At 35.6% G+C, this 288,358-nt stretch overlaps 2 protein-coding genes across 5 annotated transcripts in view; one reads left to right on the forward strand and one right to left on the reverse strand.

Annotated features, from left to right (window-relative positions):
* The window catches only part of LOC150103008 (CCR4-NOT transcription complex subunit 3-like), a 447,199-nt gene extending 386,027 nt beyond the window's left edge, over nucleotides 1-61,172 (forward strand). For all 4 annotated transcript variants that reach the window (XM_090398514.1, XM_090398516.1, XM_090398518.1 and 1 more), the window contains exons 16-17: nucleotides 39,662-39,787; nucleotides 59,710-61,172. In XM_090398514.1, coding sequence (XP_090254640.1) covers nucleotides 39,662-39,787; nucleotides 59,710-59,808 — 225 coding nt within the window. In that variant the 3' untranslated portion in view covers nucleotides 59,809-61,172. The remainder of the gene's footprint in view (nucleotides 1-39,661; nucleotides 39,788-59,709) is intronic.
* Nucleotides 61,173-93,069: 31,897 nt separating this feature from the next.
* LOC150103009 (uncharacterized) lies at nucleotides 93,070-233,642 on the reverse strand. Its single transcript, XM_090397873.1, has 11 exons — nucleotides 233,621-233,642; nucleotides 222,442-222,591; nucleotides 208,061-208,146; nucleotides 201,478-201,645; nucleotides 174,690-174,772; nucleotides 148,152-148,277; nucleotides 145,421-145,516; nucleotides 137,244-137,322; nucleotides 121,584-121,661; nucleotides 109,267-109,380; nucleotides 93,070-93,206 (listed from the first exon to the last, which is right to left on the reverse strand). The coding sequence occupies exons 1-11, from the start codon at nucleotides 233,622-233,624 to the stop codon at nucleotides 93,087-93,089; spliced, it is 1,104 nt and encodes a 367-aa protein (XP_090253999.1). The 5' UTR covers nucleotides 233,625-233,642; the 3' UTR covers nucleotides 93,070-93,086.
* Nucleotides 233,643-288,358: the final 54,716 nt, after the last annotated feature.

Consider the following 288,358-nt stretch of genomic DNA (forward strand, 5'->3'; position numbering starts at 1 on the left):
AGTATCTTATAATTACATATCCTGTTCTTATGTTTAGTGGGGAAATTTTGTTCTGAATTTCTAAAGCAATTGCCACATGAATTATTAGAAGATGAATCTCTCCAAATCCATTAAGGTTTATGTACACTGAGGTTTGTACATCTGCATGTTTTAGCATAATCGAGAAAGGCAGTTTGAATTATTAAAAATAAAAAAAAATGGAAAACTCACATTAAACTTGTTCTTGGCAGTAAAATTTTCTCATAAGTGACAAAGGTATCTGTCATACAGAAATGTAATCAGATAATATATAAATAACATAAAGAAGTTATTAATGTGTATGTACACAGAATTAAATGAACAAATTAGGAGAAGGTTAGCGGATTGAAAAAGTACTATCTTCCACAACGGAGATGAATGTTGACCATCAGATCTATTTAAGTTTATGAATGATGAAGTAACATTTTAAGTTTCCTTATAAAGACATTCCACAAGAAATGTATTGTAATATAGGATTTTAATTTTCTTCCAGAGAACTTAACTCTTAGTAGAGATTGCATGTTCAACAAGATTGTTCAGGCCCAGTATACTTGATGTTATTTATGCTTCTTCATAACAGACAAGGGCAGATCTGCTGGATTATCCTTAATGAGACAAGCCATAAGAGCATGGAATCTTCTAGGTACTTAGAAAACCAAGTGAAGGAAGCCTGTCCTTCGAAGAGAGAAGGGTGGACATTTTTCTGGTTGGGATAAACTGCTTCATAGATGTTGAGAGCTATTAAAAGTTTCATAGTACATAAAGATGTTCCTATCACATAAAGTAGTGGAATATGAGTAATTTTTTTTTTTCTTGAGCAGAAGAGCTAGAAATTCTGCAGCTGTTGAAAGCTTCAATCGATAATGATGACATTTTGAAGTATGGAGAGGCAGTGGCCAGGCAATTGTGTAATAAAATTCTGTCTAGTAATTTTGTGTTCTCCATCTGGTTAGTCTGTTTTGTAGATGAAACTTCAGTTTCAGGAGCAAAAACTCTACTACCTCAATATGAGATTTTTAATGGTGGGGTTGAACATTTTGCTGCTGCCTGTTCAGAGTATGTTCTTTGAAGTGTCTCCTTTTGCCTTGAGTATATAAAGTTGGATGGATAGCTGATACTTTGAATTAACGATATATACAAGAAATTATATACTTGGTTTGATCCTTTATCCAAGTGTAAGCAAACAAAATTTGCACCTGGAGTACTTTCAGAACTGGAGCAACTCTGGGTAAAGGTAGTTTGACTTCACATCACTTACTTTGGCATCCCATAATGCAAAGCACATCTCCTTGCAGACATGTATAATGCTGTGAATTATGGGAAGGGTCACTACCCAGACCACTTTCAACCTTTATTGAGGTTTCATCATTGGGAGCCAGATCCAGAGGTGATAGCAAGGTTGAAGTAATTCAGAAGTCATATTTTCATATACGAGTTGCCAAAATGTGTCACACTTTATTATTAAAATACTTTGGATTAGAAATAGGTAGCTGTTGAAAGTTTTTCTACTTGTTTATGCTATAAATTAACGAAACCAAGAAATTATATACTTTAATGAATAAAGGATTAAACCATAAAATAAATTATATGGTTTAATCCTTTATCCGAGTATAAGCAAACGAAGTTTGCGCTTGTGAAGTGACCCTTTCCATAATGCATAGTATTATGGAAAGGATCACTACCTAGACTGGTTTCAACCATTATTGAGGTCTCATCAGTGGGAGCCAGACCCAGAGATGATACCAGGTCTGAGTAATGACCCTTCCCATAATGCATAGCATTATACATATTTGCAAAGAGATGTGCTTTGCATTATGGGATACCAAGGCAAGTAGTGTGAAGTCATACTACCTTTACCATGAGTTGCCCCAGTCCTGAAAATACTTCAGGTGCAAACTTCATTTGCTTACACTTATATAAAGGATTAAACCAAGTACAGGTAACCCCAGTAAAACACGGTCATTAGGTTCCTAATAAATGCCGTGTTATGCAAATTCGTGTTATATGAAACAAAGAACTAGTACAAAAAACAGGGTTAGTTTCCAAAAGTTAAAAAAGCTATACTATTTTCTTTTTATAACTAAGAGAAATGTAGGTTTATTAAAATAATAATTGATCAAAAGTATTACATATTAATATTGTTACATAATTACATAATGATTTCTTCGTCATCACTACTAAGCACCATTAAACGAGGTTTTCTTTCTGCCTAAATATCCTCATCTTCTGAGCTTTCTTCGGTATCATCTTGAGTTTTATGCTCTACTTTTTTTTTGTAAAAAATCTGTTATTTTCAATTGTTTGCTTTTAGCTGAGAGATCTTTATAAATTTTGTTCTATGGAACTAAGCTCTTGTGAAGTTCTCTCTTAAATTTTGTACTTCTTTCAGTGGATCTTCATTTAGTATCTCCAATTGTTCGGATAAGTCTATGCCTTTCTTTATACTTTTTTAGGGTAAAATGTTTAACTTCATCATTTCCATGTGTGCTATCATCCTCTGAATTAATATGGTTTATCCCAGATGCCATTTCCACCAAATTTGCTTCATCAGTCTCTTCTTCCACCAATATCTTGAATATCTTCGACTTTCATATTGTCAAAACCTTCCCCTCCTAGAGACTTAGCAAGTTCTATTGCATCCATTCTGTTTTCTGCTGGCTCAATTAGATTTTTGCTTTGAACTGACTCTGGCCATGTATTTTTCCAACAGGCATTTAATGTTGTCGGTTTTATTTCTTTGATCGGTGAAGTTATGAGATTAATACAATCCAAAATTGTCAAAAGTTTTTATGCCTCCATGACTTTGATAGATTTCTTGTCGACTTTATTCAAAACCCATTGCTACGATTTCCTGATGTACCGTATTTGCCGGCATATAAGACGCCACCCCCCTTTTTTGTACACATTTTTTGAGGAAAAAAACTTTATCACTGAATATTATAATGAATTTACATAATGAAATTCAATAATTTTTTCTTCATATTCAGCTAGCATCTTTTGTAATATTTTTGTTTTAGTCTGCATACATAGCTGGTTTCTCTTCATGAATTAACACAATGATGTTGATCCAGTAATGTTGGTGATCCCTCTGTTAGTGGCTATCGCTTTTGCTTGATGAATGATCATTTTTGTAGACGCTGAAAGTCCCACTTTTCTGTGGTCTAAAATCCAAGTATTTAGTTCTGCCTCAAGTTCTGGCCATTTTGCAGTTCCACTTTGTAGGTTATGTTTACTGTGAGTTGCTTTTTTTTATATCCTCTTCCTGATTCTGCCAAGTTCTTATCATTTTCTCAGTTGGGGGTGGCCCGAATTGCCTCTCTGCAGCCCTGTTTCCATGTTCTTTAGCATATGCAACGTAGCTTGTATGCAATATTGTAGCAATGTCGATTTTTTTCAGCCATAATTAGCCAAGAAATTTAGAGAAAATTTAACAGCATATCTGTAATTTAACAGCTGTGATTGTCGTTGACAGTGCATGTGCATCCACTGGAATGCTCTCACACCACAAGGAAGCAAGAAAGAAATTGCGTAACTCGGAACAGAGAAAATTTTGAGAAATGAAAGTACAGGTAACCCTTGCATAACGTGGTACTTATACAACGCGGTCTACAAATTGTAGTAACCCTTTATCTTTTCACAATTTTCACCGTGCGACTTGAAAATCAAATTTTATCTTCGTTAAATTTGCATCTACCCATATCGCGCATGTAGTTATAAGTAGTGAATTTATATTAGGGGGAAATACCCTTTAACATGCATGTATGTCAATTGTTTACCGTATAAAGTGCTTATTGTTGAAAATTGTCTTCGTTTTCTGCCAAGAAAGTGCATTAAAAAATCATAAGTGTGTTAAGCTCAAGCTGAGAACACTTTATTTTCTGGTGAGTTACACACATAATTATTATGTAATGCATTTTTTACGTAAAAAAATTATTTTTATAGTAATGGCCATAAACTGCAACGAAAGGGAAAACCAACATTGAAAAGAAAATTCATTTCTCTCGAAGAAAAAATTAAATCATGGATCGGTTGAAAAATGGAGAAAAACCAGAAGTTGTTGCAAGGACTTTGAATTTAAATGAATCTTCAATTTGAACAATCAAACAAAATGAACATAAAATCCGAGTAAGTGTTATTGCTGGGTCAGCGATAAGTGCAAAACGCGTTGCTCTTGTATGCGATATTCTAATCGGAAAAATCTCTAATGATTTGAATAGAAGATTGCACTGAAAAGAAAATTCCTTTGGATCGAAATCTATTAAACAAACAGCTCTCGAAGATTATAAATATTTATAGTGCAGACCAGGTGTTCAATGCAGATGAATCTGGGTCATATTGGGGGGGGGGGGGTGCACTTATATTTCGAAAAATGAAACATCAGCTTCTGGATTCAAAGTTTCCAACGACAGAATTACTCTATTGTTTTGTAGTAATGCATCAGATGATTACATGACAAACCAATGTTTATTAACTGATCCTCAAATCCTTGTGCTATGAAAGATTAAATATGCACTTTATTTTATTTTGCCTAAAACATTTATGCATTATTTGCAATGAAGCTTACGTACAATTTGTACATACATACATCTTCAAGGACCACCTTTCCTAATTGGGTTTTGGGGGCAACAGCTGCAAGAGGAACTTCCAATGGTCATGATCCTCTGCCACCAAGCTCAGATGTTCTGGTGGGATTCCCAAATTTATCTACCCAAGAATTTTTGGATATAATCAAAGAGGGCCTGCTGAGGGAGCCTCTCTTGTGGCATTCTGACCAGGTGTCCGTACCAACGTAACTGTGACCTCTCAACACGGAGAAGCAGTGGTTGAGTATTGAGGGTTTCCCGAATTGCAGAGCTTCTGACTCTGTCTAGTCTTGTCAGCCCTGCAACCCCTCGAAGGAACCTCATTTCAGCCACTTGGATTCGTGTCCGCATTCTTTTGGTCATTACCCAACTCTCATGACCATAGGTGAGGATGAAGACATAGACTGTATTGAAGACAGCCAGCTTTGCCTTCTGGCTTAACACCTGCTTCAATACTACCGAACGGCCAAGCTCCAGCAATATTGAGCTTGCTCGGCCAATTCGAGTATCTAGCTCTACGTCCCATTTTCCATCATTCGTGAATATGGACCCCATGGTATTTAAACTTCTCCACCTGCCTCATTGGGACTCCACTTACATGTAGAGTGCACTGGGATGGTTGGCTTGAGACCACAAATGTTTCAGTTTTGGCCACACTGATCTTCATTCCGGCGTCTGCACAAACAGCTACAAACCTATCCAGGGTCTGCTGGAGGTCATCTGTGGAAGAGCTAATCAGAACTAGGTCATCTGCAAAAAGCAGACATCCAATGCTACATCTTCCAATTCTGACACACTCACTTCCTCGGCTGTGCCTATCAATCCAGTCGTAAATATTATGAAAAGGAGGGGTGACAGAACACACCCTTGGCGGAGGCCAACGGAGACTGTGAAAGGTTCAGACTGTGTGCTGTTTACCCTGACACAAAACTCTGGGCATTCATACAGGGATTTGATGGCAGCTAATAGTTGGCCATCCACTCCATACTCCTGTACTACTTGCCAAAGCTTATCCCGAGGAACCCGGTCATATGCCTTCTCCAAGTCCACAAAACGTGTAGACATTCTTGACATATTCCCAAGATTTCTCAAAGACTTGCCTTAAAGTGAAGATTTGGTTAGTTGTGCTTCTACCAGGACGAAAGCCACATTGTTCTTCCTGGAACTTTGACTCAACTATGTTCCTGCACCGTCTTTCCAAGCACCTAGCATACACTTTCCCAGGCAGGCTGAGCAGAGAGATGCCACGATAGTTACTGCAATCCTTCTGGTCTCCCTTCTTGAAGACTGGTATTATTATGCCTGTCTGCCATTGCTTTGGTGCTCGCCCAGATATCCAAGCAGCCTGACACACTCGAATCAGCCAGAGAACACCATCTCGATTTAAGGCTTTTAGCATTTCAGGCCGAATTTCATCATCGCCAGCAGCCTTGCCCGATTTTAGCGATTTTTTTGCTAAATGGACCTCTTCTGCTGCAAGACTAGTCATTGCCCCGATCTGCATCTCTTGGACTGCTGAGCCACCCGGGTTAAGAAGGCTCAAAGTATTCCCTCCATCTGTGGAGGATATCCTTCTCGGTTGTTAAAAGTGCACCATCAGAGGCCTTAATTGCCCTTGCTGTGCACGATTTCCTCCCTGGAAGGCGGCAAATGGTCTGCCAGAATACTTTTTTGCATTTGCAAAGGATGAGTCTAATCTTTCTCCAAAGGATTCCCAAGCCTTCTGCTTTGCTGTCTTTACTGCCTCAGCAGCAGCTTTTCGTGCCTCAGCATATCACAAACGCATATCAGGTGACCTGACCCTAAGCCATGTTAGGTAGAACTCCTTTTTTTTGCTCGGACAGTTTTTTGGACTTCTTGGTTCCACCAAGGTGTCCTTTTCTCACTGCCCATTGCCATGACGAGCCGCTTTCTGCCACAGCATGAGAGTGCAGAGGCAGTGACAGCTGTTCTTGAACAGCTTCCACTCCTCCTCAACATCTGCAGTATGCTTGGGAATCTCTTTGAACCTGGAGGAAATGTCATCTGCAAAATTCTTCCTCACAGCCTCATTTTCCAATGCCTCCCATTTCACGCGGTATAGCTGCTTACAAATTGTGTAAAAAGTACAATTTGTAATTTTTTTAATTTTATACTATGTATTTGTTTCATAATTTATGTTTTCTTAACTTACATGAATTACCTGAATTAAATAAAAATATATTTTTGTTGGATATGTCTTTGTTTATAAAATTTAAAATAAAATAAATAAAATGATTTTGAAACATAACCCTACTTTTTCTATGTGATATGAGTCTCGCATAATGCGATTTATGTAACATGGCATTTCTGTGGAACCTAACATCTGCGTTATACAAGGGTTACCTGTAATAAAAAACTGAGTATCAGTGTATAAGACGCACCCTGTTTTTCAGACCTATTTTCAAGAAAAAAGTGTGTCTTACATGCCGGCAAATACAATATTTAGTTTTAAATGTATCTATAATACCCTGATCTAACAGTTGAAGTAATTAACTTGTATTTGGTGGTAAGAAAATTATTTTGACATTTGGGTGATTTAAATCTTTCGAATGGCTGGGTGCATTATCCAATATCAGTAGAACTTTAAAATCTAGATTTTTCTGCTTTTAAGTAGTTTTCCACACTTAGTACAAAACAGTTTAGAAACCATTTTTTAAATAAATCGGTAGTTACTCAGGCTTTCTTATTTGCCATCCAATATACCAGTAAAGCACTCTTATTTAGGTTTTTCATTGAGGAATTTAAAAACTAGCATGTGTTTTACCATATGATTGCCTGAAGTGTTACTGCACATAAGTAATGTTACATGGTCTTTTGATGCTTTAAAACCTGGTGCAACTTTTCATTATCAGCTGATGCGCTTTCCCCCTTGTATTTTTATGTTTTGTAGTGAAAAGTGTTTTCCAAAACGGCTGAACCAAGCTTTGCTAGCAACAAAGTCAGAGTTAATAGCTAAAGCTTTATGTTTAATAATATTGGTGTCCAGTGGGATCCGTTTTTTTGAGCAGTCATCAATTCAAATACTAAGAACTTTTTCCATTTTTTCAAGTATTGGTGCTCTGGGACGAGCTGTCATATTTGCGGAGATAGAACAACCTGCAGCAAAGGAAGCTCTAATTTTCTGTTCATTTTTCTGTATGGTCCAGATTGTTGCTTCATTTAAATCCAAGGTTTTTGCAACATATGATACTTTTCTCCCCTTTCTAAGATGATCCAAAATCTTTATTTTTAATTCTAGCGAGATGAAATGTCTTTTAAGAGATACTTTTTTATTTCCGGCAGGCATTGTTCAGGGCTACAAATTAATTTACAAAAAATAAATATTTAACACTTCTTTAAAAAAGGTTCAATAATACATTCAAAGAAGATAACAGTGAAAGTCTTAAAATATGTTTAATACCCCAAGAACAAAATGAATTTAAAATTCTAAAATTCTGTATGCAAATCTGACATGACATACACGCTCGAATGAAAAATATCGAATGAGATGGTGCTTGCTCTTAAAAGTTCTCATCATGTTCCGTGTCGTATGGGGATTTCCCCAATTCTTGAACCTGTATATAATTTCTTGGTATCGTTAATTTATAGTATAACCAAGTAGAAAACTTTCAACAACTACCTATCTCTAATCCAGAGTATTTTAATAATAAAGTGTGACAACTTTTGGCAAGTCATATATGGAAATATGACTTCTGCATTACTTCAACCTTGGTATCTCCTCCGGGTCTGGCTCTCACTGATGAGACCTCAATAAAGGTTGAAAGTGGTCTGGGTAGTGACCCTTCCCATAATGCATAGCATTATACATGTCTGCAAGGAGATGTGCTTTGCATTATGAAATACCAAGGCAAGTGATGTGAAGTCATACCACCTTTACCACGAGTTGCCCCAGTCCTGAAAATACTTCAGGTGCAAACTTCATTTGCTTACACTTGGATAAAGGATTAAGCCAAGTATGTAATTTCTTGGTATCATTAATTTATAGTATAACCAAGTGGAAAAAACTTTCAACAACACGACACGAGATTTTTCGGCCTATAGTACATTACTACCATGATGGGTAGAAATAAAAAAAAAAAACTTGACATTGGATTTGTCAATCTACACATTGTACCCTTTAGGAAATATAAAGGATAGCTGATTGAAGAACAGCATTAAAGGGAATAAATGATGAAGAAGAAAAATTTGATATTTATGGTTGGAGTTAAAACTGTGATCATTTGAATTAGTGAACATTGTCTGAGGAAATGGCCTTTTCTAATTCTGATAAACACTGATATACTGATGATGAAATGCAGTGAGCTCTCATTATAGCAAATGCTGCTGTAACAAAATACCGGAAAGATTCTACCAAAGCTGGGTACAATGCCATGCTAACAGAAAGTTATTATGGCAAGCTATCCACTATATTATCCTTTACTAAACTGTATTGTACTGTAATATATTATTCCTATAACTATATCCACTATAGCTACCTCACACCTGCCCTTTTGTACTGCTCTAACCCATGACCTACTGCAGTAATGACCTTTGCTGTCCTTGTGCCAAAAAACTCCCAAATTAATCAGTCACTATAGCGATTCCTTGTACTGACCCTACAAGTGTGTTATAGTGAGGGTAGACTATGTTGTAGAAAATGCAAGCAGCAGGAAAGAGTAGAGTGAAATAGTAAAAGATGAATCATTAAATCAAGCTGATTGCTATCATCTGTATTATGTATTCCTGAGTACTCTTCTGTTCTCAAGTATGTGAGTACAGAAAGGGATAAAAACTTTCTATAAAGTTGCTATTTGTTCATAGGTAAAAGCACTTAAATTGAAAGAGAAAAATACTTATAGAAAGGCTAAGGTGTTGTTGATGATTCATAATGTTTTACGGTATAAACAACACCAGGAGAGGGAGGAAAAAATATATTTATTAAACTCGCTAATGTTTCGCTGGTTTTCTAACTAGCATCATTGGAGCACAATTATAACTGATATGCACGCAGCATTATGTAATTGAGGAAAACAGTTTAAATTGTAACTTACAACAGAACTAATGTCCTTACATGGTTCCTTCTATTTATCGTATAACCACAATGTTAATTTAAAGAAGTCAAGCCATCAAGTTTTAAACTGACACTCTCCCAAATCTTTGGTAAAGTCTCTCTCAGACATCTGTGATATAATGACATCTGTGTGATAAAGATGTTCTTCTTCTAATCCTACATGAAGGAGTATCCAGAGCATGGTCTGCCAATCCTGACTTGCCACACAGCTGATCACAGGTGTAATTTTTGTGTTCTTCAAGGTGGATGCTAACTGATCTACAAGTCCATCCATAGTAGGTGAAACTGTAAGCATAAGGAATTTTATACACTGGGATGTTCAAGAGAATGCATTTGATCTTTAGGAAAATGTATGAAGTTAGCTAGCTGAATGAAAGGTTTGAAAGTTACATGGAAATCTTATTTGCAAAGAATTTAATTTTGTCTATTTTTTCTGATGTACCTTTTAACATATGGGATGGGAATGGTTTTGCTGTGTTTTGGGTGTAGGCGAGATGGTAGTGCATGCAATATTTTATCTATTTTATATGGGCTGTAGTCATTGGCTTAAAAGGTTTAGCAAAGGTCCCTAAGCTCAGTTTCAAGGACTGTCATTTAAACAGATATTCTTGGTAAATGCGTTGAGAATGGTATTACTGTTGGAAAGGGTGGTGGTGTGATTTTGTAAATAGCTTTCTGTATGAGTGGATTTTCTTTAAGTGGAGAAGGATATTGAACCATTATGTATCTAAAAAGGGAAAGACAATTGTTGTTTTCTTTTTCTATGGTGAAGTTTATTTTAAGATGTTGGCTGTTAAGATGTGCCTGGAGCATGGGGCCAAACAACAAACCCATCAACATAACCACAGTTGAACTATTGTTTTAAGTGTGACTGTGTTGAGTGCTTGGATTTTAAAATATTTCATATAGAAGTTAGCTGGGGAAGGTGAGGGGAAAAAATGGAATCTATAACAGTCCCATCAAGACATTTGTATATTTTTCCTTTCCATAGGAAATAACCTGCATATGCATTGAATCTGAATAATTCAGTTATGTCATGTGGGAAATGTGGCTTAATCAGATTAAGAGTCTATGTCAAACGTGCAGAATAGAGTAATATCGTAACTAACCGTGATGTCAGAATCTGTGAAAGGTAGATTTTCTATTAATATTGTGTAGTGCAGAGAGTTTTTAATAGATGGAGAGTTGCCTGTAAGGGAGGGAAGTGAATTTGGATAAATGTTTGGTCAGTTTCTAGGTGGGCTGTCTGTGCTGTATACTACAGGATGAAAGGAGGGGGTGGAGAGTTTTAGGTTTGTGAAATTTGGGGGTCCCATGTATTTTAGGGTGGTTTGACATGAAATGGTTTTAGTTTTTTGGTAATTTCTCTGAGCCAAGATGTAACTCTTTTTAATAATTTATACACTTCTTTTTCTTTTGAGATTTTGTAGGATCCCAATCTATAATCTGATGATAAGTAGTGGAGTCTTGAAATAGATGATTCCTTTTTCTGTTATCTGTTCGTTCATAATAACAGCACTATTCTCATTATCGACTTTAGTTATAATAATTGGTTTGTTCCTATATAACTTTTGGAGTGCTATTATTTCTTTACATGAAATATTATTCATGGGTGATTTGGATTTTGTTAGAATACTAGCTACATCCAAATGAATGTTATTAGCTGCTGTCCGTGTAAGATCACAGATACTATTCATAATTTCCAGGATTAGTTTTTTTTTTTTTTTTTTTTTTTTTTTTTTTTTTTTTTTTTTTTGTGTGTGTGTGATGGCAAAATTTTGCCCATGACTGAGTGCTTTGATGGTGTCTTCTGAGAGCGTGTGTGAGAAAATAGATTCATCCCTACGCATTCTTGTTGTAGTTGTCAGGAATAGCTTTGCTGTTGAAGTGCTGCACTTTTCAGATGGTAATTCTTAACTATTTCAAATTCTTTACTAGCAGCATTTCTAGAGATGGCGATTAACATTGACTACAGTTCTGGATTAAGTATTTTCGAAAGCTGTTCATGTAGCATGGTGATAGCTGCGTTGATTTTTGCTAACTTGATGCAAGTACTGCTAATCTGTTCTTGAATTAGCGCTAAACTTGCGCATGCATAAATTAATTGAGCTTTTGCAGAATTAAACTTCTGTTGCAGTCTTAGACAGTTTGGATCGGTATTTGTCTATTCCCAAAATCTCTTTAAGAAGCAACCATTTGAGTTGTCACGACAATTTTAATTTCCACTTACCGAGTTGACATGCAGTTTCTTCTCTTTGCAGAATTTGAATATGTATAGAAAGTATTAGGAGTCATTGATGAATTATTATTATTACGGATCATCAGTGACACCTATATTTTTCTATATGCATTCCATTCTTCTGATGTCAAATCCATTCAAGTGCATGCCACCCTTCTTTATGCAAGCATTTTCATACTCACTCCATCACCTCAACCTACAGAACAGCAACCACCACTGCTCTTAATTTAGACCTCCAAGCCAGCCTCCAATGGGGGTTCAGTTAACCTGGTCAATTTTAATGCAAATAAAACCCAGTACTGTCTCATTTCTCATAAAAAAGAACCAGTTTCTCCCAGTATTCTTTTTGACAATACCCAAATTTCCAAACAACCTGAGATTTCTCTTCTTGGAATTATCCCGACATCAAGCCTCTCCTGGCATAACACATAACAACTATTGCATCCACAGCTTCTAAATAACTAGGATTTCTCTTTCGCTCAAGACGTTAACTTCACCCCTGAACAGCTATTAACCTTATACAAATCACAAATCTGCCCAACCATTGAATACTGCTCCCACATATGGGTGGAGTCCTCAAATTGCTCAACTCCATACAGAGGAGAGCAATCAGACTTATTAAATGACCCATCTCTTACGAATTCTCTCCCCCCACTTTCACACGGGCGATCGGTCAATAGAGTAAGATCGGTCTCTCCTTGTTATTTATCGTTACTCATCGACATCTTATTAACTTTTGTTCTACAAATATTTCCATGGAAAATGTTCATCTCGAAATAGCATCAATAATTGTTTGCCTTTGCATTTACTCAGCTTTGGTTTCGGCACTGTTTTTTATGCATTACCTTGAATTAGTAATTGTTTTAAGTGTGGCTGTGTTGAGTGCTTGGATTTTAAAATATTCCATATAGTAGTTAGCTGGGGAAGGTGAGGGGAAAGAAGGGAATCTATAACAGTCCCATCAAGACATTTGTATATTTTTCCTTTCCATAGGAAATAACCTGCATATACGTTGAATCTGAATAATTCAGTTATGTCAGGCGGCAAATGGGAAATATATTTGTAGATCCATCTTATATCATAAGATCTATCTTATGTTAGATCTATTACTAACATAAGATAGTGTGTAAAAAAATTTTGCCAAACTTAAATAAACATATCTTACAGGATTGTTAAACAATCCATCCTTACTCAGCAAAGCCTCAAACCCAAATATCCAAGAAAAATACAATCAGCAGCTCGTTTCAAGGATGAATTAAATAGCATCTCAATTCATCATCAAATTCCTGGCATACCCTCGTGGTATGTAGAGGATATTATTATAATTCTACATGAAAGAGTCACATCAGAATAACAAATTTCCTCCAAATTAATCTGTTAACTGTCAGGACTCCAGTATTATCAGATCTTACATTTCTCTCCTCTAAAGCAGTTTTTTTAACTATATCATCAATCTAGATTTTGGTCTTTCTCTGGGTCTTTTTTTTTGCCAACCTTTCCTCTCCCATTCTGTTGAAGTGATCATATCACCTTAGATTCACTCTGCTCAGGCATTCCTAAATGCTGATGTCAACTTCCTTCCTCTTATCCTCATTTTTACGATGATTGTGCCACCGATATCATAACATCATGTTCACTCTCCTAACTGTTTTCTGAGAATTCTCATATCCGTGGTCTCCAATCTTTGATAAGGAAGTGTTTTATTTCTAATCTCTCAGATCCATAAGTTAAAATTGGTTTAAATACTGTCTTGTATGCTGTTAGTTTAGTGTTTTGACTGATTTCTCTCTTATTTCATATAATTTTATTCATTTGACTTCTGCTGTCCATTTCTCTACACTAAAAATTGTGCCTAAATAGCTGAGATGTTTTGCCCATTCTGTAGGTTTTCATTCAGAATGCAGTTGATGATTTCATTGTTTTTTGCCCATTTTCACCGTCTGTCTTTTGATTGCTGATTTTCATTTCAGATTTATCACAGCAGTTATAATTACTTAAACAGACTTGTACTGGATTTATTTAGGAGCATCACATCACCTACATAAAGTAAAAAACTGAGACATCTCCAATTTTGATATCAGTCTTAATTCCACTTTCCTTTATAATGTAACCTATATAGATGATGAATGATAATGGAGATAATGTACATCCTTGTCTTGCATGTGATTTAACATCAAACCATCTTCCTGTACCTCCTTCAGTTCTAACCGCTGACTTACAACTCAAAAATAGAATGAAGTATTGCTTAATATAATTTATCTTTTCCAGATCTATGATACTTAAATACAGATCATTGCTTATATTCCCAAGATTTCTCAACTGTTTGTCTTAAAGTGAAAAGTTAATCTGGACAACCTCTATTTGGTCTCTGAATCCAGCTATTTCTTCTCAAAGCGTCCCTTCCACCATTTTTCTTCATCATTTCTCAGGTATATTTGTATAAGTCTTACCAGGAACATTTAGTAGAAAAATTCCTCTGAAATTTGACCTTGTGACCAAGGTCAAATTTCAGAGGAATTTTAGTGTAGTCACCATAAAACTTCTGTATTGCCATATTTTTTGTTGAGTATCATTTACTCCAGCTGCCTTTCCACATTTCAGGTTTTTGATGATGTTTTCTACCACTGTGCTGATGCTGGTTGTTTCATTTAGCAACTCTCAAAGTAATTACTTCAGGCATTTAAAAAATATCTTCATCTTCAGTTTTCATGTTCCCATATCATCTCTTATTCCTTTTAAAGTACTCTTTCATCTGTTTCTGAGCTTTTTCAATAGCCTTTGAAAGATTTTTTTTCCAACCTACTTATTTTCTTACAAAAGTCTTCCTAAGACTTTTGTTTAGCTAGTTTTACATAGTGCTTTATTTTATTACATATTTCTCTGTATTCTCTAAGAGCACATGCTAACTTACTAGCTAGGAATTTTTGATACACTTTCCTCTTTTCCTTCACTGCCTCTTTAACTTCCTGGGTCCTCCATGGAATTCAGATTTTTCTATCTTTGTAGACCTCCATAATTCTCTGGCTGAGGTCAAACAGTGTTTGACTGTTTTTACAATATGGTTTTTACAATAAACCATTATAAATGTTTAAAGTTATAAATTTTAATCATTAGAAACCTGAAATATAGAAAACAAGTACAGGTAGATATTTAGAGACCGATGTTGATATAGTTTAAGTATGAATATTGTACAATTTAGAATTCATAGTTATTAAGTCAAATCTCAGGTGACTCTCATTCTACTGGTCTTAAAAAAAGAGGAGGATAAATCAGAATATGGTAGAGGAATTTCCTTACTGACTGTTTCTGACAAAATCTTTTATTGGTGGAGCTGGCGTTAGAAGGTGGATGAAATTTGGGATCTTGGGGTGATGTTAGACAGTGAATTTAAAGTTCCAGGGGCAGATTGCAATTGTAGTAAAGACTGCATGTTGTATTGCTCTTTGTGGTGCCTCTATATAAGGCAGTGGTCTGATCACATATGGACAGTTGTTCTCAGATTTAGTTGCCCAGATTTCATTGTGATATGAAAATAATACAGAGGATCCAGAGTTGAATGACCAGTAATATCTGGTCTCTGTAGTATTGGTTATATACAGAACAGTTGAGGGAGTGATTATTGCAGACTTTGCTGGATAGGAGAAAAAGAGGTGATATGATAGCAAGCTTTAAATTAGTTAATGGATTTTACCAGATTAATAGAAGAGATTATAAAAAGAGTGGAGGGTAAGCTTGGAAGAACAAGAGGCCATTCCTGGGAGTTGTGTAAAGATGTAGTGAAGGAGGGTGTGAGGAGTAAATTTTTTACATGGAGAGTGGTTGGTGAGTGGAACATATTGGCAGAATATGTTGTGAATGTTTGGAGCATAAATGATTTCATTGTTAGGATGATAACTGTATTGCTGGTTTAGTGGGTCTCCCAATGGCCAGTCTACTGACTTCGTGGTGGTTACTATAATAATAATAATATGTATATAAGTATACTTTATAATGAGACTCTACCCATGAAGGGTTGCAAACCTATATTACTTTGGGTGGGTTTTTTCACATGATCTGGAGATTTATTGTTCTGGAAACCAAATATAAAAATTTTCTGAGACACTTCAAGCCCCATAAATGCCACAGTTGTCTTTAAAACACTTAAGACAATGAAATTCATTTTCCACATAAGATACTCAAAAATGTTTTTTTGACCGCATTGGGATTTTAACCCTTCAGTTTGTTGATTGGAGGGTGAATATGCTAACCATTCAGCCAATAAAGGCAACAACCTGAAGCTAATAAAAATTGCTTTAGAGAAACATGGATAAGAACAAACTTGGTTCAGACCATTTATAATTATCAGGATTACATAATGTGATACATAGTTAAAAATCATGGATGTTGGATGTATAACCAGGATCTGTATGAAATGTTGTTAAAGATTTTATTTTTTACATAATCTGGAAACCCTGCTCTTGAGACCAAATATAAAGCTTTCTCAATTTGTACAGTCTATGGATTTAAAACTGCATCTGGCTGATGTAATATTTCTCTTTTTGCGATCAGTTTTGAGATGTGTCTCTAAAAAACTGTTTTGCCTTTATTAGCAATATTTGCAGTTTGATTTCAAGTTCGACAAAATGCTTCATCATCCTTTTTCATAGCTTTAAACATTTTGAAGATGTTTTGAATATTTTCATTAAATCTACATTTTCTCTTAATCGTTCCGATTCTACAAAAATAAATATTTTGGATTAATTAAAATTTTTGAGTAACTTACAAATAATAATAATTCCAAATTTAATGCACCTGGTAGAACACTTTTAGCTGACCACAACCTTTTTTTGTCCTCTTTGTGTCTCATTTCATTCAAATACAAATGAAATGAACATTTTACATACAACATTAAACCATGTTGAAATTAATTTAGTCGTCCATAAAAGTATACAAAAAGTTAGATTACTGCACTTTTTACTTCGCTTAAAGATGAAGCTAATGTGTCTGTTCTACATAAACTATAATGAAGTTGCTTTATTTCTGAAATGCTGCATGTGCATTGAAGCTGAGGGAAAATGCAGCTATTTCATTGAACAGACACTGACAAAACTGAAGGTTAAAATTCAAAATTGTAAAAGTAGGACTTAACTGTTTTTGTTCAAAGGTGGGAGTATGGAGGACTGAAGGTCAAATTGTAGGATATGTCATCCTAAAGTAGGATGTTTGGTAACCCTCTGTAAGGTATACCACATCATAAAATACTATATCTAGCAGTGGTATATATTCAAGGTGTGTGGTGCACACCCACTGAATAGCAATATCACCAATATTATATTTTTGCATTTATTCCTGTTAAAGACTCCTCTGATTCTTTCCTGGCTTCACATGATTCCTAAAATTAAACACAGTATATTAATTCAATAAAACAATGTGGGATCTAATATCCCCTTAATTTAATTAACAGTATATTAATGCTTCATAAAGAGGGCATTTTCAATGCATAAACATATCATCACATTTGCGTTAATAGTCTGGGTGTGCAGTCACAAATACTGACAGACACTTTTGAGCCATTTGAACAGACATACAAATGGCACGGTGGATCAAATTGTTAGCGCTCAAATGGTTTTAAACTACTCGGAAGGTGAGGCAGCTTGTGTGCTGAGACAATAGCACCCAGAAACCAGTAACTATGATTGGTTTTTGTATTAACCAGTCCAATTGAACATTGCCATTTGTCATGAGTTGCTGATTTTGTTTTCTGAGGTTCATCTGTTTCACATGTATGAAGCATGAACTGACATGTTTAGGACACCGATATAGAAAAGTTTTCTATAAATAACTTATAACATTTTTGCCTATATTTACAATGAGAATCATTATTGGTGATTTACTGAATGCCCTGTTTTCTGCCAGAGCTTTCGTGGATTGTATGATTATAGTCAAAGGAGGTTGGAACTTGTGTATAAATAAGTAAAATGAGTTATTTCAGCCTTTGTTTGGTTCAGTCTGGAAAAATAATAATTTCTCAAGTGAATTACTGTTTCCAGTTTCTGCGCTTATTATATGGCTTTATTTAAAAATCATATCAAAATTCAGATTAACTGTCTCTCGTTCTGGTATTTGCTAATGATAATCTAATCTCACCACATAGTGTAAACCCTTTGTACTTTTCACATAAATGCTGTGCTTGAAACATAGTTTTTGTATTATATTATATTATTGTATTATAATTGATTAAAGTATTCAAAGTTATCCTATAATTAATTGTATTGGACCAGTGAAGATGGGCACTAAAGTGTCATGCACTCTTAAAATGTTCGTACACCAATAAAAATACAATCATATGGCCAAATTGAAGATAATTTTATAGCATGGGTTGCATAACCCACGACAGCACACCCAACTTAAATGGGCACGTGGTGCTGCTGATATCTAGTACTTCATAATGTAGTATAGATCATACTGATCAGCAAAATTATATTACCTCTGACATCCAACTAGAAGAGGTTAAACTTAATTTTTTACATACACAAATGACATCCTTTTAAATTCATCAGCTACAAGTTTTCAAGTCTCTAAGAAATATTAAATCATTACTGTGATAACGTTAATAATAAAAAGACAAAAAATGTGAAAACAACCTGATTAACTGAAGATATTGAAACTTTGGTTATCCAGCTTGAAAATTAAGAAACTTATTCTATTTTGAGCTATTGAGTTATAATGTTTCGTGGCAATAACAGATTATATATAGAAATAAGAGCATAAGCAAAGTTGATATGTAAAAGGAAATTCACTTAAATATAATTATATGAGAATCAGCCAAAGCCAGAGAAACTAGCAATCTACTAGACTTCAAACCAGTGTTTGAGATATTGATCCGTGAGTAAATTTAAATGCATGGCAATTGATCAGATATTGAAGACCATAAACATATAGTCTCCAGTTGCATTATTATCAGGTAACCAAAAAGTTGATGCAGTTTTTGGTAGAGTTTTGCTGCAATGACTTGTTTTATTTTGTAGTGGTTTGCAAATGCAATTTTTTATGTGCATAATAAGGTACAGATACACATCAGTCAAGCGGTATACTCTAACTTGGTGTATACACTTTTTCCGAACTTGAATCCCTTTAAAATGTCAGACGAACTGTTGTAATTTGGGTTTGTTTGCTTTACGAATTTAAACTTGGTTTGAAGGCTTCAGAAGCATCCCATAAGAAATGTATGACATTTGGAAAAGATGCAGTAGCAGAATGTTTTGTGCAGAAATGGTTTAAAAAATTTGTTTCTGGTGATGAATCACTTGATGCACCACGTTCAGGAAGACCCTCCATTATTGATAATGAAGAATTAAATGCTGCTGTTGAAAATAATTCTACATTAATATGTCATGAACTTGCACAAATGTTTAATGTGAGTGGTGAAACAATTCGTTTACACTTGCATCAACTGCAAAAATCATGGAAACTAATCAAATGGGTCCCACAGACATTATCAGATGACAATAAACTTCAAAGACTATCAATTGGTCTTCATTTCTTTCACGTCATAAAAATTAGCTGCTTTTGATTACTTGATCGCTTGTGATGAAAAATGGATCTTGTACTCTAACAGGAAGTGAACTTATCATTAGTTGTCACGAAACAATCCAGTACCACACACTTCAAAAGGCACCGCTTCGTCCCCAGAAGACTATGCTTTGTGCATGGTGGACTGGAGTTGGTATTGTTCACTACGAGATTCCTGCTGCAGGCCAAGATCAACTCGACGCAACTCGAACATATGCAGGATGCATTACTTCAGAAACAGCCAGGATTAATTAATCAGAAGAAAGTGTTATTCTTGCAGAAAAATGCAAAACTTACCCTTGAGAAGATTTGTTCTTTAGGATGGGAGACACTCCCTCATCCTCCATATTCTGACATTTTTCCAAGTGATTATCACCCTTTTTTGGCACTAGACAATCACATGCAAAATAGACAGTTCTGCAATAAAACAGAGATTGAAATGGAGGTTGTCAGGTTTATTACTTCTAAAGACAAAATGTTTTATAAAAGCAGTATTTACAAATACAAACTTGTACCTCACTGGGAAAGATGTGTAGATTGTGAACTTGCTTATTTTAATGAATAAAACATTTTATGAAAATTTCTGCAGTTTAATTTTTAATTATGAAAAACCACATGAACTTTTTTGGTTACCTAATAGTTAATCTATTGAGCAGCATTGTCATAGTTTGTCCTGTATATGTAATTTAACTTCTTACTTAACCAAATTTATATATTACTCAGTGTCCCCAAAATTAATGGACTCCTTTAAGTTTCTTTGAAAAATGTGATTTTATTAATTACGTTAACAAATAATGTGAAAAAACTGTGATTAAACCACTTGTAATTTCTCCAGACAATCAGTTTGGACTTTTGAGTACTTCATTGTGTATCTCACTACATCTCTCCTAAGAAAAAAATTATAATAATAATTAAATGCAAATAAAAAAACTCTTATGGGTCTTGAAATTTTTCAATCTTTTACTGCTTGGTTGAAAAGAATGATCCAGAATTATTATTTATTTTTTTATTTTATTATTTTTTTTAAGTTATATGTACAAAGCACAAAATTAGAAATTTTCTTCATGTGGTATTTAAGGAGTTATTTACTCAGTTTATTATGTTCTGTGCTTTTTAAAATAATTGATGTGAAAGAGTGAAGAATTGATTTTGGTTAGCAAATTTTCTGAACAACATTCACTGGTCTATCCTCAAGACTATGCTGGAATTAAAATATTGGGAAATTGTTTCCACAGCCACACTATCCATCAAACAGTATTATTCAGTACATTAAGCATTTAAGGAAAATTATTTTATGAAAACAACCAAAAAATTGCCATATGCAGAACTGGTTATTTCTCCATGACAGCTAACAAGCTGAGTTCAAATCCTGTTCTGTGCATAAATGTTTATAAATGTGTTTAAGTAGGAGATTATCCTTTTTATTTCATCTCAATTTCATTATCTGATGTGAAACTACTTCTCGTTTTTTGGAGACCTGAATGCAATATCAAAATATATATAAAATAAATAAAAATATCCTTAGTCCATCCACAGTATTAATGCAATCTAGGTTTACAACTTTTCATGGGGTCACATAATTCGGTAAGGGGGGGGGGGGGTGCCAAGAACTTAATTCTTGCTAAATCACAACCATTCTCAGAGGATGGCTTTATCAATTTTGCCTTGCAGAACAAGAAAATACTGATGCTATTTTAAGCTTACTGTTGTAAACAGTAAATGGTAAAATCTTCATGATAGAACTGAATTCCCGGACAAATATCATCACATTCCATGTCACAAAATACTGCTATCAGGAGTACTTGTGTGGAAGTACTGCATAAAATTTATTAATGTTTTGTATTAAATTTAGAAAATAAAAGAAAGAAGAAAACTCTAGCTTAGACTAAAGAAAATTTCAGGAAAAAGAACAAAAGATTGGTAAGAACCATAATTCATATCTGCAAAACAGCAGCATGGAAAATTGTATGTTAGGTTAAAGAAAATGTCAGAAAAGTGAACAGAGGTAATGGCAGAAAACTGTATATTGACAACAAAACACAAAAGATTGACAGGAACTATACATAAAGCATAGAAAACAACAGATGCCAACAATAATGGGGGAGATAAAAAAAAGAAAGGAAAAAAAAAACTATCAGATTATGAAATTTTAAAAATAAAAATCTAGATGGGAGTTTTCCCAGAAATACCTATAAAAATTCTAGAATTTAAGTTTAAATTTTTTAAATGTTACTTTAATTTATGTCACTTTCTGATATCTTCATGATGAGCTCAATGTGTGGACTGTACCATTAAAGCAAAAGTAACCTAAAACTCAATATTAAAACCCAATTATAAAGTCAATCAACTTTATAATTAGTCTCTTCCAGTTACTGAGCGAAAAAGTATTAGTGATGAACAGCTAGCCTGCATTAGTCAGGCTAAGGGAGGAGAAAAATTGTCATGGCTGACTTCTTTGTGCAGCTGTGCCATCCCCTTGCCCTTAGGCTAGCTGTTCGTCAATTGACAACTCATAGATAGTTCACGATGAACTAAGTTTGATAATTTATTATTATTATCATTATTGGAGCCAGGAAAAGTGTGTAACTCATTAAACAAATCCAGTGCAAGTCTCCAGAATTCCTTAACTAAATTGAATAGAAGCTGTAATAAAATTACCATGAAAATCAGCAATAAAAAGTTCCAAAATTGTGAAAATAGGGCTGCAACATGAAAAACTGCAACTGCATTCTTAATGGAGAACTTATAGAATAAGCAAATCTGATATGTTGGAGAGCCAGTTGAATAAATCTGTGGAATAAGAACAGTTTGAGCATTGCCTTGTTTGTATAAAAGACCATGTTCAAACAAACTTTCACTTGTGGATCTCAGAGTTGGGTTAGAAATAAAACAGTTGTTCAGAGACTGGAGACTATCAATGTGAGAGTTCCAAGAAAAATTAGTGAAGTGGATAGATGGTGGCAATGGTAGAATCATATTAAAAATGGAGATATTATGAAGGGACTTGACATTGATAGCATTCAAAATTGTGTCAGCAGATCTAACTGAAGGTGGCATACTCATGTAAACAGAAAGGAGAGGAAAGGCTAGCAAAAAAATTTTTGTTTGATGGCAAGAAAAAGACCTAGAGGGAGACTAAGATCTAGACAGATTAAATTTAAAATCATAAGAAATTCTTGTTAAACTCTTTATTTAACAATTTAGTAGTGATATTAATTGCAGAGTTTTTTTTTCACTATAAATTAGATGCCAAAAAATTATATTCTTCGTTTAATCCTTTATCCAAGTGTAAGCAACGTTTGCACATGAAATATCTTCACAACTGCATTACTTGTACGTAGAAGCTAATGACTTCACATCAATTGTCATAGTATCCCATAATGCAAATTACACATCCTTTCGGATGAGGCCCTTCCCATAATGCACACCATTATGGAAAGGGTCTCTACACACCAGTTCAATCTTTATTGAGGTATGTTAAAGTGTAGGGATATCTATCCAAAAACTCTGGGTGATCTACAAGATCACTCTAAATCTCACCACTCCAGGACAGGAAACTCAGCAGTGGTTCTACTCAGTGAGAAGTAAAAACTGGCGACTGAGCAGAACCTCTCTACTCCCTAGGAAGCAAGCTCCCATCCACAGGAGCCAGACTCAGAAAAGATATCAAGATTGGTGTAATGCAGAAATCATATACAAGCAGTGAAAAGGTGTAACCACCTTATTATTAAAACACTCTGGATTAGTGCAAGTTGTAGAAACATTTTTTCACAGGGTTATAAATTAAACTAACATGTCAGGATTATATTGTTAAATCTTTCGTGCATGAAGTTTCTTCATGACTAGGTTATTTGTGCATAGAAGCCAGTGATTTCACATTAATTACCATGGTAGCCTAGTTGGGAAGAAATTTCATGTTTAAGCTTTGTTTGCTTATACCTGGAACTTGGATAAAGGATTAAACAATAATATAATTTCTTAGCATTTTTAATATTAGTTTATAATCAAGTAAAAAACACTTTTTCACCACTTGTATGTGGGATATATATGACTTCTGCATTACTTCAATCTTGGTATTTCTTCTAGATATGGCTCCTGCTGATGCATTTAATAATGTTTGTCTTTGGGTTTGCTTGCTTCCTTGGGAGTACAGAGATTCTGCTGGGTGGCAACTTTTTGCCTCTCCTGGAATAATTCAGGTCAGGAGTGATAAGTTTAGTAGAGATTATTTAGTGATCTCTACTAAACTTAGTGAGATTTAGAGTGATCTTGTAAATCATTCAGAATTTTTGGAGAGGTGTCCCTTCACTTTAACATACCCCAATAAAAGTTGACACCTTGTATTATGGGAAGGACCACTGGATAATGGTCCTTCCCATAATACAAGGTGTGTGTTCAAAAAAAGACCAAACTTTTGTTATTAAGACTTTATTCTCATTGTACAACATTTTAAGCACTGTCCCCTTCAAAGTAGTTCCCTCTATTGGCAATACTGTTTCTAACATTTCTTCCATTGTTGGAATGCACTTTTTGTGATGCCATGCAGTTCTCTTATCGCATTTTCCTGAATCTCCTCTATGGTTTGGAAACAACATCCTTTCAAAGTGGTTTTAAGTTTGGGAAACAGGAAACAGTCTGCTGGTGTTAAGTCCAGAGAATAGGGTGGATGGGGCACAGTGAACGTCTGATGTTTTGTCATATAACTGCGGATGAGGAGCGACGAGAGAGCTGGCACGTTGTCGTGGTGCAACATCTAAGTCTGGTTTTTCCCACAATTCAGGCCTCTTCCTGCACAGAGCTTCCCTCAAACATGCTAAAACTTACTGGTACAACACTTTGTTTACCATCTGACCACGTGGTACAAATTCTCAATGGCCAATGCTTTTCCAATCAAAAAACACAACCAACATCATCTCGATGTTTGACCGACTCAACCATGCTTTTTTGGTTGAGAAGACCCTTTCCCCACCCACTGCGACGATTTCATCTTGGTTTCAACATCATAGCCATAAACCCACGTCTCATTCCCTGTTGCATTGTTCATAAGACAGTTTTCATTACCATTTGCCAATGCAAATGGTAATGAACCATTTGCTCTTCGTTCTCCCAGCTCTGGAAGAAACATTGTTCTTCCAGCTCTTTCATTATCATTTTGTCACTAATCCAGCAAACAGCTTGTGCACATGCTCACTTCAGTGGATGTAACTCAACTAATATTCATAGCAGAATGGGGAAAGTGTCATTTTGTTGTCTAAACCTGCTGCTAGGTGTGCTCCGTAGTTGCAGCATGTGCTCTTTGCCGGTTGTGTGCTATTTAAGGATGGAAGGATGCGTGTTTTGCATTATGGGATGATAAGGCAATCGATGTGAAGTTGTTGGTTTCTGTATGCAAGTAGCCTTATCGTGAAGAAACTTAATGTGCAAACTTTATTTGCTTACATTTGAATAAAGGATTAAACAAGAATATAATTTCTTGGCATATCTTATTTAATTTATATTGAAATGAAAAAGCTTTCTACAGATATGCCTACAAGACAGAAATGTAGGATCTGACAATACTGAAATATTTACAAGGCCTAGTAATTTGAAGGAAAATTGTTGACAAGGCATTAGTAATAATAATAAAACAAACTTAATTGTGTAGTAACTGTCATATCGTTTACACCCCTTTATCACACACATAAAAATTGGTGATGTTAGTGACCGAAATTAGTTCATACAGTTGTATTTAAATCAAACAGCCTTGTATAAGGTCAACACACAAGATAACCTACATTGAAAGAGTAACACTGCAAGGTTAGTGTACTGGGTTTAGTTGACATAACAGCTGTACCCAGTGATGTATACATTCAAATCCTATCAGGATAAATTTCTTATAAGATAATCTTCTACAGAATGATAAATAACTAAGAATAGGTTTCAAAAATTTTCATTCAAAAAAAAAAAAAAAAGCAAATAAGATTGCTTGTTTCTAAAGATATCTTTATAGAATTTTATGACATATGTTTCCTCAAATACAGAAGGATTTAATCAAATATGCACCATCGATTAGCAGTGATTTAAAAATCTAATTAGAAGAAAAATAAACTCTTGAAGCAGTAGAAAAATCTTAAATAAAGATAAGGAAATATACATTATCCATGGAAAAAATGTTAAATTAATTTGGGAGACTAAACAAAAATATTATAAAATGAGATGGCAAATATATAGCATAGTGGCAAAACAATAAATCACAAGTTTATTTTTATTTTTTATGCCTCCCGCCTAAGGTTGTAAACCTCTAGCACATTTAGTGCCATTGGCACTTTAAGCATTGTTCGTATTTTATTTGTATTTTTTGAATTTATTCTTTACATAGGCCAATAGAGAACAGACTTTTTCAAACTGCTTCAGGCCTCCAGTAAAGTTGAACTGTGGTCTCACTCTGCGGTTCACTCCCACCTTAAGACCATCACAGATATCCCTACTCATTGCAGGATTTTAATATACTGTCTGTCAGTTGAAGAGCAAGTACATTAACCACTTGGCCAACCGAGTCAACAGTATCTAATTATTGGAGAAAAATGTGACAATGTTATAAAATTATATTCAGAAGCTTTTTAATATTGAAAAGTCATTAATATCCACAACTGAAGCTTACAGTGGACACAATAATTGGCCAATAAAAATTTCCGCCAGTAGTTTATACCTTGAATCTATTGGCTGTTCGGCAGGCTCTCTGAAAAGTTATACGTCATTTGACTTACATGACATTACCATTGTATTTAAGCAAGTGAAAGAAGAAATTAATGTCGCAACCTCTTATGTTGATTTTGACCCTCCTTCCTATTGATACAGAAGTCATTTTGGAGAAACGAAAACTGACAAGAATTGTGACGTCATGCAGGGGGAGGTGGGGAGATTATCTACAAGAAATAAGAACTCCAAGAGTCTTAGAAATTAATTTCCAGCAGAATAGGAAAATTGGTTACAAAAGGAAAATAGATTGCCACTAAAAATATACGAGAGACGTCCAGAAAGTAAGTTCCGATGGACTGTCAGAGAAATAAAAATATACTTACAAATCGATTTTCTTAGACATTATAAACACACACCAAGAAGTGTATGCACTGCAAGAATGTCTGAAAATGGCACCAACGCCTTGCTAACAAATCAACAAACTCTGCACGCATGCGCCCCATTGCGATCGCAGTGCTGCAGTGAAAATATTTAAAAACAGAACTTACTTTCTAAATGTCTGTCGTACTATTCTATATAGACTATATACTATCAAGAATATAATTTCTTGGCATCTTTAATTTATCACATAACCAAGTGGAAAAACTTACATCTATCTCTAATCCCCAGAGTAATTTAGTAATAAGGTGTGACACGTTTTAACTACTCATATATGGAAGGATGACAACAAAGGCAAACAAAAGATTGAGAATGAGAAGTGATGTGGAAGAGCAAGAGAATGGCCTAGGAAAAACAATAGTGCTGTGACTGCTTATGTAAATACCTTATTGTATGAGTGGGTTTTCTGTCACACTACCACCCATCCTAACTGCATTGCATCCACAAAACACTTGGTCACTGAGCCAGGGCTGTTTGTTCAAATGACATAGCTCTTGAAACTAAGATCAGGGACCTTCACTACACCTTCTTAACCTATGGCATCAGCCTGTATAAAATACTACATGCATCTCTCCTGCAATGACCAGACAGGATTATAGCAAAACTATTCCCATCCCATAAATTAAAAATGCCAAGAAATTATATTCTTGGTTTAATCCTTTATCTAAGCAAACATAGTTTGCTCCTGAAGTAACTTCAGGACAGGGCAACTCATATATAGAAGCTGATGACTTCACCTCACTTACCTTAGCATCCCATAATGCAAAGCACATCTCTAATCTACAGTATTTTAATAAGGTGTGACACCTTTTAGCTACTTGTATATGGAAATATGACTTCTGCATTACTTCAACCTTGGTGTCGCTTCTGGCTCTGGCTCCTGCTGATGACACCTCAAAGGTTGAAACTGGTCTGGGTAGTGACCTTTCCCATAATGCATAGCATTATACATACCTGTAAGGATATGTGCTTGCATGATGGGATACTAGGGCAGGTGATGTGAAGTCATTAGCCTCTATGTATGAGTTGCCCAGTCCTGAAGTTACTTCATGCACAAACTTTGATTCCACTTGGATAAAGGATTAAACCAAGAATATATATATAAGCTTAAAGTTCTTTTTCAACCAGTACCCCTGAACACTAATCTCTACTCTAACCTTCACTGGAATGATAACAACCTTGTCACCTTCAATGCTACCAAATATGTCCCCCTTTTTTGTTTCTTTGGAAGAAAAAATAATAATACAAGATCTTAGTTCATCTCTTCTTACCTTTGGTAACATTTGGATCGATAGTCGAGATCGGATCTCTCTTGGATATTTACCTATAACGTTGTGTTAGAGACACATCACCTCAATAACATTCCAGTCTCCAATAATCTTGGCATCATTTTTTTTTCCCCTTCCTCAAGACGTCGCTTTCCATCAATTTGCTGCCATCTGTATACCAATCCAAAATCTCTGTAACCTCCGAATACTGCTTTCACATTTGGGTTGGTGTACCCCCAAAAAAAATATTCTTGGTGCCATCAAAAAGATGGAAGTTTAGCTAATTGACTGTCTTACACAGACTGTTTCCAGCTCATGTCTCATAGACAGCCTGTTTTTGCATTGTACCTTTTCTATAGATATTTGCAGACACTGTTTCATAGAGTTGCCATCCATTATTCTCCCCCATTTCTGCTAAGTTTGCAATAACATGAGCAGCAGTACACAGTTCAGCTACTAACAGTGAACCTGCTCATCCTTCATTCTATTTATTTTTGTTTCGTTGAATGTGCTCTTATGAAGTGTTCCCTAAAACTATAATCTCTAGCTCTTAAAATATAATACAACATTAGTTGAATCTTTGATTCTTAACTCCTGGCCACACATAGCATCAGTACATCAGTGTGTGTATGAAAAAATATATATTAAAAATAAAGGATTGGTTTGCATTAAATCAAAATTTCTAGCATTATGAACTGACATTCATCTCTCTCTCATGTTACTCAGCTCATGAATATCAAAAAATTGTTGATTACAGAATAAGAAACACTTATACAGCTCTAATGAGATTGTTATGTGCCTTATTTGTACACTGCTTTATCATATAGTACCTGTGTCTAGGTATTACTATTTCTGCACATCTAAACAGTATTCTAAGTTTCCTAGCATGTGCATAACATACCAGTGCAGGTGCTCAATTTTTTCCATCTTGCAAACCAGCCATAAGAACACACAAATAATACACATAACAACACTGACCTTATATTCTTGTTTTCTTTGGTTGTAATACCAAACAGTACAATCCATCACATACATAAACCACTGTACAGGAAAACAGACATTACTACTAACATATGCAGCAGAAACTACAAAAGTTTAACAAATAAAAACTGCAGTGATGAAAAACATGGAGAAAAATTGAAGTCACGGCAACATTAAAACAAAGTTAGATACACAAATCAGAAAAAAAAAAAAAAAAAAAAAATTGTGAAATACAGAATTGGATACAAAAACAAAAGGAAAAGTAGAAAAATCTATAGAAAGAAAGTAAGATGACTAATGGAAGAGGGGTAGTAATATAAACTGGATACTGAAGACCAATATTTGCTGAGAAAGACTGGGATGAAGGTGTAGGGATTGTCATGAAAACAGCAATGCTATATTAATAGTGAAGAGAAGAAATGAAAAATAGTCAATCACAAAAGTCAGTGAAATGTGCTGGAGCTGAAACATAATATGACTGTCCTCACAATTCCATGTACAACACTTTTTTTTTTTAAATGTTACAATTATTTATCATTCAAAATGAAGATGCATATGTCTATATGCTATTAAATTCTAACTGCAGTACTTACATAAGTGAAATCAGTACATTTTATTTATTCCTTTAGATCTACTGTTATATTATGTATTGAACAAACTGATAGCATTGATTATAGCAAAGCCCAACTCACTACTATTCATTATATTATGATAACTACACAGGAAAATTAAGAAATATAAACATCAAACTCTCTATTTCATAACCTACATGTTAATGAACCTAATCAAACCAGATAATTATCAGTTTTTTGTTCATTGCTTGACATTACATATTTCTTTTTAGGGTAACTTAGGGTTATCTAAGCAGAGCCTGTGATCCAGTATTCAATTCACCTCTTTTGGTCTGCACTGTTTCTAGATATCCATCTGGATACTGAGAAAATGATAGTGAGCTAGTATTTTAGGATTGAACTGACCAAACTGTTCTCTTTTGGTTTGAACCGAAACCAAAGGTGTAATACCAAGATTTACAACATGGTGATGCTGTCTGGAGCAGTGGATAGTTAGCAGGGCCTCAGTGTTTTTATCAGGAAAAAGAATTAGAGCAGTGTTTGGTTGGCATAATTGTTGTTAGCAAAATTAAGTATCCTAAAATAGGTCAGAAACTGCTAAGTAATTATAACATACTGTATTCAGGCAACAATGATCATAGAAAGGGAGAACTATCTATTGTGTTCAACACTAAATATGAAGATAAAAATTCGTTAAGGTAGGCAGTTTCAGGTAGACACAATTAGCAAATTTCAGAATTGGAAATTGGACATCAACACTTTGGGCAAGTCATCAGAGAAGAATGGAATCTGATTTTTAATGATTTGCAGGATGAATGCATTGAGGAAAATGGTATGTGAAGACATTCCAGAAGGAAGAAGTATATGGAATGAATGAAGATCACGAATTTCTATTTTCTTGGTTTGATTTTCATATCTAGCCTATCTTTGTATAAACAACTCTAAAAACTTTATTAATCCCAAATTCATCCAGCTTTAGAGTATTTTTCTCAGATCCGGGATGGTATACTTCTCTGTGGAACAGAACACCACTATTCATCCACTTTCTTCTTCTGTACAAACACAGTGAGCAGCTTGTCAACATCTATATACAATTTTATATCAAACTCACTAAATGTCAAAAATATAATGAAAAAAAATTTCAAAAAATAAAATAAAAAATATACTATTAAAAAAAAAAAATTTGACAAAAGTTAAATTACTGTCAATCCAAGTTTCATCTAGATAAAACTATGTCACTTTCCTCCATGATAAGTTTCCTTTTATTCTGTGACTTTTTGAAACAAAATCCGATTTCATGAAGTATTTTCCTTAGCATTTCTCTTTTCCAAGGAAAATTAATTTTTTTCTTTCAGCACAGAAATCAATTTAGGAATAGTTGGTATATTTTTCTCGACTGCATAAAATAGTTCTTATAACGTCTACACAATGGCATAGCTAGAGCTTTTGCTGCCTGGGCAAAAATAATACAAAAAGTCAAAACGACGTATAGGGAAATAAATTAAAACACTATGTTTAATATTTGAAGTAAAACTTTGACCCCAACATTCTAAAATGTTATTTTTCTTCCTTTTCTGTTAGCAAAATCATCAATGACATTGGCGAAGTCTATTTCATAATAATGTAGATAATTCTTAATCAGTTTTAATTTAGAAAAACTCCTCTCACAACTAGCAACACTTAGAGCAGTTGTGAGGAAAATTCGCAATAGTATTACAATATTTGGAACTGATTTCTTGAGGCTGTATTTTAGAATTAACTGCAAAAGTTCAAAGTGCTGCCTGGGGCGGACAGCCCCCTCTGCTCTTCCCTAACTATGCCACTGTGTCTACATCAAAATCATTCAAGGCTATGTTTTCGGTGGTTTTCTTTCTCTGATGCTTTTTAGGAGATGGATTTAAATTTTGTCTGATTTTCATTTTTTGATTCCCTTCAAATTCTTTTAACAGTCGACTTCGATACGCCTGCAATTTTACTTGGATATTTTGTGGCCTGAAAAATTGGAACAAGGATCTGCCTTCTAGCGATTCGTTTTCACAGAATGTCAACATATTATGCAATATGCTTTGACTAGCACTACTGAAAGGTTTAACACCAGAACTTGTTAATTGTACTGGATCCATCATACAAAGAAATATAAAAAAAATCAATGCAAAAAAAGAGACAACAAAATTCAGTCTAGTACAATGACATACAAGAAAGCATATGATTTCACATGTTGGTGATGAATTGTACATCCCTTAATCCTTTCTCCCCTTCAAAATGAATTGGCTTCATGGCACATTGCCAGCTATGGTTCTCTCAACTGTGGGCAGACTGTACTTATATTTTTAAGGAAATATCCTGCAGATAAATCATAAAAAAGTAATATACCAGAATATATATATATATATATATGTTCATTCACATCTGCGAGAGGTTTGATTTGAAGACCTGTGCATTGTCTTCTTTGGGAATACATGAGGGGAAACTGTTTCAGAATACAGCAATACAAGGAATAAAGGAGGCAGAAATGAAACTTGTTCCTTGAGTTTGGAGATGAAATGTAAATGAGTGTTGGGGAGTATCAGCACATGCTTCAATGGATTTAGTAGAGAGAGAGACCAGAGGAATTATTTACATTAGTTTACATGAACAGTTGCCATGGAAGTATTCATAGAAGATGTGCTGCAGAAACCAAACACCTGTGCAAAAATGGGTGGAATGAATTGGTAATTTAAGAATCGATCATTACTCAACCTAATTACTTTCTTCTTTAGAGTCAAATAGTTGTAGGGAGTTCTAACAAGCACCACCCGACTGTGAGAACAGTATTGAATAGTTAGGTAGATTTGTGATTTGCATAAGGTTAAAGCTGTTTGGAGATAAAGTAATGCCTAGCAAAAGATCACTCTTAGTTTTTTGGATGCTAGGGAGGTAGTAGTTGTGATGTGTTTATGCCAAGAAAGGCTAGATGTTAGATTAATTCCAAGAAGGGAAATTTTATCTTGTCTAGGGATTTGAGTCTTGTTTACTGGCTCTTTTTTCCTTTGAAATAAGGCAGAACTATGGAAATTGACAAGGTTATCTGATCCCCATTGAAAAATAGCTTGGAGGTCAGAATTGAGGGTAGCAGAAATTGATGCTCTGTAAGTTTGTGTGGTGATTTGTGTAGTGGAGTACTGTCATCAGCACTGAAATGAAATGTGTATTGGGTTGGAGGGTCAGCTGTAGTAGATTATTGATATACATATGAAAGAGAGTGAATGAGAAAACCAAGCCTTGTGGAACTCCAACATTAGTTGCATAGGTAGTGAATAAGGAGACATCCACTGTCACATGTAGCGTGCATCCAGTCATAAAGCTGGCAACCTAGTTGGGGAACAGCAGGTTATGGTAGCTTAACAGGCTTTTGTGCCAGACTCAATCAGAAGTCTTTGAGATATCCAGTGCAACCAGCAGTATGTTGGAGCTGGCTCACATAACTCGATGGTTAATTTTTCAAGAATTTACAAGCCAGTTGTCAAACTGACAGCTGTAAACTGTACAGAGGCATGCACTTCATTCCACAATGACCAGCATTTTTGTGATGAGTTTGTGTATGGTGACATGGAAATCCAACCTTACTTCTGTATCCTTTGTGCTTCCTATCTCTGCCTATTTCTCTACATGGCAGCAGCTTGTAGGGATTGCAGGGGGTAGCAAAGGAAGCATGGCTGATGCCATTCACACTATGGCAGTCTGAAATACTGTTGTTTATTGTCTGAATAATGCTTCACAGAGGAATTCTGGTGGATTTTGGAAAAAATGTCAAGAGAAGTACTATTGGACTTAACAACCAACCTGACAACCATCTGGGACACATGAGTGAGTGACAAAAGCAGTCTGGCAAATATATTAGCGATAGTTCAGTAGCGCAAACAACATAAGTTGATTAATATGCTTTTTTTAAATGAAGCGATGGATTTCATTTATTTCATCTACTTTTGTTTTATTTTTGTATTTATTTTCATTATGTGTAAATTAAATAAGTATGCTTATTTAGCAAGATATATAAAAATCACTATATTAATCACATTACAAAAATAAAAATTGATCACAAATTTTTTACTTTTTTTTTTTATTTTTTTTTTTTTAGTGGGCTAGTTATTAAAAATTTACCAGCACACTGCTGAGTGCAACCACTTGAGATTTTCATAATAGTCCATAGATGAGTGATGTGTCAGTACATCCTCTATTGATTAGCACTCATTTATTATTGGGTGTCTTCTTGGTAGTAGGTAGTGATGCATCTCTCCATTACTCTGAAGGGAAGAGAACTGATGTGAGAGCAGTTGGACAGTAGTTTGATGGTTGGAATTTGTTGCTTTTCTTGGGAATGAGTTAAACCTAGGCTTTTTCTAGATGTTAGATATATGCCAGGGGAATAAGAGAGCATAAAAAGGTGACAGAACAGGAGTCAACTCTGGAGCGCAAGTCATTTGGGTGATCAGATGAATGCCATGGAGACTAGGAGACTTCTTGGTATCTAATTGGAGATATGGTTCTTCTGATCTCTTTCTGATGAAAGGACAGAAGGAGCATTGAGTGTTGAACTTTCGGAATGGTTTAGGGGCATTTGTCAAGATCAGCTATGAATGCATTTGAGAAAAGGCAGGAAGCTGGAAGATTTGGCTTTTTTCTGTGGATAATGATGAAACAGGGTCATCTGGGTGCAACAGTAGTAGGAATAGTGTTGGTTATGAAGTTATGATTATTTTCTTTGGCAAGAAACCAGGAGGCTTGACTACCATTTGGACATTATGCAAGTTTCCTGCTTTTAATTAATTATCCAGATTATGGAAACAACTACTGAATTAAAGTAAAACTTCAGTTTAATATAAACCAAAATAATCACTCGACATTTCAACCTTACATCATCAATGCTAGAGTCCTATTATTATTTATTCGTTACAAAATAAATTAAGCTGGAGAGCAACATGCTCTCACATAATTACTCATATAAATGCACATATAAATGAGAACAAAACAGTTTACATGGTGGCCAATAAGAACTGAAATTATTACTTAGAGTCCTCAAATCCAGATGTATACTGGATTTGAGATGTATACTGGACTGACATTTCAACCTTAATATGAAGATTGAAATGTCAAGTGATTATTTTGGTTAAAGTAAAACTGAAGCTTTACTTTAACACGGTAGTTGTTTCCATAATTTGTATAATGAATGCTGATTACTGTGTAACCATGAAGGAAAGGAACCTGCTTTTGGTTCTTTCACACTTGGTTTTGGATGCATTGATAGTTTTCTTGCAGCAGTTTTGGGCTTTGGTGCAAGCAGTAAAAAAAGAAGATGGGGAATCTTGATCAAGCCAATTGAGTATGCTTTGTTCTTTGCTTGGGCAGCCTTGCCACATTTTTAGAGAACTAAAGTTTAAATTTATGGGGGGGGGGGCTTTAAAGTGGAGAGGAGTGTATGTTTCCATACCAGTAAGGATTACTTAGGTGATATGTTCATTGCATATGTTTGGGTTGGAATGCTAAAAACAACAGTCCATCGAAAAGAACGACGTATAGAAGTTACAAGGGTTATCCCGCTTGGCATTGTAATGCCAGGCAACTCTGATTAAGAGTGACTCTAGATAAGCACTAGATTGTGGTTTGAATTACCTAGAAGACATATCACACTCACAGGGGACTGGTTGGGATTATCTGGTAGACGTGATAATTTATGTGGTCATTAGTGATAACAAGTGTCTTGGTATCTTTGTATGCTTGGTCTGTGCTATTGGAGTAGGAAAGCCAATTGTTGTTGTTGTGAACATGAAAATCGCTGAGGAAGAAAACTTTGCTATTTTTGGAAAGTGGAACAAGAAAAAATCAGGAGTAGAAGTAAAAGTGTTTATAATTGTTGGTGGCATTGAGAGAGAGATAGTAGATGAATTTGACTGAGTGGGCAGAGAGATTTGAAGCCAAAGAGTGTGCCTGAGTGAATAGATGCACTACTCTTGACTCAAAAAGAGTTAAAAAGTGGATAAAAACTGGGAAGACTCAAATGGCTAGTGCTTGAGCATCAAAATTTTTTTAAGGAAATTAGCACTGTATTTGTTAATAAATAAACTTATTTATCTATTATCCTATATTTCGCTGCAGTCAAATCAACGTCATTGGGGAAAATAAACTTCAGGATGTTGAATTTGAATTTCTGCCAAGAATATTGAGTGTGTGTGGGGGGGGGGTTGCAGATTGAAGACATGCATTTAGGAGGTTCTGTAGGGTTTGTTGTTGACCACTTGGGCTACACATGTTTCCTTTGCAGTGCCTGTTATCATTTTTACAGTGGACCTAGGATGACAATTTTTGTAGTCAACAATACAACCATTATCACCACTTCACAATGTTTCGTGTGTGTGTGTGTATAAAATTGCTCTTGTTATTTGTAAGAAACTAGTTAGCAAGGGAGAAAACCAGAGCTCAGACTCATGAACACTTGCCATTAATAGACAAAATATTTTTGCCTTCTAGTCTTAGTTGATATGGTTTAACTCTGAATAGCCAATCCAGAAAAGAACTTGAGGACTAGAAGTTTAAACATGATTGAAGATGCCTCAGAAATGTATTGTGGCAATAAGAACATGCAATTTATTTTTAATGTCTATTACTTTGCATTTAGCAGTCAAGTAATGGATTTAAATATATATTTGATTGCTGAAAGAAATATATGCAGGGTGTTTCAAAATACCCATGACAAACTTCTAGGGTATGTAGGGAATTAGAGTAGATCAGGTTGTGATTAGCAACCCTTGTCTCCAAACTGCGCTGCAAACAGGTCAAAAACGTTTTGTGTGCACAAAAGAATGTAAACATCAGGCATAGGATAAATTACATTTTAAACACTAACAAAAAGGTGTTCAAAGTTGCGACCACCAACTTTACAGCATGCCTTACACCTGCATAGAAGTTCTCGTGCACCCTTTCAAAAATCCCTTTCATGGTTGGGATCTCCCCAGCTTTAACTACCAACAAATCTGCTGCCAACTCCACAGGAGTTTTGTACATGCCACTGGACTACCTCTGCCAATCCATCACCCACCAGATGTTTGGTGGAGGTAGTGTCAGATGTCACAAGTGGTGGTGGCACACTGTGGTGTTGAAATCAAGTGTGTTGCCTAATGTGCAATGGCACATCTTCCATCAAATGTGGCTGTCTTTTGCAGGAATGTCAAATGCATAGGGCTGTTCAGGCAGGGTGGAAGATACTGTCCAATCAACTTATCACTAATGATGCCTGCCTACATGTTGATGGCTAATTGTTCTGGAATCCATGGCACTGAGTGACACGAGGGTTATCAGTGGACGAAATGTGGCTGTTTTGGCAGTTCCACATGCCTCCCCTAGTGAATACAGCTTCATCAGCGAAAAGCACCAGTTCTGGAAATCGAGGCTCTTATACACAAGATTGACTAAACCACCTACAGAACCCAACCCATGGTGCAAAATTGGTTTGGCCCAGTGCATATACCGTCTGATACTGGAAAGGGTAGAACTGATCAGTATGTAGAGTCCACCTGGTGCTGGAGTGAGGAACACCCATGAGTACTCACAGAAGGATTCTCTTCATCCTGACGAAGCATTTCCTTGTTCAGGTCTGGAGTATGGCAAGTCCTTGGAGCTCCACATTCATGCCTGTTGGTATGGAAGAAACTGTTTCTTGCATCCGTTGATTCACATTGTGTGATAGAGTTAAAAGATGCGGGAAACACTGTGCATACAACTGATGGGCAGCCCTACCATTACATTAAACTTCGCCATACATTAACATCACGTTGACATAATCAGCATTCATGTAATTTGCCATTATGCATTAATGTGATGTACTAGTGATCATTGCAACGCAGCATTATCATCAGGAGAGGATTTTTATGGTTTCATCATGAACCGAACATGTCGATTGATTCAAATTGTTGATTGTGAGGGGACTCTTCCAAAATGAGTCAGTTGGTTTGCTGATCATCTGTTGTGGTTTGAGTTCATGATAAAATTACATAAACATTCTTTCCTTAGTCACCACAAACCACCCCTTGATGTTAATGGCCTGATCCATACCAATGGCTGAACTCATGTCAGCACAGACCCAGAAATGTTTTTGACCTGTGCCATTGCAATGATGCATTTGGAGACATGCTTTCCTAATCAAAACCTGATCTACCCTGACTCTTCTACATACCATAAAGGTTTGTAATGGGTATTCTGAAACATCTTGTTTATTTCAAATGAAATTGCTTAAATGACTATGCACTGCATTCGGGCAACTTGAAATCTCAGTTAATGGACTAGTGTGTAGTAGCCTTATGCTGTTCAAGCTTGTATACTGCTGAGTAAAGAAATATAGAACTATAGAAGATTATCTTCTGTGATTTGTCTAAAAACCGATGTTCTCGTTTGGTAGGAATCATGACTTTAGTCAAGTCATGATTCTCATCATACTATTCAATACTTCTTACAAGTGTGATGATTTCTAGTTTTTTTACTGAATTTGTTTCGACTGTCAACTTCCACCTTTTAGTTGAAAATGAATCGCATCCTTCACAGATATCAGTATTCACTGGTTACATGAGAAACCATAGAGTAGTATGTGAGAGAGACAGAGAATGCATATGCCTTCACGTTCTGCACATTGCATAGAGTGTATTTAACTGCCATACAATCACTCATATGTTGATAAGTGGGGTGGTTCCTTCCTCAACCACCCCGATCTGAACAATAATGATGGTCTAAAAATCCCAAGCATATGGAAGGCACATATTCTACCCACGAAACCTTTCTGCCTAAGAGTTAACTATAAACAGGGCTATAGATAATCCAGAATCCTAAATCTAATATAACAATTGTCATGAAAGAATGTTTCTCTCATGTTATCTTAAATAGAATTTAGCTTTGATGTAGTTTCTAAATAATTAATTATTTAGAAACTGGTTATTCTACTGGTCATGCCAGTAGAACAACCAGTGATCAAATCATTGTTTCTTTAGCTTACTGTGTATAGTTACTTTTTATAGTTATTTATAACACGGTTGTAAAGTCCATAATTTCTAAAATGAATGCTGATCACCGTGCAACACTAAAAGAAAGTATTCGAATTTATAGGGTTTCAGTAAACTTGTTTATTTCGGATAATTTCAAATAAAAAATGCCGCCCTTATTTCATCCAATATGAAATGCTTCACTCTGACATCATTCTGGTTTTCACTGTTGTCATCTTCCACTTTTTCAGCTTCTCTCCATCCACTGCTGGAACCTTCCCTATAAATTTCTAGTTTTTTCTGCTTAGCTAATGTCCATTATCTTACGTCAGACATATTCTAGATATGTCTCTGGCTTATTCATTGGCAACATTTCTTTCTCTAGGTATCCACTCGGTGTGCTTTTGACTTTCTTTCATCAGTTGATCTAATAATATAACCAGTTTATATGCTTTGCAATACTTCCCAGTGTCCTCTACTCTAGTCATCTCTCTAATTCTGTTATTTTTATTTTTATCCCTTTTTTGTTATGTGGAGCATTCTTCTTTTCAAGGCTCTTGGGGACCATACACAGCCTGTCTTTCTGTTTTTTAGTCATTGCTTACATCTCTCTTGTAGGTAAACACTGCAATAATTCATGTATTAAATACATTTATTTTAAGCATATAGGTGAATTTCCTAATAGATAAGCTTTATGCAGCCAGAATGTTTTGTTTCCTGTGATTCTTTTATTTGTTTTTATCTTGTTTTTCCTTAAAGTTGACTAATTGTCTGAGGTAAATATAGTCATCTACAATATTAATAGGGTTATCTGCTAATTTTTAGTTAAATCTGGTATGAATTTGTCATAAATTTTGTTTTCATTATAGTAATCTTTAAACCTTTTTTTTTCCCTGCTTTCTCTGTCAAGGTTGTTTAGTATTTTTCTATGCTTCTGCTTTACTTTTTGATAACATAACACTGTTGTCTGCAAAACATAATTCTGTTTTCATAAATTTTCCCATGATATTTTCCTAAATATTTATTCTAATGTAGTAGAAAACAATTTTGGTGATATTAGATTGGATGTCCACCTACCTTATCCGTAATCATTCTTCCCTCCAAATATTTTACTTCTCTAATTATTCCTTGACTCAGAATATTTGATTTATTCATGTTACCTTGAATGTAATTAAGAAAATGAGATAAATAAACTTTTGAACTATATGAAATAAGATGTTTGATATTTCTTGCATATTACAGATGTTTTGTATTTTTCAGGGCACAAAGGCACAATATCTAGCAGCAAAAGCTTTAAAAAAACAGTCTTGGAGGTTTCATACGAAATATATGATGTGGTTTCAAAGGCATGAAGAACCAAAAACAATCACAGATGAGTATGAACAGGTGTGACCTTAAAAGCATCTAATTATTGCATTTTGGCTTTGTGTCTAGTACAGTGGTTGTTCATGGATAAATCTTACACATTTCTTACATTTTGAATTATTAGAAAGATGAAAGATGTCTCATATTGCTATTCTGTTAAGATTCACATTGGAACTTAACAGAACAGTTGAAATAATGAATTTGCAATTATGATTATTCATAATTGCAAATAGTATTAACTGTATCGTATTAAGGATATTCATTTTTATAAGTGCTCAACAACATCAAGTATGGAAAGTATTACAAGGCTTCTTCCTAGCATTTGTCCCTCTTTCAGGCAGGGTCCATTCTTGTGCACTGCCTTCTCCATCTTGCAGTTTTACTGTTGACATTGGCTGTGCACATGTTGACATTAAGCCTCATGGCTGATTTTGCCACAGTCTTCATTGCTGCATAGCACATGACCGTACCATCTTAGGCATGCCACTTGCAACTTCTCTGTTATTGGTGCAGTGCCAAGGATCTTATGTATGTCAGTGTTTGGTATTCAGTCTAGCCTGGTGATGCGAAGTGTCCATCTTAGCATTCTCATTTCCATTGTATAGAGGATTTGCTTGTGTTTCTTTGTTTTTGGCCAGCATTCTGCTCTGTACATGGCTAGTGGTCTAATCTGACTCTTCTATAGATCTTTGATTTTAGGTAGAGTGGGATCTTCTTATCACAAGGAACTTCAGTGACTTGTCGGCACTTCATCCAGACAGCATTGGCTCAGTATTTGAACTGGGTGCATTTGGTCAGCTCCACGCCATCTGTTGTGTGTCATCGGCTTGGACACCTCCTTGCACATATTCTGCCTTCTTGGTGTTAAGTCTCATTCCAGACTTGTATAAGTGGGTTTTCCATTTCTGCATGAGATGATGTAGTGCTAAGTATTATGTCACCAGCTTATAATAGTCTCCAGGGATGTGGCTTCTGAATATCCTTGGTTGCAGTGTTCATACAGAGGATAGAGCAAGGGTGAAAGGGTAGACCCCTGGTGAACGCCTACGTTTATTGGGAAAATGTCAGAGTTTCCTGCTGTGCTGGTGATGTTTTGATATAGCATTTTTATGCATTGCACATAGGCTTTAGGCACAGAATGTTTCTCAATGCCTTCCAGATGAGATCGTGTGGTATACAGTCAAATGTCTTTTCTAGATCTAAGAAAGCTCTGTGTATGATTTTGTTCTTTTCTAGATGTTTCTCCATTAAGAGGTGAATGGCATGGATTATGTCTGTTGTTCCACAATTTTTAATGAATCCACACTGATTTGGTGAAATTTCGATAGTAGCTCTAAGGTGCTCATCGAGTATCTATTCAGAAATCTTCATTGTATGGAAAAGTAGCTGAATTGGTCTGTATTCTGAGCAGTCACTAATATCCCCTTGCCTTTCCAGATGGGAATTGTTATACTGGTTACCCAGATTGATATTTCATTGTAATTTATGATCTTGTTAAACAGCGTTGTCAGCCGCTGTGATCCAAGTAGCTTTCAGTAGCCGGTATATCATCTTGGCTGGTGGCCTTGTTGTTTGTCATTTGATGGACAGCAGGAAAGTATTACAAGAATGTTTTAAATATACATTTTGCAAACCTTTAATTATCCCTTAATCACCTGTTTCAGAAAGAAAAATGAAAGAATTTTCTATGTTAGGACTTTTTATACCAATACCAATGTCATAGGTAACATGACAGTATCATAGAAAATGTGTTTCACATCTCATCTTCAGTTTCTGCCAATATTTTGTACTTATTTGTAGTATATTACTGTAACTGTTGCTATTGCAGTTTATCTGTTAAAGTGAACAGTTTGATCATTTGCTCACTTGACATATAATGCAGTACCATGAATTTAAAAAAAATAAATAAATAAAAGCTTGTTGGAGTAAATATGCATTATTGTCTACAAATTGGGAAAACTAATTTTTACATGAAACTACCAAGAGTTATGAGGTTTTCAGTAGTATAAAGGGAAACATAACCCTTAACATTTTAGTATGATACAATCGTCACGTGGTATCGTGATAATTTCTCATATTATACTATACTATACAAATCTTTGAAATTCTTTGTAGGATCATGATTAAATGACAACTTCTCCTTAATTTCATAGGCTTAATGTCTACTGACTGCCAATTAAATTGATATTTATAAATGTAATTAATGCTAATAGGATGGTTTATCCTATCTGTTATGTCATCTTTCAACTGTATGTATTCTGGCTTTGGAGGAAAGGGGGAGGGGATAACCCAGTTTCCAGGAAGAAAAACCCTGGCACCTGTGTTTGAGTCCATTTAGCACACATTCTTTTGATAGTATTTATTAAAGTTAGACTTTTTATACCAATAGCATCCAATGATATTATGTTGGAGATCCACATAGCCTTTAAAGGAATGCAGAGAATCAAGCAGGGCTTCTGATCTAATGTAAAATCCTCACCTTTTTTGTAGTGCACCCTGTTAGGTATCTGCCTGGATACTGAAAGGGATGGGCTGGCGGTTTGGGATTTAGCTGAACAAATAGTTTTCTTATTAGCTTAAACCACAATGTAAAATAATGCTACAACATGAGAGAATTTTATGTTGGCTGGGATGTTGCTCGGTTAAACAAGGTTGCCATTGTTTTTATGAGGGAACCAGGGCAAACAACAAAAAGTGAGCTACTGGAACAAATCCTGAAACACATTCAATTCAACATCACCAGAGTTCAAAATCGCTATTATCAACATAAGAATCCTGGCAGAAGAATTGGATAAGTACTAGATCGACATAATAGGGGTGACTGAAACAAAAAAGACAAAAACTAATGAAATCTTTCTAAGCCATAAATACAAAATGTTATATTCAGGTAATAACAATCATGGAAAAGAAGGAGTAGCTATTGTATTCAACACTAAATATGAGGCTAATCTTCTTGAAGTCAGGCAATATCAAGTAGAGTAATGTGGGCAAATACCAGAATGGTGAACTGGACAATGAGACTTATTTGTGCCTATAGTTCCAGAAGATTTTACTAAGGTAGAAGTGGAGGGATTTTTTGAGACTTTAGAGAAACAGCTCACACAGTGAAAAAGGAAAAGATGGTCCTTGTTGGGGATATAAATAGTAGAGTAGAAAATGATTGTCAGACATACAAAAATATATTGGAGAAAAGAGCAAATCTAATAATAACGGCAAATGCCTGTTGGATTTCTGCTCAGGACATGGACTGGTTACTACTAACACAATGTTCCAATATAAAAATGTGTACAAATTCACTTGGAGAGAAGAGACTAGGAATAAGAAACGTCTCGTTGATTATGTTATTGTTGATAGTGATTTTTACTCACTGCTGCAGGACACTAAAGTGTATACAGAGGATTTGAAACTGGAAGTGTTCACCATTTAGTCTTGAGCAGGATAAAGTTGAATTTCATATTGAAAAGAAGTACATGTAAGAAAGTTTTAAAGCAAATAAGAGATGAGAAGCTCTCGATGTGAATGGTAGACTAAAATACACAAACATTATTCAAGAAAAACTGAAAGAGTTTGGGAACATGAACCAAACCTTGGAGATTCAGTGGCAAGACCTGAAAAAAATATTGATTGATTTAGCCAGAGAGGCATGTGGTGAGATTGTCTGCAAGGATAGAAAAATCAGAACTCCTTGGTGGACACAGCAAGTTAAAGAAGCAGTGAAGAAAAAGAAGAAAGCAGATCAAAAGTTCCTGAGAAATAAGTCAGTGTGTGTGTGTGCTCTTAGAGAATGCAGAGACAAATGTAAGAATACACTGTGTAAAACTAGATAAACAAAAGCCATGGGAAGACTTTGGTAAGAACATAGAAAATAAATATAAGGAAGGTACCAAGATATTCTGGAGGCTATTGAAAAAATTCAGAAATGGAGGAAAGAGTGCTGTAAAAGGAATTAGAGATGATAAAGGTGACGTGAAAACTTGAGAAAAAGATATCCATGATAAATATGAAGTAATTACTTCGAAAAGTTGCTAAATGAAACAAGCAGTGACAGCACACTGCTAAAAAATACTAAACAGGCAATCAGGAATACGTATTGATACTTCAAGTAGAAAAAACATATCAAAACCCTGAAATGTTGAAAGGCAGTGGGAGTTGACCAGAAATGTTCAAGTATGGAGGTATAAAAGTCTTACAGTGGCTGCACTGCATAGTTCAGAAGGACAAATTCCAGATGATTGGAATAGTGCTCTCTTAATACCTATGAAGAAAAAGGGAAATAAAACTAAATGTGAGAATTACAGAGGTATTTCCCTACTAAGTGTTCTTGGTAAGATTTATGCAAGTATAGTGGTACCTTGGATTGCGAGTAACTTGGTCTGTGAGTGTTTTGCAAGATGAGCAAAAATTTTTAATAAATTTTATCTTGATAAACGAGCAAGGTCTTGCAATATGAGTATTACCTATACGCTTTGTCTGCCAAGCATCACATGATCACAAGCCGCTCGGGATTGTGGGTAATTGTCTCGCATGCTCGGTCTCAGTCGACATACCTCATTCGTGCCAACGTTCTGACCATGTGTGTGTGTGCGTAAAGCATTTTTTTTATTTTGTGTCCAAATGTAGTGACTGTTCTTTATTAACTCTACTACGACAGTGGCCCCAATGAAGAAAAGGGTTGAAAAAGGAAGGCAGTAAGAAGAAAGAGATGATTACAGTGGAAGTTAAGAAGGAAATAATTGGGAAGCATGAACAAGGTATGCAAGTGGCTGCCATCACAAGATTTTATAAGAAGTCTACGTCAACGATTTGCACAGTATTAAAGATGAACGAAAAACTAGGGGGGCTAGATGTAGCAAAAGGAGTCACGAGAGTATCAAAGCAACGGCCACATATTCTGGAAGATGTAGAAAAGTTGCTTTTGGTGTGGATAAACGAGAAGCAACTAGCAGGTGATACTGTGACTGAGAACTTGATCTGTGAGAAGGCAAAGGCCTTGTACGCCGACCTCATAAGTAAACTGCCAGGTACGTCTACAGAAAACGAAGAAGGCGAGCAGGGAATGGTTCGATAACTTTAAGAGGAGAAGGCATCCATAGTGTTGTGAGGCACAGAGAGGCTGCGAGTTTGGACGCAGAGGCAGCTGAGGCGTTGGTTGCCGAGTTCCAGAAGCTCATGGTTTCTGAGTGTTACCTGCTGCAGCAAGTTTTTAATTGCGATGAGACAGGGCTTTTTTGGAAAAAGATGCCAAAGAGGACCTGCATTACAACAGAAGAGAATGCATTGCTCGGTCACAAGCCCATGAAAGACCATCTCACCCTCTTGCTGTGTGCTAATTGAAGTGGTGATTTCAAAGTCAAGCCCCTGCTCTTGTATCATTCTGAGAATCCACGAGCCTTCAAGAGATGCAAGGTGCAGAAGAGCCAGTTAAACATAATGTGGAGATTCAACAGCAATGCTTGAGTCACTCTTATCTTGTTCGTTGAGTGGATTAACGAGGTCTTTGGTCCTGCAGTGAAGAAATACCTTTTAGAAAAAAAAATTGCCACTCAAAGTCTTGCTGGTTATGGATAATACTCCTGCTCATCCCCCCAGGCCTTGAGGATGACTTACTGGAAGAATTCAAGTTCATTAAAGTCAACTTCCTTCCTCCCAACACTACTCCATTACTCCAGCCCATGGATCAACAGGTCATTTCGAACTTTAAAAAGCTTTACACCAAGGCACTATTTCAGCGATGCTTCGAGGTGACCAAAGGAACTAGCCTTCCCCTCCGAGAGTTTTGGAAAAATCATTTCCACATCATAAACTGCATCAAGATCATCAATAAAGCTTGGGATGGGGTCACCAAGAGAACCCTTAATTTTGCTTGGAGAAAACTGTGGTCCGATTGGACAAGGGGTTTGCTCATGAACAGGAGCTGCCAGTTGTCGATGAAATTGTGTCCTTGGGGAAAACCATGGGATTGGAGGTGAATGAGGACGACTTTCAAGAGCTGATGGAGGAACATGGCCAGGAGTTTACCACCGACGAACTGATGAATCTGCATCGCGAGCAACAGCAAGAGGTTATGGAGGAGATCTCGTCTGAGGAGGAGGAGAAAAAGACGTCAAATGAGATTTGGGGGGGGGGCGAGTACAATGTGGGAAACAGTGCAAAATTTTGTAGAAAAGCACCACCCGAGTAAGGCTGTTGCAGTGCGAGTTGTAATATGTAATTGTAATGTAATTAATAAATTCTATTACTTTATGTATATTACATTTAAATAATAAAAATATAAAAAGGTATATGAAGGTATATGTATTTTGTATTAATCATTTTTATATGAATATTTTAATTTTTGGAACGAATCATCTCAGTTTCCATTATTTCTTATGGGAAAATTCGCTTTGATATACGAGTGCTTTTGATTACAAGCGCATTTCTGGAACGAATTATCTCGCAAACCAAGGTACCATTGTATACTTGAGAAATGATTGAGAAGGATTGTGGAAGGGAAGCTTGGTGAAGAACAAGCTTGGATTCAGGCCAAATAGAGACAATTAAGGATCAGATTTTGACTTTACGAGAAATTTTGGGAATATAACAAAGATCTGTATTTAAATTTTGTAGTTCTGCAAAAGGCATATAACAAGGTGGTAAGAGAAAAGTTATTCAAAATGGTACAGTTATATGGTGTCAATAGGGCATTATATCAAGCAATACTTGCTCTGTATTTGAGCTTTAAGTCAGCAGTTAGACTTGAAGGAAGTGCAGAAAGATGTTTTAATGTTAAATCTGGTATGAGACAAGGAGGTACATTATCCCATCTGTTATTCATCATCTATATGGATCACATTATGAAGGAAAGTGGTATTAAACCTGATATCAAAATTGGATATGTTAATCTCAGCTCTTTACTTTACGCAGATGATGTTATACTTTTAAATAAATCTATTACAAGTCTGTAAGGTGCAATTTTGTGTGAAAATCAGCATTAGCAAGTTAAAGACAATGAAGATAGGCAGAAACATTGAAAACATGAAATGCACCATGAATGGGGAAACCTATAGAACACATAAAACATTTCAGCTACTTAGGCACACTTTTAGTGAAGATGGTAAATTCAATATGTAAGTAGACAATAGAATCAACAAAGCTGATATGGTACGAACTCAACTGAATAAATTTATATGGAATAAGAAAGAAATTAGTTTAGTTAGAGAAATTTAAATTTTACTTAGAGAAATTAAAAAAAAAACACTAAATTAGATCTATACAAGACAGTGTTCAAACCTATTTTAACTTATGGATCTGAAAGCTGAGTTTCAAATAAAACACTTGACCAAAGATTAGAGACCACAGATAAGAGTCCCGAGAAATATTAGGGGCATGAATGCCAGTATTATATTAAAAACGAGGATATTAGAAAAGAACTTGAATTGTTAGCAGAGCTAATCTCAGGTGGTATGGTAACTTAAACAGAATGGGGAAGGAAAGATCAGCAAAACAGGTGTTCTCTGCCAGGTTGTCAGGAAAACGATCCAGAGGACGACTAAGATATAGGTAGATTGACACTGTAAAAAAAGTGCCTTAGAAGACAGAAATATAAGATCTGATAATGTCGGAGTCTTGATGGATAACAGATTGATTTGGAGAAAAATTGTTGGTCGGAAGTCAGCAATGATGTAAATTTTTCATGTAGTACTATCATATCCTGTACACCCCTTGAGGGTATATATCAGAATTTGATGATGATGATGATGATTCATTATTATCACCAAATTCCTGACATGTAACCTCAAGAGGGTGTACAGGATATTATGATAGTACTGCATGAAGAACTTATATTAAATACTTAGTCTTTATTTGAGTTGTAAGTCAGCAGTTAGAATTGTTCGTGTAGTTCTATCCTAATATCCTGTATACCCCTTGAGGAATTTGATGATGATGATACATATAGACAAAATAAGAGATTGGTTCATAATGAATAACATTCTTGTATAGTGATTACCATCCATTATCTTCATTATTATTATTATTTTCAGGCTACTCCAGGGAGTCCTTAGACTCGTCGAGGGAGGCCCTAAACATCATGTCCGCACAACTATACGACATTCTCACGATATCTATCATACCTTGCCTTGAACTCGCTCACTGTCATAGCACCAACAACAGACTCTGGCAGCTTATTACACTCATTTACCACTCTAAAAGTAAAGAACCCAGCTCTAACACCACTGCTAACCCAGCTTCCATAGGTGTCCCCTAGTTTTCCCACCACCAGTCCTGATCTTAAAAATATCCTCTGAATTAATAGAATCCTTTTAGCAATTTGAATGTCTCAATCATATCTCCCCTTTTCCGCCTATCAACCAGTTTCTGCAACCCACAAATCTTCAACGTGTTCTCATATGGTTCATTCCATAGACCTGCTATCATCTTAGTCACTCGCCTCTGGATCCTCTCCACCTCCTCCCCATCAAGAAGGAACCAAGGTGACCAAATCTGGGCACAGTAGTCAAGATGAGGTCTTATCAAGGCTCGGTACAGAGGTACAATAACTTGCTTGTCTCTGCTCGTTAGGTATTTTTCAACAACCAAGTGAGTTGATGAGCTGATTTAGCTACTTTTGCAATGTGCCCCCTAAACTTCATCTCCCTATCCACCAACACTCCCAAGTCCCTGGCCTCATCAATCTCTTGGAGTACAGTTCCACCCATGTGGTTTACTGCTGCTAATCTTTTCACCCCAAAATGCATAACTTGACATTTTGTCACATTAAATTGACATCCATTCTCCTTAGCCCAGAACTCTAATCTATCCAAATCATCCTGCAAGATTTTGACATCTTCATTCACTATTGCCCTACCCAACTTTGCATCATCAGCAAACAAATGAACTGTTCCTCTTAGATCCCTATATCGTTAATGAACAAATTAAACAGCAGTGGTCCAAGAACAGAACGCTGCAGCACGCCACTAGTCACAGGCCGTCTTTTGGACTCTACTCCTGAATAAACTATTCTCTGATATCTCTCCATCAACCACCCACCTATCCATCTCACCAACCCTATATCCATTCCCATATGTTGTAGTTTATGGATTAGAATTCCATGTGGTATCCTGTCAAATGCCTTTGCCAGGTCTAGCAGTATCACTGTAAACCCATTTCCCTTATCCAGTTCAGCCGTCACCTTGTTATAAAACTTGAGCAAGTTACTCAGGAATGATCTACCCTTTACAAAGCCATGCTGTCCCCTGTACAGTATCTCATTTTCATCAATCCATTCCTGTATTTTTCTCTTGAATACTTTCTCCAAGACCTTGACAACAACTTCTGATATGCTGATCGCTCGGTAATTTGCAACCATAGTCTTGGATCCTCCTTTATGCAGTGAAACTATTTTCCCCTCTTTCCACGCCTTTGGGACTAAACCAGACACGAGACTCAGATTAAACAACATGGTCAAGGGCACTGATAATTCCTTAGCCGCTTCACGCAAGATCCGTGCCGGTATACCATCCAATCCCACAGATATATTCACATTAAGGTTCTGTAATAGACTATCACCTCCAATTCATTCATCACAATTCCCGTATAAACTAATGGCTCCTTCATTTTTTCAATGTCACCACCTAGATGATATACTTTTGCAAAGTGCGTGCTCAGTAACTCCACTATATCGACTGGTTCAGTGACCTCTTTACCATCGTCATTCCTTAAAATCATTTTGCCATGTACAGTTTTTTTCTTGCTTGCAGCATATTGAAAGAACTGTTTGGGATTCTCTTTTGCTTGCATAGCTAGTTTCCTTTCATAATCCGCTTTTGCTTTTTTTTACCGCACTTGTTACCCTTCTGGACTGCACTTTATACCATTCGTGTGCCTGCAGGTCACCTCTTTCTTTAAATTCCTTCCACAGTTGTTTCTTTTTTTGCAGCTCAAGCTTAATGGTGTTATTCATCCATTTAACACCCACTTGTTTTACTATTCGGACCCTAGGTATACAATCAGCCATAACCTCCTGTAAATGCTCCTTGACCACTTCCCATGCTCTATCGACGTCCAGCTCTTGCAGTTGTACATGCCATGGCACTGATCCAAGCAATCTCCTAAGCTTGTCATACTTGCCAGCATGGTAATTCCACACATACCCTGTCTTAATCAAAAATTCCACACCTTTAGCCACCTCCCAGGTCAAGACCTTATGATCACTCTCACCAATAGGTGGCAACACGGTCATATTCTTTACAGTCAAATTGTGAGATGCTATTACCAGGTCAAGCACTCTCACACTCCTAGTATTTTCAATTACATGCTGTCTCAGATAGTTATCCCTTAATAATTGAATAAAATCCATTTCCTTCCTCACATGTGTCCTCTTCTCCTTCCAATCAATGTTACCATAATTAAAATCCCCCATAATAATTACCCTCCTTCCACTCATTTCATCAATTTGTTTATGCATACTATCTCCACCATCTATTCCATCACCTGGTCTATAGCAGCACCCAACTGTATATTTTATTCTGCCAGTCTCAATCTCACACCAAATAGCCTCAAATGAGCTCCTTTCACTATCCTGCAATACAACTTCAATTCTCCTTGGCTGCAGTTCATCAGCTATCATCAATAACATCCCTCCCCCCATTTTATTCTCTCTGTCCCTTCTAAACACAATATAACCTACACATTCTATCCCACTAACTATATCATCTTTCGTCAGCCATGTTTCACTAATGCCAATAACCTGTGGCCAGGAAGAGCCAATCAAGGCCAAAAATTCTTCCTTCTTGTTCTAATACTCCTGGCATTAGTATACATGAAATGCAGTGATCCCTTTGTCCCACCCCTATCTTGATGCGTTATTCTAAATGTCCCATTCCCATTTTTTGTCCTTAGTGCTAGCTCAGGTACATTATATACAGTTTTACACTCAACTGTCTCACTGATGTCTGCATATCTACTCCTCCCCATACTTGGTGGTTCTAGTTTCCCTGGTTCTGCACATCCATTTTCACTTCATTCAGCAACACTTTTTCCAATCTTCGCACACCAAGTCCATTCAAATGCAGGTCATCCATCTTGTATAAGTCCTTTCGCCCATCAAACTCATTCCACACGTCCACGAATTCCACACTACACCGTCTGAATAACCTGCGCATAATGTCATTTGCGATTATGGCCCTCCTTCTAAACTCCTCTCTGTCATACCGCGGCAACAGACTCACCATTCTAACTCTGTCACTCTTTTCTTTTGCTACCTTTAACAATACTTTCAAGTCCTCTCTCATAAAAAATTTATCACCTTTCAATTCATTCGTACCCGCCACAATTATTAATTCTTTCACCCTCTGTTTTTGCACTCTAATACTCTCACTTACATCCTTAAATTTCCCACCCGGTAAGTACAATTTAGTTACACTCCCATCTATCACTCCTCTTAATAACGAGTCACCATACAACACTCTTTCCTTCATTTCAGAAACTCTCTCACTCTTACGCTTATTTTTCCTTTCAAACACTTGTTTATTTACATTAGCCGAATCACTCTGGAAAGAGTTTTGCAGGTGTTCTAATTGCCACTGTGCATTTTGTATCACTGCGTGCAACCTAGCGATCTCACTCCCTACAAATAATTCCTCATTTTTTTTATCATTCAAACCATTTTCTCTCTCTGTATAGTTGCTCTCACTCTTTCTTAGATCACCGCTCTCATTGCCATATTCTACATCACAATTCCCTATCAAGCCACTATTTTCACTCACATTCTGGATTTCTTCAACCATAGCTGTCTCACAACCTGACACTTACTTCAACTCCTCACTTTGCTTACACATTCTGCACATTCTCCCACCACTGTCACTTTCAATCCAAACTCCAGCCTCATTCAGGAATGCATACATTCCACACACATCACATTGGACAAATTCTCTCACATTATAGTTTTTGAACAATGCCGTCGTATTTTTGGACACCATTATCTTACGTCGCATTGGCGCCATATTCAAATCTATGAAACGTATCGTTAAATACTAAATTAAATAACGGAATTTACACCAAAATCACACAGACACCACAAGCTACCAAAATTAGACAATATTACGTTATTCTAATTTTCATTCAAAATTTTACTTAGCTTTCCGGAGCTCCCTGAAAACATGACCAACTGTCTGACCCTCTAGCGGCCAATGGATCTTAGCAAATGAATCTATTTTTGGTCTTTGGTCCAAGTCACTCAGTATAATTTTGTACAAGATTTGTTTAGTCACTTCAACTGTTTAAATTAGGCATTTTAAAATTTCAAATTTAAACAAAAATGATTCAAAAATTGTACAAAATTATACTGAGTGACTTGGACCAAAGACCAAAAATAGATTCATTTGCTACAATAATTGATGGTGTAATTACTATACAAGAATGTTATTCATTATGAACAAATCTCTTATTTTGTCTATATGTATCATGTACCCTCAAGGGTTATACAGGATATTAGGATAGAATATATTAGGATATACGAACAATTCTAACTGCTGACTTACAACTCAAATAAAGACAGTATTTAATATAAGTTCTTCATGCAGTACTATCATAATATCCTGTACACACACACAACTAAGACAGTTTCGTCAAAACATTGATTTAGACCTGAAATTTCAACCTGTTGTAACTGGTATTCTTAAGCAATTGTGAATTGTTTTGAGAAGTTTTTATTGCTATGCTCCTTGCTTTTCTGGGTTATAAAGACAATCGTTACATTGTATAAGTAAATTCACATATCAGTGCATGCATTAATTCTGTTCATGTGCATGGGTGGGGAAGGGGGGGGGGTAATTGTAATCAAAAGTGCAGACACAAAGATATGTTATTGTTTATAATAAATAATGAATGAGCACTTTAATAAAACCTAAAAATGTCCATTTACAGTGGATCAATTTCTTATTTATTTCATACTACAGTTATCTCTTAATTATTTGATCTTCAAATGAATGAACCTTCAATTAACCAACTCTTGAATGGGTCTGTGTGTCAACTTATGATATAACTCCATTACCTTCAAGTTAACCAGCCTTTCAGTTATCTGACTGGAAAATTGTTTTCTGGTGTGGTTAGATAATTGAGAGATTATTGTAATTCATCAAATAAGTTCATATGTTTGGTACTTATTTCATTTTCAAGGGATAGAAGAATTCTTAATCTGTCACTGCAGGTTAAGAGTGAACTATAAGTGGTTCAAAATATGTGGGGAGGACACATTTTTCTGGGGGGAAAACGGTGTCTCTATCCAGTTACAGTAGGTTTGCTGCAGATACTTATGGGTTCATCTGGGTTAAGATAAAAAGTACAATAAAAGGTTAACGCAAACTAAAGGATTACTAAAATACAGGACGTGTAGGGACCGTTGTGATATAAGTTGAAAACAGAAACCATGTGGAGCATGCGATGGGTTGGCTATTGCTCAGTGATGTGCGTAAGATTGTTTGTAGAAAAGTTAGTCTGACATGTAGAAAGATCTAATTAGTGATTTTCAAATGTCACACAGTATCATTCCTTGGTTCCTATTGAGTGTGCTTTGTGAACAGATGAACATAGTTGATTATTTTATGTTGCGAGAAGTGAAGTTGTCTTCTATGTAAGGCATGCTCTTATCCTTTTCAGTGTTATGATGAGTTCGATAGAAGTGAAAACCTAGGCTCGAGCTGTCTTTGCTTTTGTTATTAATGTCTCCAATTTGCTTTTTCTGTTTGATATTCAAACTTCTAGATGTTTGCCCTATGTAAGAAAGGCCACGAGAACATGGTGTATTATAAACTCCAGGTTGTTTGTAGAACGGGTTGTAGTCTTTAGCGAATGCAATAAACTGCATATAGTCAAAACAGGCTTAACCCACTTTTATGCAATGAGATTGAGGAGACTGGTGATCTTGAGAGGAAGGCTACCAATATAAGAGATGGAAACAGAAGTTCTGTTGCAAATGTTGGGATTTGGTTGTGGAGCATGAGTAGAGAATAGTATTTTTCGTACCATTTCCTTAAAATACCTGTTGCTCACAAGTAGTTGGAGTGAGAATGTGCTGTCATTCTTCCTTCAGTTTTTCTTTATCTCATACAACAGAGATTGCCCTTTTTTGAGTGTATAATACCTAGTTTTTGTGATATATGGTGTAATGAGGATGAGTGTAGATAACGACCTATATGAGAGGGCTTGCAGTACATGCTAAGAGAGAAACCTCCTTCAATTTTATCGGTTAATCTTGTTCCATAACATTATAAATAATACAATACGAATTAACGAAAGAAATATTTATTTTAAAACAAAATGTCAAAATACATGATAAATTTTTTTTTATGGTAAATTTATGGAAGGACTCCACTTTTTCTTCAAGCTGCTTTGGTAACTTCTGTGCAATTTTTGTTTGGTGTCATAATGTTAATGCTGTTGTGTCCCAATTTATGATTATTAGGCTTTCAACTATCCTTAAATGTGGAACTCTACTTGTCTTTGTCCAAATCTTATTTATATACAAGATATCATCCAAATACAAATATTCAAGCTGCTTCTTCCCTTAGTGTCCCTAAATATTTATTTTATACTGCGCCTTTCAGGACATTTAGTTTAAGATATAAAATTCAAAAACAAGGAGCAATTACCAAAATATGTCTGAGTGTGAAACTAATATTCAGCCGTGACCTTTATCTCGTAACTTAAAAAAATCCCCCCCTCCCGCCATGTGGTTACGTTCGTACGTTGTTACAAGTAGTGCATTGAGTGGCAATCTCAGACAACTGTATTTTCAATGAACAAAAATTTATTGAACTCTTAAACATGGTACAATTCATTCTTTATCAAATAAAACTCAATTTAATACTAAGAATATATAATACAAATTTTCACTAGCTAAACACAAGTATTAGGTAAAGATTGTGATCATATCGCTATAACAGATTCTATACATACAAACACGTATAATCCTAGAACTAGTTGATCTTTTGTCAAACCCCTTACTGGTTTGATCACACTGTAATTCTGTATTTTCTAGGACATATATGATCAGTTACTCTAATTTTCTCACTAAGACAATATGGATTAAAATTATCCTTTAGCTGAGCTAATACACACTTTTGACCTTTAAAACTCTCTTAATTAAAATACAATGTACATGCATAAATCTCTAGGCACATGAATACATATTAATTAATAGTAACAAGCTCATTTTTATTCTAGTTTGACAGGTAATAAAGTTCTAGTATAATTCTCATTAATCCTTTCAACTGTTCAGTAATTGAACGATGACTACAGTTACATATGATTTGAATTGACACAAGATTTTACAGTACCTTTTGACTTGGATCTTCTACACTGGTCTCTACCTTTTTCCGATATTTTACCTTCCTAGGACGAACTCTTCTATAACTTATCACTCCTAAGTTCGTTTGGCACTAAGATGGGCTTTCATAATCTTTACCTTACGTTCTTCAATCAAGGACATACATAGGATCATCTATTCTATCGCTGTGAAATTCACCACGTGGGCACTGACTTCTTTATAGAATTTTCTTTCTCTTGTTATGATCACTGGATGAGACATTATCTTCTTTCTTTTTAACTAAACGGCGTCCCTCATTTCTTACAATAGGAACACGGAATCGAAATCCCGCACACTTTGTTTCCTTATTGTGTCGGACGGAGAAAACTCCTAACCTGTCACTCAGGAAAACCGCGTGAGACCTATATGAAGACTCTTGAAGAAAAAAACTGAGGAAAAAGCCTCTTGAGGGGGTTCCTAACCCTTTTATACTATGACCCCTATTGGCACCTTCTTCAATTTCTTTTCTTCCCACCTTACTGGAGTCGATTTCACTGACCAATTAGAGTGGCGTTTTTCTGCCAAAACATCATGCAGTCCATGTGCACGCAATTGACACGTGATGAAGTCTCAATTCGGGAATTATGACCTTGAGCTTTGGATTTTTGTTTAAGCTAACATCTATGTCATCTATACTAAATTAATCCCCTTTCCAAAATTTTCTAAGAATTAACTCGAATATTTAATCTCTTATTTCAAGTGTAAAAACTAGCCTCTCACATACAAACTCCTATGACTAATCTTCTTTGCTTTACTTAACCTTATTTTATCATATCACAACTGTAATAAAATTCCCTTCCTTTTTTTTTTATTTAGTTCAACAAACAATTTCAGCTATATTTTTTACTTGGTTGCAAGCATGTTTTTCTTTCTTTTTATTTTTTGCATTCGTTACTTTTAAAGGCTCTTAACAATATCAGCTTAGGAACAAGCTTGCTTACTTAGTTATCTATACAGGGTTTTTATTTCTTCTTTCTTTATTTATTTCTTTCAGATGTAGAACTCGAAAACGAATTGCATTTCTTGTTACTATAATGCCATCTTGTCGTTGCGTCAAAATCCATTCATTTAGCTCTTCTTCGAGTTCTGGAAAGGACGCTGCATCTTCACGATGGGCACGTTTCGTTTTGGGGATTTTTTCAAGACTGTCTTTTTGCTTATGCCAAAGTCTAATATTACTCTCTGCTACACCAAATTCTCTCATGGCAACACTTATTATGTTCTTCTGCAAACTGCACGACACGCAATTTAAATCTTGCCTCCAAAGATGAAAATTTCTGTTGGCTCATTTTCAGGCTAGATTTGTTTAACGAATAATATTTAAAATTAACTGTGCTTAAACCAATCTACCTAACTGTGCTAATATCCCGCCAAGGGGGTGGGGGGGGGGGTATTAGCACTATTTACATTACTGGCTTTATGCTCAGATACGATGCGAGTGGATCAAGTAGATTTGGTTGCATAGGCATTAGGTAGTATATATTGTGTGTGCAAGTCTAATAAGGTGTTATATTTTTTAAGATCCGCATATAATGCGAACCCCTAACTTTAAGTAGTATTATTTAACATAAATTTTTCGCATTATACGTGATAATATACGGTAATTGTTTGTTAGGCAACATATAGTGGAGATGCCGATATGTTATTCGTTAAAATATTTTTCTTAGTACATTATTCTTATTTAGTTATCTTAAATTCTGCTGCTAAAGTGAAATAATGTTTTATGAAAATTATATTTTTGAAAAGTTATAAACTTATATACCTGACTGCAAGTTCAAATATGGAATTTGATCAATCCACCAAGGGCCTAGAATAAGTAAGCTCACACCAGGTGATCATATTCAACTTCCAGCAGTGTTTGGTAGTTTGGATCTCTTTTGTAACTGTTTTGTAGAATGCAGATGATATTTTATTTTGCATAAAGAGAATTTTAATTTTTCATAATTTTACTGTACTGCAAATTGTGTATCATGTAAGCAGTCAGTATTTTTTTCTTTAATGGTTGCTACAGGTTTGCTACCTTATGCTTGCTTGCTGAAGAGAAAATAAGATATCTCCATATCACACTCATACATTGCAATTATACAAATACAGTTTGAAGTTGTAAAGTACTTGCAGATCCTTGTTTATGTTGTGACAGAAAACAAGAATATAATATCTTGCAGAAGGAATGGTGTAGAACTTGTGGGCCTTGTGGTCTGAGTTTGACAGAAGAAGGATTTGTATCATGTTGACAGACTACACCTATGGTTTTGATGTTAAATGTCTAGAGAGAACTTTGTTCACCAAGTATGCATTCAAGAACATTTTATGCAATAAGAATTGAATGCACTTGAGTTTGTGTGAAAGGCACCCATAAATCAAATGAGTGCAAGAATGACCAACAAGTGTGGGAGCCTAAGGGATGCTACAGTTCTAATATTCTAATGCCAAAATTATCAGGAACAAGAGAGAGGAGTTTTTGGCACTGGTTAGTGCAACCTTGCCAGAAGTTACAGGCATTAGTGAGATTCAGCTAACAGCAAATGATGTCGTTATAGAAATAGAATGTTAAGGAGTTAATGTTTTTTAGGGAAGATAGAGAAGATATGCTGGAGGGAGGTATGCTGCTGATGATAGCAGATGAATTGCAGCTAAAAAGAATAGAAGAAAGATGGGATGGTGACTGTTCATTTGAAGCAGTCTGGTGTGAGATCAAGGCCAATAAGACAAAATGTATGGTTGGTTGCTGCTATAGGTTAGAGGGTTTCAGGGATGATCTGAAAGACATGCATCAACTAGTCAGTACGATGAGTGTAGATCAAGTGATTATTATGGGGAACTTCAACTATGGAGATATAGACTGTAAGGAAGAAAGAACACATAGAAAGAACACAGGCAGGAAGGAAATGGAATTTATACACGTAGTGAGAGATAATTACTTGAGGCAGCATCTTATGGAGATTGGACCCTGTCAGGATCAGAAGAGCTATCTATAACCAAGGTGGCCACATTACATCCGATGGGAAAGTGGCCATGATTTCTTGACATGGAAGATTATAAAACATGAGAACTATTCTGTCAAGAAGTGGTATATGTGGAAAAGGCAGGTGATTATGACAAGCTTCAAGCTGTGCCATAGAATAATACTCTACAAGGGCAGAATGTTATTAGTGCATAGGAAATTGTTAAGGAGCATCTGGAGGAAGCAGTATTAAATTGTATTCCTTAGGTCAGGAGGGATAAGTAGGTAGGAGTTCGATGAATGAGTAATATCGATAAGCACGAACAGCAGAAAAAGAAAAATGCTGTGGAGTATTATTATTATTATTCCTGATACCTCCAAGGAGTCCGAAGACTCATCGCGGGAGGACACCTACAACTGTCTCAACCACTACACTGAACCTCTACTACAAATCAACGCCATCTACCACCCACCAGCACCGGTATTTTTTGTCTGTAAATTGCGTGTGTTCTGAAGGGCCAATTTGTCTGTATGTGGGATGAACGACCCGAGTTTCCAGGAGGAAAAACCCTGCTACCTCTGTATGAGATCGGCTAACTCACCTTTGATTGAAATCGTCCAGATAAAGATTCCTCCCGTCGTGACGAGAATCGAACTTAGGCCTATTCCAATCGAAGGGCGCAATGTACTGTCATTCTTCCAGTTGCACTACGGAGGCGCTTATACAAGGGAAAGGTGACCAGCATGGTAAGAAAGACAAAATCAGATTATGAGAAGGCTGCTGGACAGATATCAAAAAGTGGTACATGGAGGAGCAGTATCCAGGTGAAAGCAGGTGACTACTGGTATGCTGCAAGGTTCCATGTTATTTGTACATAAACGATATAGGAAATATTCAGTTGTTTGCTAATGATACAAAATTAGGTAGGGTTATAGCTAATCAAGGTGATATGGAGAGCTTGCAGGATAACTTAAATCCACTGTCAGTATGGGCAAAAGATAAAGACATTGATGGAACTATAGTCCAGTAAATAGATGAAGCTAGAAATTTGGGAATGGAGATAGAGAGTTGAAGTTTAGTCTTGTGGGTTTCTTGGAGATAAGGAAGTGGTGGAGAGGATTCAGAAGCAAGTGACCAGGATGTTAGGTGGTCTGTAGATTGCAGAAGTTGGTTGATTGATGTAAAAGAGGGGATATGATAAAAACATTTGTTACTTTTTTAAGGATTCTATAAGATTGATGCAGGGGAAATGTTTTAGCACTTGGCTGGGGGAGAACAAGAGGTCATCCCTGAAAGTTAAGTAAAGTGTGGTTAGCAGGGGGTGCGAGGACTAGATTTTTTGAGAATTGTGAATGAATGAAATGGGTTGCCAGAGTTGGATGTGAGTGCTTTGTCTGACAGTGGATTGAAGAAGTATAGATTATGTGGATAGTTTGAGTCTTCGGATTCCATGGAGATTCCCATAAAATAGTAATAATAGAAATGGAAAAGATACATATATATATATACAAATAAAATTGTTTCTGTATTTAATTTCATTTAGGATATATATATATATGTATATATATATATATATGAAAATTTCATATATACATTAATAGTTTTCTTCAGAATCATAATCTTTATTTATTTATTTATTTTTATTCTTGTTTCAGGGCACATATATTTATTTTGACTTTGAGAAGTGGGGCCAAAGGAAGAAAGAAGGTTTTACTTTTGAGTATAGGTACTTAGAAGATAGGGAACTGAACTGACAGCTGAACAATCTGAAAATTTCTCACAAATTTCCACATCCAGATGCGGGTTTTTGATCACTAAGGTGTGTTAGTTCCAAGAGAGTGTCTGTATGGGCCAAGCTTCCAGGAAAGCCCAGCTCTCTGTCGTTAAGCCTGGTCCTACTGCCTTCACATTCTTTACTTGTCAGCAGCTGAGAACAGAGAGGTGTTTGGCTTTCCTTTTAAGTGTCCATTGCCAGGACTTTGTACAGTTTGCCTCGCAGTAGGTGTGTGATAGAATGAGGTCCGATACGCATGTAATGTGTATGGTAACACTCAGAGTGTACTAGGTTTGATATTATTTGAGAAATTCAGGGAGATATGCTGTGTGTCAGCTGCTAAGGCAGCTTGCTGTTATTAGTGTCTTTCACAAAGAAAGGTTGTATAAAAGAGATGTTAAATCCTACTAACATCTCAGGTTTTAATATGTCCTATATTTAAATACAACTCGAGAATTGTCAGTGAAGCATATGCCTTGTGTAAGCCTCTATTATTCTCTCATATCTGTTATTGGCCATGAGGAAAATTGCCTTTAGAAGTAAAGTAACCAAAAGTGATTATAAATTACGATAAGTTTACAAAATGACATGTTAAAAATTAACTTAAAACAAGAAATTTTCTGACAAATGAGTTCTGAATTAGTTATATAATTTCACTTTTTATCTCACACTCTGCCATATTTATTATAGTTATTGCTAGTGCTAAAATTTCATTAATGATCTTAAATCATATGACATCAGATTAAACTACTTTAAAAACTCATTTGTCATGCATTTAGTTCTTTTAAAAATAAAAGGGTTGGAATACCCATATATTTCTAACCTGTGTCTTATACCAACTTGTTGCCTACTTGTTTTGTAAAATAAAATTAATTGTATTGTGCAAGTGCCAGAAATGTATATTATGAAAAAGGTTGAAGGAAATGTGAAAATATAGTTTAAATGAAAGAGTACAAAATAAATAACTGGCCATGTCTGTTGAAGGAGCATCCTGTAGGTATTATTGTTCATAAGTGTTTACTGTTATTATGAAAGAAAATTCCAGAAATTTTGAAAGCTCTGAAGAACATTGAAATTGTTAGTTTCACCCTGAAGCGAGGAATTGTGTTTTTAGTCCTTCCTATACAATGGCACACTGTCCTTATTTTTGTACAGCAAAAAAAAAAAAACGCCCGAAAAATGTGAAGTCATGGTCTCCAAGTTTCTGTCTCAGTTGTGGGTTTTATGTTCAAAGCAGCATAAAGCTTGTTGAGGCGTTGTATATAGTGGAGAGTGACTAAACATTTGGGCCTAAAAGAAGTCCTGCTGGATGAAAAAATAATAAAATTTTGTCTGTGCATTTTATTGGTGTTTGATCTTTGAGATAAGCATAACACATTGATTACAGCACTCACAACAGAGATACCTTCCTCCCCACCCCCCCTTTCAGATAGGGTTTCAGCAAAAAAAAAAAAAATGTGTTTTGGTTATTTTAAGGAACTTATATCACCATTTACATAATTAATTTTATTTTATTGATTTAGTAGATGCCAGTTTCTGTAAGAGACCGCATTTTTTTTTGTGTGTGAATCCCACCAATAGAAAACTGTGAACCTATAGCACATCACTGCCATGGGTTGATTGAAAGTTACGATAACCGGGGGGGGGGGGGGGGGGAATCACAGAACAACAGAAACACATCTTAATGGTATAACATTTGAAACCTAAAGATATTCATGATAAATAGCAAGGGGATGTATACACTTCAGTATGTAAGACCACACAGTTAAGTTAAGGGAATCACAGAACAACAGAAACACATCTTAATGGTATAACATTTGAAACCTAAAGAAGCCTTTGCAAAGAATGCAGTAGTAGATTTCCCAAATGTAACTTTCAAAGTAACATGATCTTCAGAACACCAAGAATGAAGTGACATGATGTGATATATGTAGGATAGTTATAATGTACAAAGCATATTTGAAAACCTGCTAATGATCATTAACAATTAACAGATAGGTGATGTATTTGATGCATAACTAAAGGTAAGTGAATATTTTAAATATCTAAGTCAGTGCTGTGTATGTTGTGATGAAAGTAGTTTCAACAATGCAGATTGCTCAGTGGTAGAATATGTTAACATGAAAATAAACAACGCGGTGCCATTCATATGTCATTGTTTCATGATAAATAGCAAGGGGATGTATACACTTCAGTATGTAAGACCACACAGTTAAGTTGACATTATTACTAGGTTCTTAATGACAGTTTTCATCTGGAGGCTAGCAATAGCATCGCCTTCCTTTTGGTCTTTTTTCCTTCTATCTTGACATCAAACTCCTATTTTGTAACTTTTTCTCTCCTATTGGCAGCACCTGGTGGAATAAGGAGTGTAGATGGTTATATGAAGTGACTGCACTCCTATACTGAGCCCTAGAACTTCGTTGAGTCATATTAACCTTTCATGGTATGAAACAATAATGAAGGACAATGTTCACTTCATCTGCATTTTACAACACCCTCACTGATGGAAATGTGCATGCTGTGTCACTTATTTATCACTTGTACATGAATAAAATTCTGCAAAAGATTTTCACTTTAAGAAGAAGAGTTAAGAAATCATGGAAGGATAACAAGAATCAGTATTTAAGTTTGTAGATCTCAAAAAAACATATGTCTAAATGTTAGTTATATGAGTAAATGGGAGGTTATACAGAGACTAAATTTAAGTTATATGAGGGTGGTCTGAAAAGTTCAATGAAAAAACGAATTTATAATTTCAAATTTATAATCTCCCTTAAGACTAATTTATTCCGGCGATGCTCCAGTTCCATTATCCTATCCCTGAAGTGGTTCTCAGTAAGATCTGCAAAATACCTCTCTACAGCTGCAATCACATCTTGATTCAAAGAAAAATGCTGACCAGCGAAGTCAGAGGGAGCCAAATCTGGGGAAATAGGGTGGATGTTCCAACAATTCATAGTTTGGTGGATGTTTCAACAATTCATCCATTGCCAAAACACGTTTGTGAACAGGTGCATTGTCCTGATGAAAGATGATTTTTTTCTTCTGCAAACTGAGTCTTTTCTCACAAATTTTTTCATCTAGTCTTGGTAAAAGATCGGAATAATATTCTCTGGTTATTGTTTTACCCTTTTCAAGATAATTAATAAAGAAAATGCCTTTAGCAGCCCAAAACACTGATGCCATGACCTTTCCTGCTGATGGAACCGACTTTGTCTTCTTTGGTGCTGAACAACCGGCTTCTGTCCACTGTTTTGACTGCTGTTTTGATTCTGGTGTGTAATGGTGAATCAAAGTCTAATCCATAGTAATAAATCTACGCACAAAATCGGTTTTATTCTTGTTAAAATGCTCCAAGCATTTTAACAAGCATCACAGAACAACAGAAACACATCTTAATGGTATAACATTTGAAACCTAAAGATATTCATGATAAATAGCAAGGGGATGTATACACTTCAGTATGTAAGACCACACAGTTAAGTTAAGGGAATCACAGAACAACAGAAACACATCTTAATGGTATAACATTTGAAACCTAAAGAAGCCTTTGCAAAGAATGCAGTAGTAGATTTCCCAAATGTAACTTTCAAAGTAACATGATCTTCAGAACACCAAGAATGAAGTGACATGATGTGATATATGTAGGATAGTTATAATGTACAAAGCATATTTGAAAACCTGCTAATGATCATTAACAATTAACAGATAGGTGATGTATTTGATGCATAACTAAAGGTAAGTGAATATTTTAAATATCTAAGTCAGTGCTGTGTATGTTGTGATGAAAGTAGTTTCAACAATGCAGATTGCTCAGTGGTAGAATATGTTAACATGAAAATAAACAACGCGGTGCCATTCATATGTCATTGTTTCATGATAAATAGCAAGGGGATGTATACACTTCAGTATGTAAGACCACACAGTTAAGTTGACATTATTACTAGGTTCTTAATGACAGTTTTCATCTGGAGGCTAGCAATAGCATCGCCTTCCTTTTGGTCTTTTTTCCTTCTATCTTGACATCAAACTCCTATTTTGTAACTTTTTCTCTCCTATTGGCAGCACCTGGTGGAATAAGGAGTGTAGATGGTTATATGAAGTGACTGCACTCCTATACTGAGCCCTAGAACTTCGTTGAGTCATATTAACCTTTCATGGTATGAAACAATAATGAAGGACAATGTTCACTTCATCTGCATTTTACAACACCCTCATTGATGGAAATGTGCATGCTGTGTCACTTATTTATCACTTGTACATGAATAAAATTCTGCAAAAGATTTTCACTTTAAGAAGAAGAGTTAAGAAATCATGGAAGGATAACAAGAATCAGTATTTAAGTTTGTAGATCTCAAAAAAACATATGTCTAAATGTTAGTTATATGAGTAAATGGGAGGTTATACAGAGACTAAATTTAAGTTATATGAGGGTGGTCTGAAAAGTTCAATGAAAAAACGAATTTATAATTTCAAATTTATAATCTCCCTTAAGACTAATTTATTCCGGCGATGCTCCAGTTCCATTATCCTATCCCTGAAGTGGTTCTCAGTAAGATCTGCAAAATACCTCTCTACAGCTGCAATCACATCTTGATTCAAAGAAAAATGCTGACCAGCGAAGTCAGAGGGAGCCAAATCTGGGGAAATAGGGTGGATGTTCCAACAATTCATAGTTTGGTGGATGTTTCAACAATTCATCCATTGCCAAAACACGTTTGTGAACAGGTGCATTGTCCTGATGAAAGATGATTTTTTTCTTCTGCAAACTGAGTCTTTTCTCACAAATTTTTTCATCTAGTCTTGGTAAAAGATCGGAATAATATTCTCTGGTTATTGTTTTACCCTTTTCAAGATAATTAATAAAGAAAATGCCTTTAGCAGCCCAAAACACTGATGCCATGACCTTTCCTGCTGATGGAACCGACTTTGTCTTCTTTGGTGCTGAACAACCGGCTTCTGTCCACTGTTTTGACTGCTGTTTTGATTCTGGTGTGTAATGGTGAATCAAAGTCTAATCCATAGTAATAAATCTACGCACAAAATCGGTTTTATTCTTGTTAAAATGCTCCAAGCACTGTTCAGAGATTTTCATGCAAGTGCGTTTTTGATCTTCTCTGAGCAAGCACAGTACAAATCTTGCACGAAGCTTTTTCATTTGCAATTCTTCATGTAAAATCTATCCTACACGTTCTTTTGAAATGCCTATAGGCTCAGCAATTTCACGCACACTTTGACTCCCCAGCAGTGGTGGCCCGTGGAGTTTTAACTGGGGGTGCTGCCTATACAAAATAATTTTTAAAAAATTATTTTTTTCCTAATCAGTAACCAATTTATTAATAAATAAATATACAGATTTATTTATTAATAAATTGGTTACTAATTAGGAAAAAAATAATTTTTTAAAAATTATTTTGTATAGGCAATACCCCCATTTAAAATTTCATGGGCCGCCACTGCTCGCCAGTCATCCAATACCATATTGCGCACCTGATCAATGATTTCTGGTGGTGTTACACTTTTTGGATGTCCTCCACGTGGATCATCTTCAAGACTGGTACTGCCAAGTTTAAACTTGACAGCCTATTTCTTAATAGTCAAAAACAAAAGAGAAGTGTGCCCATAAACTTTTATGAATTTCTTTTGTGATTAAACCTTCTTTTACAAAGAATTTTATAACCGCACAATACTCAATTTTATCCATTTCAAGGGATACAGACAACACTTTTGCTTCAGACAGTTGTATAAAACAAACTACTTGATAGAATGACTTGCAATTTCACATGGATGCTTATGACATGTACCAACTTGGAAAAAAAAAAAAAATCCTGCCAATAGTGTTGCTATCTATGGTCGAGCCCGAGAACTTTTCAGACCACCCTCGTATGTCAGTTGTTGTGGTTGGGATTATAGCTGAAGCATTTATGTAGCCAGTGTATTGTTCTGGCTAGTTTACCTATTTGTATGGGATGTAATGAAAAAAAATTGACGAAGTAAGCCTGCCACTACCAAATTAGAGCATTTAACTCACCTCTGTTGTGTAGGTGGGCTCAAAGATTCGTCTTCTCATTCCATTTTTGAAGGAACTATAGAAAAGTGATTTTATGTAAAATGAAGATCCATACTATGTTAAATAGAGATATTAAACCAAGCTCGTTACGGTTATACAGGTATTTTCCTAAATACATCCATTACAATTCCTCAGAATTAAACAAAATTGATGACAAATTTCAAATGGAAAAACATATATCAAGTAAAATGTTGATATGAAGTTAATGATAATCCAAAGTGAATCATGCACTTCTCTTCTGAGTACCCATACACTCTGAGGGTACATGTTGTGAATTTGATTATCTTAAATTTTTGTTGATTTTTTACAGCCTAATTTTTGAAGCAGTATGACCATATTCCTTGGAGACTTCTTTACTTAAAATTTAAAATGGCTTTCTCTCTGAATTCACAGATCAAGCTGGAAAAGAAGGTGAAGTATTGATGTAATGAACTAATACATTATCTCATTACCAGCTATAATCAGATAATCTCATCATCCCAAACCTTGGTCTTTTTCTTTTAACCAATATTCCCTTCAGACATGCTATAGATAATAGGTCTCCAGTTGATAAATCTTTATAAATGTTTCATTTTACAAGGATCATCATTCACTTAGCCAATCTTATCAATATGTTTGGTATTGATGATAATGTGCGGTTTATTGCAACAGTACCATACAGGATCATCATCTTGGTTTGTGATTCTACAAGGATTGCTTCAATCCATTCGGTGGCAGAATGACAGAAACAATCTTTTCTGGAATCAGAGTCTCTTCCCCACTTACGACAAAATCCCTGAACTCGATCTGTGGTTTTCCGGCATTTGCATAACTTGCAAGATATTTGTTAAGCTCATCTCAAATAACCGAAGCGGAAATACTAACTTGGCACTCTGTGTTATAGCCTACAACTGCTATTAAAAATCACAAGTAAAATGCAAATGAGACTTTCAGGGTCTCTCTGTCTCATGCACGCATCATTACAAATACCATGTTACATCTTCCTCACCCAAAAGTTTGTTCCCTCTGTCTTTAACATATATGACCAAGAAAAATCTATAACATGAACAATTTACTGCATTCCTCTTCTGATCTTTTACCAAAAGAACATTAGAAAATCTTCATTGGCCTACATAAGTCTCTAGGTCTGAATGATATGTTTTACATTGTGCTAAAAAATTTTACTCTGGAACTGACTCCCATCCTGTATTGCTGCTTCAAACTTCCATGCTGGCACAAGTTACTCAACAGTATGTAAGCAAGCCTAATTCTGCTCATGGAAGATTAAAATCTGCCATCTAGTATATCTGCATCCTCCCTTCCATTAATGGTCACAAATATGAGTTCTGCCACTTATTACACAAGTCTGTATTGCTTGGAGAAAATACATGGATAGAAGAAACTCGTTTTGTCACTTTACACCTTTTGAAGTTATTTGATTTGGTCTACTACTTAGCCATATTTAAAAAGCTGTTATCTTATGGTCTTCCTGCTTATGTAATGTTTGACCTGAAGAACCTAAATAGAGGGGGGGGGGATTGAACCAGTCTCATAATGTTCTGGCTAATTGGTGTTTTATGAGATGAAAAATTCAAGTAGCCAGAACATGCCATTAATAGACAGTACACTGCCCCAAACTTAGTTGATTCAGCCATAATTCGCAAACAGCAATTGTATATCCATACCAGGATATTACAGGGGTCTGCTGCTGTATGTCACTGACTTTGTTTCACTAATCTGAAATCTTCTCAGTAGTTTTGCTTATAATAATACACTCCATTCTTCTTTATTTATCAAACTATGATGTGCATAAATGATTGTTTCAAGATCCTTAACCAATATGTTAAACACTGATATTTTTAACATTCTCTAGCGCAGATAATTGAATTAATATCAAAATTACCTGAACACACTCCTGAAATTTTTCATAATATTCAGATCTCCATTGAAGATCTGTTATCTCTTTGTGGGTTGATTTGTACTGATAACATTAGCTGGCACATAAATATCCATACCTCCAAAAACTCTGTCTTCATCTCTTCAAGAGCAGTGTTTCACCTGTACAACTTTAAGGAGATATATAAATCGAAAATACACCAACCTTAAAATAACGTTATCTGAGGTCATTTTTCATTGATTTTGATCTATGCAATAGAACAAAATCAGTAATGCTTAGATGATCCATCTCAGACTCCCTCTAGTTGCTCTCAGTTTTTGCGGTATCATTTATTTATACATAGGTGACTGTATTTTAACGAATGTTACTTCGCTGAACAGACAACTACCATTCTCCCTCCTTTTGTCTAAATATATATAACAGATAGAAGCAGATGCTCAATATTCATCTACCATTGTAACTTGTAGACCCAACTTTCTTCCTGATCTGCATTGAATTATTGTATATACGACCTTTCCTTTGCTACCAGGTCGTGAAGGTTTATTCTCTGACACGATATTATAATACATGTTATAATCCTTGTTACATGCAATGTCTGATCAAATATGGCATAAGCAGTAAAATGAAAAATAAATTTAATCCCTTCAAATTAAGTTCCTTTTCATACTTGAGCCTCTTTGTAGAGTAGTCATACTGAAAACTTTTGTTAAAAAGACTAGGCTTGATTTCTGTGTTGTAGTTTGAATGAAATATCTATATGATAGCACCAAGTTAAATTAGTCCATTTATTATAGAGGAGTCAGGAATGCTCCTGCTGGAATAATCAGTATTTTATCCCATGTGCAAATCTTTCTGGTATTTCATCAATACTAGGCCGATAATATACTTACCTCATAGCATTAGTTACTTCATAGTCTGCTCAACTGACTTTAAGTTTAAAAATTCTTTTTCTACATTTACACCATTATATATTCAATAAAGTTCACTTACTATATTTTTAAACATCATAGTGCAATTAAAAGAATGGTGGGATATTGAGCCATTCGACTAGAGAAGAGCTGAGTTCTAATATTGTCATAACTAACAGTCCATGCTTCTAAGGCTCTTCTGACTGAATCAGTCCACGTAGATCTTGGTCTTTCTCTGGATTTCTTTCCTGTCTTCTTTGCATCAAACACCTGTTTTACTAACCTTTCCTCACCCATTGTATTTAAGTGGCTGTACCATCTTAGATTAGCTTGTGACACATTCTTTAATAATAATATCAAGTTACTTTCTAACAATTTCATTTTAATGATTCTGCCATTGATGAGTTCAATCCCCTAATTTTCCCGAGATCCCTCATCTGTGGTCTGTAGTCTTCGATCAAGTGCTTTATTTCTCACCCAACTCTCAGATCCATAACTTAAAAATGGTTTGAACGCTGCCTTGTATACTGCTAGTTAGATGTTTTGTCCTAATTTCCTATGTATTTCATATAAATTTATTCAGCTGGGTACCTGCCATACCAACTTTGTTTATTCTGTTGTCTATTTCCAGATTTAATCTGCCATCTTTGATAAAACGGGCTGATATGATCTCCATTCAAAATGCAGCTCAAGTTGTCTACGTTCCTGCCTGTATTTTCCAGAGGTTTGGTCTCTATTTCTGATTTTCATGCCAAATTTGTTATAACTGTTATTCAATTTAGTTAGAAAATCCTCAAGGCTTGCACTAGATGTCTTTAGGAGTGCAACATCATCTGTATAGAGTTAAGTTTGAAATGTCCAATTCTAATGTCAGGCTTAATGCTACTTTCTTTCATAATGTGATCTATATTGATGAACAAGAGAGGCGATAATGTGCATCCTTGTCTTACCCTTGATTTTACATCAAACCATCTTCCTGTATTTACTTCTAACTGCTGACTGACACTTAAATATAGACTGTATTGCTCTGTATAGTTTCCCATATATATCAAAGTTTTTCTCTGAGCACCTTTTCGTATGTTTTTGTAGATCTACAAAAGTATACAGATCTTGTCATATTCCAACGATTTCTCAACTATTTGTCTTAAAGTGAAAATCTGATCTTGACAACCACTATTTGGTCTGAACCCAGCTTGTCCTAGAAGTTTCTCTTCCACAATCCTCAACCGCTTCAAGCACACTTGCATAAATCTTACCTGAAACACTTAGTAGAGAAATTCTTCTAATTTTCAATTTAGCTTTATTCAGTTTTTTAGATGGTACTATTAGAGCTCTACTCCATTCATGGGGAATTCGACCTTCTGACCAGAAGCTCTGAATTATGCAATGGAGCCACTGCAAAACATATCTTCATATTTAAAGATTGCTTTAACTTCTTGTGTCCACTTTGGTGAAGTGGGAACCACCTGCAATTAATAGCATTTAATTGTTTCATATCCTTTCCATTGTAAGGTTTCTGCAACAAGGGAAAAGATATGAGACAATTAAACACTTGTAAAATTTCTACAACTGAATTAAAAGGGAAAGTCGTGTAATAAAGTGATTGGATTACTTAAGTATAAAATACCTAAGAATAGCGATCTGAACTTCCCCCACCTTTGCAACGAGTTGCCCGGTATTGTACTACGTACTAGGATCACTTGCATTGGCTAACGCTAGTGTCGCCGATACTTTATAGTTTACTATATTCGGCAAGAAACTCTCTGATTCCGATCTTTGAGTTTCTTATTCGGTTTTAAAACTATGTGGGATTTAATATCCCCTTAATTTAAGAAATGTTTTCATTGCCGAAATGAAGCTTATTAGCTCATTATACTTAAGTAACTTAATGGTTGCACCTGTTTGGAAAACTCGTTCGCAGAGTACATAAGTTCTTTTCGCTATACGCTTTGGTATTAGGTCTAGCTACTCACTGATGAAGCCTCAAAAAAGGCTGAAACCGGTCTGGCTAGTGACCTCCTTCCATAATGTAATAACAGCATACATTTCCTAGGAAATGTGTTTTTACATTATGGAAAATACCTAAGAATAGCGATCTGAACTTCCCCCACCTTTGCAACGAGTTGCCCGGTATTGTACTAGGATCACTTGCATTGGCTAACGCTAGTGTCGCCGATACTTTATAGTTTACTATATTCGGCAAGAAACTCTCTGATTCCGATCTTTGAGTTTCTTATTCGGTTTTAAAACTGTGGGATTTAATATCCCCTTAATTTAAGTAGTGATTGGATTAAATATTCCTGGAATGAAATTTTCTATCAATATATATGTTACACACGCTTAAAAGTATTTCTCGGTGGTTCTTAGGCCTGAGCCAATCTTATCAGCTTCAGCTAGTCATTAAAACTTGATTGGCTCTTTTTCATAGACCTTCAAGCATTGAATAGTTTCTTAGCTTCACCTCTTTCTAACGGTATGGTGTCCAAAGGAGCGAATCAGAAATATGTGGCTCCAGGCTATCCATTATTTTCATAGGAATACAGGGAGAACAAATTGGCAGGTGTGTTGTAATCGCCTTGTCACTATATATATATATATATATATATATACATACACACACACACACACACACACACTGTCTGATATAGTGTGAGTTCTACAGTTTCATTTAAAAAATCCTAGTGGGTGGAAAATAACCCTACTTGCATTATCAACTAACTTGGGAAATGGCCAAAAAAAAAATAGAAAAAAGTTCTACTTGCATATATAGAATCCAATTATAAATCGCCTTTTTTCAGGTATAATAGCACTATGGAAGCAAATGCTGTTTCCACAGTGCTGCACAGGATATCTTATGTATCCATTTTTGATCATTATGAATTGATGGGGAAAAGACGTGGGTTCGATTCCCGTCCGTGACGGGAGGAATCTGGTGTCTTTCGAAGGTGAGTTGGTCGGTCTCATACGGGGGATAGATTTTTCTTTTTTTCTCACCTGGAAAGTCAGATTTTTCTTTCCCCTGAACATACTTAGCTACAGACATAGGACACACACACACACACACCGGAAAACATAGGGCTAACCATCTTATCCTAGAGTTGTGGTTGTGAAGTCCACAGCTAAGAACCTTAAGAGTTCGTGAAAGCTTAAGAAGATGGATTTTGAAAAAGTTATTTCTGGTTGGAAGTTTACAAAGTTATTCCAGTGCATAAAGGTGGATCACTTAATCATAAAAATAATTATATATTATATGCCAGTGTCTTATTAGCATTATTAATAAAGTTAGGAGAAATGAACTAGGAATTATGTCCAAGATATTCTTGGTGGGAATCAGTTGTTGCGCTTGGAACAGCAGAGTATCATTTAGGGAAAAAAAAGGTTTTGACAAAAGTGCTTACTTTTTATGAAGAAGTTATGAGAGAACTGACTGGAAATAGCGATTGTGACATTTATTTAGATTTAGTAAAACCTTTGTTTGGTTATGCATAATAGTATGATGATTAAAATTATTGGTCATCTAGTGAGGTGGGTGAAAATTAGTTGAATGATAGATGATTAGAAGTGAAGAGTTTAGAGGAGAGAGAGTTTTCATAGAGCCAGATTGTTACAAGTGGGTACTACAAGATACAGTGTTACGACTTGCTTTATATATTATTCAGTGGTCTGGGTTCAATTATTAAGAGTACAATTTCCCTCTTTGCTGATATGAAGATGGGCTAGGTAGCCAGTTGTTCGGATGGCCTTAAAACATTGAAAGAGTGGATGAGGTGTACTTTTAAATATATGAACAAATGCACACATACACGAGAGGGGGAGATCTGGAAAGGGCTGATGAACAGAATAAAAATTAATTTTATGTTTTATATAACTTTCCAGGTCACCCCTCACATATATATATATATATGACTGGAAGAAGTCCGAAATAGATTACATTGCTGAGTGCGAAGATTTCTGTATTTTGGTTTATAGGAAGCTCAACTAATTATGCTGCACTCATGCGTCAAAACATGGCTATTTACCTAGTAGTGTTGTACCTCCTTGGAACAAAATAGCTTGCTCGCGTCTTGAAATTGACTTCACTGGAAAATGGAAGATTTTTTCAGACAATAACATTCTAGAGGACAGCGACTGAGTGAACCACGGACAGACGGTAGATTCCACATAATTCCGTAAACGTTGAATGGAATTCAAATCAGGAAAATTAGATAGGCATGCTTGGATATCCTCTATTAACTATGCTTGGAGAGTGCCAGCCTTGTGACATAGGAAGTGTGTTCATGGAAGAGTCCAGTCCATTGGCACCATATTGTGGGATCTGCAGGGAAGAATTAGAGGTCAAGGTGTGCTCTCAGGTTGGCTGAAAGGATACAGTTATGTTGCAGAATAAAAATCTCAACACTGTAAAAACCAGACTTTACAGCCATCCATGCAGTCTTGTTGAGCAGTCATGGCTGGATAGTCATAAGGTCACATCCATCAGTGTGCTAGTATACAGAACTAATAGGAATGGATTGGCAATTTTGGGATTTGGAAGACCAAACTGTATTAGCTCAAACCAAAGCAAATGTTGGTTAAGCATGATGATATTTAAGGTCAGCTGGAGCGTCAATCTATTGAACAATGTTCCCATTAATTAAAAGTCAGCTACCAGAAGAAACAAGTCCAAATCATTATCTGCAGGATTCAAGATCTGCATAATCGATGCAAGACGCATCGGTAGAAAGAAAGAACTGGCAGAAGAGGATAGATCAGGTCGACATAATTGATGTTACTGAAACACAAAACAAACACAGGTAAGATTCCTCTAAATAACAAATATAAGATGCTATATAAAGGCAATAATAATCAGAGGGGGAAAAGTATTAGCTATAATAATTGATAAACGACAATATTCTGGAAGGACAAGTAACGAGAAAAAATTGATTAGCAGTACTTCAGAATAGAAATAAATCTAGATGCTGAAATTTTCCGTGAAAATTTGCCAGAGGAAGTAGCGGTGTACAGGAAATACACATATTTAGTTGGTTGTTGCTGTAGATTTGGTAATGTGGACGTCAGTGAGAAGAAAATATATAAGTAAACAAAAAAGTAATAGTGATAACTTATTTCAATTACTGTAATTTAGAATGTAATGGAGAAATATCTTGGAGAGAAGAGAATAGATTTCTTGTGGCTCAACTATTTTGTGTAACAGAGAGGATCTTGGATTTGGTCATCCCGTCAAAGAATGTTATTGTAAATGGGGTGTAATCTTTCTTCAATAGCGAAAGTGATCATGAAGGGCATCATAAATATATAGTGTTGAACCTCCTTAATCAAAATTAGAGCGCGTTGCGTTTTGGCATAGATTCTACAAGATGTTGTATCCAGGATTGTATCCAGTGGTGAGCTGTAAGGAGCCCGCGTGAGCCCTTTGTTAAATTTTTCTCAAATTTGCGAGCCCCTTGTTTACTTTTTGATTTTTTCAAAAAAAAAAAAAATACATATTAAGCGACGAACTCATACGGTAACCTAACAAAAATTAGTCTATTCAGCAGTGTATAGATTATTTGGAATTATTTTTTCAACTCCTCTATAACAAATGCGCCCAAGTTTGAAAATAAAATAAGCCCATGTGCTATCTTTACCCTTCTCCTTTCTGGTAGCCAATCGTATGGTAAAACCAGTAGCCAATGCAATGCTTTATAAAAGATTATAAAAGATTTCTTTCTAATTATATTTTGATAGTTAAAAAATGTTTTTCCTCAAAAAAAAAAATCATCTAACGCCTATTTGTTCCCGTATAGGGAGCAGGCGGGGCCGTTTTCCCTATGTAACTTTGGAGACTGAGTGGGCAATTCAATCTCCACTGGTAGCCGATCAGAGAATAGCTGCTCAAGGCTATCACTGATTCATCAGTATGCAGTGAAGAAGGCGGCAAGCTAGTGGCTAATACCGCCATTTCGTGGTCCCTAACACAATATTTTTAATGTCTGAAAATAGTGTGGGTTCGACGGTCGATTTTCTTGAGTTTACGGGACGAAAAACCCGCTAGCCCGTGCCAGAGATCGACTAACTCGGGAACCGGTCGAAAAAAGGTTTAGAAAAATATCCTTTAGTCGGCGACTAGATTTGAACCACCAAATCCCTTCTTCGTGTGGTCAAGCGTCGTATAGTGCAAACGCCACTTCTACTGAGCTACACAGGCTCTTAAAATGTTTTTCTTATGTAAGATAAATTAACACAGTTGATTGTGTGCAAATATTTTGTTTAGATTATGAAATATTTGTTTAAAAATAATATTAGGAAATTACATCTATTGCAAGATAATTTATTTATTGAAAAATAAACACATTTACATATATACATACAAAACAATATCTAAATTTTCAATGGCTATGTTGTTGTTTATTCATAATAATACTTTTGAAGCGAGGCTCCTTTTTTGAAAGAGCCACGCGTAAGTCATCACTTGCATTTAAGCGATTTCTGGCTTTTGTTTTTATATGCAAAAGTGATGAAAAACGCATTTCACACTGGTAGGTGATGGTAAATGGTAAAAGTGTCTGCAATTCTGCTTTTGCCAGCTGTGGATAAGGTTCTAACTGTATACACCAGAATTGTTCTAAGTCCATTTTTCAAATTCCATTTGAATACATGCATTGGCTCGTATTTCAATAATATCTGCTTTTATTAAATATCTGTCCTTCATCGAATCTGGTCAAAAATGTAGAAACTGCTCTCGCAACCCTGGAAATGCTTTCTCGCACCCCAAGGGGTGCACACATCACAGGTTAAGAACCACTGCTTTAGAGGTTGATTGTCCTCTCATACTTTTTGATTGGAATTTGTACACAAGCTGTATTATTAAAAGTTTTTGTGTGCAATACAGCTTTTTTTGGTCATCCCGTCTTTTTTTTTTTTTTTTTTTTTTGCTCGAGGATGCGAGCCCTTTGTCAAAATTTCCATAGCTCACCACCGATTGTATCTACAATATACAGTCCTTAAACTGGCTCAGATTTCATGGAAAAACTTTGCTTTCGGATCCATTTTTCTTTTCTAACATTATTATTCCTGACACCTCCAAGGAGTCCGAAGACTCATCACGTGTCCCATACAGTCTCAATGGGGTTCAGATTTGAGTTTTATGGTAGCCAGGGAAGATGGTAGAAGTTGCTGCATGCTCGCTGAACAATTCTTGAGCAGTAGACAGTAATTGTCATCGATGAAACAACCGTAACGGGCTGAATAAAAAGTCAACATTGCAGGAAGTACAATCGACCTTTCAGGAGGGGTCATGTACTAACAGCACATGCCCGTTACAATGACACCACCTCCTTGAATTGTATTACGAGGTGGCTTCATGGGCTCTCCCAAAGCCAAACTCTGCTTTGACTGTACAGAACAAGGCGTACTGTGATTTCTCGGACAACCTGACTTTTTCCCAGTGGTGACGAACTTTCCCGATCTTTGCATAAGTCAGTGGTTTCCGTATAGGCATACGATTGCCAATACCGATCCTCTTTAATTCCCTGCGCATAGTTAAGTGCGATATGGGTCGAGAACAACGTTCATTAAATGCTTTGGTCAATTGTTTGCACACAAGAAGTTCTGGTTATCCATACAAGCTCTCAAACGACAGCGATCTCGTTCCTGACACTGTCTTGGACCAAAGTTACAACTCTTAGTCAAGCAAATTGGGTTATTTTCCCACTAATTTCCCGGGTGTTTAGCCGGGATATCTCATTTTTGATTAAAAAAAAAAAAAAAACAGTCAGCTCTGCTGTTTTCTAAATACGAATTCAGCGTGTCGCAGAGGAATGGTGGTTTTTCCGTATTAACCTTCGTAGCAATCTATGGTCACGGCCGGTGAGTGTGGTGGGTCACCCATTGTGACTGACAATGGCATCTGACTCCCCGTGCTTCCACCTCAGTATGGTATTACTGATTGTTGACCAGGCATAGTAGCCATGCCCTATTTTCTCCAAGCTCTGACAGAATTCAGTTTCTGGTATTGTTGAACACTCAGATACATTTACGTTGAAAGGTTATAATTTTGCTCAACTTGGTGACCAAATAGGATGTTATTGTTGGTTCCTGTATTTAGGATTTCAGATGCTGAAGTGACTGTGCCACATCTCGCTGCTTTCAGGGCCGACGGAAGCAGGCATGCAGCACATACGGTGCACCGGGGAACGGTTCATAAGTTCATTTTTAAGAAACAAAATTTTTATCATAATAACAAAAAATTCTTAGAATGATCAATATTAAAATAAATAAGGTCGGATACACCGATTAAAAATTAAAAAAAAATTGTATATTGCCGCCTCTTTGATCAGCTGACTGTTTACAATTTTGCAGCGAGAGCTGGCTGAACTTGCCTGCAGAATAATGTGTCTATTGCAGTCTATCTGAAGTGAAACGGTGAACGTTTTTTATGCGCAGAAACGAATTTTCGTACAAAATATTTGTTCCTAGTTAGCCAGTCATGTGGTACGCATCTCAGTGGGCTACTGACAGCAGCGCAGTGCGGACCATTATTTCGTCTCTGTGTCGTGTTGTGTAATAATTTCTTGTTATTTTAGACTGGTAGAAAATAGAAATAGAATCAAAAATTAAAAAAAAAAAGTTATCCGGTGCACAAAATCGTAAGCGTCATGCTGCGAAAGAAGCAGTTATTAAGAAACAAACAGGGGCTCTTAATAAATTTGTTAAAATATTAAAATATTCTGATGCAGATTGTAACCAACTCGATACATCAGAAATCAGAGTTGAAGAACCGTGCATATCATCCAGTTTGCATGAAAGTACTATTGCAGCTAAGGAACAAGATAACAAGACGCATGATTTAAATGAAAAACAGTCAGAAGATTTAGTTGTAATTGACCACGAAACTAACACATTGTTAGTCTCTGTAAATTTAGAAGATCCAGGTGAATGGGGAATTGATGAAAAATTACGAGTTGTTTTAATTGAAATGGGGCCTGTTCAAAAGAAAAATATAATATATCCTAGAGATACATATGGTCGTAAATTTGGCGACACGTATTATAATAGAAAAATGGAAAACGGGGAGCTCGTGCCAAGAACATGGCTCATTTGTTCCAAAACTTTAAATTCTGTTTTTTGCTTTTGTTGCAAACTTTTTGCACCTACTGAATCAAGTAGTCTTCTAGAAAGTTATAACGATTGGAGAAATGTAAGTACAACTTTGCATAGACATGAAACTAGTTTAACTCACATGAAAATTTTCTTAAAATGGAAGTATCTTGATAAAAATTTAATAATCAAAACTACTATTGATTTCCAGACTCAAAGCATGTATGAAATGGAAAAGAAACATTGGAGGAGTGTTTGGAATGCTTGATTGAAATTATAAAATTCCTTGGTAGCCAAAACTTAGCTTTTCGCAGATCATCTGATAAATTATATGAAAGGAATAACGGCAATTTTTTAAAATTAGTCGAACTGTCTGCGAAGTTTGATCCCGTTATGGAAAACTCATGTTGAAAGGGCCCCTACATCGAAATAATAGAGTACACTATTTGAGTAAAGACAGACAAAATGAAATATTTGAAACTTTAAGTAACGCAATCAGGGATACAAGTTTATTATCAATTCGAAAATCTAAATATTATTCCATAATTTTAGACTGTACACCTGATGCAAGTAAAACAAAACAAATGACCATTATTATTCGCTTTATTTCCTGTGACAATGGAATTGTCAAAATAAGGAAAAACGTTTTAGGTTTTATAGATATATCAGATTCCACAGGTCGTGGTTTATGTGCAACAATAATGGAACAACTGGAAAAATGGAACATTCCCATTGAAGACATGCGAGGTCAAGGGTATGACAATGCGGCAAATATGAAAGGGAAAAAAATATGGGCTCCAAAATTTCCTTTTGAACAAAAATCCTCGAGCTTTCGTGCCATGTGCTGTTCATACTCTAAATTTAATCATTTAATGCAGCCAAAGTGAATACAGATACAATTAGTTTCTTTGCAATTATTCAAGAAATATACAATTTCTTTTCATTCTCTTGCAAACATTGGGCAATCCTTTTAAAGTTTGTAAAAATTCTAACATTGAAACAGCCATCAAAAACGCTATGGAAAAGTAAAATTAATGCAATCCGCCCTCTACGATATCATTTAGGAGAAATTTACGATGCACTTTTTGAAATTTTAAATAATGAAAATTTTCATAAAGAAACTCAGCATGAAGCACAAACAGTATGTGCTAAAATAAAGGACTACAAATTTATTTGCTCTCTTATAACTTGGCAGATTTACTTAACAGAATAAACCCTGTGAGTAAAATGTTTCAAGACAAAAATATGAACATTACACTTGTTTTAGAATCTATCGAAGACTTAAAAATATTCTTACAAGAGTATCGATCAGATACAAATTTTAAAGAAGTTATAAAAACGGAAAAAGAACTGAGTGAAGAGGTGGATGGAGAACAAGAATTTAAAACTGGTACGGAAGTTTGACTACGAAAGAAGACACGACAATTTCACGACGAGCATCATGACGAAATCCCACAATCGCCAGAAGATAAATTTAGAGTGAATGTGTTTTATACATTTCTAGACGTTGCAATGTGTTCGTTAATAGAACGTTTTGAACAACTAAAAACATATGATAATTTCAATTTCTTGTATAGATAAATACAAATTAATAACGAAGATTTACGAAAAGATTGTGACGATTTAGAGATTCTCTTGAAGGACGGCGACAATAAAGACGTAAATGCAATAGAACTATATGACGGGTTATGTACTTTCCGGGATATTTTTCGGAAGGATAATTTAAATATTCAAAACCCTTTCGATATTCTTAATTTTATTGTGTCCAATAATTTATCTTTCCCTAACTTTTCAATTGCTTTAAGAATACTATTAACCTTACCTGTTAGTGTAGCAAGCGGTGAACGTTCCTTTTCCAAGTTGAAATTGATTAAAACCTACTTAAGATCAAGTATGTGACAAAAAAGGCTTGTTAGTTTGGCGTTAATAGCTATTGAAAATGATATATGTGCGGAATTAGACGTTAAGAACATTATTTCTAATTTTGTGAATATTAAATCAAAAACCCTAAAATTTTAATTAAAAAATTTCAAGTATATTTATTGAATTTAATTTATTTTCTGTTATTCTGTACAGATGTAATTTTTTGAATACTTATATTAAATGTTCTAATTATTTCTGAGATCTTTTCTTATTTTCTCATCTTGAGTTTCTTTTATTTTCCTAAAAGATAGGAAAATACCACTTATAAAAATTATTACAAATTTTTTACAAGTTACTAAGAATTTACTAACTTGTAAAATGAAAGAATTTTTAAACTCTAGTTCAAATAAATTTTAACTTTAATTGAAATTCATTTTAATTTTGTTAGCGATTCGGGTTGGTGAGAAAGCTATAATCCCTGTATCATTATATTCAACGATTAAAGTGAAGTGGCTTTGTCAAAATTTGCTTTAACTTTTAAGAATTTTTTTAATATTCGGGTTTTTAACGATTATCCTGCGTAGTCAACAACCCCGATTCGTTACATTTTGCGAACCGTGTGGCTGTTCTGTCAAAATTTATTTAAGAAATTTCAAATAATTTAAATTTTTATTATAGTAAAAGAACCACACACGCCCGGATCGTTACAGGGGCGCTTAAATAGAAATTGCATGCGGGCGCCAAAGAACATAGCGCCGGTTCTGGCTGCTTGGATGTTTGTTGTGTCAGTTTATGAAGTGCCGAGTTTAAAAAACTGGTTGTACTGTTCTTGGACAGTTTCTTCTTTGGGACGCCTGTAACACGAAAAAGGAGACAGTTTGAAGTAGTAATAAACAAGATTGTTACTAACATTAGTTTTTATCATCTTGAAGACTATAAACAATATAGCACGTTGTATGCTTTTGATTGGGAGGCTGAAGCTCCCCGGCTTCTCTGGAAGTTGAAGGAATTTAATGGTAAATATCTACATACAGGATGTAGGAATGTTAACTGGACAGAAGATGGTCTTTCTGGAGAAAGCACCTGCTTTGCTGTAAGCGGTTTTAGTTGATCACAACTTGATCAATGCCAAGTTCAGGGTGTGACAAGGAAGGGAACTATTAAACTGCTCTTCCTTAGGAACTTAACCTGGACAGATGTTAGCTGTTATCAGACTCCATAAACTTTGAACTGAGTTTTGTGGGGGATTGGTTATTTGCTCCAACATTTGGAATCTCAGATGTTGAAGAGTTTAATGATGGAGTTGTTCCTGTAGGCACACATCACATCATCTACATATGCTATTATTTTGGATTCCTCTCTAGTAAGTGGAAGAACAGTCCATATTTCATGAAGTTGTTGACTGCCAGTAGAAAGGACAAGAGCCAAAAAGGGACATCTGTGTTTGGTCCTTTTCTAGATGTTAATAAGTTTGAATATATATTGAACATATATCCACATATCAAGAGATAGGCACTGCTGCCCTGTTGGCCCCAACTTTCTGAAGGATGTACAACAGAAAATAATGGATGCTGTAAAATGGTCAGTTGAGAGCAATGCCAATGAATACTTTGCGATGTTAACCAGATGGAGCCAATATGAAAAACATTAAATTACATTTATCAATCTGAGATGCCATATGATTTGGTTGATGTAGCTGTCTCCTCTTTGATTCAGTTGTTGATCACACATGCAAGAATCTTGTAGTTCATGTTGGAAAGACATGAACTACAAGATTCTTGTAGGGGTCCCGGTTCTTGATCAAGAAGAGATCCCTGTTTGCATTGGGATAAATGTATGACATTTTATGAAGTGCTTAGCACATTTCTGGTGTGCCTCATGACAGAACTGTCACCAGTCCATTCAGCCAAGGTACTTTATTACTATGGAACTGCTTAAAAGCTGTTCTTTGGATGTGGTGTTTGATCTAAACAATGGCGTAGCTAGGTGGGTGTGGCACTTTGAACCTTTTTGAACTTTTGCAGTTAATTCTAAAATAGTCTAGAGAACTCAGTTCCAAATATTGTAATATTACTGCGAATTTTATGGGAGTGACCTCTCCCATAATGCATAGCGTTATACATGTCTGCAAGGATATGTGCTTTGCATTATGGGATACTAAGGCAAGTGATGTGAAGTAATTGCTTCTATAAATGAGTTGCCCAAGTCCTGAAAATACTTAAGCTGCAAACTTTGTTTGCTTACACTTGGATAAAGGATTAAACGAAGTATATAATTTCTTGGTATCTTTAATTTATAGATTTTATTTTCTGTGATATTTCTGCATCTCCCCCCCCCCCCCAATCTGCCTTGATACTCTAATTATGTGATGCCTTTCCAAAGTGGAGCATTGGTGGTTTCTTTGGTAAACAAAAGGAAATAATATGTATATATTATTGACTTAAATTATAGTAATGGTTAAACAATTTAGATCCTTTGCAGTCTGAATTAATCATTCTAATATACCACAGTAAGATTTTATATCACCAAGTGACAATTTTTTTACAAGATTTTCTTCGTACATTTGTTCTTAAATGTTAAAAAATAAAATCAGATAATGCCTTTTATTTCCTATATGGAGTAAGTAGGCACGTAAATGCATCACTTTATTTATTTTATTTTTTAAAATAAAGGGATGAAAATTTTATTCAGTTTGTAGTGGTCAAACAATTTCATTCAGATGAAATGATGCAAATGTTAAATTTACCAACGATGAATCATGTGGTAGAAAGTTTATTTGCTTACTATGGTAATTATAGTGGATATGAAATAATGTTCTTTTAATCCATTACAAATAAAAGTTTGTAAATAAAGTATCTTCATCACTACATAAACTTGCACATAGGGGGTGATGACTACACATCAATTACCTCAGTGAGCCACATGTTTCTAGCAATGAAATAACTGGAAATGTTCTGCTATTTGGTTTATATACATATACAGGCAGTTCCCACTTTGGTTTTTTTTTTTTTTTTTTCTTTTCTTCAAGTATCAACAAAATCAAAAATATTATCATTATTCAATAAATAAATGCTGAACATCAGTAAATCTGACATTTCAAACCATGAGTATAGCTATACTATGGTTTTCCCCTCCAACAGATAATCATTTCTGCTAAAAAAAAATCTGCTGTCACTCTTTATTCCACAAAGGAAATAGGCAAGGCTATCTTGGCCTCTTAGCATTTTTCAAGATTGATGACCAGTCAATCTCTATCCTTAACTGTGAAAGCTCACTCTAGAATATCAGTGAACAAAAAGGCATCTGGGAAGGAGAGAATAGATACATCTCATGGTCCCTAACCAACTTTTGTAAAGAACATCACGCACTTCATAGAATGTACCAAAGTTATCACAATAGAACCTACTGATCTGCTTCAAAGCCTTTATTTCAATAATCTGTTCGCAAATGTGTCAAGAAAAGAAACCTTACAAGGAGTACAAGACCTATTTTCACCAGACATCACAGATCTATTCAAACATTGGATTAACAGCATTCCAATTAGAATATTTTGAACAGCAGGATTATCAATGTTGTCTTCCAATTCTCCATCATTAGCCCACCTGCTCATAGAGCGGTTTGAAGAAAAATTTGAAGTTTGGAGGAAAAAACCAATCAATACCAGAGAACGTGAACTAAAGTTTGGCTCGGATATATCGACGAATTACATATTCATCATTTGGCCTGGCTGTATTACCCAATTAGAAGAATTTCTCATGTACTTGAATGATATTCATCTTTGGAATAAATTCACTGATGAATGAGTAAACAGGTCTTTACTATAGTGATTTTCTTCCTTTACTACTTGTATAATAACTAAAACACTTTTTTTGAATGTTAGTCAAGTGGGTTTTTAATTTATTGTCCTACATGTTTTGCTGATTTTTGCTATTGGCATCTTCAGGAAATACAATTGGTAAGCTATATGAAGGTAACAGACTAGGTTTTAACTGACAATTCTAATTCATACAAAATTAGTATTGTGTGAGACAATGAGCGTGCCTTGGGAACATGATTTATTTGTTACGAGACATAATGTAATTAGCGTGAAAGTTCATTTCTTTGATGTTTAGTGATCTGATTAAAGCTTTCCAAATTTTCGGTAGGATTAGACCTTGATTCTTATTTAGGTTTCCTGTTGAACGGGTGACTGTAGCATCCTCAATGAAGGTTCTGGAATGGTAGTTCTCTTCAATATAGGGCATATGACTCTTATCCCACTCAATGAGATGGTTGGTAGAGGCAAAGTGACAAGAAAGGCCTGAAATATCTTGTCTGTTGTTTCTGACATATCCTATGTGTTCTTTCTCTCTCGTTTCGAAGCTTCTAGACGTAACTAACACCACAGGAGCAAGGTATATTATATACTCCAGAGTACTTGTAGAATGGATAAGGGTCTTTAGGTGATCTTAAAAATTTCCAAATAGTATTGACTGGCTTGAATGCTACTCTAATATTGTGTGGTTTTAGAAGGTTAGCCAATTTTTTAGATATTTCAGGCCTTTCTTGCCACTTTGCCTCTACCAACCATCTCACTGAGTGGGATAAGAGTCATATGCCCTATATTGAAGAGAACTACCATTCCAGAACCTTCATTGAGGCTGCTACAGTCGCCCGTTCAACAGGAAACCTAAATAAGAATCAAGGTCTAATCCTAACGAAAATTTGGAAAGCTTTAATCAGATCACTAAACATCAAAAAAATGAACTTTCACGCCAATTACATTATGTCTCGTAACAAATAAATCATGTTCCCAAGACACGCTCATTGTCTCACACAATGCTAATTTTGTATGAATTAGAACTGTCAGTTAAAACCTAGTCTGTTACCTTCATATAGCATACCAACTGTATTCCTTGAAGATGCCAATAGCAAAAATCGGCGAAACATCTAGGACAATAAATTAAAAACCCACTTGACTAACATTCAAAAAAAGTGTTTTAGGTCTTTACTATTTTTAGATGCACTTGCAGAAATATCTAAACAGAGCACATTCAATTTCTCAGTATATAGGAAGCCAACAAACACTGGACAATACTTGCACGCCATATCTCATCACCACCTGGCACAAAAAACAGGCATTATTCATTCCCTACATAATAGAACTTAGAGAATCTCTACTAATATAGGTAAAAGAAACTAAGAGCCAGATTATCTCAGCACACCATCCTACCGAAGAATGGTTACAATGGACTATTAGTCAACAAAATTGTACATCAATCTCCAAGACAATCTGATGAAGATGAAAAACAAGACTTCAAAGAAACAGTGATTCTTCCTATACAGTCAAATCACAAATAAAATATTAAGGATACTATTAAATCAACAAAATATAAAGGTTGCTTGCTATCCTTCATAAGATCTCTAATTTCCTGAAACCTCAAAAAACCTCTCAACAAATCTGGTTTCTACCGTATCAATTGAATCTGTGGTTTACACTACATAGGACAAACAAGCAGCTCGGGAAAAGTATGCCAATCCGAGAACATCAAGAATGTAAAGAATGAAAGGAAACAAATCACGCTTGCAGTACATACAATTGAAACAAATATCAGATATTATGGCAACATACCACAATGCTCCACACAGATTAGTTTTTTCTCAAGAGTGTTCAAGGTGCTGAAATGATTAAACATCCTCAACATCAACAACTTGAAAGCAAATGTACACTTTCCACCATTATTTCTGTTTTCAAAAATTTCATTATGTATATTACCTGTTATAACTTGTTTTTTTTTTAGTTTCTTCTCATATTTTTCCTGATGATGTGAAAGAATTTTCAAGAAACTGATTGAATAATCAAAACATTATTCTATCCTGTTTCTTTCATGTGGAAATATACTGGCAAAACATATCTAAAATTATTTCTTAGTTTATAAAAAGAATTCTCAATTCCACTTTTAGTGTGATGTGTATCCTTACATTCATCCATAAACCATGAATACTATAGATACACGCCTTCTCCACTTCAAGTTTTTAATGATTCTCTGAGTATGAAATTTCACAGAATCATTAAAGCTGCTACTGAGCTCTTATAGAAAAATTTATAAAGAAAACTTTCTTTTAAACAAGGCAAATGAAATAAAAATCACCATATTTTCCAATAAAGCAAGATCATCCAGCAAACCAGCAGAAATGGATAAGCCCTTCCCATACAGTTTTGCAATTTTAGAGGAATAAACAGTGAAATTATTTGGGTGTATGCACTTATACCTGTTTACATGAAATTAGCAGAAACTCATTCAAGTCAATATCACATAGCAAATGTTAAACAGTATCATAGTGTATCCATTCCATTTATCCTACTCAGATAACAATATCATAAACTAAGAGTAAACTCCCCCTTAGTAAACCTATTTCTGTATGCAAGTTTGTACCAACTTCTCTAAAATCTTCACAACCACTCCAGGAATACAGGATACCATATGGAATTCTAATCCGTAAACTGCAACATATGGGAATGGATATAGGGTTGGTGAGATGGATAGGAGGGTGGTTGATGGAGAGATATCAGAGAATAGTTTATTCAGGAGTAGAGTCCAAAAGATGGCCTGTGACTAGTGGCGTGCTGTAGGGTTCTGTTCTTGGACCACTGCTGTTTAATTTGTTCATTAACGATATAGGGATCTAGAGGAACAGTTCATTTGTTTGCTGATGATGCAAAGTTGGGTAGGGCAATAGTGAATGAAGATGTCAAAATCTTGCAGGATGATTTGGATAGATTAGAGTTCTGGGCTAAGGAGAATGGAAGTCAATTTAATGTGACAAAATGTAAGGTTATGCATTTTGGGGTGAAAAGATTAGCATCAGTATACCACATTGGTCGAACTGCACTCCAGGAGATTGATGAGGCCAGGGACTTGGGAGTGTTGGTAGATAGGGAGATGAAGTTTAGGGAGCATATTGCAAAAGTGGCTAAATCAGCTCATCAACTCACTTGGTTGTTGAAAAATACTTTGACGAGCAGAGACAAGCAAGTTATTGTTCCTCTGTACCGAGCCTTGATAAGTCATCTCGACTACTGTGCCCAGATTTGGTCACAGTAGTCGAGAGGTTTCTTCTTGATGGGGAGGAGGTGGAGAAGATCCAGAAGCGAGTGACCAAGATGATAGTAGGTCTATGGAATGAACCTTATGAGAACAGGTTGAAGATTTGTGGGTTGCAGAAATTGGTTGAAAGGCGGAAAAGGGGAGATATGATTGAGACATTCAAATTGCTAAAGGGTTTCTATAGGATTAATTCAGAGGATATTTTTGAGATCAGGACTGGTGGTGGGAGAACTATGGGACACCTATGGAAGCTGGGAAAAAATGTGGTTAGCAAGGGTGTTAGAGCTGGGTTCTTTACTTGGAGAGTGGTAAATGAGTGGAATAAGCTGCCAGAGTCTGTTGTGGATGCTATGACAGTGAGTGAGTTCAAGGCAAAGTAAGATAGATACTGTGAGAATGTCGTATAGTTGTGTGAACATGATGTTTAGGGTCTCCCTCGATGAGTCTAAGGACTCCCTGGAGTCGCCCGTAATAATAATAATAATAAGTCGATAGTTAAACACATTAGTTTTTGCACGACCCTTTTGCAATGGGATTATCATATATTCTTTCTATTTCTCTGGGATGTTTGCTAAGCTGAGACTTAAATTATACATAAATGTCAATGCCTAGACAGTTCAGCTGAACACTTCTTTGGCATACATGTTGATATCCCATTTGTCCCTACTGCTGAATTCTTATCAAGGTCACGCAACAGTTTTAGAATCCCCTTTCTAATTAACCTCTATCTCTTCACCCAACATAATGGTTACACTGTGCACTATGTTACATGCACCAGGTTGATTGATCTTAGTGGAGTAAGCACTCATTATAGGAACAATGCATTACACCTCCAAATCAAAAAATTAGAATAATCAAAGAAAATGTGTTGAATGATTTGCATTGCATAGAAAATAATTATTACCAAATATGAATTAGCACCATCTAATTAGCATCATATAATGGGTGCTTACTCCACCAACCAGTGGAGTAAGGACTCATTATATGAACAATGCATTACACCTCCAAATCAAAAAATCAGAATAATCAAAAAATTTGTATTGAATGATTTGCATAGCATAGAAAATAATTATTACCAAATATGAATTAGTACCATCTAAATCTACTTACTTTGTAAATTATATAACCATGTAAACACATAAAAATGTAATATAAATTATAAGAACTGTTATTTGTGAACATTCACAAAATTAGAATAATTTCTTACATCAAAATATTAGAATAATGTGAAAATAAATGTACAAAAAGTACAGTCAAAGGGAAACAACATGATATTAGTATTTTGTTACAACCACCTCAGCGTGTATGACTGTTCGTAAAAAGGTTTTGCTATTATTTACTATCGGTTCACAGTCTTCTTTTATTATAACATGCCCATATGGTTTGTTCGACTAGAAACAAGTTCATTTTTGTCTCTTGGGGCAACTTCTTGAAGATGTTTCTTCATAATTCCCCACAAATTCTCAATGGGGTTTAAATCTGGTGAGTTTGCCAACCAAGGAATTACACTGATTTGCTTTTCTTTGAGTCATCTAATAGTGGTCTTGGAAATGTGACAAAAAGCTGAATCTTGCTGTAAAAGGAAGTCACCATCACAAATCTTCTGATGCCGGTAACATGAAGTGCTTAAGATTTCTTGGCACACTTTGGAAATGACTCTTATGCACACAATACACACAGCCTAACTGGACTCTTTGTGGTCATACAAGCCCATACCATGACAGAGGTGTAAATTTCACCAAATGTTTTGTGCATTCTTTATCAAATGCTTCTTGCTTAAGATGCCAAAAACATATCCCTTGATGACCATGGGACACACGAAACATTCTATCATCGCTAAAAAGTACCTTTTTCCAATCTTCTAGAACCCACAACAGTCTCTGCTTACACCATTGCACTCTAGCTGCCTCTTGCTTAGAAGTTATAAGCGGGTTCATCTTAGGTACACGTGATTTAAAACCCAATTTGTAGATTTAGACACATTCACACCTAGTGTTCTTTCCATCTCCTGTGAAAAATACCTTATACTTCGAAAGTGGTTTTTCTTCACGATATTCTTCAATCTCCTATCATCTCTTAATGTAGTTATTACCTTTTGACTGCTATTGCAGCGATTATTATTTTGAAAACTGATTACCAGAATGCTGTCTCAATACTCAACTCATGCTTGCTGAGAAAATTTCAATCCCTTAGCTATAAACTATTGAGTTTGGCCTTGTTTGTGTAGAGAAATCATATGAAACTTCTTAGTTTCTGATATGTCACTCGTTCGACCCATGTTTAGCAAATGATTAACTGAAATCAATGTGCAAATGATTCCTCACACATGAGTCAGTCTCGCAGCTACTGCAATTCCATGCTTCCTTCTTGAGAAAGTTGTCTCATAGCACAAAGGTACATTCAGTAAAGTTATTGTTCCACATTTATTCTTTCACGATAAAATTCTTCTGGGTTGCCAGCCTGTACAGCCAATTTTTGTCATACTATGACTTAGCTCGCCATCCAATCCTCATAACTTTTCTGGTCTGCACTATATATTTCATAATTCCTCTCACTCTTATTCTCATGATGTTCCTTCCACATAATCCACTTTATATGGATCACTTTTTTTTTATTTTTTTATTTTTTTAAAGCTTCCCATGTGCTGCTAATTTCCTTCCAATTCAGTAACTGATGCCATGGAAATGAACATAGTATTCTTCTGAGTTTATTATACTTCCAGCTTTGTAGTTCAGCATGTAACATGTCTAAATTGGAACATCCATATATTTAGCTATTTCCCAGGTCAGTATGGCTTGATTACTATCACCAACTGGTAGTAAAGCAGTCACAACCTTAACTGGAATCTCTTCTGATGCCTATGATCGAATCTAACACTCTTTAAACTCAAGCTTTCCATGCTGTTTGAGAAAGTTGTGTCGAAAGCTCAAGAAATTCTCCTTCATTCCAATTATGAATTTTGTGGCTCTGTTATTTTCTCCCATGGATAATTTAACTCACCCACAATAATTACTTATTTAGTACAAATCGCAATAATTTGACAATACACTTCATCCTCAGCAAGTGAACCCCACCATATATTTTATCTTGTCAGCTTCCACTTCACACTAGACAGCCCCAAACTCATTGCTTCACGGGATTGCTACCATTACTGTTTTCATAAGTTTCTACCCTAAATGGACTTTAGTACTTCACCCAAACACTTCTCTCCTATCTTTTCTGTCATTCATAAAAATACTTTATCCTTTGCACTAATCCCAGTAGCCAGGTTTCACTAATGCCAACAAACTTAGACACAATGTATTTCACCAAAACAAAAGTCAACCCCTTTGTTCCTGATGCCCCTGGCATTTGTGTATAGACATAACATGTTACCGCTGGCTTTTTTGTATACTTACATCTGTAGTCTAATTGGACAACTTTCTCTCCCCTCCCCATACAACCAAAAAGTCTGAACTCAAAGCATATATTTCCTCCCCCAGATACAAAATAATGCTCAATGATGTTCATATCATTATTGCATTTGCACACACATGCTCATCATTCCTCCCAAGATAATCTAGTTTTCATGATTTGCTAAATTAGATCTTATCCCAACAAATAATTTCTCCAGGATCCTGATGCTTGAATGGATCTAGCATCAGGAGCCATCCCTCTTATACAAGTCTTTTCTACCATAAAACTCACTCAACACATTCAAAAACATAGACCCATTACTTTTATGTATGTATATAGAAGTAATAGGGCATGGAACAGAATTGGTATTTGTATACCAAATACTTCTTTGTATTTGCTATCATAGCCCTCCTTAACTACTTTCAGTAATCCTTTCATATCCTCGCTCATACTATATCACTACTTAAATCATTTGTGCCTACAAGCACTACCATCTCTTTTCTTTTCTCTATTACATTTGTCACACCCTTTTAGTTCCCAGGAAGCTCACTGTAGTGGCTCTGTCAGTAATTGCAAATTTAATTATCAAATAACTATACCATATCACTTTTTTTAAAAATTTTAATTGGCTCATCTTACTATTATTCATCGATAACCTACAAATTTTTGCACTTTCCTGCCTCTTATTGTTCTTACTTTTCTTTTCTTGTCTTAGTTTTTGCAAATATTTCTCTACTTTCTCTTACTTCTGGCTTTAATCTGGAAATTTCATATGTTAATTTTTCTTCATTTGTATCATCAATGCAAAAGTTTTCTTCAGGATTCTGAAGAAAACCTTTGTTATGAAAGCAGTAAAATCCTTGACAATAGTATCAAAAACACCAACTAATCTAAAAATTTAGTACTCAATTAAGAAAATGCTTCATACAGGAGGTACAAACAGAATATCTGAGAAGGCAGCCTATATTTTTGTCAGTTTTCACAGCTATCCACTAAATGATCACAAATTACTAAATAAAATGTCACTCATATTAAAAAAAATTCTTGAGTTGAAAGATTACAGAAGGAGATACATGTTTAAGGAAACAAAGTGTTACCCCAGAATATTCCAGTCGCTATAATGGACTATACAATTCTTTTAAACTGAGAATGAAGTATGTGAATCAACTGTTAACTTCAGGTGGAAAGTATAATCATTAAATAATTGCTTTATTTTAAAGTTTTTTTTTTTATGCTAACCAATAATTCTGTTATAACAAAGATATTAAAAAAAAAAAGAAGCAGATAACGTCACAGAAAGTAAATTTCTTAAATGCATGAATATTATTCAACCTCTATTCATAACGTTATTCTACTGGAAAGAATAAAAAGAACACCTTAGAAAGAGATAAGGCAACAGTAATTTAAATAAAAATACTCTCATTATAATAACTTTATTATTTCAGTTAAATACACTCCTTGTTATTTTAGTTTCAGAGTAGAACAACTGTTGTAACAAAAAAAAAAATAAATAAATAAATAGTGGGTACACTGCATAGTTCAGAATGCCTGGACAGAGGGACGAATTCCCAATGATTGGAGTAGAACTCTTATAGTACCCATATATAAAAAGGGAAATAAAACTGAATGTGAGAATTACAGAGGTATTTCCCTACAGAGTGTTTCTGGTAAGATATATGCAAGTATACTTGCATATATCTTACATGGGAATATAACAGAGAGAAAGCATGGGAATATAACAGAGATCTGTATTTAAGTTTTGTCGATTTGGAAAAGGCATATGACAAGGTGCCAAGAGAGAAGCTATTCAATACACTACAGTTATATGGTGTCAATGGGGCATTATATCAAGCAATACTTAGTCTTTATTTGAGTTGTAAGTCAGCAGTTAGAATTGAAGGAAGTACAGGAAGATGGTTTAATGTTAAATCTGGTGTGAGACAAGGATGTACAATATTCCCTCTGTTATTCATTATCTATATGAATCACATTATGAAGGAAAGTGGTATTAAACATGATATCAAAATTGGAGATGTTAATGTCAGCTCTTTGCTTTATGCAGATGATGTTATACTTCTAAATAAATCCGCTACAAGTCTGCAAGATTCACTAACTAAATTGAATAACTGTTGTAATAGATATGGTATGAAGGTCAGCAATAAAAAGACAAAGACAATGAAAATAGGCAGAATCATTGAAAATGTCAACTGTGTTGTGAATGGAGAACCTGTGGAACAAGTAAAACATTTTGGCTACTTAGGCACAATTTTTAGTGAAGATGGTAAATTAAATATGGAAATAGACAACATAATCAACAAAGCTGGTATGGTTGGAAGTCAATTGAATAAATTCATATGGAATAAGAGAGAAATTAGTCGGAACACTAAATTAGCTGTATACAAACCAGTTTTAACTCATGTATTCAAACAGTATTCAAACCAGTTTTAACTCATGGATCTGAGAGCTGGGTCAGAAGTAAAACACTTGACCAAAGACTGGATACTGCAGATATGAGAGTCCTGGGAAAGATTATAGGCGTGAATAGATGGCATCAATGGCAATATCATATTAAAAACGAGGATATTAGGAAAGAACTTGACATCGTCAGCATCCAGGAATGTGTTAGCAGAGCTAATCTCAGGTGGTATGGTCACTTAAACAGAATGGGTGACTAAAGATTAGCAAAACAAGTGTTCTCTGCCAGGAAAATGACCCAGAGGAAGATCAAGATATAGGCAGATTGATACAGCACAAAGTGCCTTAAAGGATAGAAATATAAGATCTGATAATGTTGGAGTCTTGAAAAGTAAGAGACTGAAAATTGTAGATAGGAAGTTAGTAATGATGTAAATTTTTCGTGTAGTACTATCATATCCTGTACACCCCTTAAGGGTATATGGCAGGAATTTGATGATGATGATGATGATGAATAAAACAAAAAATAATAATAAAATAAAAAAATAAGTTACTTAGAATTTATTTAATAATCAATATCTCTATACAATAACAGCCAGTAAGGGGCCTTCTTGGAAGAGTACATTTCTTCTGCATAGTGGTTGATTGTTCTAGCTCTGCTATCTCTTCACAGAATTTTATCTAACAAAAATCAGAGTTCATAATTTTAGCTTATATTTCATATAAATATATTTATTTTAATTACCACCAATTTATAATTGTAATCCACATAATTAAGAATGCAATTAAAAAGTTGTGAATCAGTAATAAGGGTATAATTCATAAAGTTTTAATTAAACAATAAAAGAAATAATCTAAACATTTCTTGGAATATTATTTTTGAGATGAAAGAATTACCAAATGTTGCATACCTCTCCAAATTTGTAGTTCTCTAATCTATTTCTCTTAACTCTCAGAACTGTGTTAAAAAGTACTTAAGAAAGTTTATAAAAGAGTTGTATAAATATATATATGAAATTTTATATAAGATTAACTTCATGCATGTTGATAAAATATAAGACATTAAAATAATTTCTGAATTTTTTTCCCCCTTGTATACATCAATTTTCTGTTATTTTCTTTCCTTATCAACAGCTCGATCCAAGTTGAGTTTTACAATTACTATAATCATACTTGAAAGTAAATTTATCTTCAAGACTAAGCAATTTGTATACAAAGCAGGTGACTTCACATCAAAATGATTTTTGCATTCCATAATGGAAGGCCCATCTTTTTTTTTTTTTTTTTTTTTTTCAGGATGTATATATTACCAGATAGCTTGATCTCATCAGAATCAAAAATGTAGGCTGGCTTATTACGTTACATAGCATACAATTTAAATCAAGGCTATTTTTGTAAATAACATACATTTCCTTCCATATTATGCAAACTGTATCTGGGCTGATGGGATAGGTTAATCATACTAAGATTTTGCATATTACAACCTTCCTGAATCTTCATCTCAAATAGCCAATGCATTAAAGCTCACTTTTAAAAGGACAATAAATTTTGCTATTGTTTTGCATCAGCTGCAAATTGTTTTCTCTTTAAGAGTTATTTCATTAATGTTTGTTGTTGGCTGCAGTATTTGAAGTAGCTTGAAAATGCTGTCTCAACATTAAGCAGATATATTTTATTAGAGAGAATTTGATGTTGGAATGTAAGATATTTAAGTTAATTATAGGTGTGCTTTTTAAGACTGGGTGCAGCTGGATCATTCCCTGATTTGTCCAAGTTCATGTATTCATTTTAAATTGTACATGCTACAGTTACTCTATTTAACTCCACCAAAGCCAGTCCCAAGCCTGGATGAGAAAAGAGGAGGGCTGTACTTCTGGCTATCAACACAATACGTAAAAAAAAATTGCTACAGAAACCTCAAGAAATGAAAGAAATTGAACTTATATTGTTGAAGAACCTCCAGAGGAGATGATGCATGCTGGTGAAAGCTCATCTAGAGAAGCCAACAAGCAGAGGATTGGAAGGGATATCTTCACAATCAAAACAAGTGACAATAAATTGGATGCTGGAACATCAAAACAATGCATGAAACAGGTAAAGTATATCAAATAGCAAGAGAAATGGACAGATACCACACACAAATCCTTGGACTTAGTGAGACTAGATGGAACAGAACTGGTGAAGTCAAATTGTCTTCAAACATATCATATACTCTGGCAACCCAGAAGACAAGGAACAAAGTAAAGGTGTTGCTACAATGATGTCAGAGGAGGCAAGAAAAGCATTGTTGGAATGGAAACCAATATCAGAAAGAATGATAAGGGCCACATTTAAAACAAGATATAAAAATATAATAATAATAATTATATATGCCCTTACATTTGTTTTGTGGACTTTAAACAAGCTTTCGATAACATCAACAGAGAAATACTTCTTAAAATTCTACTAGGAAAAGCAATAGACAAATATATAATACAGTTTCTGATAAAATATTACTCTAAGACAAATGCAATAATTAAAAAGGACACACTCACAACAGAATCCATAGAGATCCAAAAAGGAATAATGCAAGGATGCCCATTATCCCCATGCCTATTCAACATATATCGAGAAGAAGTTGTAAAGAAGGCAATAAACAATGAGAAAGGAATCAATGTCAATGGTTTAAACATAAATAATATCAAATATGCAGATGATCTCATCCTTCTTGCAAGAACCCCAAATGAACTACAAAAGTTGATCAACAATCTAAACGAAACCTGTAAAACATATGACATGACAATAAATATACAAAAGACAAAAAAGTGATGAAAATAGGGAGGAACGGAACTACCATCTCAGCCACCCTAAACGGAGAACAAATAGAACAAGTAGACAACTTCATATACCTTGGATCAAAACTAACAGAAACAATAGATGAACTCAAAACAATCAAACACAGAATAGCAATAGGATGGACCACTATGGGAAAATTACAGAAAATCTGGAAAACAAACAAGATATCTAAGCAAGCCAAAATCAAATTATATAAAGCAATAATTATACAAACAGTCATCTATGGAGCAGAAGCGTGGACAGTTAAAAAAAGAGAGGAGAAAAAACTACTGGCATTTGAAATGAAATGCTACCTGGGGAAATGTTTTTAGGGGTGCTTAAGGGTCAAACCTATGTAACTGAGAGGAGACCTCCACATAGCCTTTAAAGGAATGCGGAGAACCGACCAGGGCTTCTGACCTAATGTTCAATCCTCACCTTCTCGTGGTGCACCCTGTTGGGTATCTACTTGGATGCTGAACGAACGAGGATTGGCTGGCAATTTGGGATTTAGCCGACCAAATGGTGTTCTTATTTGTTAAACCAAAATAAAAAATGATGGTACAACATGACAAAATTTCATGCTGGCTGGGACATTGTAATGGAGCTAGTTGAGGAATTAGATAAGTACCAGATCGACATAATAGGGGTGACTGAAACAAAAAAGACCAAAACTTGTGAGATCTTTCTGAGCAATAAATACAAAATGTTATATTCAGGCAATGACAATCAAGGAAAAGAAGGAGTAGCCATAGTATTCAACACAAAATACGAGGCTAATGTTCTTGAATGGCAGTCAGTCTCAAGTAGAGTAATGTAGGCAAATATGAGAATGGGGCACTGGACAATGAGACTTATTTGTGCCTATGGTCCCACAGAAGGATCTACTAAGGTAGAAGTGGAGGAATTTTTTGAGGCTTTAGAAAAAGCCACTGACACAATGAAAAATGAAAAGTTGGTCCTTGTTGGGGATCTAAATAGCAGAGTAGGAAATAATTGTGAGACATACTAAAATATTTAGGGAAAATTTGGAGAAAAGAGCAAAACTAATAATAATGGCAAATATCTCTTGGATTTCTGCTCAGGACATGGACTGGTTACAACATAAAAATATACACAAATTCACATGGAGAGAAGAGGCTAGGAATAAGAAAAATCTCATTGACTATGTTATTGTTGATAGTGATGTTTTCTCCCTGGTGCAGGACACCAGAGTTTACAAAGGATTTGAAATTGGTAGTGATCACTATTTAGTCTTGAGCAGGATAAAATTAAATTTCATATTGAAAAGAATACATTTAAGAAAGTTTTAAAGCGAATAAAAGTTGAGCAGCTCTCAGATGTGAACTATAGACTAAAATACACAACGATTGTTGAAAAAAAAATGAAAGAGTTTGAGAACAGGAATCAAACCTTGGAGATTCAGTGGCAAACTCTGAAGAAAATAATATTGATTGATTCTGCCAGAGAGGCATGTGGTGAGGTTGTTTGCAAGGATAAAAAAATCAGAACTCCCTGGTGGACACAGGAAGTTAAAGAGGTAGTGAAGGAAAAGAAAAAAGCATATCAAAAGTTCCTGTCAAATAAGTCAGCTTGTCTCTTAGAGAATATAGAGAAAAATGCAAGAATGCTAAACACTGTTTAAAACTAGCTAAACAAAAGTCATGGGAGGACTTTGGCAAGAATATAGAAAATAAATATCAAGAAGGTGGCAAAATATTCTGAAGGTTGTTAAAGAAGCTTAAGAATGGAGGAAAGAGTGCTGTAAAAGGAGTTAGAGATGATAAAGGCGACATGAAAACAGGAGAAAAAGATATCCTTGAAGTATGGAGTAATTACTTTGAAAAACTGCTAAATGAAACAAGCAGTGATGACAGCACAGTGGTAAAAAAAACATTGACCAGGCATGCAGTCAGGAATACATATCCATACTTGAAGTAGAAAAAGCCATCAAAGGCTTGAAATGTTGAAAGGCAGCAGGAGTAGATGATATTCGACCAGAAATGCTGAAGTATGGTGGTATAAGAGTCTTACAGTGGCTGTACTGCATAGTTCAAAAAGCCTGGACAGAGGGACAAATTCCCAATGATTGGAGTAGAGCTCTCATAGTACCCATATATAAAAATGGAAATAAAACTGAATGTGAGAATTACAGAGGTATTTCCCTACTGAGTATTCCTGGCAAGATATATATGCAAGTATACTTGAGAAACGGTTGAGAAGAATTGTGGAAGAAAAGCTTGGTGAAGAACAAGCTGGATTCAGGCCAAATAGAGGCTGTCAGGATCAGATCTTCACTTTACGACAAATAGTCGAGAAAGCATGGGAATATAACAAAGATCTGTATTTAAGTTTTGTCGATTTGGAAAAGGCATATGACAAGGTTCCAAAAGAGGAGCAATTCAATATACTGCAGTTATATGGTGTTAATGGGGCATTATATCAAGCAATACTTAGTCTTTATTTGAGTTGTAAGTCAGCAGTTAGAACTGAAGGAAGTACATTATCCCTTCTGTTATTCATTATCTATATGGATCACATTATGAAGGAAAGTGGTATTAAACCTGATATCAAAATTGGAGATGTTAATGTCAGCTCTTTGCTTTATGCAGATGATGTTATACTTCTAAATAAATCTGCTACAAGTCTGCAAGATTCTCTGACTAAATTGAATAGCTGTTGTAATAGATATGGTATGAAGGTCATCGATAAAAAGACAAAGACAATGAAAATAGGCAGAATCATTGAAAATGTCAACTGTGTTGTGAATGGAGAAATTGTGGAACAAGTAAAATATTTCAGCTACTTAGGCACAATTTTTACTGAAGATGGTAAATTAAATATAGAAATAGACAACAGAATCAGCAAAGCTGGTATGGTGGGAAGTCAAATGAATAAATTCATAGGGAATAAGAAAAAAATTAGTCAGAACACTAAATTAGCTGTATACAAGATAGTGTTCAAACCAGTTTTAACTTATGGATCTGAGAGCTGGGTCAGAAGTAAAACACCTGACCAAAGACTAGATACCACAGATATGCGAGTCCTGAGAAAGATTAGAGGTGTGAACAGATGGCATCAATGGCAATATCATATTAAAAACGAGGATATTAGGAAAGAACTTGACATTTTCAGCATCCAGGAATGCGTTAGCAGAGCTAATCTCAGGTGGTATGGTCACCTAAACAGAATGGGCGAGGAAAGATTAGCAAAACAAGTGTTCTCTGCCAGGTTGGCAGCAAAACGACCCAGAGGAAGACCAAGATATAGGTGGATTTATACGGTACAAAGTGCCTTAGACGATAGAAATATAAGATCTGATAATGTAGGAGTCTTGACAAGTAACAGACTGATTTGGAGGAAAATTGTAGATAGGAAGTTAGTAATGATGTAGTTTTTTTCATGTAGCTATCATATCCTGTACACCCCTTGAGGGTACATGGCAGGAATTTGATGATTATGATGCTTAAGGAAAATAAATAGAACAAGTTGGATAGAAAAGAAAACAAACAGCACAGTTAGACAAGAACTGTTGTATAAAAAGACAATAATAGAAAAAATTAGAAAACGACAACTGAGATAGTTTGGACACACTGTAGGCATGGACGCAGACAGACTTCCTAAGGTCCTAATCAATACTTTTGCAACTGAAAAAAGAAGACCCGTAAGACCAAGATTTACCTGGCTGAAATTAATAAAGAACATCTCGGGATGCAGAACATATAAGGAACTTTTTCAAATAGCAAGGAATAGAGAAGACTGGAAGATCCTGCTCAAGAGAAGACTCAACCCTTCTTAGATGGAAGAGAAGAAGAATGCCCTTACAAACAATACTGGATTTAAGGGAAAAGGAAGATTTTTATGAACTATTACAAAAAGAGATAGATATGACCAGCAGAAGAGACATAATTTTGCTTATGAAAGATGGGCAAAGATAATAGTGAATTTGAAATAATTACAGGAAAGGAAGGACTAGGGGGTTGAAACTGAAAATGGAACAATATTAACGGATTTCTGCCTCTTTACTAACCTGATAATAGGTGGTACTCTGTTTAAACATAAAAATATACATAACTATACCTGGATATCACCAGATGGCAATAGCAAAAACTAAATAACCATATAATAATAAATAAACCATGTAGATCCTCTCTACAGGATGTAAGAACAAAAAGAGGAGCAGATGGATACACAAATCATATATTAATAATAGCAAAGATAAAAATAAAACTAGCAAAGATTTTTAAACCAAAAAATCAGAGAAAAAGATATAATTTAAGTTAATTAAAAAATAAGGATCATGCAGAAAACTTTGCATATAAAATTAAAATTAAATATGAAACAGAAATATTGAATAAAATGGAACATGCAGATAAAGAGGATAAGTGGAGAAAAAAAAAACAAATTTAAAATGAAACAGCTAAAGAAATACTTGAGAGACAGGACAGGTCAAAGAAACAATAGAAAACAGATGAAACAATACAGCTAAGTGAGGAAAGAAGAGAAAGGAGGAAAAAAAGTACTACAGAGTCGTACTACTGTAGTACTACTACAGGAACAAAATATATAAAGAAAAAAATAAACAAGTTAAAAAGAGTGCAAGAAATGATAAAAGGAAATATACTGAAGAATAATGTGGAGAAGCAGAACGAGCTGCAAGGAACTATGACACGAAGAAACTACATGAGATAATAAGAAAAATAACTAGAAAAAACATGAGAAAAGAAAAACAAATAAAAGATAAATATGGAAATTTAATGACTAGGGAAAAACACATAGAAATGCAACATAGGAAGATATATTGCCAGAGAATATTGAAATGGAGGCACTAGATATAAATGTAGGAGAAATAACAAGAACAGAGATAACAAAGGCAATAAAGAAGCTAAAAAATGGAAAGGCAACAGGTACAGACAACACTGAAGCAGAACTAATTAAAACAGACATTAAATTGTCAACAGATCCACTGCTAAATGAGATATTGCAGAAAAAAAAAATGGCCAACGGATTGGGTTATAGGAATACTGGTCAAAGTACCAAAAAAGGTGATACTACGGAATGTAAAAATTGGAGAGAGGTTGAGAAAAGAACAGGTAGCCTTCAGACCAAACAGATCATGCATAAACCAAATAATAACCCTAAGAATAATAATAGAATAGTCAATACAATGGCAAAACAGCCTATACTCTTAGGCTTTATTGATTTTGAAAAGGCCTTTGACAGTATAAATAGAGAAAAAATATGGAGTCTAATGAAGCATTATTACATACCAATAAAAATAAGTTTGATGAAGAAAATGTATAATGACACCTACAAAATTAAAATACTATGCAATGGAAAATTAACCCAAGAAATCAATACCACTAGAGGTGTATGACAAGGATGTATACTCTTCCCCACAATATTTTTGATTACAACAGATTGGGTGATGAGAAACACAACAGATGATAATATAAATATGTAATGGAGGTAGTCAAATAAATTAAATCATCTAGATTTTGCTGATTACATATGTCAGCTACCTCAAAAGCACCAACATATGCAAAAAAAAACAAAAAAAAAACATAATTTAAATTTAAACAAAATCTAACTTTTAAAATAATAGAAGAACCACTGGAACAAATACGTGGGTGTTCTGAAAAGTTCTCAGCCTGACAATGAAAAAACGAATTTATAATTTCAAAATTATTTATATTTTTCAACATAATCTCCTTTAAGACTAATACATTTATTCCAGCGATGCTCCAGCACCATTATCCCATCCCTGTAGTGGTTCTCAGTAAGATCTGCAAAATACTCCTCTACAGCTGCAATCACCTCTTGATTCAAAGAAAAACGCTGACCAGAGAGGAAGAGTTTTAGTTTTGGGAAGAGATAGAAGTCAGAGGGAGCTAAATCTGGGGAATAGGATGGATGTTCCAACAATTCATAGTGCAGATCCCTTAATTTTCCCATTGCCAAAATACCATTGTGGGCAGGTGCACTGTCCTGATGAAAGATGATTTTTTTCTTCTGCAAACCAGGTTCTTTTCTCTCGAATTTTTTTTGTCTAGTCTGGTTAAAAGATTAGAAAAATATTCCACAGCTATTGTTTTACCCTTGTCAAGATAATTAATAAACAAAATGCCTTTAGCATCCTAAAACGCCGGTGCTATGACCTTGTCTTCTTTGGCACCGAACAACCGGCTTCTGTCCACTGTTTTGACTGCTGTTTGGCTTCTGGTGGGTACTGGTGAATCCAAGTCTCATCCATAGTAAGAAGTCGATGCACAAAATCAGTTTTATTCTTGTTAAAACTCTCCAAACACCGTTCAGAGATTTTCATGCTATTGTGTTTTTGATCTGTGAGGCACCCATCTTCCACAAAACCTTTTCAATTTGCAATTCGTCATGCAAAATATATCCTATGTGTTCTTTTGAAATGCCTATATCCTCAACAGTTTCATCCACTTTGACTCGCTGGTCATCCAATCATTGTGCACTTAAACAATGATTTCAAGTGTTGTTACACATTTTGGACGTCCTTCACGTGGATCATCTTCAAAGTTGGTACAGCCACGTTCAAACTCAGCAGCCCATTTCTTAATTGTCGAAAACGAAGAAGAAGAAGAGTGCCCATAAACTTTTATGGACTTCAAATGAATTTCTTTTGGTGTAAACCTTTTTTACAAAGACTTTTATAACTGCATGATACACAATTTTATCCATTTCAAGGGAATACAGATAACAGTTTGGCTTCTGACAGCTGTATAAAAAAAAAACTACTTGATAGAATGACTTGCAATTTCACTTGGATGTTTATGACAGATGTACCACCTTAGAAAAAAAATCTTGCCGATAGTGTTGCCATTGATGGTCGAGGCCAAGAACTTTTCAGACCACCCACGTAGATACTTTTGTCTATCTTGGATCGCTGATAAGTACCACAGGTGGAACAGAAAAAGATGTAAAAACAGAATACAAAAAGCTCAAAATATCTTAAATGAAAATATATAGAAAAGTAAAGAATTAAATTTAAAAACTATAATAAGGCTTTTCAACACAAATGTTAAAACTATTCTACTATATGGACCAGAAACCTGGAAATTAACTAAGGAAAATACAAACAACTACAGGTATACATAAATAAATGCCTAAGAAAAATAATGGGAATATACTGGCCAGATAAAATTTCAAATATGGCATTATGGGAAAGAACAAACCAAACCAGTATTGCAACAGAAATAAAAAAGAGGAAATGGATTCGACATACTATCAGAAATCCTGATAAAGACATAGCTAAGACAGTCATGGAATGGAACTCAAGAGGGATGCAGCAAACAGAGTCTGATGGAAAGCACTGATTGGGGCCCTATACTCTGATAACCAATTACATGTTTCAGTATTATTAAGTTCTAATATCTTGAACACAAGGAACATTTAAATGTTCTCACACACACACACACACACACACACACACACACACACACACACACACACACAGATTTAATAATTATAACATAATAAAATTATGATGTTTTTGAATTGTTCAACCTATCTCAAGACATTCAATGAGTTGGAATATTTCATTCTTATTCATTAATTATACAATTATGATTTAGGTACATCATTAACTTTGATAAAAAAAATCCTGAGAATATTTGTTTTTTATTTATTGCTATTTTTTTTTTAAACTTCAAAATCCAATATTCAACTTTTTAGCCTTTGTCTAGTTGAGTTTTGACTTTGCTGTTAAGAAGAAATATGTTTTGGCCTAACACTGCATAAGGGAAGAGTGAGTTATAAATCAGTAATATGTAATATTAATTTATTAAAACAAGTAATAGAATATCATCCAGTTAATTTTTGTATAACAGAAAATTTGCATGGGGGTGTACACACACACACACAGACAGACAGACAGACAGAAGTGGTACTGGCAAAAAAAATTACAGAAGCACCATATCAACGCAGTTGGTGTTTCAAAAAAAAGATGACAGAAACAGGTGATATTCTTAAACACAACTAAAAGATGTTATATTCAGGAAAAAACAACAACAATCAGCCAAAGGAAGGAGTAGCTATAATATTTAATGCTAAACATGAATAAAGGAAAGCAGCATCAAGTAGTGATGTGGGCAAATTTCAAAATGGGGAACTGGACATTAAGAGTTGATGCTTATAATCATACAGAAGGTTCTATTAAGGAAGAATATCAGTGGAGGAATTTTTTAAGTAATTTGAGAAAGCAGATGACAAAGGAAAGTTGATCCCTTCTAGAAATTTAGAGAGAAATCCAGAGTGATAAATGAATACTGAACATAAAAATAAATGTTGTGGAAAAATTTGGAGAAAAGTGCCAGATTTCTGTTTGGGACACAAATACTTATTACTAATACTATGTTTCAAAATAACAATGTGCACAATTTCACAAATGAAAAATGACAAGAAATAAGTCATGTTATTGTCAAGAATGATATCAATACACTGGCTTGGGACCCAAGATTATACAGGGGATATGACATTGGTAGTGATCACTATTTAGTTTTAAGCAAGATAAAAAATGAATTTCATAATGAAAAGAAAAACATGTACAAAAGTTTTAAGAATCAAATTCATCTTTTAGAGGTAAATTGTAAACTCAGATATACAAATATTTTCAAGGAAAAAAAAATTAAAAATTTTGAAAACAAGAATCAAACCTTGACTCACTGACAGACTGAGAAGACAGTTATATTACTTATTTACATGAAAGCACAAGGCAGAGGTAACACTATTTATTTATTTAGAACCAGATATTTTGGTCTGAAACTTACAGACCATCTTCCGTAGTAGTGACAGTTGATTACAAGGTAGAATGTAAACAATGGTTTATTTGAAACAGAAAGAGCTGCATGATGTCATAACTGAGGAAACATAAGTTAATCATAACTGTAAAAAAAAATATACCAACAATGATGTAGCAGGAGCATTTCAGACCAAAGAATCTTTAAAAGAACAAAGAAAACAGTGACATGTTCAGCCAAGAAGGTTTGAAATTTAAGAGGCAGATGTGGGGAATTTCCTAGCAAGTAAATCAGCATGTGCTCTGAGAGAATACACAGAAAAATGTGAAAAAGCAAAGCAATGTACAAAAGTAACTGAACATAAGTCTTAGGAAGACATTATTATGTGACACCTCCAAGGAGTCTAAGTGCTCAATCCAGGAAAGTACTCTTCCACATAATCTACCATTTTCACTACTTAATCCTCCATATACACACACTGGCACTTTTAGCAAAAATACAGAATATTAAGAAAAGTGACAAAATGAATAAGATAACATGAAAACTGAAGATAACTTGTACACTTGACGGAATTACTTTGAAAGATTTCAATGAAACAAGCAAATGACAGAAAATGGTAGAAAATATTCAAGAGGAATACAATCAGGAATCAAAAACCTTAAATGTGGAAAGGCAGCTGGAGTAGATGATATTCAATGCAAAAATGCTCAAACAGAGATATAAAAGTTTATAGTGGCCACTTTTCATAATTCAGAAGGGATGGTAAGAAGATCAAATTCTAGATGATTGAAGTAGAGAACTCTTAGTTCCCACCCTATAAAAAGAGAAATATAACTGAATGTGAGAATGTCAGAGGAGCTTTCCTACTTTGTGTTTTTGGGAAGATTTATGAAAGCATACTTCAGGCTAAGAAAAATTGTGGAAGACAGGTTTGGGAAGAATGATTTGAATTGTAGCAGTTAGAACTGAAGGAGCCACAGGAAGATGGAGTCGTAGATGCAAAATCAGGTATGAGAGACAGATACATACAATCTGCAATGTTATTAATCATTAATATGGATTACATTATGAAGGAAAGTAGCATTAAACTTGGTTTAAAAACTGGAGATATTAATCTTAGCTCTTTATGTAGCTCTTAAATAAAATTCAGTACCAGTCTGTAGAATTCCTTAACTAAATTGAATAATGCTATAACAAATTGGGTATGGAAATAGAGAACAGAATAAGCAAAGCTGGTATGTTAGAGAATCAACTATATGAAATAAGAAAGAAATTATTCAAGACACTAAGCTATATACAAGACAGTGTTTAAACCAATTTTAACTGACAGTTCAGAGAAAAATTAGGTGGGGTCAACAGATGGCATTATTGGAATAATCATATTAAAAACAAAGATATAAGGAAGGGGCTTGGCATTGCTAGCATTCAGGAATGTGCGAGGAGAGTTAATCTCTGATAGTATAGTTATTTAAAACAGTATGAGATTGGAAAATTTAGAGAAAACAGGTGTTTGATTCCAGAATGGCAGGAAAAATCCCCAGAGAAAGATTGTGATCTAGGCAGATTAACGCTATTTTAATCTTAAAGTGAAACATACGATTTAGCAATACTGGAGTCCCCACAAATAACTGAATAATTTAGAGGAACTGTCAACAGGAAGTTAGTAGTAATGTCTAATTAACTATGTAATATGATTATTGTTTTACCCTTTTCAAGATAACTAATAAACAAAATGCCTTTAGCATCCCAAAACACCGATGCCATGACCTTTCCTGCTGATGGAACCCGACTTTGTCTTCTTTGGCACTGAACAACCGGCTTCTGTCCACCGTTCTGGCTGCTGTTTGGATTCTGGTGTGTAATGTGAATTCAAGTCTCATCCATAGTAATAAATTGATGCACAAAATCAGTTTTATTTTTATTAAAACGTTCCAAGCATTGTTCAGAGATTTTCATGCGAGTGCGTTTTTGATCTGCTGCGAGCAAGCACGGCAGCACCCATCTTGCACAAAGCTTTTTCATTTGCAATTCTTCATGCAAATTATATCCCACAGATTCTTTTGAAATGCCTGTAATCTCAGCAATTTCACGAACTTTGACTCGCCAGTCAAAGTCAAAGTTCTGGTGTTTTGTTACACTTTTTGGATGCCCTTCACATGGATTATTTTCAAGGCTGGTACAGCCGCATTTAAACTTGGCAGCCCATTTATTAATTGTCAAAAATGAAGGAGAAGAGCGGCCATAAACTTTTATGAACTTCGAATGAAAATCTAGGGATACAGACAACAATGAAAAATGAACTTTTGCTTCATACAGCTGTATAAAGCAAACTACTTGATAGAATGACTTGCAATTTCGCATGGATCGTGCTAATAATGTTGCCATCTATGGTCAAAGGTGAGAACTTTTCAGACCACCCACGTAGTAAGCATCCTAAAATTATGTTATTTCTCTATACATTTAACTGAACTTTAAAGTACTGATATGTATTCCTGATGAGCATCTTCTACCATCATGCTGTCACTTCTTGTTTCAGTTAAGTTTTTCATGTCACCTTTATCATCTCTAATTCTTTATACAGTACTCTTTCCTCTATTTCTTAGCTTTTCAATAGCCTCCTGAATATTTTGCACCTTCCTGATATTTATTTCTATGTTCTTATCAGAGTATTCCCATAATTTATTTATCTTATTTTTACACAATGATTCACTTTCTCATATTTTTCTCTGTATTCTCTTTATCGCAGCTTTACTTATTTGTTAGAAACTTGAGATATGGTTTCTTCTTTTTCTTGACTGCCTCTTCAACTAAAAAACCCATGATAAAGTTTGTCAAATTCTGGACAGGAGTTAAAATACAGGTCTTTCTAACCAAAAGTCATTGTCGATACAGAATAAACCAAGAGGAATTTTAGCTTCAACATTAAAGGATTAACCCCCCAACCGGCCACGACGCGACGTCTATAGACGTCGAGATAAACCTGGATACGAAGCTCTAAAACCCATTGAATAACATGGATAAGAAGTGCAATTTGATGTCACTATTTCATCCACATTGGCCAGTAGGGAGGCAGGTTAAATGCTATGATAACAATTACATGGCAAGAGAGAAAACTGCTGGTACAGTTATTCCTGAAAATCTGCAAAGTAGTTGGTCAATTTCATCCAGTTCAGCTGGTTGAGTGGTTCAGCTAGAAGTGAAATTCTTTTTGTGATTTCATATGAAAATTGTAGTGAAAACACTCCATTTTTGTAATTAAGTATAATATAAACAAAAATATGGTTATTTAAATTTACCTCCCCTCTCACAAGTTAAATGTAATAGAAATTTATAGTTTTCAAACTGAAAACTTACAATGTCATTTAAAAAAAAAAAAAAAAAAAACTGGTTGTGTGCATGTGTGTTGGGGACCTGATGATGGGAGGCTTCAATTTCAAAAAAGTACATAAAGAATCTAAGCTATACAAAACTTGTCTAGAAAATTCTTTAAAAAATCTGTTTATAAAATTCAGAGGTGTAGAGACATGGATTTACAATCTTTGCAATAAACAAATGGCTTTTACTCAGGCATTATCCAGTATATTATAATATAAATCAGCAAACAGCCCTTCATAACATAATGGAGATAAACAAGTAATGTTAAATAAATCTGTAGCTAAATTTATGATAATTATAAATATTAGCTTCCATCAAATGGGCTTACCTTTAACAATATAAGCTCATCATGCAATGGCCAAATGAATGCCTAATTACAACAGCAAGAGTGGGAAGCATGAACATTCTGATTTTGTACCTTGCATTTGTGCATTATATCCTTCATTATTTATTTAACTTTTCCTTCCTTTACCAAAAAAAAAAAAAAAAAGATTAAATTAAGGAAATTAGTAGATGCAGACTGGAAAGCAACACACTTGAAGTATCTGGATTGCTAAAAGTTGGTGATCAAGCAAATGAGTTTGCTTGATCACCAACTAATGCTGGGGTCCCACAAAGTTCAGTTCTCTCACTGACCCTCTTCCTTCTGTATATCAATGACATACTTCAGTCGACTTCCAACCCAATACACAGTTTTGCAGAAGACAGCACACTGCACTCCTCCCTTTCAATTTGACAAACCCTACTCTACACAACCCACAGAACATGAACCACCACTGCCCTTAATTCTGACCTCGAAGACATCCTCAAATGGGACTCAAATAACCTCGTCAATTTCAACGTCAGTAAAACCCAGTTCTGTCTTATTTCTCACAAAAAAGAACCATTTTCCCCTAGTATTATTTCTGATAACATTCAAATTCCCAGACAAGATGAGATTTCTCGTCTCAGAATTACCCTGACATCAGGCCTCTTGTGACATAAACACATCACAACCACTGCATCCTCAGCTTCCAAACAAACTAGGATTTCTCTTTAGCTCAGGACATTACTTCACCTCTAAACACCTGTTAACCTTATACAAATCACAAATCCACCCAGCTATCGAATACTGTTCTCACATTTGGAGTAGGGCTCCTAAAAGTTCCCTCAAAATGCTTGACTCAATACAGTGAGAGCAATTAAACTGATAAATGACCAATCTCTTACTAACTCGCTCCCCTCATGTTCACATAGATGTTTTGGTCTCTGCAATTTGTATATTCTATAAATATTTCCATGGGAAATGTTCACCAGAAACAGCATCAATAATTCCCCCACTCTATACTAAGCCCATTGGAATATGTACAACTGCTGCCCAACATTCTTTCACAGTACCCCTGAAACTCACAGAACGAGTTTCTTTTCCTCCTCCTTCATCCTTGCTACTGCAGTACTGTGGAACAGTCTTCCCCCTGACGTATTTCCCAAGGAATACATATACAGGCTTTTAAATCAAATGTAAACAAGTTTCTCGTTTCCCAACCCACTACCTATATACGGTGTTAACGTACTATAGGTTGATCAGCCAACTTCTTGTATATGGGCCCAACATAGGAAATCAAAATAATTTCTTTACTTCAACCTTAGTGTAACTAATTAAGCAAAAGGATGAGCTGATTGGCATGTGATATTTTTCATAAAAAAAAAAAAAAAACAGATGATATTTTCTTTGAATGACAAGAAAAAGCATTTTATTATTATATGGTAAAATTACCATTAACATCGTAAAATCAAAAATCGAATACCTTTTTTTCAACAGCGGTCATCACACTTTGAACTAAGTTAAAGACATTATCATCAGCTGATGCAACTAGGTCAAGATAGTGGGCACAGATTAGCATGTTAATCCATCCAATTATCTGAAATTACAATCCTATCATTATCACTACAAATTAACTCATTACAAATTAAGCTATCTAAATTCAATTTATAATTTATCATCTACAATTGTAATGGCATAAATAAGAAGTGTTAATTTGTTTGAAAAAAATTAAATCATTTTAGTTTTGCAGGAAATTAAAAATGTGGTATAAACACTTTAAGAAAGTAACTCGATATTAGATCACTCTGCATTACACCTGTCAGAGGTTTTCTGCCAATCATGTGTGTTCTCTTATGTTATTATTAATTCTTTGTAAACTCTGCAGATAGTATAACAAATAGAGAAAACATTCTTTTCTGCATTAATATGTTAGGATGAGGAAATGCACAAATATTCAACTAAAAGTAAAATAAAGAAAGTGATAAAGTCTCAACCACTTTGAATGGAGAAAAATACATTTATTATTAAAAAAATTACATAAACATTTTGCCCTTTCTCTCTATCACTCACACACGCACAAACATTTTAAATTCAATCACTCTCTTTTCAGATGCACAAGTGAACTGACATTCTAAACAATGCCTGCAACAGAATAGATTTAGCCACAACAAAAAAACTTTAGTATAATCTTAGTTAGAAAAATCAACAGTTAAGAAATCAATTCATTCAAACAGGCAAATTCTACACAGTTTAATAAATATCCAAAACAACTGCTTCTACCTAAAAAGAAAAGCAAACTTAGGATTGTTTAAAAAAAACTTCCTTTCCTTCATATGAAGAGGTATGCTTCGTATACTAAGAAAATTCACACTAAAAGAATACAAAACAATACATAATCTAAGACACTTAATCTATCACATCCAGTTTAGAAAAAAATTAGATAAAGCAAGCCAATCATCATGCCCATTTTGAACTGGCAGTGTAATATGATGTGTTGAACAAATAATTAAAATGTACGTTTAGATAAAAGAACACTTTATCAGCTGATGCAAATAGGTCATTAGGACAATCCATTAAATGAAGTATTTTAGTAAGAACATGCAAAATAAATATCAAGAAGGTGGCAAGATATTCTGGAGGTTGTTGAAAAAGCTCAGGAATGGAGGAAAGAGTGCTGTAAAAGGAATTAGAGATGATAAAGGTGACATGAAAACTGGAGAAAAAGATTCCTTTGATGAACCGAGTAGTTACTTTGAAATATTGTTAAATGAATCAAGCAGTGACAGCACAGTTGTAAAAAACACCGAACAGGCATGTAATCAGGAATACATATTCATATTTGAAGTAGAAAAAGCCATCACAAGCCTGAAATGTTGAAAGGCAGTGGGAGTAGATGATGTTGCTTAAGGATCAAAGCTGTATAACTGAGAGGAGACCTCCACATAGCCTTTAAAGGAATGCGGAGAACCGACCAGGGCTTCTGACCTAATGTCCAATCCTCACCTTCTCGTGGCGCATCCTGTTGGGTATCTACTTGGATACTGAACGAACGAGGATGGGCTGGCAATTTGAGATTTAGCTGACCAAATTGTATTCTTATTGGTTAAACCAAAATTAAAAACGATGGTACGACATGACAAAATTTCATGCCGGCTGGGGCGCCGCCCGGTTAAACAAGGCCTCCGTTGTTTTCGCCAGGGAACCAGGGCGAACAGCGAAAAGTCAGCTACTGGAACAAATCTGAAAACAAACCCCAACTCAACATCACCAGAGTTAGAGATCGGTACTATCAACATAAGAAGCCTGAATGGCAAAGAAATGGAGCTAGCTGAGGAATTAGATAAGTACCAGATCGACATAATAGGGGTGACTGAAACAAAAAAGACCAAAACTAGTGAGATCTTTATGAGCAATAAATACAAAATGTTATATTCAGGCAATGACAATCAAGGAAAAGAAGGAGTAGCCATAGTATTCAACACAAAATACGAGGCTAATGTTCTTGAATGGCAGTCAGTCTCAAGTAGAGTAATGTAGGCAAATATGAGAATGGGGCACTGGACAATGAGACTTATTTGTGCCTATGGTCCCACAGAAGGTTCTACTAAGGTAGAAGTGGAAGAATTTTTTGAGGCTTTAAAAAAAGCCAATGACACAATGAAAAATGAAAAGTTGGTCCTTGTTGGGGATCTAAATAGCAGAGTAGGAAATGATTGTGAGACATACAAAAATATTTTGGGAAAATTTGGAGAAAAGAGCAAAGCTAATAATAATGGCAAAATATCTGTTGGATTTCTGCTCAGCACACGGACTGGTTATTACTAACACCATGTTCCAACATAAAAATGTGCACAAATTCACATGGAGAGAAGAGGCTAGGAATAAGAAAAGTCTCATTGACTATGTTATTGTTGATAGTGATGTTTTCTCCCAGGTGCAGGACACCAGAGTGTACAGAGGATTTGAAATTGGAAGTGATCACTATCTAGTCTTGAGCAAGATAAAATTGAATTTCATATTGAAAAGAATATATTTAAGAAAGTTTTAAAGCGAATAAAAGTTGAGCAGCTCTCAGATGTGAACTATAGACTAAAATACACAACGATTGTTGAAAAAAAAATTAAAGAGTTTGAGAACAGGAATCAAACCTTGGAGATTCAGTGGAAAACTCTGAAGAAAACATTGATTGATTCTGCCAGGGAGACATGTGGTGAGGTTGTCCGTAAGGATAAAAAAATCAGAACTCCCTGGTGGACACAGGAAGTTAAAGAGGCAGAGAAGGAAAAGAAGAAAGCATATCAAAAGTTCCTGTCAAATAAGTCAGCTTGTCTCTTAGAGAATATAGAGAAAAATGCAAGAATGCTAAACACTGTTTAAAACTAGCTAAACAAAAGTCATGGGAGGACTTTGGCAAGAATATAGAAAATAAATATCAAGAAGGTGGCAAAATATTCTGAAGGTTGTTAAAGAAGCTTAAGAATGGAGGAAAGAGTGCTGTAAAAGGGGTTAGAGATGATAAAGGCGACATGAAAACAGGAGAAAAAGATATCCTTGAAGTATGGAGTAATTACTTTGAAAAACTGCTAAATGAAACAAGCAGTGATGACAGCACAGTGGTAAAAAAAACATTGACCAGGCATGCAGTCAGGAATACATATCCATACTTGAAGTAGAAAAAGCCACCAAAGGCCTGAAATGTAGAAAGGCAGCAGGAGTAGATGATATTCGACCAGAAATGCTGAAGTATGGTGGTATAAGAGCCTTACAGTGGCTCCACTGCATAGTTCAGAAGGCCTGGACAGAGGGACGAATTCCCGATGATTGGAGTAGAGCTCTCATAGTACCCATATATAAAAAGGGAAATAAAACTGCTTGTGAGAATTACAGAGCTATTTCCCTACTGAGTGTTCCTGGCAAGATCTATGCAAGTATACTTGAGAAACGGTTGAGAAGAATTGTGGAAGAAAAGCTTGGTGAAAAACAAGCTGGATTCAGGCCAAATAGAGGCTGTCAGGATCAGATCTTCACTTTACGACAAATAGTCGAGAAAGCATGGGAATATAACAAAGATCTGTATTTAAGTTTTGTCGATTTGGAAAAGGCATATGACAAGGTGCGAAGAGAGAAGCTATTCAATACGCTGCAGTCATATGGTGTCAATGGGGCATTATATCAAGCAATACTTAGTCTTTATTTGAGTTGTAAGTAAGCAGTTAGAATTGAAGGAAGTACAGGAAGATGGTTTAATGTTAATTCTGGTGTGAGACAAGGATGTACATTATCACCTCTGTTATTCATTATCTATATGGATCACATTATGAAGGAAAGTGGTATTAAACATGATATCAAAATTGGAGATGTTAATGTCAGCTCTTTGCTTTATGCGGATGATGTTATACTTCTAAATAAATCCGCTACACGTCTGCAAGATTCTCTGACTAAATTGAATAGCTGTTGTAATAGTTATGGTATGTCGGTCAGCAATAAAAAGACAAAGACAATGAAAATAGGCAGAATCATTGAAAATGTCAACTGTGTTGTGAATGGAGAACCTGTGGAACAAGTAAAACATTTCAGCTACTCAGGCACGATTTTTACTGAAGATGGTAAATTAAATATAGAAATAGACAACAGAATCAGCAAAGCTGGTATGGTGGGAAGTCAACTGAATAAATTCATATGGAATAAGAGAGAAATTAGTCGAAACACTAAATTAGCTGTATACAAGACAGTGTTCAAACCAGTTTTAACTTATGGATCTGAGAGCTGGGTCAGAAGTAAAACACTTGACCAAAGACTAGAGACCACAGATATGAGAGTCCTGAGAAAGATTATAGGCGTGAACAGATGGCATCAATGGCAATATCATATTAATAACGAGGATATTAGGAAAGAACTTGACATTGTCAGCATCCAGGAATGCGTTAGCAGAGCTAATCTCAGGTGGAATGGTCACTTAAACAGAATGGGCGAGGAAAGATTAGCAAAACAAGTGTTCTCTGCCAGGTTGGCAGCAAAACGACCCAGAGGAAGACCAAGATATAGGTGGATTGATACAGTACAAAGTGCCTTAGATGATAGAAATATAACATCTGATAATGTTGGAGTTTTGACAAGTAACAGACTGATTTAGAGGAAAATTGTAGATAGGAAATTAATAATGATGTAAATTTTTCATGTAGTACTATCATATCCTGTACACCCCTTGAGGGTACATAGCAGGAATTTGATGATGATGATGATGATGATGTAGATGATGTTTGACAAGAAATGCTCAAGTATGGAGGTATAAAAGTCTTACAGTGGCTGAACTGCATAGTTCAGAACGCATGGACAGAGGGATGAATTCCAGATGATTGGAGTGGCGCTCCAATCATCTGAAATATATATATAAAGAAAACAGTGTTTATTAAAGAGGTGTTTCTCTACTGAATGTTCCTGGTAAGATTTATTCAAGTATAGTTGAGAAACAGTTGAGAAGGTTCGTGGAAAGGAAGCTTGAAGAAGAACAAGCTGGATTCGGGCCAAATAGAGGCTGTTAGGATCAGATTTTCACTTTACAACAAATTGTTGAGAAATCATAGTAATATAACAGAGATCTGCATTTAAGTTTTGTAGGTCTGGAAAAGGCATATGACAAGGTGCTAAGAGAAAAGCTATTCAAAACGCTACAGTTGTATATTGTGTCAATGGGACATTATATCAAGCAATATTTAGTCGTTATTTGCATTGTAAGACAGCAGTTAGAAATGAAATAAGTACAGGAAAATGGTTTAATGTTAAATCTTGTGTCAGACAAGGATGTACATTATCCCCTCTGTTATTCATTATCTATATGGATTTACATTATGAAGGAAAGTGGTATTAAACCTGATATCAAAATTGGAGATGCTAATCTCAGCTCTTCACTTTATTCAAATGATGTTATACTTTTAAATTAATCCGATAAAAGTGTGCAAGATTCCCAGACTAAAACAATAAAATAGGCAGAAGCATGGAAAATATCAACTGCATTAGGAATGGAGAACATATACAACAGGTAAAACATTTCAGCTATTTAAGCAGAATATTTAGTGAAGATGGTAAATTAAATATGGAAATAGATAACAGAATCAACAAAGCTGGTATGGTAGGAAGCCAACTGAAATTTATATGGAATAAGAGAGAAATTAGTCAAAATACTAAATTAGCTATATACAAGACAGTGTGCAAGCCATATTTGACTTATGGATCTGAGAGCCAAGTTAGAAATAAATCACTTGGCCAAAGACTACAAGAGTCCTGCAAAAGATTAGTGGAGTGAACAAATGGCATCAATGGCAATAATAATAAATAAAAAAAAATTAACTAACGTCTTTTTGTTCCGGTATAGGGAGTAGGCGAGCCCGTTTTTAAGCCCTATCTAACTTTTGGAGACTGAGTGGGCTGTTCAATCTCCACTGGTAGCCAATCAGAGATAGCTGGCCCAAGGCTATCACTAATTAATCAGCATGCAGTGAAGAAGGCTAGTAAGTGCCGCCACCTGGTGGTCCCTAACCCTAACACAATATATTTAACGTCTGAAAATAGTGTGGGTTCGACAGGCAATTTTCTTGAGGGACAAAAAAAAACCAGAGTTTCTGGGAAGAAATACCCGCTAGCCTGTGCCAGAGATCGACTAACTCTGCAACCGGTCGAGAAAAGGCTTAGAAAAAGTTCCTCTAGTCGGCAACTAGATTCGAATGCCTTTTGTCGTGCGGTTAAGCGCTGTAGAGTGCAAACGCCACTCCTACTGAGCTACACAGGCTCAATGGCAATATCATATTAAAAACGAGGATATTAGGAAAGAACTTGACATTGTTAGCATCCAGGAATGTGTTAGCAGAGCTAATCTCAGGTGGTATGGTCACTTAATCAGAATGGGAGAGGAAAGATTAGCAAAACAAATCTTCTCTGCCAGGTTGGCAGGGAAAAAACCCAGAGGAAAACCAAGATATAGGTGGATTGATACAGTAAAAAGATTGAAATATAAAATGTGATAATGTTCAAGTCTTGGCAGGTAACAGACTGATTTGGAAGAAAATTGTAAATTGTTCATGTAGTACTCTCAATATCCTGTCCACTCTTGAGGATATATGCGATGAATTTGATGATGATGATGAAGAAGAATAACAAAAGAATTCTAATGAAATCGTATATACATGTTAATGTGAATCATATTGTAAATACTCCTTTTTGATTTAATTAAATGGTTTGTGAACAACACATTGGACTGATTCTGTCAATATACTATCCTGAAAATTTTGAACCTGCTACAAGAAGTTTACATGATCAATAATTAAGCCACGACTATTTTAAGGTAAGGACTAATAGAAGAGGAGGATTTCAAAGAATATCTGCTTTGTCTTTAGTTTAAAATCTTATAATCTCACACTAAATACATAGTCTAACTGCGGCAGTTATAAAACAAATTAATTTGTTAGACTATACAGCATCAGGATATAGGATCCAGTAGAAATAAATAAATAGCAGCAGTCGATGATTAAGGTAGACGACCATATTCACGAAGTTATAAGTAAAAGAACAAAGACAAAGCAGGTAATAGAAATACAGAATTTTATAACATATTCATATATATATATATATATATGTATAAAAAGATTGAATGACTAGAACCGAGAGAAATGCAAACAAAGTTTATTAATACGACACAACTAGTTTCAACTTGTATCAGCCTTCGTCAGGTGCACATTAAAAAAGAAACAACTAGTAAAAAACACATGGAGGAAATAACTGTAAACAACACGGGGAAAATTAGTGTATGTATATTTCAACATTGAAGTCTGAGCATTCAAAATTGTTCCCTCGTTGGCTTCATTGTTGGGTGTATTTGTATTTATATATATATATATATATATATATATGTTATAAAAGAAAATGTGTTAATGGAATATGGTTAACATTTTTTTTCTATTTTTTTTTTTTAAATTAATTTTATATATTCTTCTGGATTATGTAAAAAGTTCTAAAATGGAACTTTTTCAAGACTACCGTATTTTTCGATAGATAATGCACACCTAATGTATAACGCACATCCCAACATTTTCATCACTCCTTTTTCTGTATAGATAACGTGCATGCACCAACTAGCGGTAGAGTTAGGAAGTACAGACAGAGAACGGAGGAATTCTTTAAAAACACATGCGTTGCTAGTAGCAGTGGTCGACATAGAAGACAGAAGTACTTCTCGGAGAAAATCCTATACAGTGCAGTTCAAGCTTGAAGTGATAAAAGTAGCAAAGGAAAAAGGGAATCATGACACTGGTAGGTTGTTCAGTGTTGGAGAAAGTAGTGTTCATGAATGGTGAAAGGCTGAAATAGTCCTGAAATGTTTACATACGAGGAAACATGCTATGAGGTTTAGAAGGTGCTTGTGGCCAACCATAGGGAAAAAAACTGTTCGATTGGGTTATTAGTGAAAGAACTAAAGGTATGAGAATATCTACTGTCCGTGTGTTGCAGGAATCGAAAAGAATTGCACAAAACGATGATATAAAGGATTTCAAGGCCTACCCATCTTGGGTTTTTGGATTTATGAAGAGAAACAATTTAAGTGTGTGCTCCTCCACTAGTGTTGGATAAACTTTGCCATGCGACTGGGAAGCGAAAGTAGCTAAATTTCATTTGTTTCTGAGAGAAAACTTGTGTGGGGATCTGAAGGGAGCAAAAGAGGTTTCAGTTGCTACAACAGGGCACGAAAGGTCTAACTTTACTGTGGTTCTCTGCATAACTGCAGATGGTTCCAAAAGGCTGTGATTCCAAAGATATTATTGTTATTGCTAATGATAAAGGTTGGATAAATTCCGAGGTTATGAAATTTTGGTTGGAGAATGTGTGGTGAAAGAGAAAAATGGCATTTTTCAACCCAAAATCTTTGTTAGTGTTGGATTTGTGTAGGGCACACACGACAGCAGAAGTTAAAACAATTGTAAGTATTCCAAATTGGCCATCATTCCAGGTGGTTTAACAAAAAAAAAACTCCAATCCCTTGACCTGGCAGTAAATAAACCATTCAAAGACAATTTGCAGGTTAAGTGGGAAGACTGGATGATGAATGGCATCCATGAATATAACAAAACAGGGCAGATGAAAAGAACATCATATAAAGATATAGTTACGTGGATTGTAGAAAGTTGGGCTGCTATAAGTGAAAACTGTGTTAGAAATGGTTTCATTAAAGCACAAGGGAATGCACTGGTGTCTGGTGACTGATTATGAAGCTGAAGAAATACCAAACGAAATTTTTAATACAATTGATTCTTTCAATATTGAGTCCGATGAAGAATTTTTTGGATTTGAATAGTGTAATGTTGTTCAATAAATACTAAGTAATACTTCTACCTTAGTTTTGTTATTACATTTGATCTACCTCTCATACCTTTCAAATGTATACCGCGCATGTTCATTTTTGACGAATTTAGACTTTTATTGTAAAGATAACGTGCGTGTTACCCATCAAAAAATACAGTATTAAGCCTTCTAATAAGCAGGGCAATGGTCTCACACTGATCTCCATCACAAACATCTATACCACATCTAGGCAACCCCCAGCCCGGGGGGCCAGATCCAGCCCTCTACTTCTTTTGATCCGGCCCTAATCTATTTCAGCAAAGTTTCTGATTCAGGGTGGAGAAAACATGGTGTGTTCTACTAACTCACATTAAGCTGATGTCATATGAATTGCACAAAACACACTATGTTTTCTCCAACCAAGGTCTCTCTCTCACTTTGACTAGCAGCGTGTGTGTGAAAGTGTTAAAAAGTGTCAGTTCGGTACTTGCGTTGGTGTTGTGCTTTGTTCAGTGCCTGCATTGCTGTTGTGTTCTGCTCAGTGCCTGTGGTGTAGAAGACAGCTTTGTTTGACAGTTCTGAATATCGCTTATAAATTTGGGACAATGTCAGGGGTTATTGCAAAAAAAAAAGAAAAGTAGATGCAGAGAATCGTCAATTTCAAGACAACTGGACAGAGGATTATTATTTTATTCTGAATAAAGGTTTTCCTGTATGTTTGCTGTGCAACGAATCCGTATCCGTCAACAAAGAACACAACTTGAAGAGACACTTTACTTCGAGACATGCGGATCACCCAAAATTTGATGGACAACTACAAAAAGATGAAATACAGAAGTTGAAGAAGAACTTGGATACCCAGCAGCAAATGTTCAACAAGCAAAGAATGCAGCACCACAGCATTGTCAAAGCCAGCTTTGTGGTAAGCAAAAAAAATCGCTAAGCATTCTAAGTCATTTGGTGAAAGAGAATTTATCAAAGAATGTCTGCTGGATGTTGCAAGTATTTAATATGTCTTGAAAAGAAAAAAGAAAAAAAAGACTTTGAGAATATTCGTTTGTCGAGATGTACTGTTGTCCGACAGATAGAAATTATGGCTGATGATATAAAAAAAAAGTTTAAAAGAGAAGATTTCTAGATTAGAAGCATTTTCAATTGCTTTGGATGACAGCACCTCCAATACAGCACAACTAGCAATATTTATTCGAGGAGTTGATGCAGATTTTAACATCACAGAAGAATTATTGGTGCTTTGGCCATTAGGTAAAATGTTAAAACGATTTCATGATCTGAGACAAGACATTGCAGATTTTATGGACATAAAAGGAAACACAATTAACCAAGTAAAAGATGATGAGTGGATGTGTGAATTAGCATTCCTTGTAGATATCACTGGATACCTAAACAAACTGAATCTTAAATTGCAAAAACAAGGACAACTGGTTCATAAACTGCATGGACATGTCAAAGCTTTTTGTAATAAACTAGGATTGTTGGAAAGTCAGATAAGAGCTAAAAATTGTTATCATTTTCCTATTCTAGCAACTCATAAAAATATCCCTTATAATTGTTATGGAGAGGCACTAATAGAGCAATTTAATACAAGGTTTGTCGACTTCAAACACAAAGACTCCACATTTGCTATATTTGCTTGTCGATGGATGCTGATGTAAATAATGTGCCAGAAAACTTACAGATGGAACTTATTGAGCTTCAGGCGGATTTAGTGCTAAAATCACAATTTAACAACATTGCTTTGATGGATTTTTATAAATTTTATTTGGTAGAAGAAAAATATACAAATTTACGTGCCTTTTCAAGAAAAATCATTTGTCTTTTCGGCAGCACATATATGTGTGAACAGTTTTTTTCGAGGATGAAATACAATAAATCAAAAATTCAGACAAGAATAATGGACGAAAACCTCGAAAATTCTATGCGATTATCTTCAAGTAATATTAACGTCAATATTGATAATCTCGTAGTTGAAGTACAAGGCCAATCTTCACATTAAATTGTTATGTCGTTCATTATATTATAAAATTTATGTAGAGCTTTATACCAAAGCATTATATTATAAATAAATGAAATATGAAGTAGCAACTTGTTTTAAATCATTTAATATTATTTTATTTTATTTAATAATTTGGTCCGGCCCTTGACTCGGAGACAGAATGATAATTTGGCCCCCGAACTAGGAAAGGTTGTCCATGCCTGATCTATACCTTTGGTGGGATTCAAATCCACAGCCTTCTGGTTGGAGAACAGATAATATGTCAACAATTCTGCCAGTTTTTAAGTTAGCAGGTAGAAATGAAGGGTGTAGAGGATGATATAATAAAATGTACTGCCGGTATTTAACCATAATAAATAATATTTATTAGACATTCAACTAAGTTTTGCGAAGTAACTGCTTTCACATCAATACGGTGATAATAGTGAATAAAAACTTAATTTACAAAGAGATAACAATGAGAATGCTAAATATTTAAACAAGGACTAACAGTGGAATGCACACATGCCTGACTGGACTTTGTGTACATCTTGATATAATATCATGCCTTTTTTCTTGATGCACTGGTGTAGATATTTTAACATTTCAGATGACCCTTTAAATGCTCTGGAGTAGAATTTGTAATCTATGTGGATTGTTTCAGTTTGCTGCCACAATACTTCATGTTTGATTTCTATTGTTATGTTCTACTAATCCTGATTTGTTTTCTTTTTTCTCTATGTCCTTAAAATGTTCTGTGTGCATCTCTGCTGGCTTGCCTGCCTTCCTGTCCTGTGTCCTTGGAAAAGAAACTAGGTATCTTGTTGAGGGGAAGAAGGCTACTCCAATATCCCACTGATATTGCAACTTTGAAATCCTGTCCATAACTGAATATATGGGAGAATTACTGCTCCTCTGTAATCTTGTTCATCTGGTTGGCTTGGGGGAGAGGTTGACATAGGATGTCCTTATTGACCAATGTTCTGTTATAGCCGTTTCTTTGTAGGATTGAATGAGGTAATTGAGCAATTATACTGTTGGAGATTTTATATGCCCTGTCTCTTAGGGTTTGTATAATGTCAGTTTTTTCTGCTCTGTATGGTGATGAGATTTGGTGTACAAGTATTGTGTAGAATGAGTTGGCTTCCTATAAACTGAAATAACTGAGTTTGTTTTATTTGGATACGTTTAGGAGCATGTCTAAAAATGGTAATGATCTATTTCTTTACTTTCCAAGTGAATTCAATTTGAGGGTGAATATTGTTTAAGTGAGTGAAAAATTCTTGTAGATGGTCAGTAGAGTAGAGTCAAATGATGAAATTATCAACACACTAAATTTTAAATTTAGAATATATTTAAACTGAAAACAATCCAGACTTTTTATTGACAATGAATACTGTGGATAAGTTTCACTTTATTTTAAAAAAATCTAAGAATATTCAAGCATGCCTGAAAAAGTAGTGAAAATCAAAACACACCTGTAGAGTGCTTGGTTCTTCATCAGATGGATTAAAAGATGAAACCATGAGCAAATAATGAAGATACTGGAGCAGCATCTGAAAAAATCTAATGAGAATAAATCTGAAGCATCTGAAATCCAATGAGAATAAAATTAAATGAACAAAACACTGAAAGCATTATGGTAAAATAAAAATGTTTCTGCTATTAAAATCCTAATTGAGAAGGTTAAAAAGTGTAATGATCAGATCATAAATATACAGTATACAAATTACGCTAAACTTTATTTTCCAATAACTCAGATGGGATGGGTAATTTATTTGCTTAACATACAGTCACTTACTTACAAATTAGTATTCCAGGAATCAGTTGAAAGAATGCACACTGAGTTTCTGGTTATTACATGGCAAAATAATCAGTAAATCTCTGTATCTGCTTTATATCCTGTTACCAAACTGGCAGCATAAGCTTTTGCTTTTGGAATTTATGACAAAAGCAATGCTTGCAACTAAGCTAGTGGGTCATTATATCATGCCTGTCTTACGCAACGAAAACCTTGAGTTTTTTTGGAGGAAAAACACTACTAACTCAATATCAGATTGGGCTAACTATCTAATGGTAAAAGTAATACATACTACTACTAGTACTGTACAAGTGATAGGTTAGATCTAGATCTCATTCTTAGGGGATGAGATGTATTTTTCTCTTATAGAGTGGTGTTTGATTGGAATGGTTTGCCATTGGATGTTATGTATGTAAGCAGTGTGAATGAATTCATGGACAAGTATAACAGCTAGTGCGTGTAGTATGCGGCCTCCCTCGATGAGTCGCTGACTCCCTGAAGGGCTCTCCTAATAATAATAATTGCAATAATCTTTGAAATTGCTGATAACATTGGTCTGTAATTTCTGATCTCATATTTTATTAAATAATGGAAGAATTGAAGAAACCTTGAAGTATTCTATAAATTTCCTATTTCAAAGATTTATTAATATGAATAAAGAACTAATTTATGTTTAATTGTAATTTGGAGTATTTGAACATTTATATTATATCTGCCCCCCCCCCCTTAATCTAATTACTACACTCTTTATTTCATCCCTATTTACTGCATACACATATATCGAATTATTTGTCCATGGGAGGTGACTCACATACTTTGTTTCATGTGTAGGATCAAAATTATAATTATCAAAGTCATGGGAATTCATGTGTTTACAACTTTTTATTGAAAATTATTATATCTACCAAATTCATTTTTTACTTTTATCATTCATACAATAAAACTAAATATAGAATGAGTTTTTTCCATACTAAGTTTTTTTTCAGCATTTAGCAAAATTTTTATAGTGATTTTCAAACATTAATCATAGAAATTCTTTCCATGTTTATTATATACCTAGTCTAGCCATAAATTCATTCATAAATGCACTAACTGCACAGCTCATATCACTGCTATCAGGTAAAGAGAGATTCAACAGTACAGAATAATGATTTCATACACTGCACAGTACATAATATGTGGTCAATGCAATTGAATTGTTTGCTTCTTTTGTATCGCCACACATGAAAGAAACTCACGAAAAGTTATTATCATGCTATTATTGTTATACAAATCCAAATTTATATCTCCCATTACGATAACATTCTCATGTTTTAATGTCTTTAGGGCATAATTTAATTCGGTCAAAAATACATCAGCTGGGCCATCATGTACACAGTGTATAGCAAATAAGCATTTCCATAATTGTCATAGGGGTGCTTAAGGGTCAAAGCTGTATAACTGAGAGGAGACCTCCACATAGCCTTTAAAGGAATGCGGAGAACCGACCAGGGCTTCTGACCTAATGTCCAATCCTCACCTTCTCGTGGTGCACCCTGTTGGGTATCTACTTAGATACTGAACGAACGAGGATGGGCTGGCAATTTGGGATTTAGCCGACCAAATTGTATTCTTATTGGTTAAACCAAAATAAAAAATGATGGTACAACATGACAAAATTTCATGCCAGCTGGGGCGTCATCCGGTTAAACAAAGCCCCCACTGTTTTCTCCAGGGAACCAGGGCGAACAGCAAAAAGTCAGCTACTGGAACAAATTTGAAAGCACACCCCAACTCAACATCACCAGAGTTAAAGATCGGTACTATCAACATAAGAAGCCTGAATGGCAAAGAAATGGAGCTAGCTGAGGAATTAGATAAGTACCAGATCGACATAATAGGGGTGACTGAAACAAAAAAGACCAAAACTGGTGAGATCTTTCTGAGCAATAAATACAAAATGTTATATTCAGGCAATAACAATCAAGGAAAAGAAGGAGTAGCCATAGTATTCAACACAAAATACGAGGCTAATCTTCTTGAATGTCAGTGTCTCAAGTAGACTAATGTGGGCAAATATGAGAATGGGGAACTGGACAATGAGACTTATTTGTGCCTATGGTCCCACAGAAGGTTCTACTAAGGTAGAAGTGGAGGAATTTTTTGAGGCTTTAGAAAAAGCAACTGACACAATGAAAAAGGAAAAGTTGGTCCTTGTTGGGGATCTAAATAGTAGAGTAGGAAATGATTGTGAGACATACAAAAATATTTTGGGAAAATTTGGAGAAAAGAGCAAAGCTAATAATAATGGCAAATATCTGTTGGATTTCTGCGCAGGACATGGACTGGTTATTACTAACACCATGTTCCAACATAAAAATGTGCACAAATTCACATGGAGAGAAGAGGCTAGGAATAAGAAAAGTCTCATTGACTATGTTATTGTTGATAGTGATGTTTTCTCCCTGGTGCAGGACACCAGAGTGTACAGAGGATTTGAAATTGGAAGTGATCACTATTTAGTCTTGAGCAGGATAAAATTGAATTTCATATTGAAAAGAATAACATGTAAGAAAGTTTTAAAGCGAATAAAAGTTGAGCAGCTCTCAGATGTAAACTGTAGACTAAAATACAGAAATATTATTGAAAAGAAAATGAAAGAGTTTGAGAACAGGAATCAAACCTTGGAGATTCAGTGGCAAACTCTGAAGGAAACATTGATTGATTCTGCCAGAGAGGCATGTGGTGAGGTTGTGTGCAAAGATAAAAAAATCAGAACTCCCTGGTGGACACAGGAAGTTAAAGAGGCAGTGAAGGAAAAGAAGAAAGCATATCAAAAGTTCCTGGCAAATAAGTCAGCTTTTACTCTTACAGAATACAGAGACAAATGTAAGAAAGCTAAACAGTGTGTAAAACTAGCTAAACAAAAGTCATGGGAGGACTTTGGCAAGAATATAGAAAATAAATATCAAGAAGGTGGCAAAATATTCTGGAGGTTGTTGAAGAAGCTTAGGAATGGAGGAAAGAGTGCTGTAAAAGGAATTAGAGATGATAAAGGTGAAATGAAAACAGGAGAAAAAGATATCCTTGAAGTATGGAGTAATTACTTTGAAAAACTGCTAAATGAAACAAGCAGTGATGACAGCACAGTGATAAAAAACACTGACCAGGCATGCAGTCAGGAATACATATCCATACTTGAAGTAGAAAAAGCCATCAAAGGCTTGAAATGTGGAAAGGCAGCAGGAGTAGATGATATTCGACCAGAAATGCTGAAGTATGGTGGTATAAGAGTCTTACAGTGGCTGCACTGCATAGTTCAGAAAGCCTGGACAGAGGGACGAATTCCCGATGATTGGAGTAGAGCTCTCATAGTACCCATATATAAAAAGGGAAATAAAACTGAATGTGAGAATTACAGAGGTATTTCCCTAATGAGTGTTCCTGGCAAGATCTATGCAAGTATACTTGAGAAACGGTTGAGAAGAATTGTGGAAGAAAAGCTTGGTGAAGAACAAGCTGGATTCAGGCCAAATAGAGGCTGTCAGGATCAGATCTTCACTTTACGACAAATAGTCGAGAAAGCATGGGAATATAACAAAGATCTGTATTTAAGTTTTGTCGATTTGGAAAAGGCATATGACAAGGTGCCAAGAGAGAAGCTATTCAATACGCTGCAGTTATATGGTGTCAATGGGGCATTATATCAAGCAATAGTTAGTCTTTATTTGAGTTGTGAGTCAGCAGTTAGAATTGAAGGAAGTACAGGAAGATGGTTTAATGTTAAATCTGGTGTGAGACAAGGATGTACATTATCCCCTCTGTTATTCATTATCTATATGGATCACATTATGAAGGAATGTGGTATTAAACCTGATATCAAAATTGGAGATGTTAATGTCAGCTCTTTGCTTTATGCGGATGATGTTATACTTCTAAATAAATCCGCTACAAGTCTGCAAGATTCTCTGACTAAATTGAATAGCTGTTGTAATAGATATGGTATGAAGGTCAGCAATAAAAAGACAAAGACAATGAAAATAGGCAGAATCATTGAAAATGTCAACTGTGTTGTGAATGGAGAACCTGTGGAACAAGTAAAACATTTCAGCTACTTAGGCACAATTTTTACTGAAGATGGTAAACTAAATATAGAAATAGACAACAGAATCAGCAAAGCTGGTATCGTGGGAAGTCAATTGAATAAATTCATATGGAATAAGAAAGAAATTAGTCGGAACACTAAATTACCTGTATACAAGACTGTGTTCAAACCAATTTTAACTTATGGATCTGAGAGCTGGGTCAGAAGTAAAACACTTGACCAAAGACTAGAGACCGCAGATATGAGAGTCCTGAGAAAGATTAGAGGCGTGAACAGATGGCATCAATGGCAATATCATATTAAAAATGAGGATATTAGGAAAGAACTTGACATTGTCAGCATCCAGGAATGCGTTAGCAGAGCTAATCTCAGATGGTATGGTCACTTAAATAGAATGGGAGAGGAAAGATTAGCAAAACAAGTGTTCTCTGCCAGGTTGGCAGGAAAACGACCCAGAGGAAGACCAAGATATAGGTGGATTGATACGGTACAAAGTGACTTAGACGATAGAAATATAAGATCTGATAATGTTGGAGTCTTGACAAGTAACAGACTGATTTGGAGGAAAATTGTAGATAGGAAGTTAGTAATGATGTAATTTTTTCATGTAGTACTGTCATATCCTGTACACCCCTTGAGGGTACATGGCAGGAATTTGATGATGATGATGATGATAACTGTCATAAATCATCACAGTTACTACAGCACTGTACATATTGGATTCCAGTTTGTTCACATGAAAACTATCTGTCTCAATGATTATAATCCTAATAGCCACGAAACCATATCATATCATACTTAATGAGAATACTGGTCAAGTTATTTGACCTTTATTTTAATTATCATTAGTATATCTACATAACATTTGATTTCTGAACATGAGCAACATTAAATTATTGAAATTTAGCCTTAATGATTTAATATTTACATTCTTAGATGAGTTTAAAGTAGCATCAAAAAAATTTTTTATATAGGTTACATCATAGTATTTTACAGCTGACAGTCGCACCTAGATCCATATTATTCAAGAGTTTGTGTCTGGTGTTTCTATCTGTACCAAAGAAATAACACAATGTTCAACACTTAATTTATTAACATCATACTGTAGAGATATCTCCATGAGACATGGTTTAAACTAACTAAACAAACGATTTTTTTTTTTACATTAAAAAAAATTAATACTGTCCTCATATGACAGTGATAAGCAACATCAGTAGAAGTATAAAGAGAACTTCAAATCTGCCCTTGACATAGTAACAGCCAGGATATTTAAAATTTACTTATGTAAATTGTTCCTGACTTATGTTAGTTTTACTGGTGCCTGTTTGAAGCTTGGACACAAGATATAATGAAAAACTTTGTATTTCCTGTGGTAGAGTCAGGATACAGCAACGCTTGAATCCCACTTCTTCTTGCATGTTTTAAATATTTAAAACATGCAAGAAGGGGAGGCTGCTTAAAGGCCAAAGCTAGATAACCAATAAGAGCTTCTGTCTCAACAGCTAATCCTAACTTTGTGGTGAGCTCCATTCATTCACATCCAATGGGATACTAAACAAATGAGGATGGGTTGCCAATTGGGGATTTCTCTGACAAACTGTATTCTGTAGTGGCTTAAACATGAACAAAAAATGATTATGATGAAATAAGCAGGGCACTGCTTGTTTTTCCAGATAAGATATTCTCGATGTCTAGGATAATCGCTTTGAAAGAAGACAGCTAAATGAAACTAGCAGCAAGACAGCAGCAGTTGTAGAAAACAGTCAACAGGTACAGTCATGAATACATATCACTACTTGAAGTAGAAAACCATCAGAAACTCAAAATAAAAACTAAAATAGTGGATATTTCACAAAAAAAGAGAAAACATACTCATATAAAAGGAGATAAATGCTGAATTTAAATGAAGAAGTAAGGAGATAAGTTGATAGCGACACTGAAAAACCTAAAACAATGATATTCAGAGAAAGAGAGAGAGAGAGGAAGAAGCAAATAAAGCTGAAAGAGAACAGAGCTGAAGAGTTAGGAGCATACCTAAGGAGCAACATGATGACTGATAACAGGATAAATAAGGCAAAAGTAAGCCCACAGGCAATGGATAAGATATGGAAAAGTAAAGCAGTGGCCTTGACAAAGCAGAGAGTACTGGAAACATGCATATTTGAGTACTTTCTATGCATGTGAAATAAGGGGAAAGGATTTCTGATGCAAACACTGGCATTTTGAAGAATGTGCTAGAGAGATGGATGGAATGTAGCAAATGAAGAACACTACAGAAAAGCAAACTGCAAAGAGAATGTAATGCAGAAAATAATTAGAAGTAAACTACCTTTTAGGAAATATCTGCAGGATGGATAGCAGCAGAAAGGTCAAAATGATGTCTGGTAGAATGGACGGTATAACAAGGATTGCCAACACGAGAAGAGTAGGTAGATAATAATCTCACAGATGATGTAAAGGAGTTGCGTGGGAAGAGTTTAGTCACCTGGCAATAGGCAGAAGGGAATAGTAAAAAACAGTGAAATTTTCATCACACACGAACAGGCACTGGACACTTGGATGATGGCAAAACTTTTACAGTAGCTACACTTTCATAACTCAAAAGGCTCAGTCAGGAGGTCAAATTCCAGATGACTGTAGTACAGCTCTTATAGTATTCATCTATAAAATGGGAAATAAAACCGAATGAGAAAATTAAAGAGGAATTATCTACTAAGCCAAGATCGATTCAGCGCCTGGGTTTCCTAGAGATGAGAAAGTGAAGGAGAGTATCCAATGATAAGTGACCAAGATGATGACTGGTGAAATGCCTCTATGAGGATATTTTGTGGGTTATAAATTTGGTTAATAGGCAAAAAAGAAAGGATATTAGAGAAAAAAGTTATTAAAAGAGTCGCAGAGAACTGACAAAAGAAATTTTGCAATACACACATGACAAAAGCCAACAAGGAGTTAGCAAAGATGTGTAGATTAGACTTTTTTTACTTGGAGAATGATGAATGAGTGGAATGAATTGCCAGTGGTAATCATAAATGCACTTTAAGTTAATGATTTTAAGGAGAGATATAATAAGTACTGCTGAATAATGGTTAGTGTGGGAATCCTGTGATAATTATTCAGAATCCCTGGAGTTGTCCGTATTATAGTAATAATTTGAAGAGAAGATGAGAGAAATTCTCTGTTGGTAAAGCTTAATAAAGAATCCATTAAATGTAAGTGTCTATATATATATATTTGGAAGGAACATGTGTGTGTGTGTGTGTGTGTGTGTGTGTGTGTGTGTGTGTGTGTGTGTGTGTGTGTGTGTGTGTGTGTGTGTGTGTGTGTGTGTGTATATACCATTTTCCTCCCAATTTCAATTCAAAGAAAACAATATTAGAGAAGTCAAGCAAACAAACAATCACATTACATAAAATTGCAATCTACTTCAAACCTTCCAGATTCCCTTCACAAATATACGAGGGTGGTCTGAAAAGTTCTCGGCCTTGACCATAGATGCCAACACTATCGGCACGATTTTTCTTAATTGGTACATCTGTCATAAAAATCCATGTGAAACTGCAAGTCATTCTATTAAGTAGTATGTTTTATATTCTGGTAAGGAGGTCACTGAATTAGTTGATATAGTGGAATTACTGAGCGAGCACTTTGCAAGAATATATCATCCAGGTGGTGACATTGAAAAAATGAAGGAACCATTAGTTAATACGGGAATTGTGATGAATGAAGTGGAGGTGAATAGCCTGTTATAGAACTTTAACGAGAATACATCTGTGGGATTGGATGGTATACGGGCACGGGTCTTATGTGAAGCGGCTAAAGAATTATCAGTGCCCTTGACCATGTTGCTTAATCTGAGTCTCGAGTCTGGCTTAGTCCCGAAGGTGTGGAAAGAGGTGGGAAAATAGTTCCACTGCATAAAGTAGGATCCAAGACTAGTGTTGCAAATTACCAACCGATCAGCATATCAGGAGTCGTTGTCAAGGTCTTGGAGAAAGTATTCAAGGGAAAAATACAGGAATGGATTGATGAAAATGAGATACTGTACGGGGAACAGCATGGCTTTGTGAAGGGTAGATCATGCCTCAGTAACTTGCTCAAGTTTTATAACACAGTGATGGCTGAACTGGATAAGGGTAATGGGTTTACAGTGATACTGCTGGACCTGGCTAAGGCACTTGACAGGATACCACATCGAATTCTAATCCGTAACCACAACATATATGGGAATGGATATAGGGTTGGTGAGATGGACAGGTGGGTGGGTGGTTGATGGAGAGATATCAGAGAGTAGTTTATTCAGCAGTAGAGTCCAAAATACGGCCTGTGACTAGTGGTGTGCCGCAGGGTTCTGTTCTTGGACCACTGCTGTTTAATTTGTTCATTAACGATATAGGGAAGGATCTAAGAGGAACAGTTCATTTGTTTGCTGATTATGCAAAGTTGGGTTGGTTGAATGCAGACGATGTCAAAATCTTGCAGGACCACTTGGATAGATTGCAGTTCTGAGCTAAGGAGAATGGATGTCAATTTAATGTGACAAAATTTAAGGTTATGCATTTTGGGGTGAAAAGATTAGCAGCAGTATATCACATTGGTGGAACTGTACTCCAGGAGATTGATGAGGCCAGGGAGATGAAGTTCAGGGGGCACATTGCAAAAGTGGCTAAATCAGCTCATCAACTCACTTGGTTGTTGAAAAATACTTTGACGAGCAGAGACAAGCAAGTTATTGTACCTCTGTACCGAGTCTTGATAAGACCTCATCTCGATTACTGTGCCCATATTTGGTCACCTAGGTTTCTTCTTGATGGGTTGGAGGTGAAGAAGATCCAGAGGCGAGTGACCAAGATGAGAGCAGGTCTATGGAATGAACCTTATGAGAACAGGTTGAAGATTTGTGAGTTGCAGAAATTAGTTGATAGGTGGAAAAGGGGAGATATGATTCAGACATTCAAATTGCTAAAGGGATTCTATAGAATTAATTAATTCAGAGGATATTTTTGAGATCAGGACTAGTGGTGGGAGAACTAGGGTACACCTATGGAAGCTGGGAAAGAGTGTGGTTAGCAAGGGTGTTAGAGCTGGGTTCTTTACTTTTAGAGTGTTAAATGAGTGGAATAAGCTACCAGAGTCTGTTGTGGGTGCTATGACAGTGAGCGAGTTTAGGGCCTCCCTCGATGAGTCTAAGGACTCACTGGAGTCGCCCGTAATAATAATAATAATACACAGCTGTCTGAAGCAAAAGTGTTGTTGAAATGAATTAAATTGAGTATCATGCGGTTATAAAATTCTTTGTAAAAGAAGGTTTAATGCCAAAAGAAATTCATTCGAAGTTCATAAAAGTTTAAGGGTACTCTTCTCCTTTGTTTCTGGAAATTAAGAAATGGGCTGCCGAGTTTAAACATGGCTGCCCCAGTCTCAAAGATGATCCACATGAAGGACATCCAAAAAGTCTAATAAAACCAGAGTTGATCAATGATCACGTGCACGATATGGTATTGGATGACCGGCGAGTAAAAGTGCGTGAAATAGCTGACAGGCATTTCAAAAGAATGTGTAGGATATATTTTCAGGAAGAATTGCAAATGAAAAAACTATGCACAAGAAGGGTGCCGCACTTGCTCACAGCAGATCAAAAACACACTCGCATGAAAATCTCTGAACAGTGATTGGAGAGTTTTAAAAATAATAAAACTGATTTTGTGCATCAATTTATTACTATGGATGAGACTTGGATTCACGATTACACACTAGAATCCAAACAGCAGTCAAAATAGCAGACAGAAGCGGTTGTTCAGCGCCAAAGAAGACAAAGTTGCAAAAGTCATGGCATCAGTGTTTTGGGATGCTAAAGGCATTCATCATCATCAAATTCCTGCCATGTACCCTCAAGGGGGGGGGGGGGGTGTACAGGATATGATAGTACTATATGAAAAATTTACATCATTACTAACTTCCTATCTACAATTTTCCTCCAAATCAGTCTGTTACTTGTCAAGACTCAAACATTACCAGATCTCATATTTCTATTGTCTAAGGCAATTTACTGTATCAATCCACCTATATCTTGGTCTTCCTCTGGGTCATTTACCTGCCAACTTGGCAGAGAACACTTGTTTTGCTGATCTTTCCTCGCCCATTCTGTTTAAGTGACCATACCACCTGAGATTAGCTCTGCTAACGCATTCCTGGATGCTGACAATGTCAAGTTCTTTCCTAATATCCTCATTTTTAATATGATATTGCCATTGATGCCATCTGTTCACGCCTCTAATCTTTCTCAGGACTCTCATATCTGCGGTCTCTAGTCTTTGGTCAAGTGTTTTACTTCTGACCCAGCTCTCAGATCCATAAATTAAAACTGGTTTGAACACTGTCTTGTATACAGCTAATTTAGTTTTCTGACTAATTTCTCTCTTATTCCATATGAATTTATTCAATTGGCTTCCTACCATACCAGCTTTGTTGATTCTGTTGTCTATTTCCATATTTAATTTACCATCTTCACTAAAAATCGTGCCTAAGTAGCTGAAATGTTTTACTTGTTCCACAGGTTCTCCATTCACAACACAGTTGACATTTTCAATGATTCTGCCTATTTTCATTGTCTTTGTCTTTTTATTGCTGACCTTCATACCATATCTATTACAACATTTATTCAATTTAGTCAGAGAATCTTGCAAACTTGTAGCGGATTTATTTAGAAGTATAACATCGTCTGCATAAAGCAAGGAGCTGACATTAACATCTCCAATTCTGATATCATGTTTAATACTGTTACACCTGATGTCTTAAGAATGTAGAATTCTCAGCTATCATGGTGTAACATGAAGAATAAATAAATTAAAAACCCTGCATAAAAGATAATAGATGAATTATTTAAAAGAAAAAGAAATATTCTTGCATCCAATAAAATATATAAAATATAAAGGTGTTTGTTGAACTAACTAACAAAAAGAAAGAATATATTAATGTTGTATTATGATATAAAAGAGAAAATTTAACTAAATAAGACAGAAAAGGATTAGTCATAAGAGATGGTATGTGAGAGGCTAGAGATTAAAATATTAAGTAAATTCATACAGAAATTTTGGAAAGGGGATTAAGTTAGAGGCTAGCAAAAGAAAAACAACAGACTATCGCTCAGGGCCGATTCCTGGATTGAAACATATGTCGTTATGGGCTCGCCGGCCAAAGGACATTTGGCAGAAAAACGCCACCCTAATTGGTCGGTGAAGTAAAATCAAGTAGGGGGCAGAGAAAAGGAGTTAAAGAAAGGTGCTGTTAGGAGAGCAGCTATAAAAGGGTTGGAACCCCCCCCCCCCATGGGGCTTTTTGGGCTTTGAGGCTTTTAGACCTTTTTTCTTTTGGTTCTGTTCCAGGAGAGTTCTTTGCGAGCTCCTTCGTATGGGTTTCATGGTGTTTTCCTGAGTGGCGAGATTGGAGTTATATCTCCGTCGTCACAACACGGAAACAAAAGTGAGCGGAATTTCGGTTCCGTATTTCCTATGTAAGAAGTGAAGACTGCCATATAGTCGAGGAAAAGAAAGCATATTCTTTGTGTTTCAACTTCAGTGACAACCATGAAAAAGGGAAAGCTGTAAAGAAATCGATATCCACGTCGCGAGTTGCACAGCCGTTATGTAGACGATTCAAAGTGTGTCCTGAATAACGAAAGGTAAAGACCACGTAGGCATAGTTCAATTCAAAAGGGAATATAGGAGAAGCAGAATATCGGAGAGGTTATACCAGGATACTTCAATCAGGAAAAGATAGAGGCCCATATGGAAAACTCAGGAAAGAAAGGTACTGTAAATTATATCTCGTGTTAACTAAGATTCGTCTGTATTAGTTACCATTATTCTAATACTGAACTGTTGAAGTGACCAAGAAAACAATACTAGGACTTTAGTATCTGACAGAATATATTGAAAGTAAGCTGGCTAGTGTTAATGTTATATGAGTAATTAAGTGTCCTGAGAATTTTGCTTGTCTATTATATTGTAATATGGTCCTTCGTATGGGTGTAATGGAAGCCTGTGTAGCTCAGTGGATGTGGCGTTTGCACACCACGGCGCTTGGCCACACGAAGGAAGACTTAGTTTCGAGTCTAGTTGGCGACTAGAGGAAATTTTTCTAAGCCTTTTTTCGACCGGTTCCCGAGTAAGTCGATCTCTGGCACGGGCAAGCGGGTTTTTCCTCCCGGAAACTCGGGTTTTTCGTCCTGTAAACTCAAGAAAATCGACAGTAGAACCCACATTATTTCAGACATTAAATATATTGTGTTAAGGTTAGGGACCACGAGATGGTGGCACATTTGAGCCGTCTCTCTTCACTGTGCACCGCTTAATTAGTGATAGCCTTGGGCCATCTATCTCTGATTGGTACCAGTGGAGATTGAACTGCCCACTCAGTCTCCAAAAGTTAGATAGGGCTAAATGGCCTCGCCTACTCCCCGTATACGGGAATAAAAAGGCGTTAGCTGATAGCTGATTTATTATATTGTATAAGAAAGTTTAAATGTCATAGTTATGTGTTAGTATAATAAAAAGTTTAGTTAATCTACTTAAGTTTGGATAGTTAAACAGTATGAATTAATCTTATATGTCCATGTCATATGAAGTTATGTGCTGAATGTGTATGGCAGCATGATCGTAATACCCATTATAGGATCATAGCTTAATTATTTATGATAAGCTAATGTCAGTTTGTAAATATTTAGTATAGCATTGAATTGAGTAATAACTAAAATTTGAATTGTACCATGTTAAGGAATTTAATAAACCTTTTGTCCAATGATAAAACAGTTGTCTGAAATTGCTGTCCAATGCACCACTTGAAAAATTACGAACCTAATCACGCAGGAAATTAATGCGTTAAGAAACGAGATAAAGTGTCACGACTGCAAAATTGTTTCACTTTCAGACATATTTTAGTTCTTTCTCCTTGTTTTTGTATATAATATCTCAAACTAAATATCCCAAAAGGCACAGTATAATACAAATATTAGGGGTACTAAGGGGAGAAATAACTTAAGTATTAGTAAATTTTTTGGTGATATCTCGAGCATAGATAATAGTAGATCATAGATAAGTGGAAATTATTAGATAGAATATAAATTGTACAAATGGGACACAACAATGCCACTTTCCTTCATAATGTGATCCATATAGATAATGAATAACAGAGGGGATAATGTACATCCTTGTCTCACACCAGATTTAACATTAAACCATCTTCCTGTACCTCCTTCATTTCTAACTGCTGACTTATAACTCAAATAAAGACTAAGTATTGCTTGTTATAATGCCCCATTGATATTATATCAAGTTATATTATATAACTGTAGCGTATTGAATAGCTTCTCTCTTGGCACCTTGTCATATGCCTTTTCCAAATCGACAAAACTTAAATACAGATCTTTGTTATATTCCCATGATTTCTCCACTATTTGTAGTAAAGTGAAGATCTGATCCTGACAGCCTCTATTTGATCTGAATCCAGCTTGTTCTTCACCAAGCTTTTCTTCCACAAAAGGCATTTTGCTTATTAATTATCTTGAAAAGGATAAAACAATAACTGGCAAATATTATTCTGATCTTTAAGCCAGACTAGACGAAAAAATTTGCGATAAAAGACCCGGTTTGCAGAAAAATAATTGATCTTTCATCAATACAATGCACCTGCCCACAAATATGTTTTGGCAATGTGAAAATTAAGGGTTCTGCACTATGAATTGTTGGAATATCCACCCTATTCCCCAGATTTAGCTCCCTCTGACTTCTATCTCTTCCCAAAACTAAAACTTTTCCTCGCTGGTTAGCTTTTTCTTCGAATCAAGAGGTGATTGCAGCTGTAGAGGGGTATTTTGCACATCTTACCGAGAATAACTACAGGGAATGGATAATGGTGCTGGAATAAATGCATTAGTCTTAAGGGAGATTATGTTGAAAAATAAAATAATTTTGAAATTATAAATTCGTTATTTCATTGTTAGGCCGAGAACTTTTCAGACCACCCTCACATATGGTCAGTTCCAACTACAATTTTGTTCACTTTGATCTGAAATCTCTAGAACTACATACATAACTCTACTTAGAGAAAACTCAAATTTCAGCTTTTACAAGACTCATCTCAGTGTTCTCATTACACATACTCTGACTATTTTGAAGCTGATACTTGTGCATATATTTGCTCTGAAATACAACATTAGATGGTTTCCAACTTAGAATTTTCTTTTTATTCTTCTTTGACTAAAATTTCCTTATCATTCACCTGCCAACCATTCTGAACTTTATTTTACTCTTTATGTCTGTCCTTACTTTCAATAGCAGTTTTCTCCAGTCCAACTTTCCTAACAGTGAAATTACCTTCCTTGGTGATTTTTAATACTCACACCACCACCACCATTTGACTTTTCTTCAACTTCACAGATCAAGCAGGTAGAGATACTTGGATGTTGGCTATCAATAGTGGTCTTAAACAAATTGTTCACATGGCTATCAGAATACCAGATAACATGAACCACTATAAATACTCTGTTCTCCCTCATTAGTGATGCTTCCAAGTTTACTATGGATGTCTTTTTTATGTCCTCTGGGCAATTCAGCAATTTTTCCACAGGAGGAAACACTCATACAGCTACTCTCATCCACATATTGTAAAGAATTATAAGCATGCTGGGGCAATTTCTGTAATTTTCCTTATTATTTTCAGCCCTCAGATATTTTTAATATTGCACAGAATGCATCACTGACTGAGAATTGACACTGGTATAAAAACATTAACTTCTCATTCTAGTGCCAATTCTCATTCCTTATTTAAGCATTGTTTCTAAATGAATATGTAAAGACTGTACAAGAGAAGAACTAGCCATATTACAATTGTTTCAAAGTGTAAAATAGCTGTAAGAAAATTATCAACATAACCAAAACTGATTCAGGGCAGAAACACTTGCATAAGTGGTAGTCAGGCTTTATAGTCTCTTGCCAAAGCTATCAGCAGTAACTTTTGTGTTTTCACCTTATTTGCACTACTATTGTAAGCCTCTGCAGGTCATTTGGTATAGATGAAGCCCTATGAATTAAGACTATTTCTGCTGCAATGAAGAGAGTTCAGTTTAAATACTTGATATCTGAAATGGAGTAAGTGGCATTAAGAACATTTCTCATATGATTATACTACATTACATCTATTACCTCTGAGAAAGGACTTATGAGATTGACACAGGATTTTATATTGAATACTTACCATAACCTCATTAAAAGTTAACTCCTGAAGGTGGTGTTGCAAAATAATATCAGTATAAGGCATACAAAAAATATGGTTTCTGCATAAATAGTTAAGGAACTAACTTTTTGATATTTTATTATAGATTTGTAAATTTTTCTAATTACAGTACATATTAATATATTCTAATAAATATAATTATGCCACTCACACATGGCAATATCATGTTACGGATCTTGAGACTTCCGTGGATTGATATAAAGGTATTTAACAGCGGCTTTCTAACAAGCATTACTCACATGTAATGAATAAAGAAATGGAAATAAATAAATAGAATAGTGTGTGTGTGTGTGTGTGCACATCCTATTTTCACATCCACAAAATGCAGAAATATGCAGATTTATGCCTGAGAATTTTGTTGTATGAGTACAGGAAAATGGCAGACATGGAACCAGTCCTGCTAATGGGTGACTTCAATGCACATGTTGGAAAAGATGACCAGACATGGATGGGGGGGGGGGAACCCTCACCTTAACACGAATGGGTTGAAATTATTGGACTTCTGCAGTATAAACAGCTTGTCCACAATGAATACCTTCTTCCAGCACTGAGAAGTCCATAAGTATACCTGGTACAGGGATACACTTTGACAAAGGTCTCTGACTGACTTCTTTATAGTCTCAGCAGACCTATTTTCCTCAGTACTGGACGTTCGTGTGAAGAGAGGGGTAGAACTGTCAACTGACCACCACCTTGTTGTCTGCATTCTACGGCTACAGAAATCAAATGCTACCATCAATGCTGGTAGACCTAAGCAGCCATACCGAGTGAAATGAGAGGCATTGAAAAATGAGACTGTGAGGAAGAATTTACAGATAACATCTCCTCCAGGTTCAAAGAGATTCTCAAACATACTGCAGATGTTGAGGAGGAGGAGGAGTGGGAGTTGTTCAGAACAGCTGTCACTGCCTCTGCACTATCATCATGCTGTGGCAAAAAATGGCTCAGCGTAGTGAAGGGCAGTGAGAAAAGGACACCTTGGTGGAACCAAGAGGTCCAGAAAGCTGTCCGGGCAAAAAAGGAGGCCTACCTAACATGGCTTAGGGTAAGATCACCTGAGATGCGTTTCCACTGAGGCACGAAAAGCTGCTGCTGAGGCAGTAAAGACAGCAAATCAGAGGGCTTGGGAATCCTTTGGAGAAAGATTAGACGCATCCTATGCAAATGCAAACAATGTATTTTGGCAGACCATCTGCTACCTTCAAGGGAGGAAATCATGTACAGCAAGGGCAATTAAGGCTCTGATGGTGCACTTTTAACAACCAACAAGAATATCCTCCACAGATGGAGCGAATACTTTGAGAGCCTTCTTAACACAGGTGGCCAGGCAGCTGTGGACATCCAAGAGGTGCAGATTGGGGCGATGACTAGTCTCACAGCAGAATAGGTCCATTTGCAATAAAATCGCTGAAATCAGGCAGGGCTGCTGGTGATGATGAAATTCAGCCCGAAATACTAAAAGCCTTAAACCGAGATGATGTTCTCTGGCTGACTCGAGTGTAGTCTGACATCTCTCTCTGCTGGGAAAGTATATGCTAGGTATTTGGAAATAAGGTACAGGAGTATAGTTGAGTCAAAGTTCCAAAAGGAGAACAAAAGAACAATTGGCTTTCGTCCTGGTAGAAGCACAAATGACCAAATCTTCACTTTAAGGCAAGTCTTTGAAAAATCTTGGGAATATGCCAAGAATGTTTACAGGTTTTGTGGACTTGGAGAAGGCATATGACCATGTTCCTTGGGATAAGCTTTGGCAAGTAGCACAGGAGTATGGATTGGATGGCCAACTATTAGCTGCCATCAAGTCCCTGTATGAATGCCTGGAGTTTTGTGTCAAGGTAAACAGGCACAAAGTCTGAATCTTTCACAGTCTCAGTTGGTCTCTGCCAAGGGTGTGTTCTGTCCCCTCCTTTTCATAATATTTATGGACTGGATTGATAGGCACAGCCGAGGCAGTGAGTGTGTCAGAATTGGAGGATGTAGCATTGGACATCTGATTTTTACAGATGACCTAGTTCTGCTTAGATCTGCCACAGATGACCTCCAGTGGATCCTGGATAGGTTTATAGCTGTTTGTGCAGAAACCATGATGAAGATCAGTGTGGTCAAAACAGAAACATTTGTGATCTCAAGACAACCATTCCAGTGCATTCTACATGCAAGTGGAGTCTCACTGAGGCAGGTGGAGAAGTTTAACACTTTCACTGCCAAGTTGAAAATTGGAATTTCATGTGGCGGCCAAATTTTTTTTATTTTTTTATTTTTATTTAGTTAGCGACGTCCATGCGATAACACGTGATCGGCCACTTGGTGAGAACTCGCATCACGCGATATCGTTTGATTGGCAATGAACATGTTAAATACCTTGGGTCCATATTCATGAGTGATGGAAAGTGTGGCACAGAGCTAGATACTCGAATTGGATCATCAAGCGCAATATTGCGGGAGCTTGGCCGTTTGGTAGTACTGAAGTAAGAGTTAAGCCAGAAGGCAAAGCTGGCAGTCTTCAATACAGTCTATGTCCCCATCCTCAACTATGGTCATGAGAGCTGGGTAATGACCGAAAGAATGCGGACATAAATCCAAGTAGCAGAAATGAGGTCCTTGAAGTGGTTGCAGGGCTAACAAGACTAGATAGGGTCAGAAGTTCTGCAATTCGGGAAACCCTCAATACTCAACCGCTGCTTCTCCGTGTTGAGAGATCACAGTTACGATGGTACAGGCACCTGGGCAGAATGCCACAAGAGGCTCCCCCAGCAGGCCCTCTTTGCTAGAGGATGGGATGAAACACGGAAGGCCAAGGACTCGCTGGATAGAATATATCCAAAACCTCGGGTGGTCATTTTCCTGCCAACTTGGCAGAGAACACTTGTTCTGCTAATCTTTCTTCGCCCATTCTGTTTAAGTGACCATACCACCTGAGATTAGCTCTGCTAACGCATTCCTGGATGCTGACGATGTCAAGTTCTTTCCTAATATCCTCGTTTTTAATATGATATTGCCATTGATGCCATCTATTCATGCCATCTTTCTCAGAACTCTCATATCTGCGGTATCCAGTCTTTGGTCAAGTGTTTTACTTCTGACCCAGCTCTCAGATCCATAAGTTAAAACTGGTTTGAAGTATACAGCTAATTTAGTGTTCCGACTAATTTCTCTCTTATTCCATATGAATTTATTCAATTGACTTCCTACCATACCAGCTTTGTTGATTCTGTTGTCTATTTCCATATTTAATTTACCATCTTCACTAAAAATCGTGCCTAAGTAGCTGAAATGTTTTACTTGTTCCACAGGTTCCCCGTTCACAACACAGTTGACATTTTCGACAATTCTACCTATTTTCATTGTTTTTTTCTTTTTAATGCTGACCTTCATACCATATCTATTACAACAGTTATTCGATTTAGTCAGGGAATCTTGCAAACTTGTAGCGAATTTATTTAGAAGTATAACATCGTCCGCATAAAGCAAAGAGCTGACATTAACATCTCCAATTCTGATATCATGTTTAATACTAATAATGTGATCCATATAGATAATGAATAACAGAGGGGATAATGTACATCCTTGTCTCACACCAGATTTAACATTAAACCATCTTCCTGTACTTCCTTCAATTCTAACTTCTGACTTACAACTCAAATAAAGACTAAGTATTGCTAGATATAATTTCCCATTGACACCATATAACTGTAGCATATTGAATAGCTTCTCTCTTAGCACCTTGTCATATGCCTTTTCCAGATCGACAAAACTTAAATACAGATTTTTGTTATATTCCCATGCTTTCTCAACTATTTGTCGTAAAGTGAAAATCTGATCCTGACAGCCTCTATTTTGCCTGAATCCAGCTTGTTCTTTACCAAGCTTTTCTTCCACAATTCTTCTCAACCGCTTCTCAAGTATACTTGCATAGATCTTGCCAGGAACACTCAGTAGGGAAATACTTCTGTAATTCTCACATTTAGTTTTATTTCCCTTTTTATATATGGGTACTATTAGAGCTCTACTCCAATCATCAGGAATTCGCCCCCCCCCCCCCTCTACAGGCTTTCTGAACTATGCAGTGCAGTCACTGTAAGACTTCTATACCACCATACGTCAGCATTTCTGGTCGAATATCATCTACTTCTGCTGCCTTTCAACATTTCAAGCCTTTGATGGCTTTTTCTACTTCAATTATGGATATGTATTCCTGACTGTATGCTTGTTGAGTGTTTTTTATCACTGGTTGTTTCATTTAGCAGTTTTTCAAAGTAATTACTCCATACTACAAGGATATCTTTGTCTCCCATTTTCATGTCACCTTTATCATTTCTAACTCCTTTTACGGCACTCTTTCCTCCATTTATAAGCTTCTTTTTTTTAGTCTGCAGTTCACATCTGAGAGCTGCTCAACTGTTATTTGCTTTAAAACTTTTTTACATATTATTCTATACAATATGAAATTCAATTTTATCCTGCTCAAGACTAAATAGTGATCACTTCCAATTTCAAATCCTCTGTACACTCTGGTGTCCTGCACCAGGGAGAAAACATCACTATCAACAATAACATAGTCAATGAGACCTTTCTTACTCCTTGCTTCTTCTCTCCATGTGAATTTGTGCACATTTTTATGTTGGAACATGGTGTTAGTAATAACCAGTCCATGTCCTGAGCAGAAATCCAACAGGTATTTGCCATTATTATTAGCTTTGCTCTTTTCTCCAAATTTCCCCAAAACATTTTTGTATGTCTGACAATCACTTCCTGCTCTGCTATTTAGATCCCCAACAAGGACCAACTTTTCCTTTTTCATTGTCAGTTGCTTTTTCTAAAGCCTCAAAAAATTCCTCCACTTCTACCTTAGTAGCACCTTCTGTGGGACCATAGGCACAAATAAGTTTCATTGTCCAGTTCCCCATTCTCATATCTGACCACATTACTCTACTTGAGACTGCCTGCCATTTAAGAAGATTAGCCTTGTATTTTGTGTTGAATACTATGGCTAATCCTTCTTTTCTTTGATTGTCATTTCCTGAATATAACATTTTGTATTTATTGCTCATAAAGATCTCACCAGTTTTTGTCTTTTTTTTTTCAGTCACTGCTATTATGTCGATCTGGTACTTATCGAATTCCTCAGCTAGCTCCATTTCTTTGCCATTCAGGCTTCTTATGTTGATAGTACCGATCTTTAACTCTGGTGATGTTGAGTTGGGGTGTGCTTTCAAATTTGTTCCAGTAGCTGACTTTTCGCTGTTCGCCCTGGTTCCCTGGAGAAAACAGTGGGGGCTTTGTTTAACCGGATGACGCCCCAGCTGGCATGAAATTTTGTCATGTTGTACCATCATTTTGTATATTGATTTAAGCCAATAGGAATATAATTTGGTCGGTCAAATCCCAAATTGCCAGCCCATCCTCGTTCGTTCAGTATCCAGGTAGATACCCAACAAGGTGCACCACGAGAAGGTGCGGATTGGACGTTAGGTCAGAAGCACTGGTCGGTTCTCTGCATTCCTTTAAAGGATATGTGGAGGTCTCCTCTCAGTTATACAGCTTTGACTCTTAAACACCCCCATTTCTTACCAGTCCTTGCATAATTTGTTTAGCTAGTTCTTTGCATCACTTTCTTACATTGTTCTCTGTATTCTTTCAGAGCATATAAAGACTTATTTGCCAGTAACTTTTGACACACTTTGCCTCTAATTTCTGCGTCCATGGAGTTCTGATTTTTCTGTCCTTGCAGACAACCTTACCATAATGCTCTCTTTCACTGGCTAAATAATCAAGTTTTTCTTCATGATCTTCCAATGAATCTTCAGGGTTTGGTTCTTGTTTTAAAACTCTAATTTTTTCTTGACTAGTATTTATGTATTTGAGAGCATACCTATGAAAGCTATACCTAGTATAGCTCACCTATGAAAGCTGCTCAACTTTCAAGACTTTCTTATACAATCTTCTTTTCAATAAAATATTTAATTTTATCTTGCTCAAAACTAAATGGTCATCACTTCCTGTTTCAAATTCTATGTATACTATGTAAATGTAAAGATACCGTTATCAATCAATGAGACTTTCCTTATTTCCTTCTTCATCTTCTCTGTGACATACAATCTTTATGTTGTTAGTGGTGTCAGTAATGTCCTGAAAAGAAATCCAGCAGGTACTTACCATTATTAATAGCTTTGCTCCTGTCTCCAAATTTTCCAAAAACTTCTAATTCTGATAATCATTTCCCATTCTGCTGTTCAAATCTCTAAGACATAGACTACTGGGGACTATCTCCTAATCCCAGCAAAAACTGTTGTTTATGCTTTTCACCTAAATAACCATGAGGCTCAGAGAAAACTAAAAATAAACTTCTACAACAGGACTCTAATACATGAAAGTAACTCTTATTACTTTGGCATCATACTTTATCATAGTCTAACTTACCAAAAACATTTGGAATAAACTAAGTTAAAGATATCTGCTAGGAACAATATCATCAACATGCTGACAGGCACAACTTAGTTGTAATGCCTCAACTCTTAGAACAGCAACTCTGGCTCTAGTCTTCCCTGTTGCAAAGTATTGTTCACCAGTTTGGAGCCCAAGTCACACAACTTTCGTGGACATGCAGCTTATCATTAAAACGAGACCCATCTCTGGTACCTTACGATCTACTCCTTTCCCATGGTTACCTGTTCTTTCCCACATCACTCCTCCATGTTCCAGAAGAAAAGAAACCATCATCAAAGAAATAAAGAAAATGAGAAATAACACGTATCTTCCTACACATCAAGATATCTCTTAATCTCCAGTGCCCCACCTTGCCACTGGATCTCCCATACAGCTTGCAGAATTACCAGATGATGGTCCCTAGTGATAAGACTCTGTAACGAACTACAAACTCAAACAAGTACCTGATCCTAGATACACCTATCAAACTGCCAGGATTCAATCTATCTTCACATCTCTGGAGTCAGATAAACAGATTTAGGACTGAATAAGCTACTGTACACACTTATTACACCTGTGAGGAATTTCACAGTCACCTTTTTGCATGTGTGGTGCTGTGCAGACTATGCATCATATTACTGATGATTGCCCCATATATCTCTTCCCCAGAAACCTCAGTAACATGCATTCACTCCCAGATAGTGCTATCAACTGGTTAACTGAACTGTTAGTCTGTATATAGTTTTGCTCAATAATTTCTTGTATTTCTTTCATACACTAAATAAGGAAATTATTCTAGTATTTAATGCTGAATAGACAGCTACTTCTTTTTCCTGATCATTATGGTCTGAATATAATATCTTGTATTTGTCACTTAGAAAATCTCTCCCCTGCTTTTATCTTCATCATTTCAGTAATACTTATTATGTCAATCTGGTACTTATCTAATTCTTCTGCTAGTTCCATTTCTTTTCTGCTGATGCTTCTTATGTTGAGTGCCAACTAATCTTGAATTCTGCTAATGACAGAGTGAGATTTGTTCCCAAGTTTATTTCAGTGACTATCACTTACTGGTACCTCCCTCCACCTCACTCTGAAAAATTATAATGCAGTCAGTCATAGCATATATATAAATGCATTTTGGTTAAATTTGTTTTCCCTACTTTTTTTTTTTTTTTACCTGTTTACAAAATATGTAGTCAATTCTATAAAGACTAGCAAATGAACTTGGTTCATCATGGGAGGAAATGGTAATGCAAGCAAATGTGGAGTACAAAGGATGTAAAAGATGTTGTCTGGTTCTGAGGCAGTTTTAAGTAATTACCATATATTCATTTATTTTGGGGAGATTATAATAAATCTCAACAAAATCAAATCAAGTTTTTTATATCTAGCATAGTAAAATGCCCTTCAGTTGACCAAAGAATGTCTACAATTACAAATCCAATCAAATCAGTCAACAAAGTTGAATCATGAGTGCATCTAATGAAAGACAAGTGATGAGCCGCAAATATGTTAATTAAGCAAGTAAGCAGAATATAAAGAAACATTTAATAAAAACATTACAGAAGTAAATGTAGTAAAAAAAAAAAAACACATACAGCATTTACAACAGTTTTATTGTTCTAAATATGTTAATTATTAATTATGATAAACATTTTCAATGGAAAGGGGGGGGGGGGGAACAAAAATTATAACATCGAAAAGGATACATGAATGAAGCTGTGTAATTATTAAATGAACAGCCTTTTGGAAGTTCTTTCTTGGATGCAAGAGGATAATTCAATTTTGTATGAACATTTTTTTCACTAATGAAAAAGAAAAAATGCTATATAATAAACAGTATGTTAAGACATGCCAATTTAAGTGATACACCATGAATTACCTACAAAGCTCTCAAAAACAAACATATATCAATTTTAGAGACACATGTCTAATTAAAGTGTTATAGCAGGGAAACAGAATTTCATTAATAAGGAAAAAATAGTTGTCGTTAGAAAATTATTGCAAGGGATAATACATATCCATCATTTTAATGGCAATTTCTAAGTATAAACAATGCTGTGAGTGGAATCTTAAAAGTTGAAACTAACAATGTCATAACCTCTAACTTGCTTCAATACTGCCACAATACTTAACATGTACAATTGTGACTTTAGCAGTCAGACTTGAAAGCAACTCATGCTAAAGGCAATAAAGATTAATAAGTAACTGACTACTAAGTTTCAATGCACACAGAGATGATTTAATGTAAAATCAGCAAATGTAAACTCTCACTTCAAATTAAGCATATTTGGTCGTTTGAAAGTTAAGCATAAAAAACTTTTTGTTTAATACTGACCATATGTATACGGTCGGTATTAAACAATAAGTTTTTTATGTAAACTCTCACTACTGTTATTCATCTATATTTAGCATATTATTCATCATATCATAACTTGAAACCAAATCTCCAGCATCCTATAAGGTAGCAGGCAAAAAAAGATCACCAACCAATCCAAATCTGATGTTGAAAGTCAAGTGCTAAATGGAATCCATGATTCCAACTCTCTTTTCCACCCAAATGGCACCATTCTAACATTACACAAAGAGGACCTGGCATCATTCTTTTCCTCTAATTCTTGTAATGATGAAGAAAGGGTACAACATTATAAATGATAAATGTAAATAAGATCAAATTATGAAGGATATGTGGAAATCTGATATCAAAATTAGAGATTCAACTTGGCTCCCTAAATATTAACTCTTAAATAAATCCACTACAAGTCTTCAAGACTCTATACCGAATGCAGTGACAGATTTGGTATGAAAATCAGCAAGAAAAGGAAAAATGAAAACAGATAGGATTATGAAAAATATGAACTGCAAACTCAATGGTGAACCTACAGAACAAGTTAAATATTTCAATTATTAAGCACTATTTTTACTAAATATGGTGAATTAAATATGGAAACAGACCACAGAATAAGCAAACTGGTATAGTGGGGAAGCCAACTGATTAAATTTTTATGAAATAAGAAATGTGCTGCAACACCACACTAGTATACAAAACAGAGTTCAAACCAAGCTAAACTTGTGCACTTGATCAAGGACTACAAACCCTGGATATAAATTTGAGATCAACAGCAAAATATATTAAAAATAATGATATTAGAAATGATAATGTTAGCAAAATGTTTAAGCAGAGCAAATCTAAGCTAGTATGGTCATTTAAACAGAATGGGAGAGGAAAGGTTGGCAAATATTTGATGCCAAGAAAAAGATCAAGAAGATGACCAAAATCTAAGTGAAAGTGAACTGATGCAGTTAAAAGTGACTTTGAAGAACAAAACATAAGATCTAACAATGGTGGATCTTGATAAATAAGATTAATTTGGAGGAAAATTGTTTGATAGAAAGCTGGTAATACTTAATCATATGGTATAATAGTATCTTGAATGCCCCCCCACTGAGGGTATATAATATATAACAGGAACTTCATGATGAGTTTATGCAATTCATCACAAGACAATATTAATAATTCAAAGCACCTGTAAATTAAACAGACAAACAATTTAATTATAATTAATTATCAAATTATCTTTGTAGAAAGTCGACAGCTGATGTAACTGAAGAGACTTCTCATGAATTTTAAAGCTATTTAAACATTACGGTTGTTTTTTCCCCTCTCTCTTCTGAAGTGAGCTACATTAGACTAGCTATAAGTAGAGTAACACTGATAGCCTTTTTCCACTTAACTTTTCCACTGAATTCACTTAACTGTTTAATGCAACTGTTTTCTTTTTCACCAGTGAAAAGTTGTTAACTGTGCATGCTTGAATACCTGTGCCAATTTATTCTGATAAAAACTTAGTTGAATCATAGTTATTGTTGTCTGCCTCTAGTTGGTATGTTTATGCTCCTCCCAACATAAAGATGGAGAATGAAACACCGAACAATTTCACTTTAAGTAAGTTGCATTCTGTAGCTATTTCCATAAATACTTCTGGTTAGAAAAAAGTTCTGCCAATTCCCTATCCTACTAGTGATAGGGAATTGGAATGGATAATAAGCAACTCACTGTAAAATAAATCAAGATAAATATTCTGCAAGTTTTGTAAACAAGATACTATCACTGTTTAGTATATTTGTTTTTTGACAAACATACTAAACAGTTAAATGTAAATATTTTCTATGTAAGGATGGCTTTAAACATTGCTAAAAACATGTGTAATATTAATTTTTTTTATGATAAATGTTTCTGCATTATGTTATGAGTTTCCAATAATCTAAAGACCCCCCCCCAATGAAAGAGAACTGGCATATTATTATGGCTTGTATCATTCTCTTCCTCCTCCCCATCACAAAAATATTTTTATAAATTCACCTAAGCAATAAAAAAAAAAAATCACCTTTAAATAGATTACATGTTTTTAAGCATAAATATAACATATTTTATATTACCTTAAACAATACTGCAATGTCTTCACCATTTCTAGTTCAGAGATGTCTTTCCACTGTTTGAAAGTCTGCCATATGGTTTCTAAATCACCATTTGTTCTCAAACGAGGAAATAACTGCTCACACAGCCTATAATCAATACAATACAAATTAAACAAGTACACAACACAACAAAATACACACAGAAAGAGATCTGCAGTAAGACCTCTCCATTAAGAATGGCTGATATTTCTTATATACAACAGAATTACATGTGATATATACTCCTCAATATAGAACAAACATTTTCAAAGATTTCTTGATAATCAATTTGTATTGTTAACAGATAGAGGGGGTAGAACTTTCCAAAAATTAATTCAAAAGAGTTTTCTCCTCATGGAAATATCAGACCCACTCAAATTTGTCTCTAGAAAATTTTGCATACACCACAAATAGAATATTTTCAGGTTACAAAGAATCTTTACAAGGGTGAGTTAGCCCAACTCTAAGGAGGATGATAAACTAGCTGAAGAACACAAGCAATTAATAAGGTGATGCAAAAGAATGAATTTCCCCATCATATCATGCCTTTAATTAGCTTTATGAAGCAAAGTTACTTGGGCATGACAGGTCACTGAGCCAAACACACACAAATGAAGGTGAGATTAAATCAAGAATAAAGCAATGATTTCTGAAAAAAGCTAGTATATTCTCCCCAAGTTTTTATTTAGTACAATCAGCTTTTGATCCACCTCATTTATCAAGTAATAAGGTACTGATGGCTGATAGGAACCATCAACTTCTGAAATGAAGAAATGTAAAGTAGGTGAAATCCTACTAAATAATAAATATAGGATGTTGCCTTCAGGCAATGAAAAGAAATCACTAAGGAAACAAAACAATATTCTCCTATTCCTGCACACAGGTAGATATACTATATGTTTTAAACATGTAACACAACTGTATAAGACAAAGAAAACTTGAATAACAAATTTAACCTTATTTTTCTTTGAAGGATGGCAGTCACAGCAGGAGACATTCTTGAAGACTAAGTCATCGTAAAGAGTTATTTTTCGATGAGATTCTATAAAAATAATCATCGTAATGATTATTTTTATAGAATTTCATGTTGTCTATTTTGTTTTTAAGATAATAAAAAATAAATTAACTTAAAATGACCTCATACTTCAAGAGAAACCACTGGCCCCCAAATGCTCATCTCTCTTTCTGGTATTATTCCCATCTCTCTCTTTGTGGATGCATGTCTCACAATACAGCAACATAAAATATTATGCACAGAAGTGTGCATATTTTCATGCACTATCTATTTCCATTATATGACAATGCAAATTAATGGAGTTATATAACCAGCTTACTTCCTCCCATTAAGTGAGTTGTCTGGACATCTTACATATGTAATATTTTTGTTATTTCATATTTCTTTCACAGATTAATCGATAGGGAGGCTGTGTTACCATTTCTTGTGAGTTTCAGTGCATCTCTACTTCTTCCTTTTGCAGTTGATGTTAAGCTTGCTTTGGTTAAGTAACTTGTCTTCTCTGTGAAAATACTAGTGGTGGTGGTGGTCGGGGGTAGATGGCATTGGTGTAGTTGCGGTGAGTTGGTGGATTGAATAGTGAAGACAGAGCTGTAGAGCAGGTGCCCTCCCTCGATGAGTCCTTGGACTCCCTGGAGGTGTCAAATAATAATAATAATAAGTAGCTATCAGGAAATCAATCCTATCTATCTGCATCGTCTGCTCTGCCTGTATATTGTGTGTTCTGTTCTGTCTGCTTGCTTCGCAGAATGAAAAACCTAGCCACCTCCATACTGTTACGACCCTATTTTAATTTAGGGTGTTTATGTGATGTTTATTCTTATTACTTCACTGTTAAACTTATCTCTTATTCCCGAATATAATTATCTAGTTTTTTGGACACACTACACTTATTCCGTTCTTTCTTTAAATCTCCCCCTTTTCAATAAGCAGTCCTACTGGCCTCTTTATCATTTAACCACGTCAGGTTACTTAGTGTTTAGGACTTTGTCCTTGTGTGGGACGTGACCATTTACACATCATTCTAAAAGAGTCCATCTGATAAACATTGACAAAATTTATATTATAACTGCGCCAGCCAATACCTAGGATAGATGTGACTCTTAACCAGGATGGCTCTATCAGAATGGTACACAATGATTAAACTACAATAAAACTTATGTTCAGTACTCTAAGTACTTGCATGCAGTCGTGGCTCCCTTGCTTAATTATACACGTGGGTTCTTCCCGCTAAGTTCGTCAATGTTTTTATGAGCGGCTGTTTGAATTCATATATTAACAACATGTCAGGCAGGTACTAAGAAACATGTTTAATCTTCTTCTTCTTCTGCAGCTTCTCCCACTTAAGTGGGGTCATTGTTGATGATAAGTCTCCTCCACACCTTCCAATCTTGGGCTGTCGCCACACCCAAGTTCTTCATCCTCAAATCCTCTTCTACCAGCTCCCTCCATCTCTTCTTTGGCTGCCCACGCTTCCACCTTCCTTGCACATCCATCTGCATGACCCTTCTTCCCACATATTCGTCCTCCCTCCTCATCACATGACCAAACCATCTCAACCTTGCCACCTGTATTTTCGCTCCTAAAATCGTAACTTTCACTGTTCCCCAGACGTAGTCATTTCTCAGACGATCCTTTGTGGTCACACCGCACATCCACCTAAGCATTCTCATCTCTGCTACTTCCATCCTGCTGATGTTATTTTCCCTCAGGGCCACAGTTTCTATAGCATATGTCATAGCTGGCCTCACTACTGTCCTATAGATTTTGTCTTTCAGATTGATCGGCACCCTCTTATCGCATAACACTCCAGCCATCTCCCTCCAGTTCCTCCAACCCACTTGTATCCTGCATCCCACTTCCTTCTCAGCTCCTCCATCTTCTTCTACTGTTGAACCTAAGTATCTAAAGTCTCTCGCCTTCCTGATGACATTTCCTTCCAGCTCCAGATTTGTCTCCTGTCCGCCGCTGCCCACTGTGCAACACATATACTCTGTCTTACTTCTGCTCAGGCTCATACCTCTCTCTTCCAGTACTTTTCTCCATCTTTCCAGTTTAGTTCATGCTTCTTCTCTTGAATCTGCACACAGCAAGATGTCATCTGCATACAACATTGTCCAAGGCGCATCTTCTTTCACCTCCTCCATCACAATGTTAAACAGAAATGGACTTAATGCAAGCCGACTGTTACTTGAACACGTTCTGTCTGTCCCAGACAGGTCCGAACACTTATCTTCACATTTCTGTACATCTCCTTCACCAACCAGACATATTTCTCCGGAACCTTCTTCTCCCTCAGACACCTACAGACTTCTTGCCTTGGCACTCTATTGTATGCTTTCTCCAGATCAATAAATGCTAGATGTAGCTCCCTTTGTTTCTCTCGATACTTTTCCATCATCTGCCATAACCCAAAGGTAGCATCTGTTGTTGATCTACCAGGCATGAAGCCAAATTGTTCCTATGCAATCTCCACCTCCTTCTTCAATCTACCATCCAGAACCCTTTCTAGGATTTTCATTGTGTGGGACATTAACTTTATTCCCCTGTAATTTTTACAGTCTTGTGCATCCCCTTTACCCTTGTAGATGGGGACAAGAGTACTCTCCCTCCATTCCTCAGGTATATTTTCCTGTTGGCAAACTTTCATGAACAAGTCCCACAGCAGGTCAATTCCCTCTTCCCCCAGTGCCTTCCATGCCTCCACTGGAATTCTGTCGGGGCCCACCGATTTTCCATTCCTCATCCTCTTCATTGCCTCCGTCATTTTCACTCTACTGATGTTCTGCACCATCCCCTCAGAAGGCTTCCCATCTCCTCTGTGAGTCCTTGTATTTTCCTCATTCAAAAGTCCCTCAAAGTATATTTTCCATCTGTTTCTTATGTCCATATCCATATACTAAGAAACATGTTTAATAAAATAGAGAAACCATACAAGTAAGCATTATTACAAATCAATCTGAATTATTCTCAAGTAAGATCCTTGGTTCAACACTAATATACAAAACATACAAATAAACTTGCATAGACCACCATTACAAGTATCTTAACATTATCTTATTGATATCTAACACACCTTTTACATTCACGTGGTCATTGGTTATATCATTCTACATATTCCCTATTAATTCCTGTAGAATAAACATGGCCTTGTTAGGCAGATAATTCTCGAACAAAAAGGGCCTGGGCCAAGTTGCAGATAGTTCTTAAAGTTCCATAAAATTAGTCCACTTCACAAACTTTCTTGGGGAAACACACTCTTTCTTAACTGGAAATCACAATACAAAAGTCTACTTTACCATTTCTGTATCGATGCTATGCCTTTCTTCTTGCCTTGTCTGGTCATCAAGACTTCTTCACTTTGCTTTTCATCTGATCACCTTTGATCAACTATACGGTTAGGACCTCGGCAGGAAAGGGGATATGGCTCGGGAGCATAGCCAGAACGGACGGCTTCTGCTTGGTTCCTCTGTCGCACGACATCGCACAGCTAGCCTAGTCTCAGGAGGTAGCTAGGCCGTTCTCAAACACTGCGACAGATGAACCAATGCCTTCCACGGCCAGCCAGGAACTTCTCTGTCGGAGCGGACTGGACCCACGTCCGAGAGGTCAGGAAACAGGAACCCAAAAAAAGCCTCGAGTGGGGTTTGCTTGGCCTTTTTGTTTTCGCTCTCTTCTCGGCTATCACGATACCCGCCTACGCAGTCATGTGGGTTTACGTCATGGCATCCAGCTCCTTCTATTACATCGCACATGCACATGCTGTGTTATTCTTGGAAGGCGCTTTAGTTTCTCTTTCCTATAACTGTCTTCCCCCCCCCTCTTTTGGTATGTGTAACACAGGACAGTTAAAGGTGATCCTTGAACTCTGGATCACAGGCTTTGCTACTTTATAATACAAGAAATGGGGTTCTTAAATAGAATTAACAGCTTTAATTAATTCCTATATCTGACCCACATGCATTACAGGTTAGGTTTTACAAACATTTCTATACATTTTTGTACAATTTCTTGCTCTTAATTTTGATTTATATACATAAAGTTATCTTTCTAATCTATTGCCAACATGCCACATTCTCTGTCCATGTTTAAATAAAGTTGTGTCCTGAATAATTCGTTTTAAAACATTTCTTAGTTTATTCACGACACAACAATACTGGTTCTTCACATTTTAGACAGGATTCAAACCTGTGTTCTTTAAAATTTGCTGCTGCACTAATATCTTTAAAGAAGAACGCTTTCATCCATATATATCCACCAGTGAGAAAGAAACAGCACTGATAATCCTAGAGGAAGAAGTAATACTTTCTGTTAATCAAACAAAATCATCCAAAGCACCTGGAATTGATGAAATACCCACTCGGTAACAATGGCGGATTTTATCTAATTAAACAACTGACCAAACTTTTCTATAACATTCTTTTCAACAGGACTATCCCAAATGTTTAGAAAATCCTGCCTATATTTAAAAAAGATCATGATTAGAATATGTAATAATTATAGACTGATTACTATTCTTTTGCCACTCTTCAAAATCTTTGGAAAAATAATGCAGAATTGTCTAAATAATTCTGATGAACAGGTAACAGAAAAAGAATTAGATATCTTTAGAAGAAAACAATTCAATAATTAATTATATCTTTAATCTTCACAGTCTGGTTGAAATTGCATGGGAGAAGAGTAGAGACCCCTATTGCTGTTTTGTATATTTTAAAAAAGCATTTTATTTTGTCAATAGAGAAAAACGTATTCAAATATTAACAAAGAAAAACATAGACTTTGAAACACTAAGATTCGTTTCAAATTAACATCAGAATACAAGTGCAGTAGGTCAACATTTTCGTCCAAAAACTTACTAAAGAACCATTGTCCCAACAAAAGGAGTAAAAGCATATCATATACACAGACGATATAATAATTATAACAGATAACAAATCAGATTTCCAATGTAAGCTTGCAAAATTATAAGAAACCTACAGAAATTATAATGTGACTAGAAATACAAATAAAGATAATGAAAACTAAGAGACGCTTAGAAGATATACAGCTAACACTTAATCAGAAAATCAGTGAACAAGTTAATGGTTTTAATTACCTAGGAGCTTGACTTCAAAATGTAAATGACAGCAACAATAAAACACAGATTTTACATGATGAATAAATGTTGAATAAATTTAATTCAGCTAATGGCCACTAGAGGCCTGTAAGTTGTGCAGTGTTGGAAAGAGCTCCTGGAAGATAAGTGCTATTTTGAGTGATTTATGTTTTGATAACAAAGTGTGTCTGCATGATTCCTATGTGATTTTTTAGTTGAAACTGCCTTCTTTAAATGTAACAGCGGCAGTACTTACGAGGTCAACCACATGGGCATCGATTGGTGCAACTAGGTGAGCGCCGTGAAAATCAAATGGCATTAACAACATAGACTCTTTAAAAATGATTAGATGTCATTAACGTAATATGTATGTGTGGTGGCATGCATGAGATATGTTTCTGGAGAGAGAGAGAGAGAGAGAATGGGAGACAAGAAAAGGTATGGATTTGTAGGAAGTGTGATATATTATTAGACAATGAGGCAATGAATGAGAAATAGACTGAAAAGATAGAAGATGGAGTAAATGAAAGAAAAGGAAATGAAATGAAAGCTAGTGAAACTGAGGTAGTGAAAGAATGCAAGAATGTGTAAGTGAAAGTTAGGGATAAGGGAGCAAAAGAAAGTATAAATAAGGAAACGGAAGTAAGGTGCAGTAGAATGATAGGTAATGAGACTGCAGGAGTGACAGAGAGTGAAATTGTTGATACAAGATTCCATGGAACAGTTATTGAAATGAAAAATGAAATAGTGATGTTAGATGTTTAGTGGAAACTAAACATCTAACATCACCCGAGGATAGCAGTATAGTCAGATTCCATAGTTAGAGGATTAGTTAATGTCCATAAGGTCTGCTATCCAAGAGGGAGAACGAGTAGGATAATTCAGGTGTTGAACATAAGGAAGAAATGAGCAAGATAATTAGTGTTGATTGCGGAGACAAATGATCTAAGTGGACAAGAAGCATGTGAGGACGAATATCAGGAGTTTATTGAGAAGAGTGAAAGATATATTGGAACCAAAAAGGCATCTGTTCAAGTTGATAATATTATTACAGACTCCATTAACATCAAACGAGGAGTAAGGCAAGGATGTGTGCTGTCACCTCTTCTTTTTAACATATACTCAGAAGCCATATTTCAAAAAGTCTTGAAAGGAAGGGATTAGTGTAAATGGTGAAATCATCAGTAACATCCAATATGCTCATGACACAGCTTCCTGGCTGACAATATTCAGGATCTTCAAAATTTTCTGGAACTAGTGAATGAAGAGTGAAAAAATAGGATTAAAAATAATTATCACCAAAACTAAATTCATGATCATAAGCAAGAAACCAATTTTTAATTCAGCACTTTATTTAAATGGAAAACAAATAGAAAGAGTGGCAAAGTTTAAATATCTCGGATGCTGGTTAAATGAAGATTGCAATCCAGAAATGGAAATAAAAGTTAGAATTGAAATGGCAAGAAAAAATTTTCTCTTGATGAATTCAACACTGTGTAACTGCAGTTTAAATTTAAAGCTTAGAGCATGCAAGGTTAAATGCTATGTATGGTCTGTACTGCTGCTGTACGGTGCAAAAACTTGGACCTTGAAGACAACATCAATAAAAAAACTTGAAGCCTTTGAGATGTGGTTATACAGATGAATGTAAAAAATCCCATGGACAGCAAAAACATCCAATCAGGAAGTAATGGAACAAATGGGAAATCAGGTGAACTTTCAGATACCATAAAAAGAAGGAAAACTGCATATCTTGGTCACTTACTTCGTAATGAAAAATATAAGCTACTTCAATTGATTATAAAAGGGAAGATAAATGGAAGAAGAGGACAAGGAAGACAAAGAAAATCTTGGCTGGCAGACATCAGACAGTGGACTGGCATGAACTCTGAGAGACTGCTCAGAGTGGCTGAGAATACCTCAAAATTTCTCAAGGTGGACACAACCTCCGATAGGGGATGGCACTCAAAGAAGAAGAAAGATAACAGTGGTGGGAAAGGGTGTCAGTGTGTTGCTGAGGTATGACAATGATGAGATTCATGATTTTCATGAATGGTATACCATTCATTCATGAGTACAGCTTGTGGATGTATGGCATGTGCTCGAGGGAAGAATGAAATTATATAGATGTGATAGGTTGCATTTGAATGGCTTTGGAGTGAGTGCACTGGAGAAACTGTTGCTGGATGAAAGTACAGTGTGTGTGTGTGATACATGCAACAGATGAAGTGAAAAATCAGGAGAGTGGTACTGAAGAGATAGAAGTGCTTGGCAGTAAAAGACGGCAGTAGTGTGAGAGATGAGGAGAGATCGGGAATACAAGAGGAACAGAGAAACGGAGGGAGCTCAGAGACATGGTATAGGGAGAGTGGATGTTGAAAGTGCCAGTGAATGTGTGTATGAAGATGTAGTATATTGCAATATGGGAGGAGAAGTTGAAACTAAGCAGATATATGCAGTAAGTGGTGATAAAGGTGATTGGGAAGATGTGGTGGAGAAATCACAATCAACAAATGGCTTGGATAAGAATGGTTATAGACCTAAAATGAATTGCTGTCTTTGTTTGTCAGAAGTATAAGAAATAAGGGAAATTAAATGGTTTCACTGAGTGAGTTTATTCACCCCAAAATCATTAGAATAAGTGAAACATGGTTGAATGAAGATGATATTCTAATGGGAATAGAAATGGAAGGATGCAGTATTTTTTGCGAGGATAGAAAGGACAGGAAGGGGGGGGGGGGTGCTGCTGATGATAGCAGGGGAATTATGTCCACATAAGGAAGATATGAAAGAGGGGAAATAATGGTAATCGTTATGAGGCAGTGTGGTGTAATGTGGAGGTTGACAGAAATATTTAGATGGATGTTGCTATAGGCCCAGAAATGTGGAGGGTGGTGATGAAGAAATGTATAAACAATTTGGATTAGTGAACAAAGGAAGGGTAATAATAATTATTATGGGTGATTTTAATTGTGGTGGTATAGATTGGATGAAGAGATAGCATTTAGGAATAAGGAAAATGAATTTCTAGAGTTCTTGTGAGAGAGAGAGAGAGAGAGAGAGAGAGAAAGAGAGAGAGAGAGAAATAACTATCTCAGGCACCACATTAAGGAGGGTGTACGAGGATCGAGAGTTTCAGATCTGATCATTTCATCAGAGGATGTAATTGTGAGTGGGGTTTCACACTTTCCTCCAGTTGGTGAGAGCAATCATGAAGTGATTACCTGGATTGCAGCTAGCCAAATGCAGACTTTTGTGAGGAAAGGATATATTTGGAATTATACAGCTGGTGAGTATGACAAGCTCAGGAAACAGCTTGGAACTATAGCATGGAACAAGGAGTTGAGCAGTAAGGAAATAAATGCTGCTTGGGAACTGACAAAGAAATGCATAACAGCATCAATGTGTGAATCTATTCTGAATGCCGAAAGACTGAATAAAGTAGATGTAAAATGGATGAATGAGCATGAAATCTGGAAGAAGAGAGTACATTGGAGGCGGTACAAGATGAATAATTTCAATAATCAGTTACATGAAGAGTATAAAGAACAAGCAAGGAGAGTGACTCAGTTAGTATGGAAAACAAAAATGAAGTATGAGCAGAAATTGGCAACTCAGGTGAAGAAAAACCCCAGAGAATTTTTTAGATATGTGGCAAGTCGAAGGAAGAATGATCATGGTAATATGATGCTAATGGATGAAAAAAGTAGAATGGTAACTGCTGCAGAAGACAGGGATAAATAAAAAAGGAAGGAATAATATATGACATCAAGCAAGAAGATAAACTTCTTGATTGGCAGGCAATTACAAATTGAGTTAACAGGAGCAAATTTCAAAATGGAAAGCTGCACAATAAAACTTATTTGTGCCTATGATCTGACAGAACATTCCAAGGAAAAAGTGGAGATAATTTTCAACTCATTAAACAAGGCAGCCAACAAAAACAACTGAAAAAGCTGGTGCTTGTTGGAGATCTAAACAGTAGACTAAAAAATGATTTGGGGAAAATTCAGAAAATAGGCCAAAGCAAATAATAATAATAATAATAATAATAATAATAATGGCAAATGCCTGCTTTTTTTCTGTTCTAGACATGGGCTAATCATCACTAACAGCAAAGATGTACATAAATTCACATAGACAGAAGACACCAGAAAAAAAAAAAAAAAAGTCTTATTCACTACAATATTATTGATATAAAATTAATATATTGAAAAGGAAAGTTTTAAACAGAATTAAAAAGTTAAAAGCTTTTACAGGAGAAATGTAGACTCAAATCTACAAATATTCATTCAAGAAATAATAATAATAAATAAATAAATAAAATAAAGTAACAGTTCAAAAATAACAAAATCCTGGATTCATGGAGGTATACAAGTTTTCCAGTGACTCCACTAGAAAGAAGCATTCTGGAGCAAAAAGAAAGATAGATCAAGTTGGGTTTAGGGGAAAAAAAGATGTCAAGATAAGAATTCACTTTATGACATACATACAGTTAAGAAACTGTTGAACAGTTGACCAAAGATTGGACACTGATATTTAGAGTTTTGAAAAAATTAGCAGATTGAACAGATGGTATCAACAGCAGAATCATATGAAAAATGTAGATATTAGGAAGGAATTTCACATTATTAGCATTTTAGAAGTTAGTAATGATGTGAATTTTTCTTCTAGTACTATCATATCCTGTACACCCCTTGAAGGTATATCTCAGGAATTTGATGATGATGAGCCTTCAAGAATATGTAAGAAGAACTAATCTAACATCACTTAGACAGGTTAGGAAAACAGGCATTTGCTGCCAAGATAGCAGGAAATAAGATCAGGGGGAAGGCTGTGATCTAGGTGGGTTGATGCAATCAAAAGTGCACTAGGAGACAGACATTTCTGTCTCCTAGTGCACTTAGTGAAGACAAGATCTGACAATACCAGGAGGAGGAAAACTCTTGATAGGACATTAATAATAATGTAAACTTAACAATTTAGTAATATTACAGTATCCCATTCCATTGAGAGTACATATCAAGAAATTGATACTGATAAATTATTAATATGACTAGTTTTGTTACTAAATTAATTACAAAAATAGTTTCCTTTTTGTTTTTGCTCATTGATGTGTCGAGTGTTCCATGTATTTTAATCTCTGCTTTCACATAACTAATATGATCCAGTTTCATGTCTGGTGGAGAGACAAACTGGGATTTATGATGTGGAATTTCTGAAAGTACAGGATTTCTGCAGAAGATTCAAGAATTTTTCTCTTTGCTATTAGAGTGGAGATATACTATTTTCTTTTAATTGTACCATATTTTGTTTCTATATCATCATATATTATAAAACAAGAACAAAACACAAAAGAACTGTAGTGTTTGCATGATTGTATGATATGTTCCTGATGTATTTCTCTATATAATGCAAAAGTGATTTAGATCTTTCATAGATACAGGGTTGTTGAACTGGCAGAGTTGTCAAAATTTTCCAAATATTATGCAGATGTTTATTTCCTTGGCTGAAGAGATCAAATAAATCACACTAAAGTTCCTCTGCATGTACACCGGTAAAGAGGAATATGACGTCTGGGCAAGCTTGTACAATCTAACACTTCGATGCACATTTCTTTTATCACAGATACAAAGTGGATATAATTATTTATTTATTTATATGCTATGATTTTTCCAATATGATTGGATAGGAACTTATGAGAACTTACAAACTTAAGAATGCAGGCAGTCCTTGGTTTACGCCTCACTTTTGTTCCTGAAAAAATGGGAGTAAACCGAACCCAATTTTAAAGGTACAAAGTTATGTTGCACACAGTCAAAAAATATGCACATCAAGTATGTGTAACATTATTAAATTTAAAGCTTTGATAACACATACATATATATTTGTTAAAATAAAATTATTAATAACGAAAACAAAACAAAATTATATACAAAAAGTATGAAACTTCGAAAAGATATTACATATTTCTATGTTGAGGTTCCTGGTTTCAGATCACCTGCATTTTTTTTGAAAAAAGTATCCAGTGTTAACTGCCTAGATTTTCTTTTTCTTTCTTTAAGGAGTTCAGTGTAAGGTTGAATAGATGCGATTACACTCCTTTTTACATTCGCACTCTGTTCCCAATCGTGGCCCATTTTGCACAGTTCATCAGTCAATGTCTCTATGCTTGCAAGGATATGCTGTAAATCGGCCATTTTCATATCTCTCAGAGGATCTTCTTCGTTTTCTTTCTTCTCCTTTGGATGTTGACTTAATTGTTTGGCTAATTCTTTTAAGTCTTCATTGGAAAGCAGTTTATCATGGTCTGTCACATCTTCAGCTGTAATATCGTCCAATCCTACCTCTTGCGCAAGCTTGGTAACGTCTTCAATAACATTCTCCTCTTGCTCTAATTCCTTGAAGTCATGCATAAATGCTGGAAGAAATTTTCGCCATGCTCCTTTTAAACATTTGCTGACACTTCATTCCAAGTTGCCTTGATGCTGTTAATGCCCTTCAAAATATTGAATGACCACCAATAGTCTTTAATAGTTTTTCCTGAAGTGTCCAAGACTCTTACCATTTCCATAAATGTTATACGGAGGTAATAGGCTTTGAAGATTGATTTAGTCCCCTGATCCATCAATTGCAAAGGCAATGTTGTGTTTGGGGGCATGTAAACAACCTTGATATCTAATGGTGTTCTTACTTCAGCAAGGTTTTGAGGATGTCCAGGGGCATTATCCAAGAGAAGCAATGCTTTGCTGGCAAATCATTTTCTTTACAGAAGCGAAGCATGGTAGGACAAAAATAATTTGTGTACCAATCTATAAAAACGTCTTGTGTAACCCAAGCTTTCTTGTTCCATTTTCAATAGACTGGCAGCATGGCATTTAGACCCTTGAAGGCGCGTGGTGTCTGTGAATGGTACACCAACATTGGTTTAAGCCTCAAAGTTCCGGAGACATTTGCACCCAACAAAAGCGTAAGTCTATCTTTTGCAGCTTTAAAACCCGGAGCGGAACGTTCTTCACAGGAAATAAAGGTGCGTGATGGCAATTTTTTCCAGTACAGCCCAGTCTCATCAACATAAAAAATGAGACCAGGAGGATAACTGCCTTGTTCTACACAGTCTTGAAATTCTTTAGGAAAAGCAGCCGCTGCCGCAACATATGCACTTGTCGGCTCACCACATAATTTGACACTATGGCAGTTACTTCAAGACTTAAATCTCATGAACCAACCTTTGCTTCCTAAAAATGTTTCTTTGCCTCCATCTGTCTTTTTAAGATCCACAAAAATTGTTTTTGCTTTCTCAGTTATAACAGCCTGCATCAGAGGAATGTTTTTATGATTCAAGTCATCCACCCATAATGATAATAATTTTTCCATTTTTTCAGGAAGTTTACCCCTGCTATAACTTACATGTTATGCATTTAGTACTGTAGATTGTTGCACAGACTGTTTTATTCTATCTGCATTTTTCATAATTGTAGTAACAGTCGATGGAGGTAAGTTCATACCTCTACAGCCATTAGCACGTGTCTGCCCATCTTCCATTCTTCGAATCGCCTCCATCTTCTTTTCAAGTGTGATTGATTTCCGTGCCTTCTTAACACCTAGTTCTGCTAACTTTTCAGCACTTCTTTTATCAGACATGGTATGTAATTACGGACTTTATCAATTTAAATAGGTATGTATGTAAAAAATATTAAATAGAACAATTAGGTAGATTCAACAGTAAAACTAGGTTAGATACATACATGTCGTAGTTCGGTAAGCACTCAAACACTAGAGTGCCTGTTAGTGTCATTTCTCAGTCAGACCACACTACAGTAAGAAAGCACGCATAGGCATCCGGCGTTATAGCAAATCGGCGTAAATTGAACCGTCGTAAACCGAGCGCTGCCTGTATTAATCACTCAACTGGAATGTGCCGGTTATTTGGCTTAAAAAATTTAGGAATCCCACATGAGGAATCAGTTGATGACTGCATCATAAATTGTGATGTCTCTTGGAGGTTCACAGACAGTTCACAGCAGACTGTTAGGTCTCTGGTGACTACTTCATGATGGACATTTCTCAAACAGAGTTAATGCCCAGAAAGTAATTCTTTTATCTTTGGTTGGTAGTCTTCTTGTTTAGGATGAGTGCAGAGTTCCCTTTCTCTGTAGAAAATACTATAGACTTGCTATTATTTTTAAACTTTATTTATTTATTTATTTTACAGCTAGTGAAATCAGAGGAATATTTTTTCTACCTTAGAGCCATTATTTGACATTTTCTGGCTGATTTTGCAGAATTCAAATACAAACCCCTTTTAAATGTAATAAATTAAAATTTATTTATTTATTATATATAAATGTGTAAGAAATTTGGTACATGCTGGGACTTTTATCAGCAACAGTTTTTTTTGGATAAAGAACAGTTGATGGGACTAATGCAGGAAGAAAACAACATAATACAAACATGACTAGATTCACTTATTGCAAAAGGACTTATCATTAGATACAGAATTTACACCAGAAATCATGAAACTGGAGTTTACACACACACACACACACACACACACACACACACACACACACACACACAACATCTGATTGTCATATTATATATGCTTTGTTATGCTTGTTCACAATTTCGACTGAATAATATTTGCAGCATTGTAGTGTAGCAAACACAGATTAAAATTTGGATTAAAATTTATATTACTATGATTTAACTTCATCTCTGAGGTTATACGTACATATATATTCTGGAGAATTACATAGTTTTCCATACAGTTTCTTATGCATTTTTCTGTGCCCAAAGAAGTCCCCTATGGCAAAATTGAAATAATTCATTTTTATATGAACATATAGCAGAGTATCCCTGTTTCCTGTGGCATTAGCTGCCCATGATACTGTTCACATATGTATGTATGCAAGAGATCTACATTTATATATTTTTCTAACACACACACACGCACGTACTCACACACACAGTGAGTGATCTTCAGTTATCTCAAGGAACCTTCAATTACAAAAACCTGCAGGTACAACACCACATAACTGTACTTTCAGATATCCAACTAGCAAACTGCTCCTTCCCAATGTGACTGGATAATTTGACACTTTTGTCATTTTTGGCAACTCTTTCCATGGCTCCCAGTAACCAAATACTTAGGGCTACAACTAGATAAAGGGCTTCACTTCACAACTCATGTTAATCACGTCTGCTCAAAAGCACATAGGGTAATGAGGCAGCTATACCCATTCCTAAATCATCCCAGCCAGCAAAGCACGAACTTAAAACTGCTGCCTTACAAGATGCTGATCAGGCCAGTCCTGATGTATGGCTCACCTGTGTGGAGTCACAAGGGGATTCAAATGATAGTAAACTAAAGACAATCCAAAACAAATGTTTATGAATAGCGTTTAATGCCATGGTTTGCAACAACCATACAGCTTATTGTATATATGCTGCTATCTATCCTAACCCATTAATCTGCCAAGCAGTAGACTACAATGAGCACAACTCTACAAAACACAAATGTCCTAAAACCATACTGAACAGGTAAGTTTTTTTTTAAAAAAAACCACTGCCAGAAACCTCAAATAGATGAGTCATAGGTTCATTTCCAAGCTTGTTAAGGTTTCCCATCTAGCAGTAGACTAAAACAAATATTTCTGGACAAACATCTCAAAGATTGAGATTTTAATAGAATCAGATGTCTTAGTAAGTCTTACGTCCAGGAAGGGAAGAGATCCATTTTCTTCAACCTCCATTGTTAATTTGATATCTTGGTGGAAGTTGTTTAAATGATTTAAAAAAGACTGAAGGTTATCTTCCTGGACATAAGACTTACAAAGACATCTGATTCTATTAAAATCTCAATCTTTAGAAAATCTACACACACACACAGAGATGCCTACATGCGTCCTCACATCACTATCCTGCACAGAAAGTGGGTATCATCTCAACCCTAGCACATCGTGCCAGATCTGTACTGTCAGATGATGAAGATCTAAAAAATGAACTACAACATCTACAAAGAACCTTCACAAGTAATGGCTACTCGTCGAAAACGATTAATAAGCATCTATACCACTGCCATCAAAACAACTCAGAAACAGAAGACAATCCCAAAGGTTATATCTCCTTACCATATATCAGCTCACTCTCCACGAAACTAAGAAGAATTTTACAAACGTTCAACATAAAAACCTGTTTCTCTACTCTTCCTAAACTAAGATCGATTTTAAGCAAATACAAACAAGCTCACAACCATCTACAATTCCCAGGAGTGTACAAAATCACATGTGACTATGGAAAGCAATACTATGGCCAAACTGAAAAATCCATCCTCCTACGTCTGGAAGAACACCAGAGGGACATTGCTTACAAAAGAACTAGAGCAAGTGTCCTGTCAAGCCATGTGCTGTTTTCAGTAAACACAAATGATGAAGGCCATCACAAATAATGTCCAGTTTATCTCATGTTGAGATAAACTGGACAACAACCTCAAACCTTCATATATGCCATGACGAGGTGGAGCACCGCATAGTCGAGTCTAAGGAAATTGTTATGGACCCTCATCACATAAATAATAACCTTAGCTATAATCTACCGAACTCTTTCGGCTCTGCTATCCGATATTGGCACACTCGTGAAATCAGATGCACGCAGCTGCTTAACAATAGAACTTCAACACGGACTGTAGCTACAGTTCAAAACTAATTGAATTTTATAATAGTCGTTTGTATAGTGATACGATGTTTCTTATAGTGTTTATTTGCTTTCTATGTTCCCACGCCTGAAGAAGTCAGACAATCTGATGAAACATGTTGCGTTTTGAATAATATCGGTTATAGTCAGTATATATAAATATGAACATATCCCAATACCGAGTATTAACGTGGTACAAATTGCTATATATATATATATATATATATATAGCAATTTATAATTTGTAATTTATAAATTTGTAAATTATAAATAATTTGTAAATTATAAATTATATAATTTATAATTTTGAATTGCTATATATATATATATATATATATAGCAATTCAAAAAAATCAAGGCAATAAAATTTGAACTACAAATATTTGGGAATTTTAGAAGCATCGGAAATTCTGCACAATAAGATCAAAGAAAACACTAGAGCAGAATACATAAAGCAGCTAAGAGCATTCTTTAAGTCAATGTGAAATTTGATAAAAGCAATTAACACCTGGGCCATATCTGTTCAAAGATATTCAGCAGGCATTGTTGAATGGATCCAGCTAGAGGTGGAGAATTTAAACCGAAAAACTCGCAAATTAATGAAAATGTACCATCACCGTGACATTGATAGGCTCTACCTATCACGCAAAAAAGGAGGCAGAGGATTATTACAAGTAAAAGCAAGTTGTTGAAGAGGAAAACAAAATCTGATTGACTACTTGCAGCAAATAACAGAAAAATTTCAAATTGAAATTTTATCATGAACCCTCAAGGTGGTGTACAGGATATGATAGTACTATATGAAAAACCTACATCATCACTAAATTCCCATCTACAATTTTCCTCCAAATCAATGTTACATGTCAACACTCCAACATTTCATCATATCTTATATTTCTGTCTTCTAAGGCACTTTTTAATGTAATTAATCCACCTATATTGTGGTCTTCTTCTGGGTCTTTTTTGTGCCAACCTGGCAGAAAGCACTTGCTTTGCTAATTTTTCCTCTCAGATTCTGTTTCAGTGACCAAACCACCTGAGATTAGCTCTACTAACACATTCCTAGATGCTAACAATGTCAAGTTCTTTCCTAATATCCTTGTTTTTAATATGATATTGCCATTGATGCCATCTGTTCATGCCCCCAATCTTTCTCAGGACGCTCATATCTGTGGTGTCAAGTCTTTGGTCAAGTAATTTATTTCTAACCCAGCTCTCAAATCCATAAGTCAAAATTGGCTTGAACACTGTCTTGTATACAGCTAATTTAGTGTTTTGACTAATTACTCTCTTATTCCATATAAATTTATCTAGCTGGCTTCCTACAATACCAGCTGTGTTGATTCTGTTGTCTATTTCCATATTTAATTTACCAGCTTCATTAAAAATCATGCCTAAGTAGCTGAAATGTTTTACCTGTTCTATATGTTGTCCATTCTTAATGCAGTTGATATTTTCAATGCTTCTGCTAATTCAACAGTTATTCAATTTAGTCAGGAAATCTTGCAGACTCGTACTAGTTTTTTTTAACGATACTTGTGACATAATGATTAGAAATATATACACGTTAGCACAAGAATAATGTTTAATTTGCCAAATATTTCGGTCTGAATATTACAGACCATCTTCAGTGGCTACATAGGAATAGTTTAAAAAAACAAAAAAACAAAGTGGAATACAAACAATTGATCACTCTTACATAGAACGCGCCGCGTGATATCATATCGCTAAGTATTAGAAGAGTAAACATTAAAAAAAAAAAAAAAACATAATTAAAGATACAGATTCAGAAATTCATATAACGATCTTAAATAATATTATACTGATTTAAAAAAAAAAAAAAAAATTAATGTGTTATCCTTATTAAACTTTCCCAAATTTTTGATACAGATATACAGTCATTACGATTCAAGTTAGGACGTTGAAGTAAGGCCTCTACACTTTCTTTAAATAAACATTTAAATATGTAGCGACATCTGCATAGGAGGAGAGAAATTATATGAATTTCTGAATTAATATCTTTAATTATGTTTTTTTTTTTTAAATGTTTACTCTTCTAATACTTAGCGATATGACATCACGCGGCATTCTATGTATGAATGATCAATTGTTCGTATTCCACTTTTCTTCTTTTTTTTTTTTTTAAAACTATTCCTATACAGCCACTGAAGATGGTCTGTAATATTCAGACCGAAATATTTGGCAAATTAAACATTATTCTTGTGCTAACATGTATATATTTCTAGACTTGTACTGGATTTATTTAAAAGTATAACATCATCTGCCTAAAGTAAAGAGATGAGATTAACATCTCCAATTTTGATGTCAGGTATAATACTACTTTCCTTCATAACGCGATCCATATTAGATAATGAATAACCGAGGGGAAAATGCACATTCTTGTCTGACACTATATTTAACATTAAACTGGCCTGGCTGGCCGAGTGATTAGGGTATCCGCTCTTCAGCCAAAAGGCTGCGAGTTCGTATCCCACCGTGGATATGGATGTTTGTGATTGTGCAAATACAAGTGGTGGTGGGAGGTAGATGGCAGTAGTGTTGTTGTGGTTAGTTGTAGTTGGTGGAATGAGTGGTGGAGACAGAGTTGTAGAGTATGTACCCTGATGAGTCTTTAGACTCCCTGGAGGTGTCAAATAATAATAATAAACCATATTCCTGTACTTCCTTCAATTTTAACTGCTGACTTAAAACTCAAATAAAGACTAAGAATTGCTTGGTATAATGCCCCATTGACATTATTATTATTATTATTATTATTTTGGGCTACTCCAGGGAGTACTTTGACTCATCAAGGGAGACCGTAAACATCATGTCCACACAACTATTCAACATTCTCATAGTATCTATCATACCTTGCCTTGAACTCGCTCATTGTCATAGCACCCACAACAGACTCTGGCAGCTTATTCCACTCATTTACCACTCTAAAAGTAAAGAACCCAGCTCTAACATCCCTGCTAACCACACTCTTACCCAGCTTCCATAGGTGTCCCCTAGTTCTCCCACCACCAGTCCTGATCTCAAAAATATCCTCTGAATTAATCCTATAGAATCCTTTTAGCAATTTAAATGTCTCAATCATATCTCCCCTTTTCCGCCTATCAACTAGTTTCTGCAACCCACAAATCTTCAACCTGTTCTCATATGGTTCATTCCATAGACCTGCTATCATCTTCGTCACGCGCTTCTGGATCCTCTCCACCTCCTCCCCATCAAGAAGGAACCGAGGTGACCAAATCTGGGCACAGTAGTCAAGATGAGGTCTTATCAGGGCTCGGTACAGAGGTACAATAACTTGCTTGTCTCTGCTCATCAAGGTATTTTTCAACAACCAAGTGAGTTGATGAGCTGATTTAGCTACTTTTGCAATGTGCCCCCCTAAACTTCATCTCCCTATCCACCAACACTCCAAAGTCCCTGGCCTCATCAATCTCTTGGAGTACAGTTCCACCAAGGTGGTATACTGCTGCCAATCTTTTCACCCCAAAATGCATAACCGTACATTTTGTCACATTAAATTGACATCCATTCTCCTTAGCCCAATCATATAACTGTAGTGTTTTGAATGGCTTGTGGTTAGTAGAAATTACCATAATTTCTCAACTATTCGTCGTAAAGTGAAAATCTGATCTCTATTTGGTCTGAATCCAGCTTGTTCTTCACTAAGCTTCCCTTCCACAATCCTTCTCAACTGATACTTGCATAAATCTTACCAGGAACACTCAGTAGAGAAATAACCTCTGTAATTCTCACATTCAGTTTTATTTTCCTTTTTATATATGGGTACTATGAGAGCTCTACTCCAATCATCTGGAATTCGTTCCTTATAGTGGCTGCACTGCATTGTGTAGTCAGTATAAGAGTTTTATATCTCCATGCTTGAGCATTTCTGGTCGAGCCCCTTTCCACATTTCAGGCTTTTGATGGCTTTTTCTACTTCAAGTATGGATATATATATATATTCCTAATTGCATACCTGCTCTTACAACTGGGGCTATCACTGCTTGTTTCATTTAGCAATTTTTTAAAGTAATTACTCAGTACATCAAGGCTATCCTTTTCTCCAGTTTTCACGTCACCTTTATCATCTCTAATTCCTTTTACAGCACTCTTTCCTCCATTCTGTGCTTTTTCAACAGCCTCCAGAATATTTTGCCACCTTCCTGATATTCATTTTCTATGTTCTTGTCAAAGTCTTCCCATTACTTTTGATTAGCTAGTTATACAGTGTTTAGCTTTCTTACATTTGTCTCTGTATTCCCTAAGAGCATAAAATGACTTATTTGCCAGGAACTTTTGATATGCTTTCTTCTTTTCCTCCACAGCCTCTGTAACTTTCTGTGTCCACCATGGAGTTCTGATTTTTGTATCTATGCAGATAGCCTCACCATATTCAGCCTCTCTGCCTGAATCAATCAATGTTTTCTTCAGGATTTGCCACTGAATCTCCAAGGTTTGGTTTCTGTTCTCAAACTCTTTCATTTTTTCTTCCATTATGTTTGTGTATTTTAGACTACAGTTGATATGCTTAGCATAAAAAATGTCTACAGTTATTTTAATACTAACATTTTAGTCTACAGTTCACACCTGAGAGCTGCTCAACTTTTATTTACTTCAAAACTTTCTTACGTGTTCTTCATTTCGATATGAAATTCAATTTTAACCTGCTCAAGATTAAATGATGTTCACTTCCAATTTCAAATCCTCTGTACACTCTGGTGTCCTGCACCAGTGAGAAAACATCACTATCAACAATAACATAGTCAATGAGACGTTTCTTATTCCATGCCTCTTCTCTCCATGTGAATTTATGCACATTTTTATGTTAGAACATTGTGTTAGTAACAACCAGTCCATGTCCTGAGCAGAAATCCAACAGGCATTTGCCATTATTATTAGCTTTGCAATTTTCTCCAAATTTTCTCAAAAATTTTTTGTATGTCTGACAATCATTCCCTAATCTGGTAATTAGATCCTTAACAAGGACCAATTTTTCTTTTTTCATTGCGTTAGTTGGTTTCTCTAAAGCCTCAAAAAAATTCTTCCAATTCTACCTTAGTAAAACCTTTTGGGACCAAAGCCACAAATAAGTCTCACTGTCCAGTTCACCATTCAGATATCTGCCCACATTAATCTATTTGATATTGCCTGCCATTCAAGAAGATTAGCCTCGTATTTAGTATTTAGCCAATGAAGTTGTATTCTTATTAGCTGAAACCACAATTTAAAATGATGGTACAACATGGCAGAATATCATTTAAATAAGGAAGCTATTTCACTACAGAAAATTAACATGTCAACTGCAAGGACTTATCAAAGGAGGACATGTCACATTACACAAACCACTGTCTCTACCACTTTATCCTCCGACTACACATAATGGCCCTAACCATTAACAAACAATGCTATCCTCACCATGGAAGGAATTTTTGCTTGTAAACTGTGAATTCTAGCAAAAAAAAAAAAAAAAAACCTGTTGGTAGGTGTAAGTTATTCGATAGAGATTCTGATTTAAGCATTAAAATCTGTGGTACATGGAATATTTTATACAGGCTAGATCTCAAGAAATGTTATCAAAGTATTCTTGCTGGAGCTAAGGTAAGTGGTTAGTGAATCAAGGGTAAGTGATCTATCTGACCATTGAATACTGCTCTTAAATTGGGGATGGTGTCCTTAAGAGCTGATTAATCACTTAATATTATACAGAAAAGGGCACTTTAGACTGATTGATGACCCTTCCTTGGTGTTCAAGTCTCTGCAGCCTTCATTGTCTATAAATACTTCTATGGTTGCTGTTCATCGTAATTGGCATCGATAATTCTTTCACCCTTTATCAAATCCATCCAAACACATGCAGCAGCAAAGCAAATCAACACTCTCTCACAGTTCGACTCCAAACCTACAAAACAAATTTCTCCTCCTCTTCATTCATCCTTTCCACTGCTGCCTTTTGGAACAGTCTCCCACCATGAGTTTCCCAAGGAATACAATACACAGATTTTCAAGTCAAATGTAAACACATCCCTTATTGTCTATTCATGGTATCAGTGTACTATAGGTTGACCAATCTCTCATGAATGGGTTCTCCATAAAAAAGTGTTTTCTTTTTCCTTATTAAAAATAAGAGAAATTCTGAGGTGCGTGTGATAGTGAGACAAAATTCTAAGTAATATATGCATGTGCTGCAGATAATTGAAGTTTTAATAATTTATAGGATCAGTATGATATAACTGTATAACTGCATAAATATAGTCCGAAAAGTTCTCGGCCTCAACCATATATGTCAATACTATCAGCATGATTTTTTTACTCAATTTTCATAAAATTGAGTATCGTGCAGTTGTGAAATTCTTTGTAAAAGAAGGTTTAACGGCAAAAAAAAAAAAAACAATGGAAGTTCATAAAAGTTTATGGGCACTCTTCTCCTTCGTTTTCAACAATTAAGAAATGGGCTGCCGAGTTTAAGTGTGGCCGTAGCAGCCTTCCACTTGAAGGACGTCCAAAAAGTGTAACAACACTAGAAATCATTGATCAAGTGCATGATATGGCATTGGATGACCGGCAAGTCAAAGTGCATGGAATTGCTGAGACTATATGCATTTCAAAAGAACGTGTAGGTTATATTTTGCATGAAGAATTGCAAATGAAAATGCTTTGTGCAAGATGGGTGGCGCCCTTGCTCACAGCAGATCAAAAAAGCATCGGCATGAAAATCTCTGAGCAGTGCTTGGAGCGTTTTAACAAGAATGAAACTGATTTTGTGCATCAATTTATTACTATGGATGAGACTTGGATTCACCATTAAACACTAGAATCCAAACAGTGGACAGAAGTCGGCTGCAGCACCAAAGAAGACAAAGTCGGTTCCATCAGCAAGAAAGGTCATGGCATCAGTGTTTTGGGATGCTAAAGGCATTTTGTTTATTAATTATCTTGAAAAGGGTAAAACAATAACCGGCAAATATTATTCCGATCTTTTAGCCAGACTAGACAAAAACATTCGTGAGAAAAGACCCGGTTTGCAGAAAAAAAAAAAAAAAAAAAAAAAAAAAAAAAAAAAAAAAAAAAAATTCATCTTTCATCAATATGATGCAGCTGCCCACAAACATGTTTTGGCAATAGGAAAATTAAGGGATCTGCATTATGAATTGTTGGAACATCCACCCTATTCCATGCCAGAATGATGGCACTGGAATGTATGTGTTAGTCTTAAGGGAGATTATGTTGAAAATTAAATATAAACTTGAAATTATAAATTCGTTTTTTCAATGTTAAGCCGAGAACTTTTCAGACCACCCTTGTACACACATGAAAATCATGCAAATAAAAAAAAAAAAAAAAAAATTCTATTATCTAAAAAGAAAGACAGAAAAAAAAAAAAAACATATAGATAAATATATCCACCAATAGTTACATCACCCCCCCCCCCCCCCAAGGTGCTATAAAAACTGGTCAACAGAGCAAAATTGGTTTGCTTCGATACCAATGCACTTGCCACCAAATCACACACAAAAACACCTTTTTAGCTAATGGTTAAAATATCCACCATATAAAAAGAATACTAACCCCTTACTCAAACCAACCTCTTTCCCTCTCTCTCCAAATGTACAACAAATCTATCATCATCTGAACAGATGGCCAAGATACTAAAGTGTACAATCTTGTGACCACCTCCAAACCAAACAGATAGTTAGTTCCTTATCCACTTGCTACATCCTCTGGATTTACCTGGTGTTCACCATGCACCTTGCAGCTGCACTCTTTCCTGCTATAAAAACTGATCGAATAACCAGCATTAAGATACCTGCTGTGAAAAAAGGCAACCACATGAATCCACTGAAGCAAATTTAAATCTGAGAGGCTTTTTCCTGAATATACTTCTGCCCTCACTAACCTGACCTCAACAAACATGGTTGCATTAAATCACCTCTCATTGGGAAAACTCTAATCATATCAGATAATCATCCTATGTTCAAGAATGCTCAATCAATCCCAAAGGGTGGTGTAATTTACAACTACTGTATAAGCCTGCATCTCTTGTACATTCTCACTTACTGATGAAGTGCCTGCATGCATATATTAATATTAATACTAGTACATTGTTTCCATGATGATATTAATTTAACTTTGGCAAAATATTGGAAATAAGCCTATTTATTTTATTATTATTATCTATGTTTTTAATTTTCCTATCCAGTGTTATAAGCTTTGCTATTTTATTCAGACAAACATTTCTATATGACTAATTGATTTCCCATTCTGCCAATGAACATGAACTTTATATCAGATTCCCTTTCTAATGACTCAAAAAACTTCTCTTCTTCTTCCCTACTTTAGTCAACTTTCTGTGGGAATGACACCAGTCACTGTCATTTTAGAATTTCCCATTTTGAACTATGACTAACTGAAATATTCTACCATTCAAGAACTTTATGTTTTTGCTCAGTGGTGATTATTATGTCTATTCTTTCCTTTACCTGAAGCAAATTTAAATCTGAGAAGCTTTCATCCTATGTTCAAGAAATCTAAGAAAAATCAAAACCAATGGCCTTTAAAGGACAAGATCCAGTAAGAACTAAAATAATAATAGATAACAAGATTTTAGAACAGATAAATTCATTTAACCACCAAAAAATTGCAAAATATTTTAAAATAACAGGTGTAATTAACTCTATATTTAAACCAAACCTAGTACAAAAACCAACCAGACTAAAAGTATACAATACATTAGTCCTACCAATCCTACCGTATGGAAGAGAAATCTGGACAATAAAACAAAATACAAACAAAGATTAATAACAGCCGAAATGAAGTTTATGAGAAAAATTGCAAAATATACTCTATTTGATCCATATTTGAATTATGAAAGAATTAAACTAGGAATCACTAATAAACAAAATTAAAAAATATAAATATAAATGGATGGAACACATTGAAGGAATGAAAACAGAAAGATTACCAAAAACAAGCCTTAAATTACAAACCATTAGGAAAAAGAAAACCAGGACATCCTCTTAAGAGATTCAACAATGACTTCTAAGGTCGGAACAGGCCACTCTAGGAATAAATTCTTGACAGGAAAGATGATGATGACATACAAAACACCTTTGTAGCTAATTTTCATAACTTTCCTGCTATGGAAATTAAGAAGAAAATAACGAAATAATAATAGTAATCACTTTAAGTCTCCAGTATGACTCTTCCAAATTTAATAGTGTTATTATTTAGAAGCATTTCATCGGTTTCAGTTCTTTTCATCTTGGTAACACCAATTATCTCAACATGACACTTAGGTCATTCATCTGCTATCTCCATATCATTTCTACCAATTCTTGTAATGTTAATTGTGTCTTCTTTAAGAGGGTGCCATGACATTCTAACTGACATGCTATTTGATTGTACTTTACAATCTTAATGGTTTAAGCCAATGCAGAATACAATTTGGTCAGCTAAATCCAAATTTGTCAGTCTGTTCCCATTTGTTCAGCATTCAAGCAGATACCTAATAATGGGTCACACCACAGGAAGGTGTGTAGGTTTTATGCATTTCTTAAAGACTGTAGCTGTCACCTCCAAGTTAGCCAGCTTTCACCCACAAGAGTTCCAAACTGCAACAATGACTCATATAATGGTTTATGTGTTCATATTAAAAGTGATTAATGATTAAGGAAATAAATCAATAAAATTAACTTACAATGGCAGTGTTATCTGAGATGATTCCAAAGTAGCTAGAATTTGGTCTTTTTTCACATCTTGCTTTTGACCAGAATATGATACCTAAAAACAAAATACTTTATTATAATAGAAAAGAAAATATATCATCACAGTGATTACATACATTTCAATTCCTTGATACCAAGTCTTAATTAAAAGAAGAAAATAATAAAAAAAATAATTGCTTTAAGTCTCCAGTATGATTTGGAGACTTTTCACTGATTAATAAATTTCAGAGGCCACAGTGTTGGTGATAGGGGACATTCACACGTTCAATCTAATTTAGCAGTACAAGGGGGGGGGGGGGGGATATGGAAAGTTCTGATAAACATCTAGACAAAACTGATATTAAAGCAACTGATATAACCAGAAGAAAGAGCATACTGGTAGCAGAGTTATGAAGGTAACTTATGTTCATATGTTCTTTCTTGTGGTTATATCAGTTGCTTTAATTTAATATAATTTTTGTACTAGGTGTTTATCAGAACTTATCAGCTCCTCTCCTCACCCCTCATATATGTTCATGTGGTATTCTTAATATAGTAATTCATCTATTATTGCTTCCTATTCAAGCCAGATGTGTTTAGTTACACAAATGACAAAAACTGATCATGCATATTGCCACCAGTTTTATGAATCCACGTCCCCCCCCCACCTCTTTATTTGTAGTTGCTCTTTAAATGCATTTTTTAATTTTTTTTTTAATATCCAACATCCTCAAATATAAAATGCAACAAACTGTCATTTAAATTTTATTCCATCACAGTAAGTCTCTACCCCTACCCTATGAGAAGATTCAGTTCCTCAAAACTAGTCAATAACAAATTCATTCACAGCAGTACTAGAATCTCATGGAAACTAATGACAGGTGTTCTAAGAAAATGTGACGGATGTACAATTTACTCAACTACAGAGATAAAATGTAAGGCAGAATTCTATCATGGATAAAGAAAGATAAAAGAAATGGTCTATGAAAAAGAAAGATTCATAGCTATTCATCCATTCTTAGCTAGTTAATCACCACACATCTAGAGCACTTATATATATATATAAAACATTCTATTGATAGATTATGTGTAAAAGTAGCTAAACGAAATTCATGGGAAGATTTTGGAAAGAATACGAAATACCAATATTAATGAAAGGGGTAAAACATTTCAAATATTGTTACAAAAGATTAACTTCTAACACCTAAGCTTGTGGACAGCTTAAGTGTTGGAAGTTATCATCTATGATTTTAATGATATCAAAAACCAAGACAATAAATAATAAAATTTAAATATGGCTAGGATTTCACTGTATTTTAAAACAGCATCATCAAAGCAAAAGCTATTGTCAAAATAAATAATAATAACTGTAGGAAACAATTCAAATTTTAACAAAAAAAAAAAATAAAAAAGTAAACTCATTCCCCCCCCCACCCAAAAAAAAATTCAATTATTCAAAATTTGGAGATACTATATATAATAAAGATACTAAAGTCATATAATCATTTGAAATTTTGGTTTCAAATGATGATATGGATTTTTGGAAAGGGCATATGACAAAGTGCCAAGAGAGAAGCTATTCATAATGCTACAGTCATATGGTAATGGGACATTATATCAAGCAATACTTAATCTTTTCCACTTTTCCAGGTGGTTTAATGTTAAATCTGGTGTCAGACAAGGATGTACATTATCCCCTCTGTTATTCGTTATCTACATGGATCACATTATGAAGGAAAGTGGTATTAAACCTGATATCAAAATTGGAGATGTTAATCTCAGCTCTTTGATTTATACAGATGATGTTATACTTTAAATAAATCTGATACAAGTCTGCAAGATTCCCTGATGAAATTGAATAAATACTGTAATAGATATGGTATGAAGGTCAGCATCAAAAAGACAAAGACAATGAAAATAGGCAGAAACATTGAAAATATCAACTGCATTGTGAATGGAGAACTTATGGAACAAGTAAAACATTTCAGTTACTTAGGTAGGATTTTTAGTGAAGATGGTAAATTAAATATGGAAATAGAAAACAGAATCAACAAAGCTGGTATGGTAGGAAGTCAACTGAATAAATTTATATGGAATAAGAAAGAAATTAGCCAAAACACTAAATTAACTTATGGATCTGAGAGCTGGGTTAGAAGTAAAACACTTGACCAAAGACTAGAGATCGCAGATCTGAGAGTCCTGAGAAAGATTAGGGCATGAACTGATGGCTTCAATGGCAATATCATATTAAAAATGAGGATATTGGGAAAGAACTTGATATTGTCAGCATCCAGGAATGCATTAGCAGAGCTAATCTCAGGTGGTATGGTCACTTAAGCAGAATGGAAAAGGAAAGATTAGCAAAACAAGTGTTCTCTGCCAGGTTGGTAGGAAAAAGACCCAGAGGAAGACCATGATTTAGGTGGATTGATAAAGTAAAAAGTGCCCTAGAAGACAGAAATATAAGATCTGATAATACTGGAGTCTTGACAGGTAACAGACTGATTTGATAGGAAGTTAGTATTAACGTAAATTTTTCATGTAGTACTATCATATCTTGTACACCCCTTGAGGGTATATATCAGGAATTTGATGATGGTGACTAAAGCCATATGTTAAGGATAGTTTACACTGAAAAGCAAAATCTACACACAAATTAATCGAACAGAGGTCCCCCCCCCCCCCCCGGCTATTTCTATATGAAACATTTAGAGAACAAAGTATCAACACAAGCGCCCAAAGTTTTACACTGGCTGGCTGTGTTATGTAAATGCATGGTTGCTATTTGGCCCCCACAGACTTGAAACATTTCTTTAACTCATCTAAACAGCTAAATAGTCAATATCCCTAAATTATACTTCACATTAGAAATACGAATCAAGTTACTTCTTGCTCATTCTTCACACACTAGTCGCGGAATTCCAAATAGTTCACCAACCTTTTCTATTTATAGAAAATACACTCTACAAGATACTTTAATAAACTATCACACCATCACTCACAGAAACTCGGAAACCTACAAAAATGAACCAGGTTTGCCAATTTATTTATTTATTTAGCTAATGGAAACAATCCATATAAAATAGATAAAATTCTGCATGCCTTTCCTATACCATCCTCTCCACTCCAAACACTCAAAAGATGAAAGCATCATTACTCCTATCTCCTTTATCAGATCTAAAAATATCAAATACTAAATAAATACAAGTTTAATTATACTTCTAATTAGCAATCTGCAAAAACTCAACAAACTTCATTTTCTGTCACATCCTGGATGCATGAAGTGCCCTGTGACTGTAAAACTGGTCTGCTAGAGAGAGGAAATCTGTTAGCATCTGCTACCATCATTATAACAAGTCACGAATAGCAGATCATGCGCTGGATAATACCCCTTCACATAGGATTAGTTGAAAGAAAACTAATGAGCTATATGATAGTCAAAATTTGGAGATACTATATTTAGTAAGAACAACAATGAAATGTTCCCAACCCTAACAAGCATAGCTGCATTAATTTACATTAAATCTGGAAAGTAGCCATTCCTAGATTCAAATAAACAAAAGAAAAGCATTATTATCTAATATTACAGAGCACCAAGTTGGGATTAAGTCTTTTGTCTTTTTAAATTTTTTTCCTGCACTTCTTGTTGCTTATAATGTATTGTGGCAGTAGTATATGCTCTGTTGTTTCCAATTTAAATTCAGCAAAATATTAGCCAGTTGTTATCTTTATTTGGTGTGTCTGTTTTGTATACCTCTGTTACAAAAAAAAAAGTAATAGACTACTATATTACATAATGGCAATATATAAACTGAATATAAGAATATTTTAGATATCTGAAGTAATTAATTTGAAACTTTATTAAATGCATTATCAAATAAAACAACAGTAAAAATATCCAGGAGGAATATAATAATACAATTTCAAACTTGAAGTACAGTAAAACCCCGTAGTTACGGGATAGGTGGGACTAACAAAAAGCACGTAAGTCAAATTCGCGTAACTCGGGGTATAATTTTGCATGTAATTTATATATACAAACGTACAATTGGAACCAAAGGCTTACAAAAACACCTATATTTTTTAATAAATATAATCATAATTGTAGTTTTTCGTACATAAAAAAAAGAAAGTTATTTCGATGTCGATGGTTTCATAAAATCTAATAGATTCATCTGATGGCATAATGTCTTTTTCTTGTCACGCAAAATTTCTTCATAGCAAGCTAATGATTTTTTTATTCCTTACCTTTTGCCTTGTGGCTACAGTTCATTCCTCGTTAGATCTATGTCCTCCAAAATCTGTAAACCTTTCTTTTATGATTGTTCTTACTGTGGATTCCTGTAGATCGAACTTCTTTGCTAGCTCACAAATTTTCATTCTGCCTTCAAAATCCTTAATAAAGTTGTGTTTTGTTTCCAAAGTCAATGATTTTCTTTTCTTGCTAGCTGTAGAAGAATCAGACTTGCTTCTTTTGGATGACATTATTATTTTTTATGTGATAAAATTTTTATCAAGAACATAACATTAAACAATCACAAGGTTTGTAGATGCATCTTCAGCGGTGTACTCTATGGATCTGAAATGTGGGTAATAAATAAGGAATCAAGAAAAAGAATTTTGGCATTTGAAAGAACTTGATACAGGAAGATTCTAAGAATAGGATGGGTACAGAAAATCACCAATGAAGAGCTCTATCAGAAGAATAACCAAAACAGAATCTAATGCAGAAGATTATAAAATGGAAGCTGCAATTATTTGGACACATCTGTAGAATGAGTGAGGACCAGAAGATAAAGACATTTATGTATGGTATTTTGGATAGTTTAAACAGAAGAGGTAGACCATACAGAGAATGGATAGAAAGTTAGAATGTGGAATGGGTGTACAAAAACTGTGACATTGTGCACTGGATAAAGAAAGGTGGAAGAAGAAGATAGTGAAACAGGCATCAGACATCATCGGGCAGTGAGTCCGTGGTTCGTGATGAAGGTTTGTAGACTATAAAAACCGTGTATGAATGGAGACTGCGCGAAACACATCAGTGCTTGTTCACAGCATGTGCGACACTGGCGAATGCAGCCGGCGACTGAAAGATGCGACTGGTGGTGAGGCGTGAAGCGGGATGGGAATACGTACATATAAGAAACAGCGTAACTCCGGATTCGCGTAAGTCGGGGTATGACTGTACTCGAATTTATCAGAAAACTTGATGTAGACCTAATATGTGACTTGAGATTTTTTATTATTTCATTTTTAAATATGTTGACCCACACATAACAAAAGATAGAATAGCCTACAGTTACACCAGTACAACGTATAGTCAAGAGGTTAAGGAGATACAAGGCCTGTTAGTGTATTTCAGTGGGAGGCTGTTCCAAAGAACAAACATATACAAATGGGATGAATGAGGAAGAATAAAAACTAGTTCAGTAGCCAGACAGTAAATGAATCATGACCAGCAGCTGTGCATGTGTGTATTTACAATAACAGAAGAAAGTGGAAGACTGATGACTGCCACTTCAGCAAAACACCGTTCGTGAAAGTAAGTACAAGAGACATAAGGCAGAAACTGAACATCTATGAGGGAGAGAGGAGTCATCGATTAATTCGATTATTTTCTCTTCTGCATCTTCACCAAAACTACCTCTTCTTAGAGAGGTTTTAGGTGCACCATGTGTGAGTAGCATTCCAGGGATGAACAGATTTGTATTTATAGAGTATTCAGCAGTTTTACAGGTGAGGAATAGTGTCCCTTAATGAATAGTAGAGTTCTTGAGGCTTAAGAAGCTATGGCTAAGAAGTGTTTGTGACAGAAAAGGATAGTGGTGAAAGTGTCTAAGAAAAGGAATCTATTATGCTGAAGTCAAGATGTTATTAAAAGTAGAGGAAGTGAAATAAGATATTCCTTGGTAGAAATAAAATAGACCTGTTTTTATTAGTGTTGAAGTTCACCAGTTATTCATACTCCACCAAATACAACAAGATCAGAGTAGTTTAAGGCAGCAATTATAGAAGATTTTGAATCTTGTAATGATTATGCACTATCATTGCTAGAGTATCCCAGTACAGAGCTCTGGGATACTCTAGCAATGGCTAACAAATCTGAGAGCAGAGAAAGCTGGTAACCCATTTGTGAAGGATGGAAGACATACAATAAGATGGTTGTTTGCTGAGTAAATCTCTGTAACTGCCTCTATCAAATGCCTAGAAATGTCAACAATGATCACAAGTTTCTCCAAATATTCTATAGCTATTATCCAAAGGTGAATGGTGACTTAGAGATTGAATGTGAACTGATACCAGTAAAATTCATATTTTTGGTTATTGGCTACAATGCATAATTCAGAATGTTCAAATTGAAGTTTGTATCCAAAATGACTAGGGAATCACATTGCATCCCTTATTATAACAGGAATAATGCTGAATTTCAGAATTATTACTGGACCTTTTGCCCAAAACACTTACTTTGCAGGCAAGTGTCCTAAGAAAGATTTATGTAAGCACACTTGCAAGTGGTGTGCAACTTATATTTAAGCAAACTGGATATGTTTTTCAGACATGCTCTTATATAGAATAGTAACATTTCTGCTGTGGTTTTGTATATTAGGGGAAGAAGGAATTAGGACATCCAGTACTTTTTTTTTTTTTTTCTGAAATCTGAAAACAAACCCCAACTCAACATCACCACAGTTAAAGATCAGTACTATCAACATAAGAACCTTAATGGCAAAGAAATGGAGCTAGCTGAGTAAATAGATAAGTACCAGATCGACATAATAGGGGTGACTGAAACAAAAAAGACAAAAACTGGTGAGATCTTTTTGAGCAATAAATACAAAATGTTATATTCAGACAATGACAATCAAGGAAAAGAAGGAGTAGCCATAGTATTCATCACAAAATACGAGGCTAATCTTTTTGAATGGCAAGCAGTCTCAAGTAGAGTGATGTGGGCAAATACCAGAATGGGAAACTGGACAATGAGACCTATTTGTGCCTATGGTCCCACAGAAGGGTCTAGTAAAGTAGAAGGAGGAATTTTTTGAGTCTTTAGAGAAGGCAACTGACACAATGAAAAAGGAAAAGTTGGTCCTTTTTGGGGATCTAAATAGCAGAGTAGGAAATGATTGTCAGACATACAAAAATATTTTGAGAAAATTTGGAGAAAAGATCCAAGCTAATAATAATGGCAAATGCCTGTTGGATTTCTGCTCAGGACATGGACTAGTTATTACTAACACAGTGTTCCAACATAAAAATGTGCACAAATTCACATGGAGAGAAGAGGCAAAGAATAAGAAAAGTCTCATTGACAGTGATGTTTTCTCCCTGGTGCAGGACACAAGAGTGTACAGAGGATTCGAAATTGGAAGTGATCACTATTTAGTCTTGAGCAGGATAAAATTGAATTTCATATTGAAAAGAATAACATGTAAGAAAGTTTTAAAGCGAATAAAAGTTGAGCAGCTCCCAGATGTGAACTGTAGACTAAAATACACAAAGATTATTGAAGAAAAAATGAAAGAGTTTGAGAACAAGAACCAAACCATGGAGATTCAGTGGCAAACTCTGAAGAAAACATTGATTGATTCTGCCAGAGAGGCAAGTGGTGAGGTTGTCTGTAAGGATAAAAAAATCAGAACTCCATAGTGAACACAGGAACTTAAAGAGGCGGTGAAGGAAAAGAAGAAAGCATATCAAAAGTTCCTGGCAAATAAATCAGCTTGTGCTCGTAGAGAATACAGAGACAAATGTAAGAAAACTAAACACTTTGTAAAACTAGCTAAACAAAAGTCATGGGAGGACTTTAGCAAGAACATAGAAAATAAATATCAAGAAGGTGGCAAAATACTCTGGATGTTGTTGAAGAAGCTTAGAAACGGACGAAAAGTGCTGTAAAAGGAGTTAGAAATGATAAAGGTGACATGAAAAAGTAAGAAAAAGATATCCTTGAAGTATGGAGTAATTACTTTGAAAAACTTCTAAATGAAACAAGCAGTGATGACAGCACAGTGGTAAAAAACACTCAACAGGCATACAGTCAGGAATACATATCCATACTTGAAGTAGAAAAAGCCATCAAAGGCTTGAAACGTGGAAAGGCAGCAGGATTAGATGATATTCGACCAGAAATGCTGAAGTATGGTGGTATAAAAGTCTTACAGTGGCTGCACTGCATAGTTCAGAAGGCCTGGACTGACTGGAAAATTTCTGACGATTTGAGTAGAGCTCTCATAGTACCCATATATAAAAAGGGAAATAAACTTGAATGTGAGAATTACAGAGGTATTTCCCTACTGAGTGTTCCTAGTAAGATTTATGACAGTATACTCGAGAAACGGTTGAGAAGAATTGTGGATGAAAAGCTTGGTGAAGAACAAGCTGGATTCAGGCCAAATAGAGGCTGTCAGGATCGGATCTTCACTTTATGACAAATACTGGAGAAATCATGGTAATATAACAAAGATCTGTATTTAAGTTTTGTCGATCTAGAAAAGGCATATGACAAGGTGCCAAGAGAGAAGCTATTCAATACGTTACAGTTATATGGTGTCAAAATGGCATTATATCAAGCAATAATTAGTTTGTATTTGAGTTGTAAGTCAGCAGTGAGAATTGAAGGAAGTACAGGAAGATGGTTTAATGCTAAATCTGGTGTGAGACAAGGATGTACATTATCTCCTCTGTTATTCATTATCTATATGAATCACATTATGAAGGAAAGTGGTATTAAACATGAGATCAGAAATGGAGATGTTAATGTCAGTTCTTTGTTTTATGCGGACGATGTTATACTTCTAAATAAATCCGCTACAAGTCTGCAAGATTCCCTGACTAAATTGAATAACTATTGTAATAGATATGGTATGAAGGTCAGCAATAAAAAGACGAAGACAATGAAAATAGGCAGAATTGCTGAAAATGTCAACTGCATTGTGAACTGGGAACTTGTGGAACAAGTAAAAAACATTTTAGCTACTTAGGCATGATTTTTAGTGAAGATGGTAAATTAAATATGGAAATAGACAACAGAATCAACAAAGCTGGTATAGTAGGAAGTCAATTGAATAAATTCATATGAAATAAGAGAGAAATTAGTCGGAACACTTAATTAGCTGTATACAAGGCAGTATTCAAGCCAATTTAAATTATGGATCCGAGAGATGGGTCAGAAGTAAAACACTTGACCAAAGACTAGAGACTGCAGATATAAGAGTCCTGAGTAAGATTAGAGGCATGAACAGATGGCATCAATGGCAATATCATATTAAAAATGAGGATATTAGGAAAGAACTTGATATTGTCAGCAGTCTGACAACTGAGCTAATCTCAGGTGGTGTGGTCACTTAAATAGAATGGGCGAGGAAAGATTAGCAAAACAAGTGTTCTCTGCCAGGTTGGCAGGAAAACGACCCAGAGGAAGGTCAAGATATAGGTGGATTGATATGGTACAATGTGCCTTAGACGATAGAAATATAAGATCTGATAATGTTGAAGTCTTGACAAGTGACAGACTGATTTGGAGGAAAATTGTAGACAGGAAGTTAGTAATGATGTAAATTTTTCATGTAGTACTATAATATCCTGTACACTCCTTGAGAGTACATGGCAGGAATTTGATGATGATGATGATGATGATGAGTACTTTCTTTTGAGAGAGACATTGCCCTTGGCTAAAAATGTGTGGCAAAAAGTAGTTGAGTTCTGTGGTAAGAGCAGTATCTTTTGAACAGACAGCAACTAATTATTGCTGTCTGTTCTAATGATAGCAACAATTAGTTAATATACACAGTCTTGCCATAAATACTGTTAGAACTTCCGAATACCTCTGCACTACTCACAGAATTGTGCGAGCCCAGTTCCATTAATAGTGCTTCCTGCAGCCAACATTTGCATATTTAGATATAATTGTCTAGCTGTACAGGTTAGCATATAGTGGGAATATTATGAGAGCTGTGTAGCTGTAATAGAACTTCACAAGGTTGGATTGGAACCACTTGTTATTTTCAACATGCTAAAAACACTTGGGATCAGTGGGATGTTTGTGAATCAGGCTATTAACTTATAACAATACAGAAGACATATCTGACTGCCAAAGAACAGGTCGACCATGCTTCACTAGAATGCAACAGCTTGTGAGGTATGCCTCTAGCATAATCCTATGAGAATGCAGAAAATGATGTGAGAGATGAATCCAGGATTCAGAGAGGTCATCACTCCATGTCAGTGATGGTTTGGTGAGGTGACATATCAGAGGGTATTCATTTGCATTTCTGCAAGAAAGGGGTCAAAATGTCCATTGAAGTTTATCAAGACACTGTACTGTTTCTGAACAATTCTTGTTTCACGGTAGGCAGTAAACCTTCCAAAAGGACTCGGCTCTGAACACAAGTGGTTAGAGTTGAATGTGCCCGACCACATATTACCATCTGATTGGCCACCTGGAAGTTTCAATTCAAATCCGTTCAACTTCAAATTGTGGTCAGAGTTTGAGAGATTAGCCTGCAAGAAATGATACACCAGCATCACCAGACTGAAGATGGATTTGGAGAGAGCAATGGCAGTGTTTCCATTGGATGCTGTACATATTGCCATCAATATGTGGCCTCAAAGACTTTGGGCCTGCGTAAAGGCAAAAATGGGGGACATTTTGAATATTGAGTGCTGCTATATGACATTATATATGTGGTTTGTATCAGCTGAAACTGTAGATGATTTACTGATAGATTAAAGGTTTATGCACTTTTCAAGTTGTAAGACTATTTTTGGCTAGTAGTTAATTAATTAATGAGGGTGTAATCATGTAAATATCTTCTATAATGTGTTGGCATTTTATGAACAGTAAAGGATAATGAACCATTAGAAAGGTGGGTAATTGGAGTATCCAAGGATACTCTAATTATTATGACAGCATATAATATTATAGTATTATTTGCTGTCATAAGTAGAAACAATGGCATTATGTTATTGTTTTTACTTTCTACAGCCACTGCTTTTGCAATATAACAATGTGAGGCCACACACACAACTGCATCCACTTCAACAACAACCAAATAGACTGAAGTTGTGGAATATTCTTCATTTGACTTCCATTATTTTTAAAATTGAAAACATTTGAATGGAACTGATTTGGAAGTGATGAATAAGTCAAATCAGAGGTGAGAAAAAAGTCTTAAAAGCAACCTGAAGAATATTACTATGACAAGCTTGAAAAACTTGCAAAAACTTGTTATGCATTGGAGAAAATTATTGAAACAGAGGGAAATTTTGCTGATGAAAATAAAGTTGAGTTTAAACTATATTTAGCTTTCTTATTTCACTAACATAGCGCCTCCGTAGCGCAATTGGAAGAACTACGGTACGTTGCACCTTTCGATTAGAAAAGGCCTAAGTTCGATTCTCGTCATGATGGGAGGAATCTTTATATGGACTTTTTCAATCAAAGGTGAGTTAGCCGATCTCATATGGAGGTAGCAGGGTTTTTTTCTCCCTGAAACTTGGGTTTTTCATCTCGCATACAGACAAATCAGCCCTTCAGAACATATGCAATTTACAGACAAAAAAAAAAATACTAGCTGTGGTAGTAGTGGTTGTGGGCAGTAGATGGCGCTGATGTAGGTGATTAGTAGTGGAGGTTCTGTGTAGTGGTGGAGACGGAGAGTTGTACAGTAGGTGTCCTCCTGTTCGGGCTTTGTTCGTGGAGTTGCTAACTGTAGTCAAGCCCTGGATAACAAGGGTAGCCAATGGTAGGCCGTATGTATGGCAGCAGGATTCGGCCCCTTGCCACACCTCTGGGAAAAGTCAAAAATGGTTGTCTGAAAATTTCTACGACTTCACCAGTCCAAATGTTTGGCCTCCAAACTCCCCAGACCTTAACCCCATGGATTATTTTGTATGGGGCGCAGTTGAAAAAGACACCAATTGCACTTCCAGTAATACAAAAGCCCAGTTAATGGATAAAATTAAAACAGTTTTTGCAGCCCTTCCCAGGGAGACTGTAGCATCAGCTTGTTCGAGGTTCCGAAGCAGAATTGAAGCTGTGATCTATGCTAATGGTGGTTATTTTGAGTAAATCTTGTTGATAGTATTGTAATTAACTCTGCCTGTAATGTTTTTTTGTCAATTCATTAAATTTAATAGATACAAAGAAGATTTTCTTTTTCCTTACGAAACTGTCAAATTTATCCCGAACACCCTGTATATCTATATATCTATATATCAGTGGCATCATGTGCCTCATTTAGGTTGAGTGTGCTGCTGCAGGGCTTATGAAATCCACGCTACAAAATTCACATCACTTTGACTGTATGAATGCATAGCACATCACTCATCTTAATTGGTCTAATGCAATTAATTGTAAGATAACTTTGAATATTTCAATTTATCAATTAATATAATTTTAAATATGGAAAGAATAATGGCCAAATGAACAATAGCCACGACCCTTGGTGCACCGTTTATGTGAGAAGTACAAAAGTTTATACTACGCTGTGGGATTAGATTTTCATTGGCAAATACTAGAGTGAGACATGGATAACTTGAATTTTGATAAGATTTTTTAATACAGCCATAATACACACAGAAATCAGAAAAATTAATCACTTGGGAAATTATATTTCCAGATTGAACCTAAGAAAGGCTGAAATAATGTTAAAAAACATTTTAATTTTCTTGACCAAAAAGCTCTGGAATGACTTAATGGGATTATATTGATCAAGTGCATATAATAAACAACTATGTTATACCAACCAGTTTCACCAACTAAGGCTGTTGGCATCTTCAGGGTACATAACTGATGTAAGGCACTAAAAACTAAAAAACTGTTACAAACTATAATCAACCGATTCCAATTATATTAAACAAAGAACAGAGCGCGTACAATATATGCATAGAGCGTGCATATATTGTACTTGTTGTTATTTAGGAATGTTCTATAGTTGGCACTATAATTCAGTTCTGGCAAGTTGAGAGATCTAATAAGGGTCTTCCAGATCACGGGCAAGATTAGTCCTTGGTTCCTGTTAAGGTTTTGTATACAGTGGGCAACTGTTGTGGCCTCCTTAAAAATTCGGGAGCAGAAGTCCTCCATGTAAGGAATTGTGCCTTCTATCCCACTCTATGGTATGGTTCGTTCCTGAGAAATGAAAAGCTAACCCCGATTTTTCTTCTCTGTTATTATTGACATCACCTATGTGTTCTTTTTGCCTAATGGCCAATGTAATTCAAGCTGCACGAGCAGGGTATGTTATAAACTCCAGCATATTTGGAGAAAGGATGGCTATCTTTTGGACATCTTAAGAATTGTCTAATCGTTTCTGTGGGTTTAAAGGCCACTCTAATTTTATGTGGTCTAAGGAGTCTAGCAATCTTATTGGAAACTGTCCCTAAGTATGGAATGACGATGGTAGAAATATAACGTATATCATCTTGTTGTCTTTGTCGGGGTTCAGAGAAAAGTATCTTGTGGACGTGTCTTCGAGGAAATCCATTCATGGTAAGGTTGGTGGATATCAGGGATAGTTCTTCCTGGAGGTCTTGTTGATCTGTTGTAAGGAGAGAGGCATGGTTCTTCAACATGTGTACAATACTAAGTTTCTGAGAAATGTGGTGGCAGGAAGTGAAATGTAAATAACGTCCTGTATTGGTAGGTTTGTGGTAAACCGAGAGGTTGATACCGAATGGTGGTTGATACCACCATTCGGAAGCTTCTTAATTAAAGTGTCCAGAAATGATAATTGGTTATCGTTTTTAAGTTCTAGAGTGAATTTGATTGTGTGGTTCCAAACGATAAAGATATCGTCCACGTATCTCCACCATACTGTGGGTTTAGGGTCTGTTTGATTTAAGATTTTACTTTCAAAATCCTCCATAAAGAGATCGGCACAAGATGGAGGGCTACCCATTGCAAGGCCAGTCAATTGTTGATAAAAAAGGACCTGTTCGACTTTCTTAACAAAATCAACTCTCTACACCACACAATCAAATTCACTCATTCAATCAAGAAAATCTTGGCTGGCAGACATCAGACAGTGGACTGGTATGAACTCTGAGAGACTGCTCAGAGTAGCTGAGAATCACTCAAAATTTGCCAAGGTGGTTGCCGACCTCTGATAGGAGATGGCACTCAAAGAAGAAGAAAGGCATTTTGTTTATTAGTTATCTTGAAAAGGGTAAAGCAATAATCGGAGGATGTTATTCCGATCTTTTACCAGACCAAATGAAAAAATTCTTCAGAAAAGACCCGGTTTGCAGAAGAAAAAAATCATCTCTCATCAGGACAATGCACTTGCCCACAAAGTTGTTTTGGCAATGGGAAAATTAAGGGATGTGCACTATGAATTGTTGGAACATCCACCCTATTCCCCAGATGTGGCTCCCTCTGACTTCCATCTCTTTCCAAAACTAACTCTTCCTTGCTGTTCAGCGTTTTTCTTCGAATCAAGAGGTGATTGCAGCTGTAGAGGGGTATTTTGCAGATCTTACTGAGAACCACTACAAGGATGGGATAATGGCACTGGAGCATCACTGGAATAAATGTAGTAGTCTTTATGTTGAAAAATAAAAATAATTTTGAAAATATAAATTTGTTTTTCTTTTGATTTTTTAGGTCGAGAACTTTTCAGACCACTCTCATATATATGTATTCATGATATTTTATGGTAATTACCTCCCAAAATTTTGTAATGATTCAAATTAAAATGGTGAAGCAATATTTTCCTTATATGTATCCATCAACAGATGATCAAACCTGAATTGATTCTATGAAAACATTATACGTAGTACCAATGGCATGTGATGTAAAACTAGACTCTCAGATTCTAATTATTATTATTTTTAGACTGATTCCATACATGAGATGTTACAAGACCTATAGCACAACCATGCCACATATGGGCAAATCATTAAGGAGAAATAAGGAATCTATTAACAAGTTTCTTGAAAAACTGCAAACTGTGCTTATTAGGAAAAGTGGAAGGCTCTTCAAAAGAATAGTGGTAGATCTAAAGGAACAAGAAGAGATATTGATTCAATATGTCTGGAGTTAAAATGTGTATGGGTGTTGACCAGTAGCCAGTCATGATCTTACATGATTAGAGGAAAGTGGAGGAGTGGCAGTGACCAGTTCAGTGGAGCAATGTTCATGAAAATACCTATAAAAAAAGACAATGCAGAAACAGAGCACCACAAACAGGTTAGGTGGATTCCTCTTAATGTGAGAGCAATATTCTAAGGTCAGTCAGATTTAAGATTTATAAAGTGTTAGTAGTAGACAAGTAGAAGAGAAATGGTGTTTAGAATGAAAAAGAATCTTAAATTTTTTTGGAGGCTGAAGATACTATACATGTAACATGTTAATGCCACAATTAGTTAGATGTGGAAGTTGGCTCATGATGGCAAAACTCTATTTGACTGGAAATCTAAACGTTATCAAACATAACAGAAAGTGAAGTATGATCTTTTTTTGAAGACAATAATACAGGACTTTATGTCGAATTTTTTCTTGACAATTATTCATAAGACTATTACACTTTTCTTTATAATCTTTGTCAAGTAGCTTTATTTTATCCTCCTACATGTTTCGCCAATCTTTTTCTATTGGCATCCTCAGGGAATACAAACTAGTAAGCTAAAATGAAGGTTACAGACTAGGTTATAACTGATAGTTCTAATTCATACAAAAAATTGGTATTGTGCGTGTCTCGTTAACGTGATTTATTCGTTATGGCTCATTACGTAATTGTTATGAAAGTTCATTTCTTTGATGTTTAATGATCTGATAAAAGTTTTCCAAATTTCTGGTAAAATTAGACCTTGATTCTTGTTTAGGTTTTCAGTTTTTACGGGCGACTGTAGCTGCTTCTTTAAAGGTTCTTGAATGGTAGTTATCTTCTATGTATGGCATAAGGCTCTTATCCCACTCAATGTGATGGTTAGTAGAGGCAAAGTGGCATGAAAGGCCTGAAATGTCTTGTCTGTTATTTAACTTGTCTGTTTACTAACATTCCAGTGGTTGAAGTCATCAACATCTTAGACAACTTGTTCCCAAAAAACATCACTACTTTGTTCAGTCACTGTTTAACTTCTAAGTATTTTATTTGGCAAAAAACGATCTACAAACAACTCACTGGATTAGCTATGGGTAGCCCCCTATCACCTCCTTGTGCTGACTTATTCATGGAAGATCTAGAGAAAAAAATCTTAACCCAGATCATTCCAAAACCGAAAATTTGGTACAGATATGTAGATGACATCTTTATCATTTGGGATCATACGAAAGAAGAACTAATGAATTACCTCAACCAAATCAATAGTTTCCACAATACCATCAAATTCACATTAGAAATGGAAAAAGATAAAAAACTGCCATTCCTTGACATTTTAATAAAGAAACAATCCAATAATAGTATCAACCTATCTGTATACAGAAAACCTACAAATACTGGACGTTACCTCCATTTCAACTCAGCTCATCACATAGCTCAGAAACTTAGCATTATCCATAGTCTCAAGAAAAGAGCTATACAGTATACGACAGACAAGGATGACCTACTAACGGAATTAACCACAATATCCAGAGAACTTTCTTTAAATGGTTACCCAAAAAGACTCTATAACAAGATTCTCTTTACTGATATACCACATCGACAATGTGATGACGTCCAATACATCAGTACAATTACGATTCCTTTTGTCAGCAACCTTTCCAAAAAATTAGCTCACCTTTTAAAACCACATAAGATCAGAGTGGCTTTCAAACCAATCAACACTATTCGGAAATGTTTAAGATCACTGAAAGATTCTCATCTATTCTTCAAGTACTCTGGAGTATATAATATACCTTGCTCATGTGGTATTAGTTACGTAGGTCAGACCTCTAGAAGCTTTGAAACGAGAAAGAAAGAACACATAGGATATGTCAGAAATAACAGACAAGACATTTCAGGCCTTTCATGCCACTTTGCCTCTACTAACCATCACATTGAGTGGGATAAGAGCCTCATGCCATACATAGAAGATAACTACCATTCAAGAACCTTTAAAGAAGCAGCTACAGTCGCCCGTAAAACTGAAAACCTAAACAAGAATCAAGGTCTAATTTTACCAGAAATTTGGAAAACTTTTATCAGATCATTAAACATCAAAGAAATGAACTTTCATAACAATTACATAATGAGCCATAACAAATAAATCACGTTAACGAGACATGCACATTGTCACGCACAATACCAATTTTTTGTATGAATTAGAACTATCCGTTATAACCTAGTCTGTAACCTTCATTTTAGCTTACTAGTTTGTATTCCCTGAGGATGCCAATAGAAAAAGATTGGCAAAACATGTAGGAGGATAAAATAAAGCTACTTGACAAAGATTATTAAAAAAAAAAGTGTAATAGTCTTAATACAGGACTTTGTTTTGATAACTTTGAAATTTACTAATCTTCACACCAATTAAGAAGTGTGAGGATATAAGTGTTGAAGACACTGATTATGGAAGATTGTGAAACTTAATTATTTGATTACTACAAGGTTTCTCAAATGAAGAAGAGGAATAGAGAGTACTGCCATCAGCAAAACTATGAATAGGGTTTGAAGAGAAAGTTCGCTGATGTATAGGATGAAGAGAATGGGTGAAAATACAGAATATTAAGGTACTTCAGCATTGATAAAGAAATCTGATGTCATCTGTAACATGCAATGAACAACCAAAGAGGAAGCTGGCAATTCAATTACAAAGGGCAGGAGAAAGAGACCATAATGTGGTAGGTTGGTGAAAAGGCCTTGATGTGAGACACAATCAGATGCCTTGGAAATATCAAGAGTGACCATGTAGGTTTCTCCCAATCTTCCCATGGCCTATGTCCAAAGGTAAGTAAGGTTAGTGAGGCAAAGTGTTAAATTAGGCATTGTATAGAATGCCTAGGCATTCTATAGAATGCCGAAAGAGGGACGTCAAAGTATGAAATGCTTAGAATTTCACACATTTCCTAGGTATTCTATAGAATGCCAAAAGGCAAATCGGCAAAGTATAAAATACTTTTTCTCTCTATTTCAGTAATACATGCTCGTAATATACTTGTAACATACGCACGCGCAGCTACTCATGACCTTCAACCTAAAAGAATATTCATGGTAGCAATTAGCATGTATATGTCAAAACAGATACGACCTCCCAAGTGTTAATGTCACAAGGTGAGTCATGTGACTATCTACGCTCGCCTCAAACAGAGTCAGAACTGCACAAATAATGGCCGAGCAAGCTACATTGTCTGGGCAGGAATCACGGCATGTTAACATGGAACGACAATTCTACGAAGAACTATCTAAAGTTCGAGCCACTGCTGCTAAAAACTGCGTTTTGTTAACCGATACTACCTACCAAAAGTTAGTGAATGATGTGAAAAATGCTAAGATGGCTTCTAAGACGATACCATGTGACTTTTGGCTGCTGAATCGCTGTGATGTGATAGTCGTAGAAAACAAAAGTAAGTTGATTTATCCTGTTAAAGAAGGTCCTAATGGTGCCCTCTTGCGGGCTAATTTGGTAGTCTTGGCAGTTGGGCTGAAGTTCTCATAATGAAAGTCTTCCAAATTTGGGGCAGTTTCATGCACCCAAATTTGTTGAGGTTAGGAACGTTTTTTAGAGCTGCTGAAGATTCTTTGAATAATCTTTCGTATTTAAACTTGCTGCGATGTATTATTTTTGTTTTCTTCCAACGAATTTTATGGTGGGTATCTAAGGCATGGTCTGCCAACCCAGAGCGGCTGTACTGGTGAAACCGGATGTAGTCTTGGTGTTCTGAAATCCTGATATTTGTTGTTCTGCCTGTTTGGCCAAAGTAGGACAATTTGCAGCTGCAAGGGACCTGGTATACACCAGGTAGGTCTAGGGGAAGTGGTTGGTCTTTGGTAGAGCGGATAAGGGATGCCAACTTTTTATATGGTCTGTAACAGGAAGTAAGGTCATATTTTTTGAGGATATTAGTTATTTTTTCAGAGGTGCCCTGGATGTAGGGGATAGTGATAGACTTGGTGTAGTCTTTATTGTGGAGGGGGGGAGGGGGGTTGTGGTTTACAGGTTTTAGTATTTTTTGGATTTTTTTGGGGTAGTAATCACCAAAGCTGATAAGGGAAGCGCCACTGTGGTACTCAATCAAAAAGACTACAAAGGTAAGCTAAATTCTTTAATACGAGACCGTACTACTTACCTCCCCATTGAATATAATCCGACCAACTCTCAGATTAGAACTATCCACAGACTCCTTAAGAAGGTCACTTCTTGGCCTGTGGAAGTCACCAACAAACTTAAACCTTATAACTCTAGACCCCCCCCGATTATATGGACTCCCAAAAATACATAAACAAAATATGCCATTGCGTCCCATAGTAGATGGCATTGATTCCCCCACATATAAATTAGCCAAACATTTAGCCAAAACGCTCACACACTACACTGGCAACACACCATCATACATAAAAAACTCAGCCCACTTTAAAGCCAGTATAGAAAACCTCACACTCCAACACACTGACATAATGGTCAGTTTTGACGTCTCCTCCCTATTCACTAATGTCCCACTCAAAGAAACCCTTGAGCTCATCCAAGCCAAGTTTCCTCCCGATATCTCAGCCCTATTTCAGTTCACAATGAACTCAGGCTATTTCGTTTGGCAAGGAAAGTTCTACAAACAGATAGAGGGGACAGCCATGGGTTCACCACTTTCCCCGCCCTTGGCCAATTTCTTTATGGAGACATTTGAAGAGAAAGCCTTAAACTCCGCCCCACAAAAACCCACTATTTGGCTTCGTTATGTGGATGATGTGTTTGCTATTTGGCCACATGGCTCAGACACACTCCACTCCTTCCTAACACACTTAAACAACCAACATCCCAGAATCCAGTTCACCTTAGAAAAAGAGGAAAACAACACCCTCCCCTTCCTAGACACTTTAATCACCCGCCAGCTTGATGGATCTTTGGTTTTCTCTGTTTACAGAAAACCCACCCACACTGGCAGATACATTCACCAGCAATCCCCCCCCCCCCCCCTCACAACAATATGGGGTGATAAAAACACTATATAACAGGGCAAAATTAATCTGCTCAGATGACAAGGCCCTGACTATGGAACTAAACCACATCCTCAACACTTTCTTAGCCAATGACTATAACCCCAAAAAAATCCAAAAAATACTAAAACCTGTAAACCACAACCCCCCTCCACAATAAAGACTACACCAAGTCTATCACTATCCCCTACATCCAGGGCACTTCTGAAAAAATAACTAATATCCTCAAAAAATATGACCTTACTTCCTGTTACAGACCATATAAAAAGTTGGCATCCCTTATCCGCTCTACCAAAGACCAACCACTTCCCCTAGACCTACCTGGTGTATACCAGGTCCCTTGCAGCTGCAAATTGTCCTACTTTGGCCAAACAGGCAGAACAACAAATATCAGGATTTCAGAACACCAAGACTACATCCGGTTTCACCAGTACAGCCGCTCTGGGTTGGCAGACCATGCCTTAGATACCCACCATAAAATTCGTTGGAAGAAAACAAAAATAATACATCGCAGCAAGTTTAAATACGAAAGATTATTCAAAGAATCTTCAGCAGCTCTAAAAAACGTTCCTAACCTCAACAAATTTGGGTGCATGAAACTGCCCCAAATTTGGGAGACTTTCATTATGAGAACTTCAGTCCAACTGCCAAGACTACCAAATTAGCCCGCAAGAGGGCACCATTAGGACTTTAGGAACAAAATTAGTTTCTTACATTCTTCCTCATTTGCTTTGTTAGTTCCTTAGTGCACATACCATATCTTTATGTTCCTGAAGATGGCAATGTGACATTGCTGAAATATAGAAGTGATTCATTAAAGTTATCTTTAATTAAATACTTCATATGCGTTGTTAATTCCGTAAATTAATTACCAGTTATGTCTAACCAACGTATAAATCTTACTACTAGAATCATGTTAAAGAAGGTGTCAGTGAAATCCAGTTTTACGTTATTCTGAGTTATTTAATGAAGTTCGTATGGCCATTGGCCATGGAGGACGTGACAGAATGTTGAAAGAAATCTCACACAAGTACAAGAACATTACTCGTCATGACATTGAACTGTACATTCACCTTTGTGAGCCATGTCAGAAAAAACAAAAAGTGTTAAAAAGGGTGTTGTAGTGAAGCCTATGATTTTTTCCGAGTTCAATTCCCGTTGTCAGGTCAATCTCATCGATTTTCAGTCACATCCTGACAGGGAATACAAGTTTATAATGGTATACCAAGATCATCTCACTAAGTTTGTGGTTCTCAAGGCTCTGACATCAAAGACAGCGGAAGAAGCGGCAGATAACCTCGTGGACATATTTACGTTGCTTGGAGCACCATCGATTCTACAATCCGACAATGGTAGAGAATTTGCTAATAATGTGGTGAGAAGCCTAAAGGAGTACTGGCCGACATTGAAGATCGTCCATGGCAAGCCTCGCCACTCACAAAGCCAAGGAAGTGTCGAAAAAGCTAATCAGGACATTGAAAATATGCTGTGTACGTGGATGCAAGATGAAAAAACTGACCGATGGAGTGAGGGACTACGTTTCGTGCAACTTATGAAGAACAGGGCATTTCATTCTGGGATTAAGAGAACACCATATGAAGCTCTCTTTGGCTGCAAAGCTAAAGTGGGTCTCCCAACATCTTCCTTACCCCAAGATGTTTTACAAGACATACAGACTGAGGAGCAACTGGAAAAAATTACGGAAAACATCCAAACAATACAAGAAGAAACAGCTAACCCTATCCAAGAGAAAGAGTCTATTGCACAAAACACAGACGAGACTGTAGTCCACGATGGTAGAAAGGAAAGTGGTGATGAATACATGCCTACTGAAGAGGCTTCCGGTTCTGCTACCTGCTGCATTTGTTTGAAGGTAACCAGTGATGCCAATACTTGCAGAAGCTGTCACCAAAACGTTCACGCCACCTGTGGACATGAGAGTAAAGATGATGGAAGTGAGAAAACAGAAGGTGATGACGTTAATATTTTGTGTACTCTTTTCTTCAATATTGAGAATGCTGTCGAAGGTAAAATTCGATCTAAATTGAATCTGGAAATATAGGCCGAAAAAATGAAAATGGATTCCGACAAAAAATTTCCACCCGAAGCTTTGGGAGCCACTGTGCGAGTTCCTCTCCCAAACGTCGACAAGGGATGGGGAGACTCGTGCAATCTGCTGCCGGTTGTCATGAGTGTGACAGACGATAGTTTTTACCGACTTGGAACTGCTGAAGGAATTTTAAACCAACTCTATGCCAGATCACAATTCACTTTATGTCACAAGGACTTACTGAGAGTTTGGAGACGTGCCTGACCATGAAATAGCTCTCCAGTCAGCCGCTTCCGCTCTGTCCACGGGTAGTGGTCAGGGATTCGTGAGGTGTAATTGCAAGACCAAGTGCCGAAATTTAAAGTGCTTATGTATGAAAAAGGCAATTAAGTGCAATTCAAAATGCCATTCCAGTCTACCTTGTAGCAACAAGTAGTTCAGCACTGGTCTTTTTCTGTTTTTTGTAATTTGTAATAGTTCAAAATCTGTAATTTTGTAATTACCTTTTTTCAATAAAAGCCTTTATATGTAATTTTGTAATTCTTTTCAATAAAAGCCTTTTTCATACTTTGCCGAAATAGCATTTGTCATTCTATATAATGCCTAGATATTCTATACAATGCCTAGGGAAAGTATGTAAAAAAATAAAACGAAAACAGACATTTCATACTTTGCCTAAAAATGCTACACATTGTATAGAATGCCTGCTTTTCACACTTTGCCGGTAACATATATAATATAAACAAACTGGCACTAGTAAGCTGAGGTCAGAAAATAAGTCAAAAGTAAAATAATAATAATATAAATAAAATAAAAATAATTGCTCCATATTTTGAAAACCAGAATGTAATGTATTATTATTATACAGGAATGACCTGTTTTAGAATAATGAATGATGTTCATGAGCTCAATGACAAATGTTTGTGGATTCTGTTGAAACACATAAAACAGGTTATGCTGCATTATAATAATGAGAAATATGGGGGGGGGGGGGGGGTTCCTGGAAAATCTGATAAACACCTAGAACAAAAATAACATTAAAGCAACTGATATAACTACAAGAAAGAAAAACATAAGTCACCTTCTTAACTCTGGTACCAGTATGTTCATTCTTGTGGTTATATCAGTTGCTTTAATATGATTTTTTTCTAGTTGTTCATCAGAACTTTCTAGACTCTCCCCTTGTTCTTCCCTAACCTGTTGCACATACAACAAGTATGAAGGAAACATCTGAAAAAAGTGTCTTATGTTGATGGAATTAACAAGGCACAAGGAATAGCACTGGAAGATCTGTAGCAATACTGTACAGTAAATACACTACTGGGCATGAATGAGGATTTGCAGAATAGTACTGTACGCAATAACAGATGAAAATTTGTCCTCTTTGAAAAGATTTTACAGGAGGCAGGAAGAAATACAAAACACCACTCCCTCAATAACTAAGAAAATATTTCCCATATCAATACATATTAAAATGGAATGAAACTGATAAAACTCTACCTCACTGCAAGAATGTAAAAAATTTCAGTGGCCAAACTTTAGTTTAGAAGTATTAAAAGATTACATTAAAAACAGTCTTAATAAAAACAGAAAATCAGAACTAGAAACCAGAAAAATCATTCTGAGATATTTATGCAATTTTTTTATTTTTCATTTTTTGGCCAACAATAATATTGAATATTATAAAGCACTAGTTCATCAACTTATAACCAAGTAGTGAAAACACAGGAGCAAAGACATGAAAGAAAATTTACTTCATTCTTACTTGGGTATCTTTCTGAAATCCACGGTGCAATGAGTCACAAGGAGGGCATCACAGTAATAGAACAATAACAAGAAAATGGAATAATTCTCTGATGGGAGACTATGGTTAATTTCTTTGAGACCAGTATTTAATTACTTTGTGGTTTTAAAGAAAAATATACAATTATAAATCTAATAGACAAGATTAGGTGTTGCACATTATTCACAACTTATAGCTTAAAGCACACTGGCAAGTCTGGACTGGCAGACCATTCACATAGGATTAGACAGAAGAAAACCATTGCGCTTTATAGAAGTTGTTAAAAAAAAACTAGTGGTGCCACCTGTTGTATCTTTTTGTTGTCGAGAGCAGCAACCTTCATTGGTGTTGTGTCAACTGTTTATGACATTTGTTTCATTAGAAGCCGAGTTATAGTGCCAAGAGTGACAGTGTGTTTTGACAAACAGTCGGAAAATTAGTTTCAAACAGAGAACTGCGTTTCACTTTTGTGTTAAACTTGGTAAAAGTTTTGCCGAAACGCATCAAATACTTCAAAAATCACATGTGATGAATGCTTATCCTGTACTCAAGTTTATGAGCGGTTTAAGCAATTTCAAAGTGGTCATGAGACGCTTGAGGACGACGAAAAGTCAGGCCGTCCAAAAACTGGACTGAGCGAAGTTAACATCCAAAAAGTGCATGATTTCATAAAAGAAAACCCGAAATCGTCCATGAGATTGATTGAAGATGAATTGGGGATTCCAAAATCAACTGCGCACAACATTTTGACTGAGAGTTAGGCCTCCGTAAATTGAATCTGCGATTTGTCGTCACAAGTTGACCGATGACTAAAAAATGTATCGAATTGACACTGCAAGGATCTCATTAAAACCGCTCGTAAGGACTCAAACTTCCTTAAAACAAGCTGACAACAAGGTGCCAGAGTGCTGACTGGAGACCACCAGAAGAGGGGCATCCGAAAAAAAGTCGCTTGGAGAAGTCAAAAGTAAAGATAATGCTGATTTGTTTCTATGATTCCAAGGGCATTATCCACAAAGAATTCGTTCCACCTGGCCAAACATTCAATGGTGAGTTTTATCTCGAAGTTTTGAGGCGATTGATAGCAAGAATTCATCATATGGCATGAATATTGTGATGCAGGCAGCTGGTCACTTTTGCACGATAATGCTCCATCTCATCGTTCGAACATTGTGAAACAGTTTTTGAGCAAAAACCAAGTTTGTGTGTTGGATCACTTGCCGTATTCACCTGATTTAGCACCCTGTGACTTCTTTCTCTTCCTCCCAACTTCATTTGCTGATGAAAGGAAAGTGATACAACACAGGGTGTCGCAACCTTACACCACTGAAAACGTTCAAGTGGCAGTAACCATGGCTCTCAACAGTATCCCAAAAACCGATATAAAAAACTCATTTAACGAATTAATTGACTGTACCAAACGCTGTATCGAAGCTGAGGGAAAGTATATTGATTGAAATAAATGATTCTAACAATTATAATTGGCCTGTTTTTTTTTTTTTTCCCTATCAAAAGTTCAGTTTCTTTTTGGACAGAGCGTGTATAGTAATCCCTCAATTAATGCAGGTTTGATTAATACACTTCTCGAATTAACATTGCTTATAAACTGATAACAATGTCTCAATAAAATCTAGAATTCAGTTAATGTGGTGTCTGGCAAGAGTTGATTTATTTTTTCAATGATGTGCTTTATAAAATTGGTTTGTGAAATAAACAACAATACACACACACACACACATGCTGCTGCAACTACCTCAGTTTGTTCTGACTGCTTATCTTCTGCAATTATATATGCATTTTAAATTAAATCTAAATGATTTTCCTCACTTACTATGGACAATAGAAAGAATGAAATAACCAGTGCCCAGCCTGATTAACATTTTGATTAATTCACCAAGCCATTCAACTGGAATGAATTAATCACTTATGTGAAAATGGTATTTTTACCAGCAAATACGTCACTACAGCTTACGGACCAAGAAATTATAGCATTTTTCATACTATCTGTAAGAACTTGTGTGCAGGTAATTAAAGCTACAATGGAAGACAATGCAATTTCATTCCTAGAATTCTGGAAAGATTACTACTAAAAATATTCATGATTCATGGCACAAAGAGGGATCAAACAAGTGGATAATGTTATTGAAGAAATAACTAGCCACAGAAATATTTTAGTTTAGATGAAATGGATGCTATGAATGTTCAACCTAAATCGCATTCTGGTGTTAGTAATGATAACCTCCTTAATTTAGATGAACAGTCATTCATGTGCAGATGTGGACAGAAACACAAATTGGCAGACAAAGAAGATAACTATAAAAGAAAAATTTTTGATAGGATGGTTTTGCACTTTAGAAATGCAATAACTTATAGAAGCTAATCCAAACATTTGAGAAAAGCATTCAAGTCTGTTGAAACTTGCAGAAAGCTGCTACTATCAAATGTATGCATGGAAAAAGAAAGAGAAGAAAAGATGGTTCAAAATATTCTGTGAAATTACTTCTCAAACAAATACAGATAATTTTCTATTGTAAGCAGAATTTTAAATTATTACAATCATTATTCTCCTTCAAAGTTATGTCGCAATTATAATTTTTCATATTGAATATTATAAATTTGATTAATGTGATTGTTTTCTGTGGTGGTTTCTCTGGATACTAACTGCATTAATTAAGGGATTATTGTAATTCACTTGTTCTAACCATAGTTACAAAATCCTTGTTTGGAAGTATTATCTTTTAGACTGGAAGAAATTAAACCAAATTATTATTTGTTTATTAACAGAATATTTTATTTTGTATTTGAAGTTGAGCAAGCGGCTCATGTTTTAAGAAATACATAATCTTTAGATCACCTTAAATATCATGACTTACCAAACCTTCTCCAGTCCAGTTAAAATTTCTGTTCGGGCTTTTTATTGTTAAATCATAATGAGCAAATATTCCAGGCAGACCGGAAAGGGAAGATGGCTGAAAATCAATAGGAATACCTAATATCTTCTGAAAGGATGAGAAGTATATTGTCTTGTAAATAACTGCTACCTAGCAACAGAACGTGAAAGAAGAGGTCATTTATGTAATAGTGTAGTGTAAAAATATTTAAAACATTTAAATACAGTAAAAAAAAAAAGAATGATCACTAATTAATAAAATCAAGTCTCATATAAAATGGGCTAATGCAAATTTAGGTGTAGTGTGCATGCTACACATCTCCACTGTTAATCATTATGAAAGTGACATTAAACTGAAAATAACAAAATCTGAAATATTAAACTCAATTATTTACTTCATGCAGATGATATTATTCTCTTAAATAAGTTCATTATAAGACTTTAAGGCTCTTTAAACTGGAAAACTATTGTAATGCATTTGGCATGAAAATCAGCAATAAAAACATTGATGGTAAATCAATACAGAACAAGTAAAGCATTTCAGCTGTTTAGGCAAACTTTTCAGTGAATATGGTAAATTATATATGGACAGATAATAAAATAAACAAACATGGTAATGGGTTAGAACAAATTTTAATGGAATAAGAGAGCAAAGAGACAAAACAAAACATGCAGTACACAAAAGTTTTCAAACCATTTTCCACGTGGTTTGAAAACTTTTTGGTTTGATCACGTGGATCTGGTGAATGGGTCAGAAATAAAACTAATGGTAGAGACCATATATTCAGGATATTTTTGAGATATTTAAGATTGTTGAAAAAATTATGCAAGGAACAATGTTAAAAATAAAAGTATTAGACAGGAATGTGACATAAATATCTTTCAAGAATGTATTAGCAGAACTTATCTGGTATGGCTACTTAAACAGAATGGGAAGGGAAAGGTTACCAAAACAGGTGGCAAGAAAAAGCCAGTCTTAAGCTCCATAACTCAGATCATTATGTAGATATATATAATTAATAATGCTTTAAAAGACCAAAAATAAGGTCCTTGAAAACATGACAGATAAGATTATTTGGAAGAAAATTGCTAACAGAAAGCTAGTAATGATGTGAACTTAGTTATCATATCATCAGTATTATTATAGCATCCTGTTCACCCTATGAGTCTTTATTAAGAAATAATAAAACTGCTGAATTATGAAGGGGGACTTCACTAACTCTAACCCGTTTGAGGATGCAAAATAAAAAGAAATAGCAAACACTATCAAATACTAAGCTTAACTCAGTTGAAAACAATGGCATTAAATAATGTTCGATGTTTACCAGACAGAGTGGGTTTCTTAATAGGAACAAACTGAAATTATCGCATAGCATGAAATGCCATAAACTGCGTGATCTGGATGACATATCTCATCCTTAACCTAAACCAGTTATTTATAACACAGGCAAGGATTATGGCCTGTGTTATTTTGAGTAATGGGTCTCTAGTTGTTCATCAGAGAGAGAGGTTGGTTGTTGTCTCTATTGGTTTAGGAATGATCAGTTCATAACTTATTTTAATGGTATTACAACACCAAAAAAAGTAAATTATATAAAAAAAAAAAAAAAAAAGATGTTTATTAACTAGCTTATATTTCATTGCATTTCAGACCAGTATCCTCAGAGCACACAACAACAACATATTACACATGCCAATGAGTAAGTCAAACAATTCAAATTGTAATGGACAAAAGATCTAAAGTCCTAATTTGGCACTCTCTAATGCTGTGAATAAGTATTGCAACTATGTAGAAATTGATTTTAAGATAACAGCCTTCCAAATTCCTGGCAAATTAATGCAACCATACTTCTTCAGATTAGGGAAATGCTTCATAGTCATGCTATGAATTGTTTCACTTACTCATTGTCGTGTGTAAACTGTAATATGTTGCTGCGTGCTCTGAAGATGCTGGTTTGCAGTCCAATGAAATATAAACCAGTTAATAAACATCTTTTTTTATAATTTAGTCAGTTTGATGCTATAATACCGTTAAAATAAGTTATGAATAATGTTCAACACCTAAGCTTGTCTATTAAGGATGAACAGTGTACAGCACACCTTGAAACTGCTTGGCATTTCTAGCAGAGAGGAATGTGCTGAAGAGTACCAAGGGAATGGGAAAAGAAAATTTCATGCCATGTGATAAAATTCTATTAAAAACCATCTGACCAAAGTACTTTATAGTGTGGCACTGCTTTTCTGCTGTTGTGATTCTGACTGCAGCAATAAGTCAATCTAATTCTGCTAGGATGTGTATGTCTGGAAAATATCAACATACAAGAAAAGAAATCATTAAGGATTCAGTGTCCTGGGAGAGAATTTCACATTGTGTGAACATCCGTAAATTTCAGGTGTTGCAGACTCATCTCCTGACTGCCTCATTAATGCTGGTGAAGGTTCTTCTCTTCAATGCCTTTTACAGCAGTTTGTTCATAAAGTTCTGACAGAAAGAACCATTATCAGCATTAGTGAAGATAGTTCAGGACAACACTAGAACAACCCATTTGTCAAGACTACAACAGGAATAATTATTTAGACTTAGAACATGTTATGAACATCCTAGGAAAATGGTATTATTTCTCAAGATTTTCTCTCTTGGAATGTTGCCACTTTCCCTGTGCATATTTGGCCAAGCAAGAATAGGTCAACCTATTGCTATGGTTGAAATTACAGCTGCAAACATGCAATGCTGTACTAGAAAAGTAAATAAGATAGATGGGTGAATAGTCATGATATTATATTTTTTTGTTTTTCAACATCTCTTTCTAGGCATTTCTTAGATGATGTCAGATTGTATGCCTTGCAATTGGGGTTGGTTAGGAGCCAGCCCCTAGCCCCTCTCTCTCTCTCTCCTTGTAGAATTCTCAAAGTCAAGATCTTTGGAGGAGGGCACATTTGTGGTCACACTTTATATTCTGTTTGATGGTAGATATATATATATATATATGATTCTTAAGTCCCAATCCCAGCTAGGAATGCTCCAACTGGAGCAGAGAAGAAGCTTAACCAAGAAGAAGGATGGGAAGTCTGGTAGTATCTTCCATGGACCTAGACTAGTTTCTACTTTTCTAAACAATTAAATGTACACAACTGGTTTATGGTCTGAGATGATGCTGCTGTTTACATACTATATACTCAATACTCTAGAGACAAGGGATGGTGAGATAAAGAAACAGTCAGGCCTTGTACCAATATCCTGAGTCTTATAAGACTCGGGATATTGGTACAAGGCCTGGGGTCGTTGGGGGCTCGCGCGAGCCCTTTGTTAAATTTTCTCATATTTGCAAGCCCCTTGTTCTTCTTGTTTAATAATCTTGTAGAACTAGAAAATACCACCATGGAATGTATACATGCTACTATAATTGGTACTTTAAATTCATATGGATTTTCTGATAACTATTTAAAAAATCATCTCATTGCATTTTGTTTTGATGGAACTAGTGTAATGTTAGGAAACAAATCAGGTGTTGCAATCAAACTTCTACAAAGATTTCCCAACATTGTGATTTGGCATTGCGTAGCTCATCGTTTACAATTAGCATTAGACGATTCGATAAAAAAACATTAAAGAAATAAATCATTTTGAAATATTTATGGATAAATTATATGCTTTTTATCATCAATCACCAAAAAATCAGCGAGAATTAAATACGATTGCAAAAGGCCTTGGGATCGAAATTTTAAAGATCGGCTGTGTGTTTGGACCACGATGGGCAGCTTGCAGTTTACAAACAGCTCTTGTTGTGTGGAGAAATTACCCAGCTTTATACAAGAATTTTGCATCAAATGATTAATATAAGGGCTTTTTAAACCGACTTCTCAATCTGGAATTTTTAAAAGATCTAGCATTAATGATTGATATCTACAGTAATTATCATATCTGTCAGAAGCTTTATAAAGTCGTAATATAAGTATTATAAGGGTTAAATTATACTTTTTTTTTTTGCTCGACAATGCGAGCTCTTTGTTAAAATTTCCATAGCTCACCACTGCTTATAAGAGTAGTACCCAGATGACTGAGCTGGGCATTTTTGATGTGAATTTCCAGTTCCTTGCAGCTAGCTATTCCTGGTCTAGAATTTTCACTTACTTTATCTCAAGTTAGTTTTACCATGCAGTTGAAGTCTCACATTAGGGTGACATGATAGGGATCAAAGAGGTAGTTTAAGCTTGCAGTGTTTCCCAAAGTGTGATATGTGTGTTTGGACCACGATGGGCAGCTTGCAGTTTACAAACAGCTCTTGTTGTGTGGAGAAATTACCCAGCTTTATACAAGAATTTTGCATCAAATGATTAATATAAGGGCTTTTTAAACCGACTTCTCAATCTGGAATTTTTAAAAGATCTAGCATTAATGATTGATATCTACAGTAATTATCATATCTGTCAGAAGCTTTATAAAGTCGTAATATAAGTATTATAAGGGTTAAATTAGACTTTTTTTTTTTGCTCGACAATGCGAGCTCTTTGTTAAAATTTCCATAGCTCACCACTGCTTATAATAGTACCCAGATGACTGAGCTGGGCATTTTTGATGTGAATTTCCAGTTCCTTGCAGCTAGCTATTCCTGGTCTAGAATTTTCACTTACTTTAACTCAAGTTAGTTTTACCATGCAGTTGAAGTCTCACATTAGGGTGACATGACAGGGATCAAAGAGGTAGTTTAAGCTTGCAGTGTTTCCCAAAGTGTGATATGCCCCCCCCCCCCCCCCCAGGTACAGGGAAAAGGCTTTAAAGGGGTTTGAGACACTTATTTTTTTTTTTTTAATTTTGATTACTTTGTTTTTTCCTCCCTCTTATATTTTTGTTGCTGTATTGTCGAAGATAAGTGCAGGTCCATTCTATAATTAATTTTCAATAACTAAAAAATCTAATGGAATATTTATACAAAATGTGTCTCTTGGCATGTATCAAATTAGAGCCCTGCCTGGTTTATCATATTCCAGGTTCTGTATTTCATTATATCAAAAAATAAATAAATAAAATAAATAAATAAATAAAAAAGCTATTAAATGTTTAAGTCTTTCATGACTTATGGGCCACACTATATTTCAACTGTCTAGATCCAAATACTCATTGTATTTGTGTTAGAGAAATTATCCACAGAATGAAACAAAGATCTTCATTCTACACTTTATTCAAATTCTTCACTTAATATCAAGTCATGGTTTACCAAGAAGTGTGCCAAGGTAGTTTATAAAAAAAAAAAACATATTATAAGTGGCTTGAGAAAATATGAGCTTCATTCTCAGCCCTACAGTGAAGCATGACTTCATTGTAGCGAATAAGGCTAACATACTTTGTTAACTGCATATAATTTCTGTTCTGCAGGATGAAAAATCCTCAGTTTTGGGGAAAAACATGTGCTTCCTCTGCATCAGACTGGCCAAAAAAAAAGCAGCATTTCATTGGAAATTTTCCATAAGTCTACTCATAACTGGATGCAATCCTCCCAAAAATTAGGCCTAATTTGAACAAGAAAAGTTCTTTTAAAAGACAAAGACAAGCTAAAACAAAGAACTTTGGACTATTATCTTCCAACCTGTCCTTTAGATAGTCCAAGAACACCACATCCAGAGGATACTATTTTCTGATACTCCTTCCTCAGGGAAATACTAGCATTCAGCATAGTGTTTTCATTCCATGCATAAGAAATTCTTCCATCAAGATATACCTTACTCAACAGCCATAATCTGTGTATAGCTTACAAACCTATTGAATTGTCCAGGGACTCTATAGGCTTTAAAATACAGCAATCTCTTCTACAAACATCTGGATGTTTATAGAACTTTATCTTTTGTGGGCCACCTTACAAAGACAAGCAGAAGCTTTGAAATAAGAAAAAAAGGAACACTTCATTGATGCTAAATATAGAACACAACAAATCTGGGCTTCCTCTTCTTTTTCATCTAATACAAATCACACCACAGATACAGATGCAGCCACCATATTCTATTTAAAGAACTACTTCCTTTTATGTCATAAAAAATAATCTACTGTGGTCATTTATTTGCATGGCTTCATCAATGGAAGTCAATGACATTTGATCATTGATCAGAAATCGTAACACAGAATTCAACTTCTACAAAAATGACCTTAAGACAGCTGATGTATGCCATGCATCAATGACATTCTATTTTGATTGTTCTGAACAGTTTTTTTATACATACATATATATATAAATGTGGCTCCTACCCACAAGTGTTTTTACATAATCCAGAAATATTGCAGTAGAGACCAAACATGGACCTTTTACAAGCCACTTCAAGTCCCACACTAGGCAATGACTCTTACCTAAAGATACTTGCAAACATCACTCCCACGGTAGGATCTGAACCTGCAGGGTAGATTAACTTTGTCAACCAGGCCAGCACTACCCGAGTCCTGTTTCAATTTCTTAGTCTTTTCTTAATCTACTTGTACATAATAATAACACCAAACAAATTTTCTTACTAAATGCAGTAAAGTTTAATTTCAAAAGATGGTATTTATTTATTTTCACTAAATAAAAAAAATTGCTAACCTGCACATCTTTTGATAAAACAAATGGAAAGGTTTTCTCAGCTTTCTTAACACCATATTTTATATCCCATAGTGCTAATACAAACTCTAAAAGAAAAAAATAAAATATCAATAACAGCCCTAGGAAATAAAATATGATTAACCTTTCTCTTGAAATCTTAAAACAATAACAACAAAAAAGTGAATTTACTTATTTTTAGAGCATCTCATCCATAAAATATTGAAATTTTATAGTATACTGGATGATTACCAGGTTAAGATAAACTAAGCACCATGTGGGGAAATGAAATGATTTTCATTTCATTTCCCATTTCAACCTATCAGTATCTCTGGTAAAGATTTTGGGAGGAGCTGGTAAGACAGAAATGGGTTCACTAAGGGAAGGCATCTTTGAGTAACTTGCTCACATTTTACAAGAATGAATTTCCCCCCTGTCTAACTCAGCTGAGTGACAGTTGAGTTAGACAGGGGGAAATGGATACACCATGATACTTTTGGACTTTACTAAAGCTTTCGATAGGATTCAGCATGGAAGGTTCTTGCATAAGTTGAAGGATATGAGATCAGATTATAAATTAGTAGGTTGAATAAGAGGATGGCTGAGTGACATATCGAAAAGTGATGAATGGGGGAATATCAGTCTATCATGTTTATGGTGAATATTGGGTACATAAGGGATCAGTCCTTGGTCCATTGATATTTAATATTTACATTAATGTACTTTCAGGTTGGAATTGTGGGCCTGTGTAACACTGTGGAAATGATATTTGCATCCAAAGCAATCGGCTGCCCAAAGAAAGATGTGTTAAGTTCAATTCTAGCCATTGGATCAGAGAAACTTTTTCTAACCCTTTCTTCAACCGGTTCATGAGTTAGCCTATCTCTGTGATGTGGGAAGTGGGTTTGTTCTCCAAGAAACTCTTTTTATCATCCTGTAAAATGAAGTCAGCCATAGATCTCACACTATTTCAGACAATGTGTTGCATTAGAGACTGCAAGGTGGCAACACTTGCCTACATCTCTTCACTGGATGCCATTTAAAATTACTAATTATCTCGGGTCAGCTATCACTGATTGGCTAATAGAGAGTGACTATTCTTTGGTTTCCAAAAGTCAGATAGGGCTAAAACAGCCTCACCTAACCCAAAAGGAAATAAAAGGCATTATTTTTATTTATGTTTTGAGAATGGCTGTAAATGTAAAGTTATGCACTTTGGTATAATGCAACATCCAATAGCATTTTATACTGCAGGGATTATGCTGGAAGAAACTGACCAGGCTAGGGATCTTGGAATTTTAGTAGACAGGAAGTTGAAATTTGTGCCTTATTTTTTTTACAAGTCAGAGAATAATTGCAATGCTGAAATGAAGAATAAAGGAGTAATTTTGCCTCTTTAAAAGGATTTGATTTGACCTCATCTGGACTATGATGAACAGACCCAGTCACCCATTTTCTGAAGTGATTCAGATACAGTGGAGAGGGTGTGAAGGAGAGTGTTACAGAAGATATCACAGATTATGAGGAGAGATAAGAATTTGTGGACTGTGGATGCTGGCACACAGAAGAAAGAGGGACGGGTGGATGTGATAGACCTACAAACTTATGAAAAGATCATACAGGACCAACAGATGGAATTTTTCATTTTATTGAGGGTGGAGAGAAGAAAAGATCTGCGAATGAATGCAATCAAGAATATAATTAGCATCAGATTCTTTTCTCATAAAGCAGTGCGTGTGAATGGGCTTGCTTCTGGAGATTGTGAGAACAGACAGCATGAATGAATCAAAGAGAAAGTATGACATGTTGATATGTGACTTCCCTCATTGAATCCCTTACTCCCTGGAGGATTATTGTAATAATAATAATGATATATAATATTTCATTATATTAATAAACAAATATTATTCTTATATTATATAATATATAATATAAGAATAATAATATTTGTTTGTATATTTCAAACTAAATTTTGAAGAACAAGGTTAGGTTTATAACATCTTTATAGACTTTTTAAGTGTACAGTTTGCCTGTGAAAGCTGCTCAAAGATGAGTAGTTTCAGTGGTGAACTGTAGACTCAAATGCACAAACTGAGATTGAAAATAAGAAGCCAATCCTGAAGAAAACATTGACTGATTCAGCCAGAGAGAGGCATGTTGAGATTGTCTGCAAGGATAGAAAAATCAAAACTCAATGGTGGACTTGGGAAGTTAAAGAGGCAGTCAAGGAATAAAAGAAAGCATATTGAGAGAGGTCATGGCAAGTAAGTCAACTTGTGATCTTAGAGAATACAAAGAAAAATGTAAGAAAGTGAAGCACTGTGTAAAAACTAGCTAAATAAGTCATGGGAATACTCTGGTAAAAACACAGAAATAAATATCAGGAAGGTGGCAAAATATTCTGGAGGCTATTGACAAAAGCTAAGAAATTGAGGAAACAGTACTGTATAAGGAATCTGAGATGACAAAAGTGACATGAAAACTGAAGATAGCAAGCAATGACTGCATTGGTAGAAAACACTCAACATGCAGACAATCAGGAGCACATATCAATAGTTGAAGTAGAAAATATGGAGATATAAAAGCTTTACAGAGGCTACACTACATAATTTTAAATTCCACATATTTAAAAAAGGGAAATAAAACAATGTGAGAATTACAGAGTAATTTTCCAACTGAGTGTTCTTGGTACGATTTATATAAGTATACTGAGGAACGGCTAAGAAAAAACAGTGGAACTTCTCCATTATTTTAGAGAGGATTGAGGCATATGCAGTAGGATAATAGGAAGAATAAAGGAGTTCTTTGATGGAAGAATGGAAAGAATAATTTGATGGTAGCCTTTTTTTTTTTTTTTGGATTGGTTCAATATAAGCTTATTCTGATAATATGAGGCAGATGCCAAGTGTGCAGAAATAAGACGATGGCTGTTAGTTCCAAAGCACAACTTTTTAACTATTGGGAATAGAAGACATTTTTGGTATCTAGATAATTTAAGTTTCTTTTAATGTCTTTCTCCAAAAAAAGACAGAAGAAAAATCTATAGGAAGTTCCTACCAGAGGAGGCAATTGATTCATAGATGAGGTGACCAGCTTGGCCAACTATGTAGGATTTAAAAGATAATATCTGTATAAGAGCAATAATAGAAGAAGGGTCTTTGCAAGGGACTAAAAAGTACAGTTGCTAGATGTACAAGAAACTAGTTCATGCATTTGTTCTTGTATGGATTTGTTGGTGGCTGTTTCGCAGTTGCTGCTGTGCGTCAGTGGTAGGCTGAGAACAAAGTTGACTTTCTTGTTGAGCTACTTGTGATATGCTGTATTTTATTTTGAATTGCCTGGAACAACTGTTGTTTAAACATGGCTTGGATGAGATGGAAGAATGCTTAGGAAATGAAGAATTATTCTTCAAATGCAGTAAGAATAATTTCTGAAACTCATGTCGAGCAGATGTTTGGATTGGTAGAGGTGAAAATAGCAGGCTGATAAATAAATGGAAGAGAAGTCCCAGAGGCTATCCCACTTAGTGCTATAGTGCCAACAGATGCGAGAATGAGAGTGGTTGAGAAGATACTCCATAAGAAAAGAAATCTGTACAAGATGGTGGTCTAAATTACTATGAGAGGCCACCACTAGAGCATACTTGGAGGAATTGATTAATAAAAGATCAAGGAGGCTGGGAGAGCAAACAGGGTTATCTGGTATTCTGACTGGGATGGACAATTTCCTTTAGATCACTGCTTAATAGCATCTTTTGCATGTTGTCCACCATGGTAGTTGGAACAAATGCATGAATTAGATTCTTGTACATCTAGCAACTATTTTTCTGGTCCCTTCTGGTGTGTAAAAATGAATTTCTAAGTTTGCTGTTTACAATTAGGAATTTAGTTGGCATTTAGTTTCTCCCAATTAGGAAGAAAGTGTAAACAGCAAACTTCCACTTCATTATATTAAGTCTTCAGGTTTAAATAATGGTTTCCATAAAAACAAAGGAAGTGCCTATGAAATTCATTTCTACATACACTAATTTGTTCAATATGCTACTTTCAGATCCATTAGATATTACTGTTTGAAAAGATATCAGCTGAAAGCTAACTGATGTAATTCACAAGAATATAAAATGCATGAGGTAAGTGAAGTGTTGTTTTCAGCCCTCAATAAGAGCAAGTGGCAATGGTAATGTGAAGTGTTATCAAATGGAAAAGCCTGAAAAACCAGAAGAGGGGAAAACTGTTCAAAAATCTGGAATTTTTAACCTAATATAAGATCGCTGGCAAGTAGCATGCTAAGGGACTGCAGCAGTTGTAGTATAAACTGTGATCAGTGAAACTAGAAGATCCCTTCTTATACCATCTGCATTTCCAAAGAATGCACACTGAAGGAAATTAAGAAACTAGAAAAGGTTTTAAATGTTTAAAAATATAGAAGGCATGCCTTCTAATATGGCTTGGAAGTTACTTGTTAAGCTATTTGTTCCTATTTTTTTCCCTTTTTCCTTCTTCAAAAATATCTTCAATCACACTATATCCCCACTACCACAATTCTTATTTTATATTATCAGCTCTTTTTCTAATAAACTGAGGACATGTAGTAAGATGACACATTTGATGCATTATATAATTCTTCTAATTAGGTTTTATAATCTAACAACATAATTATGTACAGAAGTTACATTTAGCAAGTGGATATTTGATTTTATTATGTGACAACTCCAAGAACTCCTTACAGAAGGGCACACATCTACATATGAAACTCACCATCTACACTGCACCTACGAACTACTGATAACACTTTTAATAACACTAACTTTAATAATACTAATAACATCCACTAACAGCCTTAATAAAACTTGGTCAATATGTTGGGACCTTAGATTGTAGGTATTAGTGAGACCTGGCTATCAGAATCAGACAAACTAACTGATATTGAGTGTAAAAAGAAACAGTATTTTTAGGAAGAATATACAGAATAGGGGAGGAGGGACATGCTGCTAATGATATAGGATACTTGAATCCAGTTAGTGAAATGCTGGTAACAGTTTTCATGTGGCAGTGAGTTTGAGCATCTGGTGTGAGGTGGAATCTAACTAGATCAAATAAATAGTGGGATATTATTACAGACCTGGTGGATCAGTTGCCAGTGATGAAGAAATGCATCACCAAATAAAGACTATGCATGCAAAAAGAGTAATCATAATGGTAGACTTTAATTAACCAAATATTGATCGGGTAGCAGTAGAATCTCATGAGAAGAATGAAAATGCATTTATTGAGTTGTTGCAAGACAGCTTCCTCAATCGACATGTACCAGAAGGAACTTGAGGTCAAATAGTGTTAGATACGATTATAGTGCCAGAGAGAATTTCAGTTAGACATGACTATCCTGTCTCCGGTTGGTGACAGTGATCATGCGGCACTCACTTGGGAAGTGGCTAAGTTTATTAAGTACAAAGCAGGAAATTATGACTGACTGAGGAGTATACTGAGTTCAGAGCAATGGTATCGAATGCTAGATGAGAAGAACATTGATAGTGCATGGGAAGCATTTTAAAAAAATACTTAAATGATGCAATGAGTCAAATGAACGTGTAATCTTACCAAGCAAGAGATTTGTAAGAAAAGGATGTGGAAGGAATATCATGCAGACAAGTAGCAGGCCAGAAGGTCAACTGTTGTATGGAAAGCTAAATATGAGTATGAAAAGAAACTGGCATTGCAAGTTAAAGACAACCCCAAAGAATTCTATCATTATGCTGCAAGTAAAAAAAAGGATTATTATGAAAGAATAACACTGGAATAAGGGGTTGAGTTCATTGACTTATAGAATACGATGTGACCTAAGATTGTTGGCATTAGTGAAATATGGCTATCAGAATCAGATATAGTAACTGGGATCAAGTGTAATGGGTATACTATTTTTAGGAATGACAGAGAGGAGGGGGTAGTACTAATGATATTAGACAACTTAAGTTCAGTTAGAGTAGAAACACGAGAAAAAAAATGATGGTAGCAATGTCCCATGTAGAATTAGTTTGAGGCTATCTGGTGTAAAATAGAGGCTAACAGAATGAAATATATGGTGGGGTGTTGCTACAGACCTGGTGGCTCAGTTGCAGGCAACGAAGAAATGTATCGCCTATTTAGCCTTATGGGTATTAAAAGAGAAGTCATTATGGGTAACTTTAATTATCCAAACATTGACTGGGTAGAAGAGAAATCTCATAATAAGAATGAAGAGGAATTTATTGAATTGCTGCAAGAAAACTTTCTCAAGCAACGTGAAAGAATGAACTCAAGGTCAAAGAGTGTTAGAATTGTTCATAGCATCAGAAGGGGTCTCTAGTGTCAGAGGCTAATGAGATTTTTCAATTAATGAGTGATCACTTTGCTAAGATATTTCAACCAGGTGTATGTAACATTGTACACAGTGCTACTGCTTCACTGTATTGCATGAAAATGAGATTGAAGAGCTGTTCCATAACTTGGATAAAAATTTATCAATACGGAAAGATGGAATATCACCACGTTCCTAAATGAATGTTCAACTGAATTTACTAGGACCTCACATGTTTGTATAACATGAGTCTCAGCTCAGGAATGATACAATAGGAATGGAAGGAATGTATGATAGTTCCATTGTACAAGGATGGTGCAAAAATGATGTGTCTAACTTACCACACCCGAGATACCTATCAGTATCTCGGGTGTGGTAGCAAAGATTTTAGAGAAGTTGATAAGAACTCGCATAGAGAAATGGGTAGACAAACAAGCTATACTCTGCAAGGAGCAGCATGGGTTTACTAAGGGAAAGCCATGTTTTAACAATTTATTCGTATTTTATAACAATGTTATGGTCGAGTAGGATAAAGGGAATGGATACACTATGATAATGTTGGATTTTGTTAAAGCATTTGATAGGATACCACATTAAAGGCTGTTGATAAACTGGAGAACATGGGATTGGAATATAAACTCCTGACTTGGATCAGTGGAGAGTTGACACACAGATATCAAAAAGTGGTATACGGTGGGTGTGAATCTGCCAGATTTAAGATGACTAGGGATGTGCCTTACGGTTCAGTTCTTAGACCATTGTTGTTCAATCTATACATTAATGTCATCGGGAAGGGTTTGGGGATGTGCAATTGTTTATCGATGATGCAAAGATGGGCAGGGCAATCAGGGATGCTACTGATATCCACCATTTGCAAAAGGATTTGAACAGGCTGGAAATTTGGGCAAACAAAAATGGCTTCAGTTTAATGTTAGTAAGTGGAAAGTTATGCACTTGGGTATAATGAGATTTGAAGCAGCATATTATATTATCAGGGTTATGCTACAAGAAACTGACAAGGCTAGGGATCTTGGCATAATGATAGATAGGAATTTGAATGTCAAAGGTCGCATAGCAAAAGTTGCAAATACATTTCAGAAGATAATTGTGATGTAGAAGTGAAACTTAACATGTAAAGATAAGGAAGTCATTTTCCCTCTTTATAAGGTCTTGATAAGACTGCACCTAGATTAATGTGTGCAGATTTGGTCTACTAGGTTCCAAAGGAATAAAGAAGTTGTGGAAATGGTGCTAAGAAGAGTTACAAAGATTATATCTATATTACTGAATTTAGATTATGAGTATATGGATTACAGACTCATTAACAGGAGACAGAGGGTTGATATTATAGAGATCTATAAACTTCTGAATAGGTGTTATAGGATATTGTCTGATGAAATGTTTCATTATATTGGAGGTGGGAAGAGAACACGTAGATATCGATGAAAGATAAGTTTGTTTGCAGTCAAGAAAGGGATAAGAGCTAGGTTTTTCTCTCACAGAAAAGTGAGTGAATGGAATAGTTTGCCTTTATGGATAGTAAGTGCATCTAGTGTGAATGAATTTAAGAGAAGGTATAAAAGGTGGTTTCAGTGATTTATAGCTACCCTCGATGAGTCCTACACTCCCTGGAGGTCTCAGATAAGAATAATAATAATAACTTTACCGAATGCAGATGGTGTGAGGGTTACAAATGCAGAAGAGATTGTTCAATTAATGAGTGTCCATTTTGCTAAAAGTTATCAACCTGGTGTATGCAACATTGAATTCACTGCTACCTCTTCCCTGAATGAAAAAACTCAGGTGTATGAAGAAGAGGTATAGGGCTGTTGAATAAAATCAATACAAATTCAGAAAGAGGAACTGATGGGATATCAGCATGGGTGGTAAAAGAGTGTTCTGCTGACATACATCTTAAAAATTATGGAAACAACTACCATGTTGGAGTAAAACTTCAGTTTAATATAAACCAAAATAATCACCCGACATTTCAATCTTCACATTAGGGTCATCATGTGGAGTGTACAGATACGAGGGTGGTCTGAAAAGTTCTCTGTCTAACAATGAAAATACGAATTTATAATTACAAAATTATTTTTATTTGTCAACATAACCTCCCTTAAGACTAATACATTTATTCCAGAGATGCTGAAAAGTGTCATCATCCCGTCTCTGTAGTAGTTCTCAGTAAGATCTGCAAAATACCCTTCTACAGCTGCAATCACCTCTAGATTTGAAGAAAAACGCTGACCAGCAAGGAAGAGTTTTAGTTTTGGGAAGAGATAGAAGTCAGAGGGAGCCAAATCTAGGGAATAGGGTGGATGTTCCATGAATTGATAGTGCAGATCCCTTAATTTTCCCATTGCCAAAACACCTTTGTGGACAAGCGCATTGTTCTGATGAAAGATGAATTTTTTTCTTCTGCAAACCAGGTCTTTACTGATGAATTTTTTCGTCTAGTCTGGTTAAAAGATCAGAATAACATTCCCTGGTTATTGTTTTACCCTTTTCAAGATATTTAATAAACAAAATGCCTTTAGCATCCCAAAACACTGATGCCATGACCTTTCTTGCTGATGGAACCGACTTTGTCTTCGTTGGTGCTGAACAACCTACTTCTGTCCATTGTTTTGACTGCTTTTTCGATTCTGGTGTGTAACGGTGAATCCAAGTCTCATCCATAGTAATAAATCGATGCACAAAATCAGTTTTATTCTTGTTAAAACGTTCCAAGCAATGTTCAGAGATTTTCATGCTGGTGCATTTTTGATCTGCTGTGAGCAAGCGTGCCACCCATCTTGCGCAAAGCTTTTTCATCTGCAATTCTTCATGCAAAATACATCTTACACATTCTTTTGAAATGCTTGTAGTCTCAGCAATTTCACGCACTTTGACTCGCCAGTCATCCAATACCACATCGTGCACTTGATCAATAATTTCTTGATGTCCTTAATGTGGATCATCTTCAAGGTTGGTACGGCCACATTTAAACTCAGCAGCCCATTTCTTAATTGTCAAAAACAATGAAGGAGAAGAGTATCCATAAACTTTTATGAACTTCGAATGAATTTCTTTTGCTGCTAAACTTTCTTTAACAAAGAATTTTATAACCGCATGATACTCAATTTGATCCATTTCAAGGGATACAGACAGCTGTATAAAACAAACTATTTGCAATTTCACATGGATGCTTAAGACAGATGTACCAACTTATTCAAAAAAAAAAAATTCATGCTGATAGTTATGCCATCTATGGTCGAGGACGAGAACTCTTCAGACAACCCTTGTATTTACAAAGAAACAAGCTGCCCTACAATCTACATAATATGCTAAAGTTACTGGTCAACTGTTAAAGCTACTGGCCTGACATCTGGTGAAAGAAAGAAAAAACTTACTACATCAAAGCTAGAGTCCTATTATTATTATCTATTAGGTTACAAAATTAAATTAAGCTAGAGAGCAACATGTTCACACTAAAAAATTACTCATATAAGTGTGCATATAAATTAAAACAAACCAGTATGAATGGTGGCCAATAAAAGCTGAAAATTTGCTGGTCCTAAAGTGAGGGTTTGCTGGAAAACTTGAAGAACTAAGTGGGCTGAATGTGTGTGTCATCCAAATTCGTGAATGACAGGACTCTAGCTTTTAAGTAGTAAGGTTATTTTTTTTCCCCTACTAGATATCAGGCCAATAGTTTTAATGGCTGACTAGCAGCATATTATATTATAACTTTAGCATACCATTTAGATTTTAGTGTAGCTTGTTTCGTTGTGACCTTACTGTGAAGGTCGAAACATTGAGTGATTATTTTGATTTATATTCAACTGAAGTTTTACTCCAACATGGTAGCTGTTTCCATAATTTCTAAGATGTATTCTGATCACCATGTAAGCATGAAGGAAAAGTGTTCAGCTAAACTGGTTATTCCTTTTAACCAGGCTGTAAAATTTGAGTCTCAGAACAGAGATGCTTGTACAGCAGTGGAAAGAATATATTGTGCACAAGGGTGGTGCAAAGAAAGATGTGTCAAACTATTGACCAATCAGTATCTCAGGAGTGGTGGCGAAGATTTTGGAAAAGTTAGTTAGGACTCGCATTGAGAAATGGGGTGACAGAGATTCCCTACTTTGCAATGAATGGCAAGGGTTTACTAAGGGAAGGTCATGTTTTAGCAACTTGCTCACACCATGATACTTTTGGATTTTGCTAAAACTTTTGACAGAATATAACATGGAAGACTGTTGCATAAATTGGAGAATATGGGTTTGATTATAAAATATTAGTGCAGATAAGAGGATGGCTGAATGATATATAAAAAAGTGGTATATGGGGAATGTAGGTTCGAATAGACTGGAATTGTGGTCATTGGAAAATGGATGTTAGTAAATGTAAAGTTATGCACTTTGGTGTGATTAGATATCCAATATTGTATTATACTGGTGGAATTATGCTAGAAGAAATTGATTTCTTCTAGGGTTCTTGGATTGTTAGTAGATAAGAAGTTCAGTGGCCATGTAGTAAAGATTGCAAATACAACTCAACAGGTAAATGCAATGCTGAAACGAACTTTAACAAGTAAAGATGAGGATGTCATTTTCCCTCTTTACAAGGTCTTGATAAGTCCTCACTTGGACTATTCTACACAGGTCTGGTCTCCTACTTTCCATTTTGATTCTGATACAGTGGAGAGAGAGCACAAAAGAGTGTTAAAAATGATATCAGGATTGTAGAATACTGATTATGAAGACAGATTGAGAATTTGTAGACTGCAGACACTAGCAAAGAGGAGAAAGAGAATGGTGTATAAATGGAATGGATTGCCATTGGACGCTGTGTGCATGCAAGTAGTGAGAATGAATTCAAGAACAAGTATGATAGCTGGAGCATACAGTATGTGGCCTCCCTTGATGAGTCCCTGATTGCCTGGATGTCTCTCTTTTTATTATTATTACGTGACACCTCCGAGGGAGTCCAAAGACTCATCAAGAGAAGGCACCTACTCCACAACACTCAATCTGGGGTGTTGTGGAGTAGGTCCACTCATTTCACCAACAACTAACCACAGCTACAACAACGCCATCTACCGCCTACCACCACCACCACTGCTAATATTTCCACAGACAATCATAAACATCCATGCCCATGGCGAGATTCGAACCCACAGCCTTTTGGGTAGAAAGTATCTGCTTTCTACCCAAAAGATAAACACTTGGCCAACCAGGCTGGCTCTCTTAATAATAATAAAAACTGTTCTGGCACTCTCAAGATGATGGATATAATACCAGTGAAATATCAGCTAATAAATTAATAAATATTAATTATTTTCTTATCATTCTGTGCAGCTCATATTTTGTCAATATATATATATAACACAATATGAAATGGTAGCTCAAGACTAATGGTTCTGAACCTTTTGAAATGTGAATGAATACTGTTAAAATAAACTACACAAATAACAGTACATAACCCATCGTAACATGCCACACCATCTACTAAACAATAACAGTAATTGGCTGTTGATTGCATTAATAAGATATTGGCTAATTGGTCTTCAGCTGTAAATCTTTTCCATATCCAATTGAAAGGTGCAATGCCCTTTCCAACTGCTGCACTATACAGGTGCTTATTAAGGTATTTATACTATTTCATATTAAATGTTTAAAATCTATATGATGGAGGGAAAAAATATACACACACACACACACACACACACACAAAAAAAAAACATTTTTGGGAATATGACAATGTTATTTCAACTTTCAATGCAGTTCTAGATGTCTAATTCTATATATATATATATATATATATATATATATATAAAAAGGAAATTAAATGACTGTATACCGAGAATGACAAGTTTAATGTTAAGATACAACTAATTTCGTTGAATATATCAACTTCTTCAGGTATCACTGGCAAAGAATTAAATAAAAAATAACAGACATGATAAAATACATTAACAGATCTAGAAATAAAACACACAAGTACATTTACATTTAAAAGAGAGGAATGCATAGGAGAACAATAATGACATCATTGTTCTCCTACGCATTCCTCTCTTGGGAGGAATGCGTAGGAGAACAATGGGAATGCTATTGTCATCTTAAATAGATCGGATTACCATAACAAAATTTTGGAACTACTTAACACTGACACTTACTCTGAACTAAATAGTGATCCTACAAAAGAACTACATAATAGAACCAACAATTTACTGAAAACCACCTCAGAGTTACCAAGAAACATACGTCTTTCCCTTAGGTCGATTCATCCTCTAATCCCTAGGTTATATGGACTCCCTAAGATCCATAAATTAAACTCTCCACTACGACCAATCGTTGAAGCCATAAACTCCCCTACTTACAACCTTTCAAAATACCTTGCCTCCTTTTTAAAAAAAACCTTTGTGATACTTCCTTTTCTCATATAAAAAACTCAGTTGATTTTGTCTCTAAAATACAAGACATCAAACTCTACACATCAGATTTAATGGCAAGTTTCGATATTGTTTCCCTCTTTACGAACGTACCTACTCAAGAGGTTCTAAACCTTCTCCAGATGAAACTATCCAAAAAATGTTTCTCCTTACTCTCTCACTGTGTGAACTCAGGATACTTCAAATATGATAACAAAATTTATAAACAAAATTCAAGTTTAGCTATGGACAGTCCGCTCTCTCCGATTCTTGCTGATATATTTCTTCAGGAGTTTGAAGAAAAAGCTATTAATTCCTCGTCTTAAACCTAAAATATGGTATCGTTACATTGATGATGTATTCCTCATCTGGGAACACGGCGTCGACAACCTCAACCTTTTTCTAGACCACCTCAACAATTTTCATCAGAAAATCAATTTGACTTGTGAACTTGATTGCAATGACTGTCTCCCCTTTCAGGACTTAAAACTTACGAGATGCGCTGAAAATATCAAAATCTCCATTTTTAGGAAACCCACTCACACAGACAGATACCTTCATGCTTCTTCCCATCACTGCCCTCCACAAAAGTTTGGTATCATTTCAACCCTGGCACATCGAGCCAGATCGTTACTTACAGATGAAACAGAAATTGATTACGAACTGAATTTTCTCAAAAGGTCTTTTGTTAACAATGGATTCTCTCTTAAGAAGATTAATAAATTTCTCTCTGTCTGCCACTCAACTGCTGCTGAAGATTCTTCTCCACCAAGAGCTTTTATTTCGTTACCATACATCAGTTCTCTCCCCCAAAACTTGCTAAAATGCTCCAGAAATTCAACATTAGAACTTGCTTCACTACGTTTCCTAAACTTCGTTCCATACTTAGTAGACCTAAAATGAAACATCTCCCTACTCAGTATCCAGGAGTCTACAAGATTCTGTGTGATTGTGGCAGACCATACTATGGCCAGACAGCTAAATCCATCCTTTTATGTATGGAAGAACACAAAAGAGACATTTCCTACAACAGAACCAGAGCCAGCGCTCTCTCTAGCCATGTTCTCTTCTCTATCAACTCAGATGAGGGCCGCCAACACCTCGTAGACTGGCCACTAACTTCTAATATCCATGTGTGCTATGATGAACTTGAAAGAAAAATAATTGAATCTAGAGAAATATTGCTTGATTCATCTCATATTAACAATAGCCTTAGCTATAATATCTCTGACGCACACGTTGCCACTATCTAATACTGGTGCACTCACGCCAGCTCTCGCACGTAGTCAACGTCAGTTGAAACTCAAGCACGCATTCCTCTCTTTTAAATGTAAACGTACTTGTGTGTTTTATTTCTAGATCTGTTAATGTATTTTATCATGTCTCTGTTATTTTTTATTTAATTCTTTGCCAGTGATACCTGAAGAAGTTGATATATTCAACGAAACTAGTTGTATCTTAACATTAAACTTGTCATTCTCGGTATAGAGTCATTTAATTTCCTTTTTTTATATACAGTTCTACCGAATAAATAATGAACATTAATATATATATATAGTTTTTAACTTAAAGACAATTAACTTTTTTATTTTTAATTAATTAAAGTAAATTAATTAGACATTTAAGAGTTAACCTCTGCTTTCTGTAATAGGAGTAGTAAAAACGGCCAAATGATTGTCATCTAAAGAAGCAATGGCTGTGATGTTTTCTTTTTCTCTAATACTGCTGCATATTTCAGATGACATATCTGAACAATGATGGGCAACAATTTCTCCATTAGACCCTAATAAAAAAAAATTATATACATATATATAATTATATATATATAAATACATATATATAAATGCTATTTAACTTCAGATTGCTTCCTCTTAATGATATCTGTTATTTTCAAGAATTCTAACAAGAAACCTTATCTATTTTTGAATCGAAAAAATGTCTACATTTCATTATGTCTATGTTGTACAGACATTAACTATACATAAGTTTTATCTTTGGCTGTTACTACTAGTATAGTAAAATCGATGGCCAAAGTCTTACTAATGCAGAAAAATCATCACCTTAGAATATTATGAGAACAGACCCTCCCCCTGCCATATGTTTCTATAACAGAATATCAAACTTCTTAACAGATAAACAAAGACAGTTCTGTTATTTTCCTTGGGCTCCAGCTCATATTTCGTCAATATATATATATATAGCACAATATGAAATGGTAGCTCAAGACAGTAGTTCTGGACCTTTTGAAAGCAAAATGCTTCTATTTTAATTAGAAAAATATGAACTATGTGGCTGAGGGGATTGAAGTTGACTAATTTAATCTTAAATTATACAAATAATGCAGTTTCTAACATTTACACTTTCATCCAGAATAATATTCCCTATTATGTACTCTGATAATCAGTCGTTCTTTCATATTTTGTTCTCTTTCTTGAATTCTTTGACTGACTGTTGTTTGACAACACAATGTGGGTTTTCATTATCAACAGAGCCAGTAAAAGTAAAACCAAGAAACACAAATAATCATCTTCATTATCATCATCATCATCAAATTCCTGCCATGTACCCTCAGGGGTGTACAGGATATGATAGTACTACATGAAAAAAATTACATGATTATTAATTTCCTATCTACAATTTTCCTCCAAATCAGTCTGTTACTTGTCAAGACTCCAACATTATCAGATCTTATATTTCTATCGTCCAAGCCACTTTGTATCGTATCAATCCACCTATATCTTGGTCTTCCTCTGGGTCGTTTTGCTGGCAACCTGGCAGAGAACACTTGTTTTGCTAATCTTTCCTCGCCCATTCTGTTTAAGTGACCATACCACCTGAGATTAGCTCTGCTAACGCATTCCTGGATGCTGACAATATCAAGTTCTTTCCTAATATCCTCGTTTTTAATACGATATTGCCATTGATGCCATCTGTTCACGCCTATATCTTTCTCAGGACTCTAATATCTGTGGTCTCTAGTCTTTGATCAAGTGTTTTACTTCTGACCCAGCTCTCAGATCCATAAATTAAAACTGGTTTGAACACTGTCTTGTATACAGCTAATTTAGTTTTCTGACTAATTTCTCTCTTATTCCATATGAATTTATTCAATTGACTTCCCACCATACCTGCTTTGCTGATTCTGTTGTCTATTTCTATATTTAATTTACCATCTTCAGTAAAAATCATGCCTAAATAGCTGAAATGTTTTACTTGTTCCACAGGTTCTCCATTCACAACACAGTTGGCATTTTCAATGATTCTGCCTATTTTCATTGTCTTTGTCTTTTTATTGCTGACCTTCATACCATATCTATTACAACAGCTATTCAATTTAGTCAGAGAATCTTGCAGACTTGTAGCGGATTTATTTAGAAGTATAACATCATCTGCCTAAAGTAAAGAGCTGACATTAACATCTCCAATTTTGATATCATGTTTATTACCACTTTTATTATTATTATTATTGTTCCGGGAAACTCCAAGGAGTCGACAGACTCATCGAGGGAGGCCCTAACATCATGTCTGGAACAACTATTCAACATTCACACAGTATCTATCATATCTTGCCTTGAACTCATTCACAGTCGTAGCACCCACAACAGACTCTGGAAGCTTATTCCACTCATTCACCACTCTCCAAGTAAAAAACCTAGCTCTAACACCCTTGTCAACCACGCTCTTGCCCAGCTTCCATGCATGGCCCCTAGTCCTCCCACCACCAGTCATATTTTCAAAAATATCTTCTGGATCAATCTTATAAAAACCCTTCAGTAATTTGAATGTCTCAATCATATCACCCCTCCTTCGCCTATCGTCCAATTTCTGCAACCCACAAATCCTCAACCTATTCTCATAAGGTTCATTCCACAGTCCTGCTATCATCTTGGTTACTCGTCTCTGGACCCTCTCCACTTCCTCCCCATCATGAAGAAACCCTGGTGCCCATAACTGGCACAGAAGTCCAGACGGGGTCTTATCAAGGCTCGATACAGAGGAACAACAACTTGTTTCTCTCTGCATGTTTTGGTGAGCTGTTTTAGTCACTTTTGCAATGTGCCCCCTAAACTTCAACTCCCTATCCACCAGCACTCCCAAATCCCTGGCCTCATCAAACTCCTGGAGTACGGTTCCACCAATGCAATATACTGCTGCTGTTCTTTTCACCCCAAAGTGCATAACCTTACACTTTGCCACATTAAACTGACATCCATTTTTCCTAGCCCAGTCCTCCAAATCATCCTGTAAAATTTTGACATCCTGTGCACTCACAATTGCTCTACCCAACTTTGCATCATCAGCAAACAAGTGAACACTTCCTCTCAAATCCTTTCCAATATCATTGATGAACAAATTGAAAAGCAGTGGTCCAAGAACAGAGCCCTGTGACACTCCACTAGTCACAAGACGTCTTTTTGACTCCACTCCTGAATAAACCACTCTCTGGTATCTCTCCTTCAACCACCCTCCTATCCATCTTACCAACCCTATATCTATCCCCCACCTGCTCCAGTTTACTGATTAGGGTTCCATGTGGTATCCTGTCAAAGGCCTTGGCAAGGTCCAGTATTATCACTGAAAACCCATTACCTCTATCCAGTTCAGCCGTCACTGTGTTATAAAATGTGAGCAAGTTACTGAGGCATGATCTACCCTTCACAAAACCATGTTGTCCCCCATACAATATCCCATTTTCATCTATCCAATCCTGTATTCTTTTCTTGACTAATTTCTCTAAGACCTTGACAATGATTCCTGATATGCTAATCGGTCGGTAACTTACAACAGCAGTCTTGGAACCACCTTTATGCAGTGGAACTATTTTCCCCTCCTTCCACCCGCTCGGGACTAACCCGGACCCGAGACTCAAATTAAACAAAACGGTCAAGGGTACTGACAATTCTTTAGCTGCTTCTCGTACTAGACGAGCTGGTATACCATCCAATCCCACGGATGTATTGACATTGAGGTTATGCAATAGACTACTCACCTCTACTTCATTCACCACAATTCCCGTATAATCTACTGGTTTATTCGTTTCTGCAATGTCACCACCTGGATGATATATTCTTGCAAAGTGCTCACTCAGTAACTCAGCTATCTCAACTGATTCAGTTACCTCCCTACCATCGGCATTCTTTAAAATCATTCTGCCATGTACAATTTTCTTTTTACTTGCTACATATCTAAAAAACTGTTTAGGATTCTCTTTAGCCTGCATGGCCAATGTTCTTTCGTAATCCTTTTTTGCTTTTCTTACCACACTCGTCACCCTTCTGGCTTGCGCTTTATACCGTTCATGTGCCTGCCGGTCACCTTTCTCCTTAAATTCCCTCCATAGTTGTTTCTTTTTTTGCAGCTCAAGCTTAATGGTGTTATTCATCCATTTAACCCCTACTTGATTTATTATTCTGACTCTAGGTATACAGTCAGCCATTGCTTCATGCAAACACTTCCTAACTACCTCCCATGCGCTATCAACTTCTAGTCCTTGCAGTTGTACATGCCATGGCACTGAGCCAATCAAACTCCTAAGCTCGTCATACTTTCCCGCCCGATAATTCCACATGTACCCTGTCTTAATTGAAAATTCTACACCTTCAGCCACCTCCCAAATCAAGACCCTATGATCACTCTCACCGATTGGTGGCAATGTGGTCATATTTGTTACAGCCAAATCCTCAGATGTAATTACTAGGTCAAGCACTCTCTGACCCCTAGTATTTTCCATTACATGCTGTCGCAGATAGTTATCCCTTAATAACCGCATAAAATCGAATTCCTTCCTCCAGTGTGTCCTCTCCTCACTCCAATCAATGCGACCATAGTTGAAATCTCCCATAATAATCACCCTCCTTCCACTCATTTCTTCTATTTGCTTGTGCATACTGTCACCACCATCTTTTCCATCACCTGGTCTATAACAGCACCCAATTGTATATTTAGTTCTGCTAGCCACAATCTCACACCAAATGGCCTCAAATGTGCTCTTTTCTCTATCCTGCAATTCAACTTCTATTCTCCTTGGCTGTAGCTCATCAGCTATCATCAACAATACTCCTCCCCCCATTTTATTCTCTCTGTCATTCCTGAACACACTATACCCATCACATTCAATCCCACTAGCTATATCATCTACAATCAGCCATGTTTCACTAATACCAATAACCTGCGGTCTGGAAGTGCCAACCATGGCCAAAAACTCTTCCTTCTTGTTCCTAATACTCCTAGTATTAGTGTACATGAATTTAAGACTCCCATTAGCCTCAACCCTACCTTGATGCCTTATATTAACTATCCCACTCTGGTTTGTTGTCCATATTTGCTCTAGCATATTATATTCATTCTTACATTCAACTGCCTCCCTAAGGACTGTATATCTACTCCCCCCCTTAACAAATCTAGTTTCCCTGAATTTGCACATCCACTACATTCAGCAACACTCTCTCAAGTCTTCTTACACCATAACCATTCAAATGCCGGCCATCCATCTTATATAGATCCTTTCGCCCATCAAACTCACTCCACACGTCCACAAATTCCACACCACTCGTCATACATAACCCACGCATAAAGTCATTCGCAATTATGGCCCTCCTTTTAAACATTTCACTATCATACCGTGGCAAAAGACTAATCATTCTAACTCTCTCACTCTTTTCTTTTGCTACCTCAAACAATTCATTCAGGTCTTCTATCATTTCCATTTTATCTCCTTTCAAATCATTCGTACTTGCCACAATAATCATTTCTTTCACCCTTTCTTTTTGCTCTCTAATAGACTCAGTTACATCCTTTATGGTCGCACCAGGTTGGTACGATTTTGTCAAATCCTCTACTAACGAGTCTCCATACAGCACTAACGAGTCTCCATACTTTCCTTCATAATGTGATCCATATAGATAATGAATAACAGAGGGAATAAAGTACATCCTTGTCTCACACCAGATTTAGCATTAAACCATCTTCCTGTACTTCCTTCAATTCTAACTGTTGACTTACAACTCAAATAAAGACTAAGTATTGCCCCATTCACACCATATAACTGTAATGTATTGAATAGCTTCTCTCTTGGCACCTTGTCATATGCCTTTTCCAAATCGACAAAACTTAAATACAGATCTCTGTTATATTCCCATGCTTTCTCGACTATTTGTTGTAAAGTGAAGATCTGATCCTGACAGCCTCTATTTGGCCTGAATCGAGCTTGTTCTTCACCAAGCTTTTCTTCCACAATTCTTCTCAACCGTTTCTCAAGTATACTTGCATAGATCTTGCCTGGAACACTCAGTAGGGAAATACCTCTGTAATTCTCACATTCAGTTTTATTTCCCTTTTTATATATGGCTACTATGAGAGCTCTACTCCAATCATCGGGAATTCGTCCCTCTGTCCAGGCATTCTGAACTACGCAGTGCAGCCACTGTAAGACTCTTATACCACCATACTTCAGCATTTCTGGTCGAATATCATCTACTCCTGCTGCCTTTCCACGTTTCAAGCCTTTGATGGCTTTTTCTACTTCAAGTATGGATATGTATTCCTGACTGCATGCCTGGTCAGTGTTTTTTACCACTGTGCTATCATCACTGCTTGTTTCATTTAGCAGTTTTTCAAAGTAATTACTCCATACTTCAAGGATATCTTTTTCTCCTGTTTTCATGTCACCTTTATCATCTCTAATTCCTTTTACAGCACTCTTTCCTCCATTCCAAAGCTTCTTCAACAACCTTCAGAATATTTTTCCACCTTCTTGATATTTATTTTCTATATTCTTACCAAAGTCCTCCATGACTTTTGTTTAGCTAGTTTTACACGGTGTTTAGCATTCTTGCATTTGTCTCTATATTCTCTAAGAGCACTAGCTGACTTATTTGACAGGAACTTTTGATATGCTTTCTTCTTTTCCTTCACTGCCTCTTTAACTTCCTGTGTCCTTCAGGAAGTTCTGATTTTTCTATCCTTGCAGACAACTTCACTACTCTGCCTCTCTGGCAGAATCAATCAATGTTTTCTTCAGAGTTTGCCACTGATTCTCCAAGGTTTGATTCCTGTTCTCAAACTCTTTCATTTTTTCTTCAATAATCTTTGTGTATTTTAGTCTACAGTTCACATCTGAGAGCTGCTCAACTTTTATTCACTTTAAGACTTTCTTACATGTTATTCTTTTCAATATGAAATTCAATTTTATCCTGCTCAAGATAAATCCTTCAAATAATCATCTTATATTTACGAATTTTTTTCTTGAATGAAATTGTGGTGTTTCCTTTCACTAAGCTTTAGTTGGATCTATTCGCCATCTGCAGACCTACAGTGCATTGTGGCACCTCTCAATGTACCATTCAATAAAACGCATCTGATCAGTAAACAAAGTAAACTTTTTTTTAGTAGAGATACACTGATATGTGTCATACACACCGAACGTACATCAAAGTGCCACAATGCATTGTTGATCTACAGTAGTCCATGGCAGTGCATCAAGTCTGTTCACACAACATAAAATATTTCATTTCAAAAATAAGAAGAAATATTTACTGAGTAATTTCAGTGGTAAAGTGAGTAATCTCAGCTGGAAAACACAGAGAAGAAAAATCAGGATATTCGTTTTCTGCCTGAGAAAAGTAACAAAAAATCCTAGATTTTTGCAGGATTTTTTCTGCATGTCAGAGTTTCAATCTTAGAGTGATTCTCAACTTATCAGCATAAACTAGAAATTGCAATTCTTGGATCTCAAACACCTTGTTTATACACCCTCAGTCCAAAAAAAAAAAACCAAACTTTTCTAAAATAGACGAAACTAGTGGTGCCACCTGTTGTATCTTTTTGTTGTCAAAAGTGGCAACCTTCATTAGTGTTGTGTCAACTGTTTATGACATTTTTTTCATTAGAAGCCGAGTTATAGTGCCAAGAGTGACAGTGTGTTTTGATGAACGGCCGGTTGGCACGATATTCATGACATACACGATGAATTCTCACTATCAATCGCTTCAAAACTTCGAAATAAAACTCACCATTGACTGTATGGCCAAGCGGAATGAATTCTTTGTGGATAATGCTTGGAATCGTAGAAACAAATCAGCATTGTCTTTACTTTTGACTTCACCAAGCTACTTTTTTTTCAGATGTCGCTCTTCTGGTGGTCTCCACTAAGCACTCTGGAGATTTGTTTCGGGCTCATACTCAAAACACCACGTTTCGTCACCAGTATCGATTGCTCAAGGAAGTTCGATTCCTTCCTTGAAAGGACTCAAACGCTCGTAAGGAAGTTTGAGTCCTTACGAGTGGTTTTAACGAGGTCCTTGCAGTGTTCAATTCGATACATTTTTTGGTCGTCGGTCAACTTGCGGGGAACAAATCGCAAATTCAATTTATGAAGGCTCAAACTCTGGGTCAAAATGTTATGCACAGTTGATATCGGAATCCCCAATTCATCTTCAATCAATATTATGGACGATTTTGAGTTTTCTTTGATGAAATCACGCACTTTTTGGATGTTAACTTCGCTCAGTCCAGTTTTTGGACGGCCCGGATCTTCGTCGTCCTCAAGCATCTCAGGACCACTTTGAAATTGCTTAAACCACTAAAAAAACTTGAGTATGGGATAAGCATTTATCACCATATGCTTTTTGAAGCATTTGATGCATTTCGGTAAAACTTTTACCAAGTTTAACATAACTGTTAATTTTAAGGAAAGAACAATGTATATTATTATATTAACTAAATAACTTTAATTAATACTTCCAATATTTCAGTAATATTACATTACCATCTTCAGGGAATAAAAATTAATGAAATGTGCATGCAAGCACTAACACTGAGCAAAAATGACTGAAGAAAACAACTGAAGTCAGTCCTAGAGTCCTAAAGTTATACCAAGTTTAACACACACAAAAAAAAAAAAAAAAAAAAAAAAAAAAAAAAAAAAATAATCATGGCTCTCTGTTTGAAACTCATTTTTTGACTATTCATCAAAACACACTGTCACTCTTGGCACTATAACTTGGCTTCTAATGAAATAAATGTCATAAACAGTTGAAACAACACTAATAAAGGTTGCTGCTTTCATCAACAAAAAGATACAACAGGTGCCGCCCCTAGTTTCTTCTATTTTCGAAAAGTTCGGTTTCTTTTTGGACAGAGGGTGTATTTAATATCAGTGTTATGTAATACTGGGATTTTTATTCAGAAAATTAGATTCAACGATTTCAAATATTAATATCAAACACATGTGAAATACTTATAGTAAACATCAACAGTGAGATAAGTTTATGGGTGGAGGGAGGAGTGACTGCTGAATACATTTTATACATTCTTTTCTAACATATGTGAAATGCTACAAATGTCTCATTTATGTATTTCCTATAACTGAAATATTTCTTTTAATTCTCTTTGTACTGAGTCTAACTCTTTTGTTTTCTGAAATATGTACCAATAATTAAGTTAGTGTTTGTTTGTTTATCATTTACATTTAAAAACTTGGGGTCATGGGTGTGTGTTTTAAATTTTATTCCACGACCACAAAAAACACTAACCCAGCAGGAATGAACTGTACCGCAATCTCTTTTTTAGGAAATACAATGGTAAGCAACAAAGAAACACTAAGAATGCACAAGCAGCAAAATATCATTCTTTCATACGCTTTGATATCTTAATAACATGGAATGATATTTAATAGGTGTTTTGAAACATTGTCCATATCATATGTAATACAATGAACTAATGCTTAAGAATCCTTAAATTACTAAAACATTTTGCTTTTCTTTCTTTCAAGGTTAAACTGTGGTCAGCATTAATTATGTAGAATTTATGGACACAAAAACACACATGCTAGAGCAATTACTACAAACAAGAATAATAACGCTCAATGTTTTGACCTCAAAAGTCATCGGGAATCCATATAAGGTACCTGAGGCAAATAAGACCCACCTTATTTAAAACTTGAATAAGTTAGACAATTGTTTAGATTAATTGAAACAAAAGTGTTCATATTAAAGTCTGTATTATCACTAATTAAAAAAACACAAATAAGAACAATCCTTGCAGTAATTTATATTTTAACCAAGTCTTTAAAAAACACCTTGTGTGGGCCTTATTAAACCATAGTAGTTTAATAAAGCCCTTGAACAAAATTAAATATTTTTTTAAAATTTTATTAATTATTATTAATTTTAATCATAATTATTAGTTTAAGAACAGTCATAAGGGCACACAAATATGCCACATTCTTCTTTGGTGAGACCAACACACTCTTCACGGTACCATTTTAGACACTGTGTGCAATGCCTCATATCAGCAACCTTTTCTTCTCTGCATCCATGGCAATACCACCCCTCTTTTGACACTCCGTTTGTTCCTTTATTTTTTTTTTTGGTTCTTCCTGTTTTTAGTGGCAGCCTTCTCTTTCTTACTATCCTTTTCTTTGAAAAGATCTTTGGTCACTCTCCGGCCCTTATAATTTAACACTTTTCTTCATGGTGTTGAATTTACAACTGCATAATTTGAAACGATGACTTCAAAGAGTTCTTTGTTTTTAGATTTGCCAATGGAATCTTATTAACGGAGTTATCTGAATCACAAGATGGAGGATTAGGACATGTTCTTACAGCTTGAGCAGGATTCAAAAATTGAGCTTTACGTTTAGAAACTGTTGGGTTTTTTCTTTAAAAATAACTTCAACCAATCTTTTCCTGAGAGACCACTTTCTTTATTGAAGTTATTCCTAATTTCATTTTGTTCACAAAATATAAAAGTTTGCCTGTGTATATGGTGTTTGGAGTTAAAGGAATGCCAATTGAAGCAAACTTGACTATTCTTTCTACCAATTTCTTCTCTTGTTAGCACAGTATTTCTTCCTAACCTTTTCATTTACGTTTAGAAACTGTTGGGTTTTTTCTTTAAAAATAACTTCAACCAATCTTTTCCTGAGAGACCACTTTCTTTATTGAAGTTATTCCTAATTTCATTTTGTTCACAAAATATAAAAGTTTGCCTGTGTATATGGTGTTTGGAGTTAAAGGAATGCCAATTGAAGCAAACTTGACTATTCTTTCTACCAATTTCTTCTCTTGTTAGCACAGTATTTCTTCCTAACCATTTCATAGCCTTCTCTGTCTTTAAATGGTTCCTTAATGTTCTTCTAGGTACTCCATAGTGATCTGATGCTGCACATTGTGATTGTTGTCCTCTTTGCACAGCTTTCATAGCTGCTTCTAGTCTTTCATCAGTCCAAAGACCCCGTTTCTTTGGACTAAAACAAGTAATTATTTTGAGCAATCACCAAAAAATAAAATCATAAATTATAGCAGTATAATAAGGCCCATCAACAAATTTACAGGGTCTTATTAACCCCGTGAAGTAGATTAGATCACATCTATTTTCACGTAAAATATGAATTCAAATCAATTAAAACATTTTTTGTCATAAAACTGAATGTTGAAAGAACAATTTAAATATAAAAACAATGCGAAAAGAACAATATTTTTAATTAAAACTTATGAACTATTGCGGCGTAATATTATTAAATGGGAAGACACAACCACCTCCCACAAAGGCCTATGTCAAGCTGACACAATACAGTCGCTAAACAATATGGCGCCACTGATTAGCCATTGTATTGCGTCCTCAGTGTGTGTGTGTGTGTGTGTGTGTGTGTGTGTAAGAAACCAAACCGGCACAACTTACTGTAAATGTAATTTTTTTTTTAAACGCGCTTTATTTACCTCAGGTACCTTACATATTTTCCTTCTTTTCCATAAATAAGTCCTCTCTCTTTCTCCCTCCCTTCATCGTATTACCATGAAAGCATACTTAACTCATATGAAGATCCCCTTCACTAGTACGCTCCTCATTCTGAAGAAATTAATAAGTTTCTTCCAAAGTTTTCCATAAATAAGTCCTCTATCTTTTTCCCTCCCTTCATTCTTATACCAAGAAGACAAAAGCTGTTCAAACTCAATATAGACAGCAAAGCCTAAAAGTATATAGTAATGGCATCAGTTCAGAAAGTCATCATACACACATATACAGGGTGTCCCAAAATTCACGCAAGATTTAAATTTAGCGCCATTTGTGCGGTAAAGTGTTACCAACGAGAAAAAAAAGACAGCGTGGCAGCTGACAGTTCAGGGTTATTAAAAATGACCACACACAGCGAAGAGAGTTCGTCGAATAGATTATGGAACAACAACAAATGGATGCTTATTTTTCGAACAAAATCATCTTCAGCGATGAGGCTCATTTTCATCTTGATGGCTTCGTTAATCGACAAAATTGTCGCATTTGGGGTTCAGAAAATCCACGAGTGATTGTTGAGAAACAAATGCATCCACAACGTGTCACTGTTTGGTGAGGATTTTGGGCTGGAGGCATCATCGGTCCATTCTTCTTCGAAAATGCGGCTGGTAAGGCAATAACAGTTAATGGTGCTCGCTATCGCGACATGATAATCCAGTTTTTTGTGCCTAAATTGCAAGATATGGATGTGGACGACATGTGGTTTCAACAAGACGGTGCCACATGCCATACAGCCCGAGAAACAATTCAATTACTGCATAAGTCATTTCCTGGTCGTGTAATTTCCCGTTTTGGTGAGCAGAATTGGCCGCCCAGATCATGTGACTTAACGCCGTTGGACTTTTTTCTTTGGGGTTTTTTGAAGTCTAAGGTTTATGCCAACAAGCCCACGACCACCCACGCCTTGAAGGAAGAAATTGAGCGCTGTATCAACGAAATTCAGCCACATTTATGCAAAACGGTCATGGAAAATTTCGACAAAAGAGTGCGTATGTGCCAGCAAAGCCGTGGAGGCCATTTACCCGATATGCTATTCCATGCATAACCCTATACTGTATGCTTCATGAATCAATAAGAAATTACAATTTTTAATTAAAAACCTGCGTTTTCTATCAAAATTACTTCTTGCGTAAATTTTGGGACACCCTGTATATATATTATCATCAAATTCCTGCCATATACCCTCAAGGGGTGTACAGGATATGATAGTATTACATGAAAAATTTACATCATTACTAACTTCCTATCTACAATTTTCCTCCAAATCAGTCTGTTACTTGTCAATACTAAAACATTATCAGATCTTATATTTCTGTTGTCTAAAGCATTTTGTACCATATCAATTCACCTATATCTTGGTCTTCCTATGGGTCGTTTTCCTGCCAACCTGGCAGAGAACACTTGTTTTGCTAATCTTTCCTCGCCCATTCTGTTTAAGTGACCATACCACCTGAGATTAGCTCTGCTAGCGTACTCTTGGATGCTGACGATGTCAAGTTCTTTCCTAATATCCTCGTTTTTAATATGATATTGCCATTGATGCCATCTATTCACGCTTCTAATCTTTCTCAGGACTCTCATATCTGCGGTCTCTAGTCTTCGGTCAAGTGTTTTATTTCTGACCCAGCTCTCAGATCCATAAGTTAAAATGGTTTGAACACTGTCTTGTATACAGCTAATTTAGTGCTCTGACTAATTTCTCTCTTATTCCATATGAATTTAATCAATTGACTTCCTACCATACCAGCTTTGTTGATTCTGTTGTCTATTTCCATATTTAATTTACCATCTTCACTAAAAATCGTGCCTAAGTAGCTGAAATGTTTTACTTGTTCCACAGGTTCTCCATTCACAACACAGTTGACATTTTCAATGATTCTGCCTATTTTCATTGTCTTTGTCTTTTTACTGCTGACCTTCATACCATATCTATTACAACAGTCATTCAATTTAGTCAGAGAATCTTGCAGACTTGTAGCGGATTTATTTAAAAGTATAACATCGTCTGCATAAAGCAGAGAGCTGACATTAACATCTCCAATTCTGATATCATGGTTAATACCACTTTCCTTCAAAATGTGATCCATATAGATAATGAATAACAGAGGGGATAATGTACATCCTTGTCTCACATCAGATTTAACATTAAACCAACATCCTGTACTTCCATCAATTCTAACTGCTGACTTACAACTCAAATAAAGACTAAGTATTGCTTGATATAATGCCTCATTGAAACCATATAACTGTATCGTATTGAATAGCTGCTCTCTTGGCACCTATTCAAATGCCTTATCCAAATTGACAAAACTTAAATACAGATCTTTGTTATATTCCCATGATTTCTCCACTATTTTTGTAAAGTGAAGATCTGACCCTGACAGCCATTATTTGACCTGAATCCAGCTTGTTCTTCACTAAGCTTTTCTTCAACAATTCTTCTCAACCGTTTCTCAAGTATACTTGCATATATCTTACCAGGAACACTCAGTAGGGATATACCTCTGTAATTCTCACATTCAGTTTTATTTCCCTTTTTATATATGGGTACTATGAGAGTTCTACTCCAATCATCGGGAATTCATCACTCTGTCCAGGCATTCTGAACTATGCAGTGCAGCCACTGTAAGACGTTTATACCACCAGACTTCAGCATTTCTGGTCGAATATCATCTACTCCTGCTGCCTTTCCACATTTCAAGCCTTGGATGGCTTTTTCTACATCGCGTATGGCTATGTATTCCTGACTGCATTTTTGATCAGTGATTTTTATCACTGCTTGTTTCATTTAGCAATTATTCAAAATAATTACTTCTTACTTCAAGGATATCTTTTTCTCTCATTTTCATGTCACCTTTATCATCTCTAAGTCCTTTTATAGCACTCTTTCCTCCATTTCTAAGCTTCTTAAACAACCTCCAGAATATTTTGCCACCTTCTTCATATTTATTTTCTATGTTCTTGCCAAAGTCCTCCCATGAATTTAGTTTAGCTAGTTTTACACAGTGTTTAGCTTTCTTACATTTGTCTCTGTATTCTCTAAGAGCACAAGCTGACTTATTTGCAAGGAACTTTTGATATGCTTTCTTCTTTTCTTCACTGCCTCTTTAACTTCCTGTGTCCACCAGGGAGTTCTGATTTTTCTATCCTTGCAGACAACTTCACCACATGCCTCTCTAGCTGAATGAATAAGGGTTTTCTTCAAGGTTTGCCACTGAATCTCCAAGGTTTGATTCCTGTTCTCAAACTCTTTCATTTTTTCTTCAATAATCTTTGTGTATTTTAGTCTACAGTTCACATCTGAAAGCTGCTCAACTTTTATTTGCTTTAATAATTTCTTACATGTTATTCTTTTCAATATGAAATTCGATTTTATCCTGCTCCAGACTAAATAATGATCACTTCCAATTTCAAATCCTCTGTACACGCTGGTGTCCTACACCAGGAAGAAAACTCACTATCAACAATAACACAGTTAATGAGACTTTTCTTATTCCATGGCTCTTCTCTTCATGTGAATTTGTGCACATTTTTATGTTGGAACATGGTGTTAGTAATAACCAGTCCATGTCCTGAACAGAAATCCAACAGGTATTTGCCATTATTATTAGCTTTGCTCTTTTCTCCAAATTTTCCCAAAATATTTTTGTATGTCTGACAATCATTTCCTACTCTGCTCTTTAGATCCCCAACAAGATCCAACTTTTCCTTTTTCATTGTGTCAGTTGCTTTCTTTAAAGCCTAAAAAAATTCTTCCACTTCTACCTTAGTAGAACCTTCTGTGGGACCAGAAGAAACAAATAAGTCTCATTGTTCAGTTCTCCATTCTCACATTTGCCCACATCACTCTATTTGAGACTACCTGCCATTCAAGAAGTTTAGTCTCGTATTTAGTGTTGAATACTATAGCTACTCTTTCTTTTCCTTGATTGTCATTGCCTGAATATAACATTTTGTATTTATTGCTCAGAAAGATCTCACCAGTTTTTGTCTTTTTTGTTTCAGTCACCCCTATTATATCAATCTGGTACTTATCCAATTCCTCAGCTAGCTCCGTTTCTTTGCCATTCAGGCTTCTTACGTTGATAGTACCGATCTTTAACTCTGGTGATGTCGAGTTGGGGTTTGTTTTCAGATTTGTTTCAGTAGCTAACTTTTCACTGTTTGCCCTGGTTCCCTGGCGAAAACAATGGGGGCCTTGTTTAACCGGGCGATGCCCCAGCGGTGTGAAATTTTGTCATGTTGTACCATCATTTTGTATTTTGGTTTAACCAAAAGGAATACAATTTGGTCGGCTAAATCCTAAATTGCCAGCTCATCCTCGTTCGTTCAGTATCCAGGTAGATACCCAACAGGGTGCACGAGAAGGTGAGGATTGGATATTAGGTCAGAAGCCCGAGTTGGTTCTCTGCATTCCTTTAAAGGCTATGTGGAGGTCTCCTCTCAGTTATACAGCTTTGACCCTTAAGCACCCCTATTTTAGTTATTAGATTGATTTATTTAAGTAAATTATTTATTAAAATGAATAAAATGAAATAATTAAAAAATTAAAAGTGGAACTATATCAAATGCACCTCTACAGTCCTGTTATCTTAAGGTTTTCTTGTGTTTGAATTTTTCTCAATGCTATATGGGTTGCAGATGGATCTTGCACACTCTTGGAACTGATAATCCATCATTCTTGTTGAGATCAGGATGATGAATCAGCATTTCACAAGCTTCTTTGAATTTTCTTTAAAACAAGATTTTGTGCACTGTAGGAACTTGGTGCCTTTCACTTAATTCTGTGTAAGTCTTGAGTGAATGGTTGGAAAGCATGGTTTCACCAGAGGGAAGGAATGTTTTTTAATATTGCATTTGTGTTCATCTTCTCTTATAGGAATTGTCCATTCTATTTCCCTATGTAAAGTAAATTACAGATGCACTGGATTTTGTATACCTCCAGGATGGGCAAGGCAGGACAGTACAACATTCAAACCTACAAAATGAAAAAGCATACTTTAACTCATACAAAGATCCCCTTCGTTAGTATGCTCTTCATCAGAAATTAATAAGTTTCTTCCAAAGTTTTCCATAAATAAGTCCTCTCTCTTTCTCCCTCCCTTCATCCTTATACCAAGAAGGCAAAAGTTGTTCAAAGTATAAAAGTATATAGTAATGGCATTAGTTCAGAAAGGCCATCATATATATATATATAATTATATATACATGTAGAAAGTTACACACACACACACATACAGAAAGACACTGGTGTCCAAAAAAGTTTGTCCTGTGTTGTGTAAAACAGGACAAACTACAAACAGGACAAATAACAGGCATGAACAGATGGCATCAATGGCAATATCATATTAAAAATGAGGATATTAGGAAAGAACTTGACATTGTCAGCATCCAGGAATGTGTTAGCAGAGCTAATCTCAGGTGGTATGGTCACTTAAACAGAATGGGCGAGGAAAGATTAGCAAAACAAGTGTTCTCTGCCAGGTTGGCAGCAAAATGACCCAGAGGAAGAACAAGATATAGGTGGATTAATACGGTACAAAGTGCTTTAGACGATAGAAATATAAGATCTGATAATGTTGGAGTCTTGACAAGTAATAGACTGATTTGGAGGAAAATTGTAGATAGGAAATTAATAATGATGTAATTTTTTTTTCATGTAGTACTATCATATCCTGTACACCCCTTGAGGGTACATGGCAGGAATTTGATGATGATGATGATGATGACAGAGTAATAAATTGTACTTGCTGTACCTGCTAATCATATTGGATGACTTGAATCAAATTACAACCATATGCCCAGGAAAGGAGTGTCCTGGGTTCGATTCCTGTTGCTGACGTGAGAAGCTTAGGATCTTTCTCAGGCATAGCCAAGTTAGCTGGTCTTGGACTGCAAGTTTTTTCTCCTCGGTTTTCTGGGGTTTTTCATCCCGCAAGCAAACCGGCCTTGAGAACTCAAAGCTTCTAACAGATATAGGATACACTGGGAGGACTAACCGCCTTACCCTTGTGCAAAGTTGCAGTTAAATGAATAGGAAAAAAAAACCTTGAAACCGCAAGGATAAAGAGGGAAAAAGGAAGATGAAAATGTGTGTTACATAAAATGAACATATAAAACCAACACAGAAGTCTAAATACTCATTATCTTTTTATAAAACTTTTTACTAAATTGAAGAATGTTTTTAGATGGGTTTTGCACTATTAAGTTTAATGTTTAATTTAAATTTAAGTTTAATTAAGTTTAATTTGTCTGTGCAAGTTATCTGGAGATCTGATTGGATGAATCTGAATGAAACCTTTATTTTCCCTCTGCTTATTTTGAATCCTGCCTACAAAATGCTGTAAAGTTATTATGAGTGAGTTATATATTAGATCATCTGGAAACTCTCCTCTAGAGGCCAAACACATACCATTTTTCCAAACAACCTCATGCCTCCAAATCAACTAAAGGCTACAAATGCCTGAGAGATTTGGAATCTTTGTAAGATCTTTTGAGGTCTTTTTTGTGTTTATTATCAGCCTGCAGAAAAGCTCTCCTTCAAATGCATGACTGTTGCAGTCAAGGTTATGCTTTGTTTTTTTTATGGTGGAATGCTATTATCAGATCCTCATCCTTCATGTCTATGTCCTTAAAATATTCATGAACTGTAACACAGGAGGAAAGTGCATTGTCCTGGTGAAGGAAGTTCTGACTGACAATGAATTTTATACCACTATAGAACAAATGGGGTGCTGAATTGTCGTGAAATATCTCCTTTTGGTGCACCCTGGGCAACATCTTTGGCAGCTAACCTTTCACGACTATTGAGAGCTGCAAACCTGCCATTTTTGTGATCTCCCAACTAATATGTGCAAAATGAAAGGAATGTGTAACAGGAAGAAATGAATCAGACCTTTTTGAAAAGGTACCAAAACCAATAAAACTAAGGGAAATTGAATTCACCCTATGGATCCTGCAAATTAATATAGAGGGTGCCTCCTGAGCCAAAAGTGAACTACTTGGAAAAATCGGCAGGACAAATAACATCGATGTAATTTCTGTCCAGGAACTACATATTAGCAAAGAAGATGAGATTACTACAGGAGCTAATATCACTGGTTACATCCTGTCACCAATATTTGGTTCTACCATCTACTTGCAAGAGAACATGAAAAACTGCAAAACACCATCTTTTTCTAATCATAATAACATTGAAATGATCACAGCAAAGGCAGCTGGCACAACCATACTGTCAGTTTACAAACTTAATTTATCCCAACTCTTCCTGCTCACCAACATCCAGCAGCCTACATAGGCAATTTTAACAGTCAACATTACTCCTGAGGCTATTGTAGTAATGATATTGATGGTACTAGACTGATGGAATGGGCCGAAAGCCTTGGTCTATCACTGTTTTTTGATGGAGAAGCCTCTAGAACTTTTAAATCAGGTAGATGGATGAAAGACTCAAACCCTGACCTCTGCTCTGTCACTTGCAACATTGAGGATGATCCTTTACCCACTGATAGGAAAGTACTTGAAAGCTTTCCACGATCTCAACATAGATCTGTTATAGTCACTATAAGAACACAAATCCCAATTAATCTGTGGAAAGACCAATATGGAATTTTCGCAAAGATAAACTGGGAACAGTACTCTAAAGAGTACTGTTCCCAGTTATTAAATTCAATTTGTTTATTGAATTTAACATCCATTGGGTCCAACCTGAAGTCGAAAATTACAAACATTTTGTAGGAGTACTGAAAGGTGTTGCAAAATGATGTATACTAAGAGGTTTCCGGAAAGAGTACACCCCATGCTTGTCTCATCTCCTGAAACTGAGGAACTATTCAAAAAATACAAAAAAAAGATCCAGATCCTGAAATTGGAAAAAAGAATTTTAGAAATGCTTAATGAACAACGATGGCAACATTGGAAAACCACAACCAAAAATTTAGGCTTAACCCACTCTAGCCGCAAGGCTTGGACCTTGCTCTTAAAACTCAGAACTGCATCAGTTTTTAAGCACAAAATCACACAACCACTCCTAAAGACATAGTCATTACAATCTAGCAAACATTAAACAATTTAAAGATTAGTATATCCTATTGTAAAGAAATTAGGACCAAATATATCCATGTTTATAGAAGTGTCAAACAAAATAACCACCTCTCAATGCCGTTCACTGAAAACGAACTGATTCAAGCATTTAAATCACTGAAAAATAACAAAGCAGTAGGCCTGGATGGTATATACAGAGTTCATTAAACATCTTGGAAGTAATGCTCATAAGTGACTTTTGCAGTTTTTCTGCAAAATTCTAGAAAGCAGGAACATCCTAAAGGAATTCCTGAGAAGCAAAGTTATAACCATCCTAAAATCTGGAAAAGTGCCTACTGATGCAGCAACCTATTGACAAATATCTTTACTGAGTATTCCCTATAAACTTTTTGAATGATTATTCTATAATCGAATTTACACATCGATTAATGCCATAGTACCAAATGAAAACAAGCCAGATTCAGAGAATCACAGCTGCTGTAACCAAATACTTGCCCTTACTACACATATAGAAGCTGTTTACAAAAAAAAAAGGCTTTAAAACCTTGGAAGAATTCATAGATCTGTCTGCTGCATACAACACAATTTAAGTGAATGGACTCATCCTGAAATTTGCAACTGTAATACAAGACCCAAAGATGATTAAGATTCTAAAGTACATGACATAAAAGTGCAAATTCAAGATACAACTGAATGGTAAAAACAGCACCTTGAAATTACTAAAAAATGGGCTACCACATGGCACTATGCTAGATCTGCTCCACTTTAATTTATACATTAGTGACATGCCACAAACTTCCCCTCTAAAGTTCATGTAAGCAGACAATCAGGCATTGGCAAAGTAGACAAAACACCTGAAAGCGGCCGAGACTGTGCTTAGTTCCTAAGTTCTGTACAACAATTACACCAAATGGCATCTTTCCCTAAATCTCTCTAAGACTGAAGTTTGCACATGACTTGACCAATCATCAAGCTGATCAATGGCTGAAGATCTCATTCATATAACAGACTTTGAAGCGCAACCCCCAACCCAAAATATCAGAGTCACCTTAGATTGCTCTTTAACCTTAAAGAAATATCTAGAAATCTGCCAAAAGCTAAAAACTAGGAATAATGGCATCAGAAGCTTGTGTGTTTCAGCTGAAGGGCAGGAGCCAACACTTTGAAAACTGCTGCCAATGCCCTAGTGTACTCTTGTGCAGAATACTGTGCTCCAGTGTGGTATCCGAGTCATCACATCAGCAAAGCCGACATGCAACTTAACGATACCATGAGAATCATCACAGACTGCATAAAGTCTACACCTGTTGAGTGGCTGCCAACACTCTCCAACATCGTATCACTAGACATAAGGAGGAAAGCTGCCGCTAACAGAGATTGGATAAAATGTATGAGAAATAACAACTTACCCAACCACAAGGATCCCCAAAATCTATCACCTATTTGCTTGAAGTCCAGCGATCCGATCTGGAAAAATCAGCAACCAGATACATATTCTCCTGAAATTGAATGGAAGAATTGCTTGCTTGCTTCAACAATAAAAACTCGGCACCTCATTACACACCCCATAATAAAGGCCCATGGCTTTGAAATGCCCAGACAGAAATGGAGCACACTCAACTGCCTGAGGACAGGCCATGCCAGATGTGATACCATGATATGCGGTATCCGGAGAGTTCATCAAAAAGGCAATTCATCTAACGATAATTCGTCACAAATGCAATTCATCGAAAATTTTAAATTTTCGAAAATGTTATGAGAAAATTGATCACTTAGAACAAAACCTGAACCATGAATAAGGAGATTACAATGCTACTTTCATAGGGAAAAATTATAGAACAATATGGTTCTTATAGTCTTTCTTGTCTGATAACTGTTTCATGTCTGTTCATGAGACTGATTTGCCTGTTTCTGGAAGAAAAGCCCAGCCATATCTATATTACGACTGCTAACTTACCTTTAGCAGAACAGACTGATAAAAATTATGCGTAAATGGGATCCAACTACCCAGGTCTTTCTAACTAAACAGCTGTGTTTTTACAGACTGAACTATGCGGGCTTCATTATTATTATTGTTGCTAGTAGTAATATGCGACTTAAATATTATGGGATGAATTTTACTCAGATTCGCTATTTGAAACTTTTCCAAGAAAATGTCGAACCGTTCCAGTTTTCAGTTCAGCTATATTCGGGGCGACAAAGAAATAATGTGTCCAAATTATGTACTGTATTACAAAAACTCTCTGACTTAAATGACTTAGTAGAAGTTGTTGGTACAAGAAGCTGTCTGCATGGTTCAGTTTTTGTTCTAAATGGATTACATTTACCATAACATTATCGAAAATTTAAAATTTTCAATGAATTGCATTTTCGACGAATTGTCTTTCGATGAATTATCCTGTAACCATGATATACAAGTGGGGCCTGCATCAATCCCCAACATGTAACTGTGGTGCTGATCAACATACTGTCAATCATATTATTCAGGACTGCCCACTGTGGAGTTTTCAGGGCACACTGATGGGCCTGTTCCAGGCTACTCCAGATGCAATCCAATGGATTAGAGACAATTTAAACTTAAATTTGTGGTTTTAGCATATAATTTTAGTATATATATATATATATATATATATTCACCTTTTCTCTTTATATCTTCTATTTGCACAAACCCAACCCCTACGAAATTATGTAGAGAACAAATCATAGTTGCATTATACATGACAGATGCTCAAAAATCCTCATTAGAAAATATCATTTATTCAAGTATGAATAAAATATATATATAGAAATATTCATATAACAAAAGTTGATGAATTCTATTAAATGAAAGAGAAGCAAGTTGTTCAGTCAAATGGTAAATGTCAGATGGTTAATGAGCCTCATCTTCAAAAACAGGAGTTGTTTATGTATTGCCAGAACTGTTTTTGTGGTCATCCTCTTCCTCTGTCCATGAGTTCTCCTGTACAAAACAAGAGCACTGAATGGTGATGGTAGATTCTAAGTTAGTGTCTCAACCACCTCAGTTGAATTTTTAAATTATTTCCATTATGGGTCATTGCTGGATTTCCTCAAGAATGACAGTATTGTTTGAAGGCATGTTGTTCCAAAGCTACTGACGATATTAATTACTCAATGAAAAGTGCTGATCAGTGTCGAGGCAACGAATATAAATATGGCTTGACTATTGTACAGATGAATTTTGGTATTTGTGGTGATATTGGATTTCCAAATATTAGTTAGGCTTTTATGGAATTGAAGAGCATGCTTTATTTTCATTATGTCAGTTAGAGTATCGATATAGAAACAACGGTACTGAAAATAATTTACTACTTTAAGAATGCGGTCATTTAATTTAATATTTCCTTCCCTTCTGTTCATCAAGACTTTAGTTTCACAGGTGTTGATAGCCAACCCAATCAGTGCTACATTTTGACAAATTATCTAGATAGTTTTGCACAGCCTAGATGTTAGTCAATCAGCACATCATCTGTAAGGCAGAGATAGCTTGGGTTTGTCCTGCCAAATCTTTGAGAGTACCCATTTCCTGTGAGTCTCAATACACAATACCAAGGGTAATAATAAAAAGATATGATGCTAAAGATTCTCCATGAAGCACTTCAGTGGAAGTAAGAAAGCTCTGAGTCCTCTCTCCATTAACCATTAGTCATGTATGATAATTCATTATAATACAAAAGATGCTGATTACTTAAAAGATATGGTGAAAGAGATATGCACATTGATGGAAGAGAATGTTCTTAAATTTCTAAACAATGTATAAAAAATAAAATTGTTTTCTCCGCACATGCTCACATGATTTTTTTTTGGGGGGGGGAATATATTTCAACAAAACTAAAAATAAGGAAAACACTAAGAGTGAGTACTGCAAAAGCAGCATTACTAATACTATGTTATATGGCCCTAAAAATGTTTTTCTTCTACACATTTGTGTGTGTCTGGGAGGGGGGGGGGGGTATTTCAGCAAGCTTCCTAAGGATGAAAACATTACGAATGAGCGAGTGAAGCATAACTGTGTGTATCCATGTCTCTATTATTAAGTTTATTATGATCACACCAACACACTTCAAAACCTTATTTAATACACAGCTTAAAGGTTTCTACATTGATGTATATTTTTCAACAATATCCCAAACTAATGGACAACAATAGAATGTTTTGTGTTAATAACATTCCCTCTTTGGAAATATTTTTTTCACTGATGCTTGTAACATCTGATGTAAGGGAGCAGGCTTAATAAAACTATAAAAAAAATGAACTATGAAGTCTTCATAATTTTTCTCTTCTCAAAACAGAAGAGAAAAATTTCACCCGAGGACTACAAATATGTTTTGAACCATTAGATAAACTTATTTCATTTATTCAGTAACAACAAGGAAATATATTAGTTGTTAAAATATGAAAAATACACCTACTAGTTTTGCCACCTAAAATAAAACTAATGCCTTCATCAGGGGTTCAGAAACATCAAAAATATATATATAGATAACAAAATTGACTAAGCTCTGAAAAATCATTACAAAAAAAAAAATAATAAATAAATAAATAAAATAATAATAAATTCATGGTAACAAATAAACATGAAATTCTGTGGCATGCAATAGCTGCCATGAGATTTTAATGACTAATAAATTTATTTGTTGTTACTGAACATTATTTCTGTAATTATTTCAGTTATTACTGTAATTATTTCATTCATGTTAACAGCAGCAATATGTGATATCTGCTGGGTGTAATGACTGGCATGTTGTATATCAGTACCCATCAACCCAATGGAAACAGTTTATTCATGTTCTCTTGTTATTTCATATGTAACATATTTTCTCAAGGTGCCTGTGCATCCTGTGGAAATGGACTTTGCATCAATATCATTAGGAACCCAAACAAAATATTTTTAAGTTTAATCCGGTGCCGACTAGAAGAAATTTTTTTTGTTTCTTTCCCCCCCCCCACCCCCCCCCCCCCCCACCCCCCCCCCCCCCCACCCCCCCCCCCCCCCACCCCCCCCCCCCCCCACCCCCCCCCCCCCCCACCCCCCCCCCCCCCCACCCCCCCCCCCCCCCACCCCCCCCCCCCCCCACCCCCCCCCCCCCCCACCCCCCCCCCCCCCCACCCCCCCCCCCCCCCACCCCCCCCCCCCCCCACCCCCCCCCCCCCCCACCCCCCCCCCCCCCCACCCCCCCCCCCCCCCACCCCCCCCCCCCCCCACCCCCCCCCCCCCCCACCCCCCCCCCCCCCCACCCCCCCCCCCCCCCACCCCCCCCCCCCCCCACCCCCCCCCCCCCCCACCCCCCCCCCCCCCCACCCCCCCCCCCCCCCACCCCCCCCCCCCCCCACCCCCCCCCCCCCCCACCCCCCCCCCCCCCCACCCCCCCCCCCCCCCACCCCCCCCCCCCCCCACCCCCCCCCCCCCCCACCCCCCCCCCCCCCCACCCCCCCCAACCCAGACCCGAGGCTCAAATTAAACAAAATGGTCAAGGGCACTGATAATTCTTTAGCTGCTTCACGTATGACATGAGCTGGTATACCATCCAATCCCACAGATGTATTGACATTGAGGTTCTGTAATAGACTAGTTACCTCTACTTCATTCATCACAATTCCAGTATAAGCTGTTGGTTCTTCCATTCCTGCAAAGTCACCACCTGGATGATATACTCTTGCAAAGTGCTCGCTCAGTAATTCCACAATATAGACTGATTCGGTTACCTCCCTACCCTCAGCATTTTTTAAGATCATTGTACCATGAGCATTTTTCCTTTTACTTGCAGCATATTGAAAAAACTGTTTGGGATTCTCTTCAGCCTGCATGGCCAATTTTCTTTCATAATCCGCTTTTGCTTTTCTTACCACCCTTGTTACCATCCTGGCCTGAGCTTTATACTGTTCCTGCGCCTGATGGTCACCTTTCCCTTTAAATTCCCTCCACAACTGTTTCTTTTTTTGCAGCTCAAGCTTAATAGTGTTATTCATCCATTTAACCCCTACTTGATTTATTATTCGGACTGTTGTTATACAGTCAACCATTGCCTTCTGCAAAAACTTCTTAACCACCTCCTGCCCTTGCAGTTTTACATGCCATGGCACTGAGCCAAGCACGCTCCTAAGCTTGTCATACTTACCAGCCCAGTAATTCCACATGTACCCTCTCTTAATTGTAAATTCCACTCCTTTAGCCACCTCCCAAGTCATGACCTTATGGTCACTCTCACCAATTAGTGGCAACATGGTCATGTTTGTTACAGCCACATTCTCAATTGCAGTTACTAGGTCCAGCACTCTCTTCCCCCTGGTATTTTCCATTACATGCTGTCGCAGATAGTTGTCCCTTAATAACCGCATAAAATCGAATTCCTTCCTCCCATGTGCCGCTCCTCTTTCCAGTCAATGTTACCATAATTGAAATCACCCATAATAATTACCCTCCTTCCACTCATTTCTTCTATTTGCCTATGCATACTATCACCACCATCTATTCCATCACCTGGTCTATAGCAGCACCCAATTGTATATTTTGTTCTGCTATATTCTATCTCACACCAAACAGCCTCAAATGTGTTCTTTTCTCTATCCTGCAGTTCAACTTCTATACTCCTTGGTTGCAGCTCATCAGCTATCATCAATAACACTCCTCACCCCTTTTTATTCATCCTGTCACTCCTGAACACGTTATACCTGTCGCATTCAATCCCGATAGCTTTATCATCTTCTGTCAGCCATGTTTCACTAATACCAACAACCTGTGGCCTGGAAGTGCCAACCAAGGCCAAGAACTCTTCCTTCTTGTTCCTAATACTCCTGGCATTAGTGTACATGAATTGCAGAAGCCCATTTGTTCCATCCCTACTTTGATGCCTTATACTAACTATCCCATTCTGATTTGTTGTCCTTCGTACTCGCTCGGGCATAATATACTCATTCATACACTCAACTGTCTCCCTAAAGTCTGCATATCTACCCCCCCTCTTAATAAATCTAGTTTCCCTGTGTCTGTACATCCACTTCCACATCATTCATCAACTCTTTTTCAAGCCTCCGTACACCAACTCCATTCAAATGTAACCCATCCATCTTATATAAGTCCTTTCGCCCATCGAACTCATTCCACACGTCCACAAATTCCACACCACTCTCCATGCATAACCCTCGCATAAAGTCATTGGCAATTATGGCCCTCCTTCTAAACACTTCGCTGTCATACTGCAGTAAGATACTCACCATCCTAACTCTCTCACTCTTCTCTTTTGCTACCTCAAGTAATTCCCTCACATCCTCTATCATTTCCATTTTGTCCTCTTTCAAATTTTTATATCAAAAAATTTTTGATATAAAAATACAAAAAATTATAAAATCAAAATTTTATATCAAATAAAGTGCTCTCTGCCAGGTTGGCAGGAAAAAAGACCCAGAGGAAGACCAAGATATAGGTGGATTGGTATAGTAAAAAGTGCCTTAGAAGAGAGAAATATATGATCTGATAATAACTTGGAAGACATAAAAAAGCTGAGTGAGTGAGTGTCATAATGCAATGAAACACATCAATTTCTGGTCACATAACTTTATGACAAAATGCAACACTATGTGGCTTGATACATTTCACCTTTTGAAAATGGCAACTTTTGATGGTGATATCAAAAGGCTGTGTGCTGTTGATACTGTTGTGGAAGAAGTTAGAAAAAGTTTCCAGAGAAGCCCTGGAAAGTCAACCAGGCAGGCATCTTGTCAAATTGGAATTCCACATGTTACTGTGTGACATGTTTTACAACAGCAACTACATTTAAGGCCCTTGCACAACATTCAAAGCAAGATGATAAGATACGTTAGGATTTCTGCATGAAAATGATCAGTAGGATAGAACAAAATGAGGAATTTTTGGACACAATTGTTTTCAGAGACTAGTGCACTTTTCATGTAAGTTGGCAAGTAAACACTCACAACTGCCGAATTTGGGGAAGCAAAAACCCACACGCCATCGTAGAACATGTTCATGGCATCCCACAGGCTAACGATTTTTTTTGTGCCATAAGCAAGAAGAAAGTGTATGAACTCTTCTTTTTTTTTTAGAGACTACCATTACTAATGGCATGTATCTAAACATGTTGAGATAAAAAAACAGTCATAATTTAAAATTATGAATATTTTTACAAATTGTTTATGTCAGTACATTATTAGTTTTGGTTTCATAATACGTATTATTGGAACTTGCGATGTGCACGTTATTGATGTTATTTTATCAAATTGAAATGTGAAGCATTTAAAAAAATTTATGTACACCTAAACCTTTTGTTTATGTGAATTTTTTTACGCGAATTGGGATATCAGAAATAATTTTTTTTACGCGATTTTTATTCACTTTTACACGACCAACCTAAAGTCTAAGTTAGGAAAAAATCCGTAATTCAAGAAAATTCTGAGAATTTTATAGAATTGAATTCTTGTTTCAATTAAGAAAATTCTAAATTGTTATGAATTTCATTTATTGGGAATTCCCTGAATTACATAACTGACTGTGCATAAAAAAGCAGTTCTTAGCAGTTTGAATTTGGTGTTTGAGTAGACAACACAGTTAATGCATTTTTTAAGTGAAATCAAAATAAAAATCGCGTTATAAAATTAATAATTTTGCCAAGAAATAATAAATGGTAAGCTATATGAAATTTTCAAATTTCATTTTATTAACCGAAGATTTTAATTCAGCTCTCACATGATGTTGCTGATAACAAAAAAAATATAAAAATTCAAATTTTAGATAGTCTTCAAACTGGGGAAGGTCTGACAGCTGTAGATAACCATTTTGAAGTCTGTGAATCAACTGTCAGATCTATGAAGAAAAATGAAGAGGCTATTAGAAAAGCAGTATGTTCTGGTTAAAAATCGACTGCGAAATTATCATCATACACAAGAGATATTGTTATAGAAAAGGCCGAAAAAGCTTTAGTGATGTGATTAGAAGATAACGTACAAAAAAGAATGCCAGTTGACGGAAATTCCATCAAAAAATCAGCAATGAGATTTTATGAACAGATTAAAAAACTGCAGCCAGATATTTCATCTCAATCGAGGAAAAAATATTAATTTCATGCAAACAATAATGGGCTGGCTAATAAAAGACATGCTCTTCACAATATAAAAATTAAAGGTGAAACGACTTCTGCTGATGAAACAGCTGCTAAAGCATTCCACAAAAACTTGCTAAAATAATTGAAGATGGAAGTTACACTCGTGAACAAGTTTGGAATATGGATGAAACCGGCCTTTTCTGGAAAAAAAATGCCCAACAGAACTTGCGTATCAAAAATGCAAAAAACTGTTGGTGGGGTCAAAGCAGCAAAGGATCGTATAACACTCCTATTTTGTTCGAATGCTTTAGATGATCGGATGTTAAAACCATTGCTCATAAATCGATCATTTAAGACCACGGCCAATGAAAGGTGTAGATTTTCATTGGCCGTGGTCTTAAATGATCGATTTATGAGCAATGGTTTTAACATCCGATCATCTAAAGCATTCGAACAAAATAGGAGTGTTATACGATCCTTTGCTGCTTTGACCCCACCAACAGTTTTTTGCATTTTTGATACGCAAGTTCTGTTGGGCATTTTTTTTCCAGAAAAGGCCGGTTTCATCCATATTCCAAACTTGTTCACGAGTGTAACTTCCATCTTCAATTATTTTAGCAAGTTTTTGTGGAATGCTTTAGCAGCTGTTTCATCAGCAGAAGTCGTTTCACCTTTAATTTTTATATTGTGAAGAGCATGTCTTTTATTAGCCAGCCCATTATTGTTTGCATGAAATTAATATTTTTTCCTCGATTGAGATGAAATATCTGGCTGCAGTTTTTTAATCTGTTCATAAAATCTCATTGCTGATTTTTTGATGGAATTTCCGTCAACTGGCATTCTTTTTTGTACGTTATCTTCTAATCACATCACTAAAGCTTTTTCGGCCTTTTCTATAACAATATCTCTTGTGTATGATGATAATTTCGCAGTCGATTATTTATTTATTTAGATGATCGGATGTTAAAACCATTGCTCATAAATCGATCATTTAAGACCACGGCCAATGAAAGGTGTAGATTATTTATTTATTTAGATGATCGGATGTTAAAACCATTGCTCATAAATCGATCATTTAAGACCACGGCCAATGAAAGGTGTAGATTTTCAAAAATTGCCAGTTCGCTGGATGGCCAACAAAAAAAGCTTGGGTGCCCATTGATATTTTCACTGAGTGGTTCCACAAACATTTTGTGCCAGAAGTTAGACGCTATTTGAACGACAAGGATTTAAAGTGCTTTTGATTCTTGATAATGCACCCGGTCATCCTGCCATAGAACACCCAAATGTGCAATTTTTTTTTCTGCCGATACCACATCATTGCTACAATCTCTAGATCAGAGTATAATTGAGACTTTTAAAACATATTATATCAGACGAACATTTCAGTACGTTTTGAACAAGCTAAATGATGATGAAACACTGCCAGTTATGGATGTGTGGAAAAAATGTTCAATTATGGATTGTACTGATCATGTTCGATTATCGTTATCTGAATTGAGACCAGAAACTATGAATGCATGCCGGAAAGCTATTTGGCCCACATGTGTTAAAGAGAATGCTCCTGTTCCCTTCAATCATACTGCAGAATTCCTGAATATAATAAGTTTGGCATGTGAAATTGGCGAAAAAGGATTCGATGATCTTACATTGGTAGATATCGAAGAATTGTTAATTGATAAACCTCTTAGCGAAGACGAAATAGTGGAGATTGTTCCTGAATCTCCTGAAAGCGAAGAAGTTAATGATAATGATCAAGATAATCCTACTTTTACTGCTGATATTATTAAAGAAGGTCTTAAACTGGCCAGTAATTTAGGCAATTATTTTGCCCGACATGATCCAAATGAAGAACGTGCTGGGAAGTTTTCGCGTGAGCTTAAGTTGTTAATGTCTTCATACAGAGAATTATATTGCAACTTATCTAAAGCATCAACACAGCAATTAATTCCTGAGTTCATGCCTAAAACTACTGAAACAACCAGTGGTTGTTTCAGTAGTTTTAGGCATGACAAGAAGAATTCCACAAGTTGAGGCGGAAGTCGATGACGATAATACCATATCTAGTAGTTCTAGTGATATTACAGTCTCACGAAAACGAAAGCTTTCGCATTTATTGTCAGAAACTGATAGCGAATAACAATTTTTTTATAGAATCCTTAGCAAACAACTGAAATGAATATATTTTTTTTTAAGTTATTAAAATTCATTATATGTATGTGTGTGTTCTCCATGAAATGTAAATAAAAATCTTATGGTCCTAACGAATTTAATGTTTGTTTTTTTTCATTATTTTGCTTATATTTCAAGTTTGGAACCAATCTTCACTTTTTCTATGGAGTCAGTAGTTCTTTTACGCGAATTCTATTTACGTGTAATTTTTAGGAACGTATTTATCGCGTAAAAAGAGGTTTAGGTGTACTTACTGGATTTGGATAGCTGTGTTACTTTCAGAAATTTTATTGTGGTTTAAAATTATTAAGTGCTGTGTTTTGTAAAGCCATTCTCATAACGCTAATGGAGATGACACAAGAGCCATTATACATAACTTCCTGCTCGCCACTTTCATGGAGTGGGCATGCTCGCTGAAGAGTTTGATGGGTAATTGACAGCTGATAGAGAATTTAGTATCGAGGTAATGGAAACAACAAGAGAGCATTGGGTATCGAAGTAATGGAGGATAAACAAGAGGGAGAGCTAATGGAAGTTTAAGAATGCAGACGGAGGAATTTTGTTCTTACGAAGTTTATGTAGTTGTATGTGACAGGAGGAGGAATATTAATAGTAGATTCCGAAAAGGAAATCGTACAACTGTGAGCATGTAAAGTGGAGGAATTAAGACTGTAAATAGGTACTGGTAAATAAAAGAAAATATTGCAATTGTTGTTCTATAGGAATGTTTGAGGAAACACTGATTGGAAAATTTAATTTGTCTTAAGGATGCCGGATCTATCTGTTATTTCTACTGGAAAAGAATATGGAATTTAGCAACTTAGATTAAGCAATAGAAGAAAACTTTTTTGCTGGTACAAAAATTAACAAAATTGAACTGCATGAGGTAAGCATACTTATACTTTGGTGAATTCAGAATATCTATACTTCAGAGTCAGGAAGTATAGATATTCTGATAATGTATGCTACATAAGGGTGATGAGAAGGGATCCTATGGAAAAGAAGAGAATCTTATATCTTCAGAAAAAGGCCTTAACAAAGAAACTGGCTATGAACATTTTGTTATTGTGTAAACAAGGCCTTTAGTCTAGTAGATGTGATTAAGTATATGTTAAACAAACCAGTAATAGAATGAGTCAGAGAATGGGTAATCTCTAAAGTGTAAGTTTATTTTAAAAGCCTTGGATCTAGTTAATTTTGTAGTTAGTTGTGTAATTTTAATTGAAGTGTATATTACGCGATAGATACATTCCTAAAAATTACGCGTAAATAGAATTTGCGTAAAAAGAACTACTGACTCCGTAGAAAAAGTGAAGATTGGTTCCAGACCTGAAATATAAGCAAAATAATGAAAAAAAACAAACATTAAATTCATTAGGATCATAACATTTTTATTTTACATTTCATGGAGAACACACATACATATAATGAATTTTAATAACTTAAAAAAAAAACATATTCATTTCAGTTGTTTGCTAAGGATTCTATAAAAAAATTATGTTATTCGCTACCAGCTTCTGACAATAAACGCGAAAGCTTTCGTTTTCGTGAGACTGTAATATCACAAGAACTACTAGATATGGTATTATCGTCATCGACTTCCGCCTTAACTTGTGAAATTCTTCTTGTCATGTCTTGAACAAAAGTACCACTGGTTTGTCAGTAGTTTTAGGCATGAACTCAGTTATTAATTGCTGTGTTGATGCTTTAGATAAGTTGCAATATAATTCTCTGTATGAAGACATTAACAAATTAAGTTCACGTGAAAACTTCCCAGCACGTTTTTCTGAATATTCATTATTCAGAAAATGAATATTCATTTTCTGAATAATGAATATTCAGAAAATGAATATTCGGAATAGATATGGTATTATCGTCATCGACTTCCGCCTTAACTTGTGAAATTCTTCTTGTCATGTCTTGAACAAAACATTTCTTCGATATCTGCCGACGTAAGATCATCGAATCCTTTTTCGCCAATTTCACATGCCAAACTTATTATATTCGGGAATTCTGCAGTATGATTGAAGGGAACAGGAGCATTCTCTTTAACACATGTGGGCCAAATAGCTTTCCAGCATGCATTCATAGTTTCTGGTCTCAATTCAAATAACGATAATCGAACCTGATCAATACAATCCATAATTGAACATTTTTTCCACACATCCATAACTGACAGTGTTTCATCACCATTTAGCTTTTCCAAACGTACTGAAATGTTCGTCTGACATGATATGTTTAAAAAGTCTCAATTATACCCTGATCTAGAAGTTGTAGCAATGATGTGGTATTGGGTGGCAGAAAAAAAAATTGCACATTTGGGTGTTCTATGGCAGGATGACCGGGTGCATTATCAAGAATCAAAAGCACTTTAAATTCAAGACTCTTGTCATTCAAATAGCGTCTAACTTCTGGCACAAAATGTTTGTGGAACCACTCAGTGAAAATATCAATGGGCACCCAAGCTTTTTTTGTTGGCCATCCAGCGAACTGGCAATTTTTGAAAATCTACACCTTTCATTGGTCGTGGCCTTAAATGATTGATTTATGAGCAATGGTTTTAACATCCAATCATCTAAAGCGTTCGAACAAAATAGGAGTGTTATGCGATCCTTTGCTGTTTTGAACCCGCCAACAGTTTTTGCATTTTTGATAAGTAAGCTCTGTTTGGCATTTTTTTTCCAGAAAAGGCCGGTTTCATCCATATTCCAAACGTTCATGAGTGAAACCTCCATCTTCCATTATTTTAAGCATATATTATTTTTGTTTTATTAAATGTGTATATTTTGTATCTGGTCTTGAGTCAGTGATTTTTCGGATTCTGAAAGAAATAGTTAAAAGTCATTGCACCAATCGGAATTGAACCCTTGTACATATAAATAAAAACACGCGGAAATAGAATTACTCGTTACAGAGAAAATCTCATTACAAATGAAGATTGATAAAAATTAAATAATAAATAATCCCTCTTTATAACAAATGGCTACAGAGATCAAATCTCTTTATAACAAAATGGTGCAGCCAACAGGATTACCAGACAGGCATGAGGTCATACCTCACATAGTGCCTGTAGCAAGCCCACCACATTCCCCACAACCTTAAAACATTGGAATTTTGCTTGTGGGACTTGGCAAAAGATAGAATGTTTCTACCACCACTACCAGCCAATTTGAACGAGTTGTGTTCCAAAATTAACGCCAGATATGCTCTGCTGCATGCATCAGGAAATTGATTACAGATGGGATACCTGTAGAATTACTGGAGGCAGTCATATCAAACTTTAACTGTCTGCTGAAACTTCTAGCGTTATGCTACTTTTGCATGGTAATAAAAATTGTTCATCTATCGCTATTTATCTTCTATTGTCATTCAAAGTTGTATACACCCCCCCCCACCTTTTGAAACACCCCTATACTTCTGGGTACGAATATATGGTTCTATACTGACCATTCTTTCTTTATCAACACTGTTCCAACAGAAACTGTCAGGTGAGGCAGACCAAAGTTCTCCATTTCTTTCTGTCTTCGAAATTCTTTCTTCATGAGCACTTCCAGGTTAACTGTTTTTTTTTCTAGATCTCTCGTCTGGTCTCCCCACCTTTTCTGTGATCTCCTTTTAGACTCATCCCCTAAATTTTCATTTCATACATTCTTCTTGATATTCTTTCTAAATTCATTCTCATTATATGTCCAAACCATTTGAAGAGAGTTCACAGGCATTTCTTCTACGCTTTCTAGTCCCAAACCATTTCTAATGTCCTTTCTTATTCCATCTTTCCAAGTTTATTTACCATTGTTGGCAAATAAACTTGGAAATTTTATTAACTTCTGTTAATAAAAAAAAAGCTTGTACTTCAAGACTTCACTGCCCCAAAATACAGGTATCCCTTGCTTAGCGTGGGATTTGATTAATGCGAAGAAATTAATTGCGGCAATCCCTTGATATACATGCTCGCAGCTGATCTGACAGATACATGCAAAATGTTTAATATAAATATTCTTCCACAATTCAGTGTATAGCTTGGAGGTCATGAGTAGCTGTGCATTCATATGTTAAGTGATATTCCGCACTGTTTTTTTGCTGTCAGTTTGGTTTAACATGTGTTATGTAAAGGTTTGTGATATTTGTCAGTAAATTGTATCTGAGAGATACATCTTTACCTCCGATGTCAGTATAGTATGGTTTAGTTGTTTTTTTATTCTTTGTTCAATAATTTCTAGATTGTAACTGAAAATAAATAAACAATCATGTATTACTGAAATAGAGAGCCAAAGGCTTATTTATCATACATGTCCTCTAGGAGATGTGCTTTACGTTATGGAAAATATTAAGGAAAGTGATCTGGAGCTCACCCCACCTTTACTTACTATGAGTTGCCCATAAGATTGCTTATGCTTGCATCTGCTGAAACGTTTAGTTTCTATATATACGGCACAAAACTCTTGTAGTTTCTCTATTCGGCTATGAAATAATGTTGGATTCAATATCCACTTAATTTGTACCATCATGTACTATATTTGCAGTGTTTTTTCTTTATGTTTTATTGCATTTAACACATACTAGTAATGAATGTATCTCTCAGATATACCGCGATGTATGCTGCAATTTTTACCGCCGCGAGCTCCACAGGGTTACATTTACCATGCAAAAACATGCAAGCCTCATGGCGTGAGCATAATGACGTCATTCCTCCTACGCAGCCTCCTACGAATTATTAATACAGTAATCGATCATGGACAAATTGTAATTTTTACCATTGATTATTAGATTTGATTAACGTGATTTTGATATACGTGGTAACATCAAGGGATTAATTAATCGCGTTAATCGAGGGATACCTGTATACTACTTCCTGTTAAAAAAAAAAAAATCTGGTCCAGTGAAATCCTCCTCATTATCTCCTGATCTAAGCTACCATCACTAGATAGATATTTGAAGTTTACACTACTATTCTACACTTAACCATTGAGTCTCACCATTAACATCTACATTTTCTTTACAATTTAAAACTATGCTCTCAATCTTTTGTCTATTAATAAGTAACCCACTGTTCTGTGTCAAAATGTTCTATTTGTCTGTTTTGTTGGTAATTGTTCTTCTGATTAATCACATCATTTGCAAACCCAGTAGTTTCTCCTTTCTGCTCATTAAATGTTTCTGGGACGTTATTCATCACCACAATGAACAGCAATGGAGATAGCACACTTGTAACAGTTCACTATGAAGTATAAACCACTGATCTTACAACTTAACATACATCATTTTGATCATGACTATTTCTTCTGTTTCTATGCAATCTTTACCACACTTGCCCAGACTTTTTCTTGTTCAACTCAAGGGCTTTTTCCAAACAAAGAAATCCCATAAATTGGCTTTTGCCAAATTCTCAGTGTGTTTCTGTCATTTCTCTTATAGCAAAAACAAATCACGGTTGATCACCCTTTTCTAAATCCACACTGCTCTTCTCTTAGACCTTCCTCTATTTTATCTCTTATTCTTTTCCATTATCCTTTCCTAAATTTCTGCACAATCACATAATTATTATTATTACGGGCAACTCCAGGGAGTCCTTAGACTTATCGAGGGAGGCCCTAAACATCATGTCCACACAACTATACGACATTCTCAGTATCTATCATACCTTTGCCTTGAACTCACTCACCATCATAGCACCCACAACAGACTCTGTCAGATTATTCCACTCATTTACCACTCTAAAAGTAAAGAACCCAGCTCTAACACCCTTGCTAACCACACTCTTGCCCAGCTTCCATAGGTGTCCCCTAGTTCTCCCACCACCAGTCCTGATCTCAAAAATATCCTCTGAATTAATCCTATAGAAACCCTTTAGCAATTTGAATGTCTCAATCATATCTCCCCTTTTCTGCCTATCAACTAATTTCTGCAACCCACAAATCTTCAACCTGTTCTCATAAGGTTCATTCCATAGACCTGCTATCATCTTGGCCAGTCACCTCTGGATCTTTTCCACCTCCACCCCTTCAAAAAGAAATATAGGTGACCAAATCTGGGCACAGTAGTTGAGATGAGGTCTTATCAAGGCTCGGTACAGAAGTACAATAACTTGCTTGTCTCTGCTCGTCAAAATATTTTTCACCAACCAAGTGAGCTGATGAGCTGATTTAGCTACTTTTGCAATATGCCCCCCCTAAACTTCATCACCCTATCCACCAACTCTCCCAAGAGGAATAACATAATAATGTTATTCCTCTATACTTACTGTACTACTTCTTGAGCCTCCACCTTTATATTCTGAAACAAATAAATCTCTTCATTTAATCATCAGATACTGTCTTCATTCTCCAAATCAGTCACATAAGTTCAATCCTGTACTATGGAAGTTCTGATCATTTCAACAGGCAAATCTTGAAACATGGATTAGTCCACTTTGATCAATCCGTCTTTCAGGAAATTTTGATTATAATCCTCAGGCCTTGTGACTGAAGTGTGGCTAATAGCAAAATTGAGCTCTATTATGTGTGAATCACATATTTCTGCTCCATGTCAGGAGAGCATTACTGGACACATCATGAAAGATATTTTCCGCAATAGTTCCACATGCAGTTATTCTTGACTGAATAACTGCATGTGGAACTATTGTAATGACAAAAAATCACTGAAAGTGAACAAAGCCTCACTATGATAAGCACATCAGAGAGAGAGAAAGCGAAATTGTTAATCCCGCATAGATTTGTAGAAAACAAGAATTAAAACTTTTGAAAGTGTTTGAACCCAATGGAACAGGTAAATGTAAGCTGCTTTTCATGCAGGACCTTTCATACAACTGCATGGGAAACATCCTCTTACACTGAAGTCCTCTGCGTGCTGGTGTGTTGTGTGTGTGTGTGTGTGGTTATGTGTCACTAGATGTAGCATGTTTCTCCTCAGTTTCTGTTCTCCTTGCAATTTTTCATTCTCTTCCATTTTGTGGTGCAGAAACTACTACAAGCAGCAATGAAAATTAGTATTCGTTCAAGAGCATGAAAAGCTTCCTGATTAAGTCCATGTGCTTTGTGTGCATTTCTACTAGAAAGTCCATAATGATAGTGAATATCAGCAATATCATGTATACTGAACTCCTCTTCACTGCAAACTAATGTATAGTTTAGAAACACTGAAACAAATAGCAACTGTCACAAGCTCAAGTTGCATCTATTAGACTGAACACATCTTCAAGCATGTTGCAAGTCTGATTCAGTCTGATACTATCACATGATTCATCAAGTTGTGTATCTGCTTTGCAAGTTGTTTGCATTTAAGCTGCAACTACAAAGCGCTGTATCCAACTAATGTTAGATTTCTAGACATGTTTATTGGGATCTTAGTTTTGAGGTGAAGAATATACCCTTAAAGTTCATGACATGAGTGCAAACTCACCATATGAATCATTAACTGCAAACAGAGGACATTTTTATCAACTTTACAGGAAACCAAAAAGTGTATATAAGTTGATTTGTAGCAAATTTTTCATTTTTGAACTATTTCAATAATTTTCTAGAGCCTTTTATAATGAATCGCTCTCAAAATCTGTGGTATTGTTCAAATTTAATCAGCAGTATGAGATCTTAATAAGGTCATTTTTGAATAAAAACAGAATCCCCTTTTTGTGCAGTTAGTGATTCACACACACACACACATATATATATATATAGTAAAATAAATACAGAAAATTTAAAGCTTCTAAATCATAATTAAGAAGCAAAGAAAAAATAAGATGAATAGTACTACTGAATAACAGATATGTTGATGAGCAAATTAAAACTTATTCTAAAGTTTCATCAGCAAGTATCTAAAAATCTTCAGGAACAAACAGTACACACAGTTTACTAAGACAATAGTAGTGATAAAAATTAACATCAAGGTTCAAGAAACAGTCGCTAAACATTATCCATCTCCCCTCCTTTTTTCTAAGTGACTCCCAACCCATGAAACGTTTTAAATGTATAATACTTGAGTATCATGGGTGGGCAAAGGATTTTTTTAATAATTTTTTTATTATTTTCTTTTTATATATATATATATATATATATATTTTTATATTTACTTTTTACATAATCTGGACACCCTACTCTAGAGACCAAAGATGGAACTTTTTCAAGCCACTTCAAAACCTCCAGTAAGTAAGTAGGACATAGGTCTTGTGCCAGGCAATGAATTCATGTCCCACCTGAAGATAATCACAAACAACTATACCTATGACAGAATTTGAACCTGTAGCCTGTTGACTGGAGAGCAGATAAGCTAACCACTCAGTCAACCAAGCTAACAAAAGTCATGGCAATTCATTTGTAGAAGCATCCACAAATATACATATTCAAAACAACAAGCTTCATGATCAAGATATAAATGAAAAACTTAAACTCGATTAAATGGTGGAATTTTGCTTTATGAAAATTACTAATCAGGTATCTCTAGGAAATTCAAGCAAAGGCATAAACAAATACTATGAGGAAGAATCACTCAAAACCAGAAGCACAACATATATGGTCAAATTGCATGGCATAATATTAAAACTATTAATAAACATACCTGTTTCAAAACTGTTAAAATAAAAATACAGATATTTTGTGCTTCATATGCACCTCCACACCAAACAATATCTTCTTCAGTTGTAATGTATTTCTTTTTTGTCTCTTTATTTGTACTGATGGCATGACTCAACAGCTGACACTCTCCTCCTCTGAAGACTACAACAGTCTCTGTTTCTTGGATGGTAAGTAAACAATATATGGATTCAACAAACTGCAAAAAAAAACAAAATAAAGAATGAAAAAAAACTTCTTAGTGTATGTATGTGTATATATATATATATATATATATACACACAATAAAAAGTTTACACATACACAATATTACAAAGCAACAGCAATAAACAACATCAGCATCATTTATTGGAATCATTTATTTTGATTTCTCTTAATCATCTTAGGAATAGGAATTTATTCTTAGAAAATATGCTTTATGAGATTTGTTAAAAATGATCTGCCATTTATCAGCACTTAAATCAGCAGAACCTGTGATCCCCCACATGGGTTAATATATCAAACTAATTCCTTCAATAGCTTTCCATTACTTAGCTGGAAAATCAATTTTCCACACAACCAGATAACTGAGAGATTGCTATATTTAATTATTTCATAATTTTAAACTCTTCAGGATGGCTTAATTCATGGGCAATTCTACTAAACAAATTTACTTACTTATCACTCCTTTATATCTTGGTATTTTTTTAAATTTCTTTTCCTTGCCAATTTTGCTTCAAACAATTGTTCTGCCTATCTTTCATTTCCCATTCTATTCAAGTGACCATACATAAGGCTGAATATAAATAATGTGAAGTTCTTTTCTGAAGTTATTTTCTATTTTAATGTGACTCTATCACTGATGACATTAGTTCAATTTTCCACAAAAATCTCATATCTCATCTCCATTGGTCAAGTGTTCTATTTTTTAACATGGAACTATGTTCAATTCCATATGCTAATACTGGGTTGCAAATTGTCACGTATACTACTACAAAGATCTTTTGAATGATCTCTCTTGTTCCATATACATTTTCAACTAGTTTCCTAAGATACCAACCTTGTTTATTCTATTTGTTTCCATATTTTATTTAATTTGTTAGCTAAAAATTGTGTCTAAAATTGCTAAATTCTATAATTTATTTAGGTCCACTGCTGAGAGTGCAACTGTTTTCATTTTATGCTTTCTTTTTTATGCCAGTTTTTTTACTGTTGCCAAATTCATACCAAATTTATCACATTTATTTTGCTTAAGCCCCTCTAAAGCTTGCAACAGATTTGTTTAAGAGTACAATATCATGTAAATAAAATAAAGATAAAGCTTAATTACCAACTATAAGTATTAGTTTAATATAATTTTACATAACGATGTGCCCATATGGATCATATATAGTAGGGGTGTTCAACCCGTTAATCGCGGAGCGATTTTTGGTCGATCTCTTGTGTATTCCTCCTTACATACAAATTTAATTAAAACTGAAAACATAACATTTTATTTATCATTATTTTGTATTACTTTTAATTCGCTTTAAGTGTATTGCTATTGTTTATTTATTTTTCGTTAAAATTGTCAAATCAGTAATTTTCTTATAAGTCCGGGTAAATGAATTAATTTGGATCAGTGGAAGTCAAACATTGAGCTGAGTGAATACGATTATAAGCAAACTGTAAAAACTTGATTGTAGCTTCAATATTAAATATTCCAAAGCACATTACATCGATTTTTTACTTAGGTTAAGTCACATGTGAATATTGTCAAAAAATAAACTTTATTTGTCTCGGTATAGTTTGTATTAGATGTTTTTGTAAATAACTCTTTTGAGCTAACTGTTAAAAAAAAAGGCAATGTCTTTGTACATGGCAGCATTAGAAAGATTGTTATTGAAACTTGTATGTAAGAGAAAGGTTTGCAGGCTCTAAGTGTAAACATCTCCGAAGTCAGTCAGAAAGAGTTCAAACAACTTTCTAATGGCTGGCAACTTACAATCAAAAGAAAGCAGAGGAGAACAAAAGGCATGCCAAACTTGAAACTTAAGATGAAAGACTCATACTGATTCTTTGGGGGGTTGCCAAATTTCATGCGAGGTCTCAGAGGAGGCCTAATAAAAAGTGACTGAAGCAAGCAAAAGGGGTCCCAGTTCCAGAATTGCTGTCAGAGAGGAGGCCACCCGGTCCAGAGTTGCCGTCAGAGAGACTGTCCGGATCCACGTTGCTTGAGAGAGGAGTTTCCCGCTTCCAGAAAGGAGATTCTCGGTTCGAGACTACTTCTAGACCGCAGACAAGGTTTCAAATTGACGAAAGGAAGAGTTCCAATTGCTAGAGAAAAGTTTCCAGGTCAGGTTAATGTCAGACATTCACCAGTGTGTTGTGTTTTCATTACAATTTGATGAATCAAACGACTTCACTGATATTGCTCAGTCAATGGTATTTATTCGCATGGTGTTTCAAGATTATTTGAAATAACTTTCAAATAATCTTGAAAATTTGAAAGTTATACCATTATTGGGAAGGACTAGGGGAGAAGACATTTTTTTGGCATTTGATGAATTTGTGAAACAACACAAACTTCTGCTTTTTAAACTTGTGTCTATTACTACTGATGGTGCTCTTGCAATGATAGGTAATAAATCAGGCTTCATTTCATTATGTAAAAACAATGACAAATATCCAGATTTTTTAACGTACCACTGTATTATTCACCAACAAGTACTGTGTAGTAAAAGATTAAACACAAAAGATATTACATTTAAAATTGTAAATTTTGTTCGAGGAAAAGCCCTGCAATGGCGGTTATTTAAATTACAGGCAGATGATGTTAGGGAACTTCTGTTGTACAATAATGTTCGCTGGCTCAGCAGAAGTCAATTTTTTGAAAGATTTCTTGTATTAATTAACGATATAAATATTTTTCTTGATGAAAAAGGAGATATTTATCCATAATTGAGTGATAAAAGATGGTTGTTACACTTATCATTTTTAGTAGATTTCTGTACGAAATTAAGCAATTTAAATTTAGAGTTACAAAGTAGAGATAAAAATTTAATTGACATGTTAAGTTTAATAAAAACTTTCCAACAATACTTACTTTTATTAAAGAAAAATATAAATAACTGTGAATTTAGACATCTCCCATATTTATTAAAATTTTTTTAACAAAATCAAGAAATGCTTCGCTATGATTTAAAAGAATTTATTCGTGAAATAGAATTAGTTGAGGAAGAAATAAATTCAAGATTTAAAGATTTTAATAAAACTGAAATGATTGTATCTTTTTTATCAATAATCCATTTCAAGAAAACTTGAACATCACAGAAATTTCAAATAAAATTAGTGGGCTGTTTGATATAAACCAAGCTGAAGTAGAACTTGAGATAATAAACATTCTGAATAGTTTACATTTAAAGTCAATACACAATGAAGTCATTTGGAAGTATGCACATGAAAAATTCCCAATATTAACTGATATTGTGCGAAAAATTCTGTCGTGTTTTGGATCGACATACTTTACTTGTCAGAATCGGCTTTTTCAAGTATGACGTCATAAAAAATCAATTAAGAAACCAAATTACAAATGATCATTTGGATGACTGTCTGCGATTGGTCACTTCTTCATATCAACTTGACTATGAAAATATTGCGAGGTCCAAACAATGCCAAATTTCACATTAACTTTTTTTTTTTTTTAAATCAACCAGCATTTTATGTAACTTGTGAGTTTGTAATCAATCTGTTGTTTTTTCTAACTTTGATTTTCCAAAATAGAGAAATAAATATTTTATTCCAATATATTTGTTGTATTAAAAAATGATAAATAAATTTTTAAATACACAAATAAAGTTTTTAGTTGTTTATTTGTGCATAATCAGATATCAGGTTGGGGGAAAGTGATCTATATAAGAGAGTAGATCGCCGAATAACTTTTCACAGAAAAGTAGCTCGCATAGTAAAAAAGGTTGAACACCACTGATATATAGCAATGGAGATATTGTAGCTTTGAATCTCTTAAAATTCAAATTGCTGATTTGCAGTTTCCTTTTCCTTTTGGAACCTAAGTGTTATTTTATGCAACTGAAAAATTTTAGACATTCTTAAATATTCCCAAGATTTCTTGGATATTTGCCATATGATAAAAATCTAGCACTCCTCTACTTGGTCAATATTCGGATTGTTTTTCATCAATTACCCATTCAACTATGTTTCTTATCCATTTTTTTTCAAGTAAAGTTGCATAAATCATTTCCTGAGAAAACTTGAAAGGAAATCACTTTAATTTTCACATTCTTTTATTTCTCCTTTTATTTTTCCCGCGATGAGTCTTCGGATTCCTTGGCGGTGTCATGAATAATAATAACTGGTTTGATGAGAACACTACTCTGATCCTCAGGGATTTGATCATGTGACCATGCCCTTCTGGATTGCGCATTCAACAGAAGATGTAGCCTGAGGTTAACTGAGTGGTGAACAAATTCAATTTCCAATCAACAAGCTGAGGGTTTGAAGCTTCCTGTGGGCATGGCTGTTTGTGATTGGCTCTACATGAGAGATAAATTTCATTCCCTAGTGTGACATCGGCATCCCATTTATCAGAGGTTAAGATTGGATTGAAAAAGTTCAATGTCTGGTCTCTATAGATGAGTTTCCAGACTATGCACAGAAATAAATTAAAAGTTTAAATAAATAAGGGAAAAGAAGCCTTAGCCAATCAATGGTACTAATGTACCATAGGTTCATAACCTTTTGTGGAAGAAAGTCACATAAAGTGGTAAAAATAGGACAAAATGTATAACACTATTAACCCCATAACTAACTTTGAATAAACAAAATGCTTAATCACAAAACAACTCGAAATATTAAACAAAATAAAATCAACAGACAATGCCACAGAAAACCAAAACAACCACACCAATATAAAAAAAAAATCCAATACCACAAACTCCAGTATAAAGAATAGTACTAGTATTTAAGTTCATGGCACATGCGTTTAATATTGACTTGTTTGTGTTTTTGTTGTTGGGAGTGATCATATGACCATTTCACTGACTTTAAAGGTCAGGTAAGTTCTCAAGGTCTCAGACTAAGGAAACAAGTCTGTCCTATGGCTACTGAGAGATAATGTATCCATTTAAAGTTAGTGAAACAGCTGAAAACATGAAAAAGCCAATACCAGAAATGCTACAAAGAATCAAACACATCTGCCTTCCTTTCCTTCATGGTTACAGTGCCCAGACTTCATCATAAAAATTATGGAAACAACTACTGCATTAAAGTAAAACTTCAGTTTAATATAAACCAAAATAACCACTCGACGTTTCGACCTTCACATCAAGGTCATCATCTGGAGTACACACACACACACACACACACACACACATATATATATATATATATATATATATATACATACAAAGAAACAAACTGCACTGGACAACTGCCTTCCCTCAAGAGCAAACTTGACTGTTTAAAGTCAATGAAATGAACAAATCACCATCCCAACAAAAGCAAAAAACAGCTAAAATAATATGAAAAAGCCAATATTAGATATGTTTCGGCCAATAAATACAACGCATACTATGAAAAACACACCACTAGACTGCTCCCTAAAAAACATACAGAAACACACACACACACACACAGAGCTGACTTCCCAAAAAACTCACAAACATACATACCTGTTCCCTTCCCACAACACACAATACCATATTCACTTTAAAAAATAAACTCCAATACCTAATAAAACACACACACAAATTCTAAAAAACATCAAAAAACTCAGGAAAATAAACTACAAGAACACAATAACAATATGTTACAAATCCATTTCAAGAAAACACTACACAGAAACCATGAAAAAATAACCAAAAATGACTTCAGTAAGAATAACAAACCACCTCAGTAAACATAATGTAAACAAACTGATACCATTAGATCCAGTGAGGTCAATCACGTAACACCTAGTTTAACTGATATCTCAGTTATCAGAAAGCAGTAGAACTTGTAAAGTTTTACCATATCTTATTTTGTTTATTACTTGGTTAGAATGTTAGATTTGTATCCAAACTGATGGCAATGAAACTGATTTAATCATGCACTTACTTCTAAATTAAACATGTTGTGAATTACAAAAAAATGCACCTCAAATATACATATATGCATGCACAATATAAACAAATATATATGTACAATTAAGGAAATCTGACAGTCATATTCTCTGCGGAATTACAATTAGTAAATAATTTCTAATATTCTAAGTATATCTCTAAGTTAAATTTTTTAATTTTTCTTCTTCTCTTCAAGGATTAGGCATTTGCCTGTTCTGGCTTCACTGGTCTTTCCATCTTCTCTCAAATCTTCTTCTCTCTCTCTTTTTTTCCCTTTGTTCTATATCTATCCACATCTTTCCATCCTAGATAGATGTTCTTTCCATTTTTTTCTATATTCCTTGATCTTTTCATTTATGTTATAAATATCTAGTTCTTTTCTGATGTCTTCATTTCTTATATGGTCCAATTTTGTGCATCCTTTAATAGTTCTTAAAAATCTCATCTCTGCAGCTTTGGATTTTACTTTAATCTTTCTTTTTAACAGTCTATGTTTCCGAACCATATAACAGAGTGGGAGCAGCCATTACTTTATAAAATTTTAGCCGAGTTTCTCTTCTTAATTGTTCTTTTAATGTTCCAGATATTTTCTGAAATTTGTTTATGTTTTCGTCTACCTCTTTATCTTTTAGATATGTTATTATGCAGCCTAAGGAATTAAACTATGTCATCTGTTCTATTATTCTATTCTATATAACTATTTTTGATCTAACATGATCACGACTTTTAAAAAAGTCATAACTTGTTTTCTTTTGTGAATTTTTAAATTGTATCATTATTGTATTAGCCTGGCTAGCCGAGTGGTTAGCGTATCTGCTCTCCAGCCAAAGGACTGCAGGTTCTGCGGCTTTTGGCTTCAGTTGACTTCCCAATTTTTTTTCTCTGATGCGGGTTCGCCGTAAACTCTGTTTCTCTGGGTCAGTATGTTTCTGTTCTCTGCCGACTGCCTCTGGCTCTTTTCAGTAACAGCGCTTTGCCTCCCCTCTGTCAGCAACTGGACTTCGCCTCTCCTTGTGTCGGCAACTGGACCTCGCCTCCTCTCGACTGCCTCTGGTTCTCTGCCGAAAACTGGCCATGATGTTCGGCTCAGTGCTCTTTTATTTTCAGTTTCTCGGGACCTTGCACCAAGGGTTGTAAACCGTGAAGAAATCAGCAGTTCTCCTTGATCCTTTTGTTAAGGCCGGCCTGTTCTTTTTTTCTCCTCCATGCGCTCTTTTTTTTTTTTTCTTTCTCTTGTCAGGTAGCAGAAACTTCTCTGAAACTAGCAGACCTCTTTGATACTAGCTTTGAAGGTGTTCATGCGCAGAGCTTACAAACAACTTTCTCACATGCTTAATCATAAACAACTTTCTTGTGCTCTTATATATAGCTAGTATACATTATACAAAGTTCCGATGGCAAAGTATTGCCTTTGTTTTTGACAGTCTAGAAACTTTAATTAGAATAGTAAATACAATCCATTCCCATAGGGTTATTTACATTAATAAAATACATAGAGACAAACAAGGTTATTTTTGTAACAGTTCTCATGATACTTGACCTCTGTAAAAATCGATGTAAAGCGCTTTGGTAATTTTAAGCTACATCGAGTTTTACACATTCACACTAGATGCAATCACCGTCCCTAAAGGCAAACTATTCCATTCACTCACTGTTCTGTGAGAGAAAAACCTAGCACTTACCTTACCCCTTTCTTGACAGTGAACAAACTTAACTTCCATGGATGCACCCGTGTTCTCTTCCCACTTTCCATATAACGAAAAATTTCAAACGCTATCCTATAATACCCATTTAAAAGTTTATAGACCTCTATCATATCATCCCCCTCTCTCTCTCTCTCTCTCTCTCTCTCTCTCTCTCCCCTGTTAACCAGTCTGTAATCCACATACTTGCAATCTGTCCTCATAATCCAGATATAATCTTTGTAACTCTTCTTTGCACCCACAGCTTCTTCATGGAATCCAGGAGACCAAATCTGCACACAATAATCCAAGAATGCCATCACTTTTGTTTTCTTTTGTGAAATTTTTAAATTGTATTGTTTGCTTATTTTGTTTAATTCGTAAACTGATTTTTGAAGCTCATCTTCATTGTCTTGTAATATGATCAGATCATCTGCATACAGCATTGTATTGATAATTCTGGTTAACTGAATACCTTGTTTTATTTTGTTTTCCATATTTTAATCATCTAATCAATATTCAATAGATTGAATTCTTGTTAAATACAATAGATAATTATATGGACATTATAAAGATTACACAATATGAGTTTAAATTTCTCTCATTCTCACAATTCAATTCATTTCTGACAGATGACAAAAAAATATGAGCAGAGCATTCAGCTAAATGTTCCATCATTTCACATGACTCTAAGGCAGTGATTCTTAAACTTTTTGAAGTCGGGGCACATTTAAAATCCTACAAATAATTGTAGGCGCACTATATACAAATTTCTGAGAAATATGTTATAATAATTAAGTCAAATATTACAGAAAAAAAATAATGCGATAAAAAAAAAATAAAATGAAACATACCTTAAGTTTATTCATTCTTGTGTTTATGAGAAACATGAGCCTGATGTGTCCTAGCGATTGCTTCAATGTTTGGGCATATATTTGAAAGGAAAACTCTCATTTCCTCATCAATACATTGAAGAGTTCCTCTCTTTTTACACTTAGTTGTGGTGAGGGTAGAAAATCTAATTCACATCAATATGATGTTGAAAATTGTAGTAAAATGTTCAACGCTTTTTTAGATATTGACACATATTCTTCTTTTATAGAAATCCAAAAGGCTTCAAGAGACAATTCCTTATGTTTAATTATCAATCCACGATCAGTGGATATAGCTGCCAGTTCTTCTTCATCTGTTAATGTTAAACCAAAATCACCTGAAGTTTCCATAAACGGGTTTCTAATTCAATCGTATTGTTCAGTGTTAAGTGATGGAAAATAAGAACTCAATTTTTCTTCTAAACTTGTTAAATGTTCAACTATTATTGGAAGTGTTTCATTTATGCAAGTGTTACTTACCAATGGAAACATTTCCAAATTACCTTCAACAGCTTTTCTTTTACAAATCTGTAGTTTTCTCTGAAATGCTTTCATTTTGTCAGTGGATGTGAGAATATTTTCTTCTTTCCCTTGCATGCTAGTATTCAAAATATTGAGCTGCTGAAATATTCGGCCAAATACTGTAACCTGGCAACCCAAAATTCGCACCGAAGGAGGTTACAAAAATGTAATTGTTTCATCTCTTCAAAAAACGCAAGAAGTTCTTGTCGGAGCTCGTGTACACGGGTAAGTACTTTTCCCCTTGACAGCCACCTCACCTCAGTGTGTAAAAGCAGCCGTCTGTGTTGTGAATCCATATCGATACAAAGCTTTTTGAATAAACGCGATTTGACAGGTCTTGTTTTAATAGTTTACCAGCTGAACAACTTGATCTAAAACTTCTCTTAATTTTCCTCCCAATGTTTTTGCCGTCAAGGCCTCCCTATGAAGAAAGCAGTGAGTTACGATAACATTCTCATTTTGTTTTTTTACAAAAGATGTAAGGCCCTTAACACAGCCTACCATGGAAGGGGCTCCATCTGTATAAATGCCTACACACGACTTCCATGTTAACTGCCATTTATCAAGATAGCTATTCAAAATGTTAAAAACGTCCTCACCATTTGTAGACACACTTAATTCTTTGCAAAAAAGAAACTGATTTACTATTTGATCTTCATTAATAAAACGGACGAATGCTAAGAGTTGCACCTTGTTAGTAATGTCTGTTGATTCATCAACTTGCAATGCAAAATTTGAATACTGAAGTTTATTACTGCATACATTTTTCTTGATATCAGAAGACATTTCTATAATATGCCTGTGAAATGTATCGTTGGGCAGAGGAATCTTGATTATTTTCATTGCTGCTTCAATTCCTAGCATTGTCATGACCATTTTTTTGCATGCAGGCAAAATAAGTGACTCACCTAAAGTATGATCTTTCATATTTTTTTGCTATCAGTTCTGAGACTTGATAAGAAGTGATTTGAGCTTTATCAGAAACAGTCATTATACTTTTAAAAGAATTTGCCACTTTTGTTTGCTGTTCAGACAATCTCTTGAAAAAACTTACAGATTTATCTCGTAAATTAGAGTGTATACTTTTAAAATGTTTACTCAATTTACTAGGAAGCAATGATTCATTTGCCATTTTACATCCACATACTAAACATAGCGGCAAAGGATGATCTTCACTTACGGTCCAAGTGAAACCAAAGCTTAAATAACTTTCATTATATTTGCGAGTAGGCTGAGATTTTGCTTTCTTACTTGCACTTAACTTTTGCTCACTTCCAGAATCTGATTCTTCAATATCACGCTTCTTTTTGAGAAATCTATCCATTTTATTTGGTTGTATTTATCTGAAAATAAGTAATATACACAACAAGAATAAACCATATTCTTGTTCTCTTTGCAAGAAAAACCGCTGTTAATTAACATAATAATGATGTTATAAAAAAAGAGCGGTATATCCGTAATAAAAGGTATATAATAGAGTAACTATATTTATTTTTATATCTGGACACATATTTATCTGGAATACCACAGGGCACACCCAGAAATCTTCTAGGGTGCACCAGTGCACCCTGGCACACCCTTTGAGAACCACTGCTCTAAGGAAACAAAACTCCTTTGTAGAATTTAGGCCATTACTGTCTTCTTTATCTTCCTTTCCTGCCCACCCCAAATTCATTCATGCAGCCTGTGCTAACTCTCAAATTCCTTAGAACATAATAAAATAAGTTAGATATCTAGTTAGCCAGCCTGGTTGGTTAAGTGGTTAGTTTATATGCTGCTCTCCAGCAAAAGACTGCAGGTTTGAATCCCACTTGGCAATGGATGTTTGTCATGGCTTTAACTTATTCAAACATACACTCTCTCAAGATGGACCAGGTTATTATGGGAGACCAATCTAGATGTTCTAGAAACAAACACCTTGAAGAAAAAATATTCACTTTTGAACCCAAACCAAAAATTTGGTTAAGATATGTCGACAATGTATTTGCAGTCTGGGATCATCCCGAACGTGAATTACAACTGTTTCTAGATAAAATTAACCTTCTTCATCATCGCATCAACTTTACGTTAGAAAAAGAATCTCTACAGGGTATCTCCTTTTTGGATTTACACATCCAAAGAAAAGAAGACGGTTCCATCGCCACATCTGTCTTTTGCAAGCCTACATTCTCAGGTCGCTACATTCACAATTCTTCCGCTCATCATCCATCTCAGAAATCTATCATTATTAAATCACTAGTTTCCAGAGCACACAAATTCTGCTACTCTGAGGAATCTTTAAACCAGGAATTAGAAGCAATCAAAAATACAGCCATCCTAAATGGATATAATCCGAAAACAACTCAAAAAATCATCAGTCACTTCTCCACACATCAAACCAAACAAGAAGAAGTCCATAGGATTCCCATACTTACGTCAAAGGCATCTCCGAACGTCTTTCTAAAATTATGAAGAAATACAATTTTGCCACTTCTTACAAACCTATCAACCAAATTTACAACTTGTTACCTTCTCCTAAGGACAAACTCTCACCTTTGATGTTGCCTGGCATTTATGAAATTCCATGCTCATGCAAATTGTCTTACTTTGGACAGACAGGTAGGTCTGTTCAGAAATGCATCTCGGAACATCAAGACCACATTCGTCTTCTTAAACTGCAAAAATCTGGCCTCTCTCAACAAGGAATTGGAAATCCAAACCATAGGATCCATTGGGAAAACTTTTACATAGATCTTTATATAAACATGAACATTTATACAAAGAAAGTTCTGAAGCCCTACTACACAGACCAAACTTAAACCGCAACGACGTTCTTACTATTCCTAAAGTATGAGAAATTGTCATACAAAATTGTGTTAAATAATTATTATTTTTATTTATTTATTTTTGTAACATGTTATGCACGTTTAATGAGATTCTATTGTAATCATGCACTCTAACTGTATGTTATTCCTATTATTGTTTTAAACTACTGTACTGATGATGTCCTAAGATACTTAGGATGAAATATTTACAATTAAATAATTTTCTCTGGTTAATACATGTGTTTCTTTTAATAATGTAGTATATGTTCTATGTATTCATTGCCAAGACTGAATGGGTTATAGTGCAAAAAGCAAGAGTGGAGAGAGAGAGAGAGAGAGAGAGAGCATCATAAATGTTTTGCATGCAAGTGCAAGAAATGTGTGTGTCATATGGAAAGCAGGAAAATAAAGTGATGAATATTAACCATGTAAAGAAAGACAGTCAAAGTTTCAGAGAATGTGGAAGTAGTCAATGCTAGTGCACTAACATTAATGAGAACAAGAAAGAAGTGGCTGAAAGTAAATGCAATGATGAGGTGACACAGTAAGGAGTGGTATAGTGTGCTTGTGTGGCATTCTTCAAAGGACAAAACAGAAGCTAGAGCAACTGGAGAAACAATTGTCGTGTGGTACAGCAGACAGGATAATAAAAGAAAAAAAAACGAATGGGAAAAAGTGCAAGAAACTGGAAATAAGGAGAAGGTATTGTTTTGGGTTTTCATACACCTTTTCAATTATTTGTTTAATTACATATGATCAATAGTGCTGCAATTTTTTCTATATCCTGCTTGTTCTTGAGGTTCACAAAAATCTAGTTAGTTTTGTATTCTGTTGCTAACGATTATTGTAAAAATGTTGCATGTTGTTGAAAAGAGACTGATAAGGTGACAATTTTTAATATCTTCTCTCCACTCTTCTGTTTCCCTTTTAAAAAACTAAAATAAGAATAGCATTCTTCTAACTCTGTGGTATCTCTTCTGCCTTAGGCATGATGTATAAATTTTATTTAATATAGTCATGATTGGTACACCACCTGCTTTTAGAACTTCTACTGGTAATTCATCTTCACCTATTACTCAGGATGCCCATTGCATACTGAACTTCTTTTAAAATAACAGGGAATATTTCTTCCTCTTCCATCTGGGGTATTACATTTTTGTTTCATATTGGTTTAAGTCTTGGAAATCATCATCATATAATTTGGTATAGAAGGTTCTATTCTTCTTATGATTTGTTCTTTGTCTTTAATTAGTACTCCATTTTCATCTTTAAAGATTATTAATTTATTTTGTCCTATGGAAAACCATCTTCTCACTCCTTTTAGAATCATATTGTTTTCTACTGTAATTGTAATTCTCCTTGGTCTGAAGTTTCTGTTTTCTTGTGTGCCATCTATCTATCTATCCCAATGGCTTTAACAGGCCTTTAAGGCCCACAACCTTCCAAGCATGCTTGGATTTCGTAACCGAAATACGAGGATAGAATGGTCACTCCTATGCCTCAAGGTATTCTTGGCTGTATCCCTGTGTGTTCAAGGGCCGGTTTGCCTGCTTGCGGGATGAAAAACACCAGATAAACTGGCGGAAAAAACCCTACTGCCCGCGCCCAAGACCGGCTAACTTGGCTATGGCTGAGGAAGATCCTTCAGCTCCTCACGTCTCTGACGGGAATCGAACCTAGGACACTCCTTCCCCAGGCATATGGTTGCGAAGCGCAAAGCCACTAGGCTAACCGCGCGGTTAGCCTAGTGTGCCATTCTTGTGTGCCATCCTTTTCCTTATTGTTTTACATAACTCCGAGAATTCTTTCTACTTCTTACATCTAGATCTCTTTTCATTTTTCTTCTCTTTCTGAGGTTTAGTGTTTCATTAGACAATTTATTCTCGTAGACAGTTAGACAATTTAATTTTCTTATATCTTTCTTCAGGTTAATTCTACCAATCTCTTTTGCATTATTTAGTAGGGTCTCAGTTATTATTTGATAGTTTGTATCCAGATCTCCATTCATACCAATATTATAAAACTCTTCTTCTATCTCTTTCTGAAAGAGCTTTTTTTTTTTTTTTTTTTTAAGATTTGATAAATTAATAGAGGATCTTTTGCTTTTAATCAGTTTCTGTCTTTCCCATCTTTTGTTAATAACAATTCTTGATCTCACTAATCCATGGTCACTATCTGTATTGAAACTATTTATTACATCTGTGTCTTGAACTCATACATTTTCTGTTTGTCAAAATATAATCTATTTCATTAAACATCTCTCCAGTTGACTTTGCCATGTCCATTTCCAATTCTTAGTTTTATTTATTTTTTTTTTTTTTTGAAGAAAGTATTCATTACATAAAGACGTCTACTTTCAGCAAATTACATCAATATTTTTCAATTTTCATTCCTCTGGCCCAGTCTATATTCCAACTGTTGCTAGATATGGATATCTCACCTACTTTACCACTCAAGTCTCCCATCAAGATCATAAAGAATGTATCACTGCTATTTACCAGTTGGTAAATAAAAAGGATGATGCAAATACTTGTATAATTCTCCATTTATTTATATCAGATGTTTATTTTAAGGTAGAATTCTGGATGTTTATGAAATATTTTATTTCCTGTATTTGATCTTTTATGGAACAATAAAATAGGAACCCAAATCCTATCTGTGATCTTGGAGGGTCAATATTACCATAGAGTAGATGTCCGTTAAAAAAAAAAAAAAAAAAAAAAAAAAGCAACATTATTTTTAGATATCTGTACAAATTATGCTCTCCCCAGAAAATATACTTAGTGCCAAGCTATGTCAGGTCACTGTAAACAGTAATTGCTTAACTGAGTATGAGTTAAACAGTGAATATGTCCCCTTTGAGTTCATTATAATTCTTATATAATAAATATTACAATTTTAAAAATTTTTTATACATAAAAATATGCAATAAGCAGGCCAAACCAAGTAAAATTTTATAGAAATAAAGTTTATGGTGAAAGATTCAAGAAACAGAAGTTTAAAGACCACTCAATCTTAGACCAAACTGAAGATATCACTAACAGCAAAAACATAACTGATAACTTATTCTGTTGTGCGTTTTCTCCAAATGAATCAATGCAGATTTTTATGTTGGAAAACAGTATATTAAGAATGCCAATTCCTAGTCCATTCATCCTGAGCTGAAATTTAGCATGTACTTGCAATTATAATAGCCCTATTAGTTTTATATTATTATTATTATTAAGAGAGACCTCCAGCGAGCCAGGGACTCATCGAGGGAGGCCACATACTACGCGCACCAGCTATAATACTTATTCTTGAATTCATTTACACTGCTTGCACTCACAACATCCAATGGCAATCCATTCTAATCACACACCACCCTATGAGAGAAAAATTTAGCCCTCACCCCTTCTTAGCTGCATTCATTCTCAGCTTCCAAGGATGCCCCACCCTGTCCTTTCCCCATCCTCAATAATTGAAAAATCCCATCAACTGAAATCCTGTATGACCCTTTAAGAAGTTTGTAAGTCTCAATCATATTACCCCTCTTTCTCCTATTTGCTAGTGTCTGCAGTCTACAAATTCTCAATCTCTCTCTTCATAATCAGTATTCCACAATCCTGCTATCATTTTAACACTCTCCTTTGCACGCTCTCCAATATATCAGAATCACAACAGAAACCAGGAGGCCAGACCTGTGCACAATAGGTCTTATCAATAAGACCAAATAAGGTCTTATCAAGGTCTTGTAAAGAGGCAAAATGATGTTCTTATCTTTACATGTGAAGTTTGTTTCAGCACTGCAATTATCTTTTGAGTTGTATTTGCAATCTTTGCTGCATGGTCCCCAAACTTCAACTTTCTATCTACTAACACTCCAAGATCCCTAGCCTAATCAGTTTCTTCAAGCATAATCCCACAAATATAATACAACATTGGATATCTAATCATGCAGAAGTGCATTACTTTACACTTACTGACAATGAACTAACATCCATTTTCTCATGCCCACCATTCCAGCCTATTCAAATCATTCTACAAGTACTGCATATCAGCAGCATTCCTAATTACCCTACCTATCTTTGCATCATCAGGAAATAATTGTATTTCACTTGTCAAATCTTTCCCAATATCATTAATGTATAGATTGAATAACAGTGGACCAAGCACTGATCCTTGTGGTACACAACTAGTTACCTTAAATCTTGCAGACTCACATCCCTCATATACCACTTTTTGATATCTGTCCGTCAGCCATCCTCTTATCAGCACTAATATTCTATAATCCAAATCCATATTCTCTAATTTATGCAACAGTCTACCATGCTGTATTCTGTCAAAAGCCTTAGCAAAATCCAAAAGTATCATGGTGTATCCATTACCCTTGTCTAATTCAATGGTAACATTGTTATAAAATGTGACCAAGTTAACAAGGGAAGGTCATGTAAAAACATGACTTTCCCTTAGTAAACCTATGTTGCACATTGCAAAGTAGAGATTCACTGTAAACACATTTCTGAATGCGAGCCCTAACCAATTTTTCCAAAATCATTCACCAGCACTCCTGAGATACTGATTGGTCGATAGTTGAATACATTGGTCTTTGCACCACCCTTATGCAATGGAATTACCATACATTCTTTCCATTCCTGAAGAATCTTCCCTGTTCTGAGACTCATAATAAACAGCCTGGTCAAAGGAATAGCCAGTTCAGCTGAACACTCTTTTAGCACACATGCTGATATACCACGAGTCCCTAATGCTGAATTCTTATTCTTTTTGTGCAACAGCTTTAATACTTCGTCCTCATACACCCCGAGTTTCTTCATCCAATAACGAGGTAGCAGTGAGCTCAATGTCATGTCCACCAGGTTGATAGCTTTTAACAAAATGGGCACTCATGAGCTGAACAACCTCTTCTGCATCTGTAACCTTTATGCCATCTGCATTCAGAAGAGTTATTCTTTCATATTCATTCTTTCTTTTACTTCCAGCATATCAATAGAATTCTTATGGGTTGTCTTTAGAATGCAGAGAGTTGCTTTTCATATCAGACTTAGCTTTCCGTACAACAGTTGTGACTATTCTAGCCTGCTGCTTATAATTTTCATAATGCATATCATCTTTATGCACAAGGTATTCCTTCCACATCATCCTTTTCTTATGAATCTCTTGCTTAATATTATTACACATCCATTTTACTCCTATCCAATTTATTCTTCTAACTCATAAGACACACTCTGATATCGCATCGTTTAAGTAATGTTTAAATGCTACCCATGCACTGTCGATATTCTTCCCATCCATCAACCGATCCCACATATATCTGTGACTTATTTCTTGCTCCTGCTGTTTAAGTCTCCAATAAGAATCAGCTTTCCATTTTTATCAGGTGTACTCTCTAATGATTCGAAAAGTGTTTTCTGCTTCTCCCCTTCTCTGAAACCTTTATAGAATGAGCAACACAAATTTATTTATTTTTTTTTTTTTTAAATCGCAAAATCAGAAATAATTATAGTTTTAGAATTTTAATTTGTGCTTAACAGATACTACAGTTTAGACAGTAATATTAAAAAAAAAAAAAAAAAACTATTAAATATTAAAACTGCTAACCAGTCTCAGCCAGATTTTGACATACCAGGAAATTTCATTTACTAAATAAAACGGTCCTGAGGGCTGCTGATGTATGATAAATACAAAACTATTGTATTGTATTGTTTTCTTTTAATATTATTATACTCATCTTTCATATTTCAATTATAGTAAAATAACTGATATAAAATACAATGATTTTTGTAGCACTGGATCATAAAGTGCTACAAAATCTTTAAAATAAAAGATACTTTTTAGTATATTACTGATGAACAGATATTTCAAATACATAAAAATGAAGCATATTTACCTTAATTTTTTTAGTAGAATCTATATTTTCAACTTCAGTATCCCATATACGTAAATTCTATAAAATAGAAAGCAAATTAACATGAATACTTTACTCTTTGCTTAACTGTTTTAATACATCGATAATATTCAACGAAAATTCAAATCACCATCAAGTATTTCAATTAAAATGAAATATTTTATATATACACATAATCCAGTGCAAACACTACAACTTTTATACCTTCAAGCTTGAGCATTCTGGCTGAATTGCTACTTCAGAACACGTTTCAGGCTTTTGACTTTTACTACCAAATGTCAAATATATATTCTCAATTTCATTCTTCTTGAAGATTTATAATGGTTCTATTACTGCCTATTTAATTTAGCAATCTTTCAGGGTACTTCAAGGTAATCATCCCAAAATCATTGGAATAAGTGAGACATGGTTGAATGAAGATGATATCGTAATGGGAACAGAAATGGAAGGATATAGTATTTTTTTGCAAGGATAGAAATAGCAAAAAGGAAGGGAGAATGATGCTGATGATAGTAAGGGAATTAAGTCCACATAAGGTAGACATAAAAGAGGGGAAATAGTGGTAGTCGTTATGAAGTAGTATGGTGTAACTTGTAGGTTGATGGAAAGACATAATTTGTTGGATGTTGCTATAGGCCTAGAAATGTGGAGGGTAGTGACAAAGAAATGTATAAACAACTTGAATTAGTGAACAAAGGAAGGGTAATTATTATGGCAGTACAGATTGGAATGAAGAGATAGCATTTGGGAATAAAGAAAATGAATTTCTAGAGTTCTTGAGAGATAACTATCTCAGGCAGCACGTAAAGGAGGGCACGTGAAGATCGAGAGTTTTAGTTCTGATCATTTCATCAGAGGATGTAATTGTGAGCGGGTTTCACACTTTCCTCCAGTTGGTGAGAGTGATCATGAAGTGATTATGCACTATGTACAGACTATATATATATATATATATATATAGTCTGTACATAGTGCAGACTATATACTATATGCAGACTCATCTCCCTCTACCACACATATATGCTTTCCTCACAGAGGTCTGTATATGTATATATATATATATATATATATATATATATATATATATATATATATACACACACACATATACAGACTTCTGTGAGGAAAGCATATATGTGGAATTATAAAGCTGGTGATTATGACAAGCTTAGGAGATAGCTTGGAGCTATAGCATGGAATCAGGAATTGGGTGGTAAGGAAATAAATGTTGTTTGGGAACTGACAAAGAAATACATAACAGCATCAGTGTGTATATATTCCGAAGGGCAAAAAGCTAAATAAGATAGGTCAAAATGGATGAATGAGGGGCTTAAGGATAAAATCTGGAAGAAGGTACTTTGGGGGCAGTACAAGATGAATAATGGTAATAATAAGTTTCGTGAAGAGTATAAAGAAGAAGCCAGGAAAGCGACTCAGTTAGTAAGGAAAACAAAAGTGCAGTATGAGCAGAAATTGGCAAATCGTGTAAGAAAAATCCTACAGAGAGTTTTCTAGATATGTGGCAAGTAGAAGGAAGAATGATCGTGGTAAGATGATGTTAATGGATAACAATAGTAGAATGGTAACTGCTGGAGAAGACATCGTTAAGGTATTCAGTGATCAATTTATAAGGTGTTTCATCCTCATCAGGGTGAAATCATGATAAACTTAAGTAGAGGACATAATAGAGGATGGCATAATTTTGAGTGAGCAGGAGATATTTGAGGAAATAAATAACTTTGATGTCAATAAGGTGATAATACTGGATGACATATCACCACACGTCTTACGGGAAAGTTCCAGGGAATTGGCAGTAGAATTGGCATGCTAGTTTATGAAGTGTTACAACAGCACAGGTTCTAAGAGAGTGGAAAGAAGGTAAAATTGTTCCACTGCATAAAGGTGATGATAAGGCTATGGCTTCAAATATAACTGGAGTTGTGGTGAAGGTACTAGACAGACTAGTGAGAAGTATGATACAGAACTATAACAAGGTGACAAATACCTTGGACAGGGGAGATGCGTATCCAGTTTTATTTATTTTGTATGGGGTTCCCCCCCCCTTTCTGCCCTTGTCACATAGGATGCGTTGAGCCCTCCTAATGAGGGATTAAGTATGTATTTTATGACTGTAGATCCGAGCGTGTGTGTTCACGGGGTCGGTTTGTCTGTTCCGAGGAATGAAAAACCAGAGTTTCCGGGTATAAAAACCCTCTACCTCCGTATGAGACCAGCTAACTCACTTTTAGTCAAAAGAGATCAGATAAAGGTTCCTCACATCATGGACGGGGAATTGAATTCAGGTCTTTCTGACCAAAGGGTTTCATCTATATGAACCGAGCTACAGAGGCTTTTGCATATATGGTGGTGTACTTGTATTATGCAAAAGCTTTTGATAGGCTTCCACACAACAAACTATTAAATAAATTGAAACAGGTGGGATTGGATAAAAGACTTCTTCATTGGATCAGTGATGGGCTGTCTGATAGGTATCAGAGTGTTGTATATGGAGGTGCGGTATCCAATAAGAGGAAGGTCAATAGTGGAGTACCACAGGGGTCAGTTTTGGGACCATTGTTGTTCAATGTGTATATTAATGAAACTGGGATGGGTTTAACTAGTGGTATGCAACTGTTTGCAGATGATGCAAAATTGGGGAGGGCAATGCAGTCAAGCAGATGTTATGGCGATGCAGGACTTGGATAGATCAAATGAATGGGCAGGTAAGGGAAACTGTCAGTTCAATGTTGCAAAGTATAAGGTTTTGAAATTTGGCAAGCAACGATGGGATGGAAAGTATACACTTGGTGGGGAAACTAATAAAGAAGGTAGAGAAAATGAGAGATCTGGGAGTGGTGGTGGACAAGGACCTAAAATTCAGGGCCACACTGCACAAGTTGTGAAGACAATGCATCAGATACATGGCATGCAGAAATAAAGAGGTTATGATGCCAATGTATAAGACCTTGATCAGGTCTCATATGGATTATTGTGCAGAGATCTGGCCGCTGGATTTTCACGATGGCGAGGATATGTTGAAAAGGGTCCAGAGAAGATTCACAAAGATTGTCAGTGGTCTTTGGAATGTGGAATACGAGGACAGATTGAGAGAATAAATGCAAAACCTCGGAATGTGGAATACGAGGACAGATTGAGAGAATAAATGCAAAACCTCGGAATGTGGAATACGAGGACAGATTGAGAGAATAAATGCAAAACCTCATGAATAGGAGGGGGGGTAGGGATTTGATTAAGACATATAAGCTACTCAGAGGTTGTTATCAGGTTGACATGGAAGATATTTTTCCTAAAATTTGGAGGGGAGGGAAGAACAAGTAGCATTTGCTGGAAACTGTATAAAGAGGGTGTGAGCAGATGAGGGACGAGAAGGTTCTTTGCATGTTGAGTGATTGGTGAGTGGAATGCATTGCCTGAATGTGTTGTGAATGTAGACACACTGAATCAGTTTAAGGTGAGGTTGGATGAGCATTATATGAAATAGTATGTACTTCCCATGATGAGTCTCTGACTCCATGGAGGTCGGATGTTTTTAATAATAATAATTATTATTATTATTCCAAATAGCGTAGATTTCTTTACCATCAATTTTTATAGAACTCTTTCTATAGTATACCCTTTACTCCAATTCTAAGCTTTTTTCAATAGCCTCCAGAACATATTGCCACCCTCCTGATACTATACTTCTGTATTCTTACCAGTCATCCCATGACTATTTTTTTGGCTACGTATACACACTATTTCACTTTCTTACATTTTTCTCTGTATTCTCTAAGGGCACATGCCAACCATGTTGGCCAATAATTTTCAATACACTACTTCTTTCTAGGAATGCATCTAACTTCCAAAGTCTGCCATGCAGTTCTGTCCATGCTGACAGCTTCAACACATCCCTCTGCATGAATCGATCATTTTATCCCCTCCTCCAAGGTCTGATTCTTGTTTTCAACCTTTAATTTTCATTTTTTTCTTAAATAATATTTGTATATTTAAGTATATATTTATTTATTTATTTATTTTAAAGTCGATAGCTCTAAAAGCTGCTCAATTTGTTTCTTTTTTAAAACTTTCTTACACACTGTTCTTCTCAAATATATCAATTTTTATCCTGCTAAGTTCTGATATCTTTCTATTCTGTATATTCCTGCAATCCTGAATCAGCATAGAAGTATCACTATCAACAATAACACTGTCACAAGATTATCTCTATTTTCTATGTGTTCATTTCATGTGCATTTGTGCACATCTTTATGCTGGAACATGGTATTAGTGATGATTAGTGCATGTCCTAAATAGAAATCCAGCAAGTATATCCGCTAGGTGTCGCAATGATATGATCATCAGCTTGTTGAGAGCCCCTGAAAAGATTAGTAGTATTTTGTGTTTCATTGGCAATTTAACTAGAATTTTACGTAGTATTGTTTGTTTTTGTTTCTTGGTGTGTCTGTGTGATTTTTGTGTGTTTTCTGTGTTATTTTAATTATTATTTTTAAGATAAGATAGCGTACATATGCACCGATAAAAAAAAAAAAAATGGCGGCCAGGTCGCCATGTTTGTTTAAGAGTTTTGATGTAAATGGTTTATGCAATGTGCTGTCTGTGAGATGTATGCTTTGCGAAGAGCAGTGGGAGTCTGGTTAGATGGTGATGTTAATATGTGCAGAAAGTGTAAGGAGAATGAGGATCTCAAGCGTGTTTCGGGTGGCGAGAGTGATATCGTTAACGATAGTCAGAATGAAAAAAATGGCGGTGTGATAGGGAATTGCGAGGTAGTGCCAGATAGGTGTGAGAGCGTCGTTGAAAGTGTAATGAAGGTAGAAATACAGAACGAATGGATGATTTGATTGATAATGAAAATGGTGAGATAAATGCGAGTAGTGAAATCGCAAGGTTGAGCGGAGTGATACACAGAGCAAAAAGGCAACTGGAGCGTATGGAAAAATGTGTGCTGAACCTACCGACTAATAAACGGCGAAAGTCTATTACGAAAAATAATAGAATGTTTGTAAGCATCAATAAAATGAAGGAGCGAGTACTGTATGGGGATTCACTATTAAGAGGTGTGATAGTTGAGAATTTGACGAAATCGTACCAGCCGGGTGCGAACATAAAGGACGTCAGTGAATCTATTTGAGTGCAAAAACAGTAGGTGAAAGATATGATAATTGTGGCAGGAACAAATTATTTGAAAGGAGACAAAATGGAAATGATAGAGGATGTGAGGGAATTACCTGAGGTAGAAAAAGAGAAGAGTGAGAGAGTTAGGATGGCGAGTATTTTACCGTGGTATGACAGTGAAGTGTTTAGAAGGAGGACCATAATTGCCAATGACTTTATGCGTGGGTTATGCATGAAGAGTGGTGTGGAATTTGTGGATGTGTGAAGTAAGTTTGATGGGCGAAAGGATTTATATAAGATGGATGGGTTACATTTGAATGGAGTTGGTGTACAGAGGCTTGAAAAAGTGTTGATGAATGATGTGGAAGTGGATGTACAGACTCAGAGAAACTAAATTTATTAAAGGGGGGGTATAGATATGCAGACTTTAGGGAGGCAGTTGAGTGTATGAATGAGTATAATATACCTGAGCGAGTACGAAGGACAACAAATCAGAATGGGATAGTTAGTATAAGGCATCAAAGTAGGGATAGGACTAATGGGCTTCTGCAATTCATGTACACTAATTCTAGGAGTATTAGGAACAAGAAGGAAGAGTTTTAGGTCTTGGTTGGCACCTCCAGGCAACAGGTTGTTGGTATTAGTGAAATATTGCTGACAGAAGATGATAAAGCTAGTGGGATTGAATGCGACGGGTATAGCGTGTTCAGGAGTGACAGGGAGAATAAAAAGGGGGGAGGAGTGTTATTGATGATAGCTGATGAGTTGCAGCCAAGGAGTATGAAATATTGAACTGCAGGATAGAGAAAAGAACACATTTGAGGCTGTTTGGTGTGAGATAGAATCTAGCAGAACAAAATATACAATTGAGTGCTGCTATAGACCAGGTGATGGAATAGATGGTGGTGATAGTATGCATAGGCAAATAGAAGAAATGAGAGGAAGGAGGGTAATTATTATGGGTGATTTCAATTATGGTAACACTGACTGGAAAGAGGAGCGGCACATGGGAGGAAGGAATTCGATTTTACGCGGTTATTAAGGGACAACTATCTGCGACAGCATGTAATGGAAAATACCAGGGGGGAAGAGAGTGCTGGACCTAGTAACTGCAATTGAGAATGTGGCTGTAACTGCAATTGAGAATGTGGCTGTAACAAACATGACCATGTTGCCACTAATTGGTGAGAGTGACCATAAGGTCATGACTTGGGAGGTGGCTAAAGGAGTGGAATTTACAATTAAGACAGGGTACATGTGGAATTACTGGGCTGGTAAGTATGACACGCTTAGGAGTGTGCTTGGCTCAGTGCCATGGCATGTAAAATTGCAAGGGCGGGATGTTGATAGTGCATGGGAGGTGGTTAAGAAGTGTTTGCAGAATGCAATGGTTGACTGTATAACAGTCCGAATAATAAATCAAGAGGGGTTAAATGGATGAATAACACTATCAAGCTTGAGCTGCAAAAAAAGAAACAATTGCGGAGGGAATTTAAAGAAAAGGTGACCATCGGGCACAGGAACAGTATAAAGCTCAGGCCAGGATGGTAACAAGGGTGGTAAGAAAAGCAAAAGCGGATTACGAAAGAAAATTGGCCATGCAGGCTAAAGAGAATCCCAAACAGTTTTTTCAATATGTTGCAAGTAAAAGGAAAAATGCTCATGGTACAATGATTTTAAAAAATGCTGAGGGTAGGGAGGTAACCGAATCAGTCGATATTGTGGAATTACTGAGCGAGCACTTTGCAGGAATGGAAGAACCAACAGCTTATACTGGAATTGTGATGAATGAAGTAGAGGTAACTAGTCTATTACAGAACCTCAATGTCAATTCATCTGTGGGATTGGATGGTATACCAGCACGTGTCGTACGTGAAGTGGCTAAAGAATTGTCAGTGCCCTTGACCATTTTGTTTAATTTGAGCCTCGGGTCTGGGTCAGTCCCAAGGGGGTGGAAAGAGGGGAAAATAGTTCCGCTGCATAAAGGTGGTTCAAACTGCTGTTGAAAATTACCGGCCAATCAGCATAACAGGAATCATTATCAAGGTCTTGGAGAAAATAGTCAAGAGGAAAATACAAGATTGTACAGATGAAAATGAGATACTGTATCGGGGACAGCATGGTTCTGTGAAAGGTAGGTCATGCCTGAGTAACTTGCTCACGTATTATAACACAGTGACGGCTGAACTGGATAAGGGTAATGGGTTTATGGTGATTCAACTGGACCTTGCTAAGGCCTTTGACAGGATACCACATGGAATTCAATTCTAATCAGTAAATTGCAGCATATGGGGATGGATATAGGGTTGGTGAGATGGATAGGAGGGTGGTTGATGGAGAGATATCAGAGAGCGGTTTACTCAGGAGTAGAGTTCACAAGACGGCCTGTGACTAGTGGTGTGCCACAAGAATCTGTTCTTGGACCACTGCTGTTTAATTTGTTCATTAATGATATAGGAAAGGATCTGAGAGGAATGATGCAAAGTCAGGTAGGGCAATAGTGAATGCAGATGATGTCAAAATTTTGCAAGATGATTTGGATAGATTGGAGGTCTGGGCTAAGGAGAATGGATGTCAATTTAATGTAGCAAAATGTAAGGTTATGCATTTTGGGGTGAAAAGATTGGAGGCAGTTTACTGCATTGGTGGAACTGTGCTCCAGGAAATTGATGAGGCACGAGATTTAGGAGTGTTAGTGGATAAGGAGTTGAAGTTTAGGGGGCACATTGCAAAAGTGGCCAAATCAGCTCATCAAATCACTTGGTTGCTGAAGAATATGTTGACAAGCAGAGGCAAGCAGGTTATTGTTCCTCTGTATCGAGCCTTGATAAGACCACACCTCGACTACTGTGCCCAGATTTGGTCACCTAGGTTTCTTCTTGATGGGGAGGAGGTTGAGAGGATTCAAAGGCAAGTGACCAAGATGATAGCAGGTCTGTGGAATGAACCTTATGAGAACAGGTTGAGGATTTGTGGGTTGCAAAAATTGGTTGATAGGCAGAGGAGGGGAGATATGATTGAGACATTCAAATTACTGAAGGATTTCTATAAAATTAATTCAGAAGATATTTTTGAGAACAGGGCTGGTTGTGGGAGGACTAGGGGACATCCATGGAAACTGGGCAAAAGTGTGGTAAGTGTGGTTAGTAAGGGTGTTAGAGCTGGGTTCTTTACTTTTAGAGTGGTGAATGAATGGAATGGGCTGCTAGAGTCTGTGGTGAATGCTGTGACAGTGAATGAGTTTAAGGCGAGGTATGATAGATACTGCATGAATGTCGAATAGTTGTGATGAATATGATTTGGGCTTCCCTCGATGAGTCTAAGGACTCCCTGGAGTTGCCTGTAATAATAATAATAATATATACGATTATTAGCTTTGCTCTTTTCTCAAATTTTCTTGAAACATTTCTATGTCTGGTATTCCTTTTTTAATCTGATTTTTATATCTCCAAGAATTGTTTTAACTTTCTTTGTCACTGAGAAATACTCAAACATAAGAGATAACTTTTCTTTCATTTCAGCTGCCTTCTCTAATGACTGGAATAAACCATTCCTAGACCCACAGGCAAATAAATCATTTGTGCAATTCTCCATTCTGATGTCCACACAAAATTATTTTTATTTTTCAACATAATCTGCCTTAAGACTAATAAATTTATTCCAGCAATGCTTCAGAGCCATTATCTCGTATCTGTAGTGGTTCTCAGTAAGATCTGCAAAATACCCCTCTACAGCTGCAAATTCTTGATTCGAAGAAAAATGCTGACCGACCAGCGAGGAAGAGTTTTAGTTTTGGGAAGAGATAGAAGTCAGAGGGAACCAAATCTGGGGAATAGGGTGGATGTTCCAACAATTCATGGTGCAGATCCCTTCATTTTCCCATTGCCTAAACACCTTTATGTGCAGG

This window comes from Typopeltis vanoorti, chromosome 9 (genome assembly GCF_054136105.1).
Source record: "Typopeltis vanoorti isolate ZY-2024b chromosome 9, IOZ_Tvanoo_1.0, whole genome shotgun sequence".
NCBI classification, from domain to species: domain Eukaryota; kingdom Metazoa; phylum Arthropoda; class Arachnida; order Uropygi; family Thelyphonidae; genus Typopeltis; species Typopeltis vanoorti.

Excerpts from the sequence above, each read along its gene's own strand:
- LOC150103009 (XM_090397873.1), bottom strand. Across the intron at positions 137,323-145,420 it reads AATTACACAGCTTCATTCAT|AAACCATATTTTTTGTATGC; the intron begins GTATCCTTTTCG and ends CTATTTATGCAG. Across the intron at positions 93,207-109,266 it reads TGACCGCTGTTGAAAAAAAG|ATAAAATTCTGTGAAGAGAT; the intron begins GTATTCGATTTT and ends GATTTTTGTTAG.